This window comes from Dendrobates tinctorius, unplaced genomic scaffold (assembly GCF_039654945.1).
Source record: "Dendrobates tinctorius isolate UK_male_01 unplaced genomic scaffold, ASM3965494v1 ptg000084l, whole genome shotgun sequence".
NCBI lineage: Eukaryota > Metazoa > Chordata > Amphibia > Anura > Dendrobatidae > Dendrobates > Dendrobates tinctorius.
Genome location: NW_027361752.1, coordinates 21,175,379 through 21,463,736, shown reverse-complemented (window position 1 = coordinate 21,463,736; position 288,358 = coordinate 21,175,379). Strand labels below are relative to the sequence as shown.

At 45.6% G+C, this 288,358-nt stretch overlaps 3 protein-coding genes across 5 annotated transcripts; 1 reads left to right on the top strand and 2 right to left on the bottom strand.

Moving 5' to 3' along the window:
* Positions 1–2,005: 2,005 nt before the first annotated feature.
* Positions 2,006–124,036, bottom strand: LOC141097358 (multidrug resistance-associated protein 1-like). 2 transcript variants are annotated; one of them, XM_073584469.1, is made up of 28 exons: positions 123,870–124,035; positions 116,054–116,115; positions 99,787–99,922; positions 98,008–98,135; positions 96,916–97,093; positions 86,279–86,533; positions 85,787–85,852; positions 77,775–77,912; positions 76,317–76,463; positions 75,703–75,787; positions 75,549–75,615; positions 65,782–65,908; positions 61,331–61,507; positions 59,955–60,122; positions 59,337–59,517; positions 58,149–58,224; positions 23,527–23,587; positions 20,770–20,989; positions 18,509–18,663; positions 16,511–16,666; positions 15,258–15,457; positions 13,853–13,979; positions 13,630–13,731; positions 13,410–13,553; positions 11,628–11,786; positions 9,639–9,805; positions 9,134–9,328; positions 2,006–2,412 (listed from the first exon to the last, which is right to left on the bottom strand). In XM_073584469.1, exons 1-28 carry the CDS (start codon positions 123,918–123,920, stop codon positions 2,295–2,297), a joined length of 3,846 nt encoding a protein of 1,281 aa, XP_073440570.1. In that variant the 5' UTR covers positions 123,921–124,035; the 3' UTR covers positions 2,006–2,294. The 2 variants fall into 2 exon arrangements, with proteins under 2 accessions (XP_073440570.1, XP_073440571.1); XM_073584470.1 differs by lacking the exons at positions 2,006–2,412; positions 9,134–9,328 and having other exon boundaries at positions 9,645–9,786; positions 123,870–124,036.
* A 15,990-nt stretch (positions 124,037–140,026) lies between these two features.
* RBM11 (RNA binding motif protein 11) lies at positions 140,027–162,904 on the bottom strand. Its single transcript, XM_073584468.1, has 5 exons — positions 162,692–162,904; positions 151,984–152,146; positions 148,531–148,603; positions 147,336–147,429; positions 140,027–140,572 (listed from the first exon to the last, which is right to left on the bottom strand). Exons 1-5 carry the CDS (start codon positions 162,785–162,787, stop codon positions 140,270–140,272), a joined length of 729 nt encoding a protein of 242 aa, XP_073440569.1. The 5' UTR covers positions 162,788–162,904; the 3' UTR covers positions 140,027–140,269.
* A 102-nt stretch (positions 162,905–163,006) lies between these two features.
* Positions 163,007–277,450, top strand: LOC141097355 (stomatin-like). Of its 2 annotated transcripts, XM_073584466.1 has the most exons (8): positions 163,007–163,112; positions 216,415–216,538; positions 222,416–222,513; positions 224,183–224,252; positions 256,760–256,842; positions 266,872–267,075; positions 270,409–270,543; positions 277,148–277,450. In XM_073584466.1, the coding sequence occupies exons 1-8, from the start codon at positions 163,047–163,049 to the stop codon at positions 277,334–277,336; spliced, it is 969 nt and encodes a 322-aa protein (XP_073440567.1). In that variant the 5' UTR covers positions 163,007–163,046; the 3' UTR covers positions 277,337–277,450. The 2 variants fall into 2 exon arrangements, with proteins under 2 accessions (XP_073440567.1, XP_073440568.1); XM_073584467.1 differs by lacking the exon at positions 163,007–163,112 and having other exon boundaries at positions 216,403–216,538.
* The last annotated feature ends 10,908 nt before the right edge of the window (positions 277,451–288,358 follow it).

The window sequence follows — 288,358 nt, the reverse complement described above, 5'->3', positions numbered from 1 at the left end:
TCCCATCACAAAGCAAACAAGGGGATACCATCACTGAGCCCAGTGTCCGGTATTGTTGGAACCTTGGACGCTTTCGAGTAGAGCTCCAATCAGTCGATTAATAGAAAAATACCAACTAGCCATAGATACGTTAGGATTCCTTTGCAGCAGATCCTTTGTGAGACCGTAGCCACTCTGCCGCCTCCACTGGATATGTAAAAAATAAAGTAGAACCCTCGTGGATGACCCGGAGCCGGGCAAATCATCGAGTACATAACATTCCTCTCCCGTAGATTTCTTTTGACCTCCGTAAACTGTGCCCGTTGTTTCTGGAGTTCCATAGAGAAGTTTGGGAAAATCGAAATCGTGGCATTGTTGAACTTGATAGGACTCTTTTGTCGTGCCAGACGCAGAGCCACGTCTCTATCCCTGCAGTTGAGGAGACACTCCAGAAAAGGTCTAGGTGGGACTCCAGGAGGTAAAGGCCTAGTAGGGACCCTGTGAGCCCTTTCCACCGCAAAGATTGGGGAGAGTTCGTCTCCCAAAGTGGTTTTAAGCCAATCTTCTAGGAATTGCTCCGGATGTTGTCCTTCCGAGCGCTCCGGTAGACCAATAATTTGAATGTTATTCCGACGCATCCTATTCTCCAGGTCATCTGCTTTTTGCCTCCACGCGTTCATAGAGACTGCCACTTTTGTTAGTTTGGCTTCCATGGGTGTAATGGTGCCTTCTACCTGCGATACCCGCGTTTCCACCTCCGTAATGCGGCCCTTCGTGGCTTGCATGTCTTGTCGGAGGCGTCCCACCTCGGTGTGCACATCCTCTATCTTCCCAGATAGAGACGTCCTGGTTAAGGAGATAGCCTGCATGAGTTGTTCAGACGCCTGCTTAAGGGTTAATTCTTCTTGCTCACTGTCCTCCCCACCCTCAGAGAGGCGGTTCTTACGCTGAGACTGTGAAGGATTATTAAGAGATCTTGAGCCTTCAGCATGGTCTACTCTGGCATATTCCTTCAGCCTTTCAGCCGCTGTTCCAGACCCCTTGGAACGACTCATTTTAATAGCCATGGGGCACAGCCAGATATCAGGGACAGCGTACTCCGGAGTCCCCTGAATCGAGGTTATAAATGGAACACAATTATCAGATGGTGGCTGCAGGGTTTCAGGAGCAGCACAGACCAACAATGTCTCACAGGGAGGCAATGTCCAGCACCAAGCGGCAGACAAGGGCCCTTATAGCCCAGGGAGAGATCCCCAGCACCCCACAGGGACAGCAGTCAGAGAGGGAGGGATCCAAGTCCCTACAGTAATGATGCTGGCAGGCCAGGTGATGTAGTAAAGAGGGGGACGCGGGGCCCAATCTTTCAGGGCACTCACCGCTTGCCCCTCACAAATATTCAGGGTGTCTGCTCACCATCCTCCAGCGCTGCAGATGGGAACCCGGCGCCGCGGCTCTCACAGTCAGAGCGCACGCCTCCAAGATGGCCGCCGCCCCGTGCAGGCCCCCCCGGTCTTCACAGCCGCAGGCACCAAGGAATCCAACCCCGCTCTCCCGCGGGGGCCCCGGAGCGCCACAGAATTCAGAGGGGTCCCAGGACTGGCGAATGTGCCGCAGAGGTAAGAATCTGCCGGCTAAATGTCATCAGGATGGCAGGAGCTCTTGCCACAGGCGTCCTCACTGCGTCGCTACATAGCCACGCCCCCTCTTACAGCGTTTTTGCTGCAAATTTCACCCATAGTAAAAAAACAGCATGAATTTTAAGCAGCGTTTTTACTGCCAACTCATCAGTATTTTCAGCAGGATTGAAGCAGATTTCTCAGCTGCATACTCTAAGCAACTGCAATAATGGCTCATCTGCCAGTAAAACAAAAGTATCGTGTGGGAGACCCTCATATACATTCGATGCCAAAATCGAATGGTTTGACCAACATTCCTCTAATGTATATAGGGGCCGTTAGATGCTTGTACCCACCATCTCTTATATCTAGCAGGCACGGCACAGGTAAAGGATTACTCGCACAACTGCTTGGAAGACACAAATTCAGCATCCTTGTTCAGCAAGTCGGTCTCCAAAAAGTTTGCTTACGCCATAATATCCAACTGATTTAGGTCCCTAAAAGTAAAGAAGATCATATAGGACACATAAGACAGACCAGACCAATGCTGCCAAGTCCCAGTATAAAATTAATCTAGATGATCATATGATACATAAGATGCGCTGCAGTCACCAGACCGCTGCCGCCAAGTCCCGGTATAAAACTAATGGAGGACCATATCCAGTAATGCGGCACAGCGTCAGTTCTGCATCCAGCAGATTATTCCATATGCTTTATCCCGGCTTCTGACACCATCTTGGAGAAGGCTCCGTTCTTCTGTATCAGTCTCTGCGGCTCATCAAATTCCACAACTCTCCCAGCCTCGAGGACAAGCACCCTGCAGAGAGGGAGAGACAGAAGGACACTGTTACACATTTCTTCATCTTCAATATGATATAATTTTCCATCTTTGTTCCGCTCTTCTGTTGTACTTTAATTATCTAACCCGTCACTGAGAATAAAGAACATTTCTGGGGTCACTACTATATTTTAGGCTCCCAGTAATTCTTGGAATTGAGATGTTCCTGAGCAAAACGGTGAGTAGGCTTCTTGCCATGATGAAGGTCCAGTCCCTGGGACTAGAAGAGGAACAATCCTTGTAGAAAAACCAATAATGTTTTTAGTCCTTTACCTTTTAGCCTGAAAGATGAGACCCCAGCCACCCCATAAGCTGAACCTAAACACACCGGCATGAGGAGCCGACCATATAATGTGTATCTGGCCACCTGATTCTCCGCATATTATGTCAGGAGAAAGAAGGATCAAATCCTTCTTTCCCAGGATAAAAGCCTCCACTAGAGGTGACCATCGTCGGCATACTCTGCTCTCCCCATTTAATACATAGAGATAGGTGTCGGCAGAATACTATCGGGGGTGGGTGCTCATAAGGGTTATTCCCATCATTTACAGTTATTACCTGTACACAGGAGAGGCGATGTCTTACAGATCGGTTAGAGTCCAATTATTGGGAACACTAGAGATCACAAGAATATGGTTCTTAAATGCTCCATTGTAATGGTGCGGTGGTGCGCATGTCCTTGGTGCATCTACCACTTAGTTTCTAGCAGTCCCATTGTCGAACTCCACCCAAATTAGGTGGAGCTCTCCAGAGGATTCGTGGGGGTCTCAACGGTCAGACCACCAGCGATCAAGAATTTATTACCTATCCTATGGATAAGTGACAAATTCCAGACTTGGTACAGATCCTTTAATGATGCAACCTTTTTTGTGAATGAAAACGAGGCAATAATTCAGTTTTAAGACATCAGCCCAGTTTTCAAACCCATTATTAAGATCTGTACTGTACTATTTTGCATGTAAAAAAAACAAAAAACACAAACTGTGAAAAGTGCTGGTAACGTGAAACATGGATTTTTGTGAGTACTCACCGTAAAATCCTTTTCTCCGAGACGCTCATTGGGGGACACAGGTACTGTGGGTATATGCTACTGCCACCTGGAGGCTGACACTAAGTGAACAAAAAAAGGTTAGCTCCTCCTCCGCCGCATACACCCTCGCCCCGATTGCGGGCGGAAACCAGTTTAGTACAACAGCAGTAGGAGAACATAAAATAAATCAGCCTTAAATGCAGATAACAATATGTCTGGAAAAGGGACACCCTAATCTCAAAAAAGGAAATATATTAAATAAACAAGCGCCAACTGGCTCATAGGGTGGGTGCTGTGTCCCCCAATGAGCGTCTCGGAGAAAAGGATTTTACGGTGAGTACTCACAAAAATCCATGTTTATCCTTCGTCTCATTGGGGGACACAGGTACTGTGGGACGTCCTAAAGCAGTCCCTGGGTGGGAGATTGACTCACCGATCCAAGCCACATGCACTTCCTGTCTAAAGGTGCGCCACTGCTGCTTGGAGAATTCTTCTACCCAGGCTACCTGAGTATGCACATTGTAATATTTAGAAAATGTGTGCAGGCTGGACCAGGTTGCTGCCTTGCATACCTGCTCCGCCGAAGCCTGGTGCCGAAGCACCCAAGAGGCGCCCTCTGCCCGAGTAGAGTGCGCTCTGATCCCTGCTGGAACCGGCGTGCCTCTAATGTGGTAAGCCTCTTGAATAGTTAGACGGATCCATCTGGCTATGGTCGACTTTGAGGCTGCGAGTCCCTTCCTGCGCCCTTCAGGAAGCACAAACAGCGTGTCCGTCTGGCGAAAGGGTGCCGTCCGCGACACGTACCTTCTGAGTGCTCTCACTAGGTCTAATGTGTGAAGCGCTTTTTCCACCTGATGTACTGGCGCTGGACAAAATGAAGGCAGGACAATGTCCTTATTAATGTGAAAAGAGGACAAGACCTTCGGCAGAAAAGGGGGAGTTGGTCTGAGAACTGCCTTATCCTTGTAGAAGGTGAGAAACGGTGATCTACAGGATAGGGCCGCCAACTCCGAGACTCGCCTAACGGAAGTTATGGCTACCAAGAATACCACCTTCCTGGAAAGGTACGACAACGAAATTTCCCGTAATGGCTCAAAAGGAGCTTCCTGCAGGACACTCAAGACCAGGTTAAGGTCCCAGGAATCTAGGGGCGCCCTATAGGGAGGTACCAAATGTGAGACCCCCTGGATGAACGTCCTCACCTGCATATTAGCAGCGATTTTTCGCTGGAAGAGGACAGACAAGTCCGATATCTGTCTCCTAAGGGAACTCGGGGCCAACCCTGAGTCTAGGCCAGACTGAAGAAAAGCCAAGATGTTGGGAATAGAAAAAACCAGTGGAGCAACCCCACGATCTTGACACCAACCAAAGAAGACCTTCCACGTGTGATGGTAAATTCTTGCCGAGGTAGGCTTCCGGGCGTTAACCATTGTCGCGACCACTTTACGCCCAAACCCCGCCTGGGTCAGAATCCAAGATTCAACGGCCATGCCGTCAAACACAGGGCCCCTAAGTTTGGGTGGCAGATCGGCCCCTGAGACAGTAAGTCTGAACACTCTGGCAGACGCCATGGAACGTCTGCGAGGAGCTGCACTAGATCCGCGTACCATGCCCGACGGGGCCAGCAGAATTGCTGGAACCCCCTCCGTTTTGATTTTCCTGATGACCCTCGGAAGTAGCGGCAGTGGGGGAAACAAGTATGGCAGGCAAAACTGGTTCCATGGTAGAACCAACGCATTCACTGCGATTGCTCGCGGTCCCGAGACCGAGCGACAAACACGGGCACCTTGGTGTTCACCCTAGAGGCCATCAGATCTACATCCGGTGTTCCCCACCGCTGGCAAATCTGCTGGAAGACCTCGGGTTGCAGAGCCCATTCCCCGGGCACGACATTCTGCCGGCCGAGGAAGTCCACCACCCAGTTTTCCACGCCTGGTATGTGGACTGCTGAAATTACCGAGCGGTTCTCCTCGGCCCAGCGAAGTACATGTTCCATTTCGCGCATGGTTGCCTTGCTGCGCGTGCCCCCTTGATGATTTACATAAGCCACCGCCGTGGCATTGTCCAATTGAATCCGGACAGGACGTCCTGCTAGAAGGTGCTGGAAATGTTGCAGTGCCAACCGCACCGCTCGTATCTCCAACAAGTTGATCGGGAGGCGTGCCTCCTGTTGCGACCATCGTCCCTGAGTCATGTGATGGCGTAAAACCGCTCCCCAACCGAGGAGGCTTGCATCGGTTGTGACTACCCGCCATTGATCTGGGGGAAAGGGTTTCCCGTGAAGAAGGGAGGCATCCAGCATCCACCACCGTAGTGACTATCTGACTTGAGAGGACAACCGGCACTGATGATCGAGCGTAAATGGGCTCTTGTCCCAGGATGTCAAGAGAGCGTGCTGTAGGGGACGAAGATGAAATTGGGCAAACGGAATCGCTTCCATTGCCGCCACCATCTTCCCTAGCACCCTCATCCCAAACCGAATGGTATGAGGGACTGGTTGCAGAAGCTTCCGGACTCCTTGCCGGAGCGCTAGAGCCTTGTCTTGAGGGAGAATTACCAAGCCTCGGAAGGTGTCGAAAATCATCCCCAAGAAAGAAATCCTCTGGGCTGGGACAAGGGATGACTTCTTCCTGTTGACCCACCATCCCAGGCGGGATAGGGTATCCAGCGTAATGCTGACATTTTCTTTGCATGCCCGAAATGAAGGGCCTTTCACCAAGAGGTCGTCTAAGTATGGCAAGACGACTATACCCCGAGAGTGTAGAATGGCCATGGCGACTGCCATTACCTTTGGGAAACACTCTGGGGGCGGTGGCAAGCCCGAAGGGTAGTGCTACAAATTGGAAATGCCGACCCTCGATGGCAAACCGTAGGAACCTCTGATGTGAAGGAAAAATAGGGACGTGCAGGTAGGCGTCCTGGACGTCGATCGAGGCCAAGAATTCTCCTTGCTCCATGGCCGAAATAACTGAACGGAGATTCCATCCGAAAATGTTTGATTCTGATCAACCTGTTCAGGAGCTTTAGGTCCAGTACCGGCCTGACTGTCCCGTCCTTTTTGGGGACCGCGAACAGATTGGAGTAAAAACCCTCAGTCCTCTGGTACGGGAGCAATGACCCTGTTGAGGTGGAGTACCTCGATGGCTCCCCGCAATGCCTCCACCCGGGCTTCCACTTTGGGAAGCCGGGACAGAAAAAAATCGTCTTGGAGGATATTTGACAAATTCTATTTTGTACCCAGACGACACTAATTCCGTCACCCACGCGTCGCGCGCTACCGCGACCCAGACGTGGCAGAACCGGAGTAGACGGCCACCTACCCTGTTGTTTTTGGGTAACGGGTGCCCCCGAGTCATTTAGCTGAGGGTTTTTGGGATCTGGCTCCCCTTGACCTGGGCTGGCGAGCCAGCATCCTGCCCAGCGGGTTGGCTCTATATGCGACCTGTCGATCCTTGTCTTGGTTGTAGCGAGCTGGAGAGGCGGAACTGGCCGCTGCCATCCATCCAGGGTTGCGAAATGCCCGAAACCGCGGTTTGATTTTCCGCTGCGGTATAAAACTGCTTTTTCCCCCTGTAGCTTCAGAGATGAGTTGGTCCAATTTTTCCCCGAATAGGCGGCTACCCTGATAAGGCAGGGAAGTCAAGGATTTTTTGGAAATCGAATCGGCCCGCCACATTCTTAACCATAGGGCCCTCCTAATGGCGATTGCATTTGCCGCCGCTAGTGCCGCGCAATTAGCCGCATCTAAGGAGGCATTGATTAAGTAGTCACCCGCCATTGCGATCTGACTTGCTATTTCTGACACCTCCGCCGGCAGGTCCCTATCCTGTAGGAGCTTATTTAATGACTCAGACCATGACATCATCGCCTTGGCTACCCAAGTCGCTGCAAATGAGGGAGAGAGTGCCGATCCTGATGCTTCATATACTGAGCGGGCCAAGCTTTCTATGAGCCGATCCGTGGGGTCTTTAATGGAAGAGACACTAGGTACCGATAATAAGGTTTTCGAGGCCAAGCGTGACACTGGGGGATCCACGACGGGAGATTCCGCCCATTTCTTACAGAACTCCGGTGCAAACGGATATCTTGCTTCCAGCGTCTTCTGGCCCGAGAAACGCCTGTCCGGTCGTTCCCTGTGACGCTGTACTATGTCCTTGAACTCTGGGTGAGTGTTAAACACCCTATGCAGTCGCTTGGCCCTCTTAAAGGACACCTTATGACCTGAGGCTAGGGGGACGTCATCTTCGATACCCAAAGTCTGATTGACAGCTTCGATGAGACTGTCAACCGATTCCCGACACCCTGGATAATGGTGATGGTGAACGAGACGCCGTACTCACGGATGCCGAAGCACCGGACGGGCCCGGCGACGCGGTGTTCTTTTCCTATGCGCCTGCCCAGAGAGAGTGCGGCCCCTGCAGGCCGGAGGCTCTAGTGAGATGGATGATCCCTCCCAGATCGGCGAGCCGCCACCTCTGCTCCTATCTGGGGCTTGAAGGGTCTCGATCGCCTTTGTTAGCGATGCCATAGGCCGTGAAAGCGATAAAGCCCATTCCGGGGGATCCGGACCCCTGGGCGCGTTCGGTGTCACAGGCTTCACATACTTTTTTACTCTGCGCTCGTGGAAAACTAGCCCCACAGGAAATGCATGCGGCATAAAGGAACGTGTGCGATTTCCCTTTTCCGGTCATATTGCTGCCAGGCTCAATAACCCCCTCTGTTTTCTATAAGAGGGTTGAGGGAAGGGAGGAGGAGGAAACAAACCCCCCTTTATCACACGTAGCGCGGCTCCAGGGTCGGGGTCCGCTACAGATCCAGTGCACCAGGTAGAGGGGATGGGGTAATTTTCTGGATAGTGCAGGCACCCTAGCTCCATCCCCCCCTGCAGGGGCGAGGAGAGGGACCGTCCGCCGCCATGCAGCACCGCCGTCTCGCGTTGGTGGAGCAGTGGGGGCCGCACAGACTAATCTTGTGCCTCTGTGCAAGCCCATGGTTTCAATACCTAGGGGTGGACAGGGCCAAGTCCGGCATTATGTCCAACGTCGCGGGAGAGGATACGTGGAGGGATACTCGCATGTGCTCGCCCGTTGATGGTTTGGGGAAATCGTATCCTTTCAATAGGATGCGTTGCCCCTGTCTTATCTTCATAAAAGAAAAAAGAAAAATAGAAGTCTGGGGAAAAAGTCCCAGATATGTCCCAAGGTGCGGGAAAGGATACGCGGAGACGATACTCAACGTGTGCTCGCCCGTTGATGGTTTGGGGAGATCGGACCCTTTCAATAGGATCCGTCGCCCCTTTCTCATCTTCATAGTTATAAAAAAAAAAAAAAATAGTCTGGAGACATCCAGACGTGTTTGCCTCCAACGGACACTAAGCAAAAAACTGGTTTCCGCCCGCAATCGCGGCGAGGGTGTATGGAGGAGCTAACCTTTTTTTTGTTCACTTAGTGTCAGCCTCCAGGTGGCAGTAGCATACACCCACAGTATGTGTCCCCCAGTGAGAGGAAGGAGAAAACTGACACGGCCATTATCAATAAAAACTGCAGGTTTTGCAGTAAATCTACATGTCGGTGCAGTTTTCTCCTACTGTGTGTGACTGTACCCCAATAACTAGACCTCATAGCGTAATATTCAGGACGACTGTAGCCAGTCATGTCACCACGTCTGTACCTTTCCGAATCTAGGACTGTATGCAGCCGGTGAGCTATTGTCAGCACGGTGCAGTCGCTGAAAGCCTTGCGGATGGTACCCTGAACCAGACTGTCAGTCTCCATGTCTATCGAGGCTGTTGCTTCATCCAGAACAAGGATTTTTGTCTTTCGAAGTAAAGCTCGGGCAAGGCAGATGAGCTGTCTCTGCCCAACACTACAAGAAAAAAAAACAAACAAAAAAAAAAAACTAGTAACCATGACATAAGTGCATTAATCCAACAGTGATTGAACTGACGGGTGCCGGACTACAAGACAAAACTAAAAAGGTAGCAAGAGACAAAGGCAGTCATCCTGACAGGAGTTCTCCGACTGAGTTCTCAGGATTGGATACAAATGTACGATCGCTGAGGGTCCGACCAGTGATCACAAGATCCAGAGTCCCAAAGACTACATGGGCACACGTGCATCCATGACTCTGCTGCGGCAGATGAGTATAACACTCGTACAGGAGGAGTATATGTTACCTTAGGTTCTCTCCTCCTTCTGACACTTCATGGTAGAGTTTTTTGGGAAGTGACTGCACAAAGTTCTTTAGATGGCACATGTCTAGAGCCTCCCAGAGATCGGCATCAGAATGTTTCTCCAAGGGATCCAGGTTCATCCGTACTGTCCCTGAAAATAAAACAGGATCCTAGAAATAAAGAGAGGGGCTCACTAGTGCTTAAAGGGTTCATCTCCACATCACTCATGGTTAAAAGTGCTTGGAAAAACAAGCAACACTGAGAACAGAGAGGATTTTTAATAACAAGTAAATTGCAAAAAACAGAGTAATGTTTTATTTTATCATTTACTGTTCGTTGTCTTGGAGGATTTTTTTTTTTAAAGGGAATGTCAGCAGGAGCCTCCATTACTGAGAAATATGTGATTGAATGGATATGGAAATAAAGCTGAAGTGCTATCGGCTCTTCCAAGGCCTGTTTCACACTTTATTTTTTTTGTGTTAGTTAAAATCCGCCAAAATGGCGGAAAGCGGATCCGTCGGTAACTGATGTGAATGGATGCCAGCGGACCGTTTTTTGACGAGAGAGAGAGAGAGGGGGAGAGGGAGAGTTACATTTCCCGCTGACTTCATTCTTCCGGGCATGCGCACTATAAAATGCGGATCCTGCAGCAAAAAAAACGTTGCATGGTCCGTCAAGGCATGTCGGCGGACGCAAAAAAATGACGCACCCGCAAAAAAACGGATCCAACGGATGGCCATCAATCAAGATCCGCCGGTAATGTAAATCAATGGGAAAAAAAACGGATACGCCCAAAAAAATGGCGGATCCGTTTTTTTTTGCAAAACGGCGGATTTTGAATGATGGTCAAAAACGGAAGTGTGAAACAGGCCTAAGGCTTCCATCATTCAGGCTCTATTCTGCACCCAGCGCTGCCTCCTTCTTGCCCGACAGCCTCTTTACCGAGCCCCGTTAAACAATACGATGCCCAACAGATCCCACATTCAGTGAGGGTTCCCGCACAAAGTATGATGACCCCCACATATACAATATGATATCCCCTACAGCCCCACATCCAGTATGAGGGCAACCACAACCCTCTACATAGTATGATTGCCCTTACACACAATATGAGGTCCCCCCGTAGGATAATGTCACCCACAGCCTTCCACAAAGTATGAGAGCCCCTACAGCTCAACATACAGTATGATGTCCCCTACAAGCCCATCATGCAGTTTTAGGGCCGCCACACACAGTATGATGGCCCCTTAGTCCTATACTCAATATAAGGGTCCTTACCACAAAAAACATCCCAAACAACCCACCTTCTGCCGTTCCTCCGATGTCTGCTCAGGTCAGTGCACTGTATCGACTGAGACGCCGTCCACAAAGGATGCGCACTGTAATGATGTCCTCACGCCTGCTGTGCGCGGTCACACAGACGCACATGCACAGGTGCGAGCAGTTATTCTACAGATGCAGATAAAGTTGAAATTGTGGCGACAGGAGGGTGGAGATGGGGTGGTGGTGCCACTCGCACAGGACCACATCGCTCACATGGCGGGCACTATGGGCGGTGTATGTCCCTGCATCAGATATTCTGGTCCCACTATAACACAGAGCTCTGGGCTGTGCGGAGCTTTTTTTTGTAGCGTGCCGTCCACAAGATCAAAGAATGCGTTTGTTTGTCCGGCAGCGGTGCAGTCCGTGTCACCCAGGTCTTACATGTCGGCTTTTCGACTGATCACGTAATTCAGGAACGGGCTTCAGTCTGCACGGTCAGATCTTCTCTCCATTTGGTCATATGTCATATTGTGATGACCCCTTTAACGATCACTCTTAAAGGGATATTCTGACGAAATACATTTATGGATTGTCCCTGAAAGGAAAGCCGCTCCTAGAGCCGTCTAGCTTGTATATTACAGAAGCCCACATTCATATTTCTCTAGTAACCAGACAATCCTCTTCAGCCTAATCCTGATACAGCGGGTCCAGTCTGTGGGGCGACCTCACCTGTGGGATAATATTCAGTCTGCTTCGTAGATCATGCAGTCCGATGGTGGCAATATCAACTCCATCGATCACGATCCTTCCTCCCGCCCTCTCAACAATGCGAAACAAGCAATTTGTGAGAGTGGATTTACCAGCTCCGGTTCTTCCAACAATCCCGAGCTGAAAAGTACATTTATAGAAACTTTAGCTTTAAAGACTAAACGTTCATCCATTTATTATTTATAATTCTGTACAGCAGTGACGGTTATGAAACTTTACAAATTACTAGATTAGGGAGTTGTTCTTCATTTCTGTAAAAGAGACTGCATGTAAGTGTCTACTCCGGCTTTTCCCCAGTTTATTTTCCTACCTTCAGCTGCATTAATTTTACAATGTACTCATTTGGAGTACAGCTGATGGCAGTGATGGGTCAGCTAAGCACCTGTGTAACTTTGGGGATAAGCTGCTGCAGGAGATCTGCGTCTAAGAGATCGTTCCGATAAACACAATACTCAGAGGAAGAGACCGTGCTGACCCATCACTGCCATCAACTGTACTCCAAATGAGTACACTGTAATATTAATGCAGCTGAAGGCAGGAAAATAGCCTGAGAAAAAGCCGGAGTTTCAAAGCCAGTTACATGCAATCTGCAATGTCAAACAGAAAAGAAGTGGACCACCACAAGCAGAGCAGGTACAGTGCATCAGTGGTGGCTGGCACTGTTTTTTTATTTTTCCGTCAACTTGTTTTTTTTGAGTAATTTTGAATGACACCATCCACTGTACCATATAATTATTGTAATATATAATGATGAAAAATGGGGAAAGAAATTTGAAATGAGGCAAAATGGTGAAAAATGCAATTGTGCCATTTTTTTCTTTTTATAGGGGTTTTGCTTCTACAATATTCATTGTGCGTTAATAATGGTTTGTCAGCATGATTCTTCAAGTTGGTACGACAATGTCGATACCAAACTGTATTTTACTATTTTTGAATAATGTCAAACTTTGTAAATTGGTTTGTGCCCCAATTTTTTAAGATACAGCAATTTTCTTTTTCCATAGAATGATTTGTCTGAGGGCCTTAGTTTTTTTTCTTTGCATGGCGAGCTGTGGCTTTCATTGGTGTCCTTTTGGAGGTTATAATTGCCTGTTATTTCATTTTGTTGGAAAGTGCAGGGACCAAAAAGTGGCAAGGGTTAAATCATTTTATATTATGATAGGTCAGACTTTTACAGAAGTTTTTTTTTTTTTTTTTTTTTTTTTTTTAAAGAGGGAGATTTAAAGGGTCATTCCAATCTTTATAGAGGAGTATTGCCCGAGAGTGTTTTTAAAAACGACCTGTTTTGTAATTTACTACTTTTTAAAATTTGTAGTTGTTCCTGAGATGTCAACACTAGTGATGAGAGTATACTCGTTGCTCGGGTTTTCCCGAGCATGCTCGGGTGATCTCTGAGTATTTTGGCGTGCTCGGAGATTTAGTTTTTGTTGTCTCAGCTGCATGATTTGCAGCTGCTAGAGAGGCTGAATACATGTGTGGAATGCCTGTTTGTTAGGGAATTCTCACATGTATTTATCCTGTCTACAAGTCACAAATCATGCAGCTGAGACGACAAAAACTAAATCTCCGAGCACGCCAAAATACTCGGAGGACACCCGAGCATGCTCCGGAAAAACAGAGCAACGATGCTACTCGCCCATCACTAAATCAACACTTTTCTTTTGTTTACCACTTATTGCCTAGGAGTCCGACCACCGCTGCTGTCCTGCTTGTAAGCACTGAGCTGAAGCTGTGATATTTCACCTTTTCTGTTTCATGTAATTGAAAGGTCACATCCCTGAGAGCCAAGTCGTGGTCGTCCCGATAGCGGGCCTGGTAGTTGGTGAACTCGATCATCCCTCTGTCCGGCCACTCGGCTGCCGGTCTTCTGGGCAGGATCCAGGGCGCCTGGTAATTAGATCTACATTCAATTCCATCAAAGAGAAGGATCCCATAAATGGAGTGTAATCTAGGGTCACCGTACCTCTTTTTCCATTTCTTCATATTCACAAACCCGTTCTATGGCCACTCCATTGGTCTCTATCTCACAAGCTTTGCGCACCCAGAAATTTAACGTCTGAGTGATCTGGGGATGAAATGAATGAGGATTTAATACAGAAGTGGAAAAAAGTTTCTACTTATAAGAAAAACTCCATTAAGGGCACAGGACGGGGAGTTTTTTTTTTTTTTGCACTTTTTCTACGTACGTTCAATGCATACGTTATGGATAATCCCACTCTTCCCGATGTCATCTTGTCACCTGCCTGGACGGCAAACAGCGCAGCAAAGAAGACCATCAAATTCCCCAAAAACTCTAGTCTTACTGCAAGCCACCTGTAGCAGGAGAGAATATATAACAAAGTGCATTTCCTGGTAAGTCTACATAATATTTCATTGTGTACCCCCTATATCTACACAAGACATGTCCCAACATGCACCATTAAAAAAAAATAACATCTCGGTCTCCACACCCCCCAAAAATCCTCCCAGACAAAGCCAGCCCCACGCCATCCCATAGACCACCAAGTCCCCGCACTACCGCTGGGTGGCAGAACTTCCATGCCAAGAGCGGCACATTTATGATGCCCAACATTGGACTTGTTCCACTCTTGTTTTGGCTGACTTTACTTCTCTCTTTCCTCCAGATCCATTTTAACCCTCCCTGACAGCACCGCCATCTTTCTCTGCCTCCACGATATAGTGCTCAATCTTCCACCACAACAAGGCACGTCTAGGTACAGATTACTAACAATGAGATCAAACAGTGCCGACTTCTGTAATGGCCTCACTACATCGCTGCCCGATGACTCTGGGGCGAGGAGGTGCCATTTTATAGTCCTGCGTTCTTACAACCCTCAATAATAGCAGTAATACAACAGTAATTAAAATCAGTAAACATAACTAAAAAGTAAAAATTTTATGAAATTCGTTACCTCGACATCAGTCATCGGTAAGAACATAATATTTCACATAGATTTGCCGACGGTTTTGAGAGTCCTCGCATTTTTATGTGAGAATTGATACGCATGGCTCAGCTGCACTGTATGTTGGCAGTCTATGGTAGTCCGAATCCAGCTTACAGAGGAGCTGTCACTTGCCTAAAATATTCCACCATCTGTTCTCCTGAATCTGACGTTATTTTTCTTGTGTTCCTACCCTTCTCCATTCCTGAGATACATCCACCTATTCCCTGTATATAAAATGAGGTTGGTAGCCAAATAGGTGTGGTCCCCTGTGCAAGAACAGCATATGGGTCCTTTACAGTCTAATAGCTCATCATAATGAAAAAGTTCACCTGCTTTGGTTGTGTAAATAGGCCCCCTTACCTCTTGGGTCAATAGGTTGCACCAATGATATATCCGCCCCTTGGCGTGGTTCTCGACAAGATGCCCATACAGAAGAGTTTAGGAACACACCCACTTGCCATAAAAGACAATATTGATAGTCTCGGAGGAGGAGGCCATATCTCAGGAATGTAGAGACTATAAGCCAAGACTATCTGGCAAGGTTGGCCCACATTGCACCAAATATGCATCAGTAAGGGGCAGACTAGGGATCGACATAAGCAGAATGTGCCGTAATGGCGACTGAGCACATGTTCCACCCCGTTACCTGTTAGAGATCACATTATTATAGTAGCACAGTAAATTCTCGTTCATCACATCCTTGTTCTGACCGATGAACCTCTCCTGATGTCCATAGGCTCTGATGGTGGACGCTCCCTGCAAAGTCTCACTGAAGTGAGAGAGAATCGGAGAGCGCGAGGCCCCATCCAGTCTCCGGATCTGACGCGAGCTGGCAATGTAATATCTCTAAATAGAAAGGGATAAACTGTGTTACACATATGTACTGCTAAAATAGCATTTCATGCGATGTGTAACACACCGCCTAACAAACTGATAAAAAAGATATTTACTAATAGCAAAAAAGTTATACGTATTAAGTAGACACCCAGCAAAATGTCAGAGGCCTCTCAACAGTCAAATCAGATCTCATACTTTGCACTGAGGAGGGGCAAAACACCACAAAGTCATATTGCAAAGCTCGTTAAAGGGTGGATACTGATGTTTATAACTGCTACTTCTAGTAGGTGGCACTAAAGTTCTAGTCGTCTTCCTCTCTGAAGAGGAAATTTGCATATTTAAAAATATTTTTTATTAAAATGCTTTAGGGGAACATTGCATGGCCTAAAAGTCTCCTTACACTCGCATGTCACTCGCTGCAAGGAGAGATACTACCCCTTACATCCATTCAGATGCCTCTCATAAAACCAAATCAGATCTCTTGTTTTGCACTGAGGAGGGGCAAACACTGTGAAACATGTGTCTGTAAATAGAGATTCTGGTTTGGCTTTTATCCTAAGTCATGTAGCAAGGGTTGTTAATGGGTCGATATTGACTTTTAGGATTGTTACTTTCGGTAGGTGGCACTAAAGTTCTGTTCCTCTTCCTCTCTGAAGAGGCAATTTGAATGTAAAATGCCTAACATTTCAAGCTTGTGACTAAAAGTCTTAACCAAGCAAAGATGGAGAACATTTCCTAAGAATAAAAGTTGGAGATGTGCAGAGTCCATAAATGTCTCTGATGCCTGCATGTACATACATACACACAGTCATCAAAACTCAAAATACCAAAAAATGCAGTCAACAAGTGGTCTAAAACAAAACAAGATCCCTAAACTCTGTACGGGGGGGGGGCGATCGTTAGGCTGTTACTTGCCACTATATGTTACCTGGACTGCTGAGGGAATTTTGTACATCTGGAAGATACTCTGGGACACAAAATCAACTAAGACTGACCCCACCCCTGAGCAACAAGGAGGAGGAGCTAAGTATTCAACAGAAGAAATAAACTGTAGAATGTTACCTGGATCAAAAGGTATAACAAGCCAATGGGAACAATAGCCACCGAGAACAGAGGTGTAGCAAACACAATCACCAGGACGGTCCCCAGCACGTCCAGCATACAGTTCAACCAGGTGCGTAAGTAGTAATGGAAGCGCTCATCTATGATATAGATGTCCTATGATAAAACAGAAATACTGACAGATACAGTCCTTTATACAAAGAGAATATTAACCCCTTATGGACGCAGCATATTTTCACTTCTCATCATTTTTATTTTTCCTTCCCTTCTTCCAAGAGACACGGCTATTGAAAAAAATCTAAGTGAGGAGAAATGGTTAAAAAAAAAAAAAACCCTACACACAGTTCGGCATTGTTTTGTGGGTTTAATTTTTTAATTTAATGGGTTTTTATTGTGCATTAAAAATCACAATGCAGCTTGCTTCTCCAGGTCAATATGATTACAGCGATGCCAAATTGGTGTGTTTCTTTTTTTTTTATAGCTGTGTGAGGGCTTGTCTTTTTGTGTGGTGAGCTAGCAGCAACATTTTGTGGTACATACAGCATTTATTGCCTTTTACTGAGGTCTATGAGGGAGGTATGGCAATGGAATAAAGATTAAGCAATTCTGGTGTTTAAAGGGGTATTCCCATCTCCAAGATCTTATCCCTATATGTTTGAGGTGTAATAATAATATTAGTAAATACCTCCAATGATAAATGTAGCATAGTTCTTCTGATTCGCTCTCTTTCGTCATGTGCAGAGCATTGTAGGAGCTTATGTATTCATGGATATAAAGACTAGCAACTAGCCAACTGTGACTATACAAGTGGTCATAACCATGGATACCAAAGCTACTGCAATGCACTGCACACAGCTAATCAGAAGAACTATACTACATTTCTAATTGGAGGCGCTTGCGGATATTATTATTACACCTACTACATATTGGGATAGGATTTGAGATGGGACTAACCCTTCAATGTTTACGGTAAAAACTATAATGAAAAATCTCTTAGGCTAGATTCACATTAGCGTTTGTGCGCGCAGCGTATCATCTGCATGCGCAAACGGATGTCAAAACGCATTCGATCACATAGTTACGCTGCATTTATCCGCATCAGCTTACGAATGACGCAAAAAAAAAAGTGCACGCGATCGGAGAATTTCCTTGACAAAAGCCACACCCAATGGGCGTACCTCATTTCCTGGACATGATTTGTGTGAAGAACGCATGCATATCGAATGCACGCATGTCCTTGCCTACGCATGCATTCCTATGGACAGTAATGTGTTTTTTTGACGCACTCATCCGCATGCCTGCGCATATATGACGCCTCAAAAATGCAACATGTTGCGTTCGCCGGACACCGCCGCACACCTTGAAACGACGCATGTGTACGTAAACGCATGTTCCTGCGTACACCATGTTAATGATATGCACGCATGACGCATGCGGATCTATGTGGAGCAAACGCTGCGCACACAAACGCTAATGTGAAACCAGCCTTAGACTTATGTAAGTGAGCAGACCAAATATTCTTTATTTCTCTATATTTATTTCCTTATTTTTCAATTGGGGTAGGAATGGATTTACTAATTGCACAAATCTGGCTTCATAGCTTGATGTGGAAAAAAATACAAAAAGTTTATTGTCAATATATTAAAATCATCAAAAGGAAGGAGCACTCTGATAGCCATGCAATTCCTAAGGCAATCCCTGCATGTGTTGTGCCTGCCGAACAGCCATGAGACATGCAGCTGTGGGGACCCGAACATACTTTTCGGACACGCCGAAGACACTCGGTTAGCACCCGAGCATGCTCAGATAACACCTTCCACGAGCACGTTCGCTCATCACTAGTTAGCTGCGTCCCTGAGGTATAGTTATATTATATGGCCGCAAAGGGGTTAAATAAGATAAATCCAAACTTCCCCAAATTCCACCTAACCTGGGGACTCCCGGACTGTGATCTAATGAGCCAGGCAAGTTACAAAAAAGACTCCTACTACCTCTTACCTTAGTAAATCGATTCAGCACTTGGCCCATTGGAGTCGTTTCGAAGAACTGGAGCGGGAGGTGCAGTATATTGTCCAGCATCTGATTGTGGAGGGCTCGGGAGGAACAGATGGTACCCCTCGTGATCACATAGGCCCCGTAACAGACAAACAGACCTAGAAATCACAGCAGAAGAGAGCGAATTGTCCAACACGGTATAATCCGCCTCCACGCCTCATCTCAGATCGGTACGGCGATGGGACCGTGCGTGAACTGACAAAAGCACCGCGTGTTACGGAACTGAAGAGAGGTCTGCAGACAGACTTGGCGCCAGGCTTGTTCCTTCACAAGCCGCCTTTCCCAGGTAAAATATGGATTTTCCAGGACTCATCCCAAACAAGACTAAGGCCCCGATTCATCATCGCATTTCTAAACAGGGTTTTTTTTTTTACCTCTCAAAAATCAGTGACTTTTTTTTTTTTTATTTTTTTTTATTTACAACCACTCTATTAAACAATTTGTACCTTTTTTCATGTTGTCTTTTCTGTTCGTTTTCTGATTTTTATGGCAAAGTGAATTTTCTAAATTTTAGACAGATTCATTAAACGCGACTAATAATAATAAATAATATTATTAACCCCTTAGTGACGGAGCCAAATTTTTGAAATCTAACCAGTGTCACTTTATGTGGTAATAACTCTGGAACGTTTCAACAAATCCCAGTGATTTTGAGACTGTTTTTTCGTGACACATTGTCCTTTATGATAACGGTAAATTTAGGTCAATATGTTTTGTTTTTATTTATGAAAAAATATCAGAAATGTAGAAAAATGTTAAAAAATTAGCAATTATCAAACTTTGAATGCTTATCCCTTTAATCCAGATGGTCATACCACACAAAAACATTCATAAATAACATTTCCCTCATGTCTGCTTTACATCAGCATCATCTGTAAAATGTGCTTTTATTCTGTGAGCATTTTAGGAGGCTTAAAAATGTAGCAGTAATTTTTCATTTTATCAAGGAAATTTACAAAATTTATTTTATTTTAGTGACCTATCCAGGTTTGAAGTGACTTTGGGGGTCCTATATACAGGAAAAATCCCCAAAAGTGACACCATTTTAAAAACAGCACCCCCTGACATATGGAAAACTGCAGTCAGGTAGTTTATTAACCCTTCAGGTGATTTTCAGGAATTAATGCAAAGTGGCATGACAGAAATGAAAAAGTGTATTTTTACCACCTAAATGCTACTAACTTCTGAACAGGTTACAACAGCCAGCAGACTCTAAGGCCGCTATTTGGGCGTTAATTGCCATAGCAAACATCAGGACCACACAATCAAGATCTCAGGGTGCTGATGAAGATAAAGAGGAAGTCCCCACACTCTGTTAACCATTTATATGATGTTGTCACTATTGACAGCAGCATCTAAGGGGTTAAAAAGATTTGTATGGTGCAAACACTGATCGTGGCTGATGCAGCAAGTTGTCAGCTATAGCGTACAGCCGACAGCTGCTGGATTGTCACCTGTATGGGGATGCTATGCGCTTATATCTCACGTCAGTTAAAAGACGTATTAGCGGTCATTAAGGGGTTAATATCACTAAATTTGGGGAAACTATAATCCAGTCCCCCCACCCCGAGAGTGACTATGTACGGCAGTTATTTTGACGCACTTTTTATGACAATTTTCAGCTTTGAACATAATTCATGAATCACGTCTGCCATTTTGATAAACATCAGTGAAAACCACAAGTCAAAAAAATGTGACTTAGAAACCCCCCACAAAGGATGAGTCAGGCACTGAGACTTTAATGGGGGGGTCTGGGAAACAAGCACTTTTCCAATTTTCTACCCAGTCTCTCTTCTGACTGTTTTTCTACTGGGGACCGTCCTCTAATCTCTAATAATTTATTGCACCTTCTAATCCGCACAGGTAGCCCCCACTGATCAGACATGCGCCATGTTGTGAAAAGCCTCCCATACCTATAGGTTTATTATAATATAGATATGTGGCCTGGGCCCAGCTTCTGACCTTGTTGAGAGCTTCAGTCTCACCCACTAAAGCCTGGTGTTCAGACCTGACCACATAAACTTCAGTCAGGCAGTAAGAGTCCAAAGCACGTAACGTACGTCGGACCATTTTACCCTTTATTCCCGTACATTATTGCTCTGTATGGAGACGTAAAAGGGGATTGAGGTGAAAGCCCTCACCAAACTCAGGAATGAGGGGCTTAGATGCTTTATAGTAACAAACACAACATGTAATCTCGTTACCTTGCACAAAGCCTAAGACTCCATAGACTCCGAGTCTACTGTCCCTCAGCTCCGTCCACGCCGTCTGGTCTTTCACTTCTTTGGCCTCAGTCGCCCACTTGCTTAGCCACACGTTTTGTCCTATGGCCATTGCATTTTGTCCAACATATGCAATGATGGTAAAGCAGACCCAAGACCATCCAAAAGCCTGCATGTACTTTTTCACCACTGACATCTTCATCTACAAGCAGAAGACACCCATTCATACAGTGTTTCAGAATACACCGTGACCAAACAGACCTGGGATGACTGGACTGGTTTCTCCAGAGTGCTCAGCGACAGCACGAGTGCGGTTGGGCACCTGGATCACTACCTCTGCTGGTACGGTGTTGGCCGCCATGCTGTGGTTTATCTGCAGAGCAGAGAAGCACTGAAAAGGGTGACACGTCGTGGCAGTGGGATTTTACACTTTGATCAAATTGTTAACTAAGAATCTTGTGTTAATTTTTTAAAAATGTTGATTAGCTGCAGAGGATTATTGTATATTGTTTGCAGTCCAGGTGCCCTTTTTTTCCATCATGTGCATGATTTTTTTAGTATTTTCCCTGACATTCAGATCAATAGAACAGAGCGGTGCCAAAGGGGGTTTAAATGGGTTGTCCATCCTTGTGCTATGGACCCCTCAGTGCCGGGTGTGGGGGCTGAACTGGAGGTTCGTCACAATGGCCACTATACGGATAGAAGAGCCCAAGCCTAAGCCCAGCTGATCAGTGGAGGTGTTGGACCCCATCTAATCTGATACCGGTGACCCATCCTAAAGATTCAGCCCAGAAAACTCCTTTAGGCTGTGTGCACACGCTGCGGATTCCGTTGCGTTTCCGCAGCGGTTTTGGCCGCTGCGGACACGCAGCAGTTTTAGCTGCGGTGTACAGTACCATTCATTTGAATGGGAAAAAAAAAACGCTGTGCCGACGCTGCGGAAAAAACCGCGCGGATTTGCTGCGGTTTTGAATCCGCAGAAAGAATTGCATGTCAATTCTTTCTGCGGAAACCGCTGCGGGTTCCTATCTCCACCATTGTGGAGATAGTGAATCCGCAGGACCAAACCGCAGGCAAAACCGCAGATAATCCGCAGGTCTTTGGACCTGCGGATTATCTGCGGTTTTTGCAAAATCCGTGCGGATTAATCCGCAGCGGATTCCACAGCGTGTGCACGTACCCTTAAAGGCTCATTCACACGTCAGTATTTGATCAGTATTTTGCATCAGTGTTTGTATGCCAAAGCCAGGAATGGAACTTACCGAGAAAAAAATATAATTGAAAGACTGACTCCTGTTCCTTATTTTGGAGACATTCCTGGTTTTGGCATACAAATACTGATGAAATACGGATCAAAAATACTGATGTGTGAAAGAGACCTAAAGGGGTTTTATAATCCCCATCTGCAATTTCTTGTAATAAAAAAAAAAAACCTACCTGTTCTTTATTCATCCACTCAGAGCCCTGCGCTGAATCTCTGCTATTGTCTTTCAGCTCAGATATCACTTCAACAGCACTGCAGACAATCCGTGAGCTCAGCGGCTGGGATGGAGATGGTGGCATAAGATCTGAGCTACTGAGCTCAGTGATGGGCAGCAGCGTGTTCATATCATGCCAGTGCTGCAAACAATTAGGCTATGTGCACACGTAGCAGAAAATTTCTGCTTAAAAACCGGACTCCCTTCCCAGAAACCGCGCTTTTTTTCTGCACGTTTTTGCGCAAAAAGTGCGTTTTTTTATGCGTTTTTTTCCGCACAGTTCCAGACCCATAGAAATGGCCAGAAATGCGGAAAAATCCGTGAAATTAATGAGCATGCTGCGTTTTTTACCGCGAAGCGGTTTTTTCGTGGTAAAAACGCATCAATGTGCACATAAAGTGCAAAATGCATAGAAATGAATGGGAAGCTTATTTTTAGTGTTTTTATAGCAGATTTATTGGCAAATCCGCTAAAAAAAAAAAAAACGCTAAAAAAACGCTGCCTTAAAGTCACCGGGAGCAGCGGGGAGACTCCGCACTGGACCTGCAGATGGGGAGTAAAGCCGGGGAACAAGGGTTTTCCAAAACCAGAAACTTCGTTAAAGTGTAATGGTCATTTTAACTTTTAGCACATAAATCAATATTACACACGAAACTAAGAAATGTTGTAATATATCTTATCAGAGAAATCTGCTTCTTTCTCCGCCAGGACTGATCAGTCGTTATCAAAATTCTCAATTCTTGTGTAAAATCTGTATTCGGTGAAGACTTTCCCACCACCGAGATCGGAGACGGCGGCTGCTACGGATACAGGTCTACGTAGATGGGAGGAAAAGCTCTGTCTCCAGCTCCTCCCGACTTCGTCTCGGCCCTCCGTACAGAATCGCCATCTCTAATCTCAGTCATGTAACATTCTCACATTTTACCTGAGAATTTTGAGACTGATGAATTAGTCCTGGCGGTGATAGAAGCAGATTTCTCGGATAAGATCTATTGCAAAGTTGCTGATTTTTACTTGTACTATTGATTTATGAAATGAATAAAACAACAGTTACGCTTTAAAAAAAAAGAAAAATTAAAGTGACCGTTCCCCTTTAAGGTCAGTGCGGTGTTTTGATTTAGGATATCAGTGGTGATCTGCGATCTCAGACTTCCCCAGTAGGATCGCCTTGTGTGCATTTACCATGTACAAAGAAGTCTTTGATTTCAGTACAAGGCTCTTAGTTTAGTTTGCCATGATTTGGCACATTTCTAGCACTTACATTTCCTGTGGCTACCTTCTCTTTATTAATCCTGGGAGTGCTTAACGTGGCAAACAGTTTCCTGGAAATATATAAAGCAGAAAAAGATCAGATGTAACAACAACAGCAATTGAAAAAGGATTGGAAATTTGTCTTACTTTTATTTTGTTTTCCAGCTGATTTTAGTCCCACCTACAAAGTTTTATTAAGCCTCAGCTTCTTAATTTCTGGTCACTTGCTGAATAAAGACAGTGTGTGAAGGTTATTGGTTGACTGCTTATTTCAGTAGCTAAACCAGCCCCCTTCTTTCTCTATGCACTGAGGGTGGCAACCGCCCCCTATTTCTTTCTATGCACTGGGGGTGGCCAGCCCCCCGTTTCTTTCTATGCACGGGGGTGGCCAGCCCCCCGTTTCTTTCTATGCACTGGGGGTGGCCAGCCCCCCGTTTCTTTCTATTAACTGGGGGTGGACAGCACCCTTCACACACTGTAGCTCTTAAGGGCCAAAAACGTGATTGCCCTGACATTCCTATATTGAAACGTGACAGGAGGAGCAGCCGCAGGGACCCGAGACCACAATGACTATAGGAGGATGAGTAAGTGAGATTGGAATAGAGTGGGCTAAAGTCTGCGCTGCTGGCGGATCAATGATGAGCAGGAAAACCGATAAGGAGGAATGTGATTTATTCATCAACGCATTTAGAAGTGAAGCTTCTACATCAGGACAAACCACAATGTTGAGAGCGGACGCAGACAAGTGTGGATATAAACACAGCATTCATAAAGTTGCACAATAAGTCGAGCTATGATGCCGTATGACCGGAATACATAATCATCGCCCAGAAGAATGCATAAAATTAACAAATAGTTGCATAAAAAAAACATTAAAATAACAAGATGGTCACAAATTGTATATGAAATATAGTAATAGTAGAAACATGGATTTTTGTGATAAACTCACCGTAAAATCCTTTTCTCCGAGAAGCTCATTGGGGGACACAGATACTGTGGGTGTATGCTTCTGCCGCTTGGAGGCTGACACTAAGTGAAAAAAAGAGGTTAGCTCCTCCTCCGCCGTATACACCCTCGCCCCCATAGCGGGCGGAAATCAGTTTGGTGCCAAAGTAGTAGGAGGACAAGAAAATCAGCCTTAATACAGGTACAACATGTCCAGAAAAAGACCACCCTTATATCACATAAATAAATGCGTATTAAACAAAACAGAAGCCAACTTGACTAACAGGGTGAGTGCTGTGTCCCCCAATGAGCGTCTCGGAGAAAAGGATTTTACGGTGAGTTTATCACAAAAATCCATGTTTCTCCTTCGCCTCATTGGAGGACACAGATACTGTGGGACGTCCTAAAGCAGTCTCTGGGTGGGAGATTTACTCACCGATCCAAGCTACATGCACCTCTTGTTTAAAAGGTGCGCCACCGCTGCTTGGAGAATCCTTCTACCCAGGCTCGCATCCGCCGAGGCCTGAGTATGGACATTATAATGTTTGGCAATTGTGTGCAGGCTGGACCAGGTTGCTGCCTTGCAAACCTGTTCCGTCGAAGCCTGGTGCCGAGGCGCCCAAAAGGCGCCCACTGTTGTGAACTCATTTTCTGGTTTACCTCTAGCTTCTGGTGAGGGTGCTGGAGCTGGCTGTATTGACAAAGGAGTCGTGAGTTCTTCATCCGGGCTCCCTCTAGTGGTGACAGTAGGTAATGAAGCTGATCTAAATGGCAGAGACCTGCCACCTGAGGATGGAGGACTGTGAGTGGACATCAGGAGTCTCTGACTGGATTTAAGACAGCCGACTCCCTAATTTTGTGCTGGTGATTTTTTCCTGCCCAGAGGTTCTGGTTTCCAGTTCTGTTCCTGCCTTCTCAAGCTAAGTGTGCTCTGCTATTTTTTCACATGAGATTTGGTCTGGTTTACTCAGTTTTTGTGGTCAGCCAGCCCCTGCTGGGGCTGTGCTGAATTTCCATTCTTATGTCTCTGTTTATGCCAGTTTGCTTTTTGTCCCTGATCAGATTGGTCTCTTTTTGCTCTGTCTTCAGAATATACCAGAGTGCTGATATAGGGAATTGAAGTCTAGCGACTTCAGGGTTTTTGTCATCAGAAAGTGTTGGACTTTTTTTTGGCAGGGTTTTGTGCGTGATTGCAGACGTGATTTCCTTTCCTGTCCTTTCTAGATAGTGTGGGCCCTATCGTTTGCTCAGCCTATTTTTCTATCTGTGCTTGTGTTTTCATCTTGTCTCACCATCAATACATGTTTGGGGGGCTGTCTATTGCTTTGGGGGTCTGCTCCAGGGCAGTTTAGATTTCCCCTTTTCTTGCTTTAGGCTTATTTAGTTCTCCGGCTGTGATGTGGAGTCTAGGATCATTGTAGGTACGCTCCACGGCTACTGCTAGTTGTGTGGATAGGATCAGGGGTCTGCAATCCGCTTAGTTACCAACCTCTCTGGTTTTCTGTGGCTTAGCTTGTATTGGTTTTTCCTCCTCGGTGACTCATTCATAACAGCCCACTGCCCGAGTAGAGTGCGCTCTGATCCCTGCTGGAATCGGAGTGCCTCTAATGTGGTAGGACTCATGAATTGTCAAACGAATCCATCTAGCTATGGTCGATTTTGCGGCAGCGAGTCCCTTCCTGCGCCCTTCGGGGAGCACGAACAGTGCATGCCGTCCTCGAAACGTACCTCCGGAGGGCTCTTACCAGGTCTAACGTGTGAAGAGCCTTTTCCACACGGTGCTAGACAAAATGAAGGCAAGACAACATCCTCATTAATCTGAAATGAGGACACGACTTTCGGCAGAAAAGGAGGGGCTGGTCTGAGCACCACCTTATCCTTATGGAAAGTGAGGAACGGAGCTCGGCAGGATAGGGCCACCAGCTCGGAAACCCACCTGATAGACGTTATGGCCACTAGGAACACCACTTTCCAGGAAAGGTACCTCAAAGAGACCTCCTGAAGAGGTTCAAAAGGAGCTTCCTGCAGAACACCTAGGACCAGGTTAACGTCCCAGGCGTCCATAAGCGCCTTATAGGGAGGTACCAAATGGGAGACTCCCTGGATGAAAGTCTTCACCTGCATTTTGGTAGCAATTCTGCACTGGAATAGAACGGATAAGGCTGATATTTGTCTCCTGAGGGAGCTTGGGGCTAACCCAGAGTCTAGGCCTGACTGGAGGAAGGCCAAGATGTTGGGGATCGAGAGTCTCAGTGGAGAGACACCCCGGCCTCGACATCAAGGAAAGAACACCTTCCAGGTGTGGTGATAAATTCGTGCTGAAGCAGGCTTCCGGGCGCTAACCACTGTAGCGACCACCTTGCTCCCAAACCCTGCCTGGGTTAGAATCTAAGATTCAACGGCCATGCCGTCAAACACGGGGCCCCTGAATTCGGGTGGCAAGACGGCCCTTGAGAAAGTAGATCTGGGCGCTCTGGCAGACGCCAAGGAACGTCGGCGAGCCGCTACATTAGATCTGCGTACCACACTCGATGGGGCCAATTTGGGGCCAGCAGAATCGCCGGAACCCCTTCCGTCTTGATCTTTCTGATGACTCTCGGAAGTAGAGGCAGCGGGGGAAATAGATAAGGGAGGCGGAATTGGTTCCATGGCAGAACCAATGCATCCACAGCGATTGCCTGCGGGTCCCCGGCCCGAGCGGCGACATATGTGGGCACCTTGGCGTTCACTCTGGAAGCCAACAGGTCCACATCCGGAGTTACCCACAGTTGAAAAATCTGCTGGAAGACCTCAGGATGCGGTGACCACTCTCCGGACGCAAGACCCTGCCGCCCAATTTTCCACATCCGGGATGTGGACTGCCGAAATCACCGAGTGGTTTGCTTCTGCCCACTAAAGCACCTGCGCCACCTCGCGCATGGTTGCTCTGCTGCAGGTGCCCCCTTGGTGATTTATGTAAGCCACTGTGGTGGCGTTGTCCGATTGAATTCGGACGGGCGACCTGCTAAGAAGTGATGAAACTGTCGCAGAGCTAGCCAAATTACTCGTATCTCCAATAAGTTGATCAGGTGACAAGGGCAGGCTGAGAGAGGTGCAGAAAGATCTGAAGAATCTAATCAGGCAGGGAAAGGCTAATTATAAGAGAAAGATTGAACTGAAATTGTCACAGAAAAGGATTCATGAAGTCTGGGAGGGTCTAAAGTCTATATCTGGGCATAGACAGACTGTCTCCAGGATGGTTGTAGATAAAGAGGGGCTTAATGAACTTAATCTATTCTTTAACAGATTTAATCACACACTGGCTGCTCCTGCCCCTGCATACCATTCACACCTCTCTGCTACAATAACCTCACCCCCTGCTGCAACTTGTCAACTGAGCCAGGGTCTGTTCTTCACAAGTATCCAGGTTGCAAAAGAACTGGATAAGATCAAAGTTTTGAAGGCTGCAGGTCCTGACGGCATCAGTGCAAGGCTAATCAAAACCTGCGAGCACCAGCTGAGTGAGATCATTACATATCTCTTCAATATGAGCCTGAGAATAGGTATAGTACCACAACTGTGTGGTACCAGTTCCGAAGAAACCTTATCCGAAAGACCTTAATGACTATAGACCTGTAGCATTGACATCACACCAGATGGAGGTACTAGAGAGATTGGTTCTCACACGTCTCCATCCTCTAGTGAGCTCGGATATGGACCCTCTCCAGGTTTGCCTACAGGCCGGGCATTGGTGTGGATAATACCATTATCCACCTTCTAGATAGGACTCTCTCTCACCTGGAGAAACCTGGGAACACTGTGAGAATAATGTTCTTCGATTTCTCTAGTGCTTTTAATACCATACAGCCATGTCTACTGAGAGACAAGCTGGGCCTTGTTGGCGTGGACCTCCAACTCTCCACCTGGATCCTTAACTACCTCACGAACCGACCTCCGTTTGTAAAGGTTTGGGACAGTGTGTCAGACACGGTGATCTGCAATACAGGGGCACCTCAAGGTACAGTTCTTGCCCCTTTTCTCTTCACACTGTACACTGCGGATTTTAAGTGCAACTCATCTAGGTGCTACTTGCAGAAGTATTCTGATGACTCTGCAATAGTAGGCCTCATCACAGGAGGAGATGAATGAGAGTACAGAGATACTAACCAAGCTTTTGTGGAGTGGTGTCAGAGGAACCACCTTAGGATTAATTCCAGGAAGACCAAGGAATTGGTGGTGGACTTTCGCAAGGGAAAAAATCCACCAGTAGTGGTGAACATTCAGGGAAATGACATTGAGATAGTCGACACCTATAAGTACCTTGGTGTGATCCTCAATAATAAGCTTGACTGGGCCCATCACTTGGATGCACTGTACAGGAAGGGCCGCAGTAGGCTTTATCTGCTTAGAAGGCTGAGAGCCTTAGGAGTTAGGGGGGCACTCCTTGCATCCTTCTTCAACTCTGTTGTGGCATCAGTCATCTTCTTTGGTGTGGCGTGCTGGGGTAGTGGAATATTAACCAGGGACAGGAATAGGCTGGACAAACTGATTAGAAGGGCCAGCTCTGTCCTGGGATGCCCCCTTGATCCAGTTCAGGAAGTAGGCGACAGGAGGATACTGGCCAAGGTGAGCTACATGGTGCAGAATGATTCCCATCCCATGCATGAGACCGTGACAAAGATGTGCAGTACTGTCAGTGACCGGCTACTTCATCCTAAATGTGAGAGGGAGGACTATCGAAAGTCCTTCCTTCCTGATGCAGTTAGGCTGTATAACCAGCACTGTCCAAAACGGAGAACGACCCAAACAGTGAACTGATAGATCCAAAGTTGTGATAGTCCGGTTATATCTTTTTTTTTTTCGTATATGTACCTACCTACTGTCAATGTAATGCCTTTATGCATCTGTATCTGTACTTGTTCCTGCCTTGCTGCTGTAAAGCTCTGAATTTCCCCATGGGGGACGATTAAAGGATTATCTTATCTCTTATCTTATTTTGATCGGGAGGCGGGCCTCCTGCGGAGACCATCGCCCCTGGGTCGTGTGGTGGCGAAACACCGCTCCCCAGCCGAGGAGACTGGTGTCGGTTGTCATCACCAACCAATGGTCTGGGGGGGGGGAAGGGTTTCCCCTGGGTCAGAGGAACTGGTCATCCACCACCCGAGTGACTGCCTGACTTGAGGGGACAATCGGCACCGCCGATCGAGCGTGAAGGGATTCTTGTCCCAGGCTGACAAGAGGGCGTGCTGCAGAGGGCGAAGATGGAACTGGGCGAACGGTATCGCTTCCATTGCTGCCACCATTTTTCCTAGAATCCTCCCGAAACGGATGGTATGAGGGACTGGTTGGTGAAATGTCCGGACTCCCTGCCGGAGAGCTAGTGCTTTGTCCTGAGGGAGAATTACCAACCCTCGGCAAGTGTCGAAGATCATTCCTAAGAAGGAAATCCTCTGAGCTGGCACAAGTGATGACTTCTTCTCATTGACCAACCACCCTAAGCGGGAAAGAGTATCTGGTGTGATGTTGACATTTTCCTTGCATGCCCATATTGAAGGGCCCTTGACCAAGAGGTCGTCCAAGTTAGGCAAGATGACTATGCCTCGAGAATGCAATAGGGCCATGACAACTGCCATAACCTTTGTGAACACTCTGGGAGCCGTGGCTAGCCCGAAGGGTAGCACTACGAACTGAAAATGACGACCGTTGATGGGGAAACGTAGAAACCTTTGATGAGGAGGAAAAATGGGAATATGCAGATATGCGTCCTGGATGTTGATCGAAGCCAAGTATTCTCCCCGCTTCATGGCTGATATGACTGAACGGAGAGACTCCATCCGGAAATGTCTGATCCTGATGAATTTGTTCAGAAGCTTCAGGTCCAAAACCGGTCTGACAGACCCGTCCTTTTTGGGAACCGCAAACAGGTTGGAATAAAAGCCCTGAGCCCTTTCGTGCTCTGACATGGGAACAATGACCCCGTTGTGCTGGAGCGATTCGATGGCTCCTAACAGAGCCCTTGCCTGGGAATCCACCCTGGGAAGCCGAGAAAGAAAAAACCATCTTGGAGGGTATCTGACAAATTCTATTCTGTAACCTGAGGCCACCAACTCCTTTACCCATGTGTCGCGTGCGACACTGAACCAGACATGGCAAAACCAGAGTAGTCGGCCACCCACCTTGCTGATGTCATCTGGCAAACGCCTCGAGTCATTTGGCTGACGATCTTTGGGATCTGGATCCCCTCGATCTGGGCTGGTGAGCACGCATTCTCCCCAATGGGTTGGTTCTATATGAGACCTGCAGCTCCCTATCCTGGTTGGGGTGGCTTGAAGCCGCGGAATTGGCTGCTGTGGTCCACCCGGAGTTGCAAAAGGCCCAAAAACGTGCCTGAAACGGGTGGCAAAAAGGCGGTTTGAACTTTTGTTGAGGGAGAAAACCGCTCTTTCCTCCTGTGGAGTCGGAGATAAGTTGATCTATCTTCTCCCCAAATAGAAGGCAGTACTGATAAGGCAGTGAAGTCAAGGACTTCTTGGAAGTAGAATCGGCCCGCCATGTCCTTAACTATAGAGCTCTTCTGATAGAAATTGCGTTAGCAGAAGCAAGTGCTGCGCAATTGGCCGCACCCAAAGATGTATTGATTACGTAGTCTCCAGCCATTGCGATCTGACTCGCGATCTCCGATATCTCTGCAGGTAGATCTTGATCCTGCACGACCTTGTTTAATGACTCTGACCATGAAATCATTGCCTTGGCTACCCAAGTTGCTGCGAATGAGGGAGAGCGCGCTGATCCTGACGCCTCATATACTGAGCGAGCTAAGCTCTCTATGAGGCGATCCGTGGGAACCTTAATAGAAGAACCACTAGGTACGGATAACAGGGTTTTAGTGGCTAGGCGCGAAACCGGTGGATCCACCATCGGAGATTCCGTCCATTTTTTACGGCGGTCCGGGGCAAAATGGATACCTTGCTTCGAGTGCCTTTTGACCTGAGAAACGCCTGTCTGGTCGTTCCCTGTGTCGCTGCTCTATGTCCTCAAACTCAGGGTGAGTGGCAAAAAATCTGTGCGGCCGCTTCACTCGCTTAAACGCCACCTTATGCCCCGTAGCTGCTGCGGGACCATCCTCAATCCCCAAGGTCTGATTGACGGCTTCTATGAGGCTGTTCACTGTTTCACGTGACCCTGGAGCATCCAGGTCAAGGGGCTTGTCTGAATCGAAATCTGAGGTCTGCTCGCTATCAACCACTGGTGACGGGGAGCGAGAAGCAGAACTTACAGATGCCAAGGCACCGGATGGACTGGGCGACACAGTGTGGATTCTTTTCCCCCGGGTCTGCCTGGAACGAGAGCGGCCCCTGCAGGCCGAAGGCTCTTGTGAGGTGGAGGTTCCCTCTAAGGCCGGCGAGCCACTGTCCCTGCCCCTATCTGGGACCTGAAGGGACTCAATTGCCCTCGTAAGCGACACCATGGACTGTGATAGTGATAGGGCTCGGTCACGGGGGAGGGCTCCTGGGCGCGTTGGGACTTGCAGGCCTCGCATAAATCGCTTGCTCTGCGCCCACAGAAACGCAGCCAGACAAGAGATGCATGCAGCGTAAAAAAAGTGCGAGTCTTTACTTTTTCGGACATGTATCTGTCCGCTGCTGGGGAGGGGGGGGGGGGGGAGGTGGTAGCACATCATTTTCCCTGTTGTGTGGCCTCTTGGGCAGCACTTACCCCAGTCTTGTGCCCCCACGTGTCCTGGACGCCTCTTCACATCAAAATCGCGCGCCATAGCTGTGGGGCGGGTCTGCCAGCATATGAACCGCTCCAGGGGCGGTACTTCCGGCTCTGCGGCCTAGCCGCGCTCCGAGGCCGGGGACTAAATTTATTCACCGCCGCCCAGGCCTGAGGGGCGGGCCCGCCGGAAGTGACGCAAGGCCCGGAGGCGGGACTTCCGGCCGCGGCCTAGCTCCGGCTAAAGCCGCAGCCTCAATTTACCCACTGTCCGCGACACGGGGGGGGTGCGGACCTTCCATGGCGCCGAAAATTGGCGCTACTTACTGGCACGGGCTGCACTCTGACGATCCTCTTCAGCTTCCTGAGCTCAGGACGGTGCAGGCACCCTAGCTCCATCTTACCCCTTCAGGGGGTGAGGAGAGGGACCGTCCGCCGCCTTGCAGCACCGCAGTCTAAGCATTGGTAGAGTAGTGGGGGCCGCACGGACTAGTCTTGTGCCTCTGGTTTCAATACCTAGGAGTGGTCAGGGCTAAGTCCGGCATTGTGTCCCACGTCGCGGGAGAGGATACGTGGAGGCGACACTCGTACGTGCTCGCCCGTTGTTGATTTGGGTAAATCGGACCCTTTCAATAGGATCCGTTGTCCCGGTCTAATCTTCATGGGAAAAAAAGAAAAAAAGTCTGGAGAAAAAAGCCAGACGTGTGCCTCCATGGACACTAAGCAAAAAAACTGATTTCTGCCCGCAATGGGGGCGAGGGTGTATACGGCGGAGGAGGAGCTAACCTCTTTTTTTCACTTAGTGTCAGCCTCCAAGTGGCAGAAGCATACACCACAGTATCTCTGTCCCCCAATTAGGCGAAGGAGAAAAGATAGAGAAATACGAAATAAAAAGATGTTTTGATCATAAAATGTGAATAAAATGGAGTTGAATCGGTGCGTGCTTCATGGTTGTGTATACAGTGAAAACAATTTTTATGGTGTGAGCCACTCACTAGGGTTGAAACATGTGAAGAAAGACAAAAAAGGGAGAAAAAACTGCTGTGTATATACACTGAACAAAAATATAAATGCAACACTTGTTTTCACTCTCATTTTTCATGAGCCGAGCTGAAAGATCTGAGACTTTCTATGGACACAAAAGGACTTTTTCTCCCAAATATTATTCACAAATTTGTCTTAATCTGTGCTAGTGAACCCTTCTCCCCTGCCGAGATAACCATCTCCCTCACCAGTGTGGCATGTCCAGATGCCGATTAGACACAGGATTATTGCAACAGTGGGCCTTAGGGTGGCCACAACAATATGTGCAGTTTTACAGCATCGGGAGGGTCCCGGGGGTCTGAAAACCAGTCAGTGTCTGGTGTGACCACCATCTGCCTCATGCAGTGCAACACATCTCATCTGGATAGAGTTGATCGGGTTGTTGATGGTGGCCTGTGGCTTGTTGGTCTTCTCCTCCTCAATAGCTGCGACGTTGCTGGATATTGGAACCAACTTGAACTCACCTTCGTATACACCGACCCAGAGCATCCCAAACATGGTCACTGGGCGACATATCCGGTGAGAAAAGCTGGCCATGCAAGCACTTGGCACAGCCATTGAAGAGGAGTGGACCAACACTCCACAGGCCACAACCTGATAACTGCGAAGGAGATGGGTTGCACAGCGTGAGACAAATGGTGGTCACACCAGATACTGACTAGTTTTGTTGCTTCTTTTATGAAGCGGTTGGATCATTCTGCCAATATGTTGCTTTTTGTAGGGAAATTCGATCAAGTAGCTAACATTTGTCTGACAAGTCATGAGACTTTTTATAGGGAACATGTCCTCATTGGCTGGGGAAGAAATAAAATGAGGAGTTTTTGTGACCTATAGAAAATCTACATAAACAATTACGTGTATTTGAAAACCCCTTGGGAAGCAGAGAAATGTCATTACGCAGGAGTTTAATGTGTGGTCTCAATCTGCTAGGAGCCAGTATATTTCTGATGGTGGGCGCTCTACTGAAAGTGGCACCGGGGTTTCCGGGAAGATATTTGCCCAAAATTGGGTCATTCAAAAGTATGTGCCAGTCGACTTGCAGAACATTGCAGATTGCAGTATTTGTAGAACTGAAAAGAGTTTCATTCAAAATTGGTGGGATCAGTAGGGCTCGGCCGCGATCAGTAGGGCTCGGCCGTTGATCAGTAGGGTGCTGTTGTTTTCTGGAGTTATTATTATTAAGTAGTGACTGTTGTGTTATTTTAATGCTATTTTAGGCGCGCTTGATTAACTACGTTCAGAGAATCCCCTCCATAGGATGTCTGCCTGTATGTGACGGGCACCGGAAGTAATCTATAATAATAAATGCCCTAACCAGCTTCCGGTTGTAACAACTTCCGTCCAGTTGTAACCGGTGACGTCACCACACACACACGCACATGTTAACCCTCAACACACCACACCGCCTCAACACACACTCCTCTCACCTTTCACCTCCACTCATGTCCACTCACTCTTTCACTCCACATACGTTCCTTTCTCTCACTCCGTTTCTCATACTCACACCGTCATCGTCGCTGCCCCGACATCTTCCTCCGCCGCCGCGATCCAGGATCCAGACGTTCTCCAGGCCGCCGACATGTTCTTGCGGGACGCCATCTTGGATTTCGTGAAATCCCGCGATATTCAAGATAGCGTTGCCGCAACAACATGTCGCTGGCGTGGACGACATCGGGATCCAAAAAGATGGCGTCGGCGAAATCTCGCGAGATTACGCCCACGCCATTTTGGATCCCGATGTTGCCCATGCCAGCGACATGTTGTTGCGGCGACGCCATCTTGAATATCGCGGGACTTCACGACATCCAAGATGGCGTCCCGCAAGAAATGTCGCTGGCGTGGGCGACATCGGGATCCAAAATGGCGTCGGCGTAATCTCGCGAGATTTCGCCGACGCCATCTTTTTGGATCCCGATGTCGTCCACGCCAGCGACATGTTGTTGCGGCGACGCTATCTTGAATATCGCGGGATTTCACGAAATCCAAGATGGCGCCCCGCAAGAACATGTCGGCGGCCTGGAGAACGTCTGGATCCTGGATCGCGGTGGCGGAGGAAGATGTCGGGGCAGCGACGATGACTGTGTGAGTATGAGAAACGGAGTGAGAGAAAGGAACGTATGTGGAGTGAAAGAGTGAGTGGACATGAGTGGAGGTGAAAGGTGAGAGGAGTGTGTGTTGAGGCGGTGTGGTGTGTTGAGGGTTAACATGGCAAGAGGTGTTAACGACGTCGGCGAAATCTCGCGAGATTTCGCCGACGCCATCTTGCATTCGTGAAATTGCGTCATTTACCTCACGCCGACTTGCTGTGCGGACGCTTGGCATTGCCTGTACCACCATAACTACTGCTGCCTTGGTCCTATGCCTGTTTACTGCCGGTGTCTAATTACTGGACCAATTTGCCTGTACTGCCATAACTATTGCTACCTTGCTACTCTGCCGGTGTCTAATTACAGGGCTAATTTGCCTCTACCGCCATAACTACTGCTGCCTTGCTCCTCTGCCGGTGTCTAATTACAGGACCAATTTGCCTATACCGCCATAACTACTGCCTTTGTCCTCTGCCAGTGTCTAATTACAGGGCCAATTTGCCTCTATCGCCATAACTACTGCTGCTTTGGTCATCTGCCTGTTTACTGCCGGTGTCTAATTACAAGGCCAATTTGCCTCTACCGCCATAACTACTGCTGCCTTGCTCCTCTGCCGGTGTCTAATTACAGGGCTAATTTGCCTCTACCGCCATAACTACTGCTACCTTGCTCCTCTGCCGGTGTCTAATTACAGGGCCAATTTGCCTCTACCGCCATAAGTACTGCTGCCTTGCTCCTCTGACTGTTCACTGCCTGTGTCTAATTACAGGGCTAATTTGCCTCTACCGCCATAACTACTGCTGCCTTGCTCCTCTGCCGGTGTCTAATTACAGGGCCAATTTGACTCTACCGCCATAACTACTGCTTCCTTGCTCCTCTGCCGGTGTCTAATTACAGGGCCAATTTGCCTCTACCGCCATAACTACTGCTGCCTTGCTCCTCTGCCGGTGTCTAATTACAGGGCCAATTTGCCTCTACCGCCATAACTACTGCTGCCTTGCTCCTCTGCCGGTGTCTAACTACAGGGCCAATTTGCCACTACCACTTCATAACTACTGCTGGGCAATTACAGGGTCAATTAGTATCTGTTTACTCTACAATACTCCAGGACGCCTTCTTCACTGCCAGATAACTGCCAAATAGACTCCTTTACCTGTGCCAACATGAGTCATAACAAAAAGTATGCCAATGCCAGTGAAAGGAAAGCAGCTTTAGCACTACGACAAAAACAACGCCGTGCTAAAGAGACTCCTGAGGAAAAACACCATCGCCTTGAGAAGATTAAGGCTTATAAACGCCGTCGCCTCACACACGAATCCCCTAACTCTAAATCCATAAGATTGGCTGAAGAAGCCTCTGCACGCCGTCACCGCCGACAACAGACGGCCTCTTCCTCATCATTATTATTAGACTCACAACAGGATGCTTCCACATCAGCATGTGGAACAATTTACTGCTACACTTCATCCCATATGCCGTTCACTGACATAACTAATCAGCAATCTGTTTCTGCCCTATCAATACCACCATTCAATACCGATGCACAGTATGCCAATGCCAGTGAAAGGAAAGCAGCTTTAGCACTACGACAAAAACAACGCCGTGCTAATGAGACTCCTGAGGAAAAACAGCATCGACTTGACAAGATTAAGGCTTATAAACGCCGTCGTCTCACACACGAATCCCCTAACTCTAAATCTATTACATTGGCTGAAGAAGCCTCTACACGCCATCACCGCCAACAACAGACGGCTTCTTCCTCATCATTATTAGTAGACTCACAACAGGATGCTTCCACATCAGCATGTGGAACAAGTTACTACCACACTTCATCCTATATGCCGTTCACTGACATAACTAATCAGCAATCTGTTTCTGCCCTATCAATACCACCATTCAATACCAACGCACAGTTTCTTCACATACAAGCTGCAGTTAGCCCACAGAAAGTGCAACCAAGACAAATATACGTTGGTCTCAAAACTAGGCGCACCCCATCGGTTGGACATGCACTTCTACTACAACCTCACATTTTCACTAATGATGAAAATAGTATTACCGAACACAGCTGTGGTGACATGACCCATGTATGTGAGCATTGCGAAGCTTTGCATTTTGTAGCAGAGATACCTTCTGATAACTTTACGCTCTGCTGTCAGAAGGGTAAAGTCCATGTACCCATACTACAATATCCTGATGTCTTTACACGTTTGCTGAAAGGGCAAAGTGAATTTAGCAAAAATTTCATGGATAATATTCGAAGTATTAACAGTTCCTTTGCTTTTGCCTCCATGGGTGCAAATATTTCACCACCTCCTGGATATGGCCCATACTGTTTCCGCATACATGGCCAGATCTATCATAGAACTGGAACACTACATCCCTCAGATGACCAGCAACGCGCATTTGCCCAACTTTACATTCTCGATACCACTACCGCAAACGAACAACACTTACGATGTAAAGAAAATCAAAAATGTCATCCTACATTGATGAACATTATTGCCCTTCAAATCCAAACTATTAATCCTTTTGTGGAAGCTTATCAAATGTTACGTGATGTGGAAGAACAAGAAAAAATTAAATCTCTACAAAACGGAACGGTCATGCCAAACATCACTATGGCTATTAAACAAGATCGTACTCAAGACCCTCGACGCTACAATAATCCCACTGTCAGTGAAGTAGCAGTCGTGTTTCAAAATGACAATGGTGAGCCACCTTTCAATAGAGACATATTAATTCATTTAAAACCTGATCCCCATAACCCTTTAGCTCCAAAAACACAACAAATTAGTATTCTCCATAGCAATTTGGATGCCCTCCTCTATCCAATATTTTTCCCTTATGGAGACCAAGGATGGCATGATGGACTCAAACAACAAGGCAAAAGTTCGAGGAGGATCACTCAACTCCAATACTATCGCTATATGTTATCTGTCAGAAATTACTTTAATCCACTCCTCAATGGTGGTAAGCTAACACAGCAATATTTAGTAGATGCTTATGTCAAAATCGAAGCTAATCGCCTACATTACATCCGCAAACACCAAAAAGATTTAAAAGTGGAGGATTACTGCCTCCTTCAAGAACATCTACTCAAAAAATCGGTTCAAAAGGGCATCCCTATTGGGAAAACCGTCATTTTACCATCTTCTTTTGAAGGCAGTCCAAGAAACATGCAGCAGCGCTACCAGGATGCTATGGCTATTGTTACAAAGTATGGTCGACCAGATCTATTTATCACCATGACATGTAATCCTAAGTGGAATGAGATTACTACACATTTAGAACCGTGGCAGCGTGTTGAACACAGACCAGACTTGGTTGCACGTGTCTTTAAAATTAAACTGGAATCCCTCTTAAAAGACATTAGCAGTGGATTATTTGGAAACGTCACTGCAATGGTCCATGTCATTGAATTTCAGAAGTGTGGTCTCCCACACGCTCATATTTTAATTATTCTTGACAGCCTGTCTAAATTACGGACTGAGGCGGACATAGACAATATAGTCTGGGCTGAAATACCTGATGAAACAATCTACCCTCAGCTCCATAACATTGTTCTTCAACACATGATTCATGGTCCCTGTGGAGAACACAATCCTAATTCTCCCTGTATGGATCTTGGAAAGTGTAGCAAAGGTTTCCCAAAACAAAACCAACCATATACCATCAAAGAAAAGGATGGCTATCCCACTTACCGCAGACCCATTGGCAAAACATATGAACACCATTCTAAGATTGACAATTCATGGGTAGTTCCATATAACCCATTTTTACTCACCAAATACAAGTGCCATAGTAATGTAGAAATATGTGCTTCCATTCAAAGTGTAAAATATTTATTTAAATACGTTTACAATGGACATGACAAAGCCAACCTTGAAATTTCCCAAAATAACATCCAACATGATGAAACACACCAATTTACGGATACCAGATATGTTAGTGCACCTGAGGCTGCATGGCGGATATTTGCTTTTCCTATGCATAAACAATCTCATGCCATCATTCGCCTAGCCGTACATCTGCCTAATTCTCAACCACTATTTTCATGAGAATGACTCTGCAGACAACATCCATCAAAAGCTCAATTCCAATTCTACACTTATGGCGTATTTCAACCTTAATAAGATCGACCACAATGCACATAACTATTTCTACCGTGAAATTCCAAAACACTACGTTTGGAAACAAGGCACATGGGAACAAAGAAAACGAGGGGGTCTCACAGTTATTGGAAGAATGTATACTGTTAGTGTGAAAGACCAAGAAAGCTATTATTTACGTTTGTTGTTACTGCATGTAAAAGCTGCTACCAGTTTTGACAGCATTAAAACCGTCAATGGAGTTATGCATGAAACCTTTAAGGATGCTGTGTTAACACTTGGATTATTATTCGATGATAGCATCTGGAGACATACTTTAACAGATGCTTGCATTCTTAACATGCCTTCCCAACTTAGAGACATGTTTGCTTATATCTGTATTTTTGGCCCCCCCAGTAATCCACTTGAATTGTGGAATGAATTTAAGGACCATTTTTTACAAGACTATTGTCATACATACCACAGCAACACTGAAGAGTGTATCGATTGTGAAGGATATGCTATGAAAGATGTCCAAGATGTCCTCATAGTCCATGGAAAAACTTTTGCTGATTATAATTTACCACGCCCAGCAAAAAATATTAAACAACTCCTTAAACAATATGATAAGGATTATGAGTTAAAAAAAGCTGCAGAGATGAAAGAAACTCTTAATCAGGAGCAACTTTTTGCCTATGATGTCATTACTGAAGCTTTACAAAATAGCAGTTTAATACCAAAGTGCTTTTTTCTCGATGGACCTGGTGGCAGTGGAAAGACCTACCTATACCATCTACTTACACATCATTTAAGAGGACAAGGAGAAATTGTGTCACCTGCAGCAACTACAGGAATAGCATCTAACTTGATACAAGGAGGCCGAACAATCCACTCTCTATATGGCATACCTAATCCGATCAACGAAACATCTGTTTCCAGGATTAAAAACGATACAAATGCAGGAAAACATTTACAGAGTACAAAACTTTTTATTATTGATGAGTGCACTATGGTCCAAAAACATGCATTGAATGTGATAGATAGACTTCTACGTGACATCATGACAACAAATGTTGCTGAAAAAAATAAAACACCATTTGGAGGTAAAGTTATTGTTCTTGGAGGAGACTTCAGACAATGTCTTCCCGTCATCGCTCATGGAACAAGAATAGACATTGTAGATTCCTGCATTAAATATTCAGAACATTGGCAACATTTTACCAGACTACCGCTAATTAACAACATGCGCTCCACTGATCCTGAATACAGCACTTGGTTGCTTAAACTTGGAAATGGTGAGCTGTCTAATGAACAAAACCTTGGAGAGGATGTTATTGAAATTCCTCCAGACATGCTTTGCACTGGCTCTATAGTAACTGAGATCTTTGGAGACCATATTTGCATTGATGTTAATGACCAACAAAGCCTCAACACTGCTGCATCACATGCTATACTATGTCCGAAAAATGATGACGTCGATTTTCTGAACTGTAAAGTAATTGATCGCATTAGTGGTGATTATACTGTATATACAAGTGATGATTCTGTCGATGCTGATGAGGCAGAGGAATGTGAAAACTACCCAGTTGAATTTTTAAACTCTCTGACACCATCAGGAATGCCATCACATCTCTTAAAACTTAAAATTGGCACCATTGTGATGCTATTAAGAAACCTAAACACCAAGAAAGGTCTCTGCAATGGCACTCGCCTCATTGTCATTGCCTTACTCCGCAACATCATACAGGCTAAAGTGATTACTGGCTCAGCTGAAGGAGACATTGTGATTATTCCACGCATCGATTTGTGTCCTTCAGAAACTGGGTTACCTTTTAAATTAAAACGTCGACAGTTTCCTCTAAAACCTGCTTTTGCTATGACCATTAACAAATCCCAAGGACAGACCCTCAATCGAGTTGGAATTTTTTTGCCCGAACCTGTATTTGCCCATGGACAATTGTATGTTGCATTCTCCCGAGTAAAGCAACACAGCAACGTTAGGGTCAAAGTGGTGGATACACCACTTCAAGGACAATTGCTACCTAATAGCCCAAAAATCTTCACTAGAAATGTCGTTTACAAAAATGTCTTACTTTAAACTATTTAAGTTGGTCCTGGAATTGATAGATATATAAATAATAGTTACATTCTAAATAGATATAGATAATAGACTTCTAAGACTTCTATACATAGCTTGATATATGTTATATATATAAATATTTTAAGCAGATAGATATATCTTACACTAATTATCTCTTTCACATATATGTCATAGACATATTTAAATCCATAAAAATATACATAGGTATAGGTATATATAGATTAAAAAAAAAAAAGGCAAAAACAAAAAAAATTTAGGCAAACATACGTAGATTTCAACTACATACCTAACACATACCTACATAACTTAGGTAATAATAATTAATTTTTTATTTATTAATAGAGTACTATTATTTCAATAGCACTTTACATACATCAGTAATACTGTCCTTCTTGAGGCTCACTATGTATATATCTTAGCCACATAAAAACATAGGTGTGATACATCTATCTACTATAATAAATGCGCTAAGCAGCTTCCGGGTTGTAACAACTTCCGTCCAGTTGTAACTGGTGATGTCACAGCACACCTCTTGCCATGTTAACCCTCAACACACCACTCCTCCTCAACACACACTCCTCTCACCTTTCACTATCTCCACTAATGTCCACTCGCAGGATTTGAGAATACTCAAGATGGCATGGCCGCAAGAACATGTCGCCGGCGTGGACAACGTCGGGATCAAGGATGGCGCCGGTGGAAGAAGATGTCAGGGAACGTGGAGCAGCGATGATGACGGTGTGAGTATGAGAGACGGAGTGAGAGAAAGGGTCGTATGTGGAGTGAAAGAGTGAGTGGACGTGAGTGGAGATGGTGAAAGGTGAGAGGAGTGTGTGTTGAGGCGGTGTGGTGTGTTGAGGAGGACTGTGTGTTGAGGGTTCACATGGCAAGAGGTGTGTCACTATCCTCCTGATGCGATAGCATCGGGCCTTAATCTACTATAATAAATGCGCTAAGCAGCTTCCGGGTTGTAACAACTTCCGTCCAGTTGTAACCGGTGACGTCACAGCACACCTCTTGCCATGTTAACCCTCAACACACCACTCCTCAACACACACTCCTCTCACCTTTCACTATCTCCACTAATGTCCACTCGCAGGATTTCAGAATACTCAAGATGGCATGGCCGCAAGAACATGTCGCCGGCGTGGACAATGTCGGGATCCAGGATGGCGCCGGCGGAAGAAGATGTCGGGGATCGTGGAGCAGCGACGATGACGGTGTGAGTATGAGAGACGGAGTGAGAGAAAGGGTCGTATGTGGAGTGAAAGAGTGAGTGGACGTGAGTGGAGATGGTGAAAGGTGAGAGGAGTGTGTGTTGAGGCGGTGTGGTGTGTTGAGGGTTAACATGGCAAGAGGTGTGTCACTATTCTCTCGATGCGATAGCATCGGGCCTTAACCCCTTCACGACCAATGACGCCACATAGGCGTCATGAAACCTGGTTCAAATCTGACCAGTGACGCCTATGTGGCGTCATAACTTCAAAGCCCCCCTGCGGGTCGGGTGACCGGGGTCACTGAAAGGTCACCCGACCCGCAGATACAGGGGGCTTTGTAATTCACCACAGGGGACGTGGCTTCGCCCCCACGTGGCTACGATCGCTCTGATTGGCTGTTAAAAGTGAAACAGCCAATCAGAGCGATAGTAATATTTCATCAATGAAAATTGATGAAATATTACAATCCAGCCATGGCCGATGCTGCTGTAGCATCGGACATGGCTGGAGACACCGATTCCACTCCCCCCCCACCGGCGATCGCCCCCCCGCAACTGAATGACAGCGGCGATCTGCCGCCGCTGTCATCATCTGCCCCCCTCCCATTCCCTCTGCTCCCCGCCAGCCTCCGATCCCCCCCTCACCCCCCCGGTACCTCCTGAGTCCCCCCGTCCCTCCCGGTGTCCCTCGGGTCCGGATGATGGGCGCCGCCATCTTTGAAAATGGCGGGCGCATGCGCAGTGCGCCCGCCCGAATCTGCCGGCTGCAGATTCCATTCTTTCATTTTGATCACTCTCACAGTGATCAAAATGAAAGAAAAAGTAAATAAACCCCCCGATTATCACCCCCATAGGTAGGCAGAACTAATAAAATAAAGAAAATATTTTTATTTTTATTTTTCCATTAGGGTTAGGGTTAGGGTTGAAAAGAGGGTTAGGGTTGAAAAGAGGGTTAGGGTTGAAAAGAGGGTTAGGGTTAGGGTTAAAAAGAGGGTTAGGGTTGAAAAGAGGGTTAGGGTTGAAAAGAGGGTTAGGGTTGAAAAGAGGGTTAGGGTTGGAAAGAGGGTTAGGGTTAGGATTGGAAAGAGGGTTAGGGTTGGAAAGAGGGTTAGGGTTGGAATGAGGGTTAGGGTTGGAATGAGGGTTAGGGTTGGAAAGAGGGTTAGGGTTGGAAAGAGGGTTAGGGTTGGAAAGAGGGTTAGGGTTGGAAAGAGGGTTAGGGTTGGAAAGAGGGTTAGGGTTGGAAAGAGGGTTAGGGTTGGAAAGAGGGTTAGGGTTGGAAAGAGGGTTAGGGTTGGAAAGAGGGTTAGGGTTGGAATTAGGGTTAGGGTTGGAATTAGGGTTAGGGTTGGAATTAGGGTTAGGGTTGGAATTAGGGTTAGGCTTGGAATTAGGGTTAGGCTTGGAATTAGGGTTAGGCTTGGAATTAGGGTTTAGGCTTGGAATTAGGGTTAGGCTTGGAATTAGGGTTATGGTTAGTGTTGGGATTAGGGTTCGGGGTCTGTTGGGGTTAGGGTTATGGTTAGGGTTGGAATTAGGGTTAGGGATGTGTTGGGGTTAGGGCTGTGGTTAGGGGTGTGTTGGGGTTAGGGCTGGAGTTAGAATTGAGGGGTTTCCACTGTTTAGGCACATCAGGGGGTCACCCAACGCGACATGGTGCAACCATTGATTCCAGCCAATTTTGCGTTCAAAAAGTTAAACGGTGCTTCCTCCCTTCCAAGCCCCGACGTGTGCCCAAACAGTGGTTTACCCCAACATATGGGGTATCAGCGTACTCAGGAAAAATTGCACAACAACTTTGGGGGTCTAATTTCTCCTGGTACCCTTGGGAAAATAAAAAATTGGGGGCTAAAAAAATATTTTTGTGGAAAAAACAGGATTTTTGGGTTGCTTACCATAAAATCTGTTTCTCGGAGCCTTCATTGGGGGACACAGAGACCTTGGGGTGTATGCTGCTGCCACTAGGAGGCTGACACTATGCACAGAAAAAGATAGCTCCTCCTCCGCAGTGTACACCCCACCGACCGGCAGAGAATTCCTCAGTTAGTGAGAAAGCAGTAGGAGAAGTAACAGAATAGGTTGACAACATAAACAACTCAACTGTAACCATTCAACCAAAGTAAGAACTGGAGCTGTAAAACATGGGAGGGTGCTGTGTCCCCCAATGAAGGCTCCGAGAAACAGATTTTACGGTAAGCAACCCAAAAATCCTGTTTTCTCGTTCGCCTTATTGGGGGACACAGAGACCTTGGGACGTCCCAAAGCAGTCCCTGGGGTGGGAAACAAACTTCCATCAGGCCAGCGGACTCATCACCGCGGCCTGCAGAATCCGTCTACCTAGGCTGGCGTCCGCCGAAGCGTAGGTGTGGACTCTGTAGAATTTCACAAACGTGTGAACCGATGACCATGTTGCAGCTTTGCAAAGCTGAAGTGCGGAAGCTCTGTGGCGCACCGCCCAGGAGGCACTTACTGCTCGAGTAGAGTGGGCCCTGATACCCGAAGGGGCTCCGCGACGCTTAACACGGTAGGCTTCCAGGATAGCCGATCTGATCCAGCGAGCAATGGTGGCTTTTGACGCCGGGTGACCTTTCCGCGCTCCATCAGGGATAATGAAAAGAGACTCTGTCTTTCACAAGGAAGTCGTCCTAGACAGATAGACTCTTACCGCCCTAATCAGGTCCAGCTTGTTCAAGGACCGCTCTCGGGGATGAGTTGGATTCGGACAAAAGGACGGGAGCACGATATCCTCGTTGAGGTGAAACGAGGACACCACCTTCGGAAGGAACGAGGGCGGAGGCCGCAGAACTACCTTATCCTGGTGGAGAACCAGAAAGGGAGAGCGGCACGAAAGAGCTGCCAATTCCGACACGCGCCGGACGGAGGTGATGGCCACCAGAAAGGCTACCTTCCAAGAAAGGAGAGAAAGGGAAATATCCCTGAGGGGTTCAAAGGGCGGACCTTGCAGAACCTCAAGAACCAGATTAAGATCCCATGGATCCACGGGCGCCCGGTACGGCGGCACCGTGTGAGCCACGCCCTGAAGAAAGGTCTTAACCTGAGGACGGGAAGCCAACGTTTTCTGAAACAGAATGGACAGCGCCGAAACTTGACCCTTCAGGGAACTGAGGGCAAGCCCCGCATCCAATCCTGCCTGAATAAACGCTAGGACTGAAGGGAGCGAAAAGGACATGAGCGCGACGTCATTGGTCTCACACCAAGTGAAATAGGCCTTCCAAGTACGGTAGTAAATCTTGGAAGATGATGGCTTTCTGGCTCGGATCATGGTCTGAATTACGTGGTCGGAAAATCCTGCTCGTTTCAGAACCTCGGTCTCAACAGCCACGCCGTTAAATTGAGCGGCCGAGAATTGGGGTGGCAAATCGGACCCTGAGACAGCAGATCTGTTCTGTCTGGAAGCTTCCAGGGGGCGTCCGCGAGAAGGTTGACAATGTCCGCGAACCAAGACCTTCTGGGCCAATTCGGGGCGATGAGAATGACCGGAAGTCCTTCTGCCTTGATCTTCTTCAACAGCTTGGGAAGAAGAGGCAGAGGAGGGAACAGGTAGGGAAGTTCGAACTGGGACCAAGGAACGGCCAGGGCGTCGGCGCCCACTGCCAGAGGGTCCCGAGACCTGGACACGAATTGTGGGACTTTCCTGTTGAGGCGAGACGCCATGAGGTCTACATCCGGGGTTCCCCACCGAAGGCAGAGCAGATGAAACACTTCCGGATGTAGGGACCATTCTCCCGCCGCGAGACCCTCGCGGCTGAGAAAATCGGCGGCCCAGTTGTCTACGCCGGGAATGTGAACCGCGGAAATTGTCGGGATGGAAATCTCCGCCCAACGAAGAATCTTGGACACCTCCGCCAGGGCTGAAACACTCCGTGTTCCCCCTTGGCGGTTGACATATGCCACCGCTGTGGCGTTGTCTGTCTGAATCCGTACCGGCAGTCCCTTGAGGAGCCTTTCCCAGTGGACCAGAGCAAGATGGATCGCTCGAATCTCCAGAACGTTGATCAGTAGCGCTGATTCCCGATCCGACCATCGACCCTGAACAGTGTGGTTGCGGAACACAGCACCCCAACCGAGGAGACTGGCATCTGTGGTTACTATCTACCAGTGAATGGGAAGGAAGGATCGACCCGATAGAATGAGAGGTGACGACAACCACCAGTTGAGAGACCGCTTGATCCGGTAAGAAAGATGGACAGGGCGATCCAGGGACCGAGGCGACCTGTTCCACTTCGACAGAATGGCCTGCTGGAGAGGCCTGGCGTGAAATTGGGCAAAGGGAACTGCCTCTATCGCCGCGACCATCTTTCCCAGGACCCTCATGGCTGTACGGAGGGATGGGAATCGCGAGGTCTGCAGCGATCGTACTTCCTGCTGCAGAGAGAGAATCTTTTCTTGTGGGAGAAAGACCCTTGACCGACGAGTGTCGAACAGAAGACCTAGAAAGACCAGGCGTTGGGTAGGAACCAGACAGGACTTTTTCCTGTTGACGATCCACCCGAAATTGGAAAGAGTGTCCAGGACGATTGACAAACTTTGGTGAGCCTGTTGGAATGAGGGAGCCTTGATCAGAATATCGTCTAGGTATGGGAAAAGAACGAGGCCTCTGACTCTCAACAAAGCCATCAACGCAGCTATGATCTTCGTGAAGACTCTGGGAGCGGTGGCAAGACCGAAGGGCAGTGCGACAAACTGGTAGTGGTGCTGTCGAATCGCAAAGCGCAGGAACTTCTGATGTCCGGAGAAAATTGGAACATGTAAATAGGCATCTTGGATGTCTATTGAGCACATGAATTCCTGCTCCTCCATGGAGGCGATGACCGAGCGAAGCGACTCCATGCGGAAGTGGCGAAGGCGGACCCTCTTGTTGAGCAGCTTGAGATCCAAGATGGGTCGAACTGCGCCGTCTTTTTTCGGCACTACAAACAGGTTCGAGTAGAACCCCGTGAAGCGCTCCGATTCGGGAACGGGCACAATCACCCCGGAACTGAGGAGAGCGGCGACAGCTGTAGAGAACCCCGGGATCAAGGCTGGATCCTTTGGAGGCCGGGATTCGAAGAAACGATCCCGTGGGAGAGAGACGAACTCTATCTTGTATCCTGAGGATACGACCTCCCTGACCCAGGCGTCCTCCACGGCGGCCAGCCAAACGTCCCTGAAGGAAAGAAGTCGACCTCCCAATTGGAAAGGCCCCTCGCGTGCCCGATGATAGTCATGCTGAAGTAGACCGTCCAGATCTAGATCTGGACGGTCTGCCCTGGGAGGAGTGGGGTCGCCAGGAAGGAGTGGGTCTGAAGGAAACTTTCCTTCTCTCCTGGCGAGCCTGCGGTCTCTGTTGGCTGGAGGAGTTGTCCGCCGTATTGAAACGGCGGAAAGTCCGAAAGGGTCGAAACTGACGCCTTAGTGGGGGTCTGCGAGGCTTGGACTGAGGGAGGTGTGAACTCGTGCCTCCGGTGGCGTCCTTAATAATCTGGTCCAATTGGGACCCAAAGAGGCGCACCCCCTGAAAAGGCAGGTTAGTGAGGGACTTTTTAGAAAACAAGTCCGCTTGCCATGCCTTTAGCCAAAGTGTACGTCGAATTGCAATAACGTTGCTTGACGCCTGAACTGCACAGGATGCAGCATCCAAGGAAGCGGAGAGAAGATAGTCCCCAGCATGGGAGATCTGATTGGCGAGATTGGCCAAATGCTCCGGTTGCGCCTTATCTAAGATGCCCTGCCTAAGGTCGTCTGCCCACGTGGCTATGGTCTTTGCTGTCCAGGATGAAGCAAAGATTGGACACACCGCCGCTGAAGCCGCTTCAAAGGCAGACTTCGCCAGGGATTCTATAATCCTGTCATTAGAATCCTTTAGGGACGCCACGCCTGAAAGCGGAAGAACCGTGTTATTGGATAGCCTGGACACGGGCGGATCGACCGAGGGAGAGGCCGACCAGTTGTCCGTGAGCTCCTTAGCAAATGGGTAGAGTATGCCGAGACGTTTTCCTCTTTGAAAGCGTCTGGTCGGATCCTCTCTTTCCTTGGTAAAAATTTTCCCAAACTGGGAATGGAAAGGAAAAACCCTGGAGGGAGTTTCTGCCCGTCTGAACGAAACCTCCTGATCTGAGGATTTCGCAGGGGAGTCAGCAATATCGAAGGTATGATGGATCGCAGCAATGAGGTCCTGCACTGTGACCTTCATGCTTGCATCCTGGTCTGAATCCAGCTCTAAAATCCCCTCAGATGACCTGTCCGAAAGCGCTTCCCCTGACTCGAGAGAGGAGGCCCGAGAGGGAGACTGGTGAGAAGGGCTATGCGGTGAGATGGGACTAGGAGAGGATTCCGGATGGGAATCTTGCCTGGGTCTTTTGCGACTACCGCTGGCTGATTCAGATGGAACAATTTGGGACCTGCTTGGCCCTGCTGAAGAGTCCAGGGGCAACTTATCAAGAACGGCCACCAGGGACTGAGACACCCTGGTGAGGTCTGCCACTGATTGAGATAGCGAGGAGGCCCAGCCAGGCATGGGGGGCTCACTCTCACCTGGGGCCGCAGATGGCTCCTGGACGGCGTCAGGCTGAATTGGATTGCTACAATCCAGGCAGAGGGGAGTGGATTGCCCTGAGGGAATTTTGCGATTGCACGAAGAACATGCTAAGTACTTGACTAAAGTGCAGGGGGGGGCGGTAGAGCGGGTACGATCAGACTTAGACATAGTGAAAAGCTGAGGTAATGCCGGAAGGTTGGGGGACAGAGGGCGGAGAAGGGTCAGTCTGCAGTGCAGAGCTACTCACGGTCCGGAGTCCCCAGAAGCGATGCTCTGCGACCTGTCAGTGGATGCAGGTCAGAGCGAAATCCGGCCGACAGACCTCCTGAAAAAACCAGCTGGAGAAGATGCTGTCCAGTGAGGAGCTGGTGCCCGGGTAACAGGCTGGGAAAATGGCGCCGTCCTGAGAAAAAGCGCGCCTTAGGAGAGGAGGGAGGGCGGAGCACCACGCAGGGTTAACGATTCACCGCCCTCTAGCCAATAACAGGCTGGGCAGGTGAAGGACAGGCGGTGGGAGGGCCTGGGAAGAGCGGGAGAGAAGCCCGCTTAGAAGAAAGGGGCGGGGGGCGTGGCCGCGACGCAGCGGTAGGCCCGAACTGAAGCCGGGGCCTAAATTAGTTGCGGCGGCCGCCTGTCAGCAGGGGGTCGGCGCGGAGGTCCGAAAAAGTGGGGCGCCGCAGTCGCAAGTCGCTCCCAATGGGAAAAAACCCTGTGCTCCCTGTACCCAGAAAGTGGGGAGGGAAGGGGGGGGGATGCCCAGCAACATTGAGCTGCCTATAGCCTGGTGGCGACTGCGAGCGACCGCAGCGCCTACCCCTGTGACCATTGAAGAGGTGACCGTCGGGAATGGGCAGCCAGGTAAATAAATATGAAGCCGGGGCCTAATACTCACCCATCCACGATCCGTTACCTGTCTGAAGAAGTCTTGCGTCTCATCCAACCGACAGGCTCTGGTAGGCGAGTGGGAGGGAGACTGGCGACAAGGACCCCTGGAGTCGCTGGCACGTCTTGGTGTCGGCGTCCGTCTGGCTGGTCCTGCCGCGGAGAACTGCAAGGATACGGGGTGGCAGTACACGCCGTACTTGCAGACTCCATGTGGGAGTACAGATGTGACTTTTCACTCTGTATCTCTCCGTAGAACCTGAAAAGGAACGACGCACGACGAGGTAGATATGGGTCTAATAAAAGACCCGTGTCCACCTCCTACTGACACTAAGCTAAACTGAGGAATTCTCTGCCGGTCGGTGGGGTGTACACTGCGGAGGAGGAGCTATCTTTTTTTGTGCATAGTGTCAGCCTCCTAGTGGCAGCAGCATACACCCCAAGGTCTCTGTGTCCCCCAATAAGGCGAACGAGAAATTTTTTTTTTTTTAATTTTCACGTCTCTGCGTTATAAAGTTCTGTGAAGCACTTGGGGGTCCAAAGTGCTCACCAGGCATCTAGATAAGTTACTTGGGAGGTCTAGTTTCCAAAATGGGGTCACTTGTGGGGGGTTTCTATTGTTTAGGCACATCAGGGGCTCTGCAAACGTAATGATGACCGCAGACCATTCCATCAAAGTCTGCATTTCAAAACGCCACTACTTCCATTCCGAGCCCTTACGTGTGCCCAAACAATAGTCCCCCCCCCATATATGGGGCACCAGCGTACTCAGGACAAACTGTACAACAACGTTTGGGGTCCAATTTATCCTGCTACCCTTGTGAAAAAAAAAATTGCTGGGTAAAAATCATTTTTTTTGAGGAAAAAAAAATATTTTTTATTTTCACGTCTCTGCGTTATAAACTTCTGTGAAGCACTTGGGGGTTTAAGGTGCTCACCACACATCTAGATAAGTTCCTTAGGGGGTCTAGTTTCCAAAATGGGGTCACTTGTGGGGGGGTTCCACAGTTTAGGTACATCAGGAGTTCTGCAAATGTAACATGATGCCCGCAGACCATTCCATCAAAGTCAGCATTTCATAATGTCACTACTTCCCTTCCGAGCCCCGACGTGTGCCCAAACAGTGGTTCCCCCCCACATGTGGGGTACCAGCGTACTCAGGACAAACTGGACAACAAATTTTGGGGTCTAATTTATTCTGGTACCCTTGTGAAAATAAAAAAATGCGCACTAAAAAATAATTTTTTGAGGGGAAAAAATTTTTTTTTTATTTTCACGGCTCTGCGTCATAAACTTTTGTGAAGCACTTGAGGGTTCAAGGTGCTCACTACACATCTAGATAAGTTCCTTAGGGGGTCTAGTTTTCAAAATGGGGTCATTTGTGGGGGAGCTCCAATGTTTAGGCACACAGGGGCTCTCCAAACACGACATGGTGTCCGCTAACGATTGGAAGTAATTTGCATTTCAAAAAGTCAAATGGCGCTCCTTCCCTTCTGAGCCCTGCCGTGTGCCCAAACAGTGGTTCCCCCCCACATATGGGGTACCAGCGTACTCAGGACAAACTGGACAACAAGATTTGTGGTCCAATTTCTCCTGTTAGCCTTGTGAAAATTAAAAATAGTGTGCTAAAAATCATTTTTGAGGAAAAAAAAATATTTTTTATTTTCACTGCTCTGTGTTATAAACTTTTGTGAAGCACTTGGGGGTTCAAAGTGCTCCCTACACATCTAGATAAGTTCCTTAGGGGGTCTAGTTTCCAAAATGGGGTCACTTGTGGGGGAGCTCCAATGTTTAGGTGCACAGGGGCTCTCCAAATGCGACATGGTGTCCGATAACGAGTGGAGCTAATTTTCCATTCAAAAAGTCAAATGGTGCTCCTTGCCTTCCGGGCCATGCCGTGCACCCAAACAGTGGTTTATGACCACATATGAGGTATCTGTGCACTCAGGAGAAATTGCTCAACAAATTTTAGGATCCATTTTATCCTGTTGCCCATGTGAAAATGAAAAAACTGAGGCTAAAATAAAATTTTTCTGAAAAAAAAGTATTTTTTTTTTTTACAGATCAATTTGTGAAGTACCTGGGGGTTCAAAGTGATCACTATGCATCTAGATAAGTTCCTTGGGGGGTCTAGTTTCCAAAATGGGGTCACTTGTGGAGGAGCTCCAATGTTTATGCACACAGGGGCTCTCCAAACACGACATGGCAACCGCTAAATATTCCAGCATATTTTCCATTCAAAAAGTCAAATGGCGCTCCTTCCCTTCTGAGCCGTGCCGTGCGCCCAAACAGTGGTTTATGACCACATATGAGGTATCGTTGTACTCAGGAGAAATTGCCCAACAAATTTTAGGATCCATTTTATCCTGTTTCCCATGTGAAAATGAAAAAATTTATGCTAAAAGAAAATTTTTGTTGGAAAAATTAAAATGTCCATTTTTTCTTTCCACATTGCTTTAGTTCCTGTGAAACACCTGAAGGGTTAATAATCTTCTTGAATGTAGTTTTGAGTAGCTTGAGGGGTGCAGTTTTTAGAATGGTGTAACTTTTGGGTATTTTCTGCCATATAGACCCCTCAAAGTGACTTCAAATGTGAGGTGGTCCCTAAAAAAAATGGTTTTGTAAATTTTATTGTAAAAATGAGAAATCGCTGGTCAACTTTTAACCCTTATAACTTCCTAACAAAAAAATATTTTGTTTCCAAAATTGTGCTGATGTAAAGTAGACATATGGGAAATGTTATTTATTAACTATTTTGTGTCACAGAACTCTCTGGTTTAACAGAATAAAAATTAAAAATTTGAAAATTGCAAAATTTTCTAAATTTTCACCAAATTTCTGATTTTTTGACAAATAAACGCAAAAATTATCAACCTAAATTTACCACTAACATGAAGCCCAATATGTCACGAAAAAACAATCTCAGAATCGCTAGGATCCGTTGAAGCGTTCCTGAGTTATTACCTCATAAAGGGACACTGGTCAGAATTGCAAAAAATGGCCTGGTCATTAAGGTCAAAATAGGCTTGGTCATGAAGGGGTTAATCTACTATACTAAATGCGCTAAGCAGCTTCCGGGTTGTAACAACTTCCGTCCAGTTGTAACTGGTGACGTCACAGCACACCTCTTGCCATGTTAACCCTCAACACACCACTCCTTTCAACACACACTCCTCTCACCTTTCACTATCTCCACTAATGTCCACTCGCAGGATTTCAGAATACTCAAGATGGCATGGCCGCAAGAACATGTCGCCGGCGTGGACAACGTCGGGATCCAGGATGGCACCGGCGGAAGAAGATGGAGCAGCGACGATGACAGTGTGAGTATGAGAGATGGAGTGAGAGAAAGGGTCGTATGTGGAGTGAAAGAGTGAGTGGATGTGAGTGGAGATGGTGAAAGGTGAGAGGAGTGTGTGTTGAGGAGGTGTGTGTGTATTGAGGGTTAACATGGCAAGAGGTGTGTCACTATCCTCTCGATGCGATAGCATCGGGCCTTAATCTAGTTAAAATATATTGGGAAGGAAAGTATTTTACCCTATTTTGATACCTTTAATTTCATCAGTCCTCTTTTTACACATGATCAAATTCACAGATTATAAAAGGAAATGATTAGAAACGTCTTTGTCATCTAAAACCTTCCTTAAAGCAACACTTAACCTAAAAGTGAATAATAGCCGTGAACAAGAGAGAAAACTGCCAACAACATAAGTCTATCTCCAAGATAGTCTATTGTAGAGATCTGTAAAGAACACAGGTGCTGCTGCTCATCTCTTCCCTTTTCACCTGCGGAATGATGGCGGGGATAGGACTTAGTCAGGGAGGAGGAGCCTAACAATATATTTATCCTATTGTATACAGGGCAAAGGGGAGAGGCTCCTGCTGCAGCCGTCTTGCAGGACAGTATGAATGAACTAGGGTGGACAGTGCTGATTTCCTGAGATATAACATAGAAGATTTCTGGATACATTTTCAGTTTTAATTGCAATATGAATCAAAATAGGAGAAAAGGAAAAGAATTTCTGGGATTTTCTGCATTTCATATTTAGTGTTTCTGCTGATTTAAAGGAAATTTGGCATTAAAATAACCTCTTTCCATATGACGCTTCAGTCTGAACAAGTAAATGTAGGGCTGGCCATTTAGTTTCAAACTTTTGGGGAGAAAATAATGACGAGTGGTTATCAAGATGGATCAGAGTAAACAGGAGACACCAATATTTTTTAGTTTGCATGATTTTGTTTGTGTTCCTGAAAATAAAGAATAGTGCAGAAAACACAATGTTACTTTCTTCTTGATCTTTTCTATTTTTCCAGCAAACACACCACATGGAAGGAACATTATCCAGGGATGGTGCTTAACATTATATGCCTCCTATTGCAAATTTAGCAGTGGGAGAGGCTCCTGCTGCAGTCAGCTGTCCCACAGCGAGACACAGGGATGTAAGAAGGGGAGGGAGAACATGTCTGATCAGATAGGACACATTACAATTCATTATACATTACTTTTAATTGCAAAATGAGATAAAGCACAATCAAAGATAAGATTAACCAAAGGATGGCTAGAAAACAGTTACCAGGGGTGAACCTAGCCTCTCTGCTGCCTGAGGCGAACAGCAAAATGACCCCCCCCCCCCCGCACACAAAGTAAATTTTTACTGTATATCTATATTGTAAAACTGAGTACAATAGTGGACATTTTGATTTAGATAAATAGAAAAAAAAGGTGTCCAAACACAAGGATGTCAGTGGCATCACACGCACATAGAAGAACACAGAGGTAACCAGAACAAGGGTTATTAATGGCAATGGTAGGCATGGCACAGGGCCGGACTGGGACAAAAATGCAGCCCTGCCACACAAATCCCACCAGCCCACAAACTATAACACTCATCAACCCCGATCTGTGAATTTTTGCTATACTTTGTCGTCCCCTCATCACTCTCTTAAAGGAGTTATTTGAAGAGCCATATGTGGATGGCACCACAGTGCGTATGACCACAGCTCCATTTACATGGTGCTCTTCAAAGCTACATTTCCCAGGATCATGGGGGTCCCAGCGGTCAGATCCACAACAAACAGAAACTCATCCCCTATCCCCACGTAATGCTCCATACAGTATTAAGGGCCCCCTATATTACTGCATACAGTATTATGGGCTCCATATAATGCTCCATACAGTATAATGGGCCCTTCGTAGAGCATAATGGGAGCAATATATTACTTCATACAGCATAATGGGCCCCATATAATTCTTCTCCCCATACCCCGCTGCTCTGGTCTCCTCAGTGTATTCTGATCCTCCGCACTGCTTGGCACAGGGACATCATTAACTTTATATAATTGTCCACTTGGACTGATAGTGATTTGTTTGTACCCTGTTGTCTGGGGCTGGCCCACTTTATGGGGGTGCTCAGGGCAGATGATTATACACCAGTAAAACGTATGAAAGGCTCAATGTGACCAGTGCCACCTAGTTTCCTTCCCCTCTTCTACCGGTACTGTGGGCACACTGACTGGTAATGAGGAAAAGAAAGAACAGAGAGAAAGAAAGAAAGAAAGAAAGAAACAGAGAGAAAGAAAGAAAAGAGAGAGAGATAGATAGAAAGAGGGGACAGAAAAAAGAACAGAGAGAGAAAAAAAGAAAGGGGTAAGAAAGAAAGAAAAGAGAGAGAAAGAAAAAGAAAGAAACAGAGAGAGAAAGAAAGAAAGAAACAAAGAAAGAAAGAAAGAAAAAGAAAGAAAAAGAAAAAGAAAGAAAAAGAAAGAAAGAAAGAAAAAGAAAGAAAAAGAAAAAGAAAGAAAAAGAAAGAAAGAAAGAAAGAAAGAAAGAAGGGGAAAAAGAAAGAACAGAGACTGAAAGAGGGGACAGAAAAAAAGAACAGCGAGAGAGAGAAAAAGAAAGGGGAAGAAAGAACAGGGAGGGAGAGAGAGAGAAAGAAAGAGGGGAAAGAAAGAACAGATAGAAAGAAAAAGAAAGAACACAGAGAGAGAGATAGAGAGAGAAAGAAAGAATAGAAAAAAAGAAAGAGGGGAAATAAAGAGAACAGAGAGAAAGAAACAGAGAAAGGAAGAACAGAGAGAGAAAGAAAGATTAGAGAGAGAAAGAGGGGAAAGAAAGAGAAAGAAAGAAAGAACAGAGCGAAAGAAAAAACAGAGAAAGAGGGGAAAGAAAGAACAGAGAGAAAAAGAAAGAAAGAACAGAGAAAAAAAGAAAGAAAAAGAACAGAGAGAGAAAGAAAGCGTGGACAGAAAAAAAGAACAGAGAAAAAAAGAAAGGAGAAAGAAAGAACATAGAGGGAGCGAGAAAGAGGGGAAAGAAAGAACAGAGCGAAAGAAATTGGGGAAAGAAAGAGAACAGAGAGAAAAAGAACAGAGAGAGAAAGAGAGGAAAGAAAAATAACAGAGAGAAAGGAAGAACCGAGAGAGAGAGAAAGAAACAGAGAAAGAAAAAGCAGAGAGAAAAAGAAAGAAAGATTAGAGAAAGAAAGAGGGGAAAGAAAGAACAGAGAGAGAGATAAAGGAAGAGGGGAAAGAAACAAGAGAGAAAGAAGAGAAAGAGAGGAAAGAAAGAACAGAGAGAGAGAGAAAGAAAAAAAGAAAGGTTAGAGAGAGAAAGAAAGAACAGCGAGAAAGAGATTCTATAATATACTATAGCAGCCTGGCTCCCATTGTAGTGCCCACCTGAGCCTCCCGATGCAGGATATATCATGATCCGCTCACATGGCCGGCATCCCTGAGTCCAAGGCGATCCCGCTGTCCGCGCTGTAGGAGGACACGGTGATGGATCTGAAGCATTCCCTGAAGTGCCTCCATAGTTCCGTCACAATCTCCTCCCGAAATTACCTAATTTCCGGTCAGCTTCTCGCACGTCACTTCCGGTGGAACGTCATGTGCGAATTTTAAAGTGCTCCTCGGGGCTCCGCCGTGTACTCCTGTGTCCGCTGGAAAAGTAAGCTCCCGGCCGGGGCAGACTCTCTCTCAAAATCGGGACTGTCCCGCTGGGAGGTATGGATGCTCGACCATACACCTTGTACACGTATGACTCCGCCCACCTCATACACACACGGTTCCGCTTTTTATGCCTTGCACACACACGGCTCCACTCAGTACACACGGCTCCACTCCGTAAACCTCGTACACATGCGGCTCTGCTCCGTACACCTTTTACACATGTGGCCACGCTCTGTACACCTTGTACACACATGGCTCCACTACGTAAACCTTGTACACATGCAGCTTTGCTCCATACACCTCGTACACACGCGGTTCCACTCCATACACAAGTGGCTCTGCTCCGGTCCATACACACGGCTCCGTTTTGTACGCCCCATACACACACGGTTCCACTCCATACACACAGGGCTCCGCTCCATACGCCTCGCACATGTGCGGCTCCGCTCCGTACACCCTTTAAACCTCTCCTGACCCCACACAAACTGTTCCCTCATTCAGCACGATGACAACCAGCACAGCAGAGTTATGCATACACTGAGGCCCCTGATCATGTGACCTCGACTCCTCCCCTCCTGTGACCTCATCACAGGTCCTGTGGCAGAGAATAGAACATAGCGGCAGAGCAGGGACGGAGATGATCGATAGATCGAGAGCTGATGCGCAAAGCACAGGACCTGTGATGAGGTCACAGGAGGGGAGGAGTCAGGGGTCCCATGATCGGGGGCCCTGACTCCTTCCCTCCTGTGACCTCATCAATTACAAGCCTTTGCATGCTAACAGCAGCACCAGCGTGCAGGCTAAATTGTAGGTGCTGCGGGTAGCAGAGCGCATAATGCCGACCCCTGAGCACAGCAGCTGTCTGCCGCCTGAGCCACAGGCTCAAATGGCCTCATTATAGGTGCGGCCCTGCCAGTTACACACATAACTTTATATAATATGCATCTCCCAGGTTTATTGCTTTTTAATAATTCTCTAATGTACAGTAAATTATCTTAGCTAGCTTCCACAAAAACCTATGTTATGTACAAGTGAACTAAAATAGTATATACATTGCATTTTGAATTAATAGAACACCATACCTTTCCTTTTTAACCTTGACATCTTCAGGAGGTTTCCTCAGACTTCTAACATTTCCTGCATTCTTCATTTTGCTGGCTAAAGATAATGTGTACATTAATAATAATGCACAGATCACATCCTACAAAGTGATTTTAAAGGGGTTTTCAGAGACTTGAATAATGTTGACCTAGCCTTAATATAGATCATCAATGAAAGCAGGTTCCCACAGATTTTTCTTTGCCTAAGCTCTAGCCAATCTCAAGAGTATTCTCAAGTTACCTCTTGAGCAGCTCAGAGCTCTGCCGTCTCCTTACTTCCTGGATTCTGGCAGGGCAGGCTCTCCTACTTGAGTGACAGTTCAGGTAAGTAGCAGAGCTGTAGAATTAGTAGAGCCATAAAGCTCAGCACCAGTTCTGCTAGAACACATGCAGCCATCAGTTACTTGTTCTGGAGTCTACACTGATATCACTGTATTTACACATAACAGGGCAATTGAACAAGCACACAGCTCAGGAAAGTGAGCTGTAATTAGGAGAGCCATTTTAAAAACAGCCAAGGATGCTGCTGATTTTGCAAAATTTATAATAGCAGTTTGTCAGAAGGAGGGGAGTTAGGTGAGCAGCTAACAGCTGTATAGAAATCAATGGCCCGAAGAGACGTGTCTGGTATGTTAGGTGTTAACCCATCTCTTGAATGTAATTACTGCGCACAGTGGGCAGCAACTATTGGCTGAGCTCCATGTAAACCAGCTTTACACTATGAAAGATAAACGCTCTCACTGCAGGAGAACGAAAGCAGACAGAAAAAGCAAGTTAATTGGTAACTTGTTTATTTTTATCTAACTGAAGCAATTTAATAAATGTGAGAATAACCCTTTCAATAAAACAGTGACCAAATAATTCGACTGTGTACATGGCCTGTTCTGATGCACAAAATACAAGGAATTGCACTTCTATGTAAAAGGAGGTAAAAAAGAAATTTAGGGGGAAAAAAAAGAAACAGAAACATATAAAATGCCTCCATGGAAACCAGAAGAAATCCAATGAAACTCCACAAAGGTTATGAAGGGTAAACAGAAAAGAATTATATTACATAGCAGAAGGGCCTCTTTAGGGAACACTAATCTCAACCTTTTTTTTGTGTTACAAGAGTAAATCTATTGTGAAATTTTATGGGAGTCAGCAGAGAAAAAAAAAGAAAATACTTACAGGTCATCGCCTCAAAACTTTCTTTCCTTGTTCCAGATGCCATTATCATATCGGCAAAGTCTTTTTGGGTAGAGGCCAGCTCGGCGTATGTCCCCATCTGACCTATTCTCCCATCTTCCATGACCACAATAAGGTCCACCAGAGGGAGGACACTCAGGCTGTGCGTCACCAGAATCCTGGTCTGTGGTCAAAAAGACAAAAATCAATGACTCTTTAAAAAGGACCGGTCACTAGGTCAAGTGGACAGACTTTGATCTTTTTTTATTCCCACTGCTCCCCTGAGAAAGCCATTTTTCAATTCGCCATACAGTTCCAGAGATAAAAGCCTTACTATTTAGCGCTAATTTTTATGGTTTTAATCAAAAGGGCGTGGCTCACAGGAGCATCTTGGGCGTGGCTATAGGTTGCGCTGCATAATTATAGTTAGCGTCTCCCTCCGTGGTAAAGACCATAAAAGCACTAAATAAAAAGGCCTCTCTATACTAATATAGAAACACTTGTTTATTGGTAGCGGGACACCACAGATCTGTAAAAGCGGCCACAGAATTAACTATTTTTTATGTAATATTTACAATGGTGTGCAGTGTTCCATGCATCACATGACGCATACATTTATACCTTATTTTTCAAAAGTCCATTGTATCCAATAACTTTATCAAATAAATGCTTTCCCACATGTACATCGACAGCAGATAAAGGGTCATCCAGCAGGTAGATGTCGGCGTTATTATATACGGCTCGTGCCAGGCTGACCCGCTGCTTCTGGCCTCCACTTAGATTGACACCCTGTATACAAAAAGATACACAGATACGGTAAGTAGATGGCACCCACACATGACACTTTTATATGGACGACCTGGAACTAAAAAAGACAAGTTACCCCCTATCCTGGGATCAGTGGGGGTCCAACACCCCCACAAATCAACCATGTTAGTTCTGGTCAACCCCTTTATGGATAACATTTTTGGATGGACATAAAACCATGATGTAACCGGCCTATTTATCCAATCATTGCCTTCAGATATATCCTTGGACAAGAATACCATTTCCTCTATCATCTTTTATATTCATTTCATTTTTAGTTTCAAAATTCAGTTTTAATTATTGTCCTTATTTTGGTCAGAGTTTCGCTTTTCTGATGTTCAACACTGGCCCCAAAAGTACATACAATAGGCTGACATTTTGTGTTCTCTGTAGCTCATTGTGAGCTTTACTGCACAGATAGGGACAATACTAGCAGAGTCATCTCAATATCTTAAAAAGTTCTATCAAGTGAGTCAATGACAGCTCTACTTTACCGCTGGAAGCCTGAAAAAGATAGGATAATAGCATCTTCCCTAATAGAGCTGCATACGTGGTTACTCCCTTGTCTTTTGGGGATTGGACTGTAGTTCATCACTTCATGGAGACCAATAACACAGACTACTGAAAAAATGTTCATGGCATCTTCCTGGGGTTTTTTGGAGCATCGATTCAGAACATTGCACTGGATAGACCACATCAGCTTTAGTTTCTTACAGTAGATATAGTTGAACTTATAGCATTTTAGTTCGCTCTTAAAGTGGACCTCGCACCAAACTTTTCATGATGAATTGGACACTATGTAATAGGGGGGGGGTCAGAACTTTTTTTTTTTTTGTTTTAATTTTGCCTCTTTGTTGCAGAGATATTTGCAATCAAAGTATTTGGCACAAAACGAGTTAACATTTACTTTGCTTAGAAAAAAAGTTATCAGACAGTTTTCACTGGGGGCGTGTACTTCTTCCCCCCTGTATGATGCTGACCAATCATAAGCAAGCAGCAACACAAAAAAAAACAAGAGCACACCCCCCCACCATTGCTTAGAGCAGTTAGATAAAATGACAAACACAAAGTTGCTATAATATTTAAAAAATTGGAAAACTTCACTATATTCAATTGATGAAAGCACATGACTAATTTTTTCTTTGTAACGTATATATCTATTGCATAGCATTAAGGTAAAGATGTCTCACCCTCTCTCCAATCTCAGTTTGGTCTCCGTGTGGCAAGAGCTCTAGGTCCGGCAGAAGAGCGCACGCTTCTAGAACGCTCTCGTAAAATGGCTTATTCAGGGTCTGACCAAAGAGGATGTTTTCCTGAAATAAGGAGTTCTGGATCCAGGCTTGTTGTGACACGTAAGCTACCGAGCCCTAATTGTAAGAAAGCAGCATATTATAAATTATTATGGAGCTTTAAGACATCAATGACCTATTTGATACAGATGCTTTAGCAGCAGTTCATCTTGCTTTACACTGATTAGGGGCAAAAACCCTTAAGCACAAGTCTGCAATAAGTGTTTATAGTTGTGCTTTATATCGCAAGTCACGTTACAAGGTTCTTTAAACGGAATCTGTCACGAGTTATTTGCTACCCAATCTGAGAGAAGAATGATGTAGAGGCAGAAATCATAATTCCAGTGATGTCTCACCTACATAGTTTCTTGCTGTAACGATTTTGCTTAAAAAAAAAAAAAAAAAAAAAAAAAAAAAAAATCACTCTTATCTACCAATTCTCTGAATACTGATCTTTGTATCGCTCCGCCACCACCACTGATTGGTGGGGACGTGGTTATATGGAACTCATGAATATGAGTCAATCATTCTGTCACATGTTAGTAAGGGCAAACGGTAAACAGCCCACTGATACCAGCATGGTCTGTAATAGGAGCCAATGGTGGAACAAGTCCATTCTTGACATTTCTTCCTTCCTAAATCAGTGACAGTGTCACACTTCTCTGTTGGGCATCTGATGGAGAAATCTGGGTTTGGTGAATGCTAGGAGAACGATACCCACCATACTGCATTGTGCCCACCGTACAGTTTGGCGGAGGAGGATAATACTATGGGGGTGTTATTCTGGGATCGGACTTGTGTCAGTGAAGTGAAATCTTAATACACTGCTCACAAAAAAAAAGGGAACACTAAAATACTGCATCCTAGATATTACTAAATGAAATATTCCAGTTGCAAATCTTTATTCATTAAATAATGGGATGTGTTGAGAACAATAAAACATAAAAATAATCAACGTAAATCAAACTTAATATCCCATGGGGATATCAATTTGGAATGATACTCAAAATCAAAGTGGAAAATCAAATTACAGACTGATCCAACTTCAGTGGAAATGCCTCAAGACAAGGAAATGATGCTCAGTAGCGTTTGTGGCCTCCACGTGCCTGTATGACCTCCCTACAATGCCTGGGCATGGTACTGATGAGGTGGCGGATGTTCTCCTGAGGGATCCTCTCCCAGACCTGGACTAAAGCATCCGCCAACTCCTGGACAGTCTGTGGTGAGGCGTGACATTGGTGGATGGAGTGAGACATGATGTCCCAGATGTGCTCAATCGGATTCAGGTCTGGGGAACGGGCGGGCCAGTCCATAGCTCCAATGCCTTCATCTTGCAGGAGCTGCTGACACGCTCCAGCAACAGGAGGTCTGGCATTGTCCTGCATTAGGAGGAACCCAGGGTCAACCGCACAAGCATATGGTCTCATACGGGATCTGAGGATCTCATCTTGGTACCTAATGGCAGTCAGGCTACCTCTGACGAGCACATGAAGGGCTGTGCGGCCCGCCAAAGAAATGCCACCCCACACCATTACTGACCCACTGCCAAACCGGTCATGGTGAAGGATGTTACAGGCAGCAGATCACTCTCCACGGTGTCTCCAGACTCTGTCACGTCTTGAAAAAGGTCTTCGGACCGAAATGTCGCCACAGGAGGCAGAATAAAATGTAAGCCTTTTTTTTTTTCACCATTGTCTGAGGCGCTGTCTTTTTTATCTATTGTTATGGAACTTGCTCCAGGATGGGCTCCCTGGTTTTGACGTGCACCTCTACAAATCTGTCTTAAAGACTTTGATGTTTATAGGGTGCGGTTTAACTTTTTGTTTTTTGGTATCTGTCATATGTGCTCAGTGTGAAGCTGCTTTCATCTGTGAAGAGCAGAGGGCGCCAGTGGCGAATTTGCCAATCCTGGTATTCTGTGAAAAATGGCAAGCGTCCTGCATGGTGTTGGGCTGTGAGCACAACCTCCTCAGACCATCCTCATGGAGTCGGTTTCTAACCGTATGGGCACACACATGCACATTTGTGGCCTGCTGGAGCTCATATTACAGGGCTCTGTGTTATGAGCTCATTTTCTGCTCCACGAGTTGAGAGTTCCCCTTCCGTTCTCCCTCTGGTGGTGACAGGAGGTAGAGAGGTTGGCTTAAGTGGTAGTGATCTGCCACCTGGTGAGGAAGATGACGATTGGATCTCTGGAGGATCAGAATGGATATAAGACAGCCAACGCCCTATCCTAGTGCTGGTGATTCAGTCTGCTTCTGAGGTCTAGGACTCAGCTCTGTTCCAGTCTTCCCAAGATAAGTTTGTTTTTTGCTAATGTTCACACTTGCTCGTTGGTCATTTCAGGGCTGGGCTGGGCTGTGCTGAATTTTCACACTTATTTGCCAAATTGTCTTTTTTGTCCCTTATTGGATTGGCCTCTTTTTGCTGTCTCAGAATATTTCAGAGTGCTGATATAGTGGGAGAAGTCTAGTGACTTCAGGGTTTATTTTGCTATCAGTTGTGTTGGACATTTTTGTAGGCTTTTTTGGCAGATTGCAGACAGTATCTTTCCTTTCTAGTTAGTTTGGCCCCATCGTTTGCTCAGCCTACTTTCCTGCCTTTGTTTGTATTTTCATCTTGTTTAACCATCAATACATGTGGGGGGCTGTCTCTCCTTTGGGGTCTGCTCTGGGGCAGTTAGTTTTCCTCTTTTCCTGCTTTAGGCTTATTTAATTCTCCGGTTGTGACGAGGCGTCTAGGACCACCGTAGGAACGCTCCACGACTGCTGCTAGTTGCGTGTTAGGATCAGGGGTCTGCAGTCTGCATAGTTACCAACCTCTTTGGTTTTCTGAGACTTAGCTTGTTTGTTTTTTGTTCTGGTGCAAAGAAACCCCCCCCCTGGACTGCAAAGATCTTCCCCCTGCGACACCACTTTGTATCCCATTAGGAAAAAAAAAAAAAAAGGACTCAAGGGTTTGCTGACACTTACAGAAAGGTTCATGACTTAAGGGCTATTAGTGATGATACAGTGAGTGTGACCTCAATCGTCCCTAACACACACACACACAATACTGTCACAGATCCCAGTAATGTCAAAATGTTTCAGTCATTGATTTAGCAGGTGCATTCTTCTCTGTACCCCTGCACCCAGACTGTCAGTATCTTTCTCCTTTACTCATAGAGGTGAACAATATTATTGGACAGTCCTCCCACAAAGGGGGAAAGAAATCCCCTGCCATCTATTCAGCAGCAATGGCAGGGATCCTTGAGTAGTGGCAATCACCTCATCCGCTGATTGTACTATTACAGTACGTTGATGACCCTAAGGGTTGCAAGGTCTCACGTGACAAATTACAGTATTACAAACAAAAGGTGACATTTGTCGGGACATTATATTGCCGAAGGTACCAGACACCTGACAGGAAACAGGCAATTCAAGATCTCCCTCTACCCAGGTCACATCAGCATCTATGCACTTTCCTAGGTTTAGTGACCTACAGTAGGCCTTGGATAAGGTCCGCTTCACAAATATTCCAACCACTTTATGACTGCTTGTCTTTTATTTCCTCCTCGGCTACCCATTCATAACAGCTCTGGTAGTGCTTCTCCTTGCACAAATGCGGAGGTAGCGGTCCTGCTGCTGGGTTGTTGCACTCCTACGGCCCCCTCCACGTCTCCTGGCGTACTGGTCTGTCTCCTGGTAGCGCCTCCAGCCTCTGGACACTATGCTGACAGACACAGCAAACCTTCTTGCCACAGCTCGCATTGATGTGCCATCCTGGATGAGCTGCACTACCACTTGTGTGGGTTGTAGAGTCCGTCTCATGCTACCACGAGTGTGAAAGCACAACCAACATTCAAAAGTGACCAAAACATTAGCCAAAAAGCATTGGTACAGAGATGTGGTCTGTGGTCCCCACCTGCAGAACCATTCCTTTATTGATGGTGTCTTGATAATTGCCAATAACTTCCATCTGTTGTCTATTCTGTCTATTCCATTTGCACAACAGCATGTGAAATTGATAGTCAGTATTGCTTCCTAAGTGGACAGTTTGGTTTCACAGAAGTTTGATTTACTTGGAATTCTATTCTGTTGTTTAAGTGTTCCCTTTATTTTTTTTGAGCAGTGTACTTCAGCATACAAGACATTTTGGACAATTGCCGCTTTCAGCATTGTGGGAACAGCTTGGTGAACGCCCTTTTCTGTTCCCCATGACTGTGCCCAGTGCACAAAGTCCAAGTTTGGATTAACAGATAAAAGATGAAAAGATATGTACAATATGGGACATTCTTCTCTATGCCAATATTATAACGCAATATGCGAAGCGGTTACACATGAACTTGCACAGTAACGTAACTGCAGACTTACTTGTCTCTGCACAGATCCTTCTAGTATATTCATCTCCCCGAGGATCGCAGATAAGAAGGACGATTTTCCAGACCCAACTTGGCCAACAACAGCAATCAAGGCGCCTTCAGGAATCTTAATATGAAGACTGAATTTAAAAAAAAACACAAAAAAAAACCTACATTATGTTTCTGTTCTTTAGATTAAATAGGTTCTCTGATGCCTTTCACTTCAGCGTTGGGTGGTCAGAGGCGTTGATGATGTTCTGTCGACCGATGGCTGCCAGGACTTGTGCACATGAATAGCGCAGGCACCAAACACTTGTCAGAAGGCTTGCATTCTAGAAGCACCTGGTGATAAATCATCATCAGCGCTGCTCACCTCTTGATGCAGAAGTGAGAAGCGCTGGATAATCCTTTAATAAAATTTTTAACAGTTTATGAGAGTTTCGACAAAGAAAGATCAATCACTATCTAATGAAGAGTTACAGAATTTTCTAATGTAAGGGTTACGTTTTTTCATTGTGGAGCGTGACATGCCAGGATGAGGAGAATTATTTTAGAATTTTCTATTATATTCTGTGTCTGTCATTTAAAATGAACCTTTACTGTTTACATCCAGTGGAATAAAGTATCTCCCGCTTATGTGATCATCAGACATTCTCTGTTATGTAAGTATATTAGATTTGTAATCATCCAGAGACAAAATTAACAAATTCTGTAGTTTCAGAGTTAAAATCTCACAGAGCTCTTAATTCATCATCTTCCCTTTCTTGAGCTTGGTGATTTTCATTCTCACTCCTTACCGATATACACAGTAGATTTTCGGTGGCTGATGTATGCACTTTTTGTATGGAGCAGGCTCAGGAGCAGAGCCTGCATATAATGCGTGGAGGGAAAGGATTTAGCCCGTTTGGTGAAGTCCAAAATGGAAACACAAATCAAAATAACTGAATTGATTTTTGGCTAGGTCACCTCTTCTCCAAAAGAAAAAAAAAAAAAAAAAAAATGAAATAAAAAGAGGTGAAAAAGTCGTATTGACCCCAAAATGGCACCAATTTATTTATTTTTTGCAATTTTTTTTAGGTCGTAAAATAAAAACAAAAGCTATATAAATTTAATAACGAGACATAACTCCACTGACCAGTTGAAGAAAGAGGAGATACCAGGTCAATTTAAGGCAAATTGATTTGCTAAAACAAAAAATCCTTTTTCTTTCATTTCCACCCAACTTTGATTTTTCCTTCACGTTTTTTATAAGTAAAAGTCAATGGTGTCTCAAAACTTCAACCTGCCCTACAAAAAAAAAAAAAAAAAAAAGGCTACATACGTCGATGGTCAAATAAATTGCTAGGAGGAGAGGAAAAAAACCAAAAAATAAAAAAAACCCAAGAACAAGGAAAAAGAAAGCTAAGAAAAAAACCCAAAAAACAAACCTGTCTCTCCAAGAGGCTAAATACCCTGAATCTGATGAAGAAACTCACTCTGCCGCTACATAACAAGTGTTGGCAGAGCTGAGTAACAGTCAGCAGAATTGGGAATACAGCTGTAGACTATAGCATACATAAAAACATAAGATTATTTATATTTCACCTGTTTTAAGTGTTGGATTTGATATACATTTTTATTAAAGGATATGGGCACCTTTGGGGACAACTGTATTTTGTACATAACCAAATGGGGTTTTCTGTTTTTTTTTATAGGTATCTTCTTAATAAAATAAAAAATTGAGCCATACTTACTCCCTAACACTCTAGCCCCCCTATCTGTCACAACCACCCAGCCTTTGCTAACAAGGCTACAGTGGTGATGTCACGACTACAGCATGTGACCGCTGCAATCATGTGCAATAACAATTTATCCAGCAGATTCTAATTTTTTTTTTTTTTTTTTAAGGGAATCGGTCACCAGATTTTCCCAATATAAACTAAAGCCACCGCCATTAAAGGGAATCTGTCAGCAGGTTTTTGTTATGTAATCTGAGGACAGCATAAGGTCACATATCAAGCTGTGTGTTGTTTACTTACAATGAAGTTTTTATCACCTGGTGATTTTCATTGCTGTGATTACCTGGCGTGAGCTTGCAAGTCTGACTCCGCCCTTTCATGTGATAAGAAGCTCACTGTGCATAGACAGTGTACATACAGAGCATGGTGTGGGCGGGGTTAGCTTTCTCAGCTCTGCTGAACCTTACATCTAAGAACTCTGATTGTGTCACAACTGCTGAATCCAGTAAACTAAGTGATACATCGTTGGAATCAGGGTTTCTTTGCCTACGCCTTGCTGCTCTTAGATGAGGTAGCAAAACCCTGCTGACAGATTCCCTTTAACTGCTCTATTGCCACAGTACATCAACACGTATATAAGCCATCGACTCCCCCTGCATATGCCAAAAAATATCTTTTATAAGTCTCCCTCTTTTTGCATGCTAATCAGCATCATCTGGTCTAATGGGCATCAAAATCGCCATCCTCCTGGCTTGATTAATGTGGATGACGAGACCTACGTTATCCACAGATCGCGCAGAATCTTGCGCCTGCGCAGTTGAAGCACAGATGCGCTCTGCTCTGCCCTACTAATTCCTGTAAAGATTAGTAAGGTAAAGTTTTGATTGATCCCATTTTCTGGGCAATAAAATGTACGAAAAAAAAAAAAAAAGAGAAAAAAAAAAAAATTTAAGTAGTGTGAAATGGTGAATAGAAATGCAACACCATCATTGTTCTCTACCACATGTATTATGCAGTAATGACATTTGCAACTTGACTTTCCAGATCAGGGTGATATCAAACATGAATACTTTTATATTTTAGTAAACTTTGTAAAAAAATAAAAAAAATTATATACACACACACATATATATATATATATATATATGTATGTGTTTGTATGTGTGTGTGTATATATATATATATATATATATATATATATATATATATATACACACACACACACACACACACACACACACACATACATACATACATACATACATACATATATATATACACACACACACTGTATATCTTGGCAGTAGTGATGAGTGAGTGTGCACAGATAAGGTGTTGTTATCCGAGCACACTCGCGTCTTAATCGACAATTTTCGTTGTGCTCGAAAAAATGCTTGAGTGGCCACGGTTGCAAGTCTCGCAGCTCTTCGACAGCCGCAACACATGCAGGGATTGTCTATCGTTGATAAAAAAAATGGTGAAGAAAAACACACAAAATGTCAAAAAAAAATAATCAGGAGGAGACCAAAACATGCAACTTTCCTCATGTATGTTTTGTTTGAAAAACGTATGGTTTTTCACCACTGGAAAAAGATGCAGTGTGAACACACCCCAAGGCTTATGTACACATGTAGTTTTTGGAGACAGTCACGTAATATTTATTCTGATCTCACTGCACGCTGCTCCTGAACTCCCCCTAGTGGTGACCGTTGGCAGACAAAATGGTGACTTTTTGGAGATTTGGACCTCTGTATTAGAAACAGGGATTTTTGTGAGTACTCACCGTAAAATCCTTTTCTCCGAGACGCTCATTGGGGGACACAGAGACTGTGGGTGTGTGCTACTGCCGTCTGGAGGCCGACACTAAGTATACAAAAAACAAGTTAGCTCCTCCTCCGCCGCATACACCCTCGCCCCGATAGCGGGCGGAAACCAGTTTAGTGCCAAAGCCGTCGGAAAAGCTGACAGCAATTTAGCTCTACCGCAGAAAATTATATGTCTGAAAAAAAAAAGGACCACCCTACAAAATAAGGGTTTATACTCATCAAAAATAAACAAAAGCCAACTGGCTATCAGGGTGGGAGCTGTGTCCCCCAATGAGCGTCTCGGAGAAAAGGATTTTACGGTGAGTACTCACAAAAATCCCTATTTCTCCTTCGTCTCATTGGGGGACACAGAGACTGTGGGACGTCCCAAAGCAGTCTCTGGGTGGGAGCAACTCATCAATCTACACCGCATGCCTACCTGTTCAAAGGTGTGCCACTGCTGCCTGGAGAATCTTCCTACCCAGGCTTGCATCCGACGAAGCCTGCCTATGTTCGTTGTAATGTTTAGAGAACGTGTGCAGGCTTGACCACGTTGCCGCCTTGCATACCTGCTCTGCCGAAGCCTGATGCCGAAGCGCCCAAGAGGCGCCCACTGCCCGAGTCGAGTGCGCCCTTATTCCAGGTGGAACCGGCATGCCTCTAATACGGTAAGCCTCTTGAATAGTAAGGCGAATCCATCTGGCTATGGTCGACCGTGAGGCTGCGAGCCCCTTCCTGCGCCCTTCAGGGATCACAAACAACGAATCTGTCTGGCGAAAAGGCGCTGTCCTCGACACATACCTCCTGAGGGCCCTCACCAGGTCCAGCGTGTGGAGCGCCTTCTCAACTCTGTGTACTGGAGCTGGACAAAATGAAGGCAAAACGATGTCCTCATTAATATGGAACGAGGACACCATCTTCGGCAGGAACGGCGGAGGTGGTCTCAAGACTACCTTATCCTTAAAAAAGGTCAGAAACGGTGCTCTACAGGATAGGGCTGCCAGCTCCGAGACCCGCCTAATAGAGGTTATTGCTACCAAAAACACGACCTTCCTGGTAAGGTATGGCAATCCGACCTCCTGCAATGGCTCAAAAGGAGCTTCCTGCAGGGCCCCCATCACCAGATTAAGGTCCCAGGCGTCTAAGGGAGCTCTAAAGGGGGGCACTAGATGCGAGACACCCTGAATGAAAGTTTTGACCTGCATAATGCTAGCGATCTTTCTCTGGAACAGAACAGACAAGGCCGAGATCTGTCTCCTCAGGGAACTCGGAGCCAACCCTGCGTCCAGGCCTGACTGCAGAAAGGCCAGAATGTTGGGAACCGAGAAGGACAAAGGCGCAACCCCGTGCTCTCGACACCAGAGAAAGAAAACCTTCCAAGTACCATGATAGATCCTCGCCGAGGCCAGCTTCCTGGCGTTAATCATCGTGGCTACCACCTCACGCCCAAACCCCGCCTGGGTCAGAACCCAGGATTCAACGGCCATGCCGTCAAACACAGGGCCCCTAAGTTCGGGTGGTAGATCGGCCCCTGGGACAGTAAGTCTGGCCGTTCCGGTAGCCGCCATGGCACGTCTGCGAGGAGCTGTACCAGATCCGCGTACCAGGCTCGACGGGGCCAGTCTGGGGCCAGCAGAATTGCCGGAACCCTCTCCCTCTTGATCTTCCTGATTACCCTCGGGAGAAGAGGCAGAGGGGGAAACAGGTACGGGAGCCGAAACTGGCTCCATGGAAGAACCAACGCATCCGCTGCAATCGCTCGTGGGTCCTGAGACCGGGCAACAAACCTGTCTACCTTGGCGTTCTCTCTGGAAGCCATCAGATCCACGTCCGGAGTTCCCCACCGTTGGCAAATCTGCTGGAAAACCTCGGGGTGCAGGGACCATTGTCCGGCAACGACCCCCTGCCGACTCAGGAAATCTGGTGCCCAATTTTCCACGCCTGGTATATGGACCGCTGAAATTACTGAGTGGTGCATCTCGCGCATGGCTTCCCTGCTGCGCGTGCCTCCCTGGTGATTCACATACGCCACTGCCGTGGCGTTGTCTGACTGGACCCGGACTGGGCGACCCACTAGCCAGTGCTGAAAATGCTGCAACGCCAACCGCACTGCTCGAATCTCCAACAAGTTGATCGGCAGAAGGGCCTCCTGGGGAGACCACTGCCCCTGAGCTGTGTGATGACGAAACACTGCTCCCCAACCGATAAGACTCGAGTCGGTTGTAACCACCAGCCATTGAAAGGGTTTCCCCCTGAAGGAGAGAGGAGTCGCGCGTCCACCATTGCAGTGCCCGCCGGACCTGAAGGGACAACCTGCACTGATGATCCAGGGAGAAAGGACTCCTGTCCCATGCTGCTAAAAGAGCATGCTGCAGGGGGCGAAGATGAAACTGCGCAAACGGGATTGCTTCTATTGCTGCTACCATCCTCCCTAGCACCCTCATCCCAAATCGAATCGTGTGAGGGCCTGGCCGCTGAAGACTCCGAACCCCCCGCCGGAGCGCCTGGGCCTTGTTTTGAGGGAGAATTAACAACCCTTGGGAAGTGTCGAAAATCATCCCTAGGAATGGAATCCTCTGAGCTGGGGTAAGACATGACTTCTTCCCATTGACTAACCATCCCAGGCGGGATAGGGTATCCAGCGTGATGCCGACATTCTCCTTGCATGCCTGAAAAGACGGTCCTTTCACTAACAGGTCGTTTAAGTATGGCAGCACTACTATGCCCCGAGAATGAAGAATGGCCATAACGACCGCCATCACCTTTGTGAAAACCCTGGGTGCCGTGGCCAACCCGAACGGCAGAGCCGCAAACTGGAAATGCCGGCCATTTATCGCAAAACGAAGGAACTTCTGATGCGGAGGAAAAATAGGGATGTGCAGGTAGGCATCCTGAACATCGATTGAGGCCAAATACTCTCCCTGCTCCATGGCCGATATCACTGACCGGAGGGATTCCATCCGAAAGTGCCTGACCTTGATGAACCTGTTTAGGAGCTTTAGGTCCAAAACCGGTCTTACTGTTCTGTCCTTCTTGGGGACTGCGAACAGGTTGGAATAAAATCCCTGGGCCTCTACGCCCTCTGGTACCGGGATAATGACCCTGTTGTACAGAAGAATCCTGATGGCCCCTAGCAATGCCTCTGCCCGGGATTGCAATTTGGGAAGACGGGATTGAAAAAATCTCCTTGGAGGGTGTCCGATAAACTCTATTTTGTACCCGAATGACGCCAATTCTGCCACCCATGCGTCGTGTGCCACCTTGACCCAGACGTGGCGGAACCTGAGCAGACGACCGCCTAATCTGCTGTCCTCGGGTACCTGATGCCTCAAGTCATTTTGTAGAGGGCCTTTGGGACCTAGCTCCCCTTGACCTGGGTGGACGGCCCCGCATCCTCCCCAGCGGGTTGGCTCTATACGTGACCTGGCGCGCTCTGTCTTGGTTGTGGCGAGCTGGGGCAGTAGAACCGGCCGCTGATGCCCATCCTGGGGCGTGAAATGCTCAAAAGCGCGCCTGTGGTTGACGAAAGGGCGGTCTGCTCTTCTGCTGTGGGAGAAAGCTACTCTTTCCCCCTGTGGCATCTGAAATAAGCTTGTCTAGCTTCTCTCCAAAAAGCCGATTACCCTGATAAGGCAGAGATGTTAACGACTTTTTAGAAATCGAATCGGCCCGCCATAGCCTTAGCCACAAGGCTCTCCTAATGGCGATAGCGTTTGCTGCGGCTAGCGCCGCGCAATTAGCCGCATCCAAGGATGCATTAATTAGATAGTCTCCTGCCATCGAGATCTGATTTGCTATCTCAGACACCTCTACCGGCAAGTCTCTGTCCTGCAGGACTTTGTTCAAAGACTCCGACCACGACAATCATGGCCTTGGCCACCCATGTTGCTGCGAACGAAGGCAAAAGCGCTGACCCCGATGCCTCATACACCGAGCGGGCTAGACCCTCTATGAGCCGATCCGTGGGGTCCTTAATGGAAGAACCACTAGGCACCGACAACAACGATCTTGAAACCAGGCGTGACACTGGGGGATCCACAATCGGAGATTCTGCCCACTCTTTACAGAACTCTGGTGCAAACGGGTACCTTGTCTCTATCGTTTTCTGCCCTGAAAAACGCTTGTCTGGGCGTTCCCTGTGCCGCTGCACCGTGTCCTCGAATTCTGGATGAGTGCTAAACACCCTATGTGGGGCCTGGCCTTCTTAAAAGATATTTTATGCTCTGCGGTCAGGGAGACGTCCTCCTCAATACCAAGAGTCTGATTGACGGCCTCAATGAGACTGTCTACTGTCTCCCGACACCCGGGAATATCCAGATCCAAGGCTTCCTGCATGTCCTCATCCGAACTCTGCTCGCTCTCAGACAATGGTGATGGAGAGCGAGATGCCGCACTCACAGATGCCGAAGCACCGGAGGGGCCCGGAGAAGCCATATGGGTTCTTTCCCTGTACGTCTCCTTAGAGAGGGTACGGCCCCTGCAGGCCGGCGGCTCATGTGAGGTGGATGAACCTTCCCAAACCGGAGAGCCATTGTCTCTACCCCTATCCGGGGCCTGAAGGGTCTCGATCACCTTCGTAAGTGAAGCCATAGACCGAGACAGTGATAACGCCCATTCCGGGGGCTCTGACCCCCTGGGCTCCGTTGGCGGGGAGGGCTCCTGGGCGCGTTCGGAACTACAGGCCTCACATATCTTAATAGTCTGCGCTCGCGTGAACACAGCCCCACAGGAAACGCATGCGGTATAAAGGAAGGTGTTTCTTCCCTTTTCCAGACATACTGCGGAACAAACGGCCAGAAAAAAAACCCCTTTTTCTATTATCTTCTTTTTTTTATGGCATCCAGGGGTATGAGGAGAAGGAGGACAACCTGCCCTAGTGTGGCCAAAACGGGGTCGCACTTACCCGAGCTCCAGCTGTCTCCCCGTGCTCCTGTGCTGCTGCTCGCTCCCAGCTGCTGGTCTCCCTGGGTAGGCTGCGATGCTTCCTGACCGCGGCCTACCCCATTCTGACGCCGGGGCCTCCATTTTATCCAGCACCCTCCCAGTATCCGAGGGTTGGCGCTGGATCTGACGTCGCGTCGGGGGGGCGGGCGCCGGATCTGACGTCACGCTGGGGGGGGGCGGGCCTTTCCCCTGCGTCCTAGGCCGACGCCGCGGGCTAAATTTCGGCCCTCTTCCCCGCGGCCTACCTCGCCCCGGAACTGGCGCTCTAAAACGGCGCCTACTCAGCCACGCGCGCTCCTTCCCCAGCCCGGCCACTGCAGAGGGCCGTGGCAAGGGAGAAGGGGAACACGCCGCTGCCCCTGCCGCGCCGAGGAAGCCCTCCTGCTCTGCCTGCAGGCAGGAGAGGGGAGCCGCTCCAGCCCCTGGAGAGTACGCCGCAGCCCTGGCCTGGAAACCTCCCGCTGCCCAGGAGCCCTGCTTACCCTGAGGTAACCCATATCTTCGGACGGTGCAGGCACCCTAGCTCCGTCCGCCTTGGCTGGGCGAGGAGAGGGACCGTCCGCCACCATGCAGTACCGCCACCTGGCGTTGGTGTAGCTGTGGGGCCGCACAGACTAGTCTTGTGCCTCTGTGCAAGCCCATGGTTTCGCTACCTAGGGGTGGACAGGGCTAAGTCTGGCCTATTGTCCCACGTCGCGGGAGAGAGAACGTGGAGGGAAACTCGCACGTGGTCCCCCGTTGATGGTTTGGGGAAATCGGATCCTTTCAATAGGATGCGTTGCCCCTGTCATATCTTCTTAAAAATAAAAAAGAAAAAATAGATGTCTGGGGAAAAGTCCCAGAGATGTCCCTCGGTGCGGGAAAGGATACGCGGAGGGATACTCACGCGTGCTCGCCCGTTGATGTTTGGGGGAGATCGGACCCTTTCAATAGGGTCCGTCGCCCCTGTCTCCTCTTCATAGTAAGAAAATGTTAAAAAAAAAATAAATAGTCTGGATAGACCCAGACTGCGTGTGCCTCCATCAGACACTAAGCAAAAACTGGTTTCCGCCCGCTATCGGGGCGAGGGTGTATGCGGCGGAGGAGGATCCAACTTGTTTTTTTGTATACTTCGTGTCGGCCTCCAGACGGCAGTAGCACACACCCACAGTCTCTGTGTCCCCCAATGAGACGAAGGAGAAAAATGAAGCTCAGAGCACTATGGAGATAGGTAGTATATCAGTACAGAATCAGAGTGTTCAGTGTTGGACATTCCCTGTAGGCTGGCCAGGTAAGCCTGCAGTTATTGCAGTGCACACAGCCATTTCTCTTACTCTTTTAGAACGGAGGCTCCATTTGTTTCCCACTGGAAGGAGGCCCCGAGGAATCCAACAGCGTGATCTGTGGACATGATAAAAATGCAGGAAAAATAATGTTTTTAGTAAAATCACCATCGAATAACAAACTTTGAGCTTTGTGTCCACTTACTTCCTTTGTAGTCGGTTTCAATATTTTCAGGGGCAAGTTCTTCACCGCAAAGAAAATGTTGTAGTCGATTTAGAGAAACTCGAGTCTAGAAAAAGATCCAAACAGGGGGGGGGTTTACTTCTACCAGACGGTCTTGTCCGCAAGCAACTTTTCCTTTCAGCACTTTACTTAGGGTAGATTTACACTACGACTTTTTCGTGGTTAAAATATCCATTTTTGAAGCAGAAAAGAAACTTCATGATTTGCTCCTTTTTGGAATTTTTTTTTTTACTTTTTTTTTTCCCCACACTTTTTTGTAATTTCATAATTGCCTTTTAAATGTTTTTCTCAGCATTTTTTGATTGTCTTTTTACTGATGTTTTTCTGAGATCCATTAAATAGTGAATAAAACGCTAGTATTTTCTGATGCAAAAATGCTGACAAAACGGCAAAAAAAAGACCCTAAGGCAACTTTACCGCCTTCCCATTGACTTCAATTGTAAAGTATGGCATTGTTACAAGCAGTCACAGCCAAATAACGCCAGAAAACCACAGTGTGAACATATCCGCATAAAATCTCATCTATAGAAACTTCTATTTTGAAAAAAAAAAAGGCATATGAATGGAGTAGTTACCTGGACCACCGATGAGATCACGGTAGGTAAATCAAACAATGGTAGACGCAGGATGTTAAATAATGATATTGTGGTGAAAACCTTGGATGCCGTCAGGACATTTGCTTCATCAATTAAGAAATATACTCCAAATGTAGCAATGGAAACCTAAAAAAAAAAAAAAAAAAAAGGAAAAGAAGACAGAACATACACACGTCTTATCGAAAAAAAATATATCTTGCGTTTTCAATAAGTAACGGAAAAAAAAAAAACCATCTGAACTCATCCTCTGCTCCATTCAAGACCGGCCGGTTTCTGGGATCCACAGCCACGTTCTTAAGATCGCTGGGGTCCGTGCAGTTAATCCCCCAGCGATCAGTAAATTATCCACCATCCTAAGAAATAACCTTTTGCAATTTATCTTCTACCATCATCTGCAGTATTTTTAGGTACAAGACGGTGATAAAAAAGGGTTAGTGTTGACAGCTGCTGATCGGTAGGTGTCTCACCGTTGCTCCCATAGACAGTAGATGATGAAGGGGAACATGGGATCTCTTTTCCTTGTGTGGTGAGGTTCCCATTAGTGATGAGCGAATGTGCTGGGATAAGGTGTTATCGGAGCATGCTCTTGTACCGAGTGTCTTCGGCGTGCTCGAATACTATGTTCAAGTCCCTGCGGTTGCATGTCTCGGCGCTGTTTGACAGCTGCAAAATATGCAGGGATGGCTTAACAAACAGCCGCAAGACATGCAGCCGCGGGGACTCAAACATATTTTCGAGCATGCCAAAGACACTCTGTATGCACATGAGCATGCTCAGATAACGCCTTATCCGAGCACGTTCGCTCATCACTAGTTCCCATCAGTCAAGGTGATCAATCTTTTTTTTGGTGGGATAACCCCACTGAAGGATGAAATTCTAGCCGTCCACGGCCACCACTTGTGCAGTACGTTCCTACCCCCGTGCACTACCAGAGACGTCATTATTTTAGATCCCAGTACCACACACACTAACAATTGCGTGCCTCTATAAAAATCAAAGCATGAGTTTTATTTATCTGCACTTCGAAAAACACACCAAAAATACAAAATGTGAACCAAGCCTCAGAATACACCCTCAGCATCTATCCCCTATAAACCCTACGTGATTGCAGCACCGGTCTTTTTGCAGAAGGTTGTGGAAAAGCAATTTGATTTTATAACAAAAAATGTAAAATATTTAGTATTTACACAAAACCAGAGACTGAAAAAAAAACCAAAAAAACCTTTAAGCCCGGATCTTCAAACTGAAAATGAAAAGTTATAGCATCTGATGTATTAAATCTTTTTTTTCTCAAAAATTTCCCTAGAGGTGAATTATGCACACACTTCTATAATCATGTGATAGTACCCCGACTGATGCTGGATTGAAGGAACCTTATTGTACAATTATTGGCCCACAGATAATAGATGTCGTGCCGGCTATTACAGTGCAACTTACCAGGAACGGGATGCAGGTTAGCGTCAGCATGGAGAACGTGGTCAAGTAACCCGAAGATTTCAGCACTTCCATTTCACGTTCCCGAATATCAACCACTTTCTTTTGGTAAGAAGGCTCCCAAGCGTAAAGCTTCAATATCTGCAAGAATTCAACGACGGTACAGATTTATTAGAAAACATACATATTGGATTTTAGTCTCTAATTGCTCCATTATAGTTTTATCAGAGTCACATACAGCAGTAGATTTGTGCAGGAGACAAAGTCCAGTATACGGTACATGCCGTCCTAGCCACTGCATTCCAAGCAAAGCTCCCTGGGAAAAAGTCGATTTTTGGTACTCACCGTGTAATCTGTTTCTCGTAGTCTTCATTGGGGGACACAGAAAGCATGGGACGGTCTGCTCCCGCCTACAGGCTGTCACTATTAGGACATCTGATTAAAAAAATGGCTCCTTTCCCGCAGACTGTTCCCCGCCAGCATCAGGATCCTCAATTTAGTGAGAAAATAGTAGGAGAAGCCCAAAAAAATAATTACAACATGAAGGGTAATAATCCAATTACATTTTGAGAGAAAAACCAAAGCAAATGCACGCATGACCACCGGGCAACCAAGGGTGGGTGCTGTCTCCCCCCAATCAAGCCTACAAGAAACAGATTTTACGGTGAGTACCAAAAATCTACTTTTCTCGTTCATCTCATTGGGGGGGGGGGGACACAAACACAAACCAAAAGCTGTCCCTGGTGTGGGAATGAAAAGCCGAGATATTATACTGTTGCCCCGGAAGTTTTCCCACTTCTGCTCAAGCTGTCGCCTATGCAACTGCTGACTGCAGTATCTTCCTGCCAAGACTTGCACCTGCAGAAGCAAAGGTGTAAAACATAGAAAAGATCTGCACCGGTACGCTGCCTTACAGAATTGTAAAACTGGTGCCTGAAGACGAACAGCCCACGAACCTCTTACAGTCCACGAAGAGAGTTCCCTAACCCTGAATGAGGAAGAACTGGCACATATGCCCTATAAGCCTCACTAATGGCCTATTCGACTCAGTGAGCAATGGTCACCCTAGAGGCAGTCGGACTCCTGCCAGAGCATGTAATGCGGCGCAGGGTAGCAGCCGTGTGTGAGGCACTTGTATCTTATGCCCCGATAAGTTACATGAAGGTGGGGGTCCTGGCTGGGTGTGAGGACTTTGTTTATGGGGGCACTAAGCCCTTGCAGGCCACATGTCAGCAATGACTTTGGTTGGCCAAGACCAGATGTTTAGGACTTCAATGAGGGAGAATCCAGTAAAAAATAAACTTCTTACTGAGCGACAACTTGATGGGCATTATGTACAGCGGATACACAGCTTAATGAACGTTTCCTCACAGTAAAGAGCATGATCAGAGTCTCAGTTCCTTTCTCTTGCTTGGTTTCTGTCTCCACTAGTTCACCTTCCTTCCCACAACCCGGCTCAGTACTACAGTCCAGTTAGTGAGAGTCCTATACCCCCCCCCCACAGTTCCGCATCCTCCTCCCTCGTATGGGAACTATTTTGCCAATATGGCCGGTACTTAGCCTCTCAGGTTGCTGATGCCTTGGAGCTCCCGACAAGGGCACGCTCTTCATCTCACGTTCTCTGTTCCATCCTGGCCCATTACTTCTCAGAGTTATAAACGCGGGGCCGCACTGCTAGGTCTCCTGTCCCAGGACCTGTCTCCGGTGCATCACGCTGTCCTTCGGTCACTCCTCTCTTTACTCAGGAGGATAACGCCATCCACTGCCTTGGTCTCCACTGAAGTTGGGAACACCCACGTCACACGGCTTTGCTCAATAGTCAGCCCATAGGTCTGCTTTTACTGCATGCTGGGCCCTGTCTCCCTACCTGACAGGAAGCGGTCTCTGCCCCTTCATATTAGCCCCTTCCACTCTAGGCTAGTCCCAAACATTAACTCTAACTCTCCCTACTGTCAGGCAGAACACAACGCCAATGCTAATAATTCATAACACAATTAACATACACCATAACAGTACTTGTATCTTCAAGGGGGAATGTGGGCAGTAAGCATATTTCCTGCCAGAGCATACCGAGATGACCACAAGACATTAGAACAGAGCTCTGAGAGACAGAGAAACACAGCTCTGACTACATCAGCTCTCAGGAACACGAGACATGAAGTACCTAAAGGACGGAGCGCAATCTCCTCATTAAAGTGAAAAGGTGGAGAATCTCGCTAAGGCGAAAGGATGGAGCGGAATGCCAGACTACCGTCCCAGAGAAGGCGATCGCTAGAAAGGAGAACTAGAGAGTTCTCTCTGATCGGCGAAAGAAGACCGAAGGGCAACAGGCCTCACTACAGATCTAGTGTATCCTGGGAATAACATGGTGGCCACGAGTTCACCCTGACTGGACCCTGTTGCCCCATGGCCTATAAGTTAAATTCTTCTGTACCAGGAAAGCCAAGGTAGGAACCTGACTCTTGGGAGTCTGTCCTAGCTCAATGTAGGCGTGCAAAAATGTAAAACGATGATACTGTCATACCAACGCTGCCCGTAGGTTTTCACTTATGAAACAGATACTAAATTAAACAGCAGAAAAGTGACCCTTAAGGCCCTTGTTCCTCCCACATCTCTGACCACCTCCACCCCTACCAAACACTCCTCCTCCTCACGCCCACCAGTTGCCCCAAAGCTCTGAAAGAGAGGAGAGGAGCAAAGAAAAAGGAAAGGAAGTAGAGAGGCCAAGGACTCCAACGCGTGGACACCACAATGACAAAAAACAACCAACGCAGGGCTGCAGCAAGCCTCCAACTTGACTATGCTGAAGAAGCTTGAGCCAGTGGCTAGGAGTTTGGAAAGTCTGCAGTCAATCCTTTGCTCCATGCAAACTTGCTACTCTACGGTGAGCAGGCGCACAGAAACCAACAGGCTAAAGACCCCCATCCCAGGACTTGATTGACAACTGCGTCAAGGTGTAAGGGTCCTGCCATGTCGATATGAGAGGATACCGACTGAACAATTACAGCCTGAACCCTCCGTCGCTACGTGGGTGTAACAGTATATGCGAATCCATGTATGAGGGAGTTAACTGAGGTGGGTTTACGGAACAAGTCAGTGTGTATCCGACATGAACCGTCCACCTCTAAAGTGATATCCAAAAAATCAATCCTAGTGGGATGAAAAGAGTAGGCAAGATGAATATTAAATGGATTATCATTCAAACATGGCATGAAGTCCTTGCGCTCATGCACAGTCCCGTTCCACAACATCAAAATATCATCAATATATCTGAGCCAGAACATGGGAGGCGTCCGGCGCGCTCGCGTCCCCAAAAAATTGGCACTTAGTCAGTAAGCCTGATTGTCCTTACTCTTCACCCATATGATCTTATCATCAGTGGATATACTATTGTAACCAGGCGATACCTGTTGACTTTCCTGCCTACCCCTATTCCCATAGCGCTACTGTCTGGCACCTTTTTTTTATATATTGTTTAATGTGATTTTTGTATCTGACTATGTACTAATAAAATTGTGATATATTTATATATTAAAGCACTCGTTATTTCCCCTTTTTGATCCTGTTTGTTCATGTTATGTGTAAGTGAGTGCAGTGACTTGGGGAATTTTTTGCATTGCCACATGGCAAGCCATCCCCTTGTGGTGTTACAATGAGTCTGAATTCGCATATACTAATTTATTCTGTGTTTTTCAGTTTTGTCCAGCACACTGATGGATTTTCGTGCAGGTGATGGCACCTGGCGTGCACAAATTAATGAGGTGTTTCAAGATGGTAATGATATGGGCAGTGATGGACATGCTAAGGAGACGCAGGAAGCAATTATACAGTTCAAAGATTTACTTAGGAAAAGGACACGCACGTGGTGGAACCATGAGTTCCTTGACAAACACATACAAACTAAATTGATCTCGAGAGGGTTACGCATACAAGTTTTTTCCTTGTTTCCTATAATCGATGACGAATTCAAAAATAAGTGGGAAGATCTTACTAACACCTGCTCTAAGGGATTCATGATTCATTTGAGGGAAATGAATCAGAATACGTTACAAACGTTGGAGACTGAAATTGAGAAATACAAACAATTTTACCAATATGTCCAGTGATGCACTCAAGAAAAGGCAATGATAGTGTGGATGCGTAACTCCAGAAGTGGGCCCATGAGATACAGACCACCAAGTCTAAGAAATTTAAGCGAGACATTCAGGATAAGCAATTATCCCGTGTTTATAGGTGGCGTATCACTTTTGAGCGCTCCCGTCCACCCTATAGGAATTCTACATATTCAAGATCTAGATCGACATCAGCACGACCCCATGAGTGACGATACCTCAAATTCTACCTCCCAAGCTGGCACTTCTGCTTCTGGCGGTACTTCCAATCCAAGAGTCATGACTAGACAGTCCACTAAAACCAAGACGTTTGGAGGGAAGTCGTCCCAGTCCGGATCCCAGGGAGTATTACAGGTAGTTAACCTGTCGGACCATAGACTCTCTGATGTACAATTAGAGGTCTTGGGCAGGGGCTTGACTTTTTCACCAACCAATGCTTTCAATTATTTTACAGCCCTAAAAGACTTGGACCTGTTCTCACACAAGTTGGTTCTGAGGAAGCTTCACAACCATCACCAGAACATGGAGGCGCTGAGCGACATCGAGAGAGAGACATTGAGGAATTTGGAGGATCAACTTGTGGAGCAAGATTCTTCCGTACACAGTAGGTTTCCACAATCAATAGTACCCAGATCCGCGAGGTTTCCCTCCTTGTCCCTCTGTCCTGCCGATGATATCTTTACCTGTCTGGTATCGGAGGATTTTAAAAATCTATCAAAAAAAGTAGATATAACAATCTCACCGCTAAACATCGGTTGGCTATTGCACAATTGCAGTCCATGCCAGATATTTTGTTTAAACCGACAGACAAGGGGGGGCAACATCGTGATCTGGCCAAATACTTTATAGGAACGTGAAGCTTTTCGCCAATTATGTGATTCCAACACATATATTAAGCTTTCCTTTAATCCCATGTCTTCTTTCTCAGTGGAATTACAGCGTATCCTGTTCAATGCATTTGAACATAATGTTATCCCTAAAAAGGTTCTTGATGGTCTCATCACCACGTCTCCCAAAGTTCCCACGTTCTACCTCTTACCCAAAATCCACAAGAATGCCCTCAACCCCCCGGGGCATCCCATTGTGTCGGGGATTGGAGAACTGTGTGATGCCATCTGTAAATTTATAGATTTTTATCTAAAACCAATTGTCGCGACTCTACCGTCTTACGTCCGCGACACAAAGAATCATCAAAAAGCATTGGAATATACTTAGGGCCGAGCCCTCCCTGTGGACAGCATTGGGCGACTTTCCCTCCATGACTGCCAGAAGGTCCAGAAACCTAAATGACATTATAGTCAGGAGTCATTATACCCCCACTCCAAGTAGTTTCCTTAATACTAGCACTATCTTGCCTGCGCCAATGTCATTCGCTGTTCCACGTTCACATCATCCGACGGATCTAGGACTTTTGACATTCGCCGGTGAATATCGTGCGGCAGCACCAATGTGGTATATTATGCCACTTGTGGCTGCACCATGATATACGTCGGCCTTACTACCCGCGAACTTCATGTGCGGGAGCATGTGAGGGACATTGGCGCAGCCAGAACAGCGTCCAACACTTGTGAATTGAAAACCTTGCCCCGTCACTTTCGGGAGTTCCATGATTGTGACAAAAGATCTTTAAAAATTAGGTGCATTGATATTCTTCACCTGGGTATCAGGGATGGAAATAATAAGAAGTTGCTTGCTCAATTAGTGGCGAAATGGATCGTCACTCTTGGGACCATGGTCCCCAAGGGTTTGAATGAATCCCTGAACTTTAGTTCATTTTTATAATTATTCCTTCTCCCGCACTGTCCATCTTTTTTAATTTTTTATTGCTCTTAACATTTTTTCCTTTTGCACTTATAGTACTGTATACTATGATTTAGTTTTAATGGTTTCAAAACTCCAATTAATACATGGTGTTTTGAGCTGTTGGCTCTTGTCAGTGCAAAGTATGAGATCTGATTTGGCTAGGTGAGAGGCTCTGGACTAGGGTCTAAGAAGTAAGGTTTCTCCTTGCGGAGAGTGACATGCCAGCTGTGGCTTGTCAAGGTAAGGAGGCTTATTCGCCGTGCAATGCTCCTCTGGGAAAATAATATGCAAATTGCCTCTTCTGAAAGAAAGAGGACTTTTACTCTACAGCGCCACCTATTGGTAGTAGCGATCCTACAAGTCACAATCAACCCTTTAACGAGTCTTGTAGTGTGACACCGTGTCTGCAAATTGAGATTCTGATTTGGCTTGTATCCTAAGTCACACTACAAGACTCGTGATACTTACCTCCGACTGGCTCCCCCGCTGGTTATCGCTGATCGCGCGAGAAGCTGCTGGACCATTCCTCGTCGGTCACTTCCTGCGGCGCTTCCTGCTGTGACGACGAGCGACGCGTGGAGCCGGGCGGGAGGACGCAGGATCGCCGGGTCTGACAGGTAAGTAGCGACCCCCGTCCCCAGCGATGTCGCTGGTGAGATCTGCCTGAGTGGCAGCTCACTAGCGACCACCTAGCGATTCACCAGCGATCCTGACCACGTCATATCACTGGTCGGGATCGCTGGTGCATCGCTAGGTGTAACGGTACCCTTACTTTGGGACATCAAAGGCTTTAGAGAAGTTTTTACATATAAAAGGAGGGTATGTGACAGACCAGAGAGGACATGGAGATGAGACTATCTGAATAATGTAATGTATGAATAATGCCTGTTTCTGATTAATGCATATGTATTTATAGTTTTATACTGTTTATTATTTGATCATATCACTTATTAAGTAAATCAATTTAGTAAATTCAATTCTTGTGTGAGCATTTTCTTATTCATCACAATCCATTGGAACCCTTACAATACAAATTGGTGTCAGAAGTGGGATTGTTTTGAATAAAAATGTTTGCAAAATTGAATAAGTTTGTTAAGAGTAGGAAAGCAGTTGAGAGTAGTATCAGATCTTTGCCAGAATGGGTGTTACCAGGAAAGTGGACCCCAATGGCACAGGAATGTAACAAGTATATGGAGGGACAGCGGATATCAAATCCTCAGGATGTGGCTGGCAAATTTGATCTCTCAAGGTATGATGCAAAAGAGCAGAAAGCTGCAGCAGCCGTTGGATGGATCTGTGTGCAAGTGTCCCAAAGATTACAGGAGAGAGACACAGAGAGGACACTGAGATGAGACTATCTGAATAATGTAATGTATGAATAATGCATATGCATTTATAGTTTTATATTGTTTATATTTTAATCTTATCATTTATATAGTAAATCAATTTAGTAAATTCAATTCTTGTGTGAGCATTTTCTTATTCATTACAATCCTTACAATACAAGTACCAGTACGGCTTTGAGTCGGTGACATGCCTTTCACCTGACCTCTGTGAAAGATGTTGTTCTGAATTGCTCTGGATGAAATACCTACTCTCCTCTTCCCTTGGTATCACCATACGAAGGCATCATCGTGACAACTTGTTCCTCGACATGTTATATTATAAATATTGGTTTTGTTATGTAATGCTGTAGATAAGCTCTCGGTCTGACCTGAATGAGAAGAAAAACTAGTTTTATTATACTCACCCGGGGGCGGTTTGGTCTGATGGGCGTCACAGGTTCTGGGTCCGGCGCCTCCCATCTTCATGCGATGTCGTCATCCTGCTTGCTTCATGCCAAGCTCCTGTGTAGGCGTACTTTATCTGCCCTGTTGAGGGCAGAACAAAGTACTGCAGTGCGCAGGCGCTGGGTCTCTCTGACCTTTCCCGGCGCCTGAATGTAGGTTGTGCACAGGGGGCTCCGTACTCCCAAAATGAGTTGGGAGGTAGAAGGATGAAGCGCTACAGGATACGTAAAATATACATTTTTATATATACTATGAGGTGTGGGCAGAAGGAACGACACAGATCAGGTTTTGACCTAAGAGCATCTCATACCTTTATTCCATGTAAGATTTCGTTCAGTAGTTTGATGCGCTGATCTTTACTCTTCAAATGACTTTTCTGCAGACAGAAGACTAAAATTATTGCTGCTGATTACAGTGTAAGACCACGTTCACACGTCCAGTATTTGGTCAATATTTCTATGCCAAATTCAGGAGTGTAACAATCATAGGAAAAGTATAATAGAAACACGTCACCACTACTGTGTTTATCACCCACTCCTGAATAATAATAATAATAATAATAATAATAAACCTCTGCAAAAAAAAGGCTTTACATGAATATGGGAACCAATTGTGACAGGTTAGGCCCTGGCCCACATTGCCGCATGCTGCAAAACCCCTAAATCTTGCCTGCATTTAGTCTGTGTTTACACATTACAGTTATATAGTAATTTTCTCTAGATGGTTACACATCCACAGTATACGTAGCCCAGCCTAATAAATGTACATGTATCACTAAAAATGATTATTATTCATTCTGTACCTTTAACTGCTTAACTTTGGCAGCAATATATGCATTTAACGGTATAACCAGGAGCAGCACCGCCACGCCGGCCAGAACCGAGGCGCCCAGCTCTTGCCACAGGAAGACGATCGCCAACAAGATCTGGAACGGGGCCGACCACAGCAGGTTGAGGTTTACGGTCAGGTCCATGAGCTGCTGTGCGTCCGATGACATTAGGTTTACCAGTTCACCGGTGGTAAACTTTCTTCGAGTGGAACTTGCCAAATTTAAGGACTGGGAAAAACAAAAGAAAACATTTTATTACTGAAAAAGCAGAGAATATGGCGTTTGTAATTCTGCGTCTCACTTGGAAACCAACATTTTTCATTGCATCCAAAATAAAAAAAGCAAATTTGCGAATAGCCTTGATTAAAGATGCTTTCTCGTTTCTAGTCTACAGCTCCCATGCAGATCTATGTGTCTCCATAGTAATACACATCGTGTAGTCAGTAAGGCATACTCTCTTTAAAGTGACAGGTGCACCTTGCATGGCTGGGAATCACCTTAAAAATCAAAACTTAAAAAGGGTTGTTACTAGTGATGAGTGAGCGTGCTGGGATAAGGTGTTATCTGAGCATGCTCGGGTGCTAACCGAGTGTCTTCGGCATGCTCGAAAAAAATATGTTCGAGTCCCCACAGCTGCATGTCTCGCGGCTGTTTGACAGCTGCAACACATGCAGGGATTGTCTAATAGCCGCTAGACAATGCAGCTGTGGGAACTCGAATGTATTATTCGAACAAGCCACAGTCAGTTAGCACCAGAGCATGCTCAGATAACACCTTATCCCAGCACGCTCGCTCATCACTATTTAAGACAAATTATCCCCTATCCAATCGTCAGTATGTGGAGAACAGCAATATGGACACCCGACAACAGCTATATCTACTCCCTATAGGGCTTCCAGAAAATGATTCCGCTGATGGGGGGGGGGGGCCGCAACAGTCGGACCCCTGCAGATCATCATGGTATTTGGCATCTAATGAGTTAACTTTTGTTAATTCCAAGTGGGTGTCATCAGATATCAACCTATACGGGGGGGGGGAAGAAGTGCGCAGTCCCCAGTGAAAAGTATCCAGTAACACCCACTTGGAGTTTAGAAACACCAATAATTATCCTGCGTATTATGGCCATAAAGCACAAACAGAACATAGCACTCAGAAAAACACTTTACAAATGGCCATGTGTTGCTAAAATAATTAGATTTTATTAGAAAAATACATATAGAAATGAGTTTAAAAGTAACGAGACAATGGCCACAGATACAAAATGCGGCCATTGTCTCATTACTTTTAAAGTCATTTTTACCGTGTATGTATTTTTTTTTAATAAAATCTAATTATTTTACCAACACACGACCATTTGTAAAGTGTTTTTCTGGGTGCTATAACCACTTGGACTTTAGTAAAGTGAACTCATTAGGTGCAAAATACTTTGATTACCAATATCTCCACAACGGAGAAGTGAAATAAAAAAAAAAAAAAATAATGTTTTATTCCGCTCTGCAGTCACTGCGTGTCCAGCTCAACATTAAAAATGTGGTGAAAGGTCGTTTTTAAGATGGGAGAGGAAATGCTACGTTTCATTATGCATCAAAATAGGCAAAGCTCATGTTTTTGTTACTTTTTTTTTGCCTTTTCCAATTTATTATGGCATTCTTGGTGCAAATTTGAAGCAGTGTTTTTTTTTTTTAAATTCCTTTTTTAAACATGCCTTTTTTTCAGGCCTGGGAAATGGTATGGTGCACTGCACACACTGGGTAAATTCTAGAAGACTACGTTCACACCAGGAGCTTTTGATATTGCAGATTTTCTGCACCTATTAAAAAGAGGGATTTTGGGTTCTTACCGTAAATTCTCTTTCTTGGAGCCTTCATTGGGGGACACAGATGACCATGGGTGTATGCTGCTGCTGCTAGGAGGCTGACACTATGCAAAACAAGAAACTTAGCTCCTCCCTGGCAGTATACACCCACCGACAGGCACCAAGCACCTCAGTTGGTGAAAAAAGCAGTAGGAGAAGCAACCAAAAACCATAAACATATGTACCAACTCAACAAGGGACTCTCAGACCCAACACGGTACTACTTAAACAGGGAGGGTGCTGTGTCCCCCAATGAAGGCTCCAAGAAAGAGATTTTACGGTAAGAACCCAAAATCCCTCTTTCTTTATCGCCTTATTGGGACACAGATGACCATGGGACATTCCAAAGCAGTCCCGAGGGTGGGAACAGCAATAAAGGAACGAAATAAGGAAGGGCTTAGGTCGGTCGATGCGCCACCGCCGCCTGTAGAACCTTCCTACCAAGAGCTGCATCAGAGGAGGCCTGGGTATGAACCCTGTAGAACCTCGCAAAGGTGTGCAAAGACGACCAGGTCGCAGCCCTGCAGAGTTGTAAGGCCGAAGCCTGGTGCCGCACAGCCCAAGAAGCCCCTACAGCCCGGGTGAAGTGGGCTTTCACCCCCGGAGGGGGCCGTTTCTGCTGAAGACGGTAGGCTTCCAGGATGGTAGACCGAATCAAATGAGCAATTGTGGATTTGGAAGCCGGAAGACCTTTCCGGCGACCCTCAGAAATGACAAGCAAGGAATCAGATTGGCGAAAGGAAGCGGTCCTGGCAAGGTAAACACGCAAGGCTCTCACTACATCCAGGTTGTGGAGCGACTTTTCCAGAGGATGAGCAGGCGCAGGACAAAACGATGGAAGGACGATATCTTCGTTAATGTGAAAGGGTGATACCACTTTCGGAAGGAAAGAAGGAACTGGCCTGAGAAAAACCTATCTTGGTGGAGGATAAGGTAAGGAGAACGACAGGATAAGGCCGCCAGCTCAGAAACTCTCCTGATGGATGTAATGGCGATTAGAAAAGCCACCTTCCATGAAAGAAAAGACAGAGGGATATCCTGAATCGGCTCGAACGGCGCCTTCTGGAGAGCGCCAAGAACAAGATTGAGATCCCATGGATCCATCGGAGAACGATGAGGAGGAGCCACATGAGAGACTCCTTGGAGAAAAGTCTTCACTTGCGGTAAGGAAGCTAGATCCGTCTGGAAGAGGATTGCTAGGGCAGATACCTGGCCTTTGAGAGTACTAAGGGATAGGCCCGCATCCAAGCCGGATTGGAGGAAACCAAGAATGGGAGGAATTGAGAATGATAGTGGAAAAACATCGTTTTCGTCACACCAACGGAAAAAGGCCTTCCAGTACCCATTGTAAATGCGGGAGGAAGCCGGCTTCCGAGCCTTAATCAAGGTCTGAATGACCCGGTTGGAAAACCCTGATTCCTTCAGAATCGCGGCCTCAACGGCCATGCCGTTAAACTCAGAGACTGAGAACTCTGGTGGTAAAGGGGGCCTTGCGAGAGAAGATCTGGACGGTCTGGAAGCCTCCAGGGGACGTCCGTGAGCATGTTCACCAGCTCCGCGTACCAAGGGCGTCTCGGCCAGTCTGGAGCCACCAAGATGACTGGGATGCCCTCTATCTTTTTGACCACTCTTGGGATCAGGGCAAGCGGAGGAAACAGGTAAGGTAGGTGGAACTGGGACCACGGAATTACTAGGGCGTCGTAACCGACGGCTAATGGATCCCTGTACCTGGCTACAAAGTGAGGAACCTTGTTGTTCATCCGAGAGGCCATGAGATCGACGTCCGGGGTGCCCCAGCGCTGGCATATCTGACTGAAGACTGTGGGATGAAGGGACCATTTGCCTGTCGCTAGACCTTGGCGACTCAAGAAGTCGGCTGCCCAGTTTTCCACCCCTGGAATGTGAACGGCGGAAATTGCCGGCACATGACGCTCTGCCCAGCGGAGAATCCTTGCCACTTCTGACATCACCTGCCTGCTGCGAGTACCGCCCTGGTGGTTTATGTATGCCACGGCCGTGGCATTGTCCGACTGAATGCGGACCGGTTTGCCTACGAGAAGATGCTGCCAACGAAGGAGAGCGAGGAAGATTGCCCTGATCTCCAGAAGGTTGATGGGCAGAAGAGTCTCCTGGGGGCTCCAACGCCCTTGGGCCGTTCTCTGATAGTAGACCGCCCCCCAACCTCGGAGACTGGCATCGGTGGTGATGACCTGCCACCGAGGCGGGAGAAAGGATCTTCCGTGGAGAACTGACGCCGACAACGTCCACCAAGTCAGCGATTGTTTGACTCTGAGCGGAAGAAGAATGGGGCGATCCAGAGAAAACGAGGTCTTGTCCCAGACTGACAGGAGGAACAGTTGGAGAGGGCGAGAGTGGAATTGTGCAAATAGCACTGCTTCCATAGAGGCTATCATCTTCCCCAGGACTCTCATGCAGGACCGAAGGGACATGATCCTCGAGCGCCGAAGGGACTGGATCCCCTTGCGAAGGGTTGAAAACTTGTCCCTCGGTAGGAACACTCGGGCTAGATTCATATCGAACTCCATGCCCAAAAAGGTCAGACGCTGGGTAGGGCACAGAGTGGACTTGACCTTGTTGACTATCCATCCCAGGCGTCTGAGGGCATCCAAGGTTATGTGAAGACTGTGAAGACAGTCTTGGCGGGACGAGCCCTTGATCAGGAGATCGTCCAGGTAAGGGATGATAATCCCTCTGGATCGAAGGATGGCCATGACTGTTGCCATCACCTTCGTGAAGACACGAGGGGCGGCGGCTAGGCCGAAGGGAAGGGCCGCGAACTGATAATGATTGTTCTGAATCGCAAAGGGAAGGTATCTCTGATGCCGCCGAGAAATGGGGATGTGGAGGTAGGCATCCTGTATGTCCACCGAGCAGAGAAACTCTCCGGGCTCCATCGAGGCTATTACCGAACGCAGAGACTGCATCTTGAAGTGGCGGATCTTCACGAGGCGATTGAGCAGCTTGAGGTCCAAAATTGGGCGAAGAGAGCCGTCCTTTTTCGGGACTACAAAGAGATTCGAGTAGAACCCTAAAAACCGCTCGTTTGTAGGAACGGGAACGATGACCCCGGCGGAAAGGAGAGAGGAGACGGCCTGAAGGAACCCTGGAACCTGTGATCGCTGTTTTGGGGTTCGAGACAGACAGAAACGACTGTTTGGGAGGGAAGAAAACTCGATTTTGTATCCGGATGTGATGATTTCCCTGACCCAAGCGTCGTCGACAACGGATAGCCACGCGTCCTTGAAAAAGGAAAGTCTGCCTCCCACCCTGGAAAGCTTTCCAGGTGGGGGTGACCCGTCACTTAGATGAAAACCTTCCGGATCGAGAGCCTGAGGACCTGGAAGGCTGACCCCTGGATCTCCAGCGAGGGGCCGGCTTATACGATGGCTTTCTCCGGTCATTGGAAGCAGTGTTCCCGTCCTGCTGGGATGAACCGTCTGTGGGAGAGAAGGGGCGAAAGGACCTAAAAGGCCGAGAAACCTTCTTGTTAAAAAACCTCTTAGGACGGGACTGGGGAAGGGAAGTGCTCTTTCCACCAGTGGCATCCGAGATTATCTGATCCAGCTTGGCGCCAAAGAGCCTAGTGCCGTGAAATGCCAGGTTGGTGAGCGACTTCTTTGAGGTGGTATCCGCATTCCAAGACTTCAACCAAAGAATGCGGCGTACGGCCACAATGTTGCTGTTAGCTCTAGCTACGCACCCTGCCGCGTCCAAGGAGGCGGCCAGAAGGTACTTGCCTGCGTGATTAATTTGGTCTGCTAAATCTGCCAGCTCGTCCTGAGGAGCTGCCGCTGAAATGCCCCTGCGCAGAATTTTCGCCCAAGCCGAAAAGGCTTTCGCCACCCAAGTGGATGCGAAAATAGGGCAGAGGGATGCACCGGATGCCTCAAAGATAGACTTAGCCAACGACTCTATTTGCCTGTCTGATGGGTCCTTAAGAGAAGCTCTGTCCAGAAGGGAAAGAACCGTCTTAGAGGAAATACGAGAAACTGGTGGATCTACCTTGGGAGCTTTGGTCCATTTCGTGACTAGATCCGCATCGAAGGGATAAAGTACATCTAAGTACTTGCGGCCTGAGAAACGTTTCTCAGGATGTTGCCAGTGATTGGCTAAGGAAGTGTCGAAATCCTTATTAGGAAAGGTTCGAGATGGAGGCCTCGCCTTCTTAAGGGAAACAGAGCATTCCTGAGGGGGGGGCCTTATCCTCCTTTACCTTGAGTGTTTGGTATATAGCCGATATGAGACTATCTACCATCTCCCGAGTTCTAGCTATGTCATCCGCCTCGGAGTCTGATCCAGATTGTGAATCCTCGTCTGACCCAGGATCGTCTGCCGATGAGGGCGACGAGGAGAGTAGCCTGAGAGAAGCGGAGGGACCCTGCGAACCGGAAGAAGAGCCAGACAGGACCCGCTTCCTAGAGCCCCTACCTGGTCTGTCCGTCTGAGGGCCACGGTCCGGTGCTGTCGACTCACTATGCGAGGCGGTCGGTGCACAGGTGACTGCAGATAACTGAGGTAACCGCTCTAAGACCTGGACCAGCGATTGAGACACCTTTGTCAGCTCAGAAACTGACCGAGACATCGCCACGGCCCATTCAGGGGGTGCAGTGGTCTCCGCCCGGGGTTCGGAGTGCTCCTGAGGGGCAGACATGGTGGAAGGGCTGCAGGACGGGCAGAGGGGAGACGACTGACCCGAAGCCCACTTCTTTTTACAGCGCGCGCAGGCGTAGTGAGTAGCGGTGGGTCTGGAGCAGAAGGCTCTTGCAGGGTTGGGCATAAGTCTCAGTGGTAGAAAACACTACCTGAGGAAAACTGCGGGGGGGAAGCCAAGTTAGGCGTCAGGGATAGTCAGCGTCCAGCTTACCGAGGTTCAGAAGAAACTAGCGATGTGTCCCCCAGGCAAGGTCCGGAGAGAAGGAGGAAGAAGCTCGGCAATCCAGGAAGGAACGCTGGCGGTGGGCGGAGCTAAGCCACTGCACCGCGCGATTGGCTGAGACCCCAGTGGGGAGGGGGGCGGTTAAAGACACTGACAGGGCTGAAATGAAAGCAGCCCTGAGATAGGCTGCAGAAGCGCGCGAAGAAAGCGCGCGCAGGGAGAGGGAGGACCGTTCTTGAAAGTGAAAGCGCTCCCTCAGCTTTCACTAGCGACGGCGCTCCCGGGCTCCCTGTGGGCTGAATACTGAGGACCGGGAGCGCTGACACGGACCCTAGCACCCGAAGGTGATAGGGAAAGGTCCTGCCTGCGGGCCTGAGAGTTGCGATGTGGGCAATACCACATTGCTCGCTCAGCCGCATTAATAGGAAAAGCAGGATGAACTCACATCCCGTTTCCTGATGCTGTATCTGGAAAAGAAAGGGAAAATCATTAAAAAAAAAACACAACTAAAACCTGAAAAGAAAAGGATTAAATGCGGCTCTGGGGAGATCCCGGTCCGCCTCCTACAGACACTAAGCACAAACTGAGGTGCTTGGTGCCTGTCGGTGGGTGTATACTGCCGGGGAGGAGCTAAGTTTCTTGTTTTGCATAGTGTCAGCCTCCTAGCAGCAGCAGCATACACCCATGGTCATCTGTGTCCCCCAATAAGGCGATAAAGAAATAAGATTTTTTTTATTTTTAAATGTGCAAAGTATAAAAACTTGAAACAAAGGCCAATAGTCGCAACAATCAGCCAGAGAGAGACTTTTTTTTTTCTTCCTGCTCTCATAAATGGCCACAGGGGCTTCTCTACTGTACAAAACTTTACCAGCACTTGTAGAAAAAAGCCTCAGAAAATAGAAGGAGCGGTGTACAACATAAAAGACGGCAGTAATAAATATAACCTTTCATATAAATGACTTGAATCGATGCCACAGCTGAGCCGTATGACTGGTCTGTCCGGGCATGAATCAGCAGTGCCACACCACAACTTGTGACTACTTCCCCTATTTACTGATGAAATCCATCATGTGGCTCCATGATGGACCCAGTGACACAATCAATCTGGGTCATAATTAAAATGCGCTGGGGTCCTGGGACCAAATCCCACCAAGGACAACTTCTGCATGTTCTCCCGGTGTTTGCGTGGGTTTCCTCCCACACACCAAAGACATTCTGATAGGGAACCTAGCATGTGAGCCCTAATGGGGAGACCGTGATAATATCTGCAAAGTGCTGTGGAATTAATGGCGCTATGTAAGTATAAAAAATATAATATGTGCAAGGGTTAGAGATTGTACAACTCCTGAGGAAGTTTTCGGCAAACCCTCCTGTAGCTTGCCGAATTCTTTTAGTGGTGTGCAATATACACACCATGAGGATTGAGCACTGATTGCAAATCGCTTACTCAGGGGTCAAGTGATGAATGCGGGAGAGGGAGAGGGAGAGAGAGAGAGAGAGGGAGAGAGAGATCAGACTTTTAGTCGGCCAATTTCGTTCAACTCGACTTTTGAGAAAGTCGGGTTTCATGAAACCCGACTCGACCCTAAAAAAGGCTAAGTCGCTCATCCCTACTGATGGCCTATCCGTAAGACACGTCAATAATGTCTGATTAGTGGGGGTGCAACACCCGGCCCCTCCTCGCCCATCAGCTGTTCCATGTGCTGGTGGTTGTCAGAACTTCTCCGTCTAACTGATAGTGGCTGCAGTCATGTAATGAATTTCCACTTCTTATCCAAATAAATAGGGGGCAGATGTGCAGTATCCGTCCGCGGCCACTATCAGCAGCAGACGGAGCAGCCCCATAACTGAGCACTCCTAGCCACCACCGTTCCCGATTACAGCTGATCGATGGAGGCGCCATGTCTTGCACCCCCACGGATCAGATATTGAATGACCTGTCCTACTGTCCTATGGATAGGTCAATGTTAAAGTAGTGGACAACCTCTTTATAAAAACAAAAACATTTAATGTCATACATTACAAAATTGCAGAAATTAAATGGAATTTGTCAGCAGGATTTCACTCCAACCCAAAACTATGTAAATGTGCTTGTATCTCTTTCAGAGACAAGTCCGGCAATACCGTTACATGGCCAGCATGTTCCTATGTTACTGAGAAACCAGTGTTTAAATTGATATGCAAATCACTATAGTAGATCTGAAGCCTGTCACTCCAGCTCTATTCCCTGCCTAACAGCCTCAGTTCTGTATGACGTCAAACAAAAGGAATCTTCAGTCAAGCAGATGGAGGCGGCACTGGGCAGAGAGTAGAGCTGGAGTGACAGAGGTTTCAGATCTACAATAGTTTTTCACCCTCATTTATATATCAATTTAAACACCGATTTCTCAGTAAGGGAGAATCGGACTGGCCATGTAACGGTATTGCTGGACTTTGAAAAAGATCATGTATACAGTTTGGGGTGTGAAATCCTGTGGACAGATTCCCTTTAAGGTGAAAATTTATGCTAACTCCTACAGGCTTCATCCCTCTCTGTGTGCATTAGCAATTAAAGTGGTTGGGCAAGATTAGAAAACCATGGATGTTTTCTTCCAAACACAGCGCCACACTTGTGTACGGGATGTTTGTGGTACTGCAGATCAGTTCCATTTAAATAAAAACGGGGCCATTTCTAGAAGTAGCCATGTTTTGGTAAAACCCCATTAGAAGTAATATTTTGACATTTGACATGGAGTTGTGCATCAGGAGGATGATGCGCTGTTTATGATCCCAGATAAGAGGGCGACATCCTCTGCGGGATCTGTAAAGCGGTTATTATTGATTATTATCAGAGGCGTGACTCCCCCCACCTATCCTGTGCCAGTGATCATACTGGGGTCTGCAGCAGTGGGACTTTAGACTTTGTAACATCTGCACCCCCAAAACTAAAAACTACAGAGAAAAGGACGATTGCGCACAGAGAAGCATAAAGCGGAGTTTCAGCTTTGCAAACATCAGAAAAGTTGTATACTTCGTTAGAGTTACATAATGAACCCCCCCATAAATAATGAATCCGGGCAGAGGAGCAGGTTACATCACGGCGCCGTCTTGTGTTTCATGCCGTCTACACCTGGGTGTGTCACACTGAGCCGCGGCAGGGCACCTGGTGCACGCCAGGCCACACAATGCTTTCCTATCACAGTACCATAATCACACCGCTATATTTAACCCCTTTATGCCACAGCCAATTTTTTATTTAAAAAAAATAAATGAATTTTTTTTGTTTTGAGCTTCATTTTATTAACATGGCTTAAGGTATATTCAACAGGCACCATTTGGGAGTGGAAAATGGTACCAAAAGCTATACCCCCCACAGGTCTGAGAATGAGGCTCTGTCTTTAAAAAGGAACTTAAAATCCCTTCCCATCTGTGCTATTTTTTATTCTTGCAATTTCACTTTTTCCTCACCTCCTCCGAAAAGCCATAACTTTTTTTTTTTTTTTTTTAATTTTGCGTTGAAATAACCTTATCATGAGATGTAATTTTGAATGCTATAATTCACTGTACCGTACAATGTACTGAACCGTGGGGAAAAAGTTGAGTAAAATGGTGGGAGAAAAATAAAATACAATTCCACCATTGTTTTTTTGCCTTTGCAGCATTCCATATGCATTTATTTTATTTTTTAACTGGTTTTTTTTTTTTTTTTTTTAAACAGACCCTAGTAGTACATGGCGGCTATACCAGCGCCCAGGGAAGCAGTTAGTGCCATGTCCTTAGTCACTCAGTGATCTTCCTGCAATATTACCAACGTATCACGCAGGACACGGGTAACATGTATGGGAGCAATATTCTCCAGCCACGCGTGATATAACTCACCTTTTTGTATATGGTCCCAGTGATGGCCGTCTTTAACTTCACCGCAGTCAGCATAATAAAACGCTGGTACAACTGTAGGATGAGTGTCTGCAGGATGGTGACGATGAAAAGAGCGAGTGCAAGCAGATAGCCGGTCCTGACCCCATCCGCGGGGTGCTCGCAGAACACAATCATACTCCTGGGAACAAGTAAAAACACAAAGAGCCTAAAGATTAAAACAACATTATTGCTTTTTTTTTTCTAATATAAATCAATAGTACACGTGAAAAAAAACAACTGGGCAATATATCTTATCAGAGAAATCCACTTCTTTCCCTGCTGGACTGATCAGTAATTTTCAAAGTTCTCAATTCACAGGTAAAATGTGTCTTCAGTGCATACAGATAACCCCATTACTGGGATAGAAGACAGTTGGTGCTCATAAAATTCTATGGAGAACTATAACTGTCATTTCTGGAGAACTTGAATGTCAGTTACTGCCTCAGGCTCCACCCCTCTCTCCATAGAATCTTATAAGCACCAACTTATCTCCTATCTCAGTAATAGAAAATTCTGTCTTCACTACTTACACATTTTACCCATATACTGACAATGAAAGATCAGTCCAAGAAGAGAAAGAAGCAGATTTCTCTGATGAGATATATTACAAAGTTGCCTATTTTCATGTGCACAATTGATTTATGAAAAGAAAAGTTAAATGAACAGTTGCACTATAATTTCTGCATCTGATAACTATTCAAGACAGAAATGACAACCTAATATGCTAATAATTTCTAAATAATCTAAACAAGGAGAGCTGCAGTGTAAAGTACAGTGGAAAATGGAAGCAGCAGCCTGAGGCCCCAACATGATTCATTTCACTTAGACACTACAGCCAGGTTATACTTATTACAATGCAAAAGGCGGAAAAAGTAGCTGACGCCATATAGCAGTCATGTGTATACGGTATATCTTGCGAAAGCAGTGTCATGGCCTCAGTCACCTGCCTATATTATGCTTGGATTCAAAAGCTTTTATCACAACCCACGTCATCGGAGGCAGAGACCATGGCACCACAACAGAATGATGGAGCCGAAAAAGCATTTTACTCACTTCAATATTTGAGGGCTTGTAAACGCCAGGACATCAGCCACTACCTTCATGAGGGCCACTTGGATGAGCGAGGACTTGAATGTGTGCCACAATGCCAGCACCAAAGATGCCTTTTTGGACCTAGAATCCTGGGAAAGTAAACACCGAAAATTGACTTTATATATCCTGGCCAACCAATAGGCCAGAAGACCTGATTTCACAATAAAAACTACATATGTTATCTCCAAGACCAGATGAGGCTTATGCATTTTCTTTGAAAATCCAGGTTAGAAAGCCTGAAAAACCTTATGAAAGTGTAAACTTAACCTCCGACTACCTAGCTTGACTGACAGCTCCTCAGTGTCTCTCTTCCCTGCTGAGATCTCACACTACTCAGTACAAGTTGCAGCGGTCAAACAGGGTGTGTAGAAACTGAACACACTCCTGAGATAATTCACTCTATAGCTGGACTCCTTAAATACTCATCTTAACTACTTCTGGATCGCCTATAGATTATAAACATCTGAGCGGTCCGCAATATACTCTGCGGCGACCTTCTAAAACGTCACTGCATAGTAGAGCAGCTGCACGTGAACATCCAGCTGTGGCAGCAGTGCACTGACTCTCTGATACCGCCAAGCTTCCCACAGAGAAGGCAGGGAGGGTTTATTACCGTCTATGCCTTCTCCATCACTGCATACGCAGAGCTGAACAAGTACTGTATAGAGCACATAGGAAGTGCTAACAGCGCTTCATCCTCAAAATCCAGTGGTCATGTGACCGCACAGGTAGGGAGAGAGCAGGAGCTGCTGGGACCTTGCAGACCTAGATCAGCCCTGCTATGCAAGCAAGAGACTGAATTTCCCCTGTAACTAGGGCTGATATACCAGCCCCAGTTAAAGTGGAAATCAGATAGAAATAAAGTAGTTAAATGTTGACATGCCCCCTTAAAGTCTTTTATGACCATATAAAAAGGGGGCACAATATGAGAAATAAATAGTAGGTAAAATAGGAAAATGTGGGGGGTAAATATTCTAATTCTTGGTTTTTTTTCCATCTTATTCACATTTTTTATTTGCCTTAAGGAATTTGTTTGACTGCAGGTACAATACTACTGTAGTGCAGTGTACTGTACGTTCACCGATACATACAGCCCTTTAGTGCTCCCCTGTTACACAGTGTACGAAAAATTTAGTGCAACACTAAGGGATGAGGGTAAAAGGAGTCCAACACTAGGGAAAGGGGGAGTGAGGACCCAAAAGCAGATCTAAAGTCACCCTGTCTGCCCTAAACGTCCCTAGATAGGTTCGGCACCTATCGCCAAACAGGAACCTAATCCCTGCCTGACCCTGGCAATAAGCCCTGCTTAGGGAAGGATGTGGTAGGCACTAGTAAATCCCCACTACAACTAAAGACAGCTGGGATAGACAAACAAGGGGATTACTTATCTTGAGTAGACTCAGAGAGGTAACACAGAAGTCTTCTAGCAGCACTAAAGAGGAAGATAGCCGACTGCTATCCGCTCCAAGCCTCAATAGGTGAAATGGAAATATCTCCAGCAATTCCCAGTAGCAGGCTGAGAGTCTATAAACACCAGTCCTGGTGTGTCAATTAGAGCCGGGGGGAGGTTGTCACTGGGTCCAAGAGTCAGAAGGACTAGGAAGGTGTCTGTAAGGCCAACCGCAGAGACCTTCTGCAGACAGATGCTGTGTGACTGTCTGCAGCCTCTGACACACCCGTGACATCCCCTTGATGCCATGCCAAGCAATCCCTTAGCATCATGTAATTGCAGAGCTTTACCTTTCTGTCTTGTTTGATAACTTCCTTCCTCCAGTTTCCTTCAAATGCTGGGATAACGCTGTAAGAAGAGTCATCGCCATTCAGCTCTACGAGATCTTCTCTTTCCAGTGGTTTCCTGTAGCCGAGCTTTATAATTCTGGAGAAAATGAAATAACCGAGGCGAGACGTGTGATGATTGTGGAAGCCGCGTTCCGGGTTTACATGTTTAGGAAACAGATGAAAGCCCGCAGGTCCCTGCTAAACGAGTCTGTCAGGTACTGCAACCCCTCATCGGAGGTTTACACTGAATGTTAGGGAACGGCATAAGCCAGCAATTCATGAATATTTTGAAAATTAAAAAAAGTTTATTTATTTTTTTTTTTACACACATTTCTATTCCACACCACATACTGATGTACAATACATGGAGAGCAGTATGGGGGGCACACGTCTCCGTCCCTCGATGAATTCGAGAGAAATAGGATTCACCAGTGGTCATGATATTTCTGGCCTCCTAAATCTTCCCCCATCACCCGTCAGTGATAATACTGAGAAATGGAAGGAACTGCAGCAACTCAGCCATGAAGTACAGATACTGTAACATTACAGAGGGGGGTGCTGAGGAGCAGAGAAGTCACCGACACTCTGCTGACTCCAAAACTACAGAGTCCAATCCTCCGCTGACATCATTAAACCTGCGCCACCTTTGGGAGCTCCATGGCCGAGAAGCTGCATGCAGCTGTATATCACAAAGCACAATGCCAAGCGTCGGATGGAGTGGTGTCAAGCAGCCGCTACTGGACTCTGGAGGAAACGTGTGCTACGCAGTGACGGGTAACGCTGATGGACCAGTCTGGGTTTGGTGAATGCCAGGAGAAAGTTACCTGCCTGACTACACTGTGCCCAGTGAACAGTTTGGTGGGGGAGAGATAACATTATGGGCTTGTTTTTCAAGGGCCAGCCTCAGCCTTTTAGGTTCAGTGAAGGAAACACTTCAGCATAAAAGAGACATTTGGACAATTGTAGCTTCCAACTTTGTAGGAGCAGTTCGGTGAGGGCCCTTTTTCTGCTCCCCATGACTGTGCCCAGTGCACTAGGTCCATAAAGCCATGGTTGGGAGGAGTTTGGTGTAAGAATACAACCGGCCGCACAGAGGCCGGACCTGAACTCCATCCACCTATAAGATCATCATCAACATCAGGGGCTGACCTCACAAATGCTGAATGAAGGGGCAAAAATTGCCACAGACGAGGCGGCGTGGCCAGCGACTGAAGGAGCAGGACGTGCCAGCCTGAGCTCCTCTCAGGAAAATAACAATCTGCCTGATTCAGGGCTCCCTATAGCCCATCCGCCCTCACTGGGTACCGAGATACATTAGAAGGGACCTGGAGGATAACCAGGGCTGTGGAGTCAGAGTCGTGGAGTCGGAGTCTGAGTTAGTTTTGGTTGGAGTCGGTAGAAATGTACCGACTCCAGCTTTAAAAAAAATGTATTAATATTTCATAATTGAACTTTCATATGAATTTTATAAATGTTACTCAAATATATATGTTCTATCAAACTATGAACAACAGTGATAAGCAGTTCTGCTGGAGATAGAGACATTTCTTACTTCTTGTGTGTCACTGTTCTCCACTGCCCTTATCTAATCTTATAGTTGGTTAACCTCATGCTGCCCCAACCCCCCTACTTACAATGTATGAAACTGAAAGTGAAAATGTGTTGCAAATTCTTAGTAGTAAAGCTCCTCCTGTAGACTAGATCATACTAGGTGTGCGTCTTCCAAGCATCTCACAGCTGCCTGCTACTCAGAAGAGGAAGACTGTAAGTATTATCCTTTCAACAAACTTTGCATCAGTTAACTGTGAGTACATGAGGAATAATAACAGTATTACTGACCACTATATCAGTTGTACGACCTGGCAATAATTTTGTACAATTGTTTTTAGGAAAAACAATTGTCATTTGGATTGTGAATGCAGAATTAAAAACCTGAGAATGTCAAAGAAGCATCACATTAAATCAGCTGTATTTGAACATTTCACCATCACTCAAGATAGAAAACATTATGTCTGTCAGTGTATGACAAATGATCCAGACGAAAACAAATGCTGTGAAGCCAAGATGAGTGCATATTCAGGCAAAGAAAAAAATGCTCCTACCAGAGCTTCTAATCTAAAGAGACATTTACAGCGCTTTCATCCAGAAGTACTGAAAGCAGTGGATGAGAAAGACTGCATCCAAACCAATGAACCAGTGCCCAGCTCTTCCAGCCAAACAAAGGAGCAGAGAACTTTGCAGCCATCAGTTGCAAGATATTTTGTCAGTGACAAAGTTACTGTGACAATGACAGTAGATACATTTAAAAAACAGATCATAGAGCTTGTTGTAAAGGATAGTGTGCCTATTTCATTATTTTCACGACCAGCTTTTATGTGTCTGAATGGGGAAATTGCCCGCAAGATTGGTGTTTCTCTGGAGAGAGAGAGTATTAGAAAATTAGTAATCGAAGAAGCTTTTAACCCCTTCACTACCAAGGGTGGTTTGCACGTTAACTACCGGGCCAATTTTTACAATTCTGACCACTGTACCTTTATGAAGTCATAACTCTGGAACGCTTTCATGGATCCTGGTGATTCTGACATTGTTTTCTCGTGACACATTGTACTTCATGTTAGTGGTAAAATTGCATTCAAATAACTTGCGTTTATTTGTGAAAAAAACGGAAATTTGGCGAAAATTTTGAAAATTTCGCAATTTTCCAACTTTGAATTTTTATGCCCTTAAATCACAGCGATACGGCACACAAAAAACTTAATACATAACATTTCCCACATGTTTACTTTACATCAGCACAATTTTGCAACCAAAATTTTTTTTTGCTAGGAAGTTATAAGGGTTAAAAATTGACCAGCGATTTCTCATTTTTGCAACACCATTTTATTTTTAGGGACCACTTCACATTTGAAGCCACTTTGAGGGGTCTATATGATAGAAAATACCCAAAAGTGACACCATTCTAAAAACTGCACCCCTCAAGGTGCTTAAAACCACATTCAAGAAGTTTATTAACCCTTTAGGTGCGTCACAGGAATTTTTTGAATATTAAAAAAAAAATGAACATTTAACTTTTTTTCACAAAAAAAATACTTCAGGTTCAATTTTCTTTATTTTACCAAGGGTAACAGGAGAAATTGGACTGCAAAAGTTATTGTGCAATTTGTCCTGACTACGCTGATACCTGATATGTGGGGGGGAACCACTGTTTCGGCGCATGGCAGAGCTCAGAATGGAAGGAGCGCCGTTTGACTTTTTCAATGCAAAATTGGCTGGAATTCAGATCGGACGCCATGTCACGTTTGGCGAGCCCCTGATGTACCTAAACAGTGGAAACCCCCCCAAGTGACCCCATTTTGGAAACTAGACCCCCCAAGGAACTTATCTAGATATGTGGTGAGAACTTTGAACCCACAAGGGCTTCACAGAAGTTTATAACGTACAGCGGTACAATTAAAAAATCATATTTTTTCCACAAAAATGATCTTTTCACCCACAATTTTTATTTTTCCAAGGGTAACAGGACCCTAAAAGTTATTGTGCAATTTGTCCTGAGTACGCTGATACCCCATATGTGGGTGTAAATGACTATTTGGGCGCATAGCAGAGCTCGGAAGGGAAGCAGCGCCATTTGACGTTTTTGGCTAGAATTGAGATCGGACACCATGTCGCGATTGGAAAACCCCTGATGTACCAAAACAGTGGAAACCCCCCACAAATGACACCATTTTGGAATCTAGACCCCCCAAGGAACTTATCTAGATGTGTGGTGAGAACTTTGAACCCCCAAGGGCTTCACAGAAGTTTATAACGTACAGCAGTACAATTAAAAAATCATATTTTTTCCACAAAAATGATCTTTTCACCCTCAATTCTTATTTTTCCAAAAGTAACAGGACCCTAAAAGATATTGTGCAATTTATCCTGAGTACGCTGATACCCCACATGTGGGTGTAAACCACTATTTGGGCGTATGGCAGAGCTCGGAAGGGAAGCAGCGCCATTTGACGTTTTTGGCTGGAATTGAGATCGGACACCATGTCGCATTAGGAAAGCCCCTGATGTACCAAAACAGTAGAAACCCCCCACAAATGACACCATTTTGGAAACTAGACCCCTCAAGGAACTTATCTAGATGTGTGGTGAGCACTTTGAACCCCCCAGTGCTTCACTGAAGTTTATAACGTCCGGGCGTGAAAATAAAAAAATCGTATTTTTTCCACAAACATGATCTTTTAGTCCCCATTTTTTTATTTTCCCAAGGGTAACAGGAGAAATTGGACCCCAAAAGTTGTTGTCCAATTTGTGCTGAGTACGCTGATACCTCATATGTGGGAGAAAACTACTGTATGGGCACACGTCAGGGCTCGGAAGGGAAGTAGTGACGTTTTGGAATGCAGACTTTGATGGAATGATCTGCGGGTGTCATGTTGCGTTTGGAGAGCCCCTGATGTACCTAAACAGTGGAAACCCCCCACAAGTGACCCCATTTTGGAAACTAGACCCCCTAATGAACTTATCTAGATGTGTGGTGAGCACTTTGAACCCCCCAGTGCTTCACAGAAGTTTATAACGACCGGGCGTGAAAATAAAAATATCGTATTTTTTCAACAAACATCATCTTTTAGTCCCCATTTTTTTTATTTTCCCAAGGGTAACAGGAGAAATTGGACCCCAAAAGTTGTTGTCCAATTTGTCCTGAGTACGCTGATATCTCATATGTGGGAGAAAACTACTGTATGGGCACACGTCGGGGCTCGGAAGGGAAGTAGTGACGTTTTGGAATGCAGACTTTGATGGATTGGTATGCGGGTGTCATGTGCATTTGGAGAGCCCCTGATGTACCTAAACTATTGAAACTCCCCACAAGTGACCCCATTTTGGAAACTAGACCCCCCACGGAGCTTATCTAGATGTGTGGAGAGCACTTTGAACCCCCAAGTGCTTCACAGAAGTTTATAACGCCTGGGCGTGAAAATAAAAAAAACATTTTTTTCCGCAAAATTATATTTTTGCCCCCAATTTTTTATTTTCCTAAGGGTAACAGGAGAAATTGGACCCCAAAAGTTGTTGTCCAATTTGTCCTGAGTACGCTGATATCTCATATGTGGGAGAAAACTACTGTATGGGCACACGTCGGGGCTCGGAAGGGAAGTAGTGACGTTTTGGAATGCAGACTTTGATGGATTGGTATGCGGGTGTCATGTGCATTTGGAGAGCCCCTGATGTACCTAAACTATTGAAACTCCCCACAAGTGACCCCATTTTGGAAACTAGACCCCCCACGGAGCTTATCTAGATGTGTGGAGAGCACTTTGAACCCCCAAGTGCTTCACAGAAGTTTATAACGCCTGGGCGTGAAAATAAAAAAAACATTTTTTTCCGCAAAATTATATTTTTGCCCCCAATTTTTTATTTTCCTAAGGGTAACAGGAGAAATTGGACCCCAAAAGTTGTTTTGTAATTTGTCCTGAGTAGGCTGATACCCTACATGTGGGGGTAAAACACTGTTTGGGCACATGGCAGAGCTTGGAAGGGAAGGAGCACCATTTGACTTTTTCAACGCAGAATTGGCTGGAATTGAGATCAGACGCCATGTTGCCTTTGGAGAGCACCTGATGTGCCCAAACAGTGGAAACCCCCAATTATAACTCCAACCCTAACCTCAACACACCCCTAACCCTAATCTGAGCCCTAGCCCTAACCCTATCCCTAACCCTAACCCTAGCCCTAACCCTAGCCCTAACCCTAGCCCTAGCCTTAACCCTAGCCCTAACCCTAGCCCTAACCCTAGCCCTAACCCTACCCTAACCCTAGCGGGAAAATGGAAATAAATACATTTTCTTTTAGTTTTATTATTTTTCCCTAACTAAGGGGGTGATAACGGGGGGTTTGATTTACTATTTATGGCGGTTTTTATGTTTGGCGGCTGTCGCACGCTAAAAGACACTTTTTATTGTAAAAATAGTTTTTGCATCACCACATATTGTGAGCTATAATTTTTCCGTATTTTGACCCACCGAGTCATGTGAGGTCTTATTTTTTGCGGGACGAGTTGTCGTTTTTATTGGTACCATTTTCGGGCACGTGACATTTTTTGATCGCTTTTTATTCCGATTTTTGGGATGCAGAATGAACAAAAACCAGCTTTTCATGAATTTCTTTTGGGGGGTGCGTTTACACCGTTCCGCGTGCGGTAAAATTGATAACGCGTTTTTATTCTTCGGGTCAGTACGGTTACAGCGATACCTCATTTAGGTCGTTTTTTTATGTTTTGTCGGTTTTTTGCAATGAAAACAATTTTATATAAAAAATAATTATTTTTGTATCGCTTTATTCTGCGAGCTATAACTTTTTTATTTTTTTGCGGATGATGCTGTATGGTGGCTCGTTTTTTGCAGGACAAGATGACGTTTTCAGCGGTACCATGGATATTTATATGCGTCTTTTTGATCGCGCGTTATTACACTTTTTGTTCGGTGGTATGATAATAAATCATTATTTTTTGCTTCGTTTTTTATTTTTATTTTTTAAGGGGTTCGCTAAAGGGGTTAACTAATGGGACAGTTTTATAGGGCAGGTCATTACGGACGCGGCGATACCAAATATGTGTACTTTTATTGTTTTGTTTTTTTTTTATTTTCAAAAAATGGATTTATTGGGGAATATTTTTTTTTTTTTTAACTAATTTATTTAGCGATTTTTTTTAAATTATTTTTAACACTTTTTTTTTTTTTTTTTTTACTTTATTACCTTGTCCCAGGTGGGACATCACTGTCCTGTGACAGATCGCTGATCTGTCACATCACAGATCACTGTGACAGATCAGCGATCTGTCACAGGCACTGCTGCAGACTTCCTCATGCCTGCGCTTTGCAGGCACTGAGGAAGCCAGCTTCCTCAGGCCCCCGAAGGCCCCCGTCGCCATCTTGGATTCGGGGGCCTGGAGGAAGGGAGTCCCCCGCAGCAGCGCTGCACATTGCGCTGCCGTGGGGGGCTCAGGGAAGCAAGGAGGGAGCCCCCTCCCTGCCGATGCTTCCCTTTAACCCCCGGTACACCGCGATCGCGTTTGATCGCGGTGTGCAAGGGGTTAACGTGTCGGGGGCGGTCCGTGACCGCCCCTGACACATTGTGCCGGGTGTCAGCTATGATAATTAGCTGACACTCGGCCGCGATCAGCGGCGCTCACCACGTGGGCGCCGCTGATCGCGATGACGTAATATTCCGTCCATGGTAATTAGGTCCATGGTCACATGGACGGAATATTACGTCAATTGTAGGTAAGGGGTTAAACAAAAGGAAGAACTTAAAAAAACTCTCAAGGGACGCTTTCTATTTCTTAAAATGGATGCCTGCACACGTCACAGAGTGAACTATTTTGCCATCAATGTCCGATTTGTTTGTGACAAAAATGAAATAGTTACCAAGTCATTGGCAGTAAAAGACACCAAAGCTCATCACACCAGTGAGTTTCTCCAGGTCTTGGTGGAAAAGGTTCTGCAAGACTATGAACTTAAAAAAGAGCAAGTTCTTTCTGTCGTAACTGACAATGCTTCAAATATGATAAGTACTATTAAGCTAATGAATGAGAGTAATGATGGTGACCAGCAGCTAGAAGAACATTCTGGGTCCACAGACACAGAAATGTTTGAAATAGAGGAACACAGTATTGTAACTGAGGAGCAAACTGAAGTTGCTTCAGATGAACAGCAACATGATAGTTTAGATGATCTTGTTGAAACTGTGTCAATATGTTCTTTCATTCATCACATGCGCTGTGTTGTGCATACGCTACAGCTGGCTATAAGAGACAAGAAGGACATGCTGCTGCACTGATTGGCAGGGTGAGAAAATTGGCTACTGTTGCCAGAACCCCTAAAGTTGACTCAATTTTGAAGAGACGTGCTGGAAAAGGGGCAATTATTGATCAAGCCACACGATGGGGCAGTACTTACTTAATGATTCAGCGCTTGGTTGAACTGAAAACCTTTCTTGTAGACATGGCTAACCCTCAACTGACGCTAAATGAAAGTCAGTGGAATCAGGTGACTGAGCTGGAAAAATTGCTAGAGCACCCATTTACAGTGACTAAAAAATTACAAGCAGAGGACTTAACTCCAGGTATTTTCTTAAAGGAGTGGAAGAACCTGATGTTTCGCCTGTCCCAAAGAGGAGGGTTAATTGCAAGTGGCATTGCTACATCAATGAAAAGGAGAGAGGAGCTACTATTACAAAATAACATTCTTTTGGCAGCTGTTTATGTAGACCCAATGCATCGGATTCTTCTAGATGATCAACAGCTAAGTAAAGGAAAAGAAGCTCTGTTTGAAATAGCAGTAAGGATGAAAGGGTTGCAGAACAGTCAGGAGGAACAAGAAGAATTTGGTCGTCCTGCCACATCTTCACCCTCATCATCAACTGATGAAGAATTTAATTTCGAAAAATATTTGGATCACAAGGACCGTGCAAAGCGTTCCCGCATAGAAGAAGAGTCATCCCCATCAAGGAACACAGCCAGTACATTTCAGCAGAATTTTTCATGTGCACTAAAAGAAATTGAGAAATTTGACCGTTCATCAAAAATAACAGTGCAACAAGCGATTCCTCTGTATCCTGACATTGTCAGAGATGTTGCCGAGTGGTTACTGCTTTGCCACCAACACAAGTTAGTGTAGAGGAGGTTGTTCTCTGCTCTCACAACAATTAGATCAGATTTGAGGGCATCCATGAAGGAGGATCTGACAGAGGCAATACTTTTTCTGAGGACAAATTTATAGATTTCTTCTTATTAACTGCATAAAAGTGTTTATTGCATATTTACTTACAGTTTAGAAAAGTTTATAAAAGTTATTTGCTATATTCTAATTGTATTCTAATAAATGTAGTTTTTGCTCTAAGTGGTCTGATTACTTATATGATGGTGAGAAACTGAATAAGCACGATGTTTAATATTTTACAACAGTAAATTTGTTGTTATGAATTGGCCATTTATGAAGGAGTCGGAGCCGGAGCCTGATAAAATCCAGGAGTCGGAGTCGCAACTGTGGCTTACCGACTCCACAGCCCTGAGGATAACCCCCGTTGGTCCTGGGTCCACCCAGTGCCTCGGGACAAGGAACCCACTCGCGGCCTAGCTGCAGGCCTGAAGCCTGCCCGGGTCACATCGTGGCTGCTGTGGTGCTGAAGGTTCGGAGGCCCCCTTCCTGTGACCGGAGACTGAAGGTGGGAGAAAACCGGCCGCTTACCTTCTGCTGTCATCTGGCGATCGCGTGGGGGGGAGCTCTCTCCTGGACGCCGGGCGCGCCGAGGGAGACCACGGAGCTTGCTGCGGCCTATACATCTCTCGGAGCCGCGGCCTGGAGTGGGCGGACCACCCGCGTTGTGAACGGTGATAGATCCGGAGGTGACACCGGGAATGCGGTGAGGAGGAGGCTAGCTGCGTGCTGTGCCCTGGAGGTGGGTGACTGGCTGGGGCTGCGGGAACACTCGGGACAACTCCATATTGCAGGAGGACAGCAGGAGCCATATTGTGGCACACTAGTGGGACCCTCTCTGAGTAGCAGAGTGCCTGAAAAGATTGCGGGAGCCCTGCTGTATCCCGACCCTGGCTATCAGAGGGTTATACAGTATGTTCTACCCAGTCCCCAATTGAAGAAGAGTTCATATAATCTCCAGTGATACCCTGTCTTTAGGTATAAAGGCTTGGGACTCCACCTACTGGCTTCTTGATCCAATTGCACACATACTTAAAAAGAAGGAAGAGAATATTTTCTTCTTCTCTTTTACCTATTCTCTTTTGTCTGTTTTCCTATTTTGGGCTGTTACTCTGACCAACAGGCTCATACGCCCCCTTATAAAAGGGGTATTGAGGCAGAACTGCACCAGAGGCATACTCTGTTCTATAAAATTTACCCCATGTCTTGCTAAAATCCAACACAGAGGGCATGGACGATCCTGGTGGACTATAATTATGGAACACTAGATCTGTCACCACAGGCACAAGTATGCACCCACCTATATAAGTAATTGTCATGCGATAACTTTCAGAACGCAGGAGGTCTCTGAGCAATGCGTCCCAAAAAATCTGCTACATCAGAAAGCAATACCCGTCCGATCACACAACTGATGACTCAACGTACAAAACCAGCTAATCGCACTATGTCAGCGTCACAATCAACCTCATTGAACACCGGGAGCTCCCCCCAGAGGTCACAGCAAACTAACTTGACTACTCCAACAAACATGAACCCAATGACAATGGAGGACCTCCTGGCTACCATTCAGAAAACTTTCAGAGCTGAGTTATCTTCTGCTGTAAGCAATTTCTCGCAGCAAATCCAGGATATTGCTCAATGAACCCATGATTTGGAAAGAAGAATGGATGATACAGCAGATGCCACTGAACAAAATAGAGAGCAACTGCAGGAACAAGATGCTAGACTCGAGTTCCTAGAGCTAAAGTGTGAGGACTTGGAAAGTCGATCTCGCCAAGGCAATATCAGAATTAAAGGACTACCGGAAAGTAGCTTCAATCTAATGGAGGTTGCCTCAAACCTCTTCTGCACCCTCCTGCCACAAGCAGACCCTAATTCTTTAAAAATAACCAGGATCCACAGGGCCTTGGGAGGTCCCAAATCTGATGCCTCACCTAGGGATGTTGTCCTTAAAATGCACCATGAAGAATCCAGAGACCTGATTCTATCCGCTGCTCGAAAACTGAACAACTTACCAGGTGTCCCAGATACCGTATCTCTGTTTCCTGATATTTGCCCGGCAACTCTAAGGGTATGTTCCCATGTAGTTTTTAGTCTCTGCGGATTTTGTAGAGAAAACCGCAGGAAATCCGCAGGACAAAGTGCTGCGGTTTTTCTGCGGATTATCTGCGTTTTTTCTGCGGTTTTGCCCTGCGGTTTTACACCTCATAATGGATGAGGTGTAAAACCGCAGCGTTTCTGCACCAAACAATTGACATGCTGCGGATTGTAAACCGCAGCAAAACCGCGCGGAAAAATCCACAGCATGTGCACAGCTTTTTTTTATTTCCATAGGAAATAAAGGTACTGTACAACGCAGCAAAATCTGCTGCGTTTCTGCAGAGCCAAAAACGCCGCGGAAACGCAGCAGTATCCGCAGCGTGTGCACATACCCTAATAAGGAGAAAAGCCATGAAAGATATAACTCTGGCCTTAATAAAAGCAAAGTTTAAATACAGGTGGGGATTCCCACATGCTTTAATTTTCTCCTACGGTAACTCCACCTATTCTCCAAGAAATGACGAGGAAGGGAGAAAAGCGCTGGAGAAAGCAGGCATCCCAATTTCTGATTCGGGAGCCCTACCACAGAGACCGCACAGAGAGTGGACGGAAGTTCGCCATGCTAGACTCAGTAAATCACAGCACAATAAACAGTCCAAATCTTGAGTCCACTATTGACGAATGTGCTGGAATATTCTCAAAGAGCGGCCAAAGTGCCGAGATATCGTTCTGATAGTATTACTATTTGATGCTTTTTATAACAATTTATGAATAATATTGTTTCCTTTTCCCATTCGTGGAGTGTTGTGCCTCTGGAGTAAACATGCCACTCCATTTTGGACTATTGCTGCCTCTGGTCCTACTGATAGTGCAGGGCAGCACGGTGGCTCAGTGGATAGCACTGCAGCCTTGCAGTACTGGAGTCCAAGGACAACATCTGCAAGGAGTTTGTATGTTCTCCCTGTGTTTGCATGGGTTTCCTCCCACATTCCTAAGACATTCTGATAGGGAATTTAGATTGTGAGCCCCATCGGGGACAGTGATGATAATGTGTGCAAACTGTAAAGCGCTGCGGAATATGTTAGCGCTATATAAAAATAAAGATTATTATAGTGGGCCGGCGCACTATAGCCCACAAACTGGTCATTGGTTGTGACCATTTCTCTTGTTGTTGTATTTTTTGTTACCCTTCCTTCCCTAAAAGAGTGTTGATGAGATGTAAAAATATTTTTGGATATGTGATTAAGGTGAAAATGCCTGTTCCAGGTTATAGTTTAATTAGAAATTTCATTAGAATCTCTCTATGCCTACCTAATGTATAAGGTACTATCACACAATGTTAGGGGGTCCAACTCCCCGATAAAAAGAAAACGCGCCTTTATTGATTACCAGAAACATTCCCCCGATGTGCTTTTCCTACAGGAAACTCATTTCTCTAATAACTCATCTCCCAAATTTTTGCATAAGCTTTACCCGAGATTTTTTCTTGCTACCCATGATAAAAAAAACGAGAGGTGTCGCTATATTGCTACATAATTCCTTCCCATTCATACAGGAGAGTTTGGTCGTGGACACAGAGGGTAGATATATAATCCTTTGGGGCACGGTCCAGGAGAGGCGACTCTGTCTTGTGAATTGTTATGCAAACCCGACACAAATGAAAACAATTAAATCTATTGCAAGATCTTTAAGGTCCATATCCTATGATACTATCATATGGGGGGGTGATTTTAACCTGACTATAAACCCAACCCTTGATAGCTCTAATAAGGGGAGGCCTGACATGTCAAGGAGGGAAAAAAAAACAAAAAAAAACAACTATCTTTGATGGTATCCTGCAAGCTCATCATCTGGTTGATACATGGAGAGAATCTCATGGACAATCCAGAGGTTATACCTATTTTTCTAGAGCTTTTCATTTATACTCCAGGATTTACTGGATTCTAACTAATTCAGAAAACATACCGTCATTGATGTATTCCAGACTTGTCCCCTCCTCTTGGTCCGACCATGATAGTGTACTCTCTGTATTTAAATTAAGTGTGGAAAGTGTCTACATACGTGGAGACTGAATGAATCTTTGCTTTCTGATCCTCAAACGCGAATAATGGTCGAACATGAGCTCAATGCCTTCTTCCTTTCTAATATCACCCCTGACACCTCTATGGGTAATATATGGATGGCCCATAAAAAATATCACTGGTGTACTCATTAGGATAGCATCCCAAAAAAAGAGGAATCGTCTTAAGGAGCAATTGACTCTCGAGAATGAACTTTATGAATTAGAAACCGCCAATCAGTCACACCCCTCTCTATACTTAACTAAGCGAATCTATGACTTAAAACTTCAGCTAAACACTTTGCTAACAGCTCGTACGGAAAGAGCAATCAGGTGGACGCAAGCGACATTCTATCGGTTCTCTAATAAAATGGGCCGAATGCTTGCTCGAAAATTAAAACAGAAAGAGCGATTAAACTCTATTTTCTCCATAAAAGATGAACAATCCCAAACTACTTTTAACCTGAACAAAATGTACAAAATATTCCAAACTTATTATCAAAAACTATACACTGATAGCACGAATTTTTCATTGCCCAAACTGGATGATTCTCTAGCTAATGTACCACTACCTTCCCTAACTCCGGCTTACGCTGATACATTACATTCCCCTATCACTGAAGAGGAAATCACATCTACTATAAACCATCTTAAAACTGGGAAGGCTTCGGGCCCTGATGGGTTGACCGCATTATATTATAAAAAATTTTCAAATATTTTATTAAAACATATACAAAAATACTGCAATAATATGCTAATAGGCCAAACAATGCCGCCGGAATTCTATACGGCGCATATCATTGTCATCCCAAAACAAGGGAGAGACCCATTGCTCACAAAAAATTACAGGCCAATATCCCTTTTGAATGTGGATCTTAAGATTTTCTCCTCCATAATAGCGAATAGAATTAATAAATGCCTACCTAGTCTTATTCACAAAGATCAGGTTGGATTCATCCCAACCAGACAAGCCCTAGATATAGAGAAAGCTTTTGACACCGTTACTTGGTCACATTTAATATCTTGCACAAAATGGGGGTTTCACAACAATTAATCGACTCACTTAAACTTTTATACAATACTCCGGTTGCATTTAAAATTATCCTCGACCACTCCAGAACCAATAATTATCGGCAGAGGAACCAGGTAAGGGTGCCCCCTATCTCCAGCCCTATTCGCTATAGTGATGGAACCACTAGCGCCGAAGATCCGTTTACACCCCGATATCACAGGCCAAACGATAGGTAGACATGAATACAAGGTCAGTGTTTGCCGACGACCTACTTCTGACCATGACAACTCCCCATATATCCCTGCCGAATCTCTTAAATACACTTAATTCTTTTGAGGAAATCTCAGGCTTAAAGGTCAATATCGATAAATCAGAGATTATGTTTCTGAACACTCCTCCCGCCGAACAAGCTTCAATAGTAGACAACTTTCACTTCCAACATGCAAAGCATTACATTATATATCTAGGAATTAACCTTACTTTATCTAAGTCCACGCTATTTAAATATAATTACGCTCCCCTCCTCCAAAAACTAACACAATCTTTGTCAAAATGGTCATCCCCATCTCTTTCCTTTTTGGGAAGGGTGCACTCGGTTAAAATGGTTACCTTGCCTCAATTTCTATATCTGTTCCGATCCTTGCCTATTTCAATACCCCTAATGACATTCAAAATGATACACTCGCATATACTACGTTTTGTCTGGAACAATAAAAAGCCCCGTATTTCCCAGCAAATTCTGCTTAGACACAAAAGACAGGGAGGAGTCTCGCTACCAAACTTTACTCTTTATTATAGGGCGGCTCAGATCGCCCAGCTGGCAGGGGTAAATGCGCAACAACACACAACTATCTGGCCGCAAATAGAAAATTCTCAAATAGCACCTTACTCCTTAGAAAGCCTAATTTGGGCAACAGGGCCTTTACCGAAAGATTTGGCTTTACATTGGCCATATACCTTTCACTCCCTGCGAATATGGAGAGCGAATAGGTTCCAATTTGCGTTGCAATATCATCCCTCTCCTGAACCTGTTTAATAATCCCATGTTCCCACCAGGAGTGACATTCCAAAACCACGTACGGTGGCAGCAGAATAAGCTAACTAGGCTACAAAATTTAACTACCCACGTCAGTCTAATGTCAAAACAAGAGTTCATCGCAAAATATCAAGTCCCGAGGTCTGAGACTTTCCGACTTGAACAAATTTTTCATTTCCTGCAAAACCGAACGGTTGGCTCCTCAAACACACAACCTACAACATACAAACTAAAATGTCTACATGACCCACTTGGCAATGGTCTCATATCCCAGCGACGGCCTGAAATTGAAGACTATGGAGCAGTGGGAGGCAGATCCACGAATCTCCCTCACACCTCAAAGGTGGTTCAGATGCTATGAAAATATAATGAGGGGCAGTAATCAAGTTTCACTTACTGAGACTTCTCTTAAATTGTTTTTTAGAATACACTAAGTACCTAGCTTCCTGCACAATATTTACCATTCGGTTCCTGGTAGCTGTTTTAGAGGGTGCACTGACGACGGAGACACTCTCCATATTTGGTGGACATGTCCGATAGTGAAGTCTCTGTGTAAAGATGTAGTAAAACTAATTGATACTATCTTGGGTAAGAAACTACCTCTGTCACCGTCGGTTCTTCTGCTGGGGGACAGACCAAACAGACCAATCAATGCTAACAATACGACTTGCCGTCTCGTTGACTTTATTGCTATGGCAACAAGAAATCACATTGCCAGCAGATGGAAAACTAGTACGCTCTCAATTACGCAGGTGAGGAGAAGGGTCAATCTGATAATGTTATATGAGAAAATAGAAGCCATCAGATCTGATTCTTTCAAAAACTTTCGCGGTATCTGGGATCCTTGGATTCAGGCACATAGAGATAATGACCTTTCCAAAATGATATCTTTATATAATATACTGGCATGGCAGTGGCTCCTTACAATCAGAGACTCTAAAGCAGGTACACTGGTGTCCCACGTTGGTAGATCTCGTATTATCGACACTCACTTTAAATTCCCCACTTTCCCATCCCATCACGTTTAACCTAGTTGTGTTAGAACTGTCTTCATGTTAAGTGATGTTTTCATTTCAATAAAATTGTTGAAACTCAAAATTCCCACAGACCTTCCCAGAAAGACTGTTGTAGCTGCAGAAGGGGCATATAACTACATATCAAAGCGAATGTAGGGGGTCATAAAAGCGCCTGTGGGTGCAGTGTGAAGGCGGTTTGATACGTTTGTCCATATAGTGTATGTCGGTCAAACTCAGGGAGACCCCCCTGTATGATGTCTTGATGCTATCTCTTGATATTCTCCTCATGAGATAACGAGATTAATAATTACATAAAAAATAATAAGCAAAAACAAAGACATTAACATACTGTACCTGTTATACCAGGAATAGGTCACCCTACTGAAGCAGGACACCCTGTATTCTGGATTCTCACCCTGTGAATAGAATGTGACACATTACAACAATGGAATATATAATAATAGAGAATAAAGCACGGCAGCCCGTGTGTGACTCATCGTATAATTGCCGTCCTCAGGCCGTGGGGTGCGGACTACAATGGTGGGAACGTTCCCTTCCATCATTCCCCAACCTGAATGTCCGCTGCATTTCTACTAAACCAGTGTCAGGTGGTTGCACCCGGCACAGTCCGACATCAGACTCATCTGACGAGCACGGCGTTTTCCTAGAACTTGTCGTCAGTCACAACTAGGAATTGTGTTTTGCAAATCTCATCTCGATGACAGTCCATCATTCTAGGGCAGGATCCGCTCCGGGATCTGAAATTCTGTCTGTTCAGTTTTAGGAACAAGAAAACTTCATAACTTCATGTCCAAAGCAGATCCGATGTATAAGTCGGCGTTCAGACATCAGCTGCTGTGTGAGATCTATCTGGGTATTTATGAATAAAAAAAATGTGTATTTTTAAGGACCGCGTCCCCACACAAAAGCACAGAGACATGTCTAACTCTGATCTGAGACATGGAGCAATCTCACCGATGCAAGTCTATGGGTACATGGGGGAAAAAAAAAAAAAAAAAAGTCAGCGCTCAGATGCCATCCATGTGTTGTCTAATTTTCAGGGACAGTCTGTTATTAGAAGCTTGAGGAACCTCGTTCATTTTTTTTTTTTTGGCAGACGTGAAACCCTGATGGCAAGGGTAGGTTCAGACAACCGTCTGAGAAAATGGTCTGATTATTCTGATTGGATTCAGAGAGAAAATAAATAAAAAATATTCACCCCTCTCCTTTTTGTAAGTCTGTGAAAATCTGACCGTATGCAAAGGCCACATTCACATGTTCAGTATTTGGTCAGTATTTTACCTCAGTATTTGTAAGACAAACCAGGAGCGGGTGATAAACACCGAAGTGGTGACGAGCTTCTATTATACTTTTCCTCTGATTTTGTTCCACTTTTGGCTTACAAATACTGAGGTAAAAAAAAGTGACCAAATACTGAACGTGTGCACGTGGCCGACCCCACACGCTCCAGGTTGGATTTTTCTCCCACCTCCAGCTGGGAACCGGACATTATATTCCCTCTATCTGGCTCAGAATGGTGCCACATTTGGTCCTTCTCTACTGGAGGAGCAGTAAATACCTTAATCCTGGAAAGTAATTACAAGGTGCCTACTAGATGGTATCTGACCCAGCTAGGATGGCCAAGGCAGTCCACGAATATTCCACAACTGTTTTAAAGACCAATTCCCCCGGCGACATGTACCACATATGGTGGTTACGCCCCATAGTCTGCACACTTTGGATCAGGGTATAATTCCTTTTTCTGTCACTGACATTCACCTTAAAAAAGACCCCTGTGAGGCTCTACCCAATAAACGTATCCCCAATCTCTCCCAAGTGCCCTGGGCGGAATACGCCAACCATACCCCCTTGGCCACGCCACCACTTCACCTAAAAACTTCTGTCACCTCCGCCTCTTCAGAAAGTATTATTAATCATGAGACACGATCAGTCTACCCCTCGGGCTACTCTTCTCTGCCCCACTCTTCTATATATTTGTCCCCCTATAGCCCCTTTAATTAGACTGTATGTTTTTACTAATGTTTCTGTTCTTTATCATATTTGGGATATGTTAAAATCCTCATTAAAAACTTGTTTAAACAAAAAAAAAAAAAAAAAAATCTGACCGCACTTCACAAAGATTGGACAGGTCTCTAATTTTATCCTATCACTCAGGCCGAGGGGGAAGACAAAAACAACTCAGACATGTGGGCAGAAGATCCTAGGTATGAGTGCCATCAGTGAAAACCATAGATAGCGCTGGTCCGACCCGATCGGTCGTGTGCACAAGCCGTGACTGACACTGACCAAACATGGATGAAGATCTGATCCAAACCACTGATGGAACGACGGATGGTTTTTTTCTTTTTTGAGTACAAGAAAAATCACTGACGTCTAAGTGAGCCGTAACTGCTGTAAATGGAAGCACAGGGGCCCATGGAATATTATGGGGTCTGTCTGGAATTCAGATGGCTCCCCACAATCATTGGGGCCCCTCTGCTTCAATTATTAATTATGCAACAGATCAGCCGCTCGACTCCTGCCACTCTACCGCATAAACACCACAGGTACCACAAGTGATGTATGATTTTTGGGGGAGGGGGGCGGGTACAGATTTTGTATTGAAAGCTCTTGGGAAAAAGCTGCAAGCAGGGGCTTACATAAAAAATCATGGGGCCTCATAGCAGAAGCACTAATTGACCCCCCCCCCCCCAAAAAAAAAAAAAAAAATATTTGGTGGGGTCACAGAAGATTCCACAACCTTGCTGCATTTAGAAGTAATGTTGGATTCCCCTTTTATGCCCTCCATAAAGTATGATGCCAACAAATGTGCTCCCTAAAGACGGTAAGATACCCCTGCAGGGACTTCCTTCACAGTACCCTGCACACACACAGTATGACAGCCCTACAGTACCCCTGGGAAGTATGATTCCATGCATAGACCCCAACACAGCACGATGACCCCAAAGTATCCCACACACAGTATGACGGCCCTGACACAGCCCTCTACACAATATGATAGCCCTCCATACAGGATAACATAGTACAGCAGTCCCCCACACAACCTTCCACACTGTATAATGGCCCCCACTAGCTCTCAAATTAATATAATAGCCTCCCATATAGCCCTCCAGACAATCCATCTACAGTCGCTCAAAGATGTAGTATTCAAACCTGCTGACAAAGGGGGAAACTTGGTAATCTGGCCAAAAAAGCTGTATGAACAACAAGCATATAAGTTGCTTAATACCCCTCTTTGTTACCGAAAATTACCATTTAATCCATTATCAAAATTCCAAGCAGAATTGCTCCAAATAATTGAACAAGCCTTTGAACAAGTAATAGTCCCTAAAAATATGGTGGAAACAATTCGTAAGCATCATCCCAAATTATCTACTCTGTATCTAATTCCTAAATTACACAAGGACCCCAGTGATCCTCCAGGTAGACCCATCATCTCAAGTAATGGAGGCCTATGTGAAGTTATTTCAAATTTTGTTGACTTTTTCTTAAAACCTTTAGTGCTCACCTTACCTTCTTACATCCAGGATACCACGGCAGCTCTCCAAGAATTAAATAATCTTTATTTGGATGAACACATGATAATGGTAACAGTGGATATTGAATCCCTTTACACCTCGATAAGACATGAGGATGGACTTAGAGCCACTGCCTGGTATCTTCAGACTAGTAATTTGGATCCAGCTTTGTCTGGTTTGATACTCACCCTTTTGGAATTTTTACTAACACATAACATCTTCACCTTCAATAATAATATATATCTACAAACCCAAGGCACCGCTATGGGGGCCTCCTGTGCCCCATCTTATGCTAATCTTTTTTTGGGGGCATGGGTACTCTCTACCACAACATATCAGACTCTCACCTACCATCGAAACCTTCAAAAAGAGCCTGAAGACCCACCTCTTCCGACAAGCCTATAACCTGCAGTAACCACCGATCGACCAAACCGCTGCACGACCAGCTCTACCCTCGCCTACTGTATTATCACCCATCCCTTGAAGATTGTGAGCCCTCGCGGGCAGGGTCCTCTCTCCTCCTGTACCAGTTATGACTTGTATTGTTTAAGATTATTGTACTTGTTTTTATGTATACCCCCCTCACATGTAAAGCGCCATGGAATAAATGGCGCTATAACAATAAATAATAATAATAATAATAAATGGGAAAGGGAAATATTCCTGGGGGATACCATGGCGGGTATCAACCTTGTTCAGGGTTGGATGAGATACATCGATGATGTATGGTTTATTTGGGAAGGTTCAGTGGCTGATCTACATAACCTTATGGCTAAATTAAATGAAAATGAGGTTAACATTAAATTAACATACCAATTTGGAAGAGAATTGGATTTCTTAGATCTTAAAATTTCAGCATCCATAGAGGGAATTATCAGCACCAATCTATATAGAAAATCTACGGCAACGAATTCTCTATTACATGCCACATCAGCCCACCCTTCTGCAACCATCAAGGGGATACCTACCGGTCAATTTCTGAGGGCGAGACGTATTTGCTCTAATGATGCTGATTTTGAGTGGCAAGCGGCGGATTTGACTAAAAGATTTTTAAATCGAGGTTACAGTAAACGGAGCATAAAAAATGGTTATAGGAGGGCTAAAAATACATCCAGAGAAAAATTATTGTACTCGGCTCCTAAAAAACGGCATGAAATGCCTGATCAAATCAGATTTATTTCAACATTCAATAACCAATGGGAAGATCTGAAATTTCTTTTTAAGAAACATTGGCATATCTTAAAAACAGATCCCATTTTACAAAAAATTCTTCCCGCTACTCCATCCTTAGTGGCTAGGAGGAGTCGTAATCTGAAGGATCTATTGGTTCACAGCCACTATGATTCTACTACTAAACCTGGATGTAATCCTTTAAAATCTGGCTTTTTCCCCTGTGGCCTTTGCAAAGCATGCATCAATACAAAAAAAGCACATCTATTTACTAACCATGATGGATCTCGGACCTTTGAAATTCGCAAACATTTAACCTGTTCCTCTCAGGGCATCATATATCATGCAACTTGTCCCTGCAACCTTGTTTATATAGGGCTAACAACCCGGGAATTTAAAATCCGTATACGGGAACACATCCGGGACATTCAAAAAGCCCAAACCATTGTGGACAATTCCCTTTTAAAAACGCTTCCACGCCATTTCAAATCTCATCACAATTGCAATTCCAAGGGTCTCCTATTCAAAGCCATTGATCAAATTGAACTAGGCATACGTGGAGGAGATCTGAGTAAAATCCTAGCACAACTCGAAAGTAAATGGATTTACCGTTTAGGGACCATTACCCCCTACGGTCTCAATGAAAATTTTGGTTTCAACTCCTTCCTTTAACTGCATATCCTGAGTCAGGTTGTTTTAGGTGTTCGTTGTATTATAATTGTCTTTTTTAATGTCTTTTATTCTAGTTTTCTAAATTCAGGCTCCAAATTTCCCTTTTCTTAAATCAATATTCTTATTTTTTTTTAGATAAATTTAACGCTATCTGATGTTATCCGTGGTTCACATGCAGTACATGGAAAATTCGTATTATTTGATCATATGACGGCCTGGTTATTTTCCTCTGTCTGACCGAATATGTGGAGAAGAAGAAGAGGATCAGGAATTTTCTCCCTTCACCTTGCTGGGACCTTTTGAATATTTATATTCACATTAATATTCTTTTATTATATGACCCCTGTTCCATGGGTCCCATTTGGTTAATATTCCATTTCACCCCAGTTATCCTCCACCTCTCCCCCCCCCCTTTTTTCCCCCCCTCCCCTCCCCTTCCTTCCCTTCCAGGATCAATCATGGTTATGTTTAGGCCCATCATCCTCCCTCGTCCTCACGCATCTTTTTGCTTGGTTTCACGGAGACTTTGTCCACCCCCACTACAATTACCTCTCTGCCCCCCCTACACACATCATTAGATTTATTTTTTCCCCCTGCTCACATTTCCTTCACATACAAATTCACAATTTTTCACATATCCACTTTATCATCATTCATTCTTTCTGTATATTCCTAAACTGGACAATCACTTATTGATTACACGATCCTCCTATTTTCATACATCAAGTCACGTTGACACTGTTCTCACTCCCTCCTTTTTCCTGGTTCCTTTTCCGCTTCCTTTCTGTCCCCTTTCCTTTTCCATGTCATGATCTTTATACATGTAAATACTGCCACATCGGCCCCACATGTATTTCTTGGTGACCTATGCGCACGCGCCCGGTTTGACGGCCTTCTCTGACCTCCGGGAGCGCTCACACACGTGACCGCAGTGTATTCCACTGTGGAGCACAGAGCGCGGTCCTGGAAAGTCCCTTTTGCTTAAGAGGGCGGAACTGGTCGCGCGCGCTATCCACAGGTCCTATTCCATTTCCGGTATCTTACCGGAATCAAAATACCTAATGGCAGGTCCTGTGCACACAACTCCGGTCACGTGACCGGTTATACTGATCCACGGTAGCTATAAAAATTGCAGGAACACCCTTACCTGTTAGAACGCCCCGGGAAGAAGCAACTTATGCGAAAGTGCTGTCGGGCGGCGGTGGGGGAACTAGGTTCACCAGCATACAGCCTTTCCATTGGCCTCATTTCACATTGGTCAGTGACAGGTAAAATCTTACCCTTTATATTGTACTAACCTATTTTTGTTATTTCCATGCTGTGCCTCCCTATTCCAGATATAACTTCTGTATATTATTTCCCTCCCTAGCCAATTGGCATACTAGGCCATTTTTTCCTTTTGTAGTACTTACAGTACCCACTGTTGCAAGTTCTTTGTAATTGCTGTTGGAACATAGGCCTTTAACACTTTGGTGGAATTTTTCCTGATTCATTTTGAATTTTGAATATACTCTAAATAGCTATTTGGCACCCTCTGGAGATACCATATATCTTTTGCTGGTTGTTTCCTACCCCCCTTTGTTGGAGACCTCAGTCCTGTCTTTTTAATACAATTTATGTCATTTTTAATTTGTGATTAATAAAAATTTATAATTTTATTAATCTCATTGTTTTTCACTTCTTTGATCCTCACGGTACCTTACGTGATGATTTTTGTTTGGAATATAATTATTGAAGTGATTATTGCCTTTTTGATTTAGGATCATGGGTATAAATATAATAGCCTCAGCACAGCGCTCCAGTGTAACAGACCCACAAACAGTATAACCGGCTCCCACAGAACCCTCCAAATAGTAGAATAGCCCCAACATAGTTAGTAGCGGGAATAAGATATCCAAAAGTTGAGAATAGAAAACTAGCGTATGGATATTTTAAAACTTAACCTTTAATGGGTTATAATATTAAAAGGACATAGAACAACATACATATAATAGGAAACAAAAACCCAGGTGCATGGGAACCCGAAACCAACATACAAAAGTGAGGGGAAAAAAAAATAAAACAATGTACTCTCAGGTCATTAGACCTGCTGCAATGTGTCTACAGCCTCTTAAAGGGATAATACGTAACACACTGTGGCGGAACATTACAGAGGTGTAATGTCTTACACAGTATAATGCACCTGGTCCATCAGCACGGTGGCTCAGTGGTTAGCAGTGCTGCGCTGGAGTCCTGGGATCAAGTCCCACCAAGGACAACATCTGCAAGGAGTTTGCATGTTCTCCCCGTGTTTGTGTGGGTTTCCTCCGGGCACTCCGGTTTCCTCCCACACTCAAACACATATACTGATAGGGAATTTAGATTGTGATCCCCATCGGGGGCAGCGATGATAATGTGTGCAAACTGTAAAGCGCTGCGGAATATGTTAGCACTATATAAAAATAAAGATTATAATTTATTATTATCAAGGCCCCCACACAGCCCTCCAAGTAGTATGATGGCCCCTCATGGTTGCAAGTTCTGTCTCTATATAAGTGTCACCAATGATGCAGTGATATATGTGCTGTCACCCAGCTTTCCCAAACTTCTGAAAGGCAGATACGACCAATTAGAAGACAGCAAAATACATAATGGTGGTAACTGTCACCCAACTTCTCAGAAAAGATACCTAACATTTGCAGAAGACTAGGACTTTTTTTTTTTTCTTATTACTCCTGGTCATGCTATATAATAAGCCAGTACTACACAATCATCAGTACTCGCAGCACAAGGGCGCAGTGTAACGTTACCTGCCCGGTGTCAGACGGCCTCCCATACACAGCGCTGCTCCGGGCCAGCATTGTGTGACTGCAGTGGATCCCAGGACCATGGATCTGAGGAGATCGATCACTTCCTTACACCACAGAGATCCTATCACAGCGCAGAACACTCACCGCCAGCGCCCCCTGGTGCACACTGCTTCACAGGGCGCCACTTCCTGCTTCTTCCATTCATGTTCCCTCCGTGCATTCAGATTCGAGCAGCCAATCAGAGGGTTAAGCAGATGACAGCCAACCAATAGCGTGCGACGAAAACAATCACGGTAAGAATGCCTCGAGTCCAACATCCAGCCAATTGTAATTAATCTAAGGAACAAAGAGCCAATCAGGGATAGCGCTGTGAAAATCGGACCAATCACAAGCTGTGGAAGGCAGGAGGCGTCTTTACCTGTCATTCATACACAAAGGTGAGCAGCTAGATGGAGGCTGGGTAATGATGTCAGATGACACCCCAGAAAACAGAGCGCAGGACAGGTGTGATGACGGTGCAGCGATCCCCACCTGATCTCATACAGGATCATAAACTGGGGCTCTGTTCACACTTTCTTTTCATCACAGACCCTTAGGCATATATTATATATGATCTATAGCTCAGACCAGTGGCGTAGCAACTGTTTGTGGCGCCCGGGGCGGTCGAAAAATTTGCCGCCCCTTTGGTCAATGATAATCCGGATTCCGGAAGCATCCGAAGAGCCCACACTACACTCAAAGATATAATTTTTAGTCTGCTACTAAAGGTACAGTCACACTTAGCGATCTACCAGTGATATGACGCGATCAGGATCGCTGGTACATCGCTAAGTGGTCGCTAGTGAGCTGCCACACAGGCAGATCTCACCAGCGACATCGCTGGGGACGGGGGTCGCTACTTACCTGTCAGACGTGGCGATCCTACGTCCTCCCGCCCGGCTCCACGCTCGTCGCTCGTCTCGCCGCAGGAAGCTGACGACAAGAAACAGTCCTGGACGTTCTCGCGCGATCAGCGATAATCAGCGGGGAGCGGTCGGAGGTAAGTATCACACACAGCGATGTCGCTAGCAATATCGCTATATCGTCACAAGTTATAGTGATATTGCTAGCGATATCTCTTAGTGTGACAGGCCCTTTACTCTGCTGTTATTATTTCTAAATTTCTAGACTTTCATCTTCTTGCAGTTCTCTATATATACACGGGTATAGGATGTGTATGAAATCCAGCAGACCTGTGTATGCGGTCATACATGATGAGAGAGGAACCCCGGCCCCTGCACTCGGCTGGGGGCCACCGTACGGCTGTGTACTTAAGGAGCATCCCCAGAATGACAACCGATGGCGGCGGTGTGACATCACATCACTACGACCATTAGACAGGACGGCTAGATGAGGTCTCCACCATCATCATCTACGACGCAGGACAGAACACTGCAGATGATTGGTGGCATTGGACTGGCTGCAGCGGTCACGCGACACCCCTTCCAGACATTGATGACCATAGATTGCCCAAGACTCTGCTGTGAGCGTGATGAGCGGCGCTGATCCAGGGGGCAAGAATAGGATTTGGGGGTCTCGGCTTAATTATTCCACCTTGGACCCAACAATAAGTGATGGAAATCCCCTTAAACTGTGGTGTAGAGATGAGGAGACCACCCAGCACCGGCCTCACTATCAGGGGGCACAGAGAATTGCCCCATTTATATCACATCAGGACTACAACCCCCAGCAGACACCCCCACAGTAATGTGCCTGCCCCACACCCCAGGACGCAAGTAATGAGGGGCAGAGAACTGGTGACAGTACAGACCCCAAGGAGCCCTTGTGGGGTCCCAGACGAGGACTGTGGGCTGCCAGTGTGTGCGCCCACCTCCACCTGCCCTGCTGTACTGGGCACAGGATTGGCGCTGGTGTCGGGCACTCACACACCACCGGAGACCTCTCACCTTGTCAGACGGCGGCTCCGCCATGAATGAATGGGGCCTCGGCCCATCCTCCCGGGAAGGCTGCCAGCGTCCCCACTTCCTCCACAGCCCCCAGCGCCGAAGCCGCCTCAGTACCGAGGAGCAAAGGCTGGAGGGGGCGGGACGCTGCTGAACGATGTCACAGCCTGCCCCTTCTATCGATGGCGAACAGGCCGCTCTGCTCAGCCTCATGTGCCCGCACACAGGCCGACCCGATGCTGCTGCACTGTGCCTCCGCGCTTCTCCCACAGAGGAGATGAATTGCTGCTGCTGCCGCGCCGCCCCCACACACATGCCGCCTGGGGCGGACCGCCCCCCCCGCCCCCCCCCCACGCTACGCCACTGGCTCAGACACCCCCCACTCATCCACATCAGGGCTCACACACTGCCATCGTGGTGTTAGGTCGCCACGATGCATCTAATGGTTTCTTGTGGTGTCACCAACGTGTCCAATACGTGCCGCACCATTCACTTTCCGCAGACCTTCCGTGCCGCCGGTCGCCGCCCCACTCACTTGCCGCAGACCTTCCGTGCCGCAGATCGCCGCCCCACTCACTTTCCGCAGACCTTCCGTGCCGCAGATCGCCGCCCCACTCACTTTCCGCAGACCTTCCGTGCCGCAGATCGCCGCCCCACTCACTTTCCGCAGACCTTCTGTGCCGCAGATCGCCGCCCCACTCACTTTCCGCAGACCTTCCGTGCCGCAGGTCGCCGTACCACTCACTTTCCGCAGATCTTCCGTGCCGCCGGTCGCCGCCCCACTCACTTGCCGCAGACCTTCCGTGCCGCAGATCGCCGCCCCACTCACTTTCCGCAGACCTTCCGTGCCGCAGATCGCCGCCCCACTCACTTTCCGCAGACCTTCCGTGCCGCAGATCGCCGCCCCACTCACTTTCCGCAGACCTTCCGTGCCGCAGGTCGCCGCACCACTCACTTTCCGCAGACCTTCCGTGCCGCAGATCGCCGCCCCACTCACTTTCCGCAGACCTTCCGTGCCGCAGGTCGCCGCACCACTCACTTTCCGCAGACCTTCAGTGCCGCCGATCGCCACACCACTCACTTTCTGCAGACCTTCCGTGCCGCAGATCGCCGCACCACTCACTTTCCGCAGACCTTCCGTGCCGCCGATCGCCGCACCACTCACTTTCCGCAGACCTTCCGTGCTGCCGATCGCCGCACCACTCACTTTCCGCAGTCCTTCCGTGCCGCCGATCGCCGCACCACTCACTTTCCGCAGACCTTCCGTGCCGCCGATCGCCGCACCACTCACTTTCCGCAGACCTTCCGTGCTGCCGATCGCCGCACCACTCACTTTCCGCAGACCTTCAGTGCCGCCGGTCGCCGCACCATTCACTTTCCGCAGACCTTCCGTGCCGCCGATTGCCGCCCCACTCACTTTCCGCAGACCTTCCGTGCCGCCGGTCGCCGCACCACTCACTTTCTGCAGACCTGTGCCACCGATTGCCGCCCCACTCACTTTCCGCAGACCTTCCGTGCCGCCGGTCGCCGCACCACTCACTTTCTGCAGACCTTCTGTGCCACCGATTGCCGCCCCACTCACTTTCTGCAGACCTTCCGTGCCGCCGATCGCCGCACCATTCACTTTCCGTAGACCTTCCGTGCCGCAGGTCGCTGCAGCACTCACTTTCCGCAGACCTTCCGTGCTGCCGATCGCCGCACCACTCACTTTCCGCAGACCTTCCGTGCCGCCGATCGCCGCACCATTCACTTTCCGCAGACCTTCTGTGCCGCAGGTCGCCGCACCAGCCACTTTCCGCAGACCTTCCGTGCCGCCGATCGCCGCACCCATTCACTTTCCGCAGACCTTCCGTGCCGCCGATCGCCGCACCACTCACTTTCCGCAGACCTTACTGTCAGTTGTAGGTCACTGCTTTGCGATTGGCAGGGCTGGCGTTTGGGACAGGCAGATGCCTGGGGCCCCCACCTACAAAGGGGGCCCCCTGCATCTGCAGTCCATTTATCAAGTATCCAGAGGGTGTACAGCAGTGAATAATGCTGTGCATTGCTCTGAAGTCTTAAAATAAAAATAAAATAAATCTTTATTTTTATATAGCGCTAACATATTCCGCAGCGCTTTACAGTTTGCACACATTTTCATCACTGTCCCGGGTGGGGCTCACAATCTATATTCCCTATCAATATGTCTTTGGAGTGTGGGAGGAAACCGGAGTGCCGAAGTCTTAGAGTGTCTCACTGTCTCTCGCAACGCCCCTTGAGCCCCCGTCTCTTTCTCCCTGCAGTCAGGTTAAAAGTTGAGAGTGAGGGTGAGCGCCCGATTACAGCACAGTGACAGCTAGGAAGATGCCTGCAGCTCTGTATGTCTCCTCCTGAGTCCTGATCATGGCTGCTCCTAGCACTGTGCTGAGAATGGCTATGCCTAAGTGAAGCCACAGAACCTGGTAAGAGCAGCAATAACAGGTCAGAGAGCAGCGATTACTCACTGTGGTCCGGAGCTCTGTGCTGATCGCTGCAGGATCAGGATTCACAGCCACATACAGCAGCGATCAGCATCAGCTCTGACCACAGGCACTAATCACTGCTAGTCATGTGACAGGGCGACCTCCTGTCACTGCTGTCTGGATGACACAAGACAGGGATATTGTCTGCTGAATCAGGGGATTTATGATATAGAAATAAATGAATTCCCATGTGAAATAATAAGGGTAAACTATACATATATATAGTACTAGTACAGGTGTGCATAGGAATCAGAGTTTTTGGTGCATTTTTTTTTTTGCAGCCAAAGCCTCTCTCTTGGCAGTAAAAACACTGCTTTCCAAACGCCCATTTTTAGGGTATGTGCAGACGATCCAGAAATGGCAGCACTTTGGACGCAGCGGACATGTGCTCCGTCTAAAGTGCTGCCATCTTTTGAACGCAGGTGATTCCACATGTGTTCCTAGCATCCACTATGCTGTAACATCTGGCCGCTGCGGGTTGGATGCTATGGATGTACGCAGCATCCAGAGTTTACTGATTGTGGACACAGACCCTTACAGCTTTTGCTGTTTTTTTTTTTTTTGTATAGTATTCATTTTGTCTACAGTACATGTTTAATAAAGTTTGTTTTATTCACCAAAAACACAGCAAAAAGCAGCGTTGTGACATTTGCAGCTTTTCTAAAACTTTTTCATTGCTTTCTACGGGTGAAAACAATTGCTGAAAGTAGTGACACGCTGCAGATTTCAAAACCGCTGCAGTTGTGAAATTCAGTCAGGAGAAAATAAAAGGGTGTGCGGAGATCTCTGAAAATCTCAGTCTTTGCTTGCTGTAAACTTCTTATTTGCAGAAGAAAAAGCTGCAAAAATGCTGCATCTGAACGTGGCCAAGAGCGGCTTTTTAAAGTGCCAGCAAAACATATGAGATTTCTGAAATCTCCTGCATGCGCTTGTTTTTTTTCTGACTGAATTTCTGAACTGTAGCGCTTTTTAAATCTTCAGCGTATCACTTCATTCAGCATGTTTTCACCCGTAGAAAGCAATGAAAGAATATAAAAAAGAAAGTTGCAGATATTTGGGTCGCCCGCCAGGGATGTTGAGGAAGAGGGTGCAGTGTTAGGCATAGAGATGTAGCAGTGCTGGAGGGTTTGCAGGAAGAGTGCAATGGCACAACAGGGTGCAGCTTCCTTTACCTTTACTTTGCTTTGTAAGTGCAGTCCAGGATCCAGATTACAGATGGAACAGGAGTTGGCCAGCGTGGAGGCAACTCAGGAATCTCTCTATGCAGATGGGTTGTGTAGTCTCCTTTCTAGCGCTTATCTGAGGTACAGGCAGTACTGAGTTACACTGAAGTTCCTGTTGCTTGCTCTCTTTTAGAAACCCCTCTTATGGCAGACAGCTGTAGCCTTCTTTTTCTTCGGGCTCACCCGTCGCTGTTGTGCCTCCGAGTCTTATAAGGGAACAGAGCATTTACAGCTTCCTATTCCTCCGGTTTCTGCTGCAGGACCATCAGCATCCATACAACCTCGGAGACCGGACTCCGGACCATGCGCTACACTAGAAGTGAGCATGAACACTGCTCGATTCTCCAGCTCTTCTCCTCTCGTCCACACACTTCGCCCTCCTCACACAAACTAACTTCCCCTTCCCGGGCCCCCAGAGAGCAGCTCCTCCCCCAGCTTTGGTTCAGAGCTCCCTCTGCTGGCCTGGAGTGGGAACTGTGCTGTGTGTTGTGTTTACCTGACAGAGAGACCCTTTATTGCTTCCAAGCATGACATCACACTCCCTAGGAGGAAGGTAATGCCACTGTGGTGACCATACTCCTGGGGGCGCCACATATTATAATGGCATTTTTCGCTTTAATTTTTTAAGTGTTTTTAGTGAATTCAACTATTAAGTCTCGTTCACACGTTCCGTATTTGGTCAGTATTTCACATCAGGATTTGTAATGCAGAAACAGCAGTGGAACAATCAGAGGAAAAGTATAGTAGAAACATGTCACCACTTCTGGATTTCTCCCCCTCCTGGTTTTGACTTGCACATACTGATGTGAAATACTGACCAAATACTCAACGTGTGAACGTGGCCTTAAACATACTGTAGACAAAGCAAACATCCTCACTTTAAAAAAAGCTGAAAAACAGGTGTTTTGCCAATAGAACAGGTTTTGGCTACTGAAAAAAATGCATGTGAAAACAGCCATAGCGTTTCAGAGTAAGACTATCTGTGGTGTTACATAGGACTGCAGGTGACATCTACTACATTATCTGTTCTCAGAGAGTTATCACTGCTATCTCTGGTGTTACATAGGATGAGGTCACAGTCATGTGACTGGTCACGTGAGCCGGGGAGGGCTTCTGTTCTGGAGTGTGCTGTGCATAGAGGGAATTGTATGGCGATCGGTACACAGTCCCTTCTGAAATGACAGGTGGGCGTGGCAGCTGATTTGCAGTGCGGGAAAACTACAATCCCGCAGGTGGGAGTGTCAAAATCGGGACTGTTCCACTGGAACCAGGACAGTTGGGAGCCCTGCTGTGTTTAAAAAAAAAAAAAATATTAAGAGGGGGTTGGGGGACAACTCTTTGGGGTTTGGGCCCCCGATCTTTTCTGACCCTAGCAATGCTCCTGTGTAATGCTAATAGTGGCAGACCCGTTGGCTGATATAAGGCCCCTGAATATGGGGGCCACAGTGCCAGCACTGGCTCCAGGCCCCTCTGCCAACTGTTCATGTAATGTAACCTAAATGTATGATTTCACAATGTTAGCATTTGGGGTCCCACTTTAAACTTTTGCCTAGGGCCCCACTTTGTCAAAAACCGGCCCTGGCGATTGGTTTATTTACACCTCTGAAATAGTCGCAGACAAGTAGAACAAATGTTTTTGCTGCCCCCGCAGAGCCCCGTCCCTATAATCACTTCTTCCAACATTTAGGGCTGCCCCCCCGGAGAGGACACTGACCGCGGTATACATGGTGCTGTATCAGAATGTTTCCCCTATAGCCACGTCACCCAAAGACGGCGCTGCTTTACTGGACGGCTCCGGAGACCTTGGCGATGTCCGCTCCTCCTCTTCGCCAGCTTCTGTAATTCATTTCTAGGATTCTGTAAGGCAGCATACTGCAGGCAATGATTGGGCATAAGCGGAGCTCTTACAAGTTCTCCCCTTTAGAAATCCCTTCCTCCCCCTCATGTTCTTACACGACCAGCTTTGACATCTTATTAGACCAGGTTCTCACTGGACCGCGGTACCCGGGCCGCCCGCAGGCCTCCTGACCTAAAATCAATAGCCTTCTATAACCTCCCATCCCACATCCATAGACATTGCTGCAGAGTCCGCCTCTTTGGAGCTATAAAACTTTCCCCTCCTCTGGGAGGCCATTCAACAGGATTTTTGAGGTGTCTGTAGGAATTTTCCATTCATCCAGAAGGGCATTTGTGAGATCAGACTCTGATGGAGGAGAAAAATATCAAAAGACTGACCGTCACTTCCAAAACAGAAATCAGGTGTGAACTGGTGCTTACTAAGAGGAGCCACCTCCATATATAACCAACAATTAAAGTAGCACTCTTTACCGCTATAGCATGCAAACATAAAATATATGATGTATGAATTGCATTACTGCTCTAGAAAATTAGAAAAATTGACAACACAATTTATGTACCCGGCGGCCACGATAAGGTGATTCTGGTTGCTGGGAACCTGCCTGTGTGAATCCACTCTTAGGGCAGTTTCACACATCCAGATAATTCCTGTATTGGAGTTATCCGTGTGGACGCATAGTACCTCCGTGTGGCACACGTGTGGCAACCGTGTGCCGCATCAGGACCACACGGACTGCGCCGGCAAGCGCTACAGTAAGCACTGTTCCCGGCGTCTGGTGCTGACCGTGGCTGTGATTCTTCTCTCCTGCTCCGCCGGCAGGAGAGAAGAATGAATGAATAAAAACCCGACGTGGGTCCCCCTCATTTTCTGAACCAACCAGACGAAACTTACAGCTGGGGGCTGCATCCCTCAGCTGTCAGCAAGGTTGGTTGTGAAGAAGAGGGGTCCCCACACTGTTTTTTAAATTACTTAAATAAATAATACCAAAAAACAGCGTGAGGTTCCCCCTATTTTTGACAACTAACCTGACTAAAGCCGACAGCTGAGGGCTGATATTCTCAGGCTGGTAAGGATCCATCGATCTTGGCCCCCCACAGCCTAAAAACAACAGCCCCCAGCTGCCCAGAAAAGGCGCATCTATTAGATGCGCCTAATCTGGAGCTTTGCCCGGCTCTTCCCACTTGCCCATGAGCGTCACCGCTCATCACCGAGTGCGCCGTCTGCTCCCTTCATTCCCCAGTCAGTTATAGTCGGGAGCGGCTATGTTAGCAGCGCTCTGACTGAAAATGTATTAACCCCCGAGATGGATTTACGCCGCGGGACGTGACTGAGCGCCGGACAGGTAATGTAGAGATTTGTTATTTTTACCTTTTATTCTGAAGATCATGTGCTTCGCAAAGGAATTACCAGTGTAATAAAGATTATTAAAATGTGTGTGTTGTATTCTTTCATTAAAATAATTTATTCTTATTGTGTGTGTTTATTTAACCCTTTATTTACTGTAGGATTAGTAATGGAGAGGTGTCTTATTGACAGGGTGTCAACACACTGACTAGTTATTGACATATACTGTAATATGGCTCTCCTTACATCTAATGTATGGAACTTTTGCTCCCCAGGGTTTCTAGGATTATTACAGAAAGATGGCAAGGAGATCTCCTGAGTCCTATGAAACTTTTGGACTACCTTGGGGAGGTAGGCCGGGTCTGGTCTTAGAACCACTCGGTCATCCAAGATCTGCGTATATGGAGGGCATATAGATAGAGCTTGTAGCTCGCTCACTCTCCGGGCTGATGTTAAGGCTACCAGTAACAGTTTTAAGTGTGAGTAGCTTTGGTGACAGCTCTAGTAATGGTTCAAAGGGATCTTTGGTTAAGGCCTCTAAGACTAGGTTGAGGTCCCAGGGTGGTATCTTTGGGATAATGACCGGCCTTGACCTGCCACAGGATTTTATGAACCGGGACACCCACCTATTGGCTGCTAGGTTGCAGTTATATAGGGCCCCCAAAGCTGAGACTTGGACTTTGAGTGTGTTAGTTAGTGGCTGACCCAAGTTGCAGCCCCGACGGTAGGAATTCTAGAATAGGTTCCACTGGAGCTACATCCCCCAAAGGTTCCCTCAGGAAGTCTAGGAACTTTTACCACGTTTTACCGTAGATTTGGGATGTTATAGGTTTCCTACTTTTCAACAGGGTGGAGACTAACCCTGGAGAGAATCCCTGGCGATCAGTAGCGCCCTCTCAAATTCCAGGCTGCTAGATGGAAGCCCTTCACTTGAGAGTGGACCACTGGTCCCTGGGAAAGCAGGTCTGGAATCTCCCGTAATATCCATGGATCTGTCACTGACATGAGTCTCAGAAGGGAGAACCAAGGCCTCCTCGGCCAAAACGGAGCTATAAGAATTATTCTCGCTCGATCCTCCCTGATTTTCCTGACAACTACTGGGATCATTGTTATCGGGAGAAATGCATAGGCCAGGATGAACTTCCATGGTATTTATAGGGCATCTACTGCGAAGGGGTGTTCCCTTGGATTCAGTGAGCAGAACTTCCTGAACTTTCTGTTGCGTGCGGTAGCGAACAAGTCTATTTCTGGTTTGTCCCAGGCCTGAACTATTTGTTGGAAGACTTGGGGGTTTAGGGACCATTCCCCTTGTTTTAGGTGCCTACGACTCAGGAAGTCTGTCTGTGTATTTTCTACCCCCTTTATATGCAGTGCTGTGATGGATAACAGATGTTGTTCTGCTAGCTGGAAGAGTAGATCCGATATTTGCATGAGGCCCCGAGATCTCATTCCCCCTTGATGATTGATGTAGGCTACTACTGCCTGATTGTCCGTCATGACTCGGGTGTGGCGGCCCCGAAGCAAGGGAAGGAAATGTTTTACGGCTTTTTCGACTGCCCATAGTTCTTTTACATTTGAACCCTGAACCTTTTCTAGCGAGGACCAGGTCCCCTGTATTGAGTGGGATCTCAAGTGTGCTCCCCATCCTGTGGCACTCACATCGGTTGTAATGATGTCCTCGACCGGTTTTGCCATTGAACACCGGATGTTAGATTCTTTTCTACAGTCCACCAGAGCAGGAAATCTCTTACAGCCATGGAGAGACATAGTTTGCCCTCTAAATGCCCTTTTATTTGTTTCTGTGCTGACAGAACTTCCCATTGTAGTTGTCTTAAGTGGTACTGCGCCCACGCTATCGCGGGTATGCATGATGTCAACAAGCCTAAAAGGGACATTGCGTTCCTCAGTGTCATAGCTGACTTTTGTATCGCTGTGCGAACTAGGCCCCTTATCTTGGTCACTTTGTTCTCTGGCAGGAGGCAGCATTGTCGCTCGGAGTCCAATATCAACCCCAGGAAGGATTGTTCTTTTACTGGTGTTAATCTTGACTTGAGGATATTTACTATCCATCCTAGTCCTACTAAAGTTGATATCACTTCCTTCACTTAGTGTGTGCAGTGGGTCTCCGACCTCCCTATTACAAGAAAGTCGTCTAGGTATGGGAAGATCACTATGTCCCGGGAACGAAGAAAAGACATTACTTCGGCCATCACTTTGGTGAACACTCTGGGGGCTGTAGACAAGCCAAACGGAAGGGCTGCGTATTGGTAGTGTTTCACCTGTCCTTGGACATAGAGCGCTACGCTCAAGTATTTTTGATACTCCCGATGAATTGGGATGTGATAGTAGGCATCTTTTAAAGTCTATCACTGCCATGAGGCAGTGGTGGAAAAGGATCTTTGTGGCCATATTGATTGACTACATTTTGAAGGAGCAATTGTCTACTCACTGATGGAGAACCATAGTCAACCTGAGGAGACTCAAAGAGCCGTCTGGTTTTTGTATTAAGAAGAGGGGGGAGTAGAACCCCCTTCCTTCTTCTTGCACTGGGACTTCCTGTAGGACTTGTTTTTGAACTAGACCCAAGACTTCCGTCTCCAGGGCTAGCTGTTGCTCTTGGGCTCTCCTTCGGGGTGTCATTATAAAAGTATGCCTGGGCGGACGGATGAATTTTATTTTTAAACCGTCCTTGATTATGTTTAGGACCCATGTACTGGGGGAGATATTTGCCCAGAAGGAAAGGAAGAGAGAAAGCCTTCCCCCTACCTCCAGCCTGCTGTTATTGGGGAGATTTTTTGGAGGAAGTGCAGGGCCCTTTGAACATATAGCCCAATCCTCTCCTTTCTTTAAAGTCCCAGTTTTTCCTATCTCCCGGGGGACGACCCCTGTTGAATCTTCTCGTCCAAAAAGGCTGCTTTTTAGGTTCTCCCGGAAATCAAGGAAAGCCTTTCTTCCTATCCCCCGCATGTTCCAAAATTTCTTCTAGTTTTTTTTCCGAAGAGGAATTGGCTATCACATGGAATGGAACATAATCTATGTTTTGATGGCAAATCTCCAGGACACCCTTTAAGCCACAGGGCTCGTCTTGCCGCATTTGACAGGCTTGCTGCTCTAGCTGTCAATCTTGCGGAATCTGCAGAGGAATCCGCTAGGAAAGCCACTGCTCTGTGTACCAGTGTCAGATTAGACAGAATTTCGTCCCTAGGAACTCTATCCTTGATCTTGTCCTCTATTTGTTGTAGCCAGACCATGAGGGCAAGAGCGGTACAAGTACCAGCTATCGCTGGTTTTAATCCACCTGCCGAAGCATCCCAGATATGCTTTAGGAAACCGTCTGCTTTTTTATCAAGTGGGTCTTTCAGCACGCCAGAGTCCTCTAATGGTAGAGATACCTTTTTGAGGATTTGGCTATGGCCCCATCAATTTTGGGGACTTTTTCCCAGGTCTCTGAATCCTTTTGCTCAAACGGGTACCTCCTTTTAGATGTAGAAGGTAAGCCCCCCAACCTCTCAGGTTTTTTCCATTCCCTGTCAATTAGGGCTCTAATCTTATTTACAGGGAAAGTACGTTTTTTCCTTTCCTCTAGTCCTCCAAACATCACATCCTCCAATGATTTAGGAGTCTTTTCATCCTTAAGGCTCATTGTAGCCCTGATAGCTTTGACCAGCTTTTCCACATCCTCTGTTGGAAACACGAACGGCCGCCTATATCGCTGTCCGAGGAGGATTCTGAGGAAGAGGAGGTGGAGGGGGATAAGGATCTTTCCCGCCCCTTCTGCCCTGGCGAGGCCTCTGAATCAGAATCCCTTTTACGGCTTCTTTTACCCTTCTTTTTAAGGGCTGCCTTTAGGGAACCTTTCACCTCCTCTTGTATTATAGCCTTAAGGCTAGTCACCAAATCAGGGGTTTCCTCCTGTATAGTTCTGTTTATACAGTCAGCGCGGAGATCTTTCTGCCACTGATCTGCCAGCGGGTGTTTGCATAGGGCGCATTCTCTATTCTTGGTTTTGCTGCTGGCCTTCCTCGACCCCTAGTGATCAGACAGAGAAAATGGAACCCCGTTACCATAAGGGTGACAGTCACGTAGACCACTCAACACCGCTGTCAATCAGGAGTGCCGATCTCGGAGGCTCCTCAGATGCACTCGTGATGTTTCTTCTGGACGTCTCAGAGTCATGCCGGTCGCGTCTATGACTGCCGCTCCCACCACTTGAGCGGCTGCTCCTGGTATGCCGGCGGCTCGGCCTGGCATCTGGCGAGAGCTCTTGCTGCTGCTGCTTCCATTTTGAAGTCTTGGGCATGAGTGCGTCTTCTGTGGTCATCCCCCTTATGTAAGGGGGATCCACTGCACTCTCCGCCTCCTCCGGTTACCCCCACAGACCCTCCCCCCGTGCCATGCCGCCGGGATCTTCTTTTGCCGGCCGGCGTTTTTTCCTATGGGCGCCGCCATCTTGGATTCCGGCGCCGCCTCCCGATGTCATTTCCCAGCGTGCAACGTCAGAGGGGCGCGACCCAGAAACAGCTGCTCCTCCTCGATGTGGCAGGAGGGAGAGGGCGGCGCGGCAGCCACGGCAGAACCCCAGCCGTGCTGCTTCTGCGCACGCTCGGACGCTGAGCCCCCAGGGGACCCGCGGACGGCGCTTCCCCCTCCCGACGCACAGCACCCAGGACCCTGCCCGTTCTTCGCCGGCACGAGAGAGGGGCAGGTACGTTTCTTCAGTACACGGGTCCCTGTCAGGACTGGAAACCCAACTGAAGCGAGGAAGAGGTACCGCCCCTTTTATCTTCAGTAGAGTTCCTGTCCTGACTGGGCGGATCCCCTCTCTCATGTGTGCCGTCATGGGAAACGGGAAAAGTGAAAATACAGTAGTTTGACAATAAATGGCTTCACCCAACCACTGACCATGAGTGGAGAAAAAGTCCAAGAAAGAAAAAATTCTGCGGAGGTAGGTAAACTTTTAAGCACAACTGTATTCCAGGAGCGAGGGGGGGGGGGGGATGAATGGAGGAAGAACATGAATTCAATAATACTGCAATAAGTAGGTGCTGCCATGTTCCTCTGACTGGTCACGTCAGCGGATGGTATCCTTTGCCTCTCTATGTACTACAGCAGAGTGATACATACTAGATTCACTACAACCACAGCAGAGATGACAGGGGGACTAGTGGTGGTCCCTATGCGGCGGACGGCCCGGTAATAAGGACACTCACCTGTTGTTGGGGGGGCTGCAGCAATACTGTACGGGGCGATGCTGTCCTTCCCAATGTGCACACTCAGCTCGGAACAGTGTCCGATATCGCAGCACCAGAGAAATGGGTTGGAGCACGGCCTTGTAGGACGCCGTTGTAGCGCTTGTCAGAGCCTCCATCTGTTGTGCTGGTCGCACAGATTCTGCAGGGAGAGCCGGTAAACATGTTGTAATAGGAGTCAAACACCCCTGAGCTCATTGTATTATAGGAGCAGCAAAGTGAATGAGATTTTACCACATTTCATCCACGGGCCGCAGACATTGTGGTTTGCAGATTTTACATCTGCAGCAGGTCACCACTCTGTGCCTTTTGCAACGCACATGACAATATTGGGGTCAAAATTGTAGCCCAAATCCAAACATCAAACATGGCAGATTTTTGCAGTCTCAGAATCTGCTGTGAAATACGCTACAGACTTGGCCATGCAGAAGAAACTTGGAAGGAATAACCATCTATGTCAAAATCATCTTGGTGGGGGGGGAATTCCTGAAAACAGTGTCCCAGTGACCATAAAGTGATGGCATATGTTAGCAATACACCATCCAATGACCCTTTTAACAAAGTCATGTCTCAGTTCAGTATGGAAGAGACAAAGGGAGATTTTACTTTAATATTCATTAAAATCGTGCAGAAAGATTTGCAGACACACTGATGACTTTTCTTTTTAAATCTATGGTTTAGTTCCTTTTAAATAATATATGTCACCAGATTTCTCAATACAAACTGCGAACATTACTAAATAGATCTTAGACCTGAAGAGGTTGGAGCAGTTTCTTGTAAAATCCATGGTCCAGAAGGCTGTATAATTCTCCAAAAAACTAATCTCAACCTTCACCCACCTAACCTGATTGACAGCTCCTTAGTGTCCCTCCACCCTGCTGGGATCTCATACTGCTCAGTACAATCTGCAGCTGTCAGTCAGGCTGGGTGAGCAAGGAATTAATTCACCTGGAGTTTTTAATATCAGCAATATATACAGCCACAAACGCATGGATTATCAAATTAATTACGGGTCATCTAGGATTTACTTTGCATTGAACTGATTCAATAGAGAAAAACTTTCCTGAAAGGAGACATTTACTTATAGGGAACCTGGAACCAGAAAAAAAAAAAAAACGCTATTAACCTGCAGATATGGGGTTAATCTGCAGGTTAATAGCAACAGTAACCTGCCCGGCGCCAGCACTTAGCTGATGGTTGCAGGGAGAAAGTTAACTTTATTCCACCCGGCAGCGGTGCCGGTTCAGTCACCGCTTGGCGGCTGTAACCGTGCCCCTGACACTGGCTCTGCATTGTGGCTGGTTTACAGAATGGTGACTGAACCAGCGCCGCCCCAGTGCCTGAAACCGGAATGCTGCCAGTTCATTTTCTCCCTGCAGCGTGTCGGTAAGTGCAGGCGCTGGGAAGGTTGATAACATTTATAAACTTGCAGATTAACCCCATATCTGCAAGTTACAAGCATTTTTTCTGGCGACAGGTTCCCTTTAAAGCTGACATTTCACATGTCAGTCAATCCTTATAACAAAAAACTGACCGGCACTTCCAAATCATGAAACGGGTGGGTACAGGTGCGAACTAGGAGTAGCCGTCTCCATATATAACAAAGTTGCACTCTGCAGTGCTAAACCATGTTAATATGAATTACAGGAATAACATTACTGCTCTAGATAAAAAAAAAATGGAGATACTTAGCACATAATTTGGCCAATTCATGCATGCCAAGCAGCCAACGACAAGACGATCTCCAGTTTGCTGGTAACCTACGTGTCTAGTGTGAAAACCTCTCTTAGGTTAAAACGAATTTATGGGTAGGAAGGATCCTGCTGCAATTAAAACCACCACAGGCTGGAGGGTGGAGTGCTCGGTCAAAGGGCTGATCTACAAACAGCAAAAACTGACTAGCACTTCCAAATCAGAATACAGGTGTGTACAGGTGTGCGCTAAAAGGGTCAAAAAGTTTCACATTTCTGTGCAAGTTAAACTTGTGCAAGAATGTGACCAATGTGGCCCCACAATTGAGGTACGCGGACATTGTTAAAGACACTTAATATTTATGATTTTATTATAGCAATATTTCAGGATCACAATAGTACCAGTCAACTGAAAATCTATGCCTTTTTTAGGGATGGTCGTACTCATACAGTAAGCAGTCACCATCTTGGTCTGGCCTTTAAGCTGGAAGCATTTCAGTAAGCTTTCTTCATATAAAGCGACATGTAACAGGCCAGGCTTAGGGTCCATCCTGCACCAGCAAAGCTAGCGGACGGAGTTTGTGCCCTCGTTCACAGCTTTCTCCTCTTGGACTTTTTACGCTTTAGTTTATGGGAAGATTTAGATTTTTGAGCCTCTAAGTCATCATTATCTGTATCGCTGCTCGATGCTTCTCTCCGTCGCTTATTAGCTTTATAGTCGTATAAAACCTTTAGATTTCGTCTCTGAGAACATGGGCCGACGTTGAAGTTCTCTGCGGTTTCATGATATGGCGGGAATATGTCGGTGGTCCATGGCGGTGTCGTCCTGTAGGGCTGAGGTTCTTGAGCTGCAGCACCAAATGCAGGCTGCGGGAAAGCCAAAAACTGGTTCATCTAAACAGGGGAAATACAAGTTACAGTCACATAATAAAGCCAGTCTATTCCTACAGATCAATAAAACTTTCACCTGGGTTTTATCATCACAGACAACAAATTGATAGGGCAGATTTATGGTTCTCAGTGCACCTCAAATTTGGAAAAAATAAAAGTCCCAAATTTTGGTGCAAACTATGGTAGTCCATCTAGTTTAAGATGAAGGAGCACGTAGAGGTTTTAAAGTGGAATTCAACAGAGAATGCAAGATTACTATAAAATCTGGATGCAATAGTACCACAACTAAGGAGGCATAAAATACGAAGTGTCTAAAGATGAGCAAACTAGCAGGAAAGCCAATACAGAGTCACTCATCTCCAAATAGTAAAAAAAATGCAATTTATCGAGAACATATACAGAGTAATAAGAAATGGAGATTTCTGCAGAGAAAAAAACGGATTACTTACCGGTAATGCTCTTTTGTAGAGTCCACGACAGCACCCACTGGGAGAGAGGGGATCCGCCCCAGGAACAGGAAACCTACAGAGAGATAAATGGGGCGGTCCCCCTCGCTCCCTCAGTTTGGATTACAGAGAACCAAGAGGAACCGCCATACATGTTTTAGTCAATTTGGTAGCCAAATAGTTGACACTTATAAACTATCTATTGCTCTACAACCTAAGAAATCCCTTATCTTTTCTCTTTTTTTTCCCCCCCACCAAGGAGAACCATGTGAGAGTTCTAAATTAAGGGAGGGAAGTGAACGGGTGCTGTCGTGGACTCTACAAAAGAGCATTACCGGTAAGTAATCGGTTTTTTTCTCTTCGCCACGACAGCACCCACTGAGAGACTTTCAGAGATAGTCATTTGGGAGGGTACACCGTGCTAAGGACTGCTCTACCGAAGTTTAAGTCGTCAGAGGATGATAAGTCTAGTCTATAATGGTTATAAAATGTAGATGGAGAAGACCAAGTTGCAGCCTTACATATTAGCTCAATTGGAACGCCTGCTCTCTCTGCCCAGGATGATATGGCTCGGGTAGAATGCGCTTTTACTCCCTGTGGAAGGTCGTCTCCCCTTGCTGAATATGCCACCGCAATCGCATCTCTGATCCACCTGGACAGCGTGCTTTTCGTCACTCCAGACCCTTTCTTGTTACCCTGAAAGGAAACAAAAAGAGACCTACTCTGGCTCCAGGGGCTGGTTCTATCTAAGTAGGTTAGGACTGCTCTTCTGACATCTAGTGTGTGAAATCTAGCTTCTTCTGGTGTCCCTGGGTTCTCATAGAAGGAGGGAAGGCAGACCTCTTGGGCTCTATGAAATTTAGTAGCACGCTTGGGAGATAGGATGGGTCTGTTTTTAACACCAGTTTGTCATGACTCACTGACAGGAATGGGGGATCTACAGATAGTGCCTGGAGATCCCCTACCCTTCTCGCTGAGACCAGGGCTACCAGTAGGGCAGTTTTAAATGAAAGGTATTTTAATGATGCCAGGTGCATAGGTTCAAAAGGGGCCTGAGTTAATGCCTCTAAGACCAAGTTAAGGTCCCACGTAGGCACTTGAGGGATGTGGAGTGGAGTTGCCCTCTGACAAGCTGAAATAAACCGGGCTACCCATCTATTGCCTGCCACATTATGATTATATAAGGCCCCTAGAGCAGATACGTGAACTTTCAGGGTGTTAACCGAGAGTCTTAGCTCACGGCCCCTCTGCAGAGATTCTAGAATATCCCTAATGGGCACCTCACTGGAGAGCTTTGCGGTGTGAAAGGTTAAGAATTTTTTCCTATATTTTTACGTAAATTTTTGTCTCTAGTAGCGTATTAACAAGCTTATTTGAGAATCCTCTTAATTTTAATAGCCTCCTTTCAAATTCCATGCCGCTAGGTGCAAGGATTTGACTTGGCGATGGTGGCAGGGTCCTTGGGAGAGAAGGTCCCGACGTAGTGGGAGGATCCAAGGGTCGGTTATCGGCATCGCTCTCAACCATGAAAACCACGGCCTCTTGGGCCAAAAAGGGGCTATTAGGATTACCCTTGCCCCCTCTTCCCTTATCTTCCTGATCACTGTCGGTAGCAATATCATAGGGGGGAAGGCGTAGGCCTGTTGAAATGTCCAGGGTATCTGTAGGGCATCGAGGATGTCTGGATTGTCCTCCCTGTACAGTGAAGCGAACTTTTCTACGCGTCTGTTGGCTCTTGTCGCGAACAGATCTAGGTTTGGTTTGCCCCATTTGGCAATTATCATTTTGAAAATGTGTTGGTCGAGAACCCACTCTCCTTGGTGTAAAGTTTGGCGACTGAGATAGTCCGCTCTGGAATTGTCTATTCCTCTGATGTGGGTGGCGGATAAGGAGTGGAGATGTAATTCGGCCATCTCTAGAATATCCTCCGCGACAGACATGAGCGGTCCTGATCACGTACCTCCTTGCCGGTTTATGTATGCCACTGATGTGATGTTGTCTGTGCGGATTGTCGTGTGGGTACCTTTTAGCTGCGGAAGAAATCTAGATATAGCAAAATATATCGCTTTTAACTCTCTTATATTAGACGAGCTCTCTGTTTCGAGTTCGGACCACCGACCCTGCACCATGTTTTCTCCTAGATGGGCTAGCGTCCGTGGTAACCACTCTAGAGGGGGTAATCCACCATGGAACACCTCCTGTTAGATTTTCACAAACTGACCGTCACTTCCAAGCATAATGTGAACAGGTGTTTAACCTAGAGTCACCAACTCATATACATTCAAGCAAAAAAAGGAAGCACACTGTAGCGCCAAACCATGCAAACATGAAAAATGAATAATGAATTGCATTACTGCATTGGAAGTATGAAAAATTGAGAAAGTTTAGCGCATAAAATGGCCAAGTTATGTGTACCTGGAAGCCACGTTAAGGCATTTCTCGTTTTCCAGGTCCCTATTCTATGCCAATCCTCACTAAGACTGTAGTATCCATCTGAATGGGAACCTATGAAAAATCCTCTGTTAGGACTGAAGTCTATATCTCGGTGGAGGGGAAATGGCCCTGGTTTGATTAAAAACGCCTGCAGCTAACAGGTGGAGTGCTCAGTCAGAAGGTAAATGAATCAAAATTTCAAAAACTGACCGTCACATCCAAGCATAATGTGAACAGGTGCTTAACCTAGAGTCACCAACTAATAGACTGTTAGGGTTTAACCACCACTTTAAAGAGCTGATTACCTCCATTGATAGAGATATTCTCCTATTCAACTGCCCGTGTAGCCTCTCTTTCCCGTAAAATGGCCCACTGCAATTTTCTGGAATGGAATTGGGCCCATTGTACCGCCAGAATGCATGATATTAGGGAGCCTAATAAGGACATGCCCGCTCGCAAGGTCATTGAGCTCTTATCGCACGCCTTCCGTACTTTGTTAATCAAGGTTCGTGTTTTTACTTCTGGTAAGAAACATCTCTGACTTACAGAGTCTACTTGAAGGCCTAGGAACGTCTGACAGGTTACTGGTTGCAGTCTGGACTTTCCCCAGTTGATCAGCCAGCCTAGTGTCTGCAGGGATGAGATTATGTTAGCTACTCTTGCTTTGCATTGGGATACCGAATCTCCCACTATAAGCAGGTCATCCAAGTACGGGACTATCAAGGTGTCACTTAGCCTTAAGTACGACATCACCTCTAGCATCAGCTTGGTAAAAACGCGTGGTTCCATGGATAATCCGTACGGCATCGCCGTGAACTGGAAGTGTCGTATCTGGCCCTTTATCAAGACTGCTACACGAAGGAACTTCTGGTGTTCTCTGTATATGGGGAGATAATAGGCCCAATACTGCCATATAGCACCTAGGAAACAGGTTCTTAATTGCTGAGCGTATCGATTCCATTTTAAAGGCCCGCAGCCTTAGAAATGAATTAAGCTTTTTTAAATTAATTATCGTTCTAAAAGGAACCATCCAGCTTAGGTACTAAGAATAGGGGAGAATAGAATCCCGTTCCCCACTCTTCTTTTGGCACTTCTATCAGAACCTGTTTAGACAAGAGCCCCATTATCTCTATTTCCAAGGCTTGCTGTTGCGCTGGGGACTTCAGGGAAGTCAATAGGAAGGAGCTCGGTGGGCACCGAACAAACTCTAGCCTTAGACCCGATATTAATTGCCCAAGAGTTCGATGTTGTATTCTGCCACTGACGACCATATTTTAGTTGCCTGCCACCTACCGGTGTTTTATCGCTACCGGAACCTGTCCCCTGGCCTAAAAGGATGCTTTCCGAATAAGTTGCCTCTCTGTTTGGCATCTTTATTACCCCAATGTTCCTGGGATCTGAAATCCTTTTTCTTCCCAAATGGAGGCTTCCTGAAGGCTCTCCTGTTAAAGGGAATGTATGGGTTAGGGAATCCTTTCTTCCTCTCCCCCGCTTTTGTTAGGATGTCATCCAACTGTGTGCCAAACAGGTACTTACCCTGACATGGCATAGTACAGAGTTTGGTTTTAGTTTGTACGTCACCTCTCCAACCCCTCAACCATAGGGCCCTTCGGGTTGTGTTGGTTAAACCTGCCATTCTGGCAGATAGACGGAGGGAGTCAACTGAGGCGTCGGATAAGAAGGCAGCTGCCCCCTTAATTAGGGGAATGGAGGAAAGAAGTTTATCTCTAGATGCTCCGCTCTTTATTTTATCCTCCAGCTCGTCCAACCATACTATCATGGACCTTGCCGTGCAAGTGGCTGCTATAGCTGGTTTAAAGGCCCCTATGCATGCTTCCCACGACTGTCTGAGGAAGGTGACTGCTTTGCAGTCTAGTGGATCAGACCATACTCTGTGTCCTCTACTGGTAGGGAATATCGGCGGGAGGTGGAGACCACTGCTGCATCCACCTTGGGAGGTTTAGACCAAGACGCCAGCTCGTCATCGTCAAAGGGGTATTTTCGTTTAGAAGCTACGGGGATAAAAGCCCTTAGCCCCTGTCTTTCCCATTCCTTTTTTACCAGTTCTTTAATAGCTGGTACTACGGGGAAGGCTTTGATTTTCTTTTGGCCGATGCCCGCGAACAATCTCCTGCGGGGTTTTGGGTTCTTTAACGTCACATAACCCCATGGTATTCCGTACGGATCTGACCAAATTGTTCACGCTATCAGTGGGGAAGCAAGCCCGCTCTTCCTCTTCCGAGGTCAGGCATTCCTGAGACCTATCCGAATCCAATTCCCCAGTCTCTGAAGGCGACCCCGATGCCGGTGACCTTACTCCTCTAATGGAGGTCTGACCACCATAACTACTAGCACCGCTTAAGGCCTGCAGCTCTTCTCTGATAATCATACGAATATCATCCTTTCTGTTGGACGACTCCTCCTGCAGTGTCAGATCAATACACAATTGACATAACCGTTTAGGGTGGCCATCTGGGAGGGGCTGGGAGCATAATGCACATTCCCTGTGTTTATTTTTCTCCGTTCTCTTGGCCTAAGGGTATATAAACAGAACGTAACGCCATCAGCGTGACCCAAAACACTCACCTGTGAATTTCGTCAGCTCAATACCGGCTGTGGGGCTCGAGGTTCAGGCTGAGGTGAGGAGCGAGGTGCTTTCTTCCGCTTCTTTTCCGAAGCCTCGCTCTGTCTAGAGCGTCCACTGGTCTCTCTTCTGGTCCTTCTGGTGTTGCTATCTCTCCGAGTACCGCTTTGAGAGGATTCTCCTAGCTGCTCTTCGAGGAGCGAAACCGGGTCGTTTGCTGACGACATGGCTGCGCACCGGTGTGCCTCTGGCCGGTGCTTTTATGCAGCCTCCCGGTTTCCCTTTTGCTCCTTTTTTTTCCGCTACCGCGCATGCGCGGTCGCGATCTCGCGCTACCGCCTCCAACCTCCAGGTATTTCTCCTCTCTAGCGCCTCTTGCACCCTTTGCGTCCTGTACAAGCTCAGGGCATCATTACCCACCCTGGCCTTGCTATCCCCAGTCTTCTTTTGGGGCGGGGGGGGGGGGTGGGTCTTCGTCCAGGTTCCCCGGACCCTTGACGCTGTGCCGCGCTTTGTAATGCGCAATCCCCTCCTAGGGATTTTCCAGGTGCTGCTCCACTGCACCTGTTGGTGAGCCAAGCACTCCTCGCCATGGCCTCACCTGCATTACCAGCAGAGGGGGGGGGGGGGGGGGGGGGGGATTCCTATATCGGATCCGCCCATCGCTGCTTCCAGCTCTGGGGCCCCGGTTGCTCATATAATGGCCCGGGCGGCAACCAGGCCAGGAATCCTCTTCTCTGTGGGTTCCTTCCTAGGAACAGGAAACCAAACTGAGGGAGCGAGGGGGACCGCCCCATTTATTTCTCTGTAGGTTTCCTGTTCCTGGGGCGGATCCCCTCTCTCCCAGTGGGTGCTGTCGTGGCGAAGAGAAAAACAACATTTTGGTGACATCCTATTAAGAAATTAATTTGATCCCGTTAGTTAAATTCTCCGAGGCCCAAAGAAATATTCTGCGTGTTCTACAAATAGCATCTAGTAAGAGAATGATATAACTCACATAGCGAGAAATAGATGAGATCAGGTATGTAGTAATATATGCCCGAGAATGGGTTAATAGAACAGAAGATGTGTGCAGTGCCTCGCTGTAGTGGAGATCTGCCGATCAGCTTGTCTGCAGCCGGTTGGTGGTTGTTTAGCGGCCTGGATCAGCCGGTGTAAAGAGGCATTACTAAGTCAGCCCCAATATGTATTGGGGATGTCAGGGAAATCCGGTCCCAGGTGCAGCGAGTCCTGGCTTCCCCCTCAATACACAGTAAAAGATTTCACTCCCAGTATTCCAATTACACACATCAGAATCACTTACCATGCCTTGAAAATAATACGCCTCTGAGAAATAGTTATAGTTTGGGGCGGGCACGGGGTATCCTGGTGTAAACGACTCCTCCACTTCTGGCATTCTGGGGTGGGGGGAGAAGAACCAAAAATTTTTTTTATTAATATCTATTAATTCTTACACAATTTGTTAGAGAGCAGAAGAGTGCACCATGTAAGGTGGGGGGTTGCGTGATCCTACCCCCGATCCAGGCAGGAGTGTTACTGCAGTGGTCTAGGGCGGACCCCAGCTCGCATCCTTTTTTGGTGTAGTACGTGTTCCCAATTTGCACCTTTAAAGGGACAATATGTTTGCCACTCCAAAGAGCGCGAGAGGGTGAAGAGAAGCTATGAAAACGTCAGCCATCTCCAGACTTATGACTGGCGGATATAACTGTATGCCTGCCTGGTCCGCTCTTCTCTACAGTGCCGAACAGAGGAGAGGACCCCATTATACTGACAGGTGGCGATGGTCTTTCAGAGATTAATAGCATATACTGTCAATACGCCATAAACTGCTGTTTTTCTTCCACCCTTGGGAATCGCACAATCCAGCAATATGACGCTCGCTCTAAATTAATACACCCTTTATCTAGAGATATTGAAGGGGCTGTCTGGAGAAAACAAGTCATCACCTTCCCATAGACTTGCTGATCGGTGGTCCGAATGCAGGGACCGCCAGAACGAGGAATTTTTTATCACTGTTACAAAATAGGGTCACAGGTTGGAAGTCAAACCACTGCAATATTCATTTCCTATGGGGCTGCCGGAAAACGCCGAACACTGCTCGCAGCAGCCCCACAGGGAACGAAAGGAGCTGTGGTGGAGCATGTGCACCCATTCCAACAGGGATATACCTTGCCACCGCAGATGTGTGCAATGTATAGTCACGTACTATATGTCAGCACACGGCAATGAAGACCACTTCTGCTTTGAACATAAAAGTGTAAGATCTCTTAAGTTCGGGTCAATTTGTGTATGGTCACCTAGGTGCGGTGCGGTTGGACCGCTTCTGTGCACACATGAATGAATGGCAGTGCGCTGGTGTATCGTGTATGTGTATACGCAGTGCGGTATGTGTCACTACAGATTCACTCTCGCTCTCATATGGCATTTAGACTGGAGAGGATCATTTAGGATAATCAGGTTTATTTTTACATTATCATCAAAGCCAACTAAAACCTCACCCAGCTTGGTTTGCCATAAAACCGTTACCAGGCCCTTGGAAGACATTGCTCTCGTCACAAGAATAGGAACTTCCTAGGAGAAAGCGAAAAAACAAAACATCAATATCACAGTGTAACGCAACAGCGATAGATGGAAACATACAGGTGACTACAGGTTTATACAGGCAAGTCTCCGCTCCATCCTACAAAGTGACATGTTTAAAGGGAAACGTCCATTTTACCTCATTCAATTAGGAGAAATATGAATAGGATTAATTTCTCCAGAGAAAAAAGGAAGAAATTATTAGAAAAACAGTAATTGAAGAAATCAAGGCTCGGACAACGCTCGGCCCACTCATGATGGCTGCAGCAGTCTTCCAACAGATTATTAAACACCGAGCGGAAATTAATCACTTACTGATAAGGTGGTGACCGCTACATGGGCCCGTACCCTTACCGGTTTAGCCAGATTCCTCTTTGTTAATAGCAGCAGAAAAAGGTCAATGGTACCAAGTCACAGCCATAATGTTAGTGTGCATGAACCCCAATAACTTCTATGGACCAAGAGTAGCACGACTTAGCACAATGGGGCTGCGATGCTATGCGGCCCCCCACCATCTGCCCACACACGTTTTAGGTCCCGAAAGGAGCGAAGTGGGGAAATATCGATAGGGAGGCCATCTCTGGGATCCCCATATGTGGGGGCTTTCTGCCTCTTGAGTGGCTTAGAAATAGGTAGTGTATAAGTACAGCTATCCTGGAGAGTAGCAGGTGTGTACGGTCTCATCCTTTATGGAGTACAAATGTAGGAGAAGAGACCTGTCATCAGATTCGGACTGGGGATGAAATTCAGGTCTGGCATTTGAAATCACACAGGCCCATGTTGTACCATCCCCAACCAGATGGGATATATTACTAACATTACCGTGGATGGAGGAAAGGAAGATTTACTACAAGACCAATGTTTCTAATGATACCCGTGGCCTGCTGGGGAAAAGTAACAGAGTCAGCGACTTTGTGCTCCGTCACAACTCTTAACAGTACGAGTGTCTTAAGAACACAGATTCTGTTAAAAATGTAGCAGACGAGGCAGCCCATGACCAGACAGGCCCTTCTGATATTTGCCAGAATTGCCAGATGACCAGTCCAGCCCTGCCTGTCATCTTCCAATAGGGGCTGATCCTGGATGTTGACCCGGCATCTATCAGACATTTCTATACTCAATATGCCATACAGATCTTACACTGGAATATCTCTTTGAGTTTTACTGCAGCCTCGGGATTGGTGCAATCTGACACAGTGGTCTTCAGATTAAAAAAGGCTGTGAATTCCCCAGTGACCTTCAGTGGGGAAAAGTGTCTCCCACTGCAACCCCTACCGCTGAAGATTAAGCAATCTGGCCCCTCTATCCAGATTCATCACCTGAAAAGGACAGGATAAGACATGGATGATTCCTGGTGGTCATCTGGACTACCTTTTACCCCCATTTCTCACCCTTTGGGCTATTTTGTGATCCAAAACAGCTCAAGCAATATTTTTTTTTTGATATGTGCTTGACATATATTATCCAGAATAACTTCACCAACTTTCTAAATAAATATATTTCTAAAAGTGGCATAGACATGAAATTCTCACCAGATGTCAGTAACAACCCAGCCAATCCACAAAGGGAAAAAAAGTATTGAACACGCTTACTGAAATTTAATGATTACTATGTACAAACTGAGAAACTAGTTCCAGGCATTACTTAGGTGTGATTCTTCCACACAAAAACACTCTTTAAATCTTGAAGTTTCCATGGGCTATACTATGAATTCTGAGCTTTAGGTCTTTCCAGAAATTTTCTATTGGATTCACGTCAGGTAACTTCTTTTTCTACTTGGAAACCAAGCAGCTAGAATGGCCAAACCAATTGAGAATTTCCTTAGCTGTGTGTTTGGGATCGATGTCTTGCAGAGTTCTCAACCAGCTTTTCGTAGTCATCATCCTGGTAGATGTCAGCAGGTTTTTATCAAGAATGTCTGAGTACATTTGTCCATTAATCCTTCCGTCAATTCTATGAAGTTTGAAAGTGCCGTATGCTGAAAAATAGCCTAACACCATGATGTTCTCACTTACAAACTTCACTGTTAGTATGGTGTTTTTGAAATTATATGCAGTGCCCTTTGGGCTCCAAACATGGTGTGTATTATGACATCCAGAGAGTTTTTATCTCATTGACCAGACTATAGTCTCCCAGGATTGCACAGATTTATCTGATGTTGTTGAACACAGTTTAAATGCGCTTGAACCTGCTTTTTGTTCAGCAATGTAGTCATGTGGTGAGCCTTCATACAGGCCTTGGAGGTTGCGCGGTGACCATGCCTACAGGCCATGAAGGTTGAGTGCATTACTTACAGTATTATATTTTTCTGTGAAACAGTACCTGCTGATTCCAGCTCTTTCTGTAGCTCTCTTCAGGTGGTCCTTGGCTCATGGACAACTCTTCTGATAATTCTTTTCATTCCTCTGTATGAAATCTTGCGGGAAGCACCTGATCGCTTCTGGTTTATGGTGAAATTATGTTCTTTCCACTTCTGGATTATGGCACCAACAGTGCTCACTGGAACCTTCAGTAGTTTACAAATTCTTCTGTAACCAATGCCATCATTGTTGTTTTGCAACAATAAGGCTGCGAAGGTCTTGACACAGCTCACTGGGTTTTACCCATCATGAGACACCTTTTTATAAGTCATCAGTTGAACCAGCAGATATTTTTCACTAAATGGCAGCATTTCTTCTAATTACTGATCGATTTCAGCTCGCGTCGCGTCATGAGTTTCCATGGCTTTTTGCTCATCTCTTCATGTGTTCAATACTCTTTCCCTGTGTCATTTCTCATTGTTACACAATTTAATTTATGGACAGCTATGGTTTTATTTCTTTGCCTGTGTGGATTGGATGGGTTCTTACCGACATCTGGTGAGAAATTCACGTCAATAGCACCTTTAGAAATATATTTACTTAAACTGGTAATATGTTCAATACTTACTGTATTTTTTGGACTATAAGACCCACTGGACCATAAAGACGCACCCCAAATCATTTGTCAGCATTCTGCCAGCACTATATGAGTTACAACTTCCTTATTACTTTCAAACATGCATTTCACCTGACAGCCCACCTCTCCATCAAGTCTGTAAGCAGTTTAACAGGCAGGAGGGCAGGAACAGAGGAAAGAGACCTGACCTAGCTTCCTGTAATCCGCCTTGTTGTCTCTGCCGCTGGAGATGGATTACCCTTGACAGCAGGCAGCGGACAGCAGGTCACACAGAAGGGAGACAACTAGTGGATGGAAGTTTACAATGATTTTTGGGGAAAAAACATAAAACAAATTTAAATAAAGTGCCATGTATATTGCTTATGTAACACGTGATGAAATAGGATCTGGTAGTCCGAGAATTCAGCGCCAGTAAAGAAACCTCGTAGACTTACCAATCCGATAGTGGAGTCTAATGGGTCTCCCGAATAAGCGGATGCCATTGAGCAAGGATATAGCATAATGCACAGATTCGGCGTGTTTGAAGCAGACGAATCCAAATGACTTCAGATTTCCATCTTTATCTTTTGCCATAGTCACTTTGGTCAGCGGCCCAGCCTGGAAAATAAGAGAAATAGTCACTGTGCTATGCTTACAGCGGGCCGTGGTGAGTAAGATCACCAGCTGTTACCGGGATCCCAGCGAGGGCAATTACTAGAACCTCAGCGACCAACACGTTACTATATAAAACCCAACGTGGATCCTCCGGGGATTCTCATGTCACAACGCTGAGCCCATACAGTCACCTATGCACCATGGATGTACGGAGAACAGCAACAGGGTCTCCGCCCGAGGCCTCAGTGTACCCAGCACTGGACCCAGATCACAAAACACGGTATATGTTACATAATATCAGTAGGACGTGGCCAATAAGTGGACTATAAACTTGTCTCCATCACAAATAGTGATGCCAATCAGTAACAGAGTCTCAGAGGGGAAAACCATAGGACCAGTGGGCTCCTGGCAGTTTTTTTTATTTTTTTTAATTCAGCGTAAACTGACCTGCGGTGCGGAACTCAGTCACAACATGTTAAAACTGTGCGTTCTCGCAAGAAAAGTTATTTTAAGGTTTTCCCCATAGATTTGCATCAGATGGTGCAGAAAAGCATCAAAAGCCCATGCAATCATCTGCGGATTACATCAATACGTGCAGCCGCGGGGACTTGAACATATTATTCAAGCACCCCAAAGACCCTCGGTTAGCACCTGAGCATGCTCAGATAACACCTTATCCCAGCACGTTCGCTCATCACTAAAAGTACCGTAATAGATTTTTTTTTTTTTTTAAACAAACCACAATTTCCAATTAGTCTTATTCACATTTCTTTTTTTACATGTGCATTTTCTGTGCACTAATCTTCCAATATGCACCAATGGATCCTTACCGATACCACTTCCAGCCCATAGAAGTCAATGGGTTGAATTTAATGCCAGGATTGCATAGTTGGCACGTGCGTCGAGGTCGGATCCTTTTCTCTTTACTATTACTACTCAGGACAATCATTGGGGAGTTGTCACTAAGTAATAAAGTGACCGTTTATCGTCTAATGTTCCGGTGAACCCTAATTATTGTGCTTTGACGCCGCGTTAATCACCAGCTGCACAAAGGTTTAGTCACACGAGCTCTTCAATAAATCCCATACAGCAGACCTGAAACCGCTGTTATAAAAGATTATGGATATCATTGGGGACACTTTAGTTAAATGCGTGTAATTAGGGGTAAAAATGGTGCAAAACTGTAATGAAGCTTAACTACAAACATTTGCCTTCTATGGCCCCTGCAAAAGGAGTTAACAGACTCTGTCAGTGAGCTTATTTTAAACAGTGTTTGCGTGTGTCTTATCTGTCTTTCTCTAAAACTCCTCAATGCTGATTTATGATCACAGAGTTCAGCTCAACTGTGATGTGGTCATAAATCAGCTCAGGAGGAACTCGGAAAAAGACAGATAAGAGTTACTAACTCAACATCAGAATGAGCTCACTGATGGATTCTCAGATACCTCATTCTGGGCTCCGCAGCACAGTGCAACAGAGGTCATAGAAGGCAAAGGGTGGAACATTTTTAACGGAAACCAATCACAAAAATGTATTTTAGACCAGAATACGCAAAATATTATGTCCTCAGAGATATATGGAGACAAAAAAAAAAAAACAGTAGCTAGACATTAGGATGAGAAACAAGTAACACAAAGAAAACGTGGGGCTGTTTAAAATTTGTTTCTTCTCCCAATCAATCCTGTGATACAATGACGGGAAAAAAAAATATATTTTCTCTATAAAATAGTTTTTACTGTGTAAGAGCGCCAAAACAAAGCTATAAATGGGGTATCGCTGTAAGCGTACTGACCAGAAGAATAAAGCTGCCTTACCAATGTTACCACACGGTGAGCGATCTAAAGAAAATTCCTGACATGCTGTTTTTTTGTTAATTCTGCCTCCCAAAAATCAGAATAGAAAGCGATGAAAAAAAATGTCATGTGTCCGAAAATGCCACCAATAAAAACGTCAATTTGTCCCGCAAAAATCAAGCCATAACACGACTGTCCGAGGAAATTTGGAAAAATTATAGCTCTCTAAATATGTCAATGCAAAAAACTAGGTTTGCTTTTTTTTTTATTTAAAAAGCGCCATTTAGTGTGTGACAGCATGCAAACAAAGGAAACTTATATAAATCTGGTATTGCTGTAATCGCATCAGCCCGAAGAATAAAGATGGATTTTTGGTTCTTACCGTAAAATCTTTCTTGGAGCCTTCATTGGGGGACACAGAATACCATGGGTGTATGCTGCTGCTGCTGCTGCTAGGAGGCTGACACTATGCAAAACAAGAAAATTAGCTCCTCCCCGGCAGTATACACCCACCGACAGGCACTAGGCACCTCAGTTGGTGAGAAAGCAGTAGGAGAAGCAACGGAAACTCTCTAAACATATGTACCAACCCAACAGGGGACTCAAAGACCCAACACGGTACAATTTAAACAGGGAGGGTGCTGTGTCCCCCAATGAAGGCTCCAAGAAAGAGATTTTACGGTAAGAACCAAAAATCCATCTTTCTTTATCGCCTTATTGGGGGACACAGAATACCATAGGACGTTCCAAAGCAGTCCCAAGGGCGGGAACAGCAATAAGGAACAAAAGAACAGGAAAGGCTTAGGTCGGCCGGTGCGCCACCGCCGCCTGCAGAACCTTCCTACCAACAACTGCATCAGACGAGGCCTGGGTATGAACCCTGTAGAACCTCGCAAATGTGTGCAAGGATGACCAGGTCGCGGCCCTGCAAAGTTGCAGAGCCAAAGCCTGGTGTCGAACGGCCCACGAAGCTGCCACAGCCCGGGTGGAGTGAGCTCTCACTCCCGGAGGGGGCCGTCTTTCCTGAAGTCGGTATGCTTCCTGAATGGTAGAACGAATCCAGCGAGCGATCGTGGATTTGGATGCCGGAAGCCCTTTCCTGTGACCTTCAGAGATGACCAGCAATGAATCGGATTGACGAAGTGAAGCGGTCCTAGCAAGGTAGACACGCAAGGCTCTAACAACATCCAGCTTGTGGAGTGACCTCTCAAGAGGGTGAGAAGGAGCTGGACAAAACGATGGAAGAACGATATCCTCGTTGATGTAAAAGGAGGAAACCACCTTTGGCAGGAAGGAAGGAACGGGCCTGAGGACGACTTTATCCTGATGGAGCACCAGATAAGGAGAACGGCATGACAAGGCCGCTAACTCAGAAACTCTTCTGATGGATGTAATGGCGATCAAAAAGGTCACCTTCCATGACAGAAGTGACAAAGGAATGTCCTGGATGGGTTCAAACGGCGCCTTTTGGAGAGCGCCAAGAACGAGATTGAGATCCCACGGTTCTATTGGTGAATGATGAGGAGGAGCCACATGAGCGACTCCTTGGAGGAACGTCTTAACCTGCGGTAAGGAAGCGAGCTCTCTTTGAAAGAGGATAGTCAAGGCAGAAACCTGGCCCTTCAGGGTGCTGAGAGACAGACCCGAATCTAAGCCAGACTGGAGAAAACCCAGTATGGACGGAATGGAAAAGGCCATTGGAAAAACTTTTTTATCGTCGCACCAACGGAAAAAAGCCTTCCAACACCTGTGGTAAATGCGGGAAGAGGCTGGCTTCCTGGCTTTGATCACCGTCTGAATCACCTGGTTGGAAAAACCTGATTCTCTTAGGATTGCGGCCTCAACGGCCATGCCGTTAAATTCAGAGACCGAGAATTCTCGTGGTAAAGGGGGCCTTGCGAGAGAAGATCCGGACGGACTGGAAGTCTCCAGGGAACGTCCGCGAGCATGTTCACCAGTTCCGCATACCAAGGCCGTCTCGGCCAGTCTGGAGCCACAAGAATTACTGGAACGCCTTCCGATTTTATCTTCTTGACCACTCTTGGGATCAAGGCAAGAGGTGGAAAAAGATAAGGGAGTTGGAACTGGGACCACGGAATTACTAGGGCGTCGCAAGCGACGGCTAGAGGGTCCCTGGACCTGGCTACGAAGCGCGGAACTTTGTGGTTCATCCGAGATGCCATGAGGTCGACGTCCGGAAAACCCCAGCGCTTGCATATCTGATCGAAGACTGAGGGATGGAGAGACCATTCGCCTGACGCTAGGCCTTGACGACTCAGAAAGTCGGCTGCCCAGTTTTCCACCCCTGGAATGTGAACGGCGGAGATTGCTGGGACGTAACGTTCCGCCCAGCGCAGAATCCTGGCCACTTCTGACATGACTTGGTGGCTGCGCGTACCGCCCTGATGGTTTATGTACGCCACAGCCGTGGCGTTGTCCGACTGAATGCGGATCGGCTTGACGACGAGAAGGGGTTGCCAGCGAAGAAGGGCCAGAAAGATTGCTCTGATCTCGAGCAGATTGATAGGAAGAAGAGCTTCCTGAGGGTTCCAGTGTCCTTGAGCCGTCCTCTGATGAAAAACCGCTCCCCAACCCAGGAGGCTGGCATCGGTGGTGATGACTTGCCACCGAAGCGGGAGGAAGGACCTCCCTTGGAGGACTGATGAAGACATCGTCCACCAAGTGAGGGATTGCCTCACTTTGAGAGGGAGAAGAATTGGCCGGTCTAAGGACCTCGTCGTCTTGTCCCAGGCTGAAAGGAGGGACAGCTGAAGAGGACAAAGGTGAAACTGTGCAAAGGGCACTGCTTCCAAGGAAGCTACCATCTTCCCCAGAACTTTCATGCAGAATCGAAGGGGAATGGGCGTCGGCCGTTTGAGGGCTCGAATCCCTTTGAACAGAGCCGCAAATTTTTCCCTCGGAAGAAACACCCTGGCCAGGTTCGTGTCGAACTCCATGCCTAAAAAGGTCAGACGCTGAGTGGGGCTGAGGACGGACTTTTCTTTGTTGACTAACCATCCGAGACGGTCGAGAGTATCCAGGGTTATCTGAAGACTTAGGAGACAGTCTTGACGGGACGAGCCCTTGATTAAGAGATCGTCCAGATAAGGAATGATGAGAATCCCTCTGGATCGAAGGATGGCCATGACCGTCGCCATCACTTTCGTGAAAACACGGGGAGCGGAGGCTAGGCCGAAAGGGAGAGCCGTGAACTGGTAATGATCGTCCTGAATCGCAAACCTGAGATATTTCTGATGCTGCAAGCAAACAGGGATGTGAAGATAGACATCCCGTATGTCCACAGAACAGAGAAATTCTCCAGGCTCCATTGAGGCTATCACCGATCGAAGAGACTCCATTTTGAAGTGAAGAATCTTCACGTGGCGATTGAGCAACTTGAGGTCCAGGATTGGCCGCAGGGAACCGTCTTTCTTCGGGACTACGAAGAGATTTGAGTAGAACCCTGAAAACCGTTCGTCTGAGGGAACGGGAACAATCACTCCGGCGGAAAGAAGGGAGGAGACGGCCTGAAAGAATCCTGGAATGTGGGACCGTTGTCTTGGAGGACGAGACAGGAAAAAACGCCTGTCTGGCGGGGAAGAAAATTCGATCTTGTAACCGGATGCGATTAGTTCCCTGACCCAAGCGTCGTCGACAACCGACAGTCAAGCGTCCACGAAAAAGGAAAGTCTGCCTCCCACCCTGGAAAAACTTCCAGGTGGGGGTGCCCCGTCACTTGGAGGCAAACCTACCGGAACGGGCACCTGAGGACCTGGAGTATTGTCCTCTAGATCTCCAGCAGGGAGCGGGCTTGTAAGAAGGTTTCTTCTGCTCTCGCTCCCTAGATGCGGAAGGACGCTCTTGCTGGACAGATCTCTCTGTGGACGAGAACGGACGAAAAGGCCTAAAGGGCCGAAAACCCTTTCTATTAAAAATACGTCTTGGTCGAGACTGGGGGAGAGAAGTACTTTTGCCCCCAGTGGCGTCGGAAATTATTTGATCCAGCTTGGCCCCAAAGAGCCTAGAACCATGGAAGGGCAGATTGGTGAGCGACTTTTTTGAGGTGGTATCCGCATTCCATGACTTTAACCAAAGAACTCGGCGGACAGCTACTATATTGCTGTTAGCCCTAGCAACGCAACCGGCCGCATCTAAGGAGGCGGCTAAAAGGTATTTACCCGCGTGATTAATTTGATCTGCTAGATCTGCCTGCTCGTCCTGGGGAGCTGCCGCTAAGATGCCCCTGCGAAGAATTTTTGCCCAAGCCGAAATGACTTTAGCTACCCAGGAGGAGGCGAAAATAGGGCAGAGGGAGGCACCGGAGGCCTCAAAGATAGATTTCGCCAAAGATTCTAACTGCCTGTCTGTCGGATCCTTAAGCGATGCACCGTCTGGAAGGGACAGAACTCTTAGAGGCTATGCGAGAAACGGGAGGGTCCACTTCAGGGGCTTTGGTCCATTTAGAAAGCAAATCAGCCTCAAATGGGTACAGAACATCCAAATACCTGAGGCCCGAAAAGCGTTGCTCAGGGTGCTCCCAATGTTTGGCTAGAGTAGTATCAAACTCGTTGTGGTTTGGAAAAGTTTTAGATGGAGGTCTTGAACGTTTAAATGGAACAGAACATTCCTGAGGAAGGGGCTTGTCCTGCTTAATCTCCAGGGTTTGGAAAATAGCTGAAAGAAGACTATCGACCATACTTCGTGTTTTAGACATGTCATCTGCTTCTGAACTAGATCCTGATTGTGGATCGTCATCTGACCTAAGGTCGTCCACTGAAGGAGACGGACACCTGGGTGAAGCAGACGGGCCTAGCGAACTGGAAGACGAGCCCGATAGGAGACGCTTACTGGACATCCTATTCGGCCTGTCCCTCTGAAGGTCGCGGTCAGGAGCGGACGACTCACCCTGAGAGGCGGTCGGAGCAGCGGTGGCTGAAGATAGCTGAGGCAAACGTTCTAGGACCTGGACCAGGGACTGAGAGACTTTGGTCAGATCGGATACCGACTGAGACATAGCTACGGCCCATTCTGGGAGAGGAGAAGTGCCCCCATCACGGGAATCTGTGTGCTCCTGAGAGGCCGACATAGCTGAAGGACTGCAGGACGGGCAGAAAGGAGATGGCTGACCCGAAGCCCACTTCCTTTTACAGCGCGCACAGGCGTAATGAGTAGCGGTGGGCCTGAAACAGAGCTCCCCTGCAGGGTTGGGCATAAGGAAAACTGCGCTGAATGGCCGCGGAAATTGGGGAAAGAACTGCGGAGGAGGGCTAATATCTCTGCATAGAGCAGAGCCTACCTAGTTCCGGCGAGCAGCAGAAACGCTGAAGTGTCCCCCAAGCAGCGCAGAAAGGCAGGACCGAAGAAACAGGAAATGCCTGATGAGGTGAGCGGTGGGCGGAGCTTAGCGGCTGAGCCGCAATTGGAGCTGGCATGAAGGAAGGGAACGAGGAGCCCTGTGATGGGCTAAAAAAGGCGCGAGGAAAGGGCGCTCAGAAGGAGGAGGAGGCGCCCTGAGAGCGGGAGCTGAACTGAAAGTGAAAGTAAAAACCGGCGCCGCAGCCCCGTGATTAAATCGCCCAGGAAGGAGAAGAGAAAGTCCCTGTAATGGAGGTACTGGGCGCGCAGGAGAGCTGTGGAAAACCATGGCCAGCTATGAAAACAGGGAGAGAAAATCCCTGTATTCAGCCCTTTAATATGAGTGGAGAGGCGCGCGGCTGGTGAGAGCGGCGCCTGTCAGGCAGGGAGAGGGGCGGGAAATTCAAATAGCCTGGTGATGTCCAGTTACCCACCAATGTGCCTCTTGGGGATGCTGCGGGCTGGAGGGATCGTTGAGGCACCTACCTGACGTCCCTGAAGAGGATGACCACAGGGACCTCTCACAAGGGTAGTGGCAAGTCGCTGGCCGCTGTCCTCTGTACCCGCGTTCTGCAGAAGACGGCATTAACCTCTTGATGGCGAGGGGAATCTTGCGATCGCAGTCTTCCTCTCAGCCCTGTCCCGAGAGAGGGGTGAGGAGGGGGATTTTGGCAAGGACCAGCCACCTGTCCACATCCCATAGCACCCGGAGGTGATATGGGAAAAAGTCCTGCCAGCGCACTGAGAGTTGCGATGTGGGATCACCACACTGCTCGCTCAGCCGCCTGATATGGAAAAGCAGAGTGAACTTTCACCCTGTTTCCCGACTTGAATCTGCAAAACAAAAGACAAGAGAATTAAAAAGTTCCACTAGAACACCTAAGGAAAGAAAAGGTTAATTGCGGATCTGGGAAGATCCCGGTCCGCCTCCTACAGACACTAAGCACAAACTGAGGTGCCTAGTGCCTGTCGGTGGGTGTATACTGCCAGGGAGGAGCTAATTTTCTTGTTTTGCATAGTGTCAGCCTCCTAGTAGCAGCAGCATACACCCATGGTATTCTGTGTCCCCCAATAAGGCGATAAAGAAAGTCACATTTATCCTGCGAGCTGCGCTGAGCTCTTACACCAGGGTTTCCATGTAAATCTCTGAAATACGTGATTCAGACGGAACCACTGGCTGAAGATTCCCTATAATGATGCAGATGGAGGCACTGTGGACACCATAGGACCTGTGATCCGGGGTGTCCGTCTTTTAAGAATTGCATAAAAGAATGGTCTGCCACAGTTTTGTGTAGCTCTGCAAAAAATGGATACCGCTGAACAGAGGCTGACGGCACTCAGGAGCGAAGCGTGCAGCTCCATGTATTGCTATGCGGCTGAACGCTCCGATCTGAGTGCCGGGTATTAACATGGGAGACTCGGCCGCATTCTTCACGTGTGATCCCGGCCTTACACTGTATTGCTGGCTGCAAAACGAGTTAACAGAGAATCTGTCAGCGAGCTTGTTCTGACGAGAGGGTTTGTGTGGCTTTTTTTTCTTTTCTAGCACAAAAGAAAAACAAATTCATGAGGACGACTATTTTCAGTACAAGTGCGATCTGTGTACATGTCTGGTTTTTGTCTGATAGGGTCTGTCGAAGGGTCAAACAAATAAAACAAAAAAACCATCCATGATTTGCATCCGATATTCATTTCGCGCTCGGTCATGCAAGTCAAGGAGTGCGTGGAAGAAAATATTTCTTCACGGACTGACAGAACGGAGAGCGTGCACTCAGCATAGTCGGCCCGATTCTCTCGGATGAGGTGGTACACACCAGGGCTGTGGAGTTGGAGTCGTGGAGTCTGAGCTCATTTTGGTGGAGTTGGAGTCGGTATAAAATGGACCGACTCCGACTCCTAAAATATATAATAAATTGGGTACAGTAATTTAATGCAGGATGTGCTGAATATTTTTTCATAGGAGTTTGGGAAAGTTATGAAATGTCCTATAAATGGCTGTTATATTCCTGATCTAAGGCTACATTCACACACAGCGTTTTTCCTGTGTTTTTTGAGGATACGTTTTTCAGCTGCAAAAGCAGATCAGCTTTTTAAAAAACTGCATCACCTGAAAGGTTTTTGAGCTTATAGATAATATTTTCAATAGCAAAAGCAGATTAGAAATCTGCTCTATCCATTTATCCATATCTGTCTATCCATATCGTATCTGTACCAAAAAGAATGAAAACCAGGTAGTACACCAATATATATTCTGTTCTATCTAAATATCTTGATTATTGGATCATAAAAATGATTAAATGTCTGAGGCTCACATTGTACTACAATAAATTTTTCACTTAAATATAAGCAATATGTGTGGGAGTCGGAGTCGGTGTAAGGGAAATTGAGGAGTCGGAGTCGCAGGTTTGGCTTACCGACTCCACAGCCCTGGTACACACGACCTTGCGCCCCTGCCTACGTGTGCTGGGTCACTTGACCACCATAGTTTCTTCAGGTCGTCTGTTTTTTCACCGTCGAAGCTTCTAACAAACAAGGCAGAACCAGGCTGTGACCAGGACGCCATCAGGGAGATAATAGTGGCTGTCACCGACTCACTTTAAAGGGTCAGTTTAAAGGGTCATCAAAAAGGGTGGGACACGCGGACCCTCTGTAGATTATAACAGGAACGTGACCTGCGAAGAAAAAACATTAAAGCACACGTAGGCCTCATTCAGACACGGTCTATGGGTTTCACTGACACCACTCGTCCCCATATAGTCTACGGGGCTCTCCACACGCCTTGTCCTCATCACGGAGAAGTGTCAGGATCTGATCCGAATAATGGACGAATACCGCCCCTATGAGTCTATGGGTCAGCAACAGTCACGGGCTGCACACTGAGACGTGACCATGAGCAACACGGTATAACAGCGCCATGGAATTAATGGAATAATAATAATTTGCAAATCCATACATTCTATTTATTCATCCCCCCAAAAAAAGTCACTGATGATCAACAAGAAAAATCCCACCTGTCCGCTCAGATGATAAAACCTCCTGCACTGAATATCAGTGACCCCAGGACGGTACTGATTACGGGGTCAGATCACACGAGTCAATCTTTATCCATTTTAAGTTAAAAAAAAGTCAGAACTTCCAGCATAAATATTTAACTCTGCTGCTCTCCGATTTGATTGAGACAGTTTTACCTGCGAGTGACACAAATGATCGGTTTTGTGGTGAACAAGTTGAGAAAATTATTGCAACATTTTACCTTTTTTTTTTTTTTTTTGGGGGGGGGGGGGGGGACTTTCGGCTTTTATTGGAAGACAGTGAATTAATTCTATAAAAATAGATTAATCCCTTAAAAGCAAGGCTCGCTATAGCGCTGCCCCTGCCCTAGAGGTGTATAGCGAGGTACCTGCAGGAAGAGCTCGTACAGGATCTCCTCCTTCACGTTACAGTCCAGGTTCCCCACGAAGACCGTCCTGTCCGCCTCCTTCGGCCTTTTCAACATGGTGGCGACTACTACAGCTCTCAGCACCGAGCCGTCTACATCGATGTAGACGCAGCCTCTTCAGCATGGCTCCTACTAAGCAGCAGCTTCCTGCGGTCACCAACGTCACAACGTTCACTAGAGCGCGGGTGACGTCACCGGCCTGGTGCGGCGGCCATTTTGGAGAAGACCAAAGCCTTGCTTTGCTGATAGCTTTTGCCTTGATGTGGGCGGTGAAATCGACGTGAAGCCGCATATCACAACACAACACCGTAATGAAATGTTACATTCCGTTTTCGGACATGTCTCTACATTACAGGAGGTGCGGTTCCTGGGGTGCAGACCAGTAGGTGACATTATTACGGGAAAATAAAGATATAAAGCATGGCAAGTGAAACTTTACGGTTGTTGCCCATGGCGACCAATGAGGTTGCAGCTTGTATTGTTCAAAGGGCTGGTGATAAATGATAGCTGGAGTCTGATTGGTTGTTATGGGTCATTTAGTGCTTGTTCCCAGGAAGCCTAAATACTGTGTTTTTTTTACCATTTTTTTCCCTTAAAACACTTCTATAGAAAAAAAAAGTGCAAAAAAAATAATTATTTTTGGCATTTTAAAGGCTATGTTCACATGTTTACACACTGCGTTTTCTTTTTGCAGCTTTTCTTGTTTTTTTATGCAAATGTTAAGCTGCGCGTACAGTACCAGCCAAAGCGATGAGATTTCAGAAGTCTCGCTCACACACATTGGTTTGTTTACCCTGACTTAAATTAAAAAAACCGCAGCATGTCATTCTTTCAGTGTTTTTTTTTCACCCATAGAAAGGAAAAATGCAGCAAAAACCGCAGGTATCGGGTTTTGTGGCGTAAAAACCTAAGGCCGTTGCATCATGTTTGTTTTGGTGGGGGCTCTACATTTTATCAGCACGCACAAGGGACAAAAAAAAATGCAGAAAATACGCAGCAAAACTTGCTTTTTGTAAGCAGCTTGTTTACTGCCAAGAGAGCAGATGTTGCCTGCAGAAAAAGAAATCAGCAGAAACTCAGGGTGTGAACAAAGCCTTTAGTATAGAAATAAAGCTTTTGGCCATTTTCCCACATAACATAAATACTACGTTTATTCCAGAGTTTTTTCTGCAGATGATCTGCTTTTAAGGCTAAGTGCACACGTTGCAGAAAATTTCTGCTCAAAAACCTGAATCCCTTCCCAGAAACCGCACCTATTTTTCCGCAGCGTTTTTTTGCGCGGTTTTGATGCGGTTTCTAAAAGCATGGGAGAAGCCTAAACTGCGGAAAAATCCGCAAAATTAATATGCATGCTGCGTTTTTTACCGCAATGCGGATTTTTCGCGGTAAAAAACGCATCAATGTGCACAAAAAGTGCAAAATGCATAGAAATGACTGTGCAGCTTATTTTTAGCGGTTTTATAGTGAAAACCCCGGTAAAAACCGCTAAAAAAACGCTGTGTGTGAACACAGCCTAAGGGTATGTGCACACACTGCAGATTCACCTGCGGGTTTTTTCCTGCGGAACCGCAGGTAAAACCGCAGATAAAGTGACCTGTGGTTTTGCTGCGGTTTGGCCTGCGGTTTTGCCCTGCGGTTTGACACCTGGACAATGGAATAGGTGGCAAACCGCAGCAGAATCCGCAGAAACAATTGACATGCTGCGGAAAAAAACCCGCAGCTTTTCCGCAGGTAAAAAACCGCAGCGTGAGCACTGCGGTTTTTAAAACCCATAGGCTAACATGGTAAAGTACCATGTCTGCGGAAATGCTGCAGTTCTGTAGGGCCAAAACCGCAGCAAAACCGCAGCGTGTGCACTCACCCTAACTGTCCAAGCAAAGTGGGTGTAATTTCATGAAAACTCCCGTCTGCTGTGTGTTTAGGACTCTTCTGCAGGGCCGGCCTGAGAGATTACGGCGCCCTGGGCGAAACTATTTTGTTGCGCCCCTACTATTCTTGGCAGTAGATGAAAACTTGGGATATAAATTTAGGAGCAAAATAAACCACAACAACAATGATTAATTAACTCTCTCCTAACTCTTTAATCTTCTGAGAAGTTGTATAGGACAAATATATACAAAGTAATCAATAACACAAAACAAAAACGACCATAGGTAATTAAAATTTTTGTTTCCTTGCCTTTTTTTTTTAAAAGGATGACACTAAGGCCGGGGTCACACTGGCGAGGAATACGGCCGAGTGAGAGGCGCTAAAAGCACGCATTAGACACGGACCAATGATTCTCTATGGGGTCCCTCGCACCAGCCGTATATTTCTCATCCGTATTCTACGGTCCGTGCCAATGGCAGCATGCTGCGATTGTCAGCGTACTACGGCCGTAGTACGCCAATGCAAGTCTATGGGTGCGCAAAAAATACGGATTACACACGGACCACACATGTGACTTGCGAGAAATACGCACCAGGTGTCTTTTAGCAAAGCCGGCAATTCAGTGCCCTATACAGTAAACTCACACTGACAGTTTTAATAAAGAAACGAAAGAATAGATATAGACACATACATATATATATATATATATACACATGTCATTGTGACAAACATATATATACATGCATTCTATGTGTCTATATCTATTCTTTGGTTTCTGTTAGAAACCCTATCATAGGGCTCCATTATATGTCCATTTTGCAAGCCTGCGAGAAAATCTCGCCATACGGATGCCATACGGATTACATACGGATGCTGACATGCGCAAAATACGCGACCACACCTTGCTTACGGATGACATACGGAGCACTGTTTAGGGGTCTGTCATCCGTATTACGCATGTAAAATACTGACCGTATTTTGCGCAGGTTAGTGTGACTCCAGCCTTAGTCACCGAGATTAATTTGTTTAGCAACTTCAGATTCTATCGAAATTGTTGCCAACCCAACCAACCTGTCTTGCGTCATATTTGCTCTTAAATATGTACACTTTTCTTTCCATCCCTAAAACTTTTTGCCTTTTGAAAAGATTTTTTATAATTTTTTCTATTTTTTCTCTGGCGCCCCCTTTGGGTCGGCGCCCTAGGCGGCCGCCTAGTTCGCCTATACGTTCGGGCCGGCCCTGCTCTTCTGAACTGTGCATTATTTTGGTGTATTTTTTTTTCCCTCTGGGGACCTTGAAGGAAAAAAAAGCAAAAAACGCATCAAATAATGAGGTAGATTCATAAAAAAAAAGTGCTGGAAAAATGCAGTGGAGTACAGAAGATTGTTGTTGCATAGTTAGATGGACACACCTGCAGAAAAAAAACCGCAGCATCAACACTATAAATGTGAACGCGGCACAGCCAGATTTTCTGTCTTTGATTTGTAATGTTGGTCCCATTTTCGCACCGTGGATGCACACTGTCGAATGTGGATGACATTTATCTGGTCTGAAAAATGATTTAGCGTGTAATAATGATTAAAAAGAACAGAGTTCATCATAAACTTAAGTGCGCCATTTTCCTGTACAAGTTATGACATATGATATATTATGGAGGTGAATCCTCGGCGCGATTGATTTTTTCCTTCATTGTGGCACAATTGGCAATCTGAAAGATGTCGGTGCCGGAGGTCTCCGAGTGCAATAGCTAAACACTAATTTTCCATAATAAGGCTAAGTTCACACTAGATATTTTTGCTGCGTTTTTTTTTTTTGCAGCAAAACCTCATCTCTTGGCAGGAAAAAAGCTGTAGAAAAAGCAGGTTTTTCTTGTGTTTTTACTTGCGTTTTTTGTGCATTTTTATGGAGGTTTTGGCATGCTAGATATGTGTCTTGAGCATATTTATAGTTTAGTATTGAAAAAAAGTCCTATTCCAAAGAATGAGGTTTTGGCACAACAACAACAAAAAAAAGCAGCAAAAAATGATACCTGCGCTTTTGCAGCGTTTTTTCGTCACACATTCAAGTCAATGGGGGAAAAACGCTGAAAGAAGTGACATACTCTACGTCCAAAAAACCATGCAAAACACAAAATACCGATGACAAAACAAAACAATATGTGCATGAGATTTCTGAAATCTCATAGATATAGCTAGTACTGTAAAACACAGCTGAAAATTAGCATAAAAATGCAGCAAAAACACCTAGTGTGAACTTAGCCCAACACCCCTTTCTCACATCCTGTTTCCAGCCCCCTAGAATGTGCATTGCTTTGAGAGACAACTTAGGGTGACCCTTGCTTCTTCTAGCGCTCTGGCTCCTATGCCCATTATGTGGGCAGCCTTGTTCTGTGCTAAAATATTTTGGGTATGTGCTGTGTTTTATCCAATAATCCTCTTTAATGAGACCTATCCACAGAATAGATGTATTATTTGTGGGGTTCTACCCGTGGGACTGCCACAGATACTGTGCTCATGCGTGGCCCTCAGTGCAATGATCATACCACCCAACTTTTGAAGAAGGGAAAGAGGGACAAAGGCTGCGACCACACCCATTTTGCGACTAATCACACCCATGTCCACGCCCAGTCGCACCCATTTAGCACTGCTGATCACACTGACTGCTATTAGGGGCATAGTGGCTGGCATTATGAGAACAGTGGCTGGTACTGTGGGCACACTGACTGGTACTAAGGAAAAGAAAGAAAGAAAACAGAGAGAGAAAATAGAGAAAGAACAGAGAGAGAAAGAAGAAAGAGCAGAGAGAAAGAAAGAGGGGAAAGAAAGAACAGAGAGTGAAAGAAAGAACAGAGAGAAAGAAAGAGGGGAAAGAAAGAACAGAGAGTGAAAGAAAGAACAGAGAGAAAGAAAGGGGAAAAAAGAACAGAGAGTGAAAGAAAGAACAGAGAAAGAAAGAACAGAGAAAAATAAAGTGGGGAAATAAAGAAAGAACAGAGAAAAAGAAAGATAGAGAAAGAAAGCGGGGACAGGAAAAAAAGAACAGAGAGAAAGAAAGAGGGGAAAGAAAGAACAGAGAGAAATAGAGGGGAAGTAAAAAAAAAGAACAGAGAGAGAGAACAGAGAGAGAAAGAAAGAGGGGAAAGAGAACTGAGAGAAAGAAAGGGGAAAGAACAGAGAGAGAAAGAAAGGGGACAGAAAAAAAGAACAGAGGGAGAGTGAAAGAGGGGAAAGAAAGAATAGAGAAAGAAAAAGAAAGAAAGAGAAAAAAAAGAAAGCAAGAGGGGAAATAAAGAACCGAGCGATAGAGAGAAGGAAAGAGGGGAAGAAAGAACAGAGAGAGAGAGAAAGAGAAAAAAATGAAAGAGGGGAAAGAAAGAAAGAACAGAGAGATAGAAAGAAAGAACAGAGACAGAGAAAGAACAGAGAGAGAGAGAAAGAACAGCGAGAAAGAAAAAAGAAAGAGGAAAGAAAGAGGGGAAAGAAAGAACAGAGAGAGAAAGAGGAAAAAAAAGATTAGAGAAAGAAAAAGAGAGGGAAAGGCAGAACAGAGAATGAGAAATAAACAGAGAAAGAAATAAACAGAGAAAGAAAGATTCTATAAAGATACTATAGCAGCCCGGCTCCCATTGTAGTGCCCACCTGAGCCTCCCGGTGCAGGAGATATTATGATTCGCTCACATGACCAGCATCCCTGATTCCAAGGCGATCCTGCTGTCCGCGCTGTCGGAGGAGGACATGGTGATGGATCTGAAGCATTCCTGGTTCCGTCACAATCTCCTCATGAAATTACCTCATTTCCAGTCAGCTTCCAGCGCATAACTTCCGGTGGAACATCATGTGCGAGTTTTAAAGTGCTCCTCGGGGCTACCCCGTGTACTCCTGTGTCTGTGGGAAAAGCCCACTTTGTATGCTTCGTACATACTTGGCTCTGCTCCGTACACCTCGTACACGCACGGCTCCGCTTCGTACACGCGCGACTCTGCTCCATACGCCCCGTACACGCGCAGCTCTGCTCTGTACACCTCGTACACGTGCAGCTTGACTCAATACACCTCGTACACGCGCGGCTCCGCTCCGTACACCTCGTACACACGCGGCTCTGCTCCGTACACCTCGTACACACACGGCTCCGCTCCGTACACCTCGTACACACACGGCTCCGCTCCGTACACCTCGAACACACACGGCTCTGCTGCATCCACACTGTAAAACCCTCCTGACCCCATACAGAGCAGCAGAGTCCTGCAGAGTGCAGACAGACCTTGCCCCTGATCATGTGACCCGACTCCTCCCCTCTCACAGGTCTTGTGCTCACAGAACACACACAGCCCAGCCACATAAGCACGGAGGCCCCTGATCATGTGACTCCTGACTCCTCCTCTCTCACAGGTCCTGTGCGCACAGAACACACACAGCCCAGCCACCTAATTGCAGGCTGCGGTGCGTCTATCTGGGACGGCGATCATGGCGTCAGTGGATGGGGGGGCGTGGTGTTGCAGCTCAGTGCAATGCGGGAAAAATAGCGTCCCGGGCGGGACACGGGAGGGGGGTGTCAAAAACGGGACTGTCCCGTGGGAATCGGGATGGTTGGGAGCCATGGCATTGATTGTAAGGGTCAGGCCCCCCCGTGATAATACATCTGCATACAACTCTCCTATGGAATGATTGTAGTTGCTCATGAGATAACCATCATATACTAGTACAAATCATAAAGGGAATTACACGGTAAATTATAGACAGCAAAGCTTTGATCATTTCACGTTTGAGCCTTTTGTCTGCAGTTTACTGTGTATTAGATGGCTTAGAAACATACCACAGTAAGACCCCGTTCACATGCTCAGTATTTGGTCAGTATTTTACCTCACTATCTATCTGTAAGCCTGTAGGATCAGTGTGCCGACCGGGGGGGGTGGTCCCTTGCTTCGCTGCGAACAGACTGAGACAGAGACTGAAGTGCGTCCAACAGGTCCTCTTTATTGGTCGTACTTTCAACGACCCGCAGCACCACACAGCAGCTGCATGACAAACTCCGCAGCACCACACAGCAGTTGCTCGACTCCGCACACAGGCCCGGGTACCTTCACTTCCTTCCTTTTGCTAATTAAAGTCCCTCGCGGCTCTTTCACTGTGGCTGCCCTAGGCCTACCACCACAGCGCTTCACCAGTCCGAGTACGTCCGTTTGTGGTACCCCAGGCTGTCTCTGTCTGCGGCTTCTCCTGTCAGGGTCACCCCCCAGACTGTCTTCCTTGCCAGTCCTTCCTGGAACTTCTCCTGTCTTTTCTCTTCAGTCTTCTCTCCTGAGCTCCCCTCTCTGACTGCTTCTAGAACTCTCTCTCTTTTATCCCCCTAGAGTTCTTGTAACCCCACCTCCCATGACTGTGAAGTTTCATTAGCCATAAGCTGATGTTCAGTCCTTTTCTCACAGCTCTCTTCCGCCTCTATTTCCAGCTGTCTCCCATCTACAAATATAACAGTCCACCTAAAGCACACTATACCTTACCCTCCTTCTATGTCAGTCCACGTTCCCTACATTCTCCCTTCCTTTGACCTTTGTCGTCCCTGACAATCCTGTTCCCCCTCGTTGACACTCTGAAGTTTCCCCACTTTCTTTTGTCGGACCGGTTGTTGAGACAGAACCGAACCGGGAGCAATCATGCTCCGAGTAGCTTACGGCTACTTGCCAGCGCGTACGCCACCGCGACAATTCCTACAGATTGGGCTAGGACCACCCGGACTACTCTACGGGTGCGTACCTCCCACTTTTCTACCATTCTGTGCCACTTTGCAATTTGGACCCCAACGACCGAGGCCCTAACCTACCAGGTCATCGTCAGCGTCGTCTTTTCCTTTAGGGGGTGTTTATGGTACTCGGGACCTGACCTAGGGACCGTTCTCTGTTTCAATCTCATCTGTCTCTTTTGTCCTGTCGAATTAAATAGTCATGGTCGGCGTTTTTCTCCTCACTCTGAGTACCCGGGACCTGTTGAACATCTTTTTTCAAATAACATTCCAAACTTACTATACATACTATGCATAGTTTCAATAGACACTACTCATCATATACTACTCTTGATGGGTACAACATTTACCCTATTTCCCACAACATATTACATTAATTGCCATACTATATTTAAACTACTCACTAGTTCGGTTACTTATATCTACCAGTATCATTATGCAACGTTTCAAACCTTGTCAAAAACATTTTTTCTTCTTCTTAGTTTTAACCATTTAAACCAGTCACTATCCCCGTTACTTCACGGACATCATTCCTACAATCTTATCAAACTGCACATCATTATCATACTGCTTCATGATGCATTTTTCAACATTTTTCAACAATACTTTTAAACAGTGGTGCGCCCCCTTCCTTTGCGAACAGCACCTCCACACATCCTTGCTGCATCAAGAGTAGGGTATTTTACCCCGAGGGGACGCAGAACAGTCCCCAGGCTGCGCAACAGCGCACAGCAGTCCCGGTAGTCCAACTTTTAAGGATACTCCGGACCATCTCCTGACCGCCTATGTTCTGCCAGCAGCAAGGGAACTCCACAGCCGTGAAGTCCCCGGGATGCTTGAAGTGTCTCTGGACCCCGAGTGTCTCTGGTGCCCGGGACCCAGTAGTCCTCTTCTTTTTATGGGGGCTCATACCCCTCGGGGTAAGCGATGACCGCCACCGCATAGTAGCCGCCGGGGCAGTACTCCTTATAATAGGAGACCAGGCCTCCCTCCCGCAAAGCCCGCCCGTGCTTGATGGAAGCCACATTGAGATATATTTTGTGGCCAGTTTCGAGGTCCCGAATAAATCCGTAGCCTTTTGCGGTGTTGGCATGTACGAGCCGCCCGTACGACCGAGGGGTAGACATGGCTGCCTCACCCTTCTCGTGCAACAGCGACAACACCTCCCGCTCTTTGGCCTTCTTCTGCTCAATGACCTCCGCAACCCAGGCGGAGGGTCTGGTGTAGGCCACGGAGCCAATCGAGCGAGCCGCGGTCAGGATCGAGAGCGGGGCAAAGGCGGCCGCAGGTGCCGGCAGCCCAGCCGCAGCTGGGGCCGGGCGAAGGGCAGTGGCAGCCGCGAGTCCAGATGAATAGGCCGCAACCGGAGTCACAGACGGGGCAAGGGTGGCCGCGGTCACCGGCAAGTTGGCCGCAGCCAAGGCCGAGAATGCTGTAGCGGCAGCCGCGGGGTAAGCCGCAGCCGGGACTAGGGCAGCCGCAGGTACTGGCAAGTAGGCCGCAGCCGAGGATGGAGCAGCGGCGGCCATGGATGCTGGAGAGTAGGCCGCGGAGGCTGGCGGCCCGACCACTCTGGCGATCTGGAGCGGGGCTGAAGTGGTGGCAGGCCTCAATGGATAGGCTGCCGCTGACAGATGGAGCGCAGCAGGGGAGGCCGCTGGTTGGTTCCACGCCGGCGACGCGGGCTGATGCGCCGCCGGGCGGGGTGGCTCGGGGCCAGGGACGGGAGCGGTGATCGGCCCGGCGGAGGCCACAGAGCCATCAGGAACCGGGGTCGCTGGAGGGCAGGAGGCCGAGCGGGGAGGTCGGGGGGCGGGAACTGCCTGCGGAGCTGCCGGACGAGCCGGGGTAACGCTCACCTTCCCCGGTGCCGCGGCTCCAGACAGTCCATCCCGCATCTCCTCGCAGCCGAACATCTTCACCCCACCGTCCGGCAGGGCCAGCCTCCAGGCCCGATGGTTCTACGGGGAGACTCCGCGGTGGTTCTTTCGGCGGCCGCTCCAGCAGGATCTGGGGTCGCTCCTCTTTTCTGGCAGGTGTCCGGGGTACCGATAGTGGCTCCCAGGGACGGGTTTGACATAGTCCCAGATTGTCCAATGTAGCTGCAAATTTCCGAGATTCTTCCTGGCGCTGATATGCCACAGCCATCCTGTCAAGTCCCGCCTGATGAAAGCCAGCCATCCGGAGCACAGTCCAATTTGTTTGTAATCCACAGGGGAAAATCTTCAACCCGTTCAGCTTGGGTCCTTGAAATCTTCGGGGCAGGCTTACCGCTAAAGATGATGTATTGGCGGTGATGATCCTGCCGACTACGCCAAATGTAGCATCGATGTGCCGACTAGGGGTGGCCCCTTCTCCGCGAACAGACTGAGACTGAATTGCGTCTAACAGGTCCTCTTTATTGGTCGTACTTTCAACGACCCGCAGCACCACACAGCAGCTGCATGACAAACTCCGCAGCACCACACAGCAGCTGCATGACAAACTCCGCAGCACCACACAGCAGCTGCTCGACTCCGCACACAGGCCCGGGTACCTTCACTTCCTTCCTTTTGCTAATTAACGTCCCTCACGGCTCTTTCACTGTGGCTGTCCTAGGCCTACCACCACAGCGCTTCACCAGTCCGAGTCCATCCTTTTGTGGTACCCCAGGCTGTCTCTGTCTGCGGCTTCTCCTGTCAGGGTCACCCCCCTGTCTTCCTCGCCAGTCCTTCCCGGAGCTTCTCCTGTCTTTTCTCTTCAGTCTTCTCTACTGAGCTCCCCTCTCTGGTCTGACCGCTTCTAGAACTCTCTCTCTCTCTTTTATCCCCCCTAGAGTTCTTGTAACCCCGCCTCCCATGACTGTGCAGTTTCATTAGCCATAAGCTGGTGTTCAGTCCTTTTCTTACAGCTCTCTTCTGCCCTCTTGTGGCCAAACTTCAGTATTACACCCATGGCCTCTATCTCCAGCTGTCTCCCATCTACAAATATAACAGTCCACCTAAAGTACCCTATACCTTACCCTCCTTCTACAGACAAGTCCGTATGTCAGTCCACCTTCCCTACAAGCCAAAACCAGGAGTGGGTGATAAATGCAGAAGTGGTGATGTGATTCTATTATACTTTTCCTCTGATTGTTCCACTCCTGGGTTTGGCTTACAACTACTGAGGTATAAAACTCACCAAATACTGATAGTGTGACCGTGGCCTAACCCACAGACTCCCGTGTTACAAAGACGTATGGTGCCACTGCCCGCTACACATGTATCTGCTAAGAACAATGTAAATTACATTTTTCTGTACAGTTGTATAAAAGGTGTACCAGCTAACAAATGCCAAAGGAACACACTGGGCATCCATTAATAATACTAATAATAATAATGGGCCCTTTGGATATGTATAAACTGAACGTTTATATGCTGGAGAGTGTGGATTCCTTGTGAATATCGATTGTTGCCTCATTCAGTTTTTCTTGTACCCGTTATCCTTCTTTTCCATGGATAGCACTTGCAACTGAAAGTCTGTGTATGGGGTTTTTAACATGTCTGTGATTTTTTGCAGGCTGCGAAGAATTACATAGTCATGTCCAATCTTAATCCGAGTGTTTTATCAAACTAGGCAATGTAAATCTATGGGTCTAAAAAAAAAAGAATCGAAGGAAAAAAATTAGAAAAAATGATGAAAGTTTGGCTGAACTTTGATGGCAAAACTTACACTGACCAAACTGATGAAACTATAATAAGAAAGCCACTAATGAAACTTGGACCACGTTTCTCACAATGGAAAAATGCTAATGTCTGATAGAGATATCACGTGTGTCACTCTTTGGGTGCACAGCAGTAGCGTAGCTACCGGGGGGGGGGCAGAGGGGGCGGTCGCCCCGGGGCCCGCGCTCTGAGGGGGCCCGCCGGAGCTACACTACTGTAACTGTATCGGCGTGCACAGCCATACAGTTACATTCTGCGGCAGAGCAGGGAGAATCTATCTCCCTACTCTGCCGCCTGGCCGTTATGGGCCCCTGAGGAGGTGGTGGGGGGCCCGGGTGCCAGCAGTGGGCCCCCACCTCACAGCCAGCAATGTCGTCCTGGGCTAATCTGTGCGCACAGGACCTGTGATGAGGTCACGGGAGGGGCAGAGTCAGGGGTCACATGATCAGAGACTCCAGTGGCTGCAGGACTTTGCTGTGCTCTGCTGGTTGTCATGGTGCTGGATGAGGTGAAGTTTATGTGTGGGGTCAGGAGGGTTTTACAGGGTGGATGTAGCAGAGCTGTGTGTGTATGAGGTGTACAGAGTGGAGCCGTGTGTGTAGAAGGTGTACGAAGCAGAGATATGCATGTATGAGGTGTACGGAGGAGCGGAGCCGCGTATGTATGGGGAGAGCGGAGCCGTTTGTGTACAAGGTGTACGGAGCGGAGCCGTGTGTATGGGGTGTACGGAGCGGAGGCGTGTGTGTACAAAGTGTACGGAGCGGATGGGGTTGTGCTGCCTTATACTACAGTCTGCCTATGGGGGGAGTGCTGCCTTACATTACAGTCTGCCTATGGGGGCTGCATTATACTTTATTCAGTACTATCTGGTGTATTATACTATATGGAGGCTATCTAGGGGGCCATCATACAATGTGGAGATTACAGTGAGGGGGCCATCATACAGTGTTGGAGCCATCATTGGGGGATACTAAGGGGTCAGCATGTATACAGGGTTCTAATCCCACCAAGGACAACATCTGCAAGGAGTTTGTATGTTCTCCCCGTGTTTGCATGGGTTTCCTCCCGGTTCTCCGGTTTCCTCCCACATTTCAAAGACATACTGATAGGGAATTTAGATTGTGAGCCCCATCGGGGGCAGTGATGATAATGTGTGCAAACTGTAAAGCGCTGCGGAATATGTTTGGGCTATACTCACAGACGCGGATTCTTTACTGTAAGAGCAGTGAGACTATGGAACTCTCTGCCATATGATGTTGTAATGAGTGATTCACTACAAAAATTTAAGAAGGGACTGGATGCCTTTCTTGAAAAGTATAATATTACATGGTATATACACTAGTCTCCTTAATATTGCGTTGATCCAGGGAGCTAGTCTGATTGCCGTATGGGGAGTCGGGAAGGAATTTTTTTCCCCAATGTGAAGCTTACTGTTGCCACATGGGGTTTTTTTTTGCCTTTTTTTGCCTTCCTCTGGATCAACATGTTAGGGCAAGTTAGGATAGGATATGGGTTGAACTAGATGGACTCAAAGTCTCCCTTCAACCTTAATAACTATGTTACTATGTTACTATGTATATAAAAATAAAGATTATTATTATTATTATTATACAGTGAGGGGGCATTATACTGTGTATAGGGGAGCTGTACAGGGGGAGACTCAGGACATTATTAAATGTAAAGTGGGCACTTATTGTTATAGGGGAACTCAGGTTACTGTGACTGTAAAACGGGGCACACACAGGGCAATATTACATTCTAGGGGACAAATTGTGGGCACTGTTTTCTAGGGCACTTGTACCAGGCATTACTATATTATAGAGGGATGCGTTAGAATTTAGAGGTCACACAGAACCACAGAATAGGTCAAGTAATAGGGGCACATACAGCAGCAGCGGCTCAATATTGGGTTATCAAGTGCAGTAATAGGGACACATACGGCAGCAGCGGCTCAGCATTGGGGTATCGGGTGCAGTAATAGGGACACATACGGCAGCAGCTCAGCATTGGGGTATCAGGTGCAGTAATAGGGACACATATGGCAGCAGTGGCTCAGCATTGGGGTATCGGGTGCAGTAATAGGGACACATATGGCAGCAGTTGCTCAGTATTGTGGTATCAGGTGCAGTAATAGGGACACATATGGCAGCAGAGGCTCAGCATTGGGGTATCAGGTGCAGTAATAGGGACACATATGGCAGCAGAGGCTCAGCATTGGGGTATCAGGTGCAGTAATAGGGACACATATGGCAGCAGAGGCTCAGTATTGGGGTATCAGGTATAGTAATAGGGACACATACGGTAGCGGCTCGGCATTGGGGTATCAGGTGCAGTAATAGGGACACATGCGGCAGCAGCGGCTCAGCATTGGGGTATCAGGTGCAGTAATAGGGACACATATGGCAGCAGCGGCTCAGCATTGCGGTATCAGGTGCAGTAATAGGGATACATATGGCAGCAGAGGCTCAGTATTGGGGTGTTAGGTGTAGTAATAGGAACACATACGGTAGTGGCTCGGCATTGGGGTATCAGGTGCAGTAATAGGGACACATGCGGCAGCAGCGGCTCAGCATTGGGGTATCAGGTGCAGTAATAGGGACACATATGGCAGCAGCGGCTCAGCATTGCGGTATCAGGTGCAGTAATAGGGATACATATGGCAGCAGAGGCTCAGTATTGGGGTGTTAGGTGTAGTAATAGGAACACATACGGTAGTGGCTCGGCATTGGGGTATCAGGTGCAGTAATAGGGACACATGCGGCAGCAGCGGCTCAGTATTGGGGTATCAGGTGCAGTAATAGGGACACATATGGCAGCAGAGGCTCAGGATTGCGTTATCAGGTGCAGTAATAGGGACACATACGGCAGCAGCGGCTCAGTATTGGGGTATCAGGTGCAGTAATAGGGACACATACGGCAGCAGCAGTGGCTCAGCATTGGGGTATCAGGTGCAGTAATAGGGACACATACGGCAGCAGCAGCGGCTCAGCATTGGGGTATCAGGTACAGTAGTAAGGACACATACGGCAGCAGCGGCTCAGCATTGGGGTATCGGGTGCAGTAATAGGGACACATACGGCAGCAGCGGCTCAGCATTGGGGTATCTGGTGCAGTAATAGGGACACATACGGCAGCAGTTGCTCAGTATTGGGGTATCAGGTGCAGTAATAGGGACACATGCGGCAGCAGCGGCTCAGCATTGGGGTATCAGGGGCAGTAATTGGGACACATATGGCAGCAGCGGCTCAGCATTGGGGTATCAGCAAGATGAGGGGTATGTGCAGGTTGGGAATAGATGGTGATGGGGCTGGAATATGAGAAGTGAAACGTGTCTTTGTTGTATTCTCTGTAGCCGAGTCCTGGCTGGAGGAGTTGTCATTGTCAGTCTGGGCCAGATGGAAAAGACGTGAAAAGTGAATGATTCCATCAGAAAGAACGTCAGCGGTAAGGAAACAATAAACAGGAAGTGTGGTGCCCAATACTAAGTGTTGCAATCTGATGGACTTGAACTATTCAGTATACTTTTGGTAGTTGAGCCGAATCCCTTGATCTATGTGCCGCTGCTCCTAAAAATTGAGGCCTGAAGATGGCGAAGGTTTGCTGTCTACAAGTGAATGTGATCCACTCCACACATGATAGCACATTGGGTCTTAGGCACGATTTTCCTGTAAAGTGCAGAGGCATTATGGAAGAGCAGCCCTGTCATGGCTACCCCTCATGGTCACTTTACATTTGGCGTAGTCAGCAGGATGTAATCATGCATCAAAAAGACTTGACAAATTTGAGGAAGACTCGTATTGGACATCGGCAGATCGGAAACGTGCATAACACTATCTGGTCTGGAAATATTCCTGTCTGGAAGAGGCGGCCCATAATGAGAGGTGCCCACCTCTGGTGGGCGAAGCAGAAGAAAAAGAAGCCACGTCGGTTGCAAGAAACCAAGGGAGAAAGGGCAGAGTCTCCCAAGACAGGTGAGCCGGAAGTAGCCCCACCCCTGAATGGGTGAAGGAAGAGTACATTCAGGGCATAGCGGGCTGACGCCATTGTTGGTGAGCAAGGAGAACAGCAAACAGGTTGCAATGGAGTGTTATGGATACCCGGTAGAAAGGGATGGCCAGTTCAATGGCAGCGCACTCCACTGAGGCTCAGGACAGTTGGAGGGGAAGTGGAGGATGGCCTAGCTGGAGGAATTGATGCAGTCGTAAGGAATATAAGCAATGGAGGTCCCTGTGGAGGCCCCAGCAAAGACATCAGCTAATGCCCAGATTTCAGAGCCCAATCCCAAGACGGAAGTTCCACCGTAGGTCCCGAAACCGGAACCCGATCCCAAGATTAAGTATGTGTGTTAGTGTGGCTAAGGCCCTGCAGTCGGATGAAACGGCTGAAAACCATGGTGGCAACATTGCCGGTGAGTACACCTTGGCCCATTTACAGAGGTATTTGTCCCCCTGCCACAGTTATATGAGATCAGAGAAGCGTACTCGTAAGAAAAGTGGAGAGACGATAAGTGGAGAGACTGCATCAAAGCCGAGACATGTCAGCAGTTTTGAACAGCTGACATGTGCCCGCAATACCAAATAGTAAAAGACAGCTCCTCAAACGTTGTTGAAAAGGAATTCACATTTTATTCTGCCTCCTGTGGCAACGTTTTCATCCAAAGATCTTTCTCTAAAGATCTTTGGATGGAAACGTTGCCACAGGAGGCAGAATAAAATGTGAATTCCTTTTCACCAACGTTTGAGGTGCTGTCTTTTACTATTTGTTATGGACTTTTTTCTGGGATGAACTCCCTGGATGTGACGTGCTTCTTGATTAGTGTCCTGTAGGACCCTGGCTATATGAGGTGTGGTTTAACTTATTATTTATTATTTATGTGCCCGCAATAGACGCAAGTGGAATCGTGATCACTCACGTCTATTACTAGTTAAATGCTGACAGCGGCATTTAACGCGCACTTCCGGCCATCAGTCTGAAATACGTGCACCGCTGGCCCCCATCATGTGATAAGGGGTCATCGGTGTATCAGCATAATAACCAGAGGTCTCCTTGAGACTGCTATGGTTGTTGATGCCGGATTGCTATGAGTGCCAACCGGTGGTCTTTCAAAAGTACAACTCGTCCCACAAAAAATAAGCCCTCACATGGCCATATTGATGGAAAAATAAAAAAGTTATGACTCTGGGAAGAAGGGGAGCGAAAAGTGAAAACGCAAAACTTGAAAAACCCACAATAGTGACAGAAATAACTTGAATCTGACAAAAGTAATAATAAATAAAAAATCTATGAAAATGAGCAAATGAAAGTCAAATATTGTTTTTCAACCATGCTTCCACAGAATTAAAAAAAAAATAAAACTCATGAAATAGGCCTGGACAGAAATGATGGTAGCCTTAACTTAATATTTTGTTGCCCAACCTTTTGAGGCAATCGCTGCAATCAAACGATTCCTGCAACTGTCGATGAGACTTCTGCACCCCTCGACAGGTATTTTGCCCACTCCTCAAGAGCAAACTGCTCCAGCTGTCTAGTGTATGAAGGCTGCCTTTTCCAGATAGAATATTTCAGGTCTTTTCCAAAGATGCTCAATAGGACTTAGGTCAGGGCTCATAGAAGGCCACTTCAGAATAGTCCAATGTTTTCCTCTTAGCCATTCTTGGGTGTTTTTATCTGTGTGTTTTGGGTCGTTATCCTGTTGCAAGACCCATGACCTGCGACTGAGACCAAGCTTTCTTACCCTGGGCAGCACATTTCTCTCTAGAACCCCTTGATAGTCTTGAGATTTCATTGTACCCTGCACAGATTCTAAACACCCTGTGCCAGATGCAGCAAAAAAGCCCCAAAACATAACAGAGCCTCCTCCGTGTTTCACAGTAGGGACAGTGTTCTTTTCTTCATATGCTTCATTTTTCCGTCTGTGAACATAGAGCTGATGTGCCTTGCCAAAAAGTTCCATTCTTGTCTCATCTGTCCATAGAACATTCCCCCCAGAAGCTTTGTGGCTTGTCAACATGTAGTTTGGCAAATTTCAGACTGGCTTTTTTATGATTTTTTTTCAACAATGGTGTGCTCCTTGGTCATCTCCCAAGAAGTCCACTTTGGCTCAGACAACGACGGATGGTGCGATCTGACACTGAGGCTCCATGAGCTTGAAGTTCACCTTTAATCTGTTTATAAGTTTTTCTGGGCTCTTTTGTTACCATTCGTGTTATCCATCACTTTGATTTGTCATCAATTTTCCTCATTTGGCCACGTCCAGGGAGGTTGGCTACAGTCCCATGGAACTTAAATTTCTGAGTAATATGTGCAACTGTAGTCACAGGAACATCAAGCTGCTTGGAGATGGTCTTATAACTTTTACCTTTAACTATGATCTTTTACTGATTGTTTAGCATGTTGTGGACACTCATGGATATGATCTAGGGTAGATTAAGCTGGTATGGATATATATGGGTGCTAAAGTCTAATATGTGGCAATCCTTTTCGTCCAAAAATTCATGTATTCTTTTATTAGCACATCCATGTGTTTGAATTTGGTATAGTACACATATGCTTATATATTCCTGTGTTTTAGGATCTATTTATTATCTACCGTATTTTCCGCTTTGTAAGACGCACTTTTTTCCCCCCAAACTTGGGGGGAAAATGGGGGGGTGTCTTACAAAGAGGATATACATTACCGGGTGTAGGCCGCAGGGGTGTCCAGCTGTCCGTCTGCGCTGTGGGTGTCTCCGGGTGCCCAGCCGTGTCTCCATGTGCCCAGCGGTGTCTCCGGTTCCAATCCCGGGGCTCTGGCGACATTTTGCGACAGGCCAGAGCCCCGGGGCTCCCTCTCGGTTCCCTCTGTTTTGGGCTCCGGCAATATGGCGGCCGCCGCCGGGGGTGGCGCATGCGATGATGGTGATTTCGGGACAGATCTCGCTGAAATCTCATCTCTCGAGATCTCAGTCCCGAGATCACCATCAGCGCATGCGTCGCCCCCGGCGGCGGCCGCCATATTGCCGTAGCCCAAAACAGAGGGAACCGAGAGGGAGCCCCAGGGCTCTGGCCTGTCACAAAATGTCACCAGAGCCCCGGGATTGGAACCGAAGACACCGCTGGGCACGTGGAGACACGGCTGGGCACCAGGAGACACCCACAGCGCCAACGGACACCCGGTAAATGTGGGCAGAGCCCCGGGCTGCTGCACAGACCCCCCTGGCAGCAGTACAGCCCCCCTGGTAGCAGCATGAGCCCCCTTGGCAGCAGTACAGCCCCCCTGGCAGCAGCGCCAGCCCCCCCTGGTAGCAGCACGAGCCCCTCTGGCAGCAGTACTGCCCCCCTGGCAGCAGTACTGCCCCCCTGGCAGCAGCACAGACCCCCCCTGGCAGCAGCATGAGCCCCCCTGGTAGCAGCACAAGCCCCCTGGCAGCAGTACTACCCCCCTGGCAGCAGCATGAGCCCCCCTGGCAGCAGCACAGACCCCCCCTGGCAGCAGTACAGCCCCCCTGGCAGCAGCGCGAGCCCCCCTGGTAGCAGCACATGCCCCCCTGGCAGCAGCACAGACCCCCCCTGGCAGCAGTACAGGCCCCCTGGCAGCAGCGCGAGCCCCCCTGGTAGCAGCACGAGCCCCCCTGGTAGCAGCACGAGCCCCCCTGGCAGCGCGCTGCACATCGGAGCACCCTCTCATCCCTTCCTACAGCCTGCAGTATCACCCCACTTCTGCCTCCTCCAGCAGCGACCCTGGGACCCCACTTCACCGCAGCCACCACCCCCGGTAAGCAATAAGACACCTGGATTATAAGAGGCACCACCATTTTATTAAAAAAACGTTTTTTCCTATTTTTCTCCTCAAAATTTGTGGTGCGTCTTATAATCCGGAGCGTCTTATAAAGCGAAAAATACGGTATATGCATATATGCTAGCTGTTGTCCCTTATGAGATTGGGTTCATGAGCGTCCCTCTCAGTATACTGTTTACATAATTATCTTCTGGGTGGTGGTTCTATTTGAGTATTATACTCTTAATATTTTTATTGTCATATATCCTTGCTATGCACTGTCTTTACATGTTATTGGCTGTATGTTTTTATTAGTGTTTTATATTTTTTATTAATAAAGCCTTTTTTTCATTCAATATTGGGCTGTGTGTGCATCACTGTTGCGCTTCTTTCCTTTTCTTTTTTGGTATAGCATAATTTGGCACAAGCTTGCACCTAGCTAGAATATTCTCTGTGGTGCCCACCTTTCCATTTATACACATACTAATTAGTGGACACACCTTGATTTAACATGACCCTTTTGTCACATTATTTTCAGGGGTACCATCATTTCTGTCCAGGCCTATTTCATGAGTTTTATTTTTTTTAATTCTGTGGAAGCATGGTTGAAAAGCAATGTCTGACTTTCATTTCTTCATTTTGATAGATTTTTTTTTATTTATTATTACGGTACTTTATTTATTGCTTGTCAGATTCACGTTATTTCTGTGACCATTGTGGGTTTTTTTGCCATTAAATGAGAGGTGCCAACAATTTTGACCATGTGTGTATTCTAATTTTCTGTATTACTGGGATATATGGGTTACTATTATGGATTTAAATGACGGTCATAGGAGCACGGGAATAAGACCAGGACAAGAGGTTTGAAGTTTACCAACGCGTTTCAACGGTAACCCGTCTTCATCAGACGGGTGGTAAACTTCAAACCTCTTGTCCTGGTCTTATTCCTGCGCTCCTATGACCGTCATTTACCTTCGGTTTCGCAATTATCCTCTTTAAAGGCTTACGGCTGGAGTAGCGGTGGACCAGAATTTTCACTTACTCTCTTGGCCACATTCACAGCGGTCCTGCTCGACCGCTATTTTTTATTACCTATACTATTGTGGATTTATCACAGTTCAAATCAGTAGAAACTACTCCGGAATTACATTGTATGGCAATAATGACATTGTGGCATTTTGTAAAAGGTTTCAGAGATCAAAGTGTTGTAATTAGAGTCCATTTCATCTGTATGGTAATGAATTATTTGCATGGTCTGGTCCCTATAAATAACAGCTGCTGCTCCTGTTGATGATGTCACGGAATGTTGGAGTCTCTGGCTCCACCCCCTTGCATTATGACATCACACACATTATGTCAGGAGCTGCAGAGCCAACATTCCATTAGAGGGTTGCAGTTACTGGAGAGAGAGGTAAGTCGGCTGTATGTCACTTCTTGTGCCCTTCCTTCACTTCTATCATCTATTTCTCATTTATTTTTTATTCATTAAGTAGCCTTTATTGTATATAATAAAAGCAGGTCCAAAACAAATAGTGAACTCTCAGATTAGGTCATGTCCCAGGTCTTAAAGAATTTTTCCACTAGTAAAGGGAGATATAGGAAGTGATGGGATTTATCTCCAAGCACAGACATGACAATGATTTACCCATTATTCATCATATTTTATTGGTTTCTGACTTTCTTGCTCATCAGATCCATAGAATAATTCAGCGATAACTGGAACATGAAGATGTCTCGATTTTTGGGCCATGTATTGTTTTAGAATCATCCAAATCTGGGAGATGAAAGTTATATCATGTAAATGGAACATATTGAACTACAAAAAAATTATGTAATTGCCAGGTGTTATTGAGACATATGGTAATATGCAGTCCAGATCAAAAATATAAATGCAATCAACATTGGTAAATTCTTGTACAACACTAATGTATATCCAGTCGACACCTATAAGTACCTTGGTGTGATCCTCAATAATAAGTTTGACTGGGCCCATTACTTGGATGCAGTGTCCAGGAAGGGCCAAAGCAGGCTTTATCTGCTCAGAAGGCTGAGAGCCTTCGGAGTTAGAGGGGCACTCCTTGCATCCTTCTTCAACTCTGTTGTGGCATCAGTCATCTTCTTTGGTGTGGCGTGCTGGGGTAGTGGCATATCAACCAGGGACAGGAATAGGCTGGACAAACTGATTAGAAGGGCCAGCTCTGTCCTGGGATGCCCCCTTGACCCAGTTCAGGAAGTAGGCGACAGGAGGATACTGGCCAAGGTGAGCTACATGGTGCAGAATGATTCCCATCCCATGCATGAGACCGTGACAAAGATGTGCAGTACTGTCAGTGACCGGCTACTTCATCCTAAATGTGAGAGGGAGCGCTATCGAAAGTCCTTCCTTCCTGCTGCAGTTAGGCTGTATAACCAGCACTGTCCAAAACGGAGAACGACCCAAACAGAGAACTGATAGATCCAAAGTTGTGACAGTCCGGTTACATTTTTTTTTTTTTTTCGTATATGTACCTACCTACTGTCAATGTAATGCCTTTATGCATCTGTATCTGTACTTGTTCCTGCCTTGCTGCTGTAATGCTCTGAATTTCCCCATGGTGGGACGATTAAAGGATTATCTTATCTTATCTTATATTAGCTCCATATGGTGAAACTATTCAAATACTTCCCCAAATGTGGAAGGTAGCCCTTCAGAACACAATGGCTCTTGGCTACCTGTTAGCAATTGAAGGTGGAACTGGTGCTGTTATAGGTGGGGAATGCTGCTCCTAGATTGAGAAACATGGATAAGATAAAGGAGCTACACCAAAAAGCTAGAGATACAGCAAAGGAGAGATGGAATCCCTTCTCCTGGATGGGGTGTATCGAAGATTGGTTAAACAATATACTTTCAACTTAGCTAAAGCCCATAGTGGTAGTGATAGGATTCATTGTATTGATCTTGATTGCCTATAAATTATTAATGTAATGTGTTTATCATTGCAGAAAATGAATTATATACAGTGGGGAAAAAAAGTATTTAGTCAGTCAGCAATAGTGCAAGTTCCACCACTTAAAAAGATGAGAGGCGTCTGTAATTTACATCATAGGTAGACCTCAACTATGGGAGACAAACTGAGAAAAAAAAATCCAGAAAATCACATTGTATGTTTTTTTTTTCATTTTATTTGCATATTATGGTGGAAAATAAGTATTTGGTCAGAAACAAAATTTCATCTCAATACTTTGTGATATATCCTTTGTTGGCAATGACAGAGGTCAAACGTTTTCTGTAAGTCTTCACAAGGTTGCCACACACTGTTGTTGGTATGTTGGCCCATTCCTGCATGCAGATCTCCTCTAGAGCAGTGATGTTTTTGGCTTTTCGCTTGGCAACACGGACTTTCAACTCCCTCCAAAGGTTTTCTATAGGGTTGAGATCTGGAGACTGGCTAGGCCACTCCAGGACCTTGAAATGCTTCTTACGAAGCCACTCCTTCGTTGCCCTGGCGGTGTGCTTTGGATCATTGTCATGTTGAAAGACCCAGCCACGTTTCATCTTCAATGCCCTTGCTGATGGAAGGAGGTTTGCACTCAAAATCTCACGATACATGGCCCCATTCATTCTTTCATGTACCCGGATCAGTCGTCCTGGCCCCTTTGCAGAGAAACAGCCCCAAAGCATGATGTTTCCACCACCATGCTTTACAGTAGGTATGGTGTTTGATGGATGCAACTCAGTATTCTTTTTCCTCCAAACATGACAAGTTGTGTTTCTACCAAACAGTTCCAGTTTGGTTTCATCAGACCATAGAACATTCTCCCAAAACTCCTCTGGATCATCCAAATGCTCTCTAGCAAACTTCAGACGGGCCCGGACATGTACAGGCTTAAGCAGTGGGACACGTCTGGCACTGCAGGATCTGAGTCCATGGTGGCGTAGTGTGTTACTTATGGTAGGCCTTGTTACATTGGTCCCAGCTCTCTGCAGTTCATTCACTAGGTCCCCCCGCGTGGTTCTGGGATTTTTGCTCACCGTTCTTGTGATCATTCTGACCCCACGGGGTGGGATTTTGCGTGGAGCACCAGATCGAGGGAGATTATCAGTGGTCTTGTATGTCTTCCATTTTCTAATTATTGCTCCCACAGTTGATTTCTTCACTCCAAGCTGGTTGGCTATTGCAGATTCAGTCTTCCCAGCCTGGTGCAGGGCTACAATTTTGTTTCTGGTGTCCTTTGACAGCTCTTTGGTCTTCACCATAGTGGAGTTTGGAGTCAGACTGTTTGAGGGTGTGCACAGGTGTCTTTTTATACTGATAACAAGTTTAAACAGGTGCCATTACTACAGGTAATGAGTGGAGGAAAGAGGAGACTCTTAAAGAAGAAGTTACAGGTCTGTGAGAGCCAGAAATCTTGATTGCTTGTTTCTGACCAAATACTTATTTTCCACCATAATATGCAAATAAAATGAAAAAAAAACAGACAATGTGATTTTCTGGATTTTTTTTTCTCAGTTTGTCTCCCATAGTTGAGGTCTACCTATGATGTAAATTACAGACGCCTCTCATCTTTTTAAGTGGTGGAACTTGCACTATTGCTGACTGACTAAATACTTTTTTTCCCCACTGTATTGGTGTGACTGGAGGACACAGACAGAAGATGACCCCTGTGCAAGAACAATATATGAGCCCTTTGCAACCTAATAGCTCATCATAAAGCACAATTCTATCTGCTTTGGAGGTGGAAATGTGCCCCCTTACCTCTTGGACCCGTGAGTAACCCCAAATGTTGCTCCAGTAGTATTGAGTGAATGCTTGGATGAAATGGCAACTGTAAGGCTAAGTTCACATTTGCGTACCGGGCCGTACATCCTCCGTTAAGCCCCGCCTAATTCCGCATACTTTTGCATGCGGCTGCATATCTATCTTTAACATTGGGTACACAGGACATGCGGATGTATGCGGATGCCTCAGCATGCATCGTTTTGAAGTGCCTGCCGCAACATATTGCATCTGGCTGCAAAACAATGCATGCGCACGCATCCGCATACATCCGGGGGCTTAATGGAGGAAGTATGCAGCCCTCCACAAAGCAACGCTACGCAAATGTGAAAACAGCCTAAGGCAGTCAGGAATGGATGCCTGACATCCCGTGATCTATGCAGACTAGCTGTATACTTCATGAAGTATGAGCTGTCAACAGGTGTTATTTCACGATAGGCAGGAACATAGTTAGTGCAGGTCTGCTCAGCTACCTTCATCCTACTAGATAGATAAGAATGGATAAACGTGTGTGTATGCGTTAGTAAAGATTGAGTGAATGCTTAGATGAAATGGCAACTATAAGGCAGCAGGAATGGATGTTTGACATCCGATGATCTATGTAGACTAGCTGCTTACTTCATGAAGTATGGGCTGTCACCAAGTGTCATTTCACAATAGGCAGATTGAGTGAATGCTTAGATGAAACCGCAACTATAAGGCAGTCAGGAATGGATGTCTGACATCCCATGATCTATGCAGACTAGCTGCTTACTTCATGAAGTATGGGCTGTCAACAAGTGTCATTTCACGATAGGCAGGAACATAGTGCAGGTCTGCTCAACTACCTTCATCCTACTAGATAGATAAGAATGGATAAATGTGTGTGTATGCGTTAGTAAAGATTGAGTGAATGCTTAGATGAAATGGAAACTAAAAGGCAGCAGGAATAGATGTTTGACATCCGATGATCTATGTAGACTAGCTGCATACTTCATGAAGTATGGGCTGTCACCAAGTGTCATTTTGCGATAGGTAGAGACATAGCGCAGGTCTGGACAGCTGTCATCATCCTAGTAGGTAGATAAGTATGAGTATATGTGTGTATATGCTTTAGGAAAGATTGAGTGAATGCTTAGATAAAATGTCAACTATAAGGTAGCCAGTAATGGATGTCTGACATTTCATGATCTATGTAGACTAGTAGGGATTTATCGAATCCTGAAATATTCGGAATCGCTAGGCTGTAACGAGTCCGACTTGGAAACTCGCTATTCGTTGCGAGTCTAGCGAGTCCAATGTTAATGAATGGGGATGCGAGTTTTGCAGCGATTCCTGTGCTGGGGAGGAGGAGAATGGGGATGCAGAGTTTCCTAGCGATTTTGTGTCAGCAGCTGGTCACAAAATCGCTAAGAAACTAGGATTGCTAGCTAGGAGTTCTGTCAGCGAGTCCTGTGCTGGAGGAGAGAGAGAGAGAGAGAGAGAGAATACAAGCAATCCTAGTTTCTTAGCGATTTTGTGTCCAGCTGCTGACACAAAATCGCTAAGAAACCATTCATTTGCATTGGACTCGTTACTGTGCGAGTAATCGCTTGGAAACTCGCAGAGTACCGACTCCTGCGAGTCCCCTACTACTCGCAGAGTAACGAGTCCTAACGAGTAGATTCGCCCATCCCTATAGACTAGCTCTATGCTTCAAGGAGTATGGGTTGTCAACAAGTGTCATTTCACAATAAGGGTATGTGCACACGTTGCGAATTGCTGTGCGGAATTTTCCACGTGGAATCTGCATCTTTTGGCAGAATCCGCAGGTCAAATTCCGCTCGTTTTTTATGCAGATTTCCTGTGGATTTCTTGCGGATTTAGTGCGGATTTGCCATGCATTTTTACACCTCCGGATTCCTATAATGGAATGAGTGTAAAAGCGCTACGGAATCCGCACAAAGAATTGACATGCTGCTAAAAACACTGCGTTTCCGCGCTGATTTTTCCGCAGCATGTGCACAGCGTTTTTTTTCCCCATAGAATAACATTGTACTGTAAATCACTTGCGGATCTGCAGCGAATCCGCAGCTGCAAATACGCTGCGGATCTGCAGTAAATACGCAACGTGAGCACATACCCTAAGCAGGAATAGGGCTGCCATCAGGGCATTAGTGCCCCTACTAGTGTATGGGGTCAAGTGAGCAGAAGCAAAGAGGGGGTCCGGACACACTGGTAGCCTGGGACCCCATTTTTTTCCTTCTGTTCACCGGGTCCAAGGGGTAACAGTTTAGGGCCACTTGCACACTAGGTGATAATAACACTGCACAGTTAAATGCTAAATCACCTGCAGTGACTCACTGAGCTGAAATCTTGGTATGTTTATGCTCACAGGACGCAGACTCACACTGCACACATACCACCCACACAGTGATGGTGGCGGCGGTGCTAACCTTATTTTCATTGTATTGATTCGTTATATGTGTTGTCTTTTTTGTTGTTTGTTTTGTTTGTTTTCTCTTTGTTATTGGCGCTATAATTTTGCATTTGCCGTAAAGGATTTAACTAAATGACTCTTATGAAAAATAGACTTAGTTAACAAAATGTTTAGCGGGAATGTGTTACGGAATGTACATTATCTGTTTTGCATTGACCACTCTCTAGTTATTGTTAACCAATGTGGTTGTGAGATGCTTAAAAGGCATTCAGCATAGCCTATATTTCTATTTTCCATTCAAATTTGGTGCTGAAATTCAATAAAGTCCATATTAGTAAGTATCGTATCATCTCAACCACATTCATCAGCAATAACCAGAATATGGTCAATCCTTTTAACCCCTTTCTGACATTGGGTGTAATAGTACACCCATGCCGCACTCCCCCTATTTGGTGCAGGTTCCGGCGCTGAGCCCGCACTTTTCCGGGTACATGACAGCTGACCTATACAGCCGACATGTGCCTGCAACAACCGTGGGTGGAATCGCAATCCACCTGCTGCTGTTAACTAGTTGAATGCCGCTATCAGACTCTGACAGCGGCATTTAAATCACGCTTACTGGAAGCACATCACTAATCCCGCCCATCGGTGACCCCGTCACATGATCGGGAGTCTCTGATGGGTCATCATGACAACCAGACGTCTGTAGCAGATGTCTATTGTTGTCATTGCCAGATTGCATTGAGCGCCACCCCATGGTCAGCGCTCATAGCAAGTGAGCATTTCTGCTACCCAGGCGATCTGAACATCGCCTGTGTGTAGCAGAAGCGATAAAAGTATTGCAGTTTCTAGTCTCCCATGGAGAGTATTGAAGCATGCAAAAAGTAAAAAAAAAATTTTTAAAAATTAAAAAAAATATAAAAAGTTCAAATCATCCCCCTTCACCCCATTCAAAATAAAACAATAAAAAAAAATCAAATATGCACATATTTGGTATCGCCGCATTCAGAGTCACCCGATCTATCAATGTAAACAAAGAATTAACCCGATTGCTGAATGGTGTAACAAGAAAAAAATTAAAAACGCCATAATTACGGTTTTTTGGAAGCTACATAAGCTACATAATTACGGGTGATCAAAAGATCATTTCCACAGCAAAATAATATCAATAAGAATGTCAGCTCAGCGCATAAAAAATAAGCCCTCACCCAACCCCAGATCACGAAAAATAAAAACGCTACATGTCACGGAAAATGGCGCCTTTTTTCAATTAATTAACAAATTTTGATTTTTTTTTTCACCACTTAAATAAAAAAGAACCTAAAGTAGCAAAAAAAATGGAAATTTCTTTGGAAAAATAAATAAAAATCTATTGAAACAGAAAAAAAAACAAAACGGAAATTCAAAAACTGAAATACCCCTGATCGTTAAGTGGTTAATCATAGTTTAATGTTTTGGAAGAATTTACTTTAAAGGGAACTTGTCACCCCTCAGGGCGTTTTTAAGTAAAAGAGCCACCTTCAGCAGCACTAAGGCTGCATTATGTGAAGGGTGGCTCTTATGTTTCTGATCACTGCGCATGCCCGAGAACTGTTGGCACAGCGCAGGCGCTGGCCATGTAACAGCAACACAGGAGGCAGCGCAGAGACGAAAGAGGGGGATGATGGATCTTTTACTTAAAAACGCCCTGGGGGGTGACAATAATCTGCAAACCTGAAATGCAAATTATAAAAAAATAAATTACAATCTGGTATCAATTAGCTTAAAAATGTATGTGACACATTCCCTTAAAGAAAAATAAATAAAATATACCTAAAAAAGAGTATTTGATATTTTAAGAAACGGTTGATAGGTTAGAGTAGAGTAGAGTAGGGCCCTGCCAAAAGAGTCTACCTTGTCGTGGTGGCAGGCTTAAAAAATCTTTTGGTCAAAACAAAAGCTGTTGGCTATGTGTGTGACATGGTGTTTGATTGTGTAAGGTTCTAGAAGGAACGCGAGATGCAATGACGGGACGCAGGCAGAGCAAGGGTTAACAGATTTATTTACAGGGGAATACTCCACGCAGGGAGGTAAAGAGTTAAACAGCATAAATGGAAAAGGGAGATAAAGGGTTAGACAAAGGAGACAAACGGTACATTAAGGCAAAGGATATAACAGCGGTTGAGATAACGGCAGTTCGTTAGCACAGATGTAAGGCAGTCCTTAAACTGCAGCTCCTGCTGTGAACTCGATGGCGCCGGCAGCGTCCAAAGCAGTGTCATTATTAATGGCGTCCAGCAAATAACAATACCCGTATTCTGGTGACAGTAGTCGGACTCCGGTACCTTCCACTGCCCTTAGTCCATATACTGCAGATGCCTACAAGGGTAAGGGCCACGGTACTGTCAAGCCCGACGTGTCTCCTGCACAACTCTCCTCACAGTCTCGGTCAAACCAGCCCAAAATGGCTGATGGTAATGTGGGTCACGGTCTTGTACAAGCCCAACGTGGCTCGGCAGGTGTTTACTGGCACAGTCAGGGTGCAAGTGTCTGTCTTGTCCCCGGACACTCTTATGCGGCACGTGTGTTGTACTCACGGACACAGTACGTTCTGCCTATTGCTTTCTGGTAGTCACCGGCACACCATGCACGTTCCTCTCCCCCTCTGGTCCCTGCTGCTGGCAACTTGGAATGGCGGACGCTGGCATGCACAATGCTGGTGCTCCCCAGACGGAGCACTTCTCTCTTTGTGGCTGCTGCACGGCTGGCCCTGCTCTGTCCTGTGTGCATGGCTCTGCTCTGTCCTGTGTGCACAGCTCTGCTCTGTCCTGCACCCGGCTTCTCTCCTGGCAGCGGTCCCTCTGTAGCTGGTCGGACCCTGCCACAGTTCCGGTACTCGGTGGGGGAAGGGGCAGAAGAGCGCACCATTCTGGGCGCTGCTCTGCATTCGCGCCTAACTGCAGTCCTTCGCACGCTTTTTCCTTTTATGCCTCTGCTGCGTGCCCTTTTCTGGCTCTCCCCGCCCCCTCCTGTCCTCAGGAAGCTTCTCCGCACTCGGTTTTCCCCCATGCAGCAGTGGAAGGTTTTCCCCACTCAGGCTTCCCCCCAAGAACAGAGGATGCAGCCCTCCTAGTTCTGGACCCGGCATACAGGTATCTGTGGTCTCGTCTATCTCCATGTGCTAATGGACAACAACATCAACCATTAGAACCTCAAATTTTCTTACTTAATGTCTTTCCACTGAATAAATCCAAGAGAACTATTAAACTTCTTTTGCATATGTTAACAGCTGCAAGTTGCTTGTTAGCCACCCATTGGAAGTCAAACTCTCCCGTCTCTACTTGACCTATTCACTAGGATCAAGGACGTTAGAAATTCTGGATATCACACTGCTTGAGAGATTTAATCTCATTTGGTCCTTTGGGAATACTTTCTGGATACTTCTGAATATTTGAGAGTCATCTCTTTTGGCCTCATTCATCATTCCATTTCTTCCTCCCAATACCTATTTTTATGTGGCACCCCAGGAGTCCGGTTGCCACAGTGGCATTGCCTCCCTCACAGGGGGGTGATGACATGCCTGGAAGCAAGGAGGGGTTCCCTGATCAGATAACACATCCAACACTTTTCCTGACTCCAGACCAGAAGGGGGAGCTCTAAACCCAGTTTCAGGGGAGCTTCTCTATTAGTTCTGGCCTGGAGGAGGGGTCAGTCAGTCAGAGTCTGGAACTATGAGAGACAGAGTCTGAGTTAAAGAGGAAAGAGGAAAAGTGAAAGAGAACCTGGGAATTGGAGCTGTGACCAAGCTCACCCCAGAGTACAACGCTAGAAGCCGGACGCCGGAGTCCGTGGCTGACGGGTACAACAGTCCCAGCAGCTAAATCCTGAGTGCAGGGGATTGCAGGTCTCCTGGCCCAGCAAACACTCGAAAGCACAGCAGCAGACCAGAGCCGTCATAAAGGAGCGACACCCGCAATATGCTTAGGCTGCCTGCCATACGGGCAAGTACTTCAGAACAATAAGGAACAGAGGATTGAGCATAGCTTTAGGCAGCAAGGACCTCAGAGGACAGCGCAGTAAGGAGGCCTCAAAACCCATCTGGCTAGTGGATCCCAAGTTGCTTCCAGGCTGCCCAGACTTCCATTGTCATTTGTAACTAGTGCCCTGGCTTGCACTTCAAGCCATGAGTAAAAGTGTGGAAACGGCACCCTGCTGTGTCCTCGGAGTTATTTACTGCACCATCCACCTTGTACTGCATCCATCATCACCATCTTTAACAATATAATTGCCTTGGGACTAAGCTCTACCTGTGGAGAGCTGAATCAACTCTGCTTACCCGAGTACCAAAGGTGACGCCACAAATCATCTCTTATAGGCTTTATCTCCCCTTTAACCCCTTAAGGACTAAGTAATTTTGTAGGTTAATGACCAGGGCTTAATTTTGAAATCAGACCACTGTCACTTTATGTGCTTATAACTCTGGAACGCTTCAACGGATGCCACTGATTCTGAGATTTTTTTTTCGAGACATATTGTACTTCATGTTAATGGTAAAATTTCTTCGATATGACGTGTTTATTTAAGAAAAAAAAGGAAATATGGCGAAGGTTTTTAAACTTTTGCAATTTTCAAACTTTTAATTTTTATGCACTTAAATCCGAGAGATACAGTATGTCACAAAAAATAGTTAATAAATAACATTTTCCACATGTCTACTTTACATCAGCACAATTTTGGAACCAATTTTGTTAGTATTGAGAAGTTATAAGGGTTAAAAGTTGACCATCGATTTCTCAATTTTTCCAACAAAATTTACAAAACCATTTTTTTAGGGACCACATCACATTTGAAGTGAGTTTGGGGGGGTCAATATAACAGAAAGTACCCAAACGTGACACCATTCTAAAAACTTCACCCCTCAAGGTGTTCAAAACCACATTCAAGAAGTTTATTAACCCTTTAGGTACTTCACAAGAATTGAAGCAATGTGGAAAGAAAAAATGAACAATGAACATTTAACTTTTTTCCCCCAAATTTTTTTTCGGACACAATTTTTTTTATTTTGTCAAGGGTATCAGGAGAAAATGAACCACAATATTTGTTGTGCAATTTCTCTTGAGTATACAGATACCCCATGTGTGGAGGAAGACCAATCTTTAGGCGCACGGCAGTGCTCAGAAGGGAAGGAGCATCATTTGAGATTTTGAATGTCAAATTGGCTGGAATTGAGAGCAGACGCCATGTCACGTTTGGGGAGCCCCTGATATACCTAAACAGTGGAAAGCCACCATATGTGACCCCATTTTTTAAACTAGACCCCCAGGGAACTTATCTAAATGTGTAGTGAGCACTTTGAACCCACAAGGGCTTCACAGAAGGTTATAAAGTAGAGTTGTAAAATTAAAAAATCATATTTTTTCCACAAAAATGATCTTTTCACCCACAATTTTTATTTTCCCAAGGGTAACAGGACCCCAAAAGCTCGTATTGTGCAATTTGTCCTGAGTATGCTGATATCCCAATTGTGAGGGTAAACCACTATTTGGGTGCATGGCAGAGCTCAGAAGGGAAGGAGCACCATTTGACTTTATTGACTGGAATTGAGATCGGACACCATGTCGCGTTTGGAGAGCCCCTAATGTGCCTAAGCAGTGGAAACCCCTAACAAATGACACCATTTTGGAAACTAAACCCCCCCAAGGAGCTTATCTAGATGAGTGGTGAGCACTTTGAACCCCCAAGTGCTTCACTGAAGTTTATAACGTAGAGTTGTGAAAATAAAAAATCATATTTTTTTCACAAAAATTTTGCATCGCCGTATTTTGAGAGCTCTAATTTTTCCATAATTCGGCCGACAGAGTCATGTGTGGGCTTGTTTTTTGCGGGACGAGCTGACATTTTTATTGGTACCATTTTTGGGCACATAACGTTTTTGATCTCTTTCTATTCCGATTTTTGTGGAGGCAGAATGAACAAAAACCAGCAATTCAGGAATTGTTTTTTTTTTCTCCATTCCGCACGTGGTAAAATTAGTATGGCAGCTTTATTCTTCAGGTCACTATGATTACAACGATACCTCATTTATATTTTTTTTCTGTTTTGGCGTTTTTTACACAATAAAAACTTTTATAGAAAAAATAATTATTTTTGTATCACTTTATTCTGAGAGCTATAACTTTTTTATTTTTCCGCTGATGGAGCTGTATGGTGGCTTGTTTTTTGTGGGACAAGATGACGTTTTCAGGCAGTACCATGCATATTTGTATCCGTCTTTTTGATCACGTGTTATAGCACTTTTTCCAAGCGGTATGATGATACCTCTTGGAAAAAGTATAATTTGTTACTTTTTTGTGGTTTTTTTCGGCGTTCACTGAAGAGGTTAACTATGGTGACACTTTTATAGATGGGATTTTTACAGACGCAGCGATACCAGACATGTGCATTTTTTTGTTTTATTTTACCTAAAAAATTGTATTAGGGGAATTTTTATTATTATTTTTTTATTTTTTAATATTTTTTTACATATTTTTTTAAAACTTTTTTTTACTTAGTCCCTTTATGGAACTTTCACTTTTTTACTTTGATTTGCATGCTTGAGCATGGTCTCAGAGGCTTTCCGTAGCTGGATGACCCGGGAGTTGTCATCATGGCTAAAATTGGGCCCCGCGGGGACGCCGATCTGAGGCAGGGGCACCCCAACCCTCTGCCTCCCTCTGAACGCTGTGATCACGCCCGATCGCAGCAGTCAAGGAGTTAAGAGCCAGGGGCGGGCGCGGACGCCGCTCCCCGCTGTCAGTGCAGGAAGCTCAGCCACTGCAGCGCTAAGCTCCTGCACTTATCAGGGAGGAGATGCTGAAATTTCAGCATCTCCTGCCCGATCGCGGTGTGTTTGGTCAGTCAGATTGACTGACCAATCACAGTGCTCTGGGTGCGGGGACCAACTGCCAGGAACCCCGCACCTCTTGCCGTACCTGTCAGCTGTCATAGACAGCTGTCGGCACTGAACTGCCACTGCTTGTTTATAAGCAGTGACAATTTAAATGCATGACGTGCACAGTCCGTCATGGTGCGGGAAGTTACACCCGGCCATGACGGACTTTGCACGTCAATGGATGTTAAGGGGTTAATCATCTTTTTTTTCTCATTAATGTACACTCTGCACCCCATCTTGATTAAAAAAAACAGAAATGTGGAAATTTTTGCAAATGTATTAAAAAAGAAAAACCTAAATATCACATGGTCATAAGTATTCAGACCCTTTGCTCAGACACTCATATTTAAGTCACATGCTGACCATTTCCTTGTGATCCTCCTTGAGATGGTTCTACTCCTTCAATGGAGTCCAGCTGTGTTTAATTAAACTAATAGGACTTGATTTGTAAAGGCACACTCATGTCTATACAAGACCTCACAGCTCACAGTGCATGTCAGACCAAATGAGAATCATGAGGTCAAAGGAACTGGCCAAGGAGCTCAGAGACAGAATTGTGGCAAGGCACAGATCTGGCCAAGGTTACAAAATAATTTCTGCAGTACTCAAAGTTCCTAAGAGCACAGTGGCCTCCATTATCCTTAAATGGAAGAAGCTTGGGATCACCAGAAGTCTTCAGAGACCTGGCCGTCCAACTAAGCAATCATGGGAGAAGAGCCTTGGTGAGAGAGGTAAACAAGAATCCCAAGATCACTGTGGCTGAGCTACAGAGATGCATTAGGGAGATGGGAGAAAGTTCCACAAAGTCAACTATCACTGCAGCCTTCCACCAGTCGGGCCTTTATGGCAGGGTGGCCTGATGGAAGCCTCTTCTCAGTGCAAGACATATGAAAGCCCATGTATACACTGCTCAAAAAAATAAAGGGAACACTTAACAGAATATAACTCCAAGTAAATCAAACTTCTTTGACGTCAAACTGTCCACTTGGGAAGCAACACTAATTGACAATCAATTTCACATGCTGTTGTGCAAATGGAATAGACAACAGATTGAAATTATTGGCAATTATCAAGACACCCTCAATAAAGGAGTGGTTCTGCAGGTGGGGACCACAGACCACATCTCAGTACCAATGCTTTCTGGCTGATGTTCTGGTCACTTTTGAATGTTGGTTGTGCTTTCACACTCGTGGTAGCATGAGACTGACTCTACAACCCACACAAGTGGCTCAGGTAGTGCAGCTCATCCAGGATGGCACATCAATGCAAGCTGTGGCAAGAAGGTTTGCTGTGTCTGTCAGCATAGTGTCCAGAGGCTGGAGGCGTTACCAGAAGACAGGCCAGTACACCAAGAGACATGGAGGGGGCCATATGAGGGCAACAACCCAGCAGCAGGACCGCTACCTCTGCCTTTGTGCAAGGAGGAACAGGAGGAGCACTGCCAGAGACCTGCAAAATGACCTCCTGCAGGCCACAAATGTGCATGTGTCTGCATAAACTGTTAGAAACCGACTCCATGAGGATGGTCTGAGTGGCCGACGTCCACAGATGGATGTTATGCTCACAGCCCAACACCATGCAGGACACTTGGCAATTGCCACAGAACTCCAGGATTGGCAAATTCGCCACTGGCTGCATGTGCTCTTCACAGATGAAAGCAGGTTCACCCTGAGCACATGTGACAGACGTGACAGAGTCTGGAGGAGACAGCGTGGAGAGCGATCTGCTGCCTGCAACATCCTTCAGCATGACCAGTTTGGCAGTGGGTTAGTAATGGTGTGGGGTGGCATTTCTTTGGAGGGCCGCACAGCCCTTCATGTGCTCGCCAGAGGTAGCCTGACTGCCATTTGGTACCGAGATGAGATCCTCAGACCCCTTGTGAGACCATGTGCTGGTGCGGTTGGCCCTGGGTTCTTCTTAATGCAGGATAATGCAAGACCTCATGTGGCTGGAGTGTGTCAGCAGTTCCTGCAAGATGAAGGTATTGAAGCTATGGACTGGCCCACCTGTTCCCCAGACCTGAATCCGACTGAGCACATCTGGGACATCGTGTCTCGCTCCACCCACCAGTGTCACGTTGCACCACAGACTGTCCAGGAGTTGGCGGATGCTTTAGTCCAGGTCTGGGAGGAGATCCCTCATGACAACATCCGCTGACTCATCGGGATCATGCCCAGGTGTCGTAGGGAGGTCATACAGGCACGTGAAGGCCACACACACTACTGACCATCATTTCCTTGTCTTTAGGCATTTCCACTGAAGTTGGATCAGCTCGTAATTTGATTTTCCACTTTGATTTTGAGTATTCTTCCAAATCCAGACCTCCATGGGATATGAATTTTGATTTGCATTGATCATTTTTATGTTTTCTTGTTCTCAACACATGCCACTATGTAATGAATAAAGATTTGCAGCTGCGATATTTCATTCAGTGATATCTACATTGTGGTATCTTAGTGTTCCCTTAATTTTTTTGAGCAGTGTAGTTTGCTAAAAACACATGAAGAACTCCCAGACTATGAGAAATAAGATTCTCTGGTTTGATGAGGTGAAGATAGAACTTTTTGGGGATAATTATAAGCGGTATGTGTGGAGAAACCCAGGCACTGCTCATCACCTTCCAAATACCGTCCCAACAGTGAAGCGTGGTAGTGGCAGCATCATGCTATGTGGGTGTTTTTCAGCTGCAGGGACAGGACAACTGGTTGCAATTGAAGCAAACATGAATGAGGCTAATTACAGAGATATCCTGGATCAAAACCTCTCCCAGAGTGCTCTGGACCTCAGACTTGGCCGAAGGTTCACCTTCCAACAAGACAATGACCCTAAGAACACAGCTAAAATAACAAGGGAGTGCACTTCCCAGGTCAATACGATTAGTCCCCAATCCCTACAATTTTAAGGCTACTTTCACACATCAGGTTTTCGGCGTCAGGCGCGATCCGGCGTCGTGCCGGAACGCCGGATCCGGCAACTGTTTCGTAAAACCGGATGTGACGGATCCGGTTTTCTGCCGGATCCGTCTTTTTCTTGACAGACAAAACCGGATCCGTCTCATCCGGTTCATCCGTTTTTCTATCCGTTTTTCGACGGATTACGCCGGATCCGGTTTTTAAAATTGACCCTTGTGGCCTTCCGAACGGGATTGGCTACTGGAAAACTATATATAGCATGTTCCTACAGCCCTTCTTTGACAGGTTGTAGAGGAGAAAGTGCAGGTTGGAGAGAAGAGCAAGTTACTGGCGAAGATGGATGTTGTCATTGGAAATATTTTGAAGAATTTGGCGGATTTTACAGCGGAGGCAAATCGTTTGAGGGTGATTGTTCTGGAGAAGGAGAGAGCGAGACAGCAGCGCATCAGGCATAGTAGACGACGTTTGTGGATCCACCCCATCACAGCCAAGAGAATGACGCGTGGGGTCTATTCTACACTATGCATGGACCTTCGACGAAACCCGGATACATTTTTTGGATATGTTAGGATGAAAATGGAGAATTTTGATTACTTGGTGGAGCGCATTGCACACCTCATAAGAAAAGCGGACACCTATTGCCGCTTCTCTGTTTCACCCGCAGAGCGTCTGATGGTGACTTTAAGGTAAGCCACATTTATTGGATATGCTCGCATCAGAGCACACTTTCACTGCAATCTTGTTGGTGGTAGTTTGTATCTCCAAATGTTATAGCTCAGTTTTGGTATGTAATGCTGTGATTTAAAACTAATTTATTGTTTTTTAATTCCCCACAGATTTCTTGCAACTGGAGAATCCCTTTCGTCACTGCATTTCCAGTACAGACTCGGGATTTCCACCATATCTGGAATTGTGAAGTACACATGCCGTGCACTGTGGGACTCCTTAGCTGAAGAGTTTTTACCAGAGCCACAACAGAGAGGTGGATTGAAATTGCTGACAAGTTTCAACAGATATGTCAGTTTCCAAACTGCTTGGGCGCTGTGGACGGGAAACATATCCGCATTGTATAGCCAGCTGGATCGGGATCGGAATATTTCAATTACAAGAAATATTTTTCAATTGTCCTCATGGCCATCGCTGACGCGGAATACAAATTTATTGCGGTTGATATTGGGGCCTATGGCCGCACCAATGACTCTCAAGTTTTCAAACTGTCTGCCATGGGGCGTAAACTGTATGGAAACACCTTCCAGTTCCCACCACCTAGACCGCTGCCACAAACATCTGGTCCACCTATGCCATTTGTCTGTGTAGGAGATGAAGCCTTCCAGCTGTCAGAACACCTTTTGAAACCGTACTCTAGCAGAGGATTGACAAGACCAAAACGCATTTTTAATTACCGCCTCACAAGAGCAAGAAGAATGGTTGAATGTACCTTTGGTAGTCTGACAGCCAAATGGCGGGTCCTATTGACTGCGATCAACCTCAAGACAGAAACTGTGGACGAGGTGATCAAAGCGTGCGTGGTACTCCACAATTTTGTTATCTGCAAGGAACCCATTTCCATTGAGGACACCTCTGAAGAAACCACCTTGCAAGATTACCATGACATTACCACTAGAAGTTCTGTGACGGTTTCAGTAATGAGGGACAATTTTGCACTATACTTTATGTCACCTCAAGGCAGAGTACACTGGCAGGATGACAGAGTGTGAAAGATTTGTGCCCAACCAAACTTGTGTACCTTCTGTACCAACAGTATATACCTTTGCCAACCAAAGTTGGCTATCTTGTCATGGTCTCTATTTTTAGCTTTAGGCCACAGGTGTGTACCTGGTTGTGTTTTATGCAAAGTATTTCACCTTTTAACAAAAGTTGTGTACATTGTTAGGAAATCACCAACAATAAACACAACTTTTTAGGTGAAATACTTTGCTTCAAACACAACCAGGAACACAACTGTGGCAAAAAGCTAAAATTTACCCACAGTTATATACCTAGTTTTGAATACCATTTCACCTTTTAAATACCCTGTATTTAACCTTTTTCGCCGCAGAAAGAAATGACAGACAACCAGTGTAAAATAATTTAACTTTTATTGAAAAATGTTTTTTTTAGTAAACTTTTTTAAAATTTTAATAAACTTGTTTAATAAAACTTTGAAACTATAAAACTGAAACCATAAAACTGGTCATTTTTATTTAAATACACACATTATAAATCTGTGTAGTGTGTGGTGGAAATACTGCTGTAGGGGCTGCGGGACACTTCGACACTGGGAGTGTGGAGAGAGGACTGGGATCGTGGTGGGGAAGGAACAGTTAGAGGTGAAGGTGTGGAAAAAACTACAGAATGGGTTGACATGTGGGAAGCAGAAGAGGTGGTGGGTGGTGGAGTGGAGGGTTGGGCAGGGACTGTAGGAGCAGATGATGTTGATGGCAAGTTGCATGGGGAAGGAGTTTGGTACGGGGCAGGTTGCTGGAAGTGGGGAGATGTCTGGTACGGGGCAGGTTGCTGGAAGTGGGGAGATGTCTGGTACGGGGCAGGTTGCTGGAAGTGGGGAGATATCTGGTACGGGGCAGGTTTCTGGAAGTGGGGAGATGTCTGGTACTGGGGAGGTTGCTGGTACTGGGGAGTTTGCAGGTACTGGGGAGGTTGCTGGTACTGGGGAGGTTGCTGGTACTGGGGAGGTTGCTGGTGCTGGGGAGGTTGCTGGTGCTGGGGAGGTGGATGGTGCTGGGGAGGTGGATGGTGCTGGGGAGGTGGATGGTGCTGGGGAGGTGGATGGTATGTAATAGGAGGGGGAGGATGGAAAGTGGCTGGAGGGGGTGTAGATGTAATAGGAGGGGGAGGATGGAAAGTGGCTGGAGGGGGTGTAGATGTAATAGGAGGGGGAGGATGGAAAGTGACTGGAGGGGGTGCAGGTGGAGGAACTACTGTGGTGGGAGGAGGAGGTTGGGAGGTAACTTGCTGGAGAGCAGCGTGGCATGAATGCATTACATGCATCTGCTGGGCAGGAGAGAGCGTTTCCATGCGCTCCACAACAGACCTGAAAAAGGTGTGGTTTGGCGAAGATCTTGCTTCTGAATGCATGGTTTGCAGAAGTGTCTTCACCTCCAGAATGCTGGAGTGGATCTGCTGATAGCCTGCGGAGATTTGCTCTGACAAGACTTTTAGACAGTTCTGGAAAGATGCATTCAGATGCAAGAACTCTGGCGCATAAGTCTTTTCCTGACCCCTCTGCCGCTGCCGCCCAGTACCCGCAGGTGTACTAGAGGTGGCAGGGGCAGAAGGGTTGGGTAAAGGGAAAGCGATCTCCTCACCAGCAGCTTCATGTAATGTAGGCGGCCACGATGCTCCTGTGCTGGTGGATGGGACAGATGGGTCGAATGTGTGGGAAGGCTGGGAAGGTGCAGATGTACCGGGGCGGTCGAAGTGTCCCTCGGTGCCGGTCTCCTCAGGGATCGCCTCAGAAGGGTCCAATCGTGCAGGCTCCCGAGTGCTGCTCACCGTGCTGTGGAATAAAGAGAAAAAAAAACAATTAAAATACTGACATGGTATGGCCCTGGCTGAAAAAAATTTTTACATCTAACATTTGTTTTCACATGTGGTGTGTAATATTTACCTTCTGGTGACCATTGTTTCCCGGAGGAACGACAGGGCTTCTGCGTACTTGTACTTGCTCCTGCGTCCTCCAGATCCACTCGGGGCCCGCATCTCTTTATTGAACTCCTTCTTGAAACGATCCCTCACAGACCGCCACCGATTCACAATTCTGTTCCCTGAAACGAGAAAGGAGTGGTTAGTATACAACATCAGTGTTTCCCAAACTCCAGTCCTCATGGTCCCCAGGGGTCATGTTTTCAGGATTTCCATAGTAAATAGAAATCCTGAACACATGATCCGTGGGGACCACGAGGACTGGAGTTCGGGAAACACTGGTTTACATCAAGCAACCGGTACTGTATATACTTACGCTCTGTAATCTGGGCCCGAACATCGAGGTCCTCCCAGCGGCCCACAAGGAGCGAACAGATTTCCTCCCAGAGTCGTCGGGTAACGATCAGGTCAGCGTGGCGGCGGTCAGCCATATTCCAGAGCGGCTCCCTTTCTCGGACGAGATCGATGAGGTGGTCCACATCGAGTCCTCCATCCTCACCGTCAGAGTCGGGAGCACGCTGTGAAGGCTGTTAAAGAAAAAGACAAAAATAACGCCTCCACATAAGAAATGAAATAAAAAGTGCAAAAAAACAAAGCAAAAATATTTATACTTACACGCTGGTGACCGCCGCGTTGCTGTCGCCGACGACCCTGGGAGGCACTGCGAGGACCTCTTGGCCGAGCACCAGATTGGGAAGACTAGAGAAGAAAACAAAAAATGTTATGTCTTTGGATGTAGGCATTTGTTTGCTGTGTGTGGTCTGCAGAACATTGTTTTCTATGTGTTGTGTGTAGTGTGATGTTGTGTTTCTGCGTTTGATGCAAAAAACTTACCAATTGTGAGCCCACTCCAGGTGTCTGTCCACCCCTTCCTTCTTCTTCTGGGAGCTCCTCTTCATCTTGTGAATCCTGTTTTGAAATAAAAGGCAATGAATAGACATATATTACAGAGAAGATGGATTTTGGAAATAAAAACTTACCGTCAAACGCTGACGATGCGAGGGAGGGCTCCCAGAAGATGATGTGCTGTCTTCCTGGTGGCCACACTCCATGCCTGTGGGTGGTGTTCCAGCTGCTGCCATTGCTGCTGCTGCTGCTGCATCTATTGGGCGGCTGTTGAATAAAGAGAAACAAAGGGCCAATGAATATCTTGATATTCAATAGCCCTAGTTTGGAGGAATGGGGGATTTGATAATTACCGTCTCTCATCTGCTGCTGGCCTCCCCTCCTCAGCATGTTGCATTTGCTGCTCCATTTGGGGTGGTTGTGGTGCTGATGGTGCTGCAGTGGTCTCCTGCCTTCTCCTGCTTCGCTTGGTTGCTTTCTTGGGTGGCATGTTGGGTGTGGCTGTGGGTCCCACTGTCTTGCTTTTATATATGTCTTGTGGGCAGAGCTACTGAGCATGCTCAGACCAAAAAAACGGATCCGGCGCATTGCGGCGCTCATAGGCTTTCATTGTGTGAAAAAGCCGGACGCGCCGGATCCGGCGTGTCCGGCTTTTTCGCCGGAGACAAAAAACGTTACAGTAGCCGGTTTTACCAGACGCCGGATCGCGACACATTGCCGGATCCGGCGAAAACCGGATGAAACGCATGGCCATCCGGCGCGATCCGGCGCAAATGCAAGTCAATGGGGGGGAAACCGGATCCGGCATTGCATTTCGCTGGATCCGGTTTCTGTCAAAAGCGCCGGATCGCGCCTGACGGCGAAAACCTGATGTGTGTGAAAGAGGCCTAAGCATGCCCTGAAAATGCATTTATTCAGACTGGCCTACCGCCTCAACCCATTAACCTAACTATCCCTGTGTGGCACAGTCAAAAGTTTTACCATAACCAGGTACCCCGCATCATGTTCCCACATGCTTTATGCATCTATTAGCCCTCTGCGTCTGTAATGTTACACAGTTAACATTATAGCAGGTGTGAACAATGAAGGCAACTGTTACCACCCACCTTTCGTGTCTACCTTCTTTTCCTCATAGATTGTAAGCTTACTAGCAGGGCCCTCATTCCTCTTGGTATCTGTTATGATCTATGTGATTATTGTTATGCTGTAATGTCTATCGTCTGTACAAATCCCCTCTGAAATGTAAAGTGCTGTGGAATATGTCGGCGCTATAGAAATAAAATTATTATTATTATTATTCAGAACAACTCTGTGAGCATTCTTGACTGGCCCAGCCAGAGCCCTGACCTAAACCCAATTCAGCATCTCTGGAGAGACCTGAAAATGGCTGTCCATCAATGTTCACCATCCAACCTGACAGAAATGGAGAGGATCTGCAAGGAAGAATGGCAGAGGATCCCCAAATCCAGGTGTGAAAAACTTGTTGCATCATTCCCAAGAAGACTCATCGCTGTACTAACCCAAAAGTGTGCTTCTACTCAATACTGAGCAAAGGGTCTGAATACTTATGACCATGTGATATTTCAGTTTTCCTTTTTTAATAAATTTGCAAAAATTTCTAGATTTCTGTTTTTTTTTAGTCAAGATGGGGTGCAGAGTGTATACTAATGAGAAAAAATATGAACTATTTTGAATTTACCAAATGGCTGGAATGAAACAAAGAGTGAAAAATTTAAAGGCGTCTGAATACTTTCCATACCCACTTACATTTAGGCTATGTTCACACAATGAGCTTTAGGTGAGTTTTTGATGCTGTTTATTTTTGCTGCATCAAAAGCAATGTCTTAGGCTACTTTCATACTTGCGCCTTTTTGCGCAGCGTATCGGGCGCACATGAAACGCATGTCAAAAGCGCGTGCAAACGCTTGCAAACGCTGCGTTTTTTTGTAGCATTATTGTGCGCATTACGACAAAAAATCGCAGCGTTTTTATGCGTTTGTAAGCGTTTTTTCCTGCGGTTCCATTTTTTATGCGCAATGGTGTCACTTCACAGGAGAAGAAATCCTTGAAAAATTCTTGCAACACACTTCACCAATGGGACAGCAGTGGGCGTGTCTTATGGAAATTCTTTATATAGACCCTGTTTACAGCTGAATTCTTCACATTTGCTTGCATTTGCCTTGTGAAACATGGATCTGCGCTGGAAGAGTTTTTACTTTGACTTGGATCTGGACATGAGGATGGCTCAGGCTTATGCAGTTGCTTGCCATGAACAGAGGGAGAGAGAGAGGCAGCGAAGACGGCAGCAGCGGTGAATGTGGATACATCCCATTATTGAACTCCGGGAGAGTCGTGGAGCGTACCACACCCTCTACAGTGAGCTACAGGCAAACCCGGAGAAATTTACAGATTACTGTATATCCGGATGTCTCAACAAAGCTTTAACGATTTGCTTGGTCGGGTCCAAGAAGCCATCTGGAGACAGGAGACGCAGCTCCGGCGTGCGATTACTCCTGAGGAACGGCTAATGGTTACATTACGGTACGTAGTATTGCAAAACCAATGCCTGCAGAATTTTCTTTGTTGTGACATGTACTATTGCAAATCTGGCAGAATTATAGTTCTGCCATGTATTTAACAAACAGCTACGTTTTTTTTATGGCATGTAATGAACAAAAGGCTGCAGATGTATTTTTATAAACATTTTTTTAAATTTATTGTTGGTGTTTTTAAAATACATATACAGAAGTAATATTTGTTGTTTTTTTCTTTGTTTCCTAGATTCCTGGCAACTGGAGAAACACTCTCTTCACTCCACTTCCAGTACCGTATTGGAATCTCCACGTTGTCTGGAATTGTAGCGGACACCTGCCGGGCTTTGTGGAATGTTCTCTGTCCAGAATTCATGCCCCTGCCCACCGCAGAAAAGTGGTTGGAAATCGCCGAAAAATTCTGGAAAGTATGCAATTTCCTCAACTGTTTGGGAGCGGTGGATAGGAAACACATCCGGATTATCAAGCCAAAAAGAACTGGATCGGAGTACTACAACTATAAAAAGTACTTTTCTACAGTACTCATGGCCATTTCTGATGCTGACTATAAGTTTGTAGCAGTGGACATTGGGGCATTTGGCCGTGGAAATCACTCCCAGGACTTTAAGAACTTGGACATGGGCCGGAGATTGTATGGCAACCAATTTAATTTTCCCATGCCACGGCCTCTTCCCAACACCAAAGCTCCGCCACAGCCCTTTGTAATGGTTGGGGATGAGGCATTCCATATGTGCCAAAACATGCTCAAGCCCTATTCCAGCCAGGACTTGGACCACACAAAAAGAATTTTTAATTACAGGCTGACCAGGGCCAGAAGAACTGTTGAGTGTGCCTTCGTTATTCTTGTATCCAGATGGCGCATTCTCGCCACAGCCATTAATCTAAAACTGGAAACAGTGGATGAGGTGGTGAAGGCCTGTGTGGTTCTACATAATTTTGTCATGGCTAGAGAGCATCCAGACTTAGATCTTGATGATGTTGCTCCTAACCCATTGCCTGAATTTACTCAGCATCCTCTCAGGTCATCGGTTGAAGTTGGCCAAATAAGGGACCAATTTGCGGCCTACTTCATCTCGGATGTAGGCCGGGTGAAATGGCAAGATCAAATGGTGTAAAAAAAATTTCTTGCTGTTGGGTTAATAAAACAATGTTTTGATACCTGTACTGAGTGCATTGTGTCTTTTTACACTCCCAATAGTTTTATCACCCCCCCCAGGTGTACCAGTGAAATTATGATGCTGTGTTTTGTGCATCATGAATTTACTAGTACTCCTGACCAGGTGACTATACATACACACACACACAAGTTGTATGACTGTTACCATCTCGACAGTGTGTTCAATTAGCAGCGATGGTGGAGATAATACAACTAATATTTTTGTCATATGGACCAATTAAAAAAAAAAAAATTGTTGATGCACTGGCATCCTTTACTTTTTATTACACCAAAACGTGACTATAAATATTATTTGTATGATTACCACTGTGGCTTGAGTTTGAAAACACATTGGAGACATAATAGAGTTTATACAACTTCTACCATACCTAGGCCTGGTGGCATATTGAGTTCACAAAGTTATCACACAAGGACATGACAATACACATATTCCTTAAACTGCAGCATCTATAAAGTCTGCTTCAAATATATGAAGAGTTAAGCAACGCTGCAGGTTAAAACTCATGTGTATTCACCTGCCCAGGTGTGATAGTGATGATGATACAAGGCCAGGGTATTGGTGAAGTAAATATACAGTGGGGCAAAAAAGTATTTAGTCAGTCAGCAATAGTGCAAGTTCCACCACTTAAAAAGATGAGAGGCGTCTGTAATTTACATCATGGGTAGACCTCAACTATGGGAGACAAACTGAGAAAAAAAAATCCAGAAAATCACATTGTCTGTTTTTTTTTTCATTTTATTTGCATATTATGGTGGAAAATAAGTATTTGGTCAGAAACAAGCAATCAAGATTTCTGGCTCTCACAGACCTGTAACTTCTTCTTTAAGAGTCTCCTCTTTCCTCTACTCATTACCTGTAGTAATGGCACCTGTTTAAACTTGTTATCAGTATAAAAAGACACCTGTGCACACCCTCAAACAGTCTGACTCCAAACTCCACTATGGTGAAGACCAAAGAGCTGTCAAAGGACACCAGAAACAAAATTGTAGCCCTGCACCAGGCTGGGAAGACTGAATCTGCAATAGCCAACCAGCTTGGAGTGAAGAAATCAACTGTGGGAGCAATAATTAGAAAATGGAAGACATACAAGACCACTGATAATCTCCCTCGATCTGGTGCTCCACGCAAAATCCCACCCCGTGGGGTCAGAATGATCACAAGAACGGTGAGCAAAAATCCCAGAACCACGCGGGGGGACCTAGTGAATGAACTGCAGAGAGCTGGGACCAATGTAACAAGGCCTACCATAAGTAACACACTACGCCACCATGGACTCAGATCTTGCAGTGCCAGACGTGTCCCACTGCTTAAGCCTGGACATGTCCGGGCCCGTCTGAAGTTTGCTAGAGAGCATTTGGATTATCCAGAGGAGTTTTGGGAGAATGTCCTATGGTCTGATGAAACGAAACTGGAACTGTTTGGTAGAAACACAACTTGTCGTGTTTGGAGGAAAAAGAATACTGAGTTGCATCCATCAAACACCATACCTACTGTAAAGCATGGTGGTGGAAACATCATGCTTTGGGGCTGTTTCTCTGCAAAGGGGCCAGGACGACTGATCCGGGTACATGAAAGAATGAATGGGGCCATGTATCGTGAGATTTTGAGTGCAAACCTCCTTCCATCAGCAAGGGCATTGAAGATGAAACGTGGCTGGGTCTTTCAACATGACAATGATCCAAAGCACACCGCCAGGGCAACGAAGGAGTGGCTTCGTAAGAAGCATTTCAAGGTCCTGGAGTGGCCTAGCCAGTCTCCAGATCTCAACCCTATAGAAAACCTTTGGAAGGAGTTGAAAGTCCGTGTTGCCAAGCGAAAAGCCAAAAACATCACTGCTCTAGAGGAGATCTGCATGGAGGAATGGGCCAACATACCAACAACAGTGTGTGGCAACCTTGTGAAGACTTACAGAAAACGTTTGACCTCTGTCATTGCCAACAAAGGATATATCACAAAGTATTGAGATGAAATTTTGTTTCTGACCAAATACTTATTTTCCACCATAATATGCAAATAAAATGAAAAAAAACAGACCATGTGATTTTCTGGATTTTTTTTCTCAGTTTGTCTCCCATAGTTGAGGTCTACCTATGATGTAAATTACAGACACCTCTCATCTTTTTAAGTGGTGGAACTTGCACTATTGCTGACTGACTAAATACTTTTTTGCCCCACTGTAACATTTATTTTAAGCATCAGGTCATCAGTTTATTCCACACACTTAAATAGAGTATGTTGTTAATTACTAGGTATGTCTACAATCCCCTTGCGTTGTCTCAAAAATAGTTAAATGATGATGGTTCAAAAAAGGCAAGGTAACAATAGATATGGCTTGCACTCAACACCATCCTCTATGCCAGGGTTTCCAAAATCTAGTCCTAAATGTCCACCAACAGATCATGTTTTAAGGATTTCCTTTTTTTTGGGTCAGATGAAGCAGTTATCACCGGAGTAATGGAATTACTTAAAACATGATTTGTTTTTTGGCCTTGAGGACTGGAGTTGGGGAACCCTGCTCGATTCAGTCTGTGCAATATTATATGACTGAAGAGACTGGTGCTGAAAATACAAGTCACATAGATTTGTTTTTTTGACACCAGCTATCTCCATTACTGATGTTTCTTGTGTCAGTATTGGACATATGTGTTGTCAAATATATCTTGCCACAAACACACCTGTACCAAAAATCAATGCAGCTTCAAGACAGCAGTTCAATACACAAAGCAATCACGGTTTTCCAGACGGCATTGGTGTGTTTGATGCAAGAATATATCTTGCCACAAACACACCTGTACCATCAGGACCAAAAATCAATGCAGCATCACAGAACAGCTTTATACTTACTGAACGCCCTTTTTGAAGTTGGAGAGGCACTGTCCCAGCCATCCATCATCGCTGCGGCCACCTCATTCCAGAGCTGCCGGGTCAACACTGTGTCTTTGTACTGCTGGTCATGGCTGTCCCACAACGGGATACGCTCCTCAACAAGGCGGATCAGGTGCTCGTTGTCGATGTAAAATTCTTCGTCATCCCGTTGTGGTACCTAGAAAAAAAAAATTACCGTAGAATCTTTGTAATTTTTGAGAATGAAAAAGATACAAAAAGAAACAGAAGAAGCAAGATAAAAGATGAAAATAAAGACAGAAAAAAAAGGAAAGACTACATACTAACATTGCGTCTCCTCACCACGACTTGGCTACGCTGCTCCCGCTCAGACTGCTCCCTCACTTCACCTTCACTGGCTGTGTCCGATGTCTGTAAAGAAAAAAAAATGATTACACATTTCTAGAGGCAGCAGCTAAACTTACCCAAAGGCAGCAAGATCCTCACCTCACGATCTGCTTGGGCCAGTTCTTGCCGAAATGGCGAATAGACCGATCCAGAAGAAGACATGCTGAAATTTAAACAAAAAATACATTAGTACATAATAAATTGTACAGGACACACAGACATTATGTTGAAGAATACTCACATTGTGGCTGCTGAAGCTTGAATCCAAGGCTCTTGTCTGGTCTTCTATACAAGGCTGTCTGTAGCTGCTCTTCTCTTGCTCTCTGTAGCTGCTCTTATCTTCAAGGCTGTAGTGGTGTGGCCCTGAAGACACCTTCTTTTATCAACACTCCTCCCAATCAATGTTGCTTGTTTAGGGGGAGGTTTAAACAACTGTCTAGACATTGTTTACTCAAATCGCGTGCGTACACAAAGCGCTGACATGCGTACATCCAAGCGCACACCAGTGACCCCATAGACTGTAATGCTATTTTTGGGCGCACACGTGCACGCGCGATTTTTTTAACGATGTAGGCGGAACAAAAAATTCAACATGTAGCGTACGGCGCGTCTGGGCACACCTGGAAAATGCGCAGCGCACACTAAACGCTTATTAGCGCGTGCAATCGCAAGACCCTGCGACTACCATGTTACAGATAGGGGAGCATTGCGCATGCACCCGATAGCGCACGACGCGCTGTGCGATAAAAAAACGCTAGTGTGAAACCAGTAAGACACCAACTATAACTGTGCAGTAATCACTTATATGTTTTGTAGGATTGGTATTTACCACTGACCATGTAATGTCCATGTTGGTCTTTTTATAGAGATTATTTTCCATAACAGCGCAGTCATCTCCTACATCCACTATTAGGGTGCGTCACCGAGTTGTAATCAAAGTTACCTAGTTAGAGGCCTACTCAGAAGTTTCGCCCACCTGAACCAAAACCCTAGCTACGCCTCTGCTGCACAGTATGTCCAGAGAACTGGTCCATAAAGCCCTGTAGATGCCAAGAGGGTTTTCTGGGGAAGTGCACCATGTCTATAGACATGGTGGCTGTGTATGACCTACGGCACTGCATGGTATACAGCACACACAGCGAGGCGGTACATTCAGCACAAGTTGGCATACACTATAGCCGTATGACACGATATGGACATATCCTGCCCTTCTTGTGTCTTTCTATCTGAACCCATGTTTGTTTCTTATCTTTGCGGAGTATCCTGCAGATAGGTTTATTATACATACAAGGTCTCGGGGGCTTGATTCTCCGGAGTCTGGGTGTTGCTATTGTCACTTCTGTTTCACTCACAAGTATTTTAATTTGACAATTACATAACATATGTATATTTCATTACTAGCTGAAGAGCCTGGCATTGCCCAGGCATAGTGACTATCTGTGGTTAGTTATAACAAATTATGATTATATTGCACATAAAAACATTTCACATCATATATTCAGCTAAAACTTGGAGGAAAACAATCAGAGGAAAAGTATATTAGAAACATGTCACCACTTCTGTATTTTTCTCCCACTCGTGGGTTTGGCTTATAAATACTAAGGTAAAACACTGACCAAATACCGAACGTGTGAATGTGGCCTTATACACAGCCTCCACCTGCAGCGCCTCACTCTCTTCTCTATACGCAGCCTCATACTGCAGCAGCACCTCACTTCTCTAATTTTTGCTATCACGCCTCTCATTTTCCCCTCACTCCTCTCATTTTCCCTCACTCCTCTCATTTTCCCATCACCTCTCATTTTGCAATCACGCCTCTCATTTTCCCTCACTTCTCTCATTTTCCCATCACTCCTCTCATTTTCCCTCACTCCTCTCATTTTCCCTCACTCCTCTCATTTTCCCATCTTCCCATCACGCCTCTCATTTTCCCATCACCTCTCATTTTCCCATCACGCTTCTCATTTTCCCATCACGCTTCTCATTTTCCCTCACTCCCCTCATTTTCCCCTCACGTCTCTCATTTTCCCATCACTCCTCTCATTTTCCCTCACTCCTCTCATTTTCCCTCACTCCTCTCATTTTCCCATCTTCCCATCACGCCTCTCATTTTCCCATCACCTCTCATTTTCCCATCACGCTTCTCATTTTCCCATCACGCTTCTCATTTTCCCTCACTCCCCTCATTTTCCCCTCACGTCTCTCATTTTCCCTCACTCCTCTCATTTTCCCTCACTCCTCTCATTTTTCCATCACACCTCTCATTTTCCCATCACGCATCTCATTTTCCCTCACTCCTCTCATTTTTCCATCACGCCTCTCATTTTCCCCTCACGTCTCTCATTTTCCCCTCACATCTCTCATTTTCCCCTCACGTCTCTCATTTTCCCATCACACTTCTCATTTTCCCATCACGCTTCTCATTTTCCCATCACGCTTCTCATTTTCCCATCACGCTTCTCATTTTCCCCTCACGTCTCTCATTTTCCCCTCACATCTCTCATTTTCCCCTCACGTCTCTCATTTTCCCATCACACTTCTCATTTTCCCATCACGCTTCTCATTTTCCCATCACGCTTCTCATTTTCCCATCACGCCTCTCATTTTCCCAGCACACCTCTCATTTTCCCATCACGCTTCTCATTTTCCCATTACGCCTCTCATTTTCCCATTACGCCTCTCATTTTCCCATCACACCTCTCATTTTCCCATCACGCCTCTCATTTTCCCATTACGCCTCTCATTTTCCCATCACACCTCTCATTTTCAGATTACGCCTCTCATTTTCCCATCACGCCTCTCATTTTCCCATTACGCCTCTCATTTTCCCATCACGCCTCTCATTTTCCCATTACGCCTCTCATTTTCCCATTACGCCTCTCATTTTCCCATCACGCCTCTCATTTTCCCATTACGCCTCTCATTTTCCCATCACACCTCTCATTTTCCCATCACACCTCTCATTTTCCCATCACTCCTCTCATTTTCCCTCACTCCTCTCATTTTCCCCCTCACTCCTCTCATTTTCCCCTCACTCCTCTCTTCCCCTCACACGTGCACAGCAACTTCCTGTAATGAGCACAGCGGTGTAATCCATGAGGCTCCTCCCTTTCCCTTGACGTCATGCCTAACAGGAGCAACTCCATTCTAGACACAACGGAGCTAGATGTGGCCTGTGCCTGCCGCACACTGATACTCAGATGGCAGCGGCCCTGATTGTGGCTCATAGCGTCTGGGATGTTGCAGCCGGTGAGTCTTGCAGGGTTGCTTTCGAGGTGAAGGTGTCTCTGCCCTTGTGTGCGCTAACAACGTGGGCCGTATGGACGGAGCTTTGCGTGTGGAGTGAGTGTGGCTATGCGGAGTGGGTGGGGCTATGTTGAGTGGGCGTGGCTTGATACATACACATGCACACACACATATACACTCAGTTTTATATATACTGTATAGATGGCACACACCAGCACCTGTCTCTCCACATCAATGCCAGTTTAGAGGTTATGCACACGACTTCTTTTAAACTCGGGTGAACCAGCTTCACGAAGCACCAACATTTTTTTGCTGCCTTTAAAGCACTAAGCCTGGCGTGTCCCGCCTGTGTTTTTGGGCTCCCACTAACTTCTTTATTTAGTTTGCTGCATCTTCCAATTCAAAGTTGAATGAAGAATGGTCAGGTCACTTTTTTGGAAACATGAAGCCATTAAATGACAACTAAATGACTGAACATATGAGCAGCAAGTCGTTTTTTACATAAAAATTTATGATGAGCGCGCATGCTGGGATAAGGTGTTATCTGAGCATGCTCGTTTCCTAGTCGAGTATTTTTAGCGTGCTCAAAAAAATGCTCGAGTCCCCGCGACTGCGTGTCTCGTGGCTGTTCAACAGACTAAACACATGCAGGAATTGCCTGTTTGTAAGACAATCCCTGTATAATTAAGGGGAGATGATTAAAAGGAGATGTTAAAACAGAGGTTGACTTTACAAAGGGTGTCAAATAATACTGCGCAAAAATTTTGACATTCTGAGCAGTTTCATGCCAGTATTCTGTCTCTATAGAGAGAAAAGTGTTGGTACATGCTTCTTAATCATTGATTTTTTACTTTTTCATTCAGTCCCATTGCTCCAGTGTATAAAATCCAGCCCATTTGTCTGCCTTTGCTAACATTTGTTAAAGAATAGGTCATTCTACACAGCTCTCTGATACCAGCTCAGTCCTGCCATAGGCGACACCGGTGTAAGAAGTCAGTTCATGACATTTCTTCCCTCCTAAATCAGTATTGTTGAAAAGTGCAAGGAACTGCAGTAACTCAGCCATGAATTGGAGACCATGTAACGTTGCAGAGAGAGGTTGCCAATTGCTGAGGAGCAGAGGGCATAAAAGTTTCCATCGCGCTGCACAAAATCTGTGCTATAGATGGCATAGGTTTACAAAGCCAATCTGCAACACCAAATGTCAGATCGAGTGGCGTCACCACTGGACTCTGAATCAGAGGAAACATGTTGTGTGCAGTGACTGATCACACTTCTCTATTTGACATCTGATGAAAGAGTCTGGGTTTGGCGAATGCCAGGAGAACGTTACCTGCCTGACTGCATTCTGACAACTGTAAAGATTGATGGAGGACGGATAATGCAATGAACTTGTTTTTCAGGGGTTGGTCTAAGTCTATTAGTTTCAGAAAAGAGAAATCTTAATACTTCAGCATAAAAACATTTTGGATTATTGTATACTTCCAACTTAGGGGGATCAGTTTGGGGAAGGTTCCTTTTGGTTCCCTCCTTGACTGTGCACCAATGCACAAAGCAAAGTCCATTAAGGCATGGTTGGAGGAGTTTGGTGTAGAGGAACCTCACCGGCGGCATTTAACGCCATTGAACACCTTTGGGATGAACTAGTATAGAAATTGTGAGCCCGGCCCTTTCCTCCATCACTGTCAAACCTCATAAATGCTTTTCTGGATGAATGGGCCAAAATTTCCAACAGACATTTCCAAACTCTTGTAGAAAATCTTTCCAGAAGAGTGGAAGTTGTTTCAGCCGCAACAAGTGGACCACCTCCATATTAATGCCTATGGAATTAGAATGGGATGTCAAAAAAGTTCTTTTGGGTGTAATGTCCAATTTTTTTTGTCCATCTAGAGTATTTTCCTTTGACTAGCTCCATCAGACATCATCTGCTTCATGGATGCAACCCAATGGCCACAGCACCAAAGTCCAGATCTATGTATAGGGGTGAAAGGGTGCTCCTGGATCCTGCTAGATGGAACATCATGGGAGAAGTCTGTCCCTTGAAACCCATTTTTGAGTTGATGGATTCTCGATAAGAATACAGTTAGTCACTGGGAGTAAACATCGTGCCCCTGTAAACAACATATTATCAGGGAACTATTCTATTTTTATGGTGCTTGAACCTCTAGGTTCAAGCAACATATTGTAATCCGATTTGTTATATTTTATTCTACTTCTCCGCGTTTTCTGCAATTAATGCGGCCCAAACCGCTCGGCGCAGAGACCCCGTTCAGGCGGCGATTCGAAGCCCTTGGTGGGAACAGGTGTGCTATGTATATTTGGAGGCCACAGCGCAGGTGCAGTGACCTTACAAAGATGGCAGCTATGCAAATGCAGCTTCCACACATAACCCATATTAGCTAATAGAAGCTGACAGATCGCTGATTCAAGGTCTTAAAGGCGCAGCGCGCCAATGGCTTCTGAAAAGCCCACCCAGTGATGGCTAACCTTGGCACTCCAGCTGTTGTAAAACAACAACTCCCAGCATGCCCTTGCAACCTTGTAAAGCTGGCAGCGCTGTTCAAGCACCTTGTATTTCCTTCAGAAAATGCCCATCTAGTTGTCAATTATCACCTGTGCCTAGCCTATTAATATCTTCTACAGGGTGAATCCTGTAACCCAATTCCAGGTGACTTGTCTCGTTCATTATTGTGGGTGATCCTGTTGCTGTACGATATATCATGGTGAAGGTTTATATTACCAAGGCTGTAAGTGACATGGAAATGATATCTTGGTAACCGCTTATTGTTTACAGCTATGGTCCATGTTCTTCTGTATAAAGCAGCTCATCCCATCACTTGTAAGTCCACAAAATGTGACTTGTGTCCGTCGCTGTTGAAGATCACATCTGTGTGAAGGCTTGTTGACGTCAGTCCTGTTTTTTACTTGCATGTACGGTGAGGCAAGACGCCATACTCTGATATGTGTTCAGACGCATAACAAAGTGCAGCCAGATATGGAGACCAATGACCAGGAGAAGCCGGGAAGATCTGTGGACAAACAGACCCATGCAGAACCAGACCCTGGTAAGATGAGCATTTTTGGGACATATTGATTGTTTAAGTTACTGTTATGTAGAAAACAATTTATTTGGGTACAAAGGAGTTATGTAAAATTCATGGGAACTGAGTAAATTGTACTATTCTGCATTTTTCATGTCCATCCAATTAACTGTTAGGTTTTTTTTTACTTTAATTTTACGTCTCTTTTCCACTGGAATAATACACAGTGATGTCACAGTACAGAGAAAATAAATACAGTGATACTACGGTACAAGTATATAGTAACGCACATGGTAATGTAATAGTACATAGGTTAATGCAAACAGTAACATCACATCAACCGTCATGACCAGGTGATTTTCCATTTATTTTTTCCCTTTTTTTGCTCTTTCTTCCACTTCTTCCAAGAGTCATAACTTTTTTTATTTTTCCAAGCACAAAGTTGTGTGGGGACATGTTATTTTTTTAGAACAATTTGTAGTTTTAAATAACACCATTCATTTAACATACCATGTACTGGAAAACTAAAAAAAAATCCAAATGCTGTGAAACTATGCAAGAAAGCTAAATTCCACAATTGTTTTCTGTGTTTTGTTTTTACTGTGTTCATTATGTGGTTAAAATGACTTTGCAGTATGATTTTCCAGGGCAGTAGTAGGTTTGCAGCGATGCTAAATTTATATAATTTTTTTATTTACTGTGTTTTTCTGTAACACGCACTTTTTTTCTCTCCAAATTTGAAGGGAAATTGGGGGTTTTATCTTATAGATCGAATGTAGCTTGTGGGGGGTGGGGGCAGCGGCAGGAGTCGAGCATTGCTGTGAGTGCTGGAGGGGTTGCTTGTAGGTGCGAAGCTGTGGGGCGATGCTACAAGTCCCATGGGGTGCTCGGCGGTGCGGAGGCTCTGCCTAAATTTTGTCAGTTTTGATGCTGAGATTTCAATCTCCCCATGTGTCATTTTCCTGGAGTCCACTGTAGTGAAACAATAGAAGAATGGGGGCTCCGGGCTTTCACAAAATGTCGGAGGAGCCCAGTCACCGCTGAGTACTGCCGAGCAGCATCACCCCAGAGCATCGCACCTCTGAACACCTCCTGTGACCTTCTTCACATCACATCGCCGGCAAGCTTAGTTCGGACTGTATGGCTGGAGTCACACTATTGTATGGCTCCGATGCGAGCGGGAGCCGAGTGTAATGCAACTGTGCTCCGATCCTCTCGCACAGAGAGAATCATAGAATCATAGAATCGTAGAGTTGGAAGGGACCTCCTGGGCCATCTGGTCCAACCCCCTGCTCAAAGCAGGATTCGCTAAATCATCCCAGTCAGATGTCTGTCCAGCCTCTGTTTGAAGACTTCCATTGAAGGAGAACTCACCACTTCTCGTGGCAGCCTGTTCCACTCATTGATCACTCTAACTGTCAAAAAGTTTTTTCTAATATCTAATCTGTGTCTCCTCCCATTCAGTTTCATCCCATTGCTTCTAGTCTTTCCTTGTGCAAATGAGAATAAAGTTGATCCTTCTACAATGTGACAGCCCTTTAGATATTTGTAGACAGCTATTAAGTCTCCTCTCAGTCTTCTCTTTTGCAAACTAAACATTCCCAAATCCTGCAACCTTTCCTCATAAGACAGGGTTTGCAGACCGGTCACCATTCTGGTCGCTCTTTTCTGAACTTGCTCCAGTTTGTTGATGTCTTTTTTAAAATGTGGTGCCCAAAACTGGACACAATATTCCAGATGAGGTCTGACCAAAGAGGAGTAGAGGGAAATAATGACTTCACGTGATCTAGACTGTATGCTTCTGTTAATACATCCTAGAATTGCATTTGCCTTTTTTGCTGCTGCATCACACTGTTGACTCATATTCAGTCTGTGATCTATTAGTATACCCAAGTCTTTTTCACATGTGCTGTCACTTAGCCCTATTCCTCCCATTCTATATATGCTTTTTCCATTTTTATTGCCCAGATGTAGTACTTTGCATTTCTCCCTGTTAAAAACCATTCTGTTTGTTGCTGCCCACTTCTCCAGTTTATTTAAATCTTTTTGAATCCTCTCTCTCTCTTCTCTAGTATTAGCTATCCCTCCTAGCTTTGTGTCATCAGCAAATTTAATCAGTTTACCCTCAATTCCTTCATCTAAATCGTTGATAAAGATGTTGAACAATACAGGGCCCAGGACAGAGCCCTGTGGTACCCCACTTGAGACATTCTTCCAACTGGATGTGCAGCCATTTACGACCACTCTTTGGGTCCGATCACTAAGCCAGTTATGAATCCACCTAACAGTTGTCTTGTCCATTCCATACTTAATCATTTTTTCAATAAGGATTGTATGAGAGACTTTGTCAAATGCTTTGCTGAAGTCAAGATATACTATATCTACAGCATTTCCTTGATCCACCCAATCAGTGATACCGTCATAGAAGGAAATTAAGTTAGTCTGACATGACTTATTAGTTACAAACCCATGCTGACTCTGTTTAATCACTTCATTCTTATCCAGGTATTGACATACATGTTGTTTAATAATTTGTTCAAAGATCTTTCCTGGTATAGAAGTCAGACTCACCGGCCTATAGTTACCTGGGTCCACCTTCTTCCCCTTTTTGAATATAGGAACAACATTTGCTCTTCTCCAGTCTTCTGGCACTTCTCCTGTTCTCCAAGAATTTTCAAAGATTATAGAGAGGGGATCAAAAATTTCTTCTGCTATCTCCTTCAGTACTCTGGGGTGTAATTCATCTGGACCTGGAGACTTGAATTCATTTAGGCTAGCTAAGTGTTTCCTCACTATCTTTCTGTTTATAGATATCCTGGATTCTTCTATTCCCTTAATAGGACAGTGAATAACAGTTGATGTTACATTTCCTTTCTGAGAGAAAACAGATGCAAAATAGGAATTTAAAAGTTCAGCCTTCTCAACATCCTGTCTTACCATTTCATCATTTTCATCCTGTAAAAATCCTATAGCATCTTTGACTTTTCTTTTACTTTTGACATATCCCCAAAATCCTTTATTATTGCTTTTGACATCTCTTGCAAGCCTCAATTCATTTTCAGCTTTAGCTAATCTGATTTGTGCCCTGCAGGTTCTGCAGACAGCATTATATTCTTCTTTAGATATGCCTCCCTCTTTCCATTTTATAAACATTTTTTTCTTCCTTTTTAGCATGTGCTTAAGTTCTGTGTTCATCCATCCTGGTTTCCTTAACTGCTTCCTATTCTTCCCTCTTTTCGGAATTGTTAACAGCTGTGCTTTGAGAATTTCATTTTTCAAGATTTCCCATCCTTCCTGGACATTTTTGTCTTTAAGGATATCCAGCCATTGGATTCCTCCAATTCTCTTTCTGAATCCCTTAAAATCTGCCTTTCTGAAATCTAACCTTGACGTCTGAGTCTTCACAGGTCTTCCGCCTCTAGTTATCCAAAATTCTAAAATAGCATGGTCGCTACCTCCTAGGGTCCCAGCCACTTTTACCTCCTCAACCATTTCCTCCCTGTTTATAAGGATTAGATCCAAGGTAGCAGTTCCCCTTGTTTTCTCCCTTACCTTTTGGAAGATAAAGTTGTCAGCAAGAGAGGATAAGAATTTCCTTGACCTGTTAGTTTTGCCTGAGAGAGATTCCCAACAAATGTCTGGATAGTTGAAATCTCCCATGACAACTATGTCATATTTTTTGGAGAACTTGGCCATTTGATGCATAAAGAGTTCATCCATAGCTTCAGCTTGCACAGGCGGCCTGTAGTAAATGCCTACAATGGTGTCCTTTCCATTGTTCTGCCCTTGTATTCTTACCCAAACAGTTTCCACAGAACTCCCAGTCTCTGAAGCTTCAATCTCTGTGCAGATATATCGGAGCACATCTGCGGAGGAGGCGGAGAAACTAATTTCTCCATCTCCTCCGCTGTCGGCATATATGACACCTCACTTGGATGATATCCGAGTGATGTGCGTTGTGTCACTCGCACCCTTGGACTTATATGGGTGCGAGTGAGCCGAGACTCGGCCGAGTCTCGGTGCCAATCGCAGAATGCTGCGATTATTCTCGCATGCCGATTCGGCAAGAGAAAATAATCGCAGATGTGATCTACTCCATAGATTAACTCTGGTCCGAGTGTTATGCAATGTTTTATCGCTTAGCACTCCGCCATATTCTAAAGTAGTGTGACTCCGGCCTAAGACGGACCCCCATTTGACGCATTAAATGTTTTTCCCCTATTTTACTCCTGAAAATTTGTGCCGTGTCTAATGGTCCGGTGGGTCTTAGAGTCTGAAAAACACAGTAAGCGTGATAAACAGAAATGACTAAAGAAAAATAAATACAAATTTTACTTGTCACCATTTTCCCAGACCTGTATTGTGTTCACTTTTACATCGAAAGCTGTGTGAGAGCTTGTGTTTTTTTGCATAGCAAGTTGACTGTTTTATTGATAACCTTTTTTTTCTTTAGGTATGACATTAGGAGAGATATTACTCCTATCGGCCGATTTATGACCACATAAAAGTGCAGCTCAACTTTGTTTTGATTTATGCCCAGAGATTACATCCGGAGCTCAGAAAAAGACAGATAAAAGCTACAAGCTCTTCTTCACAAGGAGTTCACTGATGGATATCCTTAGGCTAGTTTCACATTTGTGCTTTATAGCGCTGCGACAGCCTGTCGCCATGCACCCATGTGCGCCGAACGCAGCATGTTGCATTTCAGCGCACACGGCGCACCTTCAAAAGTGCGCAGCGCACACCAAAATCCTGCTAGCGCACGGCCAGCGCACGATCTGCGCACCCTATGCTAAAAATAGGGTGCGCAGATCGCAAGCGCCCATGTGCGCTAGTAGGAGGCGATGACCGGATGGGGCGGGCAGGGAGCCGGCAGGGGGCAGGGCTTAGCGGCGGCCGTGCGCAGGCCGTCGCAGCGCTATAAAGCGCAAATGTGAAACTAGCCTTAGTGAACCTGTCAGCAGGATTGTGCTGAGTAACCTACAGACAGTGTCAGATCGGCGCCGTTATACTGATTACCATGATACCTTGGATGGTGAAATCCATTTTGTGGTTGTTGTTTAATCTTTATTTTCAGTTTTCAGTTAATGATATGCTCGTGCTCTGGGGCGGCCTGTGGGGGGTCTTCATGTGCTTTGCTTAGATATTCATCTGTATGGGCTTATGACAGGTCATTGATCCCTCACTGACCTGCCTCCCATTTTACATAGAATATTGTTTGATCCCTCACTCACCTGCCCCCTATTTTACATAGAATATTGTTTGAAAAAAAAAATCACATTCATCATACAGGTGGGGGCGCTGTAGCATGATACGATCTATAATATGCGCGTTCCGATAGAGGCTACTGCACAGGCGCAACCGCTGGCACCATTTTGATTAAGATAATTTTTTTCCAACAAAACTATGTGCCTAAATTAAATGAAAACATGCATATTATATTATCATGCTACAGTGACGCTGCCCGCCAGATGGGAATTTTTTTTTCAAACAATATTCTATGCAATATGTAAAGTAGGGGGCAGGACAATGAGGAATCAGTGACCTGTCAGAAGCCATACAGATGAATAGGTAATCAGAGCACCACATGCAGATCCCCCCACAGGCCGCCCTGGGACACGAAAATCTCATTAACTGAAATCGGAAAATAAAGATTAAACAACAACCACAAGACGGATTTCATCATCCAAGGTATCATGGTAATCAGTATAACGGCGCCGACCTGACACTGTCTGTAGGTTACTGAACACAATCCTGCTGACAGGTTCACTTTGAGCACTTTCAAATCCGTGTTCCAATGAGACAGTAGAAATGCAGCCAGTAAAGTAGGATGTGTAGTAGCAAGAAGCTCAAGTCACTGATGTGCTTTCATAAATAGACTCTTTCTATTTTCTGTCTTAGGAAAGAAAGGCATAGGCTGCTGCGGATACCTGCTGATCTTCTTTTCCTTTTTGTTGGTTCTTTTTACTTTTCCCATTTCAATGTGGTCTTGCATCAAGGTAAAGATCATTATAAACTATTATTAATATCACCGAAAGAGATTTCTTATTTTCATATAAACGAGGCTTATGTGTACATGGGTCAATTCCACAGCAGATCTCCCACGCACCACATCCGTGTTCACACTCATCTGGTTTTAAATCTGCAGTGCGAGTTAATTTGTGCCGTAGATTTTCTCTGCCGAGTGTGAACAAGATTTTATGAAATGTTATTCGCAATGTTTCTATTGCAATACAGTGGATTTCTCGCATGAAAATGTGAATCTGAAATAATCTGCTATACGCCCTGAGCGCACACTCTAAGGGCTTGTGCACGCAACCGTTTTCTCCCGATCTGAGAAAAAAGTTCCATTGTGCTGATCAGAGTGGAATCGGTTTTTCTTCCTTTTCCACTATGTCAGTCTGAAAATTGGACCGCTCTTGGATGTCATCCAGATGCAGGCCAAGGTATACCACAGACCCATAGACTTGCATTGCCGATATTGATTCGACCCATAGAATAACATAGGCGCTATTGCAATCCAAGTGGGCTTCTTGGACTAGTCACCTGTTCATCATGAGCTCCCGCCGGCCTATATACAGTATATATTTTTATTCTGAAATGCTGCAATGTTTCAGAGCAGCACTTGCCTTCCTTCAATGATACAGGCTAAGAGCATGTACGTTTCTTTTAAACCACTGCATTAAAAAAGATAATATCCACATTGACATCTGCAGTATAAGTTTATATGGTGCGGTTTTTGAATCTGCGGCGCAGGTCAGTTTATGCTGCAAGTGTTCTCCACATCGTGAGCAGGAGATTTCTTAATCTTCTCTACTGTGAACCTTTGAATAATGTAGACGGTGTTATCACATTTTCATGAGATCCCAGTGATTAATTTTTCATCATCCAGAGTGATAATTAAGTAGACCTCTGCTCACAATCGAGGTGGACCCTATTGCTGGGTGGGCCCATATCCATAGCTATAGGCATAATTTTCATGGTTCATGTACAGAATAAGGCCAACAGTCAGTCACTGCTTATACAGGGTGGGCCATCTATAAAATGGGAATGGTTGGTGATCTCAACTTCCTGTTTGTGGCACATTAGTATATGGGAGGGGGGAAACTTTTCAAGATGGGTGGTGACCATGGCGGCCATTTTGAAGTCAGGCATTTTGGATTCAACTTTATTTTTTCCAATGGGAAGAGGGTCCTGTGACATCAAACTTATTGAGAATTTCACAAGAAAAACAATGGTGTGCTTGGTTTTAACGTAACTTTATTCTTTCATGAGTTATTTACAAGTTTGTGACCACTTATAAAATGTGTTCAAAGTGCTGCCCATTGTGTTGGATTGTCAATGCAACCCTCTTCTCCCACTCTTGACACGCTGATAGCAACACCGCAGAAGAAATGCTAACACAGGCGTCCAGTATCCATTGTTTCAGATGCTGCACATCTTGTATCTTCACAGCATAGACAATTGCCTTCAGATGAACCCAAAGATAAAAGTCTAAGGGGGTCAGATCGGGAGACCTTGGTGGCCAGTCAACAGGCCCACAACAACCAATCCACTGTATCACCAACCATTCCCATTTTATTTAGGTGTATCCATATGGATGGTACACCCTGTAGAGTTCTTATTTAATGAATCCACGCTCTAAACATTAATATGTTCTCTTTGTAGATCGTTCAGGAATATGAGCGAGCAGTCATCTTCAGGTTAGGGAGAGTTAGATCCGGAGCTAAAGGACCAGGTACGTAGCTGCACATTGGAGCCATTACATTGGATATTCTTTAATGGACATTTTAATTATCAGTGAATATGTGAAGTTACTGGTCAAAGAAAATAGAGAACAAGAAAAAAAGAAAGCAGTCAGCTGGTATGGCTGAGGTAAGACAAGGCCATCCGTACATAGAAATATAGGATTGCCATCTGGCCATCTCTGAATGACTATCCATGTAAAGTGGGGCTCGATTCATCATTTGCTTTTTTTTAAAGTCACTTTTCATGTACAGCAATGTTATATAAATTTTATATAAGTGGATGGCTCTATCTTTTTAATTCTTAGGCTAAGTTCACACTAGTCGTTTGTTCTTTGTTTTTTTTTTCTGCAGCAAAACCTGCACTCTTGGAAGAAAAGAAGCAACGTTAAAAACACATGTTTTGGTGCATATTTTACTGCGTTTTTCAGGATCCCGAAGTTCAGCTTTGCTTCCTCCACAGAAGCATGAACACGGGTCACCAATATAAGGCAAATGTTCATGAAAAAATACACATACAACTGTAACAGCTGGGGGAGGTGGATTGATCTGGAATAATTTACCTAAGACACTGGCAGTGTACTGAGTTTGGCAAGGACACTGTTTAGCTTTCACGCTTTGGTCTGGCATTGAGTTACTCTGTCATTGTTTAATCTCACACCTTGGTCAGCCACAGGCATTGCTCATTCTCACACCCTGGTTAGCGAATGTTGTACACATCACTAATTTAATTATACTGTACTAACCCCAACTGTCATCTCAGGTGACCAAGACAAGATGGTAAACCTGGAAAAATCACAAAAATAAATGGGTTTCAGATACTTCTGTACTTGCTTTTTTCATTACCCATTGCATTCAAAGGGTGAAAAAAGCTGAAAGAAATGCTCTATGTCCAAAAAAACACAAAATAATGATGAAAAAAAACAATGTGTGCATCAGGTTTCTGAAATCTCATAGGCTTTGCTGGTACTGTAAAATGCAGCGACTTCCGGTTCCGGCGCTGTGATGTGAGGACGCAGGAGACAGAGCTCCGCGCTCCCCTCAGCTACAAAGACCGACAAAGATCACCCCAAGGCTGCGGGAGACAGTGGGAAGTGAGGGATAAGAAGTAGGAGACGCCGGTATATGGAGCGGTACCTTCTCCGGAGCGGCGGCAAGCACTTAAAGCCAGGAGCTGCTGGGGAAGACCACGCAGCACGAGATCTCAAAATGGCGGCGGGCGCGGCAGATGCGGGATACAGCGGTCTGCAGGGAGGTGAGCAGAGCCTGATGGAGGAGGAGGGGAGAAGGCAGCATGAGCAGCCGGCAGCCCAGCAGAGCAGTCAGTTAACGGACGTGCTCATAGACTATGATCGCCTGGCAGGAGCAGTGGCAGCACACCTGGCGGACAAGATAAAGGAGTCCCTGGAGGCCATGGTGGGGGTGGCGCTATCCCCCATTAAAGAACAGGTCACACAGCAGGGAGCCAGAGTGGCAGAGCTGGAACAAAGATTATCTAATACAGAGGATGAGGTGACAACGTTAAAGGGGAAAATGAAGGAGATGGAGGAGGGTTCCCAGGCTATGAAAGACAAACTGTAAGATCTAGAAAACCGGTCCAGGAGAAGCAACTTAAGACTGGTGGGGTTACCGGAATCAATAACCATGCGGCAGCTGGATAACATTTGTGAAGCAGAGCTTCCCAAGGCGCTGGGCCTGACACACAGATGCAGAGTGGAAAGAGCGCACAGAGTGGGCCCTGTAAGAGAAAACACGGGCGCATGGGGAGCCGACGGGAAGGAGGGTAATGCAGGGGTGACTGGATCAGCCAGACCGCGCCAAGTCATAATAAAATATTTGGAATACAAGGACAAAGAAGAGTTGTTGCGAGCATTTAGAGGACGAAGGACCCCACTGTCTCTTCAAGGACATAAAATATTGATCTTTGGGGATTATTCGGCAGAGGTCACCCGGAAAAGGAAGTCCTTCAGCAAGATATGCACCACACTGTACCGCAAGGGTATAAAGTTTCAACTACTCTATCCTGCTCTTCTGAGAGTGACAAAACGAAATGGATCTTTTTTTGTGACAAAGGACTTGAGAGAGGCGGAGAGATGGATGGAGGAGATGGAGGACAGAAACCTGACAAGTGAATCTCCGGAGAGGAGGGGTGGTCGACACGGGGAGAGGGAAGGGGAGGTTCGGGAGGAGGGCTGGAACGAATGGACTGAAAGGAGAGAGGAAGGGAAGGAGCCTCACATGGAGAACCCTAAGGCACGAAGATCGCCGCCACACAAGTCGGGAAACCAGGGCAGGGGAGTGCCTTGAGAGAGACTCTGGGGAGTGGGTTTGAAGACTGAACTGAGGGATTTATGGGAGGAGAGATTGGCGGATAGTGGGGGTTGAAGTGGCCTCTTCTTATTGGTTCCTCTCGTCTCTCCAGATGTTATTGATCTTGGGGTTTTGCTTACTCTTAGGGGTAGGGGAGTACTAATATCTGGGGGGGATCGGGCTTCTTTCGCATTTATATTTTTATTTGATAAACTCCTCTGTTGGATGTTGAGGTATCCATAACGCTGGGAAGAAGAAAGATTCTGGGTTCAGTAATGACAAATATTATGCATGGGAAAGGAGGGAGGGGGTGCTATATGTTGGCTAGACTACTGACCAAGAAGGCCTTGTCTGGATGAGTTGGGTAATAAATTAACGAGGGATAGACTACGTATAATTCTTAATTAAATGGCTGAGGGGGAATAGCGGAGCCAGGAGCATCACAGAAAAAATGGGAGTGCAGAGACATTTGATTGTACAGGGGGGGATAGTTGAGGGGTTGTTAATTGTTAATGGATACAGGAAGGTTGGATGGGTACAGGGAATGCAACGGCATTAGCGCACTGAACGCTTGAAGGAAGCACAACACCACACATATGAAAGACCACATGGCGAATTGACATATTTGAGGAATTGGGATAATGGTTAAAATAGTGACATGGAATGTGAAAGGATTGAAGTCACCACATAAACGTATGATGATATTGAGGCACCTCAAAAGATTGAAAGTGGATATAGCATTATTACAGGAGACTCACCTACCCCAGGGAGATTTCTTTCGTATGCAAAAACTATGGGTGGGAAAAGTAGTTGGGTCAGGCTCCATGGGACGCAAGGCAGGGGTGATGATTTTGATCAACAAAAATTTTAACCACACGATAGTGTCTCAGACCAATGACGAGGAAGGGAGGTATATCTACATCAAGCTTTCCAGTCCACAGGGAGAATTTGGTATACATAACATATATGCCCCCAATAATGAACAAACTTCTTTTTTTAACTTCATCACTCAGGAATTGGAAAAGGATACAGAACTCAAAAGGGTGGTTGGAGGGGACTTTAATGCGGTGGTTTCAAGGGGGGAAGACAAGAGATATAGTAGGGATGATGGTAGGCCGATTAGGGAGGTAAAAGGTTTAATGGCCAAGCTTTTGGAGGACACAAATTTGAAAGATAGCTGGAGATTGCATCATCCAAATGACCGGGAGTACACTCACTATTCACATCCTCATGAAGCGTGGTCCAGGATTGACTACATTTTGGTTGACCAACTTCTGATGCATAGGGTTAGAGATGTGGTTATTGAGGATATGGTGATATCGGATCACAGCCCAGTGCTTTTAGACATCACTGATACAATACAGAGGGGGACAGATTATCTGTGGAGGTTTCCGTCGTTTTTGCTTAGAGACAAGGAATTTGCCAAAACTCTGATCGAATGGTGGGATGATTATAGCAGTACTAATAGTGAACATGCGGCGGATGTAATGTTGTTCTGGGAAACTGCAAAAACAGTACTGAGAGGTAGATTGATGGGACATGTAGCTAAACTTAGAAAGCATACTCATAAACAATACCAAAACACAAGCGAGGCCCTCAGAGAGAAATACGCGGGGTACTTAGCAAACAAGACACAAAGTGCGAAAGAGGAGTGGAAGGCAGCGAGACAGGAATTTCACTCTTGGGTGGGGAAAAGAGAGGATCTGATACGATCACAACAGGAAGTTGATCTACACAAATTTGGCAATAAAGCGGGGAAATTATTGGCCAATCTGGCGAAAGGACGACGACCAATGACCTTGATAACTAATATGACTAGACCGGACGGGAGCAAATCCTCAAACCCAAAGGAGATTACAGAGATTTTGGGGAAGTATTATGCGAATTTATATAGCAGGGGGGAAGAGACGGGTGACAGGGGAAGTGATCTGTTGGGAAAAATAAAACTTTCGCAAATAAATTCGGAAGAGCTGTCTAGATTGAACGCGGAAATAACAATAGAGGAAGTACAGTCGGTAATAAGGGATTTGAATATACACAAGGCACCGGGAACTGACGGGTTCAATGGGGAATTTTATAAAGAAATGGGAGAGCAGATAGCGCCGGTTTTGACTAGAATGTACAATAAAATACTGGGAGGATGTGGAATTTCGGGACATCTCAACACTGCGTACATAAAATTGATACCCAAGGGTGATAAGAATCTAGACAATCCAGCAAACTATAGGCCAATTTCATTAATAAATCAGGATCTTAAAATCTTGGCCAAATTGATGGCCAATAGGTTGGCGGAGATAATACCAAATTTAATTTCACCGGCACAATAGGGGTTTGTTAAAGGGAGGGCAGCGGTGACAAATGTGCGGAGGGCCATGTTGGTAATGGATGCTATTAGACACAGGGATCTTCGAAAGGAGGAATGTCCAGCCATGGTCACGCTTGATGCTGAAAAAGCGTTCGACAGCGTGGGGTGGACATGGTTGGAGACGGTACTAGACAATATGGAGATAGAGGGAGCCTTTCGTACATTTATAGGAGTATTATACGCGAATCCTCAGGCGAGGGTGGCAACGCCCGGGTTCCTGTCGCAGTCTTTCCCTTTGAACATAGGGACTAGACAGGGATGTCCACTGTCACCTCTCCTGTTTAACCTTGCCATTGAGCCATTGTCTCGACTGTTAAATGAAGGAGATTGTTTCGAAGGCATTAGTGTTGGGAAGGAACGACTGCACTCAGCGCTATTTGCGGATGATATTATATTATTCATGAACAATCCTCAGAGGGACCTACCGAAAGTGATAAAACAGATAGAGGAGTTCGGGAGCTTGTCAGGTTTTAAATTGAACAGAACAAAGTGTGAAATACTATTTCTCTGTGGGCAAAGGATGCCACTAATGGTAGCAGATGGAACAAGGGGGGAAATCTGTGGGATACCAATAGCAAAGTCACATCTTAAATATCTGTACGTCAGCATCGATATATGAATTAAACTACAAACCTTTGATACAGAAAATAGAACGGGAATTGAAGTTGTGGGAAGGGCTACCGTTATCTTTGCTAGGTAGAAATCATCTCTTGAAAATGATGTGCTTTCCAAAGTTACTCTACCCAATGCAGACCATCCCCATGTTGTTGAAACACACAGACATAAATAGATTGAATAAAGCATTTTCGACATTCCTATGGAGGGGGAAAAGACCGAGAATTAAAACGGAAAAATTGATGCAATCTTTGGAACAAGGAGGCATTAAACTGCCAAATATTAGAGGGTATAATTTGGCATGCCTGATGAGGCATGCCATAGTCTGGTTGAGGAAGACAAATGGGCATTCTGACATACGTTTGGAGAGTGAGTTTTGTAAACCCTGGGATTTAGGGGCACTATTACACACGTCATTGGCCAACATACCAAGGAACATTAAACACTCACTGGTATGTAGAGATACAGTGATGGCCTGGAAAGCAGTGAGGAAAAAATTCAAGTTGTCTTGGAGAATATCCAAACATCTTGATATATGGAGGTTCCCAGATTTCCCAGCGGGAAGAGACAACAAATTATTTTCAGAATGGAAGAACAAGGGGATAAAAAGGGTGACAGATCTAATACATGAGGTGGAGAATAGATGGCTGACATACCAGGAAATCGTGACAAAATATGGGCTATCCACATTTCAAATCCTCCAATACAAACAGATAGAAAAGGGGCTAATGTCACAACTGAGGGATGTTAGAATGGAACAGGTGACGAATGACTTGGACAGAATTATTATGAAAGACCGACATGAGAATTCTATCTCCGCATTATATAAAGCTTTGAGGGAGGTTTTGATTCCAATATGCCCAGAACAAGTCTGGAGAGCATGGGCAAGACAACTGGGTGACTCTGAAGCAGGGGATAAGATATTACAGGGGTGGATGAAGATGAGGAAGGAGGTGATTAATGAAGGTTGGAGGGACACTCAATATAGACTGATGCATAGAGCAATTTATGGTTTTAACATCCCAAATACACAACAGATAAACAGTGCCCCAAATGTAAATTGTCAAAAACAGACCTGTTCCATGGGATCTGGCAATGCCCAGAGAGCCAGAAATTCTGGAAAGGATTGCAATCATTTATGCAAATAGTGGGGAGTGTGGAAATTGAAATGGATCCATTGCTGTGGATCTTTCATTATAGGAACAAGGGACAGGTAGTAAGAGGAGGAGAGGAACAGAGGCCCAAATTACCAAAATTGTTTCATGGGGTGGCTATGATAGGTAAGAGGGCTCTACTGTCCAAATGGCTTGAGGGAAGTGTGCCATCGATGGAAGAGGTGATGGGACAGATTAAATCTTTACTCAGAATCGAACAGCTGGAGGCGGAAAGGAACAAGGAGGGTCTGACGGGTAAATTCTTTAAAAAATGGAGGCTTTTCATAGTAAGACAATGTGATGAAGAGGAAATAAGGAGAATAGTAAGGCCCTTTAAATATACTGAATGGTACCTACTGGAAGACATCCAAAACAATTTGGGGAATCTGAAGTTGGCTAATGAAGGCGAGGTGTAAGGTCCTGGTAGGGACAGGAGTTAAAAAGGAAAAATGTGTGGTGATATTTTACAGAGGCGATGCTTGCAATCTGTGTTTTACAAGTGGTCTAGACATAACATGTGTGCGAAGTTGCTAGGGGAGATCATTGAAAATGTAAGAGGAAGAGGGTTTGTTTAAGGGAGGGTAGGAAGGGAGGATGATAGGCTGAGTTATTGTCTGTTTATTGGAAAAATGACTTGTCATGTGAAATGAAGCAATGTCTATGAAAATTTGAAAATTTGAAATAAAATTTATGTTTTAAAAATGCAGCTGAAAATTGGCATAAAAACGCAGTAAAAGCGCCCAGTGTGAATTTAGCCTAAGAATCTCACCTCTTCATCAAAGGTAATTTAGCTTTATAAACTGTTGCCTATAAGAGCTCCAGGGATTAAGTCTTGTCTTGTTATTTTCTTTTTGCACCAAATTCTTCAAAATGGCGCGTGTGGTTCATGAATTTTGTGCGAAAGTAAAAATGCCCTTTATTTTGTATATTAACCAAATTTACGACTCTTTAACACAAAAAGTTGCTCGTTCCGCCAAAAAAATGCTGCAATATTTGCACTGAAATTTCAGGCATACGTAAACTCACTCCAGGAACAGTGAGAAGCTGGAGTCCCTTTTTTGTAAAAAGCTGCAATTGGTGAATCAGCTGAAAATAACCAACCATACTCACAATGGTGGACAATAAAAAAATAAAAGAAAAACAGGTGAACACATGCAAAATAGTATTTACAAAAATGCAGATTAAAAGAAGAATAAGATTCAAATGAAAAACACCAAGAACAAGAAAAATCAAAATGCAGTAATGAATCTGCCCTTTGTGTCTACCAGAGGAAAACCCATGGGAGGGTATGATCACATGGCATCATTTCAGGCAGATTGTGGCTGAAAAAAGAACGAAAAGATTCACAGCAATGTCAAAACGGATGTGCTGTGCACATTTTCCTGATTTTTGAGCTTCTTTTAATTGCTTCTGGCCTCACAGCCTTAACCCCTTAATGACCGCCAATACATATTTTAACTAACCTGAGATATAAGGGAATAGCATCCCCTTACCGGGTTATCCCAATTGGCACCCTGAGATCATGATTGTGTGGTCCTGGCTTTCTCCATAGCAGTTCACGGCCAAGTAACGCCCTTAGAGTCTGCCGTATATAGCGGCCTGTTCATAAGGTAGCGACATTTAGGTGGTAAAAATACACTTTTTCATTCCCATCATGCCACTTTGTATCAATTCCTGAAAAGCACCTGAAGGGTTAATAAACTACCTGACAGCAGTTTTCAGTATGTGGGGGGGCGTTGTTTTTAAAATGGTATCACTTTGGGGGGTTTTCCAATATCTAGGACCCCTACAGTCACTTCAAACCTGGCTAGGTCCCTAAAAAAATACATTTTGTAAATTTCCATGAAAAAAATGAAAAATTGCTGCTGCATTTTTAAACCTCCTAAAATGCTAACAAAATAAAATAACATTTTACAAATGGTGCTGATGTAAGGCAGGCATGAGGGAAATGTTATTTATTAATGTTTTCCTATGGTATGACAATCTGGATTAAAGGGATAATCTTTCAAAGTTTGAAAATTGCTATTTTTGTTTACATTTTTGTCACATTTCTGATTTTTTTTTATAAATAAACACAAAAACATATCAACCTAAATTTACCATTATCAAAAAGTGTAATGTGTCACGAAAAAACAGTCTCAAAATCACTGGGATTTGTTGAAGCGTTCCAGAGTTATCACCACTTAAAGTGACACTGGTCAGAGTTTAAAAAATTGGCTCTGTCACTAAGGGGCTAAAGTGGCAAAAAGAAGTGACAGCTTCATTCTTCTGGCAGCTTCCGCTTGGAAGTCATCACTATCTTATATGTGAAATTAAATGGGAAAAAAATGGCAGCAAAATCACCGCAGAAATGATGCACAAAAGTCCCCAAAGCTTCTTCCTATAGCAAAAACGATGCTGGGACGCCGATGTCCACACACCCTAATAGAGCTGATGAACAACTGTTGTCATAGCTGGATAACCATTTTAGCACTGGCCAGGGTTTTATAGTAGCATTAGTTGTCTGCACAGCTTCTTCTCTAGTGACCTCTCAGACAGTACAAGCATTTATTGCAATTTGGTCCTTTTGGGATTCTGTCGTCATGTCCTTTATTTTACAGAGAAAAATAGCACCTCATGCTGTTCTGGTTTTCTTTTTTTCCCTAGCAGTTATAATGAAACGTGATAAAGATCCCTGGAGCCTCTGACCGAATGTGATACGAGTTGCCATAATTTGCTACTAAAATAAATACAGTATACTGTAGATTTGCATTTGCAAAGAAATTGTGACTTTTTGCCCTAGCACCAGTCCTTTTTCTCATAACAGGGATTAACAAAATGGCTGTAGTCCTCTGCAATGTAACGCATTTTCTAGAATTTATGACGAAAACTAGAGAATCGTGCTTCGCTGGTTTTACTTAGAATGGGCACATGAATCCTCGCCTTGGTAAATTTCACCCTTGGTGTTTAGGCTTCCAGCTTCCCACACATAACGCCAAGGCAATCAACAACACAACACCTGGATGGAGACGTCTCTCAGGTGTCATCACCATTTAACGTGATATTCTCACAAGATCCCGACTGGTAATTAACCGTAATGTGATCCACGCCTGACTTCTCTCTAACAAAAGCTTCATAACCTCATGTCACAAGGGTCGGATTCTTCAAAGGGCTCATATACTGTACATCACCGTGAAAAAAAAGTACCGGTTTTGGTTCAGAAAAGTAGGACCAGTTTCATGCAATTTTCATGCGAGTACAATCCCTTTTTTCTCACCTAGCATTTAATTTACATCTGAATGCAGTGCGATTTTAACATGAGCTGTTACATAGAGCATTTCTCCATGTCATTTACACATAGTTTTCAAAGAAAATATATATATATATATATATATATATATATATATAGTGGTGTAGTGACCTCTGTGTCCACTAGGGGGCGCTGTGTGGGTGTCCCAGGACAGGCGTATAAGCATTTCCAGTGTCCTGATAGGAGTAGGCTGCTGAATGATAATGTATCTCAAGGTGTGTGGCCTTGAGATGAAGGCTTGCCTATGTGCTGATCAGCAGAGCTGATCTTTCGTTCCAATGTGTCAGGGAGAAGCCTTCAGATGATTGATGAGACGGGCGGGATCAATCATCTACAAATCCACCCAGGGGTGTGGCTAAAATGCCATAGTAAAGAATGTATGAATGCTTGTAGGACCTGTGATGAGGTCATAGCCATGTGGCCCGGTGGGCGTGGCTACGGACCATATAAGGTGGCCAGGGTAGGTCACATGAGTGAATGCTGGGACCCGGTTGGTCCATTGTGGAAGGTCCCGCTGGGAGATGGGGCTTCCTGCCTGACAGCACGTGTGTGCATAATGACTGCACGTGCCTGATAGTTACCTGGAGGGAATAAACGTCTGCACTGAGAAGCAGCTATGAAAAGGTATCCCTGACAGGGGATATAACTGTGAGGCTCGAGAGCCTGTGTGCTGGACATTGCACAACCTGTATGACTACAGGATAAACAGAGTGAAGCTCTGTCATGAACGCTATGCTGATTATATGAACTTTATGTTGCTGCTGTGGGTTTATGATGCCTGAATAAACCGCATGGACTGTTATTGTTTTATGGAAAACCCGTGCTGGATCTGATTATTTGGCTGCCAAGCGAGTGTCCCCAACCTTGAATGACAGCGCTACCTTACAATATATATATATATATATATTACTGTATATATATAATAGATGAAAAGCCAGCAATTCAGTAGCCGCGTACAGTAACATCACAGCGTGAATAGGTTGATATATAGATGTCTAGTCGCATATACTGTATAATTCACCTCACTTCACCTAACTGACGTCAGCGCAAGCGCGGTGGGAACATTTCTAACGGCGCTCACGCTGACGTCAGTTAGATGAAGTGAGTGTATTGGCTATGAACTCCCAGGACCTGACGGCACCACGAGTGTGAGAACTTTCTCACGCTCGCGGTGATTTCAGTCAGGTCAGACGAGTTTACCGTGAGACACTAGGCAGCGGTATCAGACGCTGCTCAGTGTCTCTGCTGGATGTCAGGCTATATGGTCGCATCATGCAACTATGCAGCCTGCCATCTAGATGTAGCAGAGCTAGACCCGTTGCGGGACAAATGGATTATTATCTTGTCAGTGGACAGGTGATGAATATGGTTGGGTATTATTTTAATTCTCTTATAGGGAACAATGGCGTCACTGGAATGGTCGATGTTGTAAGTATGGTTTAATTAAGATTTATTAAAGGAGTCTGTGTCATTTCAATTAAAGGAATTTATTCTGTTTGTGTGTTTTTATACAATATGACTATGGGGTTAGTAATGGGGGTGTCTTATTGACACCTCTCCATTACTAACCTCTGGGCTTGATGTCTCCTGACAACACAAAGATGACGTCAACCCCTCCCAACTAGCACCTCACTTGCCACCACACCAGGGCAAGTGGGAAGAGCGAGGCTAAGTGCCAGAATTGGCACATCTTATAGATGTACCTTTTCTGGAGCGACCGAGAGCTGATGTTTTATACTGAGGAGGGGGTAATATCCATGGTCCCTTACTAGGCTATTAATATCAGCTTCAAATAAGTGGTAGACATGAATGAATGGCACTTAAATACATACGTAGGTAAACCAAATTTGGTAGTGCCAAGTGGAATTCTGGACATTCTAGTCGGTTTCGTACAAAACAGTATAATCCGATAGAAAAAACGTACTCAGAAACCAAATATACAAATAAAGACATATAAATTTTATTAAAGACATACATCAAAAAGAGTTAAGACAGAATCCTTAAACGTGGGAGAACACAAAAGTGGCACCATTACCCACACAAAAGCCATAGGGAGGCTGCACACATAATAAATATCCAGTAATGCTATGTCAGTGCTTAAATCTGATACCTCATAACAACAAGGTGACAACAAAGTGTCCACGCACTGACAGCATAACATTAGTGCATAAATCAACAAAACAGGTGCAGAAAATATTACCTCCTGTGGGTGATGGTGTCAGCCCCAATGCACGTTTCGGCAAAAACGCCTTCTTCAGGGGGTGACATCACACCAAACAGAGAGAGGTTTTATAGTCCACAGGAACCAATCAGGAGACGGGTAACAAACATAGCTATACTAATCATGATTGTAATGGGCTGGAAGGAAAAGGTGTATCCAGAGTTATCTGTAGGAGGGATATAGGATTTACAAGACCAATGAGGTAGGGAGACAAATAGCCGAATTCAAGGTGTGTCTAAACTTCCCCTAGTAACGCCCCCTCAGCGGATCAATATCCGGATACAATCTAAATACACTACAAGGGTATAGGGAATTCTCGGCTGAGGGGGCGTTACTAGAGGAACTTTAGACGCGCCTTGAATTCAGCTATTTGTTTCCCTATAGTTGGCGGGACATTACTATTGAATATTTAGGCTCCATTATTCTTGCCCCTTCCCTACCTCATTGGTCTTGTAAATCCTATGTCCCGCCTACATATAACTCTGGATACACCTTCTTTTCCTTCCAGCCCATTACAATCATGATTAGTATTGCTATGTTTGTTACCCGCCTCCTGATTGGTTCCTGTGGAGTATAAAACCTCTCTCTGTTTGGTGTGATGTCACCCCCGGAAGAAGGTGTTTTTGCTGAAACGTGCGTTGGGGCTGACACCATCACCCACAGGAGGTAATATTTTCTGCACCTGTTTTGTTGATTTATGCACTAATGTTATGCTGTCAGTGCGTGGACACTTTGTTGTCACCTTGTTGTTATGAGGTATCAGATTTAAGCACTGACATAGCATTACTGGATTTATATTATGTGTGCAGCCTCCCTATGGCTTTTGTGTGGGTAATGGTGCCACTTTTGTGGTCTCCCACTTTTAAGGATTCTGCCTTTTTAACTCTTTTTGATGTATGTCTTTAATAAAATTGATATGTCTTTATTTGTATATTTGGTTTATGAGTACTTTTTTTCTATCAGATTATATTAATATCAGCTTGCAGCTGTCTGCTGTCACGCAACATAAAGGAAAGGCTAAGTGCAACATGTAGGGATAAGGGAAAGGGAATCGTACACTAGGGAAGGGGGGCGTGGAGACCCCTAGACAGATCTACTGTCACCCTGTCTGCCTTATCGTTCCTATATAGGTTCTGCACCAATCACTGAGCAGGATACCCAATTCCTGCCTGACCCTGGCAACAAGCCCTGCACTGGGAAGAATAATCCCCACTACCGCTAAAGGCAAGTGGGATAGATAAACGAAACAGGGGAACACTTAGCTTGAGAAGACTCGGAGAGAAACACCAACGTCCTTCAAACTCCAAACATTACGCTAGCCGACTGATACAGCCCCAAGCCTCAACAGGGAAATGCAAATGGAAATATCACCTGCAACTCTGCTGTTGGGAGTTATATTTTGTTTTCAATGTTTTATTTATTGAAAATTATTGGTAACATGACAGCAATGCAGTAAATCCAACAATGCAGGCGTAATACAGCACAAGTAAACAATACAGTGTTCAGAGGACCGTTCCCGTCTCAAGAATGGTAATGAAAAAGCTGAAGATTGACCCAATCTACAGGGATGTAAACACCCACTTCGCCATCAAAACATCGTTACCATGAAGAACCATTAATTCTTACTTGTTATTAACACATAAACATACATTTGGAACAGAACAGGTGCCCCAATGTTCAATAATAAACCTTCTGATGAAACAATTGACTTAGTAGGAACCAAATCAGGGCCTGAAGAAAGGGGTGAAAAAAACCCCCACAGGAGTGTACCAATAGAACAGATGGGGGGGAGGGTAGGGAGTCGAGGGGCGGGGGAGGTTGGTGGGAGGTCCGTAGACACGCTGCTCAAGTCTAAGATTCAAGATGTAGGGTCAGGCGTAATCATAGAAATGAATTTTTCTGATTTCCTGTACGACACTCAAGGAGTCCCAGACATGCGAGAAGGCAGAAAAGCTATGTGTAGAAAGTGCTACCAATTCTTCAGAATGATACAGTTGGTCAATTTTAGCTAATAACTGGCTCAAGCTTGGAATATTAGACGTATGCCAAAATGTAGGTAGGAGGAGCTTGCCGGCTGAAAGTACGAAGGAGGCCAGTTTAGATATGGCTTTATTATTTGGAACAATTGGAAGATTGAGGAAAACATGTTCCGGTGTGAATTTTATATGGGTACGTACTACCTCATTCAAAACCTGGGATACCGTGCTCCAAAATTTTTGTATGGTGTGACAGGACCACCAGATATGTAGATATGACCCTCTGTCCTTCTCGCATCTCCGACACAAGTCCAACAAGGTGGGAAGCCATTTGTGCAACATGAGGGGTGTTGTATACCAGTGAGCCAATATTTTATAGCTATTTTCTTGAGCTCTCACACAGTGTGAAGGGCCATATGAAAATTTATATATTAGGTTAGTTTGGGAGTCAGAAAAAGAGTGATCTAACTCTCCTTCCCATCTCCACACAAAGGCTCTTTTTTGAGAAACTTGCTGTACAAGCAACATATTATAGAGGGCGGAGAGCACTTTTTTCGGGGTTTTTGTTTGGGAGCACAGTGTTTCAAAAGTGGTTAAAGGTCGTGTAATGTCGCCATTTATCATGGCTTGGCGTAGCGACTTCCTTAGAGATTCATAATGTAAGAAGGTATAATTAGACATTGTGGGTAGTGCTTTCATATCTTGAAAGGTTATAATAGTCCCCTCTTTATATAATTGATCCAATAGAGATGATTTATCTGTTGATGTAGGTTTCACCAATCCCGCTGCCATGACATCCGAAACCTTAGCAAGTGGCGAGGAGGTCGGCGCTAAATAAAATGCCACTGACTTCCAGCATTTAATCGCCGCCCTAGTAAGGAGATTCGGGAAGATAATTTTAGGTGTCGCTGCAGGAGAGAGGATAACAGAGCACAATTGCGTCGGAGCCATCTGCTCTTCAATATTGAGCCAGGGTTTCTCTCCAGTCTTCCTGACCCATTTGACAGTCCTTGATAGGACAGCAGCCAAATAGTAAGTGCGGATATTAGGGGCTCCCATGCCACCTTTCCCTCTGGGCAATGAGAGTGTATGTGAGTTAAGTCTGGGCCTATGTTTATTCCAAATATACTTAAAGATAGAAGAATTGATCTGGGCTAGGAACGACCTGGGCAAATCTATAGGCAGTATCTGAAATAGATAAATTTAGGCATGAGGATGCTCTTGATCAGGTTTTTTCTGCCCATCCAAGATAAGTACAGGGCCCTCCATTTTTTAGTCTGGTCTGCAACTAAACTAAGAAGCGTGTATACCAAACAGACTAAGGGAGCATGTCGCCATAAAATACACATTGCTTTATTAGATGAATAACATACAAGACATACATACACAATAAAAGGAGATGTGTATACCAGTGGGTGTCATAGATACATAACATCCAAAATGGACAATAGAGGGCTCAGTACAATATTACACCGCCAGAGAGAAAATACAATATAATAGTAATATGGGCACTATGTTACAATTAACTATAGTTACGTGCCCAATTGTATCATATACTATAAAATTGTACATGGAAAATCCTGAATATAAACATCATCATGACGGTAAAGCAAAGGGCAAGATACATACAAATTTTCCCCCAAAGAAAATTATGCATAGTAACTGTCCCTCATAGTAAGTATACATTACCTGCGACACCGCAAACCCTGACGCGCATTTCGCCTTAGCTTTGTCCTGGAAAGACACCTCCCAGGACGAAGCTAAGGCGAAACGCGCGTCGGGGTTTGCGGTGTCGCAGGTCATGTATACTTACTATGAGGGACAGTTACTATGCATAATTTTCTTTGAGGGAAAATTTGTATGTATCTTGCCCTTTGCTTTACCGTCATGATGATGTTTATATTCAGGATTTTCCATGTACAATTTTATAGTATATGATACAATTGGGCACGTAACTATAGTTAATTGTAACATAGTGCCCATATTACTATTATATTGTATTTTCTTTCTGGCGGTGTAATATTGTACTGAGCCCTCTATTGTCCATTTTGGATGTTATGTATCTATGACACCCACTGGTATACACATCTCCTTTTATTGTGTATGTATGTCTTGTATGTTATTCATCTAATAAAGCAATGTGTATTTTATGGCGACATGCTCCCGTCTGTTTGGTATATACGTTTGGTGGGAAGCGCCATGTTTTCTAAGGCCCCAGTTGTGGGAATATATAAACTAAGGCTACTTTCACACATCAGGTTTTCGGCGTCAGGCGCGATCCGGCGTCGTGCCGGAACGCCGGATCCGGCAAATGTTTCGTAAAACCGGATGTGACGGATCCGGTTTTCTGGCGGATCCGTCTTTTTCTGGACAGACAAAACCGGATCCGTCTCATCCGGTTCATCCGTTTTTCTATCCGTTTTTCGATGGATTACGCCGGATCCGGTTTTTAAAATTGACCCTTGTGGCCTTCCGAACGGGATTGGCTACTGGAAAACTATATATAGCATGTTCCTACAGCCCTTCTTTGACAGGTTGTAGAGGAGAAAGTGCAGGTTGGAGAGAAGAGCAAGTTACTGGCGAAGATGGATGTTGTCATTGGAAACATTTTGAAGAATTTGGCGGATTTTACAGCGGAGGCAAATCGTTTGAGGGTGATTGTTCTGGAGAAGGAGAGAGCGAGACAGCAGCGCATCAGGCATCGTAGACGACGTTTGTGGATCCACCCCATCACAGCCAAGAGAATGACGCGTGGGGTCTATTCTACACTATGCATGGACCTTCGACGAAACCCGGATAAATTTTTTGGATATGTTAGGATGAAAATGGAGAATTTTGATTACTTGGTGGAGCGCATTGCACACCTCATAAGAAAAGCGGACACCTATTGCCGCTTCTCTGTTTCACCCGCAGAGCGTCTGATGGTGACTTTAAGGTAAGCCACATTTATTGGATATGATCGCATCAGAGCACACTTTCACTGCAATCTTGTTGGTGGTAATTTGTATCTCCAAGTGTTATAGGTCAGTTTTGGTATGTAATGCTGTGATTTAAAACTAATTTATTGTTTTTTAATTCCCCACAGATTTCTTGCAACTGGAGAATCCCTTTCGTCACTGCATTTCCAGTACAGACTCGGGATTTCCACCATATCTGGAATTGTGAAGTACACATGCCGTGCACTGTGGGACTCCTTAGCTGAAGAGTTTTTACCAGAGCCCACAACAGAGAGGTGGATTGAAATTGCTGACAAGTTTCAACAGATATGTCAGTTTCCAAACTGCTTGGGCGCTGTGGACGGGAAACATATCCGCATTGTAAAGCCAGCTGGATCGGGATCGGAATATTTCAATTACAAGAAATATTTTTCAATTGTCCTCATGGCCATCGCTGACGCGGAATACAAATTTATTGCGGTTGATATTGGGGCCTATGGCCGCTCCAATGACTCTCAAGTTTTCAAACTGTCTGCCATGGGGCGTAAACTGTATGGAAACACCTTCCAGTTCCCACCACCTAGACCGCTGCCGCAAACATCTGGTCCACCTATGCCATTTGTCTGTGTAGGGGATGAAGCCTTCCAGCTGTCAGAACACCTTTTGAAACCGTACTCTAGCAGAGGATTGACAAGACCAAAACGCATTTTTAATTACCGCCTCACAAGAGCAAGAAGAATGGTTGAATGTACCTTTGGTATTCTGACAGCCAAATGGCGGGTCCTATTGACTGCGATCAACCTCAAGACAGAAACTGTGGACGAGGTGACAAAGCGTGCGTGGTACTCCACAATTTTGTTATCTGCAAGGAACCCATTTCCATTGAGGACACCTCTGAAGAAACCACCTTGCAAGATTACCATGACATTACCACTAGAAGTTCTGTGACGGTTTCAGTAATGAGGGACAATTTTGCACTATACTTTATGTCACCTCAAGGCAGAGTACACTGGCAGGATGACAGAGTGTGAAAGATTTGTGCCCTAACCAAACTTGTGTACCTTCTGTACCAACAGTATATACCTTTGCCAACCAAAGTTGGCTATCTTGTCATGGTCTCTATTTTTAGCTTTAGGCCACAGGTGTGTACCTGGTTGTGTTTTATGCAAAGTATTTCACCTTTTAACAAAAGTTGTGTACATTGTTAGGAAATCACCAACAATAAACACAACTTTTTAGGTGAAATACTTTGCTTCAAACACAACCAGGAACACAACTGTGGCAAAAAGCTAAAATTTACCCACAGTTATATACCTAGTTTTGAATACCATTTCACCTTTTAAATACCCTGTATTTAACCTTTTTCGCCGCAGAAAGAAATGACAGACAACCAGTGTAAAATAATTTAACTTTTATTGAAAAATGTTTTTTTTAGTAAACTTTTTTAAAATTTTAATAAACTTGTTTAATAAAACTTTGAAACTATAAAACTGAAACCATAAAACTGGTCATTTTTATTTAAATACACACATTATAATTCTGTGTAGTGTGTGGTGGAAATACTGCTGTAGGGGCTGCGGGACACTTCGACACTGGGAGTGTGGAGAGAGGACTGGGATCGTGGTGGGGAAGGAACAGTTAGAGGTGAAGGTGTGGAAAAAACTACAGAATGGGTGGACATGTGGGAAGCAGAAGAGGTGGTGGGTGGTGGAGTGGAGGGTTGGGCAGGGACTGTAGGAGCAGATGATGTTGATGGCAAGTTGTATGGGGAAGGAGTTTGGTACGGGGCAGGTTGCTGGAAGTGGGGAGATGTCTGGTACGGGGCAGGTTGCTGGAAGTGGGGAGATGTCTGGTACGGGGCAGGTTGCTGGAAGTGGGGAGATGTCTGGTACTGGGGAGGTTGCTGGTACTGGGGAGTTTGCAGGTACTGTGGAGGTTGCTGGTACTGGTGAGGTTGCTGGTGCTGAGGAGGTTGCTGGTGCTGGGGAGGTGGATGGTGCTGGGGAGGTGGATGGTGTTGGGGAGGTGGATGGTATGTAATAGGAGGGGGAGGATGGAAAGTGGCTGGAGGTGGATGGTATGTAATAGGAGGGGGAGGATGGAAAGTGGCTGGAGGGGGTGTAGATGTAATAGGAGGGGGAGGATGGAAAGTGGCTGGAGGGGGTGTAGATGTAATAGGAGGGGGAGGATGGAAAGTGGCTGGAGGGGGTGCAGGTGGAGGAACTACTGTAGTGGGAGGAGGAGGAGGTTGGGAGGTAACTTGCTGGAGAGCAGCGTGGCATGAATGCATTACATGCATCTGCTGGGCAGGAGAGAGCGTTTCCATGCGCTCCACAACAGACCTGAAAAAGGTGTGGTTTGGCGAAGATCTTGCTTCTGAATGCATGGTTTGCAGAAGTGTCTTCACCTCCAGAATGCTGGAGTGGATCTGCTGATAGCCTGCGGAGATTTGCTCTGACAAGACTTTTAGATAGTTCTGGAAAGATGCATTCAGATGCAAGAACTCTGGCGCATAAGTCTTTTCCTGACCCCTCTGCCGCTGCCGCCCAGTACCCGCAGGTGTACTAGAGGTGGCAGGGGCAGAAGGGTGGGGTAAAGGGAAAGCGATCTCCTCACCAGCAGCTTCATGTAATGTAGGCAGCCACGATGCTCCTGTGCTGGTGGATGGGACAGATGGGTCGAATGTGTGGGAAGGTGCAGATGTACCGGGGCGGTCGAAGTGTCCCTCGGTGCCGGTCTCCTCAGGGATCGCCTCAGAAGGGTCCAATCGTGCCGGCTTCCGAGTGCTGCTCACCGTGCTGTGGAATAAAGAGAAAAAAATCAATTAAAATACTGACATGGTATGGCCCTGGCTGAAAAAAAAATTTACATATAACATTTTTTTTCACATGTGGTGTGTAATATTTACCTTCTGGTGACCATTGTTTCCCGGAGGAACGACAGGGCTTCTGCGTACTTGTACTTGCTCCTGCGTCCTCCAGATCCACCTCCAGATCCACTCGGGGCCCGCATCTCTTTATTGAACTCCTTCTTGAAACGATCTCTCACAGACCGCCACCGATTCACAATTCTGTTCCCTGAAACGAGAAAGGAGTGGTTAGTATACAACATCAGTGTTTCCCAAACTCCAGTCCTCATGGTCCCCAGGGGTCATGTTTTCAGGATTTCTATAGTAAATAGAAATCCTGAACACATGATCCGTGGGGACCACGAGGACTGGAGTTCGGGAAACACTGGTTTACATCAAGCAACCGGTACTGTATATACTTACGCTCTTTAATCTGGGCCCGAGCTTCGAGGTCCTCCCAGCGGCCAACAAGGAGCGAACAGATTTCCTCCCAGAGTCGTCGGGTAACGATCAGGTCAGCGTGGCGGCGGTCAGCCATATTCCAGAGCGGCTCCCTTTCTCTGACGAGATCGATGAGGCGGTCCACATCAATCCCTCCATCCTCACCGTCAGAGTCGGGAGCACGCTGTGAAGGCTGTTAAAGAAAAAGACAAAAATAAAAGAAATGAAATAAAAAGTGCAAAAAAACAAAGCAAAAATATTTATAATTACACGCTGGTGACCGCCGCGTTGCTGTCGCCGACGACCCTGGGAGGCACTGCGAGGACCTCTTGGCCAAGCACCAGATTGGGAAGACTAGAGAAGAAAACAAAAAATGTTATGTCTTTGGATGTAGGCATTTGTTTGCTGTGTGTGGTCTGCAGAACATTGTTTTCTATGTGTTGTGTGTAGTGTGATGTTGTGTTTCTGCGTTTGATGCAAAAAACTTACCAATTGTGAGCCCACTCCAGGTGTCTGTCCACCCCTTCCTTCTTCTTCTGGGAGCTCCTCTTCATCTTGTGATTCCTGTTTTGAAATAAAAGGCAATGAATAGACATATATTACAGAGATGATGGATTTTGGAAATAAAAACTTACCGTCAAACGCTGACGATGCGAGGGAGGGCTCCCAGAAGATGATGTGCTGTCTTCCTGGTGGCCACACTCCATGCCTGTGGGTGGTGTTCCAGCTGCTGCCATTGCTGCTGCTGCTGCTGCATCTATTGGGCGGCTGTTGAATAAAGAGAAACAAAGGGCCAATGAATATCTTGATATTCAATAGCCCTAGTTTGGAGGAATGGGTTATTTGATAATTACCGTCTCTCATCTGCTGCTGGCCTCCCCTCCTCAGCATGTTCTATTTGCTGCTCCATTTGGGGTGGTGGTGGTGCGGATGGTGCTGCAGTGGTCTCCTGCCTTCTCCTGCGCCTGGTTGCTTTCTTGGGTGGCATGTTGGGTGTGGCTGTGGGTCCCACTGTCTTGCTTTTATATATGTCTTGTGGGCAGAGCTACTGAGCATGCTCAGACCAAAAAACCGGATCCGGCGCATTGCGGCGCTCATAGGCTTTCATTGTGTGAAAAAGCCGGACGCGCCGGATCCGGCGCGTCCGGCTTTTTCGCCGGAGACAAAAAACGTTACAGTCACCGTTTTTTCCAGACGCCGGATCGCGACACATTGCCGGATCCGGCGAAAACCGGATGAAACGCATGGCCATCCGGCGCGATCAGGCGCAAATGCAAGTCAATGGGGGGGAAACCGGATCCGGCATTGCATTTCACCGGATCCGGTTTCTGTCAAAAGCGCCGGATCGCGCCTGACGGCGAAAACCTGATGTGTGAAAGAGGCCTTAGAAGCGGTTTATAATTTAAATTGAATAAGTCTTTAAAGGACAGACTAATTTTGATACCTAGATACTTTATATAATTACCCGGCCAGTGGAAGGGGAATTGTGACTTAAAATCATTTATAGTGCTAGCAGGTATATGTATGCCCAGTGCTTCGGATTTAGATGGGTTAATTTTGAAATTAGACAGAGAGCCGTATCTCTCCAGAATCCGCATAAGGACTGGTATGCCTCTGTGGGGACAAGACATAGTGACTAATAAATCATCAGCAAAGGCCATGGTTTTATGTGTTAAACCCCGTATGGACACCCCCTCTATGTCTTTGCACAAATTTATAGCTTTGATAAGCAGCTCCATCACCATTATGAATAACTAGATGAAGAGCCCAGCGCTGCCCGGGCATAGTAACTAACTGTGGTTAGCTATAGCAAATTATAATTATCCTCCATCCCATAGTCCCATGCCCATATACCCATCATACATATCCTCCATCCCATAGTCCCGTGCCCATATACCCATCATACATATCCTCCATCCCATAGTCCCATGCCCATATACCCATCATACATATTCTTCATCTCATAGTCCCGTGCCCATATACCCATCATACATATTCTCCATCCCATAGTCCCATGCCCATATACCCATCATACATATTCGCCATCCCATAGTCGAGTTGCCCATATACCCATCACACATCCTTCATCTCATAGTCCCACGCCCATATACCCATCATACATATCCTCCATCCCATAGTCCTGTGCCCATATACCCATCATACATATCCGCCATCCCATAGTCCCGTGCCCATATACCTGTCATACATATCCTGCATCCCATAGTCCAGTGCCCATATACCCATCACACATCCTCCATCCCATAGTCCCATGCCCATATGCATATCCGCCATCCCATAGTCCCGTGCCCATATACCCATCACACATCCTTCATCTCATAGTCCAGTGCCCATATACCCATCACACATCCTCCATCCCATAGTCAACCATTATGACATCATAATGAGCGGCGGGGCTTGCAACCTATGATGACATCAGTGTCGCCATGGTAACCATTGTGACATCATAATGAGGGGTGGGGCTTGATACGCACACGCTGTTTCCCCAGTATGCAAATAGGGGCATTGTGACATCACAATGAGGGGCGGGGCTTGACACGCACACACTTTTTCCCCAGTATGTAGATGGGGGCAAAATTGTTTGGTGAATTGGAACGCGCGGGTTAAAATTTCGCCTCGCAACATAGCTTAGCGACGCTCTCGGGGTCCAGACGTGTGACTGTGCCAAATTTTGTGGCTGTAGCTGCGACGGTGCGGATGCCTATCCCGGACATACACCCATACATACACACACACATACATACATACATACACACTTTGAGCTTTATATATTAGATTACGGCGAGAGAGGGCATCCCTGCCTTGTTCCATTATGAATCGCATATGAGTTGGTAAGGGAGTTATTAAGTTTAATTCTTGCTGTGGGGTGAGAATACATTTGCAATATTGCCGCTACCAGCAGAGGGGGAAAATTAAAGCTAAGGAGCGTTTCTTGCAAGAAGGTCCAATTCACTCTGTCGAATGCTTTTTCCGCATCTGTTCCTAGTAGCACCAAGGGTATCTTATGGAAATAAGAATATTGCATCAAATCTAGAGCTCTCCATGCATTTTCATTGCCCTCTCTACCTCTAATGAAGCCGGTCTGATCTGGGGAGATCAGTTTAGCTAAATACTCCGCAATGCGCCTCGCGAGCATACTAGCATAGATTTTTAGATCCACATTCAGTAAGGAAATGGGTCTGTAGTTACTACAAAGTTCTGGGTCCTTGCCTTCCTTGTAGATTAGAGAAATATGAGCTTCCAGGGATTGGGGAGGGAAGGAGTTACCTTGGAGTATTTCATTACAAAGATTAAGTAAGTGAGGTTCTAGGGCCTCAGAAAAGGTTTTATAATAGATAGCAGGAAATCCATAGGGGCTGGGGGCCTTCCTTGAGGGACTGTTCGAAAGAGTGCATCGGACCTCCCCTGGGTGAAGGGCCTAGTGAGGAATTTTTGTTCTTCTGATGTAAGTTTGGGGAGATTAAGGCTAGCTCACATTCCCCCCGTATAAATTTTCATGAAGGTAGTCACATTTTTAAGGGATGCGCAAGTAGTTAGGTTCGTCCTTTATTTTGAGATAGATGGATGCTGATCTTCAAAGTGACCACTTGGTGTCACTATTATCTCAGCCAAATCAGTTCTCATACTTTGCACTGATGAGGGCCAATAGCCCGAAACACCGTATCTGCAAATTGAGATTCTGATTTGGCTTTTATCCTAAGTCATATTACAAGACTCGTTAAAGGGTTGATTGTGACTTGTAGGATCGCTACTACCAATAGGTGGCGCTGTAGCGTAAAAGTCCTCTTTCTCTCTGAAGAGGCAATTTGCATATTAAATTTCCCAGAGGAGCATTGCACGGCGAATAAGCCTCCTTACCTTGACAAGCCAGAGCTGGTCTGTCACTCTCCGCAAGGAGAAACCTTACCCCTTAGACCTCAGTCCAGAGCCTCTCACCTAGCCAAATCAGATCTCATACTTTGCACTGACGAGGGCCAATAGCCCAAAACACCATGTCTGCAAATTGAGATTCTGATTTGGCTTTTATCCTAAGTCATATTACAAGACTCGTTAAAGGGTTGATTGTGACTTGTAGGATCGCTACTACCAATAGGTGGCGCTGTAGAGTAAAAGTCCTCTTTCTCTCTGAAGAGGCAATTTGCATATTATCTCAACAATGAGTCTGATTCTAAAGAGAGTGTCCTGAATCTTTATTTCTGCTATTCTGGGACCTCTAGTCTGTGAAAAAAAAACACTCAGAGGGAAAAAAAACCCGAGGGTTAACTCTTCAGGACATATAATGTCCCCTTTCTTCCCCAGTCTCCTTCGCCTTTATGGCTGTTTCTCTCCCCTCTTCTCTTTCCTTCTTCTCCTCCTCTCCCCTCCTTCAGACCCAGACCCTGTTTTTTGATGTCTTCAGTGGATTATATTTTTATTGTATATTTTCTCTCCCCCCCTCCTATAAAAGCGTCAAAAAATAAGACCTCACATGACTCGGTGGGTCAAAATATGGAAAAATTATAGCTCTCAATATGTGGTGTTGCAAAAACTATTTTTACAATAAGAAGCGTCTTTTAGCGTGTGACAGCCGCCAAACATAAAAACCGCCATAAATAGTAAATCAAACCTCCCGTTATCACCCCCTTAGTTAGGGAAAAATAATAAAATTAAAAAAATGTATTTATTTCCATTTTCCCGTTAGGGTTAGGGCAAGGGCTGAGATTAGGGTTAGGGGTGTGTTGGGGTTAGGGTTGGAGTTAGAATTGGGGGGTTTCCACTGTTTGGGCACATCAGGTGCTCTCCAAATTCAACATGACGTCTGATCTCAATTCCAGCCAATTCTGCGTTGAAAAAGTCAAATGGTGCTCCTTCCCTTCCAAGCTCTGTCATGGGCCCAAACAGTGTTTTACCCCCACATATGGGGTATCAGCCTACTCAGGACAAATTGCAAAACAACTTTTGGGGTCCAATTTCTCCTGTTACCCTTAGGAAAGTAAAAAATTGGGGGCAAAAATATCATTTTTGTGGAAAAAAATGATTTTTTTATTTTCACGCCCGGGCGTTATAAACTTCTGTGAAGCACTTGAGGGTTCAAAGTGCTCACCACTAGTGTTGAGCATTCCGATACCGCAAGTATCGGGTATCGGCCGATACTTGCTGTATCGGAATTCCGATACCGACTTCCGATATTTTTTCAATATCGGAAGTCAGCATCGGAATCGGAAGTTCAGTTGATTGACAGCCTGACGTCATCATGATGCGCGGTGTGTGCGCATCATGATGCGCCGTCATTTCGGGCCTTCCGGGGGTCTCTGCCGGCCTGCCGGGGGGCTGTGTGGACTGCCCGGGGTCTGTACCGGCCTGCCGGGGGGCTGTGCCGGCCTGCCGGTGGTCTGTGCACCCTGTGGGGGTCTGTACCGGCCTGCCGGGGGGCTGTGCCGGCCTGCCGGTGGTCTGTGCACCCTGTGGGGGTCTGTACCGGCCTGCCGGGGGGCTGTGCTGATGTCCGGGGGTCTGTGCAAGCATCGTCCGATGGGACTACAAGTCCCATCTGGCGATGCCTGCTACCATGACAGTGATTGACACATTAGCCAATGATGGGACAGTAGTAGTCCCATCATCCGGCTAATGTGTTAAATGTTAAAAAAAAAAAAAAATACTACATACATACTACATGCATGCTACATACATACTACATGCTACATACATACTACATACATACCACATACATACTACATACATACCACATACATACCACATACATACTACATACATACTACATACATAACACATATATACTACATGCATGCTACATACATACTACATGCTACATATATACTACATGCATCCTACATACATACATACTACATATATACTACATGCATGCTACATACATACTACATGCTACATACATACTACATATATACTACATACATACTACATACATACTACATGCATGCTACATACATACTACATGCTACATACATACCACATATATACTACATGCATGCTACATACATACTACATGCTACATACATACTACATATATACTACATGCATGCTACATACATACTACATGCTACATACATACTACATATATACTACATGCATGCTACATACATACTACATGCTACATACATACTACATATATACTACATGCATGCTACATACATACTGCATGCTACATACATACCACATATATACTACATACATACTACATACAATACATACATAGACATACAGTACATATAACATAGAGTAACATACTTACCAATACTTGTCACATTGTTCCCCGAAGCCATTGTCTTTTACGGAATAAATATTAACATAACAAACCACAAAAATACTCACCCACGATCCGAAGCAGTCCACGAGTGTGTCCCACGACGATCTTGGGTAGAGAACTGCAGCATCAGCTGTTGCTGCCGTTCTCTACGGGCTGCAGGAATCCAATGACGGAAGGTAGGTATCCTTCCGCACTGTATTCCTCCGCCACTTAAAAAAAAAAAAGTCCCTAGTCTCACTTTATGCCATTGCTGTGTGGGAAATTCCCACACAGCAATGGCATAAAGTGAGACTAGGGACTTTTTTTTTTTTTTAAGTGGCGGAGGAATAAAGTGCGGAAGGATACCTACCTTCCGTCATTGGATTCCTGCAGCCCGTAGAGAACGGCAGCAACAGCTGATGCTGCAGTTCTCTACCCAAGATCGTCGTGGGACACACTCGTGGACTGCTTCGGATCGTGGGTGAGTATTTTTGTGGTTTGTTATGTTAATATTTATTCCGTAAAAGACAATGGCTTCGGGGAACAATGTGACAAGTATTGGTAAGTATGTTACTCTATGTTATATGTACTGTATGTCTATGTATGTATTGTATGAATGTATTGTATGTAGTATGTATGTAGTATATATGTGGTATGTATGTAGCATGCAGTATGTATGTAGCATGCATGTAGTATATATGTATGTAGCATGTAGTATGTATGTAGCATGCATGTAGTATATATGTAGTATGTATGTAGCATGTAGTATGTATGTAGCATGCATGTAGTATGTATGTAGTATGTATGTAGCATGTAGTATGTATGTAGCATGCATGTAGTATGTATGTAGTATGTATGTAGCATGTATGTAGCATGCATGTAGTATGTATGTAACATGTAGTATGTATGTAGCATGCATGTAGTATATGTAGTATGTATGTAGCATGTAGTATGTATGTAGTATATATGTAGTATGTATGTAGCATGTAGTATATATGTAGCATGCATGTTGCATGTAGTATATATGTAGTATGCATGTTGCATGCATGTAGTATATATGTAGTATGTATGTAGTATATATGTTGCATGTAGTATATATGTAGTATGCATGTTGCATGCATGTAGTATATATGTAGTATGTATGTTGCATGTAGTATATATGTAGTATGTATGTTGCATGTAGTATATATGTAGTATGCATGTTGCATGTAGTATATATGTAGTATGCATGTTGCATGCATGTAGTATATATGTAGCATGCAGTATGTATGTAGTATATATGTAGTATGTATGTTGCATGTAGTATATATGTAGTATGCATGTTGCATGCATGTAGTATATATGTAGTATGTATGTTGCATGTAGTATATATGTAGTATGTATGTTGCATGTAGTATATATGTAGTATGAATGTAGCATGTATGTAGTATGTATGTAGCATGTATGTAGTATGTAGTATGCATGTTGTATGTTGTATGCACAGCCCCCCGGCAGGCCGGCACAGACCACCGGAGCCTGCACAGACCCCCTGGCAGGCCGGCACAGCCCCCCGAAAGGCCCGTACAGACCCCAGAGAGGCTGTACAAGGGAAAAACAGGATTTTTCTTATTCCGATACCGGAAGTCCCATAGACTTGAATGGGACTTCCGGTATCGGAATCGGCGATACCGATACTTTTTTTTAAGATCGGCCGATCCATTCCGATCCGATACTTTGAAGTATCGGACGGTATCGCTCAACTCTACTCACCACACATCTAGATAAGTTCCGTGGGGGGTCTAGTTTCCAAAATGGGGTCACTTGTGGGGAGTTTCAATAGTTTAGGTACATCAGGGGCTCTCCAAACGCACATGACACCCGCAGAACATTCCATCAAAGTCTGCATTCCAAAACGTCACTACTTCCCTTCCGAGCCCCGACGTGTGCCCATACAGTAATTTTCTCCCACATATGAGGTATCAGCGTACTCAGGACAAATTGGACAACAACTTTTGGGGTCCATTTTCTCTGTTACCCTTGGGAAAATAAAAAAATTGGGGACTAAATGATCATGTTTGTGGAAAAAATACGATTTTTTTATTTTCATGCCCAGGCATTAAACTTCTGTGAAGCCCTTGGGGGTTCAAAGTGCTCACCACACATCTAGATAAGTTCCTTAGGGGGTCTAGTTTCCAAAATGGTGTCACTTATGGGGGATTTCCACTGTTTAGGTACATCAGGGGCTCTTCAAAGGCAACATGACACCCGCAGAGCATTCCATCAAAGTCTGCATTCCAAAGCGTCACTACTTCCCTTCCGAGCCCTGACATGTGCCCATACAGTAGTTTTCTCCCACATTTGAGGTATCAGCGTACTCCGGACAAATTGGACAACAACTTTTGGGGTCCAATTTCTCCTGGTACCCTTGGGAAAATAAAAAAAATGGGGACTAAAAGATCATGTTTGTTGAAAAAATACGATTTTTTTATTTTCATGCCCGGTCGTTATAAACTTCTGTGAAGCACTGGGGGGTTCAGAGTGCTCACCACACATCTAGATAAGTTCCTTAGGGGGTCTAGTTTCCAATATGGGGCTAATTGTGGGGGGTTTCCACTGTTTAGGTACATCAGGGGCTCTCCAAAGCAACATGACACCCGCAGACCATTCCATCAAAGTCTGCATTCCAAAACGTCACTACTTCCCTTCCGAGCCCCGATGTGTGCCCAAACAGTAGTTTTCTCCCACATATGTGGTATCAGCGTACTCAGGACAAATTGGACAACTTTTGGGGTCCAATTTCTCCTGGTACACTTGGGAAAATAAAAAAATTGGTGACTAAAAGATCATGTTTGTGGAAAAAATACGATTTTTTTATTTTCACGCCCGTGCGTTATAAACTTCTGTGAAGCACTGGGGGGTTCAAAGTGCTCACCACACATCTAGATAAGTTCCTTGGGGGGTCTAGTTTTGAAAATGGAGTAATTTGTGGGAGGTTTTCACTGTTTTGGTACATCAGGGGCTTTCCAAACGCGACATGGTGTCCGATCTCAATTCCAGCCAAAAATGTCAAATGGCGCTGCTTCCCTTCCGAGCTCTGCCATGCTCCCAAATAGTGGTTTACCCCCACATTTGGGGTATCAGCGTACTCAGGACAAATTGCACAATAACTTTTAGGGTCCTGTTACCCTTGGAAAAATAAGAATTGAGGGTGAAAAGATCATTTTTGTGGAAAAAATATGATTTTTTTAATTGTACGGCTGTACGTTATAAACTTCTGTGAAGCACTTGGGGGTTCAAAGTTCTCACCGCACATCTAGATAAGTTCCTTGGGAGGGTCTAGTTTCCAAAATGGTGTCATTTGTGGGGGGTTTCCACTGTTTAGGTACATCAGGGGCTCTCCAAACGTGACATGGCGTCCGATCTGAATTCTAGCCAATTTTGCATTGAAAAAGTCAAACGGCACTCCTTCCCTTCTGAGCTCTGCCATGCGCCGAAACAGTGGTTCCCCCCACATATCAGGTATTAGCGTACTCAGGACAAATTGCACAATAACTTTTGCAGTCCAATTTCTCCTGTTACGCTTGGTAAAATAAAAAAAATTGAACCTGAAGTATTTTTTTTGTGAAAAAAAGTTAAATGTTCATTTTTTTTAAATATTCAAAAAATTCCTGTGAAGCACCTGAAGGGTTAATAAACTTCTTGAATGTGGTTTTGAGCACCTTAAGGGGTGCAGTTTTTAGAATGGTGTCACTTTTGGGTATTTTCTATCATATAGACTCCTCAAAGTGGCTTCAAATGTGATGTGGTCCGTAAAAATAAAATGGTGTTGCAAAAATGATAAATCGCTGGTCAACTTTTAACCCTTATAACTTTCTAAGGAAAAAAAATTTGGGTTCCAAAATTGTGCTGAGGTAAAGTAACCATGTGGGAAATGTTACTTATTAAGTTTTTTGTGTGCCGTATCTCTGTGATTTAAGGGCATAAAAATTCAAAGTTGGAAAATTGCGAAATTTTCAAAATGTTCGCCAAATTTCCTTTTTTTTACAAATAAACGCAAATTATATGAATGAAATTTTACCACTAACATGAAGTACAATATGTCACGAGAAAACAATGTCAGAATCACCAGGATCCATGGAAGAGTTCCAGAGTTATTACCTCATAAAGGGACAGTGGTCAGAATTGTAAAAATTGGCCCGGTCATGAACGTGCAAACCACCCTTGGGGGTTAAGCTTCTGGAGGAGCAGGATGGGTTCCGGACACTATTGGTGTTCAATTTATAGCCAAGGGGTCTCTTCCCTCTTTATAATCCGTTAGCTTCAGCAGGAGCACCTGGTAAACACGTCTTGTCTCAAGCTCAGCCAGGCCATGCCCCCTCGCAAGTTGGGCGTTATAAACACCCAGATCCAGGTGTGACCATTAGAACCAAGGGAGGTGGCCACTGGGTCCTAGCGTCAGAAGGACAAGGCAGAAGTCTGCAAAGCAAACTGCTGAGACCTTCTGCATACAGATGCAATACAACGGTCTGCAGCCTCTGACACATCCGTGACATCTGCCTAGCCTTTGCTGGTTATTATACGTTTTTTTTGGGCCCCCCATTTTAATAACCAGTAAAGGCTATGTATACAGCTGTGAGCTGATATTAATAGCCTGTGAACCTCCTTGGGTATTACCCCCTTCCCATGCTATAAATATTTGCCCCCAGCTGTCTGCTTTCCCTCTGCTGATTTGAAAAATTACTCTGGAGCCATTTTAAGAAAATTAATCATTAATTAAATACACGTACAGTAAGCTGCACATGCACTGTACTAGTTGTATTTGTCACTGATATCTATATATCTCTCCAATGTGTATATGCTGTATGTATTTTATCTGTGATTTTACTGTACGCGGCTGCCGAATTGCCGGCTTTTCAAAGGACATTGAAAACAATGTCTATGCTGACAACAGATGTAAGTCAACTAAAAAACGGACATGGCATATAAGGCTATGTGCACACGCTGCGGATTGGTCTGCGCATTCTTATCTGTGGAACCGCAGGTAAAATGACCTGCGGATTGGCCTGCGGTTTTGCCCTGCGGTTTGCCACCTTGACAATGGAATAGGTGGCAAACTGCAGCAGAATCCGCAGAAACAATTGACATGTCAATTCTTTCTGCGGATTCAAAACCGCAGCTTTTCCGCAGTTAAAAATCCGCAGCATGTGCACAGCAGAATGTAAATCCCATAGGATAACATGTTACTGTACACTGTCTGCAGAACTGCTGCAGTTCTGCTGCGGCCAAAACCGCAGCGGAACCGCAGCAAAAACCGCAGCGTGTGCACATAGCCTAAATGTCCATGCGCATTTAGACCAAGATGTAGCCTAAATAGGTTACTCCTTCACATGCTATATGAGACCCCTCATCACAGATAGATGTACACCCCTTATCTCAGAATTCCTATCTTCAAACCAATGTTTTTCCCTGTATATTCTGGGCATTCGTAATAAAAAAACCAATATGGGTATAAAGACAGGTATACAGAAAAAAATTGCCATCTTTAGAGATACCACAACATCAAATTCAGAAGTTTATGGTAATTATCAGCCATCAGTCAGTCAAGTTATTCTTATTGGGAATAAGAAAAAAAATGCAATAAGTAAGTGTTATTTGCTGTTCTTTGTCTTGTTTTTTCCATCTCTAAGAAAAAAAAAATCTTGAAATCGCATGATTATTTACTCAAAACAATTTATACAATTTTTTTTTTAAAAAAAGGGTCACAAATGCTGGCAAATGCTATATCCATGCCATAAACTGCGTTTTTTTCCCCTTGGTCGTTACTTACCTTGTCTGTCCTCAGCAATAGGGGCATAGCCTGATAAAGTTACTATAACTTTCACTAGAATGTAGTGGCATAGTTTTGATTTTCTGGCACATACGCACGCAGCAAGAGATGCGTCTTCTACTAAATGAGTTAAAAAAAAGACTATTTTAACAAATGATTTTTAAAAATTCAAATCAAAATGCAGAAAAAACTCGCACACACTGTTTTTTTTTTTACATGCACATTTATTTTTTTATATCTCGCTCTACGTAAAACTTATTTTGTTCACTCTCCAAAGGAATTTTCTGGATTCTCCCTTGCACAGATGATTTCTGCAGACTCGACTTAAGAACGGTGTCATTTGCCGTCCCTCCCCAAGAAGTAAGTATTAATTATGCGTTTTAGTGCAATTAAATGGCAGTGAGAACGGCCTAGACAGGGATCTCTTTTTATTGCTGGAGAGTGACCTAGATTCTCCTATCAAATTATGCAGAATGTAAGGTGTCATTTAGCTAACAGAAGGTAATCACGAAGAGAACATGCAGAACACAGAGGCTAGACATGATCCATGTACCATAGATCAGCGCCAGTCTGTGCTAAATTGTCAATCCTCTGACTGCCATCTAGTGGTCATGTAACATAATGCAGCAGAATATTCACAACAGCAATGTCATGTTCGCTACTGGCGGCGATGTGAACTGGCACTGAATGTTAGTAAAACAATGACCATATGAGTATCCAGCCTCTGCAGATACAAGAGTATATACATCTCTACATCTGTATGTATATTGTACATATACAAGAGAATACAAGGAGTAAATGGTTGAGGATGTAAAGGTGGCTGGGAAGTTAGGAGGCAGTGATCATGCTATACATGAATTTTGGACTACAAGAGGAGGAAGACCAGTGAGGACTCAAAATTTAAGGAAGGACTTCAGAAAGGCAGATATTAATGGACTCAGAAAAAGGGTAGGAAAGGTCCAATGGCTTGATGTTCTTCAGGGCAGAAATGTCCAAGAAGGATGGGATATTTTGCTAAATGCCAGTCAGTCCCACCATTCAACATCAGAGACGCTCTCACAAATCACTTAACCATCTGCTCACTCTTTCTATCCTCCTTCTCCTAGTTGCAGGAGACATTGCTCCCAACCCTGGTCCCCCATGTTATAGAAAGTCAAACCCCCCGTCTGCTACACTTAGAAACCCCTCTACTCTTATTAATATTCCCTGCATGCCATCTGTCTCTCTTAATTGTGCACTTTGGAATTCTCGCTCAGTGTGTAACAAACTCTCCTTCACTCATGACTTTTTCCTTTCTAATTCTCTTAACCTCCTGGCTCTTACTGAAACCTTAATCCAGCAGTCAGACACTACCGCTGCTGCTGCTCTTTCATACGAGGGGCTACACTTCTCTCATACCCCAAGATCAGACAGTAGAGCAGATGGAGGCGTTGGTCTGCTCTTATCACCAAAATGTACCTTTCAGGTTATCCCTCAAGTACCCTCACTAGTCTTCCCTTCTTTTGAGGTCCATGCCGTCAGACTCTACACCCCCTTCTCCATGCAAGTGGCGGTGGTGTATCGTCCTCCCGGCCCCTCCCATCAGTTCCTGGATCATTTTGCCACTTGGCTTCCACATTTTCTCTCCTGTGACATCCCTACCCCCATCATGGGAGATTTCAACATCCCCATTGCTCTTCCCCTCTCCCCATCTGCTACTCACCTTTTATCTCTAACCTCCTCGTTTGGCCTTTTGCAGCTTACTAATTCTCCAACGCATGAAGACGGAAACTCCCTCGACTTGGTCTTCTCTCGGCTTTGTGCAGTGGATGATTTTGCAAACTCCCTTCTCCCGCTCTCTGACCACAATCTTCTTTCATTCTCTATCAAGAACTGCCAGGCTGCTCAGGTCACCCCCACTGTCCAGACTTATAGAAACATACAGGCCATTAACACCCAGAAACTTATGCAGAACTTGCAGTCTTCATTGGCCCCTATCTCCTCCCTCTCCTGCCCTGATTCTGCATTGAAGCATTACAATGAAACACTTCAAAGTGCCTTGGATGAATTTGCACCCCCTATAAATAGAACACCACAACGCAGACGGCGACAACCCTGGCACATGGTGCAAACACGTTTCCTGCAGCGGTGCTCCAGGTGCGCCGAACGACTGTGGAGAAAATCCAATCTACACGAAGATTTCATCCATTATAAGTTTATGCTTAGAACATACAACACTGCCCTTCACCTCTCAAAACAAACCTATTTCAACACCCTCATCACCTCACTGTCCAATAACCCGAAACGTCTCTTTGACACTTTTCATTCTCTACTCAATCCAAGAGTACAGGCCCCAACCACAGAGCTCCGAGCTGACGATCTGGCCAATTACTTCAAAGAAAAAATTGACCAGATTCGACAGGAAATTATCTCCCAATCACCTCATACCATGCACTGTCCTCCTTCCCCCAGTGCATCTAGCTCACTCTCTGATTTTGAACCAGTCACAGAAGAAGAAGTAAGCAGGCTCCTTGCATCTTCTCGCCCAACTACTTGCACCAGTGACCCATTTCCGTCACATCTCCTCCAGTCCCTGTCCCCTGCTGTCACCCCTCACCTAACTAAAATATTTAACCTCTCTCTTCTGGTATTTTTCCCTCCTCATTTAAGCATGCCATCATACATCCACTACTTAAAAAACCATCCCTCGATCAAAACTGTGCCGCTAACTATAGACCTGTCTCTAATCTTCCCTTCATCTCTAAACTCCTGGAACGTCTGGTCCACTCCCATCTTATCCGCTATCTCTCAGAAAACTCTTTTCTCGACCCTCTCCAATCCGGTTTCCGCTCTTTACACTCCACTGAAACTGCCCTCACCAAAGTCTCTAATGATCTGCTAACAGCTAAATCAAATGGTCATTACTCCATGCTAATTCTCTTGGATCTCTCTGCAGCATTCGACACTGTGGATCATCAGCTCCTCCTCACTATGCTCCGTTCCATTGGCCTCAAGGACACCGTTCTCTCCTGGTTCTCCTCCTATCTCTCCGACCGCTCCTTTACTGTATCTTTTGCCGGTTCCTCCTCCTCTCACCTTCCCCTTACTGTTGGGGTCCCCCAAGGATCGGTTCTAGGCCCCCTCCTCTTCTCCTTGTACACTGCCCCTATTGGTCAAACAATCAGTAGATTTGGTTTCCAGTACCATCTCTATGCTGATGACACCCAATTATACGCTTCTTCTCCTGACATCACGCCAGCCTTTCTAGAAAACACCGGCGATTGTCTAAACGCTGTGTCTAACATCATGTCCTCACTATATCTGAAACTGAACCTGTCAAAGACTGAACTCCTGGTGTTTCCTCCCTCTACTAATGTACCTATACCCGACATTGCCATTTCTGTGTGTGGTTCCACTATTACTCCCCAGCAACAGGCCCGCTGTCTTGGGGTCATACTTGATTCCGAGCTTTCCTTTGCCCCCCACATTCGATCAGTGGCTCGCTCTTGTCATCTGCACCTCAAAAACATTTCTAGAATTCGACCTTTTCTTACTTTTGACTCTGCAAAAACTCTTACTGTTTCTCTTATTCATTCTCGTCTGGACTATTGTAACTCTCTTCTAATCGGTCTCCCTCTTACCAAACTCTCCCCTCTCCAATCTGTCTTGAATGCTGCAGCCAGGATCATATTCCTCACCAATCGTTACACCGATGCCTCTACCTTGTGCCAGTCATTACACTGGCTACCCATCCACTCCAGAATTCAGTATAAACTTATTACCCTCACCCACAAAGCCCTCCATGGCTCAGCACCACCCTACATCTCCTCCCTTGTTTCAGTATACCACCCTACCCGCGCCCTCCATTCTGCTGATGACCTGAGATTAGCATCCTCAATAGTCAGAACCTCCCACTCCCGTCTCCAAGACTTTACACGTGCCGCGCCAATTCTTTGGAATGTACTTCCCAGGTCAATACGATTAGTCCCCAATCCCCAAAATTTTAAGCGTGCCCTGAAAACGCATTTATTCAGACTGGCCTATCGCCTCAACACATTAACCTAATCTATCCCTGTGTGGCACAGCCAAAAGTTTTACCATAACCAGATTTCCCGCATCATGTTCCCACATGCTTTATGCATCCATTAGCCCTCTGTGTCTGTACTGTTACACGCTTAACATTATGGCTGGTCCATACAATCAGGGCAACTGTTACCACCCACCTTTCGTGTCTACCTCTTTCCTCATAGACTGTAAGCTTGGGAGCAGGGCCCTCTTTCCTCTTGGTATTTGTTATAATCTACTGTTTGTGATTATTGTTATGCTGTAATGTCTATTGTCTGTACAAATCCCCTCTGAAATGTAAAGTGCTGCGGAATATGTCGGCGCTATAAAAATAAAATTTATTATTATTATAAATGAAATTCTCACTGCACAATCGGTAACAATCCCGAAAGGAAGGAAGAATTGGGAGCATTTAAAGAGACCGGGGTGGATGACAGCAGAACTTGATCACTTGTTAAAAGGGAAAAAAGAAATGTATATTAAATGTAAAGAGGGGGTGTAGGGATTTGCTCTGGTAGGTAGTGGCAGGGCCCCAGTAATGAGGCAACACACAGGCTTAGAGCCCAAACTTCAGTGGTTTAATGACACTTTAAACAGTAAGTAGCAGAAAGTAAGAAAAAAAAAACACAAACATACTCCAACTTGGAGAACCACTGGTCTCAGACTCACCCTTGAACGGGACGGGCTTAACTAAGCGGCTGCCTGGTCAGCGGCCTCCGCCAGGTGCCATTCCCTGGGCTGCTCGAGTCTAGTCTCAAAACCTTTGCAACATGTGTAGTCCAATAAAACAAGTTCAGACTAACTCCAGCCTAGCTCCTCACACCTTGCACACAGACCATGTGCCAAACAACAATCTACATTACATAGCCCATAACCACACCCACAGGTGAGGTGCACATCACATGGGCTGATCACATGACCGTGACATCACTGCAGGTCCTCAACCTTAGGGAAAATCCCGGGCCAAATGTTATCCTGCTGGGAGAAATATATCTTCCATCCAGCACTATACCCTTTGCTGCACCACAGTGGGCATATCTAAAGAATAATATAATGCTGTTTGCAGGCCATGCAGGGCAAGAGATAGAAGAGCTAAAGCCTGAAATGAAGTAAGGCTTGCAAGAGAGACAGAAAGCATTAAAACACGGATCTGCACGGTGCCATCAAAGGGATAAAAGAATCCACACTATCCATAAATAGAGGTATGGTGAGGGAACACTTAGTTAATTTAAATGAATATAAATCTCCAGGTCCAGATGAATTACATCCTAGGGTACTGAAAGAGTTAGCAGAGGACATTACAGAACCACTAGCCAGAATCTTTGAAAAATCCTGGAGAACAGAAGTTCCAAAAGATTGGATAACGGCAAATGTCCTTATCTACAAAAAAAGGAAAAAAGATGGAGCCAGAAAATTACAGGCCAGTGAGCCTTACTTCTATATCAGGAAAGATCTTTGAACTATTAAACAGCATGTATGTAATGTATGTAAGTACTTGGATAAAAATACAGTAATTAACCAGATCCAGCATGGGTTTGTAGCAAAGAAGTCATGCCAGACTAATATAATTTCCTTCTATGAGGGAATCACTGACTGGGTGGATGAAGGAAATGTGGTATAGAATATCTCGACTTCAGCAAAGCATTTGATAAAGTATCTCGTACTCTCCTTATTGAAAAAATGAGAAGTATGGGATTGACAAGGCTATGGTTAGGTGGATTCATAACTGGCTCAGTCATCATACTCAATGAGTGATAATAAATAGTTTCACATCCAAATGGATGAGTGTTTCAAGTGGGGTACCATAAGGCTCTGTCCTGACACCAGTGCTGTTCAGCATTTTTTATAAATGATCTAGATAAGGAACTGAAGATAAACTAATCAAATTTGCAGATGATGCAAGGCTAGCAGGGATAGCTAACCTCTAGAGAAGACAGAGAAAGGATTCAGAAGGATCTAGATGAGCTTGAACAATGGGCAGCATTGAATGGTATTTAAAGGGAACATGTCAGCACCATTGTGCTCAGTAACCTACAGTGTCAAGTCAGTGCCGTTATATTGATTAAAATGATACCTGGGTTGATGAAATCCGTCTTGTGGTTGTTGTTTAATCTTTATTTGCCGTTATCAGTTATTAAGATTCTCATGCTGCGGGGCGGCCTTTGGTGCTCTGCTTACATATTCATCTGCATGGCTTATGACAGGTCCCTGATCCCTCAGTGACCTGCCCCCTATTTTAAATACTGAATATGCTCTTCTTACATATTCATCTGTATGGCTCATGTCAGGTCCCTGATTCTTCAATAACCTGCCCCTTGTTTTACATACTGAATATATGTTATGAAAAAAATATATATAAAGCCCTTTATTTGAAATCAAAACAAAGCACACTTTTCCATTTTTATGTTAAAATAACAAATACTGTTATACTCACCATTGAAGCCCTCGTCCCCTGCAGTAAATCAAAAATAAAACAAACAACAATATCCATCACCTCAAAAATTACTGAGTTTACATCAGTTCAGCTCAGTGAATTCACCACAGATCTATTTTCTGTGGTGAAATCAGTGACTTTTACTCGCGGTGCTGATGTCACCGCAGTTCAGCCCGGCTGAGAATGCTATTGAAATAAACACTCCCCACACTTTGCCTGGTTCACCACTTTATTAAAAAATAAAAAAAAAAATCATCCCACGAAGGTCCGATGTAGTCCACCAAATCCAAAGTAGTCCAACAAATCCAACAAAGTCCACAAATAGAAACCTGAAAAGAACAAAAACATTTACACACGAATAAATTCCAAAAAGACACTTTCCCTCGTATACCTCTTTGTTAAAAAAAAGAAAATCTCCAGCAGGTCTGTCGTAGTACAGCAAATTTGACGTACAAAGCCTATGGAGACTCGTTCTGACACTCCATAGGTTTTGAAACAACCACTTTCGGGTCACCCAGCACTGTTCGAGACCTGGCGACTCTGAAGAGTGGGGACATTGGTAACATTACCTTTCTTCAGACGCTCCGAGTCACGCTGCGCTGTGTATGACCTGGTGACTGTGAAGAGTGGAAACGTTACTGATGTTAAAGAAGCTGCTGTAAGCAAAGAAGTTGTATGCACATACCCTTAAAGTATGCACACATAGAAGTTTTTAGTTAGGAGTAGTTTAATGTGGATCAGCTCCAAAAAAATCTGAAAAATTGCTCAAAAACTCTCGAAAGACTCTTTCTATTCATTTCTATTGTAAAACCTCTTTGCTGGTCATATGTTCAGTCCTTTGTTCATTTTCTTCTGCTTGAGGTTTTAAAAAGTCTAATAGTGATATTTATAAAAGTTCATGTAACTTTGAGGCGGCTACTGATGTCATCCTTTTCAAAATAGACACTGATCAATCAAAGGACTGCAAAAAAAAAAAGTTGCAGGACAAATCTTTTCCAGATCACATCAGGAGATGAAAAACTATTCTAAAAAATCCCTCTAGAAAACATGTTATTTTTGACTGCCTCAAAATGTGTGCACATAGCCTTACAAATCAGAGACTGTGTACTTAAGTTGCCTTTGTTATTTCCACAATAGATGATGTTATTTTACCTGTTGGGAGATATAACTAAAAGTTATGTGTAATATGTTTCTTTTGTTGCTGTATCTTTGGTTGTGAGTTTTAACCTCTACAGCATGCGATCTTCAGATTACATCGCAAAAACCTGCTAACAGATTCCCTTTTAAGGTGCCAGATGTGTGGTAGACAGGACAAAGCTAGATGTGTGGGGGTCAGCATGTGGTCCAGAGAGTATAGGTGTTGGTTTCTCACTACCTTTGGTCGGTGACAACGGGTAAATGAGTGATCTGCAGCACCAGACTGCCGAATTATCCTGCAAATAGAGATGGGCACATTTTCGAGCTAGTGCCTCCACCCATGCTTATATTGGGGAGGTTGCATCTGTGCAATGTCTCAGGAAGATTAATGATTGTTCGCCTGTAAGAGGAGGATAGACTACCTCCAGTTTGGGAAGTGAGGTGCGTGTATCCACCATTGCTTTTCTGAACGCTGGGCAGACTTGGTAAGTAACACATGGATGTGATTATGTGAGAGGGCTCCCCGGGTAACTATACTTGTTCTTATGGTAAGGACATGTGTATAACACCCTAAAGATACTTGTAACTTCTATTCATGTCATTATGGAGTAAGCACGCATTGGCAACTACTCCCTGATAGAGGGGGCTGGGTACAATTTTGGAGAGATTGATGAGAGTCCCAGTGGTGAAACTACCCTACATGCCTTACAGTTTTATGCTTGGAAACCCCCTTAAATAAATTCAGTAATAGTTGTGTGGACGTCTGTAATGATAAGTAAGATATGACTTCTCTGGGACATTCCAGAATCTTCCGATATTACACTACAGATGAGACTTCTGCCTGTCACATAGCTGCGACCCCCTCCTTCCTCCCCCACAGCTCACACAGATTGCAGCTCTGCGCCTCCAGCTGGTAATACTACACCAGACACTTCCTGTGCCAGGCTTCCCTCTCCCCAGCTAAGGAATGTTAATTAGCTAAGTGGAGAGAATGTCTTTGTCTTCACCATGTGGCGAATTCAAGTGTGGGAGATAATAAAACAGGTCGTACAGTGGACCCAATCTGCGGCACAAATATGAAAACGGCATATTGGTAACGTACGCCGATCGGACTCCACTGCAGTGGTTCTTTCTAATTCCTGGTACTGACAGAATCTGAGAAATGGATTTCTCCTAAACATTGTGACATACTGTAATTACTGCATGTTTGGTCTTGAATTATGCCCTTCGACAGGCTAAAGAGAATGGTACCATGTTTGTGTTTATACGAGGTACCCTCGGCGAGATATAGTTATTATAAACTTTTCAGAGCCAGATTCTAACCCCTAGAGTAGGGGGAAGACCCTCACCAGACGGCCCCTTTTGTGATGTCACTAGCCCAAAGCTCTAAGGTATTCCCTCCCTAAAATTGGTCATTCCTGCCAGAGATCTCATGCCAAGATGTTCTCAGGTGAGTGGAGACGTGTGGCTGGCTGCCCCTCCTCCTCACATGGTCAGCCTAAGACCATCTAAGCACATGTAAGTGTTAATTTCTTTTTTCAACCTGTTTATTTTATATTTGCATTGTACATATCTAATGTCTCAACTTTGTAACATCTTTTATCTGTGTAATCACTGCCCTTTTGGGAATAAATTATAAGACTTATTAGCTCTGTTTCCATGCTCTAAAAACGAATTTACGTGCCTTGAAGATAATTACGCTACTTATTTGGGGGTTTGCTACGGACCCTCTTAATTAATTCATTTATTAAGAGAATCGTAGCTGGTGGCAGCGATGTGTGGTCTGGTCCCTGGGCACTGCTGAGAGTGACGGAAGGGATTTTATAAGCTAATTGGGTGGCTGCGGCCAGAGCATTTATAATTCCCTCATTGCAGCGTGCCGGGTGGCCAGACCTCATTGAGGCAGCCGACCGGCGACCAATTATCCCAGGTGTAGTTCCTTGACTGACCTGAGGGTAAGGGGGCGCCGTAGAGCTGCGAGTTCTAAAGTAGAACTGAAAAGTAGGATATACATAAATCCCCACAGTTCGTGGAAGACTGTTAGCAGTGGTGGGACATCCAAAATAACTCCCCTGCGATAAATTGTTAGGGCAAGACTAGCTTGCTGTTTTTATCACATGGTGCCAGCGGTGGGCTAACTAAGATAAGCCCCCCTGTGCCTGTGATAGCCGTGTGTCGGCAGTGCGTCGCATCCCTCCGTCCGTGACATACCAGTGTCAGCGGCAGGATCGTGACATCGTCCTTCTCTAAAGGGGGTTTTACACAGCGATATCGCTAGCAATATCGCTAAAGCATCACCGATCTGGTGACGCAGCAGCGATATCGCTATGTGTGATACTTACCTCTGACCGGCTCCCCGGCTGTCTGTCGGTGATCATGCAGCTCCATTTCTCGTCGGGCGCTTCCTGCTGGGCTTCCTGCTGGCGTCGACGAGCGACGTGTGGACGCGGGCGGGAGGACGTCAGGATCGCCGCGTCTGAAAGGTAACGACCGCTGTATCGCTGCTGTATCACTGTGAGATCTGCCTGTTTGGCAGCTCACTAGCGACCATTTAGCGATGCACCAGCGATCCTGACCGGGTCGTATCGTTGTCGGGATCGCTGGTGCATCGCTAAATGTAAATGGACCTTAATATTATATTAATTCCAGATCGGTAAATATTCATAGTGGGAGTGATACCTTATTATTGCATCTGAGAGGACTCCTAATTACTTACAGCTTGTATGGATTAATGCTTTGTAAATGTGTACTTTGTCCTTTTTTTTTACTTTCAGGTTCTCACCAAGGACTCTGTGACCATCATGGTGGATGCTGTGGTTTTTTACCGGATCTTCAATCCAATTGTTACAGTAGTTAAAGTGGACAATGCCAATCAGGCTACTCAGATGCTGGCACAGACCACATTACGGAATATGCTAGGTACCAAAAGCCTGACAGAGATTTTGGTAGATCGTGAAGAAATGGCTGATCATATGAGTGTAAGTACTGTCACTAAAAGTGGGAACTCCTTCGTAAGCAATAAAATTTTCATGGACCTGCACGTAACTCCAAAACTTCATTTTGTGACACAAGAATGCAGTAGTTGCTTGGTGGGAGTCTCACAATCGTTGTCCCTGTGCCTGCCAGTGACATTGTACAATCACATGACCTGGCTTTTTGTCATCATTTTGTTAATCGGGGAACTAATATGAACAATAACCACAAAGTTACTAACCAGTCGCTGCTGGTACGTGAAAGTTAAAGATTTCTAAACATCTTCCTGTCAGGAACACCGCACTGCACTTGCTCACTGAGCCAGGGTGCGTGTCCTGAGTACAATGACTGTGCACAAAGATACCTGCGGAGCGAGCAGCAGTGGTGACAATGCATGCTCCAGGACCTGAATCACGTGACTGCTGGGGGCGTGGCCTAAGCTCCACAGAGCTAGGAGCTGCAGGGAAACTCCTAGAAGGGTAACTACAGGACATTGTTACCAAGGAGCATAGACAGAGACAGATACCAGATCAAGCCAGGTCAAAGCACGAGATAGCAGGACAGTACCAAAGGGCTTAGACAGAAAGAATAGTCAGGACGTAGCAATAGATCAGAAAACCAGAACAGGTATTAGACGGTACAATAGGGGTAAACTGTAACGGAGTAACGATAGCCAAGCCAGGAGGTCAGAACCAGAAAAGACAATGGTACCAAAAACGAGAGACGGAGTACAGAGTGAAGGAACAAGCCGGGTCATACACGGGAAGCAAACAAGCCATGCAGAGTACACACACACCAGGGGTCAGACACACCAGAATAGCAGTATAACTGACAGAGAATGCCAGTATGGAGTGAGCATAAATACCCCTCCCAGATCCAAAGAGAGGCCGGCAATGTTAACCCTGTCAGAACAGGACATTAACCATGTCCTAACCATGACACCGGCAATGTTAACCCTGTCAGAACAGGACATTAACCATGTCCTAACCATGACACTTCCCATGTCTCAGCCTCTTACACTTCTAAGTGTGCATGTCATGACTCTGTTATCAGGTGTCCCGGGACCAGGGGCTCCTTCCCAATCCCTAATGCTAGGAGGCGCCCTAGCTTGCCCTGTTTCCCGAGTAACTTCTGAAGGTGAAGATCCCGGGGCCAGGTACCTTGCCTTAACGCCTAAATCCGCCCTCAGTCTGTACCTTTCCGCCATGCAGGGGAGAGGGAGTAATAGTGCACCGTAGTACATCAGCCAGACTAACAAGGTAGTGCGAACAGGGATAACGGAAAATACCAAACATACAAATATGCACTCACATATAACAGAGGTATGCACCGGGGACTGAATGATAGGTTAAACAAAAGTAGAAGAAAGGGAATTATCACACTCACAAAACCAAGCTACTGTCACAGATAAATCCACCAAACACCTTCTTCAATAACCGCCAACAACTATTCTCCCAGCCATGCAGCATAAGCTAGCTCGGACCATGTGTTTTATTCAGGATACAGATTATATAGGAGATGGGAGTGGCTGACAGTGCACAGCTGAGAACCTTAGCTCCAAGAGCTCTCAACAGAGCAGATTAACCCCTGCACTGCCCAAAGAAATTTACACCTTTTAATATGAAAGTGAAGTGCTTCTATTCAGAACAGGAGTAGCAGAAATCAGAATCTGCGGTCTTCTGGCTCCTCTTTGTTGCGGTAAACCTATGACAGTGCGTTATTGATACTGAAGTCACAGCTGACTTTTCAATTGTGATTGCAGTTATGTTTTAACAGGATATAGCAATCGGTTAAAGATTTCTTGTCTTATGTCCAGAACTTTGTGTACCAACCCATACAGCTGCCATGTGTTGCCAGGTGAGAATACAGACCGAGTCCAGTAGATCATGCCATGATTTAAATTTGGAGCCATATGCAGAAGAGAACATAGGCAGCTCTATGGTAGTTGTATTACACCTCTATAGAAAAGCCCCATCTGCCGTTCTGGCTTACACCACAAAGAATACTCTTCCCTTTGCTATGTACTAGCAGTAGTTAATCATTATACCCACAGTTTCAATGTGGTTAATTATTATATAAATCGTTACTGTGATCTTGTAGGGAGACGTTATAATATCAGCCATGTATGAAGTTGTATAATGCAGCCTACAAACCTCACAGACATCGTACTGTTCATACATACAGATGTAGCAGTCAAGTCATGACTTATACCACAATATTAAAAGCAACTTTTATTTAAAGAGAGTAGGAGCGGCTGCAAATTGCACTGTTTTCATAGCGATCATATTGATGGCTTCTATATCTGTATCCATGTATTATTTATTACACTTATCCAAATAAGTTCTCAGACTCGCTAATATACTTGCATTTTGATGCTTCGTCATTTCCAAGATCTCTTATTGCTGCCATTAAATACCAACATTCTTGTTGGAATCCAGAGCGTAATAACACATACACACCTAACAAATAATTTTCACAATTATGCCAAATCTATGGTAGTCTAAATTGAAAACTCCCAGCAAATTACCAGGACTTGTGCTGATCAGATATTTATCTTAGGGAAGAGTCAAACCGCTGTATACCTTAGACGAGGATCGCAATGCTTGAACTGGCCATCGGCGCTCCGATGCTGATCCAGAAAAGTAGGACGAATACATTGCAATTTTTTTTAACTAGCTTCCTTATGACATCTGTATGACATGTGTATGCAATGCATTTTTAACACCAACTTTTACATAATGTCATTCTCTATGTAATTTAAACCTACAGTAGTTTTCAAACTAATAAAGCAATCTTATATACAGAAATAGATAGGATAAATACAATAGATAGATCGGTAGAGAGAAGTCAGTGCTTGCATGTGTAATTTTCTGTAGTTGTATTTAGCTAATAAAAAAATGGCTTGGGGTCCCATATTTTTGATAACCAACAAAGTCTAAGCAGACAGCTGCGGGCTGATAGTAATAGGCTGGGACGCCCCATGAATATTGTCCCCTTCCCAGCTGTCTGCTTTCCCTTAGCTGATTATTAAAGAAGGGGGACCCCACTCCATTTTTTGTAAACGTATTTATTAGCTTAATAGAAGTAAACTACACACACACTGAACTAATTAAATATCTCACTGACAAATTTCAATCTATTCTATTTATCTTTTCTGACGGTTCGGGCTTTGAATTTACTGTACTTGGCTGCTGAAATGTCAGGTTTCCTATGAGCTGTGTGTGTAAAAAAATCGGACAGCACTTGCATGGTCCATGTACCGTGAATTTTGTTTTCTCCATTCAAGTGATATGTAAGATGACATTTAATTACTTCTATCATTACTATTGTATCCGCAGAGAATCTTATACGATGCTACAAAAGAATGGGGGATTAAAGTGGAGCGTGTGGAAATAAAGGACGTCAAGCTGCCTTCATCGTTGCAGAGAGCAATGGCCGCTGAGGCAGAAGCAGCTCGTGAGGCCAGAGCAAAGGTATTAGAAGTCATTTGTCTCATCGGTAGTCAGACTTTGCATTATATAGCGCTAGTCACAATTAGCACTGGCATCATCGCAGTCATCAGTCAGAATCATGTCCGTCCATTGATCCCAATCGGATCCAGTGTTAAGCATTTTGATTGGACATGTCAGTGAAATGAAGATAAATGCGTCTGATACTTCTTGTTTGTGCCAATATTTTTTGAACGTACATCATTACTCCCTTCCGAACATCCGCCATGTCAGGTATTCATAGACAGCGCAAATGCCAGCTGTGTTATACAGCAACCATCCTCTGTCCCTATGACCAGGTGTCTATATACCAGTGACCAACATTGGGGAAAGATTTATGAAAACTGGCTCTTAGTATAATGGTCTTTGTTGCCCATAGCAGCCAATTCCTGCGCAGCTTTCATTTTTCTAGAGCAAATTAAAAAATGAAAGCTGAGCTGTGATTGGTTGTTATGGGCCACAAGGACCGATGATGACCTAGGTCCAATGTGTGGCCTGTAGTAATCACAATGAAACACCTCATCTTGAGCCAAAAATGTGGGGTGAAGGTGTGCCGCGAATTTATGTAGAAGAGCATATGACTCCTTATAAATTTGGTGCATCTTTGTCGATTGTAGGATTTTGTTTCTGACATTTTCCTATAGACTCCTGATCAGGGAATGCAAAAGAATTACAAATGAATAAATTATACAAATGCCACATAAAAAAACACGACATTTATTCAAGCCATAAAGAAACAAAAAATAAAAATAAACACTGAAATAAGTGTGCAAAAGACTGGATTTTTTTTCATTTTTATGGGAATATAGCATTATCATTGGAAATGTATGAATGTATTCAATTTGTTGTATCCATTTCTTGCCACTTATAAAATCACCTTGTACTGTGAGTGAACAGAAGCAACTCAAAGGCTGAAAACCAATGCTGATCTATAAATTATAGAGAGAAATATACTGAAAACGTTCCAGGCCTTGGAAAATGAAGACGCAAGAAAAAATTTTGTTTTTATTTTTCAAAATTTTCTAATTTTTTTTTGGCCACTTAAATAGAAAAAAAAAATCTATACATGTTTGGTATCTGCGTACTCATACTGACCTGGAGAATCATATTGGCAGGTCGGTTTTAACTTATAGTGAACACAGTAAAAAAACAAAAAAGTTGTGAAACTGCACTTTTTTTGCAATTTCAACGCACTTGGAATTTTTTTTCACTTTCCAGTACGCTATTATGGTAAAATGAATGGTGTCATTCAAAGAACAACTTGGCTCGCAATAAACAAGCCCTCATACGGCTACGTGGACAGAAAAATAAGAAAAGTTATGGCTGTTGGCAGAAGGGTGAGGAAAAAACCAAAAAAAAAAAAAACAGAACAAAAAAAAAAAAAAACACAGAAAATTGCCCTGTAATCTAAAGCCCATTTCGGGTATGTGCACACGTTGCGGATTCTGCTGCGGATCCACAGTGGATTTGGTCCTGCGGATGCGCAGCAGATTCTGCTGCGTTGTACAGTACCATTAAAGTCTATGAGAAATGAAAAACGCTGTGCACATGCTGCGGATTTTTCCGCGCTGATTTTCTGCAGATTTAAATCCGCATTATAGGAATAGGCAGGTGTCAAAACGCAGGGGAAATCCGCACAAAATCTGCACTAAATCCGCAGGTAAAATGCAGGTCATTTGACCTGCAGATTTAGCCAAATCCACGCGGAAAAATCCGCAGGGTAATCCGCAAAGTGTGCACATACTCTTTTAACAAGCCTTCATATTTTGTGGCATAAGAAGTAGGTAGGGCCTATCCGTATGAAGCATGGTCACTTTTCTCACAGATAGTTGCCTAGCTGGGATAGATTTGTGACATACTTAGCTGTGAGAAGTGTTAAGTTCTGTTTTGGTACTTCTGTATTACATAGGTTTTTATTTCCTGACAGCAAGCAGATATTTCGAGGCTGCTCCCCTAGGGTGCTTCTATCTACTCAGGAATAAATGACGATGGTATTAGACATTTCCTGTGAAATGAGCCCATTCCAGATACACTAGAAACAGCGGAACGTTACTTTTCTAAAACCTGGATGATCACCGCCGTCAGGACTCCTATCAGCTTTTCTGATGATTATTTCTGTACGTGAACAGGGCACGTTGTTTTTCTGCTTTATTGTCATTCGGTCACCTATAATTCAACTCTGACTGTTGTCAGTGACATCATTATACTGTATACAGGATCGGTGCCAGGGAACCAGTCACTACTGCCAGGCAGCTGGCATCGCATGTGCGGCCATGACGAGACGTCATCCCTCTAAAGGTCATTATAATAACTTACTGTCACATGCAGTGCCACCTGCATCCTCACCCCTTACAGAGGCATGTAATAACTATGCATACTTTATACACAATATATGATAATTTGCTATGGATAGGTATTAGTGATGAGCAAATGAGCTCGGATTAGGCGTTATCTGAGCATGCTTGAGTGCTGACCTAGTGGCTTCGGCGTACCTAGTGGCTTTGTCGAGTCCCCGCGGCTGCATGTCTCACGGCTGTTTGACAGGCGCAACACATGAAAGGATTGCCTGTTTGACGATCCCGGCATGTGTCCCAGCTGTCAAAAAGCCGCGAGACGTGCAGACACAGGGACTCGAACATATTTTTCGAGCATGCTGAAGTCATTCGGTTAGCACCCGAGCATGGTCCGATAACACCTCATCCGAGCACGTTCGCTCATCTCTATGCAATATGAACAAGTTCCTATTCCATTCCTGGTTCTGCCCCTAATTCTGCAGGAGGGGGTACTTCAGATTGTCTCAGGACTATTCTTCTTACTGTCACTATATGATACACAGGTTTCCTTTATATCCTTCACCAGGGAATAGAAAGATGATCAGATTGCCAAAACTACCCATATTCACTTGGCTACTAAAACAAACCTATAAGGCCGATTAATAAAAACTGTCTCTTGTGCACCAGTCTTGATGAGGAGTGGGCAGGAGTCAGATGAAGCATGTGCATATTACTGAATTTGGCACATATTTCAGCAGCTGTAGCGTTACCGGAATAAACGTAACATAGTTAGAGACTGGAATACAGTTTGTCTGCTATGCCCCCTTCTGGCACAAAAAGATGGCGGAGCTGGCCCGGACTGGTGTAAAAACGGCAAAAGTCGCAAAATGTTGCACAAATTTATTGCGACATTTCAAACAGTTTTATAAATCAGCCTCGTTGTCTGTTGTAGTGAATTTTAGTGCACTGACTGTACCGAAACAATTAGTACTGGGGAAATAGAGGCTTTTAAAGTCCTGCCCAGTAACACCCCTGACCCAACCTATAGGGAGATTTTCATACACCTTGCCTTTTTTGGACACAGACTGTCACAGCTTTCACATACAGTCCCAGCAATAGTCGGAAGCACACGGTGCATGCACAGGTTTCCAGCACAGATCGCAGTGACTGTCACAATGGTATAGTTGTCCATCAAGGCTAAGGAGGCATGGTTTAAGGAGGATAGCTGGGGTATTTGTCAGAACTGGGACAAATTTAAATTTTTTTTTTTACATTCCTAAATCAGTCTGCAACAGGTACGCGTAAATGTCTTAAAGGGGTTGTGCCACCAACAAAAGTGTATTTTATTCCACAGATCTTGGAATAATAATAATTTCCACAACTGGATGTCTTTAAAAAAAATGTTCCTGTGCTGAGATAATCTTATACATGTGCCCCTGCTGTGTACTGTGTAATGGCTGTGTCTAACCGTGCAGGAACATGGTCTGATTATACCACAGCTCCTGTGTAGGACGGAAGCAAAAGTGAATATACAGACATTACAGTATGGGATCGCAACTGACTCTTTCTTTGATGTAATATATTGTTTAAAAACAGGCAGGGAAATGTTTTACTCACAAAAGGAATCAGTTGTGAACCCGTGCTGTTGTAGTATGTGTGCCGACTGGGGGGTGGTCCCTTTCGGCTGAGGAACAGACTGGAGACAGATGCAGGTATCCGTTCAATCAGGTCCAAACTTTATTGGGTGTCTTCCTGAGATCCACGGCATACACGACAGCTTCTGCCCCTAGGCCCGGGTGCCCGTCACCTCCTGCTGTTCCTATTGGCAAGGCCCCTCTGGGTTCCTTCACCTTGGCTGCCTTATGGCCCACGGCCACAGCGCTTCCCCCTGGCTGAGTCTGCCCGCTGTACACTTACTCTTCGGTGTCCAGCCGTCCAGTACCCCAGACCTTCCGTTAGTCACTGCCGTCCTGTCCTGCAGCTGTCTTCTCAGGGCCACCCCCCTCTCCGAGTAACTGTCTCTTTCTCTCCTCTGTCTTTCCTGAGCGTCTCCTTTCTCTGTCCTCTCCTGAGCTCTTCTCACTTCTCTCTTCCTCCTGGGTGTCTCTGCCCTACTCCTGGGAATCTCCTCCCTTATATTTCCTCCTTCTGGAAATCCCCTTCCCAGTCCCGTAACTCCACCCACCATGACTATGCAGTTCCCCCTAGCCTAAGGCTTTCTGTTGAGTCCTTTTCTCACTACTGTATGTCCCCATCTTGTGGCCAAAACCCGGTACTACACCATCTTTTACTTATTCTAGCTGTTGTCCCCCACATATACATTCCAGTCAGAATAAAGCATTGTACACATCATCTTTTAGATTTTCCCTCTTTATCAGACAGGTCCATAGGTCTGTCCACCCCCTACACTGTAATTACTGTATACTCTCTTTTGCTCCCTGCCCAGGAGATGTGGTATGATCAGACCATGTTACTGTACTGTCAGACACAGCCATTACACAGTACACAGCAGAGGCACATTTATAAGATTATCTCAGCACAGGAACATTATTTTTAAACACATCCAATTGTGGAAATGTATTTTTATTCCAAGATCTAATGATTAAAATTTACATTTGATTGTGCCACCAACCCTAAGGCTGTGTGCACACGATGCGGATATCTAACGGATCCGCAGCAGATTTTTCCGCTCAGAAACGCTGCATATCCGCATTGTGATGTACAGTAGCATTAAAATCAATGGAAAGAAAAAACACTGTGCAGACGCTGCGGATTTTTCCGCGCGGTTTTCCTGCGGTACAAAATCCGCAGCATGTTACTTCTTTTGTGCGGTTTTGCACCCCCCCGGCTCCAAATCCACAGGGGGTAAACCGCACAAAAACCGCAAGAAAACCGCATTAAAAATGGAAGAAATCCGCAGGAAAAATGCAGGTAATTTGTTCTGCGGATTTCTTCCATTCTGCGCAGAAAAATCCGCAGGGTAAAAAAGTACGTGTGCACTCAGCCTTAAGCCTCATACCCATTGGCGATTAAAAAAACGGTCCGATTTCTGGACTGCAAAAAAGGGTGGAGTGTTATGCCATTGTCATGCGATTTATATGCAATTTTTTTTTCCCATCCGATTTCCATCCGTTTTTTTTCCCCAGCCACTCTTTTTCTACAGTCATTTACAGGACCATTTACAGTGTTCTATACCACAGAGTGGTGATGTATCCGTTAAAAACGGATGGTCCGTTTTTGGTCCGTTTTTTTAATTGCACCCATTGACTTATATTGCCGAAAATCGCGGCAAATCGCAGCATGCTGCGATTTTTTTTCTCAGACCGATTTTGGCTGAGAAAAAAATCACAAGTGAGATGTCACCCATTCACTAACATGGGTCAGATTGTAATCCGATTAAAAATCGGATTGCAATCGTCCGATTTCATCGCCAGTGAGTATGAGGCCTTAGGGTATGTGCACACGGTGCAGATTCTGGTGCAGTTCTGCAGCAGATTTTGCCCTGCAGAACTGCAAGTGATGTACAGTACCATTTAAGGCTATGTAAAACAAAAAATGCTGTGCACATGCTGCAGATTTTTCCACGCAGATTTGGTGCAGATTTAGGCTGTGTGCACACGATGCAGAATTCCTGCGGATCCACAGCGGATTTTACCACGCAGAAACGCTGCGGATCCGCTGTGTGATTTACAATACCATGTAATTCAATGAAAAAAAAAACCGCTGTGCAGACGCTGCGGTTTTTTCCGCACGGTTTTCCTGCGGTACAAAATCCGCAGCATGTCACTTCTTTTGTGCGTTTTTCCACCTCCCCAGTCTCCAAATCCGCAGGGGGAAAACCATCCCGTCTCGAAAGACTGACCTTGGACGTCCTTGCTAGAGTGAACCATTGTAAGCCTAAGTTTTCCTCATTGTCCTCTGTGTGCACACATAGGTATTACGGTAAATATAAGGTAGATCTGAAAGCTGCTGAATGCAGACCTGGGCTACGCTGGTGCTAATATTTTGTCACCCTCCCGGTTCTTCCTTATATGCAATCACATGTCGCACTAACTGTTGCTGAGTGATGATACCAGTAATATGGCATGTTACCACTGTGGCCAGTGATTTACTGCAGCGGTCACATGCTGACCACATGTAAGATCTAATATTTGGATCACTGTTGAAAAATATAAGTGAGTAGTATCGCTTTTGTTATTTAACAATTTTGGTAGCCATTTAAAAAATAAGGTAAAAGTTGGACCTTCATCAATAGTAGCAGTGATGTTAGGCGTCTGCCATGTTAACCATATGTCCTCATATTGTGTTCTGTACAGGTGGTGGCAGCCGAGGGGGAGATGAATGCCTCTCGTGCACTGAAAGAAGCAGCTGTTATCATGTCGGACTCTCCAGCCGCCCTCCAGCTCCGCTACCTGCAGACTCTTTCACATGTCGCTGCAGAGAAGAATTCCACTATTATATTCCCCATTCCTGTGGAGTTTGCTTCACTATTATCTCGCAGCTAGACAGGAGCTGTAACAAGTACCGGCAGGGTCATGCCCACAGCATGCAGAGATCTTATCTGTTTCCCTTGTAATTACAGTCGTGTTATGGCATGAAAATAAATGTTTTATGTTTGATACAGTCTCCGGCACTGTATTTTCTCCTTTGTCATCTGCAGCAGCCGCATCTGAGAGAGAACAGTTGCTGCCACAAAAGAATACGCTGCATAGTCGACAGCTGTGTGAAATGACTTTGTTTTGCATCTGCCTTGGCACAGCAGGGCTTCATCACCTCCTATGATTGCTGCTCTCTGTTGTGCTCCACACCGGGTTTTGCAAATGGCCCGGCGTGCTCCAATGTTATCTGCCTAAACCAATGTAAGGCCCACCAAGACACTCACCTGTGTCTTGGTATGAAGACTTTTTATTTTTCTGTGTCCTGGTGTTATGGACTCACTTGGGTTGGATTAATGTTATTGCAACCTGTTGGGTGCAACAGCTGGTGGTAGCTTAGTTAGGAATAGCCAGAGGTCGGTACACGGGCGCAGCTGTATAGTTAAAGGATCAGCAGGTTGCTAAGGAATAACCAGGGGTCGGTACAGAGAAACATCGGTATAGTTAAAAGATCAGCAGGTTGCGCAGTCAGGAATAGCTAGAGGCTGGTACACGGTTGCAGCAGTATAGTCTTGGATGAAGCAGCAGGTGGAAGGAAAGCTTGACTGAGGCTATGTGCCCACGGTGCGTGTTAAAACGCACACCAAAAACCGGACTCCTTTCCAGAAATTGCGCGTTTTTTTCCGTGCGATTTTACCACGATTATGATTGCGATTTTGCCACGATTTTCGTGTGCCATGTTCAAGCACTTTCCAAGCGATTTGAAGCATCGCTTGGAAAGTGATTGACAGGTTGGTCACACTCGTCAAACATAGTGTTTGACGAGTGTGACCAGCTTTTTACTATTGAGGCCGCCTATGCGGCCTCAATAGTAAAAGATAAAATGTTAAAATGCTAAAAAAAATAAAAAAATCGGGGTATATTTACCTTCTGACGTCCCGCGCTGCATTCCCGGGCCTCAGCGTTCCCAGTAATGCCTTGCGAGACCTGTGATGACGTAGTCTCGCGTTACTATAGCGATCTCGCGAGACCACGTCATCACAGGACCGTGCCGCAAGGCATTACTGGAAACGCTTAGGCCGGGAATGCAGCGCGTGACGCCGGAAGGTAAATATACCCCGATTTTTTATTTTTTATTCTTTTTTTTTACAGGGGTATGGTACCCAGGGCCTGGAGGACAGTCTCCTCTCCTCCACACCGTGGGTACCAACCTCACATGAGACGCTTAACTTCCCGCATGGTGGGCATAGCCACATGCGGGAAGTAAGCGATTCTCATGCATTCCTATGGGTGCGGAATCGCGGCAATTCTTTGCGATTCCGCACAAAAGAATGAGCATGCTGCGATTTTTTTCCGCGATGCGATTCCGCCGCGGGAAAAAACGCAGCATTAGCACAGCATGTGCGGAATGCCATAGGAATGCATGGGGGGCGTTCTGTGCACGATTTTTAAACGTTTTCGCTGCATTTTCGCGCAAAAAATCGCGGCAAAAACGCTTAAAAATCGCTACGTGGGCACACAGCCTTAAGACTGGGAGTTCAATAATCTCACAAGGAAGGAAGTGCAATGCCAGGTTTAAATAGGGTGCTCAATCATAAGATTTACAAGGTGGAGCCAGTCAGAAGTTACCGATTGGAGCCAATCGGGAATTACCCAGGTACTAGCATCTGGGTATCTGGGTTAGCAAGGAACTGTCCAGCGAGCTGAAATAGCTCAAAGGGGAGAGCTGCTGCCTGGTGCACAAGAGCTGCTGGCTTGGAGTCCTGACACCAAGCAACCTGCGGCCTACCAGTACAGTGATTTTAGTACCTTATTTATACTTCTTTATGGTGTCCTGTTTGCTTACAGCCTCCAGTGCTTCTAGTTCTTGTTTCCCGCCTGCCTTACCTGCCTGATCTTTAGGGGTCTCCTGTTTGCTTTCAGCCTCCAGTGCTTCTAGTTCTTGTTTCTTACCTGCCTGTTGCATCAACATCCAGGATCTGAATGCCTACTGAGACCTGGGCTTAGAGGATCCACCACCCAAGGTGAGCCCATAACAGACTTATTTACGGTCACTGATTCGGCTTCAAAATTTACAGCAAATTCAAAATGAACAAGGCCTTTTATTAAGAATTGAAGAACAGTAAACAGAAAATAATCTTACTTTTGCTGATTGTTAGTGTGAAAAATGTTCTGCATGTTCCTGAAACCAAGAATCCGTAACAAATCCTGAAGAGAATACAAGGGGTAATTTCCTGCTGATCATTTCTATTTTTGGCAGACAGGTCAGAGGGGGAGGCTCATGCTGCAGCCAGTTGCCTAACATCCAGACACTGGATATTAAGATGGGGGATATGGCTAATGGAGAAGATTTCCTTCTATAGTCTCTTAGTTTTAATTGCAATATGAGAAAATTATTAATAAAAAGGAGAATTCTTATTTATCTATGATTAGTGCTGGTTCCATTATCAATTTGCCTTGACATGAGAAAATGCAGTAATATCCCCATAAGGCCTCTTTCACACTTTTTGCATCAGTCACAATCTATCAAAGTGTGAAAAAAAGGATCCAGTGCAGATTGTAAAGAGAGAGCTGCTGCTGAAAATTAGCATAAAAAAGCAGTAAAAACACCCAGTGTGTAATAGCCTTAAGGAGCCGCCAAAGAGATGTGTAGCAGTTGCTCTCTCACAAAGGACCGCTCGGTTGATCTAGTGATTCTTTGTATAGTAGAGATGGGCAAGATTGCAGGCAGCTATCTAAAGTGTATGGTGTGTTAAGTCTACAACTTGTCGGCAGCTTATTGATTCCTTTATAAAGGAGAGCAGAGATTTACCATGACCGGGTATGGCTAATTCGGTTCTCACCTCAACTGAATTTCCTCTCCCCAGTCCACACATAACTTACTTCCCACCAAATAATACACTGAAACATAATACTTTTTGGATAATTTGGCCACAGCGGCCATATATTTAACAATGCGACATTAAACTTTACCAACAATATGAAAAAAGAGAGGGGGGGAGTTCTTGGAGCTAACCCATATCAGCCGCGCTACTCATCAAGAACAAACCTGCCAACATTCTGTCCTCTTCTGATGCAACATATCTAGAATACAAAACCCAGTTATCGCGTACTCGCCACGCCACTTCATGAGGCCCAGGTCTGATGCAAAATTGAATTCCAAATTAGTTGTTAGTTGTGTTAGCTTCTCGAGAACCAGCACCTAGGATGCAAAGGGCAATCTTTTTCCCAAACGCTCTGCTTCTGGTGCCAGCAAGCGGAAATTATCCCTCTGAAAACGAGATAAGGCATCTGCAATGGAATTTTGTATCCCAGGAACATGCATTGCTACCACCCAAGCATTCAAATCAAAACAATGTAATACTAATTCCCTGAGCAGCTTAATCACTGGCGGAGATTAGTCAGAAAGGTTATTGATACTTGAGACGACACTCAACATATTGTTGCAATGATACCTAACCCTCTGATTCCGAAAAACCACCCCCCATATTGAAACAGCAACAGCTATTGGAAACAATTCAAGCAAAGCAAGATTCCTAATAAGACAGAGTTCCTTCCAAGAATCTGGCAATTCTCCCACACTCTAATGATCCTTGCAATGAACTCCATAACCAGCCCCTCCCAAAGTGTCTGTATAAATCTCACAATCAAAGCTGTCTACTACATCATTTGGAGTCAATGTGTTATGGCTGGCGGAACGCACCAAATAAAATAATAGGTGCGTTCGCAGTCCGGGGTCCACTGTGCAGGGGTGGTAAACTGCTGCTTAGTAATGGAGGAAGTATAAAGCAGTATACAAGAGGTCACACGTGGGTTAACGTCACCCAGTGTGAACAGAAGTGAACTCTTACGACACAGAGCTGCCTGTGGCTTGGCAGGATCCATGGCCAATCCCTGGGCAGAGATGATATAGCCCAGAAAAGGCAAGGACTTCTGCTCAAACACACACTTCTCCAACTTGGCGTATAGGGAGTTTACCCGCAGGAGGTCGAAAGCTTTGCAAACATCTCTCCGGTGAGAGTCAATATCTGGAGAGTAGATGAGGATATCATCCAGAGAGACTACAACTGACGTGGTGAGCATACCCCGGAAGATGTCGTTTACAAAGTCTTGGAAGACAGCTGGAGTGTTACAGAGCCCGAAGGGCATCACCAGGTATTCATAGTGCCCATCCCTGGTGTTAAAAGCTGTCTTCCATTTGTCCCCCTCACAAATGCGAATGTAAGCCCCCCCGCAGATCAAGCTTAGTTAACACTCTCGCTCCCCATAGCCTATCGAACAGTTCCGATATTAGGGGCAGAGGATACTTATTCTTAACGGTGATGGCGTTAAGACCCCTGTAATCGATGCAGGGACGTAATTCTCCATTCTACTTCTAGACGAAGAAGAATCCCGCCCCCGCTGGTGACACCGACTTCCTAATGAATCCTCTTGCCAGATTCTCCCTGACATACTGAGACATGGCCTCTGTCTCCAGGAGAGATAGGGGATAGACTCAACCCTGGGAGGCTCAGCACCAGGCAAGAGGTCAATAGGACAGTCGTAGGGGTGGTGAGGCGGAAGGGTCTCCGCCGCCTTCTTGGAGAATACATCTGCATACTGTCGATAGCATTTGGGGAGAGAGGAAAGGTCTGCGGGGACTTCAGTGGAGGCAACCTGAACGCACTCCCTCTGACATCTACCCTCACAGGATTTACTCCACCTGAGAATTCTCCCTGAGGACCACTCTATATGGGGAGAGTGATGACGCAACTAGGGGACTCCTAAGAGGACCTGGTCGATACCCTCGGGCAAGACAAGGAGAAATAGCGTCTCCTGATGGGAAGGAGACAGCGAGACTATCAGCGGGGTGGTCTGGTGGGTGATCTGAGAGGGTAGTGTCACTCCATTCACCACTCTGATGTTGACTGGCTGAGGTAACAAAACCAGAGGAATTGCGTGCCGTTGGGCAAAGGCAGACGACATGAAATTGCCCTCCGTCCCAGAATCCATGCAAACCTCCACCGTTAGAGTGGAAGAGCCAAACTCAAGCGTGCCCTCAAAGGACAGCTTGGAGGAAAACGTTGCAGTATCTAGTAGGCCTCCTGCAACAGCCACTAGACGTGAGTATTTTCCTGGCCGCTATGGGCACCTGTTGGCACGGTGACCAGACTGCAGGCAAAAGTGACAGACTACAGGTGCTCGAGCGGACCGGGACCTGGATCCCGCGCAAGAATTCCCCTTGGCCTCTTGGAGCTTGGATGCCCGATCGGGAGGTTCCGGAGATTTAGTAAAACTAGGTGCCAACGTAAACCTCTGCCTACACTGGGGCTGCTCCAACCTTCGCTCCGAAAAACGAAGGTCTATGCGGGTGGAGATGGTGAAAAGTTCCTCCAGTGTGGCAGGGATCTCCCTGGCGGCCAGGGCGTCATTTACATGGCCAGCCAGACCTCTCCAGAACACCGGAATGAGGGTCTTATCTGACCACTCCAGCTCTGAAGCCAGCATCCGGAACTGGATGGCATAATGGCTGACCAGAGACGAGCCCTGCAATAATGCCAGCAGCTGGAGCGCAGTATCATGGGTGACTCGCAGTCCCAAAAAGACCTGCTTCAGAGTGCTCAAGAATCGCAAGGCACTCTGCACCACATGATCACCACGCTCCCACAGCGGTGTGGCCCACTCCAGAGCCCTGCTCGACAAGAGGGAAATAACAAATCCCACTTTAGCCCGCTCAGAGGGGAATCGTGCAGCCAGCGGCTCCAGCTGTATGGTACACTGGCTCACGAAACTTCTACAAGAAGCACTATCGCCCGAGAAATTCTCCGGCAATGGGAGGTGGGACAAAGTCGAGACAGGGATTGCAGGGGACACACGGGAGACAGCCTCTGTGGCTGCCTGAACAGTTACTGTGGTAACATCCACAGCTGAGGCTGAGCGCTCAAGAGCCGCCAGCCTGCCCTTCAGCTGCTGGATGTACCGCTGCAGTCGTTCATCCACCATTACTAGCCAGACCCAAGAGCTAGTATAATGTTAGGGCTGGCGGAACGCACCAAATAATAAAATAATAGTAAGGTGCGTTCGCAGCCTGGGATCCACCGTGCAGGAGTGGTAAACTGCTGCTTAGTAATGGTGGAAGTATAAAGCAGTATACAAGAGGTCACACATGGGATAACGTCACCCAGTGTGAACAGAAGCAAACTCTGTTACGACACAGAGCCGTGCCGCCGCTGAACATAAATGCCGGAGCCTGTTAAAATCACAGCACTCGGCAATAGAGCGCTCAGTATGCGGTCACAGAACTCAGCCCCAAGGACACGAGGTCTGAGTCCCTCTAGACCTACTGAGCGCGCGGCGTCGCACCTGCAGACGCCACTATAGCTGCTGACTAAGGTGGAGTGTCGAGCACATGCACCATGGCATGCAGAGCCACCGGTGGACACTGATGTTAGTTTCAGACTCTGCCTCTACCTACACCTAGTATAATACACTATAGGAACAGAAAAGTGCAAATAGGGTCTTATCCGATGATAATATTAAGAAATATAAGAAATCCACTCACCTGCTGTAGGAGAGATCACGCATATGAAATTGGTAGTCAGCTGCTGCACGTCCAATGGTCAGACAAGTGACCGCTGATATATCAAATCTTAAGGAACTTATTTTTGGACTTCCATACGCTGCTTGACATAATACACGATTGTTGGGAATAAATTATTAATCTATTATAACTGCAATGGTGTATTATGTCAAGCAGCGCATGGAAGTCTGAAAATAAGTTCCTTAAGATTTGATCTACCTACACCTAAACCTGGGCACTTAACAGGCTAGGCTGCACAACACATGCGTACCAAGGGTAGGGATTTCAAATGAGTCAATCACTAGAGACATTCATACATGCATACAACACTCACTCCTCATAGTCTGGTAATGCAGTCTATACTAGCGCATGGCCAAGCGAACCTTTTATAGCCGCGTCCTTCCGGGACCTTCCTGACCTTTCTGATGGTCCAATCCGAACTGGAGAAGAACCTGAGCATGTGACCTCCGATCTCCAATTAGAGATCATCCCACGGGCATGCTCAGTGGACCAAAAGGAGGACTTAGTCCCTGGAGTAGCTCGCTGCTGACCAGCATGCGTTGCTATAGCTGGACCAGAGGTGGCAGCAGCAACAAAACCCACGGAGCTAGTCTGGGCAGAGCGCTGGGACCAACGAGTCTGCTGAGAAGCCTCCTCTGCGGCTGGAGAGGAATGGGAGACCGCCGGAAGCAAGGCTCAGGATTCCCGCTGTGCAGCGACAGGAACCCGACGCCTAACACAATGACCATCCACTATACATTATTTTTCTAAGAACATTTTCCATACTAACAAATTCTCTCTGCGATCCTTTTTCAGATGTATATAATGATGAGGAGCGCTAACACCTGCTGTTGCTCTGGCCAATGTCTATCAAAAAATTCTGCCCATCGACATAATTCTACATGTAAAATTTAATCTCAACAGGAACTGCAACGCCTTCAATATCCCCTTATGCAACTTTTGCAATCTGTCCACTTCCTGCCTTAGCATGGACAATTTATCCTCTGACAATCGACATTCCATACGAATAAATTAAAATACCCAAAAACTTAATACAGTACAAGGGCCTTCAGTTTTTTCCTTCGCTAAGTGGACCCTAAAACATTTTGCTACTCATTCCATAGTCGACAATAAATTCTTACAAACTGACAACTACGGGGGGGCCTATGAACAGAAAATTATCCAAATAATGGATGACAGACTGTAAAGCTGAAACATCGTTCACCAACCATTCCAAAAAGGTACTAAATATTTCAAACAGTGAACAAGAAATCGCACAACCAATGGGTAAACTTCTATCCAAATAATAGTCCCCATCCCAATAGCAACCTAACAACTGTAAACTCTCCGGGTGCACCGGCAACAACCTGAACACTGACTCAATGTCTGTTTTTGCTAACAAAGAACCAGGCCCAAAATGTTGCATTCACTGTACGGCCACATCAAACAACACACTGTATATTCCACCGTGCATAAGTCATGATCAATACCATCATTAACTGAAAGCCCCTTTGGGTGAGACAAATGATGATTCAAACTGTACTTATTGGATTCTTTTTTAGGCATGACACTCAATGGAGAAACAATTACATCATTAACTGTCAAACAAGAAAACGGGCCCGCCATACCCCCAATTCCACCTCCTTGCTCAATTTTTCACTAACCACCAATGGATAACACAATGCCAACTGCAAATTCTTCAGTAAAAAGGGCACCTTAGGACTTGAAGACAGAATCCAAAAATCCTTAAAGTACTGTCACACTTAGCGATATCGCTAGCAATATCGCTATAACTTGTGACATTATAGCAATATTGCTAGCGATATCGCTGTGTGATACTTACCTACGACCACTCCCCCGCTGATTATCGCTGATCGCGCGAGAACGTCCAGGACTGTTTCTCGTCGTCAGCTTCCTGCTGTGCTTCCTGTGGACAGACGAGCGACGAGCGTAGAGCCGAGCGGTAGGACGTCAGGATCGCCTCGTCTGACAGGTAAGTAGCGACCCCTGACCCCACTTAGCGATGCACCAGCGATCCTGACCGCGTCATATCGCTGGTCGGGATCACTGGTGCATCGCTAAGTGTGACAGTACCCTTAGAAAACCCTTTAAGAATAACCTCAGCCTTCGCCTTATCTAGTCAGATATGCGAGACTTCGGGTCAGAACGAAAACAGCTGCAACACTAGGAACCCACATAGAAAGGGGGCCATCGCGAGATGTTTCACTGGAGTCACCTCCATGTCAGCGGGACCTTTTCCTTTCTTAAAACACTTAGCAGCCCCCTGCGAAGTTCCTTTACAGTGAGAACACATGTGCTTAAACTTACAGCTAAACCCATATTTGCACTGACGATCATTAAACTGCCAGTAGGTTCCCACTTTTAATTTAGACCCCTGTGTTCCTGATTAACCCCCTCTGAACCTGACAATTGGTTCCCGCTACTTGCACCCCCAAGAAAGGACTTCCCATATCTTAAAGGGGCCAGAACCTTCAGCCAAAGCCCTAGGTTCCTCTGATCCCACTGAACACTTTCCTCTGCCTGAATTACTCGTCATACCATAACCAAGCCTGGTCCCCATAAGTACGGTGTGCCTCCCCAATAAAATCCAAGTAACAAAACAAACCAGAACAGTTTGTAGGCACTTTTTCCCCAATAACGCTTGCTAAAATCGTGAATGCCTGCAGCCAATTGACAAATGTCTGCGGAATCAAGCACCACCTTCGCTTCTCCTTCTCCTTTTTCTTGCTATCATCTTTCTTACTCTTGTACAGGTTACATTTTTTAAGTGGGAGAAGCAAAAAAAATTCTACATAATTATCTCTCCAAATCTTTTTCTTCACTTCCTTCTTTAAATGTGTCCCCAATGGCCCCTCAAAACAAACATAAATCTCCCCCTTTGCCTAGCGTCCAACTTAATTGTATCCACCTTGTCCTTCTCAGTCTGAACCGACACAACACATCTTTAGCAACCCCATCACTACCTGTCACTGACCTCTTTGATCTGCTACCTACATTGTTCAATCCTGACTGTAAAAGTAAAAAAGCTCCTGCAGGCGATGTCCTCGACCCCACCACCGTTCCACCATCCAGCTGTGAAAGGAATTGCAACATGTTTGCTAAAAAATCCTTGAACCCTGGCACCTCCAACCCACCACGACAACCCATGTTCAGACCACCAGGACACCCCACCTGACCATTAACATGCTGCTCTCACCCAATCCTCTGGGGCAAACGACAAGGACATAGATTCATTTTCACCAGGCTGCACAGGTGCTTTTAACCCGCCTGCCGTAGTTCCAGAATCAAGTTGTCCATCATTCGTACCACTCTCATCACCGGGATCCGATCTTTCAGACTCTTCTCGTTGCTCTTCAGCCACACCCCTAGCCACCGTCTCACCAGGGGGGACTGTAACGTTTATAGATGACTGTACTGTGTCACGACCCGTAGACCGCCTTCTGCTTCCAATTGTGCTGTTCCTCCTAGACGACCCCAACTCTGCTGTGTATTCTGCCACAGCCGACCCCACCTGGCACGTCTCCCAAATGCCCTCTGCCAAGCACGATCCCTATAGTGCCTTTGGCAGTCCTTGAATCCTGTCACTGTGCAGAGCCAGATCGCAACTCCTCTTCCCCATGTTGCCCGCCCGTCTCCTTCATAGTGCTCACCTGGGGACTGCTCCATTTGGCAGGCACACCGACCAGAATATCGCCGGGTGTTTCTGCTGCAAGAATCCCTGGTACAGCAGATCTCAGAGCAGCAGGCTGCACTTCTGGTGAGGCTGCGACATGCTCAATCCAACAGTCGCAGGCCAGCTGAGCGGATTCCTGCTGGGCAGCGGCATCCCGACTGCTCCCACCGCTGTCAGGGTCTTGGGAGAGGCTCCATAGCCTGAGCATGAAACGAGGGAACATCGGGGCTTTAAAGTTCCAGGGGCCTGGTTCTTTTAGCAAGCCTTCTGGCCCAGCAGGCACATCCTGCCCTCTAGCACCATCCTTCATGCCGTCAATGATTTGAGGTCAATCAGTCAGAGAGTCACTCAGAGAGGAGTGAGGAAAGAATATCCCTGACAGAGGAATGGAGGAAGGAGGTGCTGCAGCAGACCTCAGTGACCTGGATCTGCTGGCACGGAAAAGGAAAGAAGGAGAAAGACATTGAACAGAAACCAGATCTTCCATAAGAAGGAAAGACTAGTATGGAACGTAGGAGTAAAAGGGAACAGAGGACGTTGGTTAGAGGAAAAACCCTGCCTAGAAGTTCTAAGCGTAAGGCCGGGGCCCGGTCCCCGATGTTGTATGGGCACTAATGGTTCTACAAAAGAGACCGGTGGAGTAGTGGGCTGTAAATGCACTACTCCCATCTAAGACTTG

Bases quoted from the DNA above. Each gene is read 5' to 3' on its own strand.
- RBM11 (XM_073584468.1), bottom strand. From the start codon at position 162,787: ATGTTGAAAAGGCCGAAGGAGGCGGACAGGACGGTCTTCGTGGGGAAC. The intron at 152,147-162,691 runs GTACCTCGCTAT...CTTATTTTCCAG, and splicing joins TGTACGAGCTCTTCCTGCAG to GCTGGGCCGCTGACCAAAGT. The intron at 147,430-148,530 runs GTGAGGTTTTAG...CCCCCACCCCAG, and splicing joins TTTATGGCAAACCAAGCTGG to AATGCCAGAAGTGGAGGAGT.
- LOC141097355 (XM_073584466.1), top strand. From the start codon at position 163,047: ATGTTACATTCCGTTTTCGGACATGTCTCTACATTACAGGAGGTGCGG. The intron at 222,514-224,182 runs GTAAAGATCATT...TTCTCTTTGTAG, and splicing joins CAATGTGGTCTTGCATCAAG to ATCGTTCAGGAATATGAGCG. The intron at 224,253-256,759 runs GTACGTAGCTGC...CACTCTCCAAAG, and splicing joins ATCCGGAGCTAAAGGACCAG to GAATTTTCTGGATTCTCCCT.
- LOC141097358 (XM_073584469.1), bottom strand. From the start codon at position 123,920: ATGCTGGCCCGGAGCAGCGCTGTGTATGGGAGGCCGTCTGACACCGGG. The intron at 65,909-75,548 runs GTAAGAGAAATG...TTTTAAATTCAG, and splicing joins GGAGCCTCCGTTCTAAAAGA to TCTTCATATTAAGATTCCTG. The intron at 9,806-11,627 runs GTGAGGTCGCCC...CTTTATTTCTAG, and splicing joins GACTGAATATTATCCCACAG to GATCCTGTTTTATTTTCAGG.